General features: G+C 50.1%; 1 protein-coding gene across 2 annotated transcripts; it reads left to right on the top strand.

The window, feature by feature from the left end:
• The first annotated feature begins 34,709 nt into the window (after positions 1–34,709).
• SLIT1 (slit guidance ligand 1) lies at positions 34,710–219,379 on the top strand. 2 transcript variants are annotated; one of them, XM_015147856.3, is made up of 37 exons: positions 34,710–35,128; positions 56,423–56,494; positions 57,861–57,932; positions 60,735–60,806; positions 152,355–152,426; positions 153,546–153,617; positions 154,181–154,252; positions 154,792–154,955; positions 157,625–157,772; positions 158,256–158,327; positions 158,881–158,952; positions 161,024–161,095; positions 161,783–161,926; positions 168,993–169,156; positions 169,994–170,017; positions 170,156–170,300; positions 170,923–170,997; positions 171,187–171,330; positions 174,536–174,679; positions 174,985–175,151; positions 177,943–178,075; positions 180,302–180,370; positions 183,811–183,882; positions 186,791–186,862; positions 187,651–187,722; positions 197,289–197,452; positions 199,379–199,503; positions 199,791–199,888; positions 204,264–204,403; positions 204,588–204,681; positions 207,247–207,384; positions 211,333–211,570; positions 213,239–213,369; positions 213,836–213,990; positions 215,070–215,358; positions 215,508–215,719; positions 216,531–219,379. In XM_015147856.3, exons 1-37 carry the CDS (start codon positions 34,932–34,934, stop codon positions 216,767–216,769), a joined length of 4,605 nt encoding a protein of 1,534 aa, XP_015003342.1. In that variant the 5' UTR covers positions 34,710–34,931; the 3' UTR covers positions 216,770–219,379. The 2 variants fall into 2 exon arrangements, with proteins under 2 accessions (XP_015003342.1, XP_077803132.1); XM_077947006.1 differs by lacking the exon at positions 169,994–170,017.
• The last annotated feature ends 3,932 nt before the right edge of the window (positions 219,380–223,311 follow it).

Here is a 223,311-nt window from a genome sequence, read left to right as displayed (position 1 = left end):
ACGGGGTTTCACCGTGGTCTCGATCTCCTGACCTTGTGATCCGCCCGCCTCAGCCTCCCAAAGTGCTGGGATTACAGGCGTGAGCCACTGCGCCCGGCCACATGTATTTCATATAGTATTCTTTTTTTTTTTTTTTTGAGACAGAGTGTCGCTCTGTCGCCCAGGCTGGAGTGCAGTGGCCAGATCTCAGCTCACTGCAAGCTCTGCCTCCCGGGTTCACGCCATTCTCCTGCCTCAGCCTCCCGAGTAGCTGGGACTACAGGCGCCTGCCACCTCGCCCGGCTAGTTTTTTGTATTTTTTAGTAGAGACGGGGTTTCACCGTGTTAGCCAGGATGGTCTCGATCTCCTGACCTCGTGATCCGCCCGTCTCGGCCTCCCAAAGTGCTGGGATTACAGGCTTGAGCCACCGCGCCCGGCCTCATATAGTATTCTTATAATAAAGTAAGTTAGAGAAAACAAAGGGTTAAGAAAATCTTAAGGAAGGGAAAATATATTTACTATTCATTAAGTGGAAGTGGATTGTTGTAAAGGCCTTCATCCTCATTATCTTCACATTGAGTAGGTTGAGGAGGAAGAGGAGGGGTTGGTCTTACTATCTCAGGAGTGGCAGAGATGGAAGAAAATCTGCTTGTAAGAGGACCTGTGGAGTTCAAACCCATGTTCTTCAACCGTACATGGTCCAGGGCATACACACACACACACACACACACACACACACACCCCAGGGCATATACACACACACACACACACACACACACACACACACACACACACACACACACACACACACACCCCAACCTTGGGGGAAATGTCAGTTTTCCACATGGACACAGCTGGGGCTCTCTTGACTCATGGCAATTGCAAATTTAAGGTTGCAGTTGAGGCCAGGCACCATGGCTCACACCTGTAATCCCAGCACTTTGGGAGGCTGAGGCAGGCAGATCACTTAAGCTCAGGAGTTCGAGACCAACCTGGGCAACATGGTGAAACCCTGTCTGTACTAAAAATACACACACACACACACACAAATAGCTGGGCGTGGTGGTGTGTGCCTGTGGTCCCAGCTACCCGGGAGGCTGAGGTGGAAGGATCACTTGGGCCCAGGAGGCGGAGGCTGCAGTGAGCCAAGATCATGCCACTGCACTCCAGCCTGGGTGACAGAGTGAGACCTTGTCTTAAAAAAAAAAAAAAAAGCTTGCAGTTAAGATCAGCTCAGAGGGGAAAAGAATAGCCCTCAAAGGAAAAATGTGAATGTGATATACATAGATATATTCTAAACATTATATCTAATTATAAAAAATGAATCACAAAATTAAGCATCTTAAATATAGGCATGAAAAAATAACCCTCAACCAGGAAGCTGCAGCTCTATCCGATTGCATCATTTGAGAACCAAGAAAAGCAAGTCAGCACACTAAGCATGAGAGAAGCAGAGGTTATTCCTCTGATGGGGTTCAATATTATTCATTTCCTTTCTTCCCTCCTTTCTTCCATTTTTTTTTTTTTTCTTTTTTAGAGATGCGGGTCTCCCCAGGCTGGAGACAGGAGTTCAGTGGTTATTCGGTGGCTAGTTCAGGTTCTGATCACACCCATGAATAGCCACTTCTGGGTGCAAGTGATCCTCCTCGCTCAGCCCCCTGAGTGGCTGGGACTACAGGCACATGCCACCATGCCCAGCAATATTCTGTTCATTTTTATAGTTGTGTTAAGGAAGGTCCTTATATGAGAAGATTCTATCCAGGGGACTGAAACTGTTGCAGTGGAAACACTATCCTTTTTAGAAAGTGGCATTCTTTGGAAGATATATCCAACCTCAATCTCTCCCATTGGGGTTGTGTTGTATTTGATGAGCTAGGAAATTTCAACCAAAAAGCAAACATCAGTTCCACTAAAAAAATCTCAGGCCGGGCGCGGTGGCTCAAGCCTGTAATCCCAGCACTTTGGGAGGCCGAGACGGGCGGATCACAAGGTCAGGAGATCGAGACCATCCTGGCTAACCCGGTGAAACCCCGTCTCTACTAAAAAATACAAAAAACTAGCCGGGCGAGGTGGCGGGCGCCTGTAGTCCCAGCTACTCCGGAGGCTGAGGCAGGAGAATGGCGTGAACCCGGGAGGCGGAGCTTGCAGTGAGCTGAAATCCGGCCACTGCACTCCAGCCTGGGTGACAGAGCGAGACTCCGTCTCAAAAAAAAAAAAAAAAAAAAAAAAAAAAAAAATCTCATTTGTGTTTTATTTGCCCTCAGCTCAATTAAAAAAACTAAGAATTATTTACTAGTCATTCTCTACATAATCACATTTCTTAGTCTCATGTTAGAAGCTTCTAGAAACAAGAGGCTGTGGTTTCATTCAACTAAGTTCCATTGGTTCACTTGAAGGGCTGAACATAGTAATTCAGACCCACATGACATTCACAGTGGATGGTGAAAATGGGTTTGATGGTTGGTGCCAGAGGAAGGAAACCACACCAGAAACTACAGCCATGGAGTCTGGATTCAGTTACTTTGTCTACATGAGAATATATGAAAACTAAGTATTAGGTTGGTGCAAAAGTAATTGTGGCATTTTAATGGCAAAAGCCACAATTACTTTTGCACCGACCTATTATACAATCTTGCTAAGTTTCAATTTACTTAACTGTAAAATACAGATAATAACAACCACTCTACTTCTCCATATAATGTACTCTGAAATCCAGATGAGATCATGTATTAAAAAGAGCTTTATAAATTGTAAATCCCTGTGGAATGTGTACATGTGGCAAATAGCCTAAGAAAGTTCTCAAAAACCAGTATAGCTTTTTACCCCATTTGAAGTTGTTAACATCCTAGAGTCTACTGTGTGTCCAGCCTGAATGAAGAGACATTTCTTGACACTAAAAAATTAATGAAAATTGTGAGCCCAGAAGCCATTGCTCAGCACTCATGTTCAGAAGTGGGGATTGCTGAAGGGAGCCCCTTCTGCTCACATACTTCCCTTTTTCCAGCAGGGCCTCTAAGGAGTTCAAATTTCTTGTGAATGAAAACTAATTTATTGAGTATTTACTATCTACTGAACTCAGTGCTAGCCAATTAATTCCTTGTCTCATTAAACTCATACATCTCTGTGAGGTATTGTATTAGTCTGTTTTCACACTGCTATAAAGAAGTACCTGAGACTGGGTAATTTATAAGGAAAGGAGGTTTAATTGACTCTGCATGGCTGGGGAGGCCTCAGGAAACACAATTATGACGGAAGGCGAAGGGGAAGCAAGGCATGTCTTACATGGCGGCAGAGCAGGGTGGCAGAAGGGGACTGCCGCACACTTTTAAACCATCAGATCTTGGCTGGGTGTGGTTGCTTATGCCGGTAATCCCAGCACTCTGGAAGGCCAAGATGGGCAAATCATCTGAGGTCAGAGTTTGAGACCATCTGGGCCAACATGGTGAAACCCTGTCTCTATTGAAAATCCAAAAATTAGCCGGGCATGGTGGTGCACACCTGTAATCCCAGCTAGCCGGGAGGCTAAGGCACAAGAATCACTTGAACCTGGGAGGTGGAGGTTGCAGTGAGCTGAGATCACGCTGCTGTACTCCAGCCTGGGCAATAGAGCAAGGCTCTGTCTCAAAAAAATAAAAATAAAAAAATAAATAATCAGATCTCCCTCACTATCAGGAGAACAGCATGGGGGAAACGACCCCCAAGATCCAGTCACCTCCCACCATGTCCTGCCCCTGACCTGTGGGGTTACAGTTGGACATGAGATTTGGGTGGGGACACAAAGCCAAACCATATCAGGCACTGTTATCTCCAACTGTATAGAAGACACATATGAATAGTTTGATAACGTATGTTGTCAGCTACAAAGAAACACAGCTGACAAAGTGGCCAAGCTAACATCCAGCGCTAATGGACTCTCAAAACTGTGGTCTTAGGCAGGGGTTACACACCCCAATATCTACAGGAGCCAGGAAGGTCATGTAAGGTAATGGAACCTCAAGCACTTCAAGATATTTAAAAACACCGTGGAAGCCAAACCTGACCCCTCTGCGGCCTGCGTTTGGCCCAGGAGCCAAGCTGGCATCCTCTGCATGGCGCTGGGCTGCTTCGCTTCTGGCTGCTTCCTGGTCTGCACAGGACACTCCCAGAGCCTCTCAGTGCCGGCTCCGAGAGGACAGCAAGAAGCGTGCCTTCCGGGAAGAGGAGAAATGGCATTCGGACGCAGGAGGACGTCCGCTCACCCCGCCAGCACTCCCCACTCCCCGCAGGAACTGCTTGGGGACGGTCTGTCCTCATTTCTCTGCTCTTCTGCATGCCCTGCCCAATGTTTTCGTCTCTGGCCATAGGTGGATATTAAGCACTGGAAATGTGGCCCATCTGAACTGAGATGTGCCGTGTGAAATACCGGAATTCGAAGATGTAGGAAGAAAAAAGAAATGTAAAAATATCTTCATAATTTTTTACATTGATGACATGTTGAAATGAGATTTTGAATATGTTGGGTTAATAAAATATATCATTAAAATGAATTCAACCTGTTTCTTTTAACCTTTTTAATGTGGCTACTAACTAGAAAACATAAAATTACACATATGGCTCATGTTATATCATGATTGTCCCAGAACCTCTGGGCCTCTAATCCTATGCTGTCCTTTCTCCTCAACAACCTACTCCACCAGAACCCATGGCCACATCTTTTTTTCCTTTAGTTAGTCCTTAGTCCACTTTGGGGAGGAGAAGCAGGGAGAGCTGGTCAGAGGACAGGACAAACACTAAAAATGTCACCCCACCCCCATGAGATACTACCCTGGTCATACAGACCCACCAAGTCTTTCTGCTCAGGTTAGAGGCCTTGGGCCAGAGCCTTCTGCCTCTTCGATGAAGAGCCATGGGGATTTACTGGACATTTAATGACCCAGTGATCCAGGCTTTAATAAGTACTTTGATGTAACCAAAATTGGCCATTAAGGAGAGGTCTTATATTGTAGCCCCTTCTTAAACACCTGCCGTATGTGCTGTGTGACAGGACCCAGGAAGAGGAGAATGGAGCGGAGAGACATGGCCTTCTTTCTGGTCCCTGCTTCCCTCTTCCATGGGAGCGTGAAAACCTACTCTTTCCACATGGGGAGGAATATAGAACCATCTGGTGTGGAGGAAAAGGGGATATATTTAGTCTGAAGCAAATCTTTAGCAGAGACATAGAATCAAAGACGGTCATAGCTATTTGGGACCTGAGAGACAATGGATCCCAGTGGTTTCAGATGGGTTCATGCACCACTGCCAGGGTTACTGTGAGGAGGGGAAGGGCGTCAGAAGTACAGCACCTGATTCTCCACATCCTCTTCAGCCAGGGAGCTCTCTTGTACTGGTTTAGGGTAAGATTTTGTTTAAATAAGTGGCTTGAAAATCATTGAACTAGCCCATAAACCATGTGTTAGAGAAACAGTTTTGGAAAGATGGCAACTTAGGCCCAAGCTGATGCATTAGTGAGGGGCAGTGTGGGGGACTTGAGTCTATCTCTTTTAAAATCAACTCTATTAAGCATATAGTTTGATACTTTTTTTTTTTTTGAGACTGAGTCTCACTCTGCCGCCCAAGCTGGAGTGCGGTGGTGCAGTCTCGGTTCACTGCAGCCTCCTCGCCTCCCGGTTTCAAGCGATTCTCGTCCCTCAACCTCCTGAGTAGGTGGGATTACAGGCAAGCGCCACCATGCCTAGCTAATTTTTGCATTTTTGGTAGAGATGGGGCAAGGCTGGTCTTGAACTCCTGACCTCTAGTGATCTGCCTGCCTTGGCCTCCCAAAGTGCTAGGATTACAGGTGTGAGCCATTGCGCCCAGCCAGTTTAAGTTTTGACAAATATATACATCTCTGTAAACACCACCCCAATTAAGATGTACATTTCCGTCACTCCAGAAAGTTCTCTCATGCCACTTTGCAGTCAGTTCCCATGCCCCTGCCCCGGGCTACCAGTGATTTCATTTCCATCACTGGAGAGAGCTTTTGTTATTAAACCCACCCTTAACTCACGGTTGGTGTGCTGACCATGCCTCCCACTCTCTGACTGACCCTGTGTTTCTGGGTGTTCTGATATGGACAAGGGAGGATGCTTGTGACATGTTTCTGGGAGCAATAGCAGGAATGAGAAGACCCGTTCTGGCTTATGGGAACCTGAGTTCCTTGAAGGCCAGGGCTGTTCTTTATATTGTTCCCACACTACCTAGTACAATGCCTGGCACGCACGAGGCCTTTGGTGAGGGTGGAAAAGTAAGGTGCAAGGGTGGGTGGGCGGAGGCCTGGAAAGATGTGTACAGGAGGTCCAGGGACACTTCCTGGAGCTGCAACTTAGAGACGAGTTACCTAAGGACTGGGGCTTGGGGCGCCGTGGGGCAGAGGCGGATGTTTTGAGGGCCGAGTTCATTCGTTTCCATGTGTGTTTATTGAGTTGGTGATTTTCACAGGGAGTCCTCAGGGGTGTCAGAGTCGGGTCGGGGGTTGAAGGAAGGGAGGTGCTGGATGGTCCAGGAAGGTAGGGCTGTCAAGAGCCCAGGCTGCAGATGAGAGGAGGAGGGAAATGGAAGTCCTGAGGGGTAGATAGGACATGGTAGGATAAAGTGTGTTGTGAGAGAGCCAGGCTACATGGCAGGCATCGTTTCCCCAAAATGACTTGTAGGTGGTACTTTGGATAAACAGTTTTTTTTTTTTTTTTTTTTTTTTGAGACAGAATCTCGCGCTCTCTCCCCTAGGCTGGAGTACAGTGGCACAATCTCGGCTTACTGCAACCTCTGTCTCCCGGGTTCAAGTGATTCTCATGCCTCAGCCTTCCAAGTAGCTGGGATTACAGGCGCACGCCACCATGCCCTGCTAATTTTTAATATTTTTAGTAGAGATGGGGTTTTGCCATGTTGGCCAGGCTGGTCTTGAACTCCTGACTTCAGGTGATCCACCCGCCTCTGCCTCCCAAAGTGCTGGGATTACAGGCGTGAGCCACTGTGCCTGGTGATAAACAGTTTTTAATAGTGTTTAATATGTGATAGAAAAAATATAATTTGAATGTTAAGTCTGAATTTCTAGATTCTTTAGGACCAGGCTAAAGTGTATATTTGGGGTTGTTTTGTTTTTTAGAGACAAAGTCTCAGTCGTGTTATCCAGGCTGGAGTGCAGTGGTGCCATCATACCTCACTGCAGTCCTGGCTCAAGCAATCCTCTTGCCTCAGCCATCCGAGTAGCCAGGATTACAGGCACATGCCACAGTGTGCAACTAATTTTTAATTCTTTTTTGTAGAAATGGGGTCTTGGTATGTTGCCCAGACTGGTCTCATATTCCTGGCTTTAAGCAAGCCTCTTGCCTCACTCTCCCAAAATGCTGGGATTACAGGCGTGAGCCACTATGCCCAACTAAAGTGTGTATTTGAATTTGTATCAAATTTAAAATCTTGAGGAAGAAATAGAAAAGTGGCCTGCATATGTGATAAAAATACTGAAAGTTTGCTAAAGTTTGGTGAAGATTACCATGGGCAAAATGGTGAAGGGGATGACAGGGTAGTTTTAGGCACAGGAGTTCCTCTGCAACAGATAGGGGCTCCACTGGATGGAGAGGGTGGGAGGGGAGCGGAGGGGATCCTGAACAAAAGAAGCTGTGAGGGTTTATAGGGCACTGGTTCTCAAACTGACCAGGCAGCCAAGTCACCTAGAGGTATTTCTGAAGCATGGCCACGCCTTACCCCTGGAGTCTCCGATGCAGGTCTGAGGCCCAGGAACTTGCATTTCTCATTGGTTCCCAGCTGATGCTGATACTGTTGGTCCAGCATGACACAGAACCGCTGATGCAGAGGTGGCCAGTGGGTGCGCAGTTTGTGCCCAGTGGTGGGTGTGGATACAGGGAGGCCGCCCACTGCGGGAAGCGGAGGGGCCGGTGTGGCTGGGAAGACACCCAGGCAGAAAGGTGGGATTGAGCCTTGCCCCACAGGACGAGAGCAAGCTCATGAGCTGGCGCCTGGTGCTGTGCACACAGTGGGCACCGAGGTGGGCAGGGGCCCAGGAGGGCGGCAGCTGGAGCTGGTCCTCCACGATTAGAGAGGCCGATTGCCTGGGCCACACACCTGCAGCGTAGTGCTAAAGGGGAAAAAGGGAAATAAATCCAGACCCTCTGAGAATGCCCCCAGGAGGCTGCCTACTCTAGTTTTTCTGCCATTTTGATTAGCTCTGAGAGAAAGGAAACCAGCTTCTCCCGAGCACTCGCTGTGTCTTAGGCATTTACATGGCTTACCGCATTTAATCATCATAGTACCGTGATGTCGGTATCACCCATCCATTTTTAAGGACGAGGGAACTAAGGCCCTGAGAAGTGAAGGAACTTGCTCGTTGTTATCTAGGTGGACCTAGGATGCAATCAGCCTTGGGGCTGGCTTGTCTGATTAAACCTTCCCGAGGCTTCCCTCACCCCCAATATTATCATTTGAATGTGTAATCAATAGAAAATCAATATGTAATCAGTATAATCCATTGTTAAAAAGCTACTTTATCTTCTTTTTTCATACTAAGTCTTAGAGATTCAGTATGCATGTTACATCTGCAACCCATCTCCATTCGGATGAGTCACATTTCAAGTGCTCCATAGTCCTGTGCCCGCTACCCCTGTGGGACAAGAGCTGCCCGCGGGGATGAGAATGTCGTGTCACATGTGCCTGTAATCGGCATTTCTACCACTAGATGGCGCAGGTGAGCTTCCCTGGTTCAATGCATCAGGTGTTAAAAAGAGATGGGTGGGTGGGAACTTAAATTTCCCTGTCTTTATTTGTTTAAATTTTAATCACTTTCTGCCAGAAATGAGATTGAAAGATTCCAAGCCACTACATACTTACTCTAGAAAAATCACAGGTAGTTGGGTCCGCGTGTGTCTGGATATAACTGTAGAATGGAGTTCTCCAAGTTAACGTCCATGTAGAATACGACGTTTATTAAAAGATAAATAATTTAAAAATTGCAATTTAAAGGTTACACATACATTATTAAAACTTAGTAGTAACTGTAGTAATTATTTAGAACTCAGGCAAAACAAGGATTTTTTTTGATGAGTATTTTCTCACTGGCATTGTTTACAATTGCAGGTGTATTGTGATAATAAAAAGGAGACCAACTATTAGTTAATTATTTAAAACATTCTTCATAGACAAATGACTCTTTTTTGTTTTTGTTTTTTGAGACGGAGCTTTTCTCTGTCACCCAGGCTGGAGTGCAGTGGTGTGATCTCGGCTCACTGCAACCTCCATCTCCTGGGTTCAAGTGATTTGCCTGCCTCACCTACCGAGTAGCTGGGACTACAGGTGCACACCACCACTCTCGGCTAATTTTTGTATTTTTAGTAGAGACAGAGTTTCGCCATGTTGGCCAGGCTGGTCTCGAACTCCTGACTTCAGTTGATCCGCCTGCCTTGGCCTCCCAAAGTGCTGGAATTACATGTGTGAGCCGCTGCACCTGGCTGACAAATGACTCGTGTTCTGCACCCAAGAGAAACTGATTCCACAATGCACCCGCTCATCACCCCCCAGCCTTGGTCCACCATTGGTCCTCGCCATCCTGGAGTTTCCATTCTATTTCAAGGATGAGGAATCTGAGCCTAGAGAAACACAGTGTTCCCACTCCTGTCACATGGGTGCTAGTGGCAGACCTGGAACTGGAAGTCAGGTACCCCAGACTGCCTGCCCAGTGCTCCTTTCACTGGGTCATTCTGTTTCAGCAGTGGTGGCCGTGGCAGCCATTTCTGTTTCTCATGTCTCTAAACCCTGAACCTGAGACAGTGACCAAGGGCCCAGCGCCTGCTATGTCATTGATAGTCTGAGCATAGGGCTGGGACCAGAGGAGGCCCCCAGTAAATTGTTGAGTGAATGTTGAAAGGAAGGAAAGAAAATGCCCTCCAGGCATTTCAGAAGCTCATCATTCCCGGAGGTGGGGGGATCTCAGCCAGCCATCTGGTGGTAGACTAACTACATTGGACCCACCGTGGAAGGGACATCGATTTTGTCCTCATTGCAACAGACTTTTATTCTCGATATGGATTTGTCATCTCTTCCCAAAATACTTCTGCCTGTGCAACCATCTGTGTTCACGGAATACCTCATTCACTGTCATGGAATTCTATATAATATAGCTTCTGTCTTGCTCTGTTGCCCAGGCTGGAGTGCAATGGCACGACCTTGGCTCACTGCAACAACCTCCACCTCCCAAGTTCAAGAGATTCTCCTGCCTCAGCCTCCCGAGTAACTGGGATTACAGACACCTGCCACCACACCCAGTTAATTTTGTATTTTTAGTAGAGACGGGGATTCACCATGTTGACCAGGCTAGTCTTGAACTTCTGACCTCAAGTGATTCACCTGCCCTGGCCTCCCAAAGTGCTGGGATTACAGGCATAAGCCACCACGCCTGGCCCTCTTTTTACTTTCTTATTGTGGCTCCAGAAAATGTCGAATTACCTATGATAGTTTAATAGGTAGTATATGTATATGGCACCAGATTCAAAAGGTATGAAATATTGAGATTCACAGAATGGAAGAAAATATTTGCAAATTATATATCTGACAAGGGAGTGGTGTCTAGGATATATAAAGAAACCTTTTTTTTTTTTTTTTTTTTTTGAGACAGGGTCTTGTTCTGTTTCCCAGGCTGCTGTGCAGTGGTGTGATCACAGCTCACTGCAGCCTCAACCTCCTGGGCTCAAGCAATCCTCCCACCTCAGCCTTCCCATTAGCTGGCACTATAGATGTGTACCACCATGGCTAGCTAATTTTTTGTAGAGACGGGATCTTGCTATCTTATCCAGGCTGGTCTCAAGCTCCTGGGCTCAAGTCATCCTCCTGCCTCAGCCTCCCAAAATGTTGGGATTACAGGCATGAGCCACTGAGCTTGGCCAAGAATTCTTACAACTCAACAATACAAAAAACACAAAAAAACCCAATTAAAAAATGGGCAAGGATCTGAATAGACATTCCTTCAAATAAGAACAAATGTCCAGTAAGTGTATGAGAAGATGTTCTGCTGCTTGAATCCAAAGAGTGTTAGTTCATGTCCTATCCAGGAGACGATTTCCCCCGCCTTGACTTTCCCTAGTGTCATTCAAGCCCCAGCTTTTAAGATCCCACCCCTTAGAAGCCTTCTCTCTCCAGGCAGAGCTCTTGGATCCACTAGCTGACTTCCCACAGCAGCATGAACGCATCTCTTCTGGAGCCCCGGTCACTTGCACGGTGTTTATGTGACTGCCTTTCTCAGAGATGGTGAGCTCCTGCAGGGAAGGGATCAAGTCCTATTCACTCTTGCATCTCCCCAGCTTAGCAGGGTGCCTGGAACACAGCGAGGACTCGGTGTCTGACTGGCTGGCTTGCAGGAAGGACAGCCGTCTCTATTTTTAATTCTTTTAGAGAGAGGGTCTCACCCGGGCTAGAGTACAGTGGTGAGATGACAGCTCACTACAACCTTGAACTCCTAAGGGCTCAGGCGACCCTCCCACCTCAGCCTCCCGAGTAGCTGGGACCACAGGCACGTGCCACCATGCCTGGTTGCCACCTGTATTCTGGGCTGAGAGTAGGAGGCTGTAGCAGGAAGTCAAACCTGATTAGGTAAAGACCGCGGCTCAGAAGGGTTAGGGAACTGTGCAGAGAGTTCTGGAACTGTGGCTGCCTCCATCTTACTAGAAAGATGGAACTGCAATCTGAACCTGAAAACTCATCTATCTGGCTTGTAGATTTTTTAATATTCTAGTTTCCTGACTGAATGGGAGGCCCATGAGTCACTGTGGGGAGGGCACAGGTCTGAGGAGAGGCAAGGCAGTGAGTCCCCAGGTTTCAGCTCAAACAGAAGCCCTTTGAGCCCTGAAGGGGGACATGCTTGCCATAGGAGGGAGCACCTGCTGGTCCTTCCCTCTCTGGCTCTGGTGGGTTGTTTCTGGAAACCCTTGGGTCCTACGGAAACCCTTTCTCAGTCTGCCCCGTTGGCTGAGGGCAGATGTGGGAGATGAAGGATGGGCAGGGGCCCTGCTCTGTGAACCCGCACTGGGCCCGCCCTGGGGAGCCGGCAGGGCGCTCCGTGAACCCGCACTGGACCCGCCCTGGGGAGCCGGCAGGGCGCTCCGTGAACCCGCACTGGGCCCGCCCTGGGGAGCCGGCAGGGCGCTCCGTGAACCCGCACTGGGCCCGCCCTGGGGAGCCGGCAGGGCGCTCCGTGAACCCGCACTGGGCCCGCCCTGGGGAGCCGGCAGGGCGCTCCGTGAACCCGCACTGGGCCCGCCCTGGGGAGCCGGCAGGGTGCTCCGTGAACCCGCACTGGGCCCGCCCTGGGGAGCCGGCAGGGCGCTCCGTGAACCCGCACTGGGCCCGCCCTGGGGAGCTGGCAGGGGTTGCTGGGCTCACCACCTCCTGTCTCTACACCCCCCAATCGCTGGCCGCTCACAAGTGGCCGTTGGATGTGTGAGAGAGATTTCCACAGAAAGTGTTTCTGTGGCTGCCTTTTAAAATTAGATGCACCTGGAATTTAAGGGTTAGCTCCTAGGTTTTGGGGTGAGCCTCTTGTAGAAATCCATCTCTTGTAACACCCAGTGTTGGCAGGTGTGCAGTGAGATGGGGACCCTCATACCTGCCTGGGGTGAGGTTCTGGCGGGGGCTTTTCTGGGTAGTTTGGCAATAAGTATCAAGCCCCAGACATTTCCCCTTGTGTTATCATTTACTTTTTAGGTGTGATAATGTGGTTATGTTAGAAACAGTCCTTTCGTTGTAGAGATACATATTGAAATATCTATGGGTGAGCTACACAGCAAACAAATCTGGGATTTGTTTCGGTGTCATACATTTGGGGTAAGGGGCGTGGCGGGGGTATAGCTGAGAAAAGCTTGGCTGTGGGTCGGCTGTTGTGGATGCTGCTGGATGAGGGGTTCGGGAGTTCATGGTACTATTCTCTCTACATTTATTTATTTTTTAAAAATTCCATAATAAAAAAGTTCAATGATAAAGTCCCCTTTGACTTGGCATTTCTACTGTGATGACATCAGTCCAAACCCCCAGCATCACTCACCAGGCTTCTCAGTTTTCATTCCCATTCCTCCTCGGTTCAGAGGGATCATGCCCCATCTGTGTACCCGCTCATAGCCCTGGGATCCCTAGGGCTCACCTGCCCCCAGGCTTCCAGATCCCAGAGCCTGTGGGTGCCCTCTGGCCTCAGCATCAGGGACACTCTCCATCTACTCCCAAACCCCTCACCTGGATGGTGACTACTCATTCATCTGATGTCAGGTTAGTGTCATCTCAGGGGAGCTGCTGACTCCCAGGCAAAGTCACACTTCTCATACTCTCCGTCCTTCATAGATGAGTCCCTCATAGCTTTCACTATCATTTGTAAGGATAAACTCTTTTTTTAATTAATTATATTTTTGAGACAGGGTCTCACTCTGTCGAGGCTGGAGCGCAGTGGCATGAACACAGCTTACTGCAGCTCGACCTCCCAGGCTCAAGTGATCCTCCCACCTCAGCCTCCCAAGTAGCTGGGACTACAGGCATACGACACCACGCCTGGCTAATTTTTGTATTTTTAGTAGAGACGGTGTTTCGTTATGTTGCCCAGGCTGGTCTTGAATCCTGGGCTCAAGCAATCCGATTGCCTCAGCCTCCCAAGTTGCTGGGATTATAGGAGTGAGCCACCACACCCTGCCCTGATAAACCCTTGTGACTGCTTTTGTTTCATTGGCGTCTGCCTCCTGTACTGGACCGTGACCTCTCTGAGGGCAGAGACTACGTCTGTGTGGCTCACCACCGCATCCCAGGGCCACACACAGAGCCTGGCACATAGTAAATTAACGCAGAAGGGGACACATGTTTGACAAACATGTATCATGTTCCAGGCAAACTCTATGCATATAGATGGATGGCTGAGAACATACAGTTGGGAATGTTAGGCAGGGGCCAGATCACAAGGGCCTTGTGGCAACATTAGGTACAGATCCAGGGAGCCACTAAAGGTGCTCAAATGGAGGAGTGACTTGTGCTCCAGGCAGCCCCTCTGGCTGCCTCACACTGGGAGACCCTGGAGGCCAGGTGGCTAGATGGGCTGGCACTGGGGTCCCATGGGGGCTTGAGCTCAGGCCAGGGCAGTGGTGATGGGGACGGGAACGGAGCCAGTGTTTGTGGCAGTGATCCAATGCGGCAGCTTTTTGGCCTTTCTTCCCTGAAGAAACAGTGCCTCTGCACAAGGGAGATGGGAAGGAGCTGTATAGGGCCTTGCTGGGGACACAGTATGTTCCACAGGCACATCCCTGGATCACAAAGAGCTTTGCAAACGGTCACCAGGAAGTGATTATACAGCACAGTGCCTTGGGGCAGGGGCAGGGGCAGGACCCTTGTCCCTGAGGCCAGGGAGTTGAGGCTCATGATGGCAGAGCCTGGCAGTGGTGAAAGGCAAGTCATTTGTTCGGCAGTGCATTTTAGGGCTCGATGCAGAGCCAGCCAAAGGAGCTTGGGAGACCCTGGAACCTGAGAAGCCACTGGGGCCTCTGCAGGCCTCCTGGTTGGGGCTTCAGCTGGAGCCCGGGAAAGGCTGCTCCCAGTAAGTGGTGATGTTGTGAGCTGGGTGTGTGCCGCCCACCAGCACTGCGCTTCCCTGGGACCTGCTGTACCACTGCTGTCCCAATGCATGTGCCACACTTGCTCTCAGTCCCCTAGGAAGATTGTAATTGGCTGCAGGGCAGCCAAGTGACTCAGCTCCTCTCCTTGTGGGAAGTGACTGTGGGGAGGCCAGAGGTTTGGGAAGATGCCAAATAAAAACTATGTGATAGCTACATAGACTGAATGCTAACTTGTGCCAAGCCCAGTGTTGGGCTCTTTAAATGTCACTCATTTGACCTGAGCTAGGTTTCCTTTCCCTCTCTCCAGTGGAATTCTGTACCTTTAATATACTTCTCACAGTTGTAATAGAGAGAATTGTTCATGTGTTTATTTATGTAACATTGGTCCTTCTCGCTAGACTATTAACTCCACGAGGGCAGGGATTGCGTTTCTTTCCTCTACTGTAGCTTCAACACCTAACACTGCCTGGCACAGAGTTGGCTGCAATAAGTATTCATTAAATCAATGAATGATCCCCCCAACAACCCAATGAAGTAGGTACAATTATTATTATCCTTGTTTAAGGATGGGCAAACTGAGTCTTAGAGAGCTTCAATAGTCCAAGCCACAGACCAGGAAGTAGCACCCAGAATTCAGACTCACGTGATTGGCCCAAGGCAGGGCCTTTTTGTCCCTTGGCTATTGGGATGTGAGACTAGGATTGCTGGTGGCCATGCTTCTAGCCTAGTGGGGCAGCTGGCCTGAGAGTATGGAGTATGCAATGATGGGAGAGAGAGACAGAGATGGAGACAGAGAGGTGGTGAGAGAGAGAGAGAGAGAGAGAGAGAGAGATTCTGAGTTCCTGGATACCCTATGGCTTGGGTTGGCCTGGTTCCCCTTCCTTGCACTTGTAGTGGAGAGTTCCAATGGGCATAGTGATGAAATCTATCACCACCATTGGTGTAGTGGAAAGAGAATGCCCTGGGCTTCAGCTCCAGCTCCACTGGGCACTTAGTGTGTGACACAGCAAGTCCCTGTTGATCTCGGGGTCTCAGCTACCTCAGCTGTAAAATGGGGTCATGAGTTCCAGCTCCTAAGCGGGGAATGGGAATAATGAGAGAGCACTAAGGTCTGTGACTTGGTGCCTGCTAGCCAGCAGTTGCTCAGGAAGTGTGAGCTGCCCCTTGTAGGTGGCTTTTGGCTGCAAGTAATAGAAAACTCATCCAGGACCAGCGTAAACAATGAGGGCTTTCATCCTCGTAGGCCACAAGAAGATCAGGGGGAGGGCGTGTCCAGGGTGGTGCATTCAGAAGCTCAGTGTTGTCACCAATAGCCCAGGTTCTTTCTGTCTTTCAACCTTGCCATTCTCACAGTGGCAGTCATTTCCCTCAAGGTTGCGAAATTGCTGCCCCAGCTCCAGGCATCACACAATGCTGGCCTGAGGAGAAGGTGTTTCTTCTTCATGTCCCTTTGTAAGGGTGAGGAAAACCTTCCCAGCAGCTCCCAGCAGACGCCTCCTCAAGTTTTATTGGCTGGGATTGTCGTTCGTCTAAGCCAGTCATGGTGCTGTATTCCCTTGTGAATGCTAGCATCGGTGTAGTGGAAACAGGATGGCCTGGGGTTCAGCTCCAGCTTCACTGGGCACTCAGGGTGTGACAGCGTGAGCCCTCTTGTCTGACTGGACAGACAGTGGTGGTACTCAAAGAGAAATACTCGGAGAGAAACTCAGCTACTTTTATAGTAACAACTTCCTTGCATTTCTTTATAATTTCACCCAAGAGTGCCTTCTTAAACTCTACAATTTAGTCTTACCCATGCACAAACTTTAAAAATAAATTGTAATTGTAGTAAGAAACACAACATAAAATTTACCATCTTAACCATTTAAAATGTATAGTGTAGCGGTGCCAAGTACTTTTTCATCTTGCAGCCTGGGCAACATGGCGAAACCCCATCTCTACAAAAAAATGCTAGCATTTATAAGGGAATATAACACCATGATTGGCTTAAACAACAAAGACCCCAAGGGGCCAGGGTGAGAGATGGAATGAACTTTGTTTGGTGAGCATGGAGCAAGGGGAAAGTGGCTGTGTCTGCTGTGTTTGTTCACTGATGTTCTCCAACCATCTCACACAGAGCCTGGCCATAGCAGGTGCTCAGCAAGTCCTCACTGGATAATCAAACATGTGCCCAGGCCTTCTTTCCATCCAGCAGGGTAGAGTCGGGGGAGCAGGTTCTTAGGTGGAGGGAATTCTTCAGATGACTGTGGTGATGTGTCTTTAAGAATCCTCCAGGCCAGGCTGGGCACGACGGCTCATGCCTATAATCCCAGCACTTTGGGAGGGCAAGGCAGGCAGATTGCTTGAACCTAGGAGTTTGAGACCAGCCTGGGCAACATGGCGAAACCCCATCTCTACAGAAAATTAGCTGGGTCTGGTGGCGCATACCTGTAGTCCAACCACTTGGCTGAGGTGGGAGGATCGCCTGTGCCCAGGAGGTCGAGGCTGCGGTGAGCCATGATCGTGCCACTGTACTCCAGCCTGGAGGAGAGTGAGACTCTGTCTCAAAAAAAGATTCTTCCAGGCCTTAGGGGGAGTACCCAGGACCTAGGACCCAGACTCACGGGCTTGTCAGGGACCTGTGGAGGAGGTTTTGACTCTCAATGGGGCCAGAGGGGCCAGATTTTGCATGATTGCCTCAGTTCTTCTAGGTCTATTCTAGTTGCTTGGAGCCTTTTTTTTTTTTGAGACGGAGTCTCACTCTGTCACCCAGGCTGGAGTGCAGTGGCGCTACCTCAGTTTACTGCAAACTCTGCCACCCAGGTTCAAGCAAGTCTTGTGCCTCAGCCTGCCGAGTACTTGGGTTAGGCACCACCACGCCCGGCTAATTTTTGCATCTTTTTTTTTTTGAGACGGAGTCTCGCTCTGTCACCCAGGCTGAAGTGCAGTGGCCAGATTTCAGCTCACTGCAAGCTCCGCCTCCCGGGTTTTACGCCATTCTCCTGCCTCAGCCTCCCAAGTAGCTGGGACTACAGGCGCCCACCACCTCGCCCGGCTAGTTTTTTGTATTTTTTTTTTAGTAGAGACGGGGTTTCACCGTGTTAGCCAGGATGGTCTCGATCTCCTGACCTTGTGATCCACCCGTCTCGGCCTCCCAAAGTGCTGGGATTACAGGCTTGAGCCACTGCGCCCGGCCTAATTTTTGCATTTTTAATAGAGGCAGAGTTTCACCATGTTGACCAGGCTGGTCTCGAACTCCTGACCTTAGGTGATCTGCCTGCCTCGGCCTCCCAAAGTGCTGGGATTACAGGTGTGAGCCACTGCACCCAGCTAGTTGCCTAGAGCTTCTGAGCAGCAGGCAAGGAGAGTGACGGGGAGCGAGCAGGTGGAAGGAGGTGAGGTGGCTCCTCTAGGAGGGGTCTAAGGGCTGCAGAAGATGGCAGGTTTCCTTGGGCAACAGCCTGCAAAGGGTGGCAGCTGGGATGGGGGACCAAACTTTCCTGTCAATCTAATATTTAGCTCATTCAGTGTCTTCAGTGAGCACCTGCATGTGCTAAACCAGGGGATAAAATGACAAGCTAATACAGGCATGACTTCTGCCCTCTTAGAGCTTAAAGCCTAGTGAGTGAGGCAGATATGAATCAAATAATTCTAAAAGTAAATTTAAATTGTGACTGTGGTGATCCACTTTTGGCCTCTCAAAGTGCTGGGATTACAGGCGTGCCGTGTAATCCCAGGCCGAGCCACAGGCCTGGCCAAGTTTTTAAAAGTAATTACAGGCCGAGCCACCGTGCCTGGCCAAGTTTTTAAAAGTAAAGTATATATGCCTTTTTAAAACATAATTGTAATTGCACGCTTAAGAGACTACAGTGTAGGGTAAACATAACTTTTATATGCACCGGGAAACCAACAAATCCATATAACTCACTTCACTGCAATATTCTCTTTACTGTGGTTGTCTGGAACTGAACCTACAATATCTCTGGAATATGTCTGTATTTCCAGTAAATTGGTAAATCCAGAGGCTCGATCAAATTCAGGTTCTGATTTTTTGACAACTACAGGTGATGGTGTGTTCTTTCCTCAAGAGGTGCACCTAATGTGTTATTTGTGTGTCTGTGTGTGTGTATGTGTAAAGGGAGTGACGTTAACAGCTACTTATATGCAATGCCTAGATTCATTCATTCATTGGTGGATACAAAATGGTATTACTCTAATTTGATCATTCCTTATTCATTAATTAGCTGCAACATCTTTCTTAGCAGTCAGCCAGTAGAGAGAAACCAAACTATAGCCAGTGCAACACTGCTTTTGTGTGTCTTATTTTATTTATTTTTTGAGACAAGGGCTTCCTCTGTTGCCCAGGCTGGCGTGCAGTGGCATGGTCATAGCTCACTGCAGCCTCGAAGTGGGTAGATTGCTTGAGCCTAGGAGTTTGAGACAAGCCTGGGCAACATGGCAAAACCCCAACTCTCCCTCAAAATACAAAAATTAGCCAGGTGTGGTGACATGGGCCTGTAGTCACAGCTACTCAGGAAGCTGAGGTGAGAGGATCACTTGGGCCCAGGAGGTCAAGGCTACAGTGAGCTGTGATTGTGCCACTGCACTCCAGCCTGGGTGACACAGCAAGACCCCGTCTCAAAAAAGTAAAATACATAATAAAAAATAAAGTGGTGAAAGTTGTTACTTTCAGGAGAGGGAAATGGGGACAAGGAAGTGCCATTTTCATAAAAAATCTTGCAGAACAAGTTATCCATTTATGTGCATGTATAACTTTGATGAAAAATAAAAGCTAAAATGAAAGGATAAGACAAAGAAGGATCATGGGCTTTGTGTGACACAGACCTGTGTTTGAGTCTGGAATCCCTTACTTCATTAGTAGGGTGTTTATCAGTCACACGACCTCTTTGAACCTTGGTTTTCTTATTTTATTTTACTTTTTTTTTTGAGACAGAGTTTTGTTCTTGTTGCCCAGGCTGGAGTGCAATGGCATGATCTTGGCTCACTGCAACCTCCATCTCCCGGGTTCGGGCGATTCTCCTGCTTCAGCCTCCTGAGTAGCTGGGGATTACAGGCACATGCCACTATGGCTGGCTAATTTTTGTACTTTTAGTAGAGACGGAGCTTCACCATGTTGCCCAGGCTGATCTCGAACTTCTGACCTCAAGTGATTTGCCTGCCTCAGCCTCCCAAGTTGCTGGGATTACAGCATGAGCCGCCATGCCTAGCCTATTTTATTTTTTTGAAACAGAGTCTGGCCCTGTTGCCCAGGCTGGAGTGCAGTGGTGCGATCCTGGCTCACTGCAGCCTCTGCCTCCCAGGTTCAAGTGATTCTCATGTCTCCACCTCTTGGGTAGCTGGGATTACAGATGCACCAACATGCCCAGCTAATTTTTGTATTTTTAGTAGTGATGGGGTTTCACTATGTTGGCTAGGCTAGTCTCGAACTCCTGACCTCAAGTGAACAACCCGCCTCGGCCTCCCAAAATGCTGGGATTACAGGTGTGAGCCCCTGTGCTCGGCCAGTTTTCTTATTTTAAAATGAGGTGGGGGGTTGGGGTGGGGAGGCTAATTCCCACCCTGTCCAGATCTCACGATGGCGTGATAGTGAAGTGGAAGATTTTGTACGCTGTGCAGGATGAACCCCACAGGAAGTGTTATCATCCCCGATAAGACGCAGAGCCTTGGTGACTATTGAGGGGCAGGCTGTGCTTCAGGTGCCAGAGAACCTCAGGCAAATCAAGAGGTGCCAGTCCCTGCAGTCCAGCCTCAACTTCTCTCCTCTTCCCTCTCCTCAGTCAAGAAGAAGCAATGAGTTCCACTTGGTAGAAAATGTGCCCAGTCAAACTCGAGCCTTTTCTGGGTCCCATGCTTACCTGTGTGCTGCATTAATCCGCCAGCTCTCTGTCAAGGGGCTTCCTTCCTGTCGTGTGCCCCTCCCGCTGTCACTCTCCAGCATCCAAATGTGCTCTTCAGAAGCCACTTCCTCCTGGGAACTGAATCCAGACTTTGGAGAAGCTGCCACCAGTCCGTAGTGGGAGTCAGGCTTCCTCAGAGTGTGGCTGAACAAACTGAAGATGATAATTAATAATTAAGACGGTAAGATGATTAATTAATTATCTTAACATACTTGTGTATACATGAGGGAAAGCTGAGAGTTTTGCCTCAAAGCACAGCTGGCTGAAGCGCTGGATTGAGATGGTCCTGAAGCCGAGTTCAAAGGAAAGGAGTGTGGTGATTAATTAGCGACGTCTGCTGCGGGCCGGGGAGGGGAGAGTGGCAGTTTGCCCTCCGTGCACTTGTCATCCTGACCAAAACAATTTCTTCCTGTTTTCTATTGAGGCACAACCTTCATAAAGTGCACTGATTTTAAGTGTATAACTTGATGTACATTTACATACTTATGCTTAAATGTGTATATATGTGCATAAATATTTATACACACACGCACACACATTGGCACCACCTAGATCAAAATACAGACCATTTCCAGAGGCCCAAAATGTCCCCTTGTGCTGGCTTTCAGTTACTGCTGTCTCAAAGGCAACCATTATTTTGACTTCTGTCACTACAGATTAGATTTACTTGTGTTCTATTTCATAGAAATTGGATTAAACAACATATATTCTTGTGTCTGGCTTCTTTCACTCAGCATAATGCCTGTGCAATTCATTAATGTTGTTCAGCGGTTTGTTCTTGCTCATTATTCCATCGTATAGCTATGCCACAATTTGTTTATCCATTCTCCTGTTGATGAACATTTGAGCTGCTTCCAGTCTGAGCTATTCTGAATGAGGGTGCCATAAATATTCTTCTACATGTCTTCCGGTGGACCTAACCACTCATTTCTGTTGTGTGTACATATATCTATATCTATACATCTATATTTATATATACATATACAAACATATATATATATCCAGGAGAGAAAGTACAGAGTCACAGGGTCAGTAAACGTTTAGCTCGTGGAGTAACTGAGTTTGACTCACCAAGCCCTGAATTGCATCAAACGTGAACGGTTTCCATTGCACGTCAAACAGCGTGCTGGGCTCCAGGTATACACATATCTGTTAAACTGAGACTCTGATTCTGAGATATGATATCAACTTAGAGCAAGTCTTAAAGAAAAGCAAACAGCTAATACAACCAGGCAGCTCATTCTCTAACCTTTCCCTATTTTCATATTTTATAGTACTTCATATTTTTTTCTTCTTCTTTTTTTTTAAATACAGGGTCTTTGTTACCCAGGCTGGAGTGCAGTGGTGAGATCTCAGCTCACTGCAGCCTTGACCTCCAAGGCTCAGGTGATTCTCCCACCTCAGCTTCCCGAGTAGCTGGGACCACAGTTGTGTGCCACCACACCCAGCTAATTTTTGCATTTTTTGTAGAAATGGGGTTTCACCATGTTGCCCAGGTTGGTCTAGAACTCCTGGGCTCAAGTGATCCACCTGTCTCAGCCTCCCAAGGTGCTGGGATTACTGACAGGAGCCGCCATGCCTGGCCTCCATATTTTCAATTACTTAATTGAACTTTGGTTTCCTACAGGCTCTAATAAATCTTGAATTCCCCCAATTCCCTCTTGACTTTCCAGAGGTTTGTTTAGGCTTGTTTTGCCAGATATCACATCTTCTTTAGCTTTCTTTGGTTGTCCTAGAGCAGATCTATCTGTATCGGCTAGGAAAAGGGTTGGGGACACATCCCCAGTCCAGTAATCAGTTCCCTATGCCTGGAAACTTTTTTCCAATCAAGAAGAAAAAAACTTCTCCAAGAATGACCTCTTTTAACATGGGCTTTTGCTTTTTGAAATAACAGCTGCTGTATTTATAGTCTGTATCGAATACTTATGTTCGGCCACTAAATACTTCTGGCTGTAGAAGACTCCTGACTTGTACATTTGCTTTTGATTTTAACAAGGATCACACGTCTTGTTTCAGCAATATAGGGCCTTGTTCACGGTGGATGCACGATAAATATTGAATGAACTTAATGAAAATCATTTAAGAAAACATTACATAGACTGTAACTAGAGGCGATGGAAAGTTCCTTCCAGCTCTAAGGTTTCATGGCGAAGCCCTCAGAGGATATCTTCATCCTCAGCCTTGGGGAAGGAGTGGGGAGATGACCAAGGGAGGGAGGGAGTGGCTCTTTTTTTCCGTGTAGACAGGAGTGCAGCTGCGTGGGCAGCCGTCGGGGTTCCCTGGGTTGGGTGTATTCATCCAGCCTCCAGCTACTCTGGCTCTACACAACGGTCAGTACTCTTGGATTTCTAAATTCTGTCTTTCCTGAAAGATTAAGGACCTGGGTTTTCTAGTTTCATTTCAGTTCGTTTCCGTTTCACAAGCATTTATTGAGCACCTACTAGGTTCCAGAGACTGCGCTGAGGGCTAGACTGCACACATGAGTTGCACAGAAGCTGATAGATAGGTGGGCAGGTAGACGCACAAAGACTTCATCTCAATATGTAAGCAAGGTGGCGGAGGGAAGGCATTCGGCTCTGCCCCCGGAAGTTCTGTGACCTCGGGGCAGCTACTTCTCCTCTAGGGGCGCTATTTCCTTATCCGTAAAATAGGGAGATTGCAAGGTTTTCTTTCCGAAGTCGCGTCCGGCTGTACTGGGCAGCGGGGGTATGCATCTGTCCCCACCGAGGGACGCTGAGGACAGGGTGGTTGGACAACTGGACGGGCCTCAGAGTGGACAAACCCAGAGCTTCCGTGGGTGCGCCCCTCACAGATGGTGCCTGAAACCTCCCGTAGGGCCTCTGCGCCGCCCCCATTCCCGTTTGTCCGGAGGCGCTGTTTTGATTGATCCAGTAGATGCGCGCGGTTTCCGTTTGCTCGGCGCTCCTCTTAGGAAACAAATGCGCCCACCCCGCAGCGGCGGTCCAGATGGCCCCGTCCCGCCCTGCCCTTCCGCGTCCTCGCGGCCCCCGCCCCGCGCTCCCTCCCCCGGGAGTCCCGCCGTGCAGAGACGCGCCGCCACGCCGCAGCGCCGGGGAGCCAGTGTCCGCGAACCCAGCCAGCACTCCGGGTTCCGCGCCGCTGCCCCGACGACACGGGCCGGGGCTGGTGAATAAACGTTTATGGAGGAGGATGAGCGATCCTCCAAGGACCCAAACGGGCTTGGCGGAAGCCCAAAGCAGCCACCAAACGGTCGATTTAAAAAACTCATCCTGCCCTCCCTGAAAACCTCTCCAAGCCTTTCCAGCCTGGCCTACCTCAGCTCCCTGACCCAGCTTCAGTACCGCGACGGTGATTTTAAATCTGCCAGCAGTGTTGACACCGCTGACTGGCCTTTGCAGGTGCCAGGTCTGGGCGTGAACAGGGGGCTTTGCCACCCACTGGCTGCATAACCTAGCAGCAGTCGACGACTCCTCCAAGGCTCCGGTTTCTCCTCCGTAAACGGAGCTAACAGCAACTCCCTTACAGCGTTACCTGCAGATCGTTCCTGTGCGACATCATTCCAGATGTGACATCAACAGCAGGCAGTTTTGTCATTGTGGAGTGCAGTAAAAAGGTTCAGGGTGTGACATCTGGCATCAGACTGCCTGGGGTAAGATCCTCTGTCCCTGTCAGTGGGGCATGATGAACAAGTTTCTTAACTCCCTGGGCAGCAGTTGCTTAATGCTAGCGATCACTGACAGCAGGAGACAAAGACCAGGGGAGGACCGGCGTTCTGGACCACATTTTCTCCCTTAGCTGAGCCATCACTTATTATTTTTTATTGTACTAATTATATACATATGACAAAATTTACTATTTAACCGCTCTAAGTGTACAATTAGTGGCATTAATTGCATTCATAGTGTTGTGCAATCATCACCATTTATTTCCAATTTTTTTTCCTCACACCTAACAGAAACTTTGTACCCATTAAACAGTAACTTCCCATTCCCATCTCCCTGCGGTCCCTAGCAACCTCTAAGCTACTCCCTGTCTGTATAAATTTGTCTGATCTACGTATTTTCATACAAACTGTCGCTTATTTTTTATTTTATTTTATTTTTCTGAGATGGAGTCTCTCTCTGTTGCTCAGGCTGGAGGGCAGTGGTAGGATCTTGGCTCACTGCAACCTCCGCCACCCTGGGTTCAAGCGATTCTCCTGCCTCAGCCTCCTGAGTAGCTGGGATTACAGGTGCCCGCCACCACACCCGGCTAATTTTTGTATTTTTAGTAGAGATAGGGTTTTGCCATGTTGGCCAGGCTGGTCTTGAACTCCTGACCTCAGGTGATCCCCCTGCCTTGGCCTCCCAAAGTGCTGGGATTACAGGTGCGAGCCACCACGCCCGGCTCTTTGCTTATTTTTTAAGCGCCCTTTGCAGATCTGCAGCAGCTCTCTCAGTGCAGGAATAGAAAATGTGTTATTTAGTATTTAGTGTGTTCACATAAAATCAATACATTTGGTATACGAAATTTAGTGGTAATTTTATTCAAACTATAATTTGGTAATTACATTTTTATTTCTAAATTTTTTTGTAGCTTATTGTAGAAAATATGGAAAATATAGAAGGGTATAAAATAAGAGGCTAAAAGTCAGTGATAATTCCAATGACGTTAACATTTGGGTGTATTTTCTTTTAATTAGATTAGATTTACTTTTAGGTTCATTGAATGTTTTTAGGCTAGGAGCTGCTGAATCTGGGTTTTTGCCATTTTGAGAAGGGCAACTACATTTGTAATGAGAAGGCCACCCACAGTCTGTGAGGGAAGGGAAAGGTCTAAGAATATCTGGGTTTCGTGTCAGTTACACAAGCAGACCCAGAACACACACATTTGCAGAAGGAGCTAAGGAAAAAGAAGAAGAAGGAATCCTCTAAAATTACTTGTACATAATGTTGTCAAACGGAACTTTCTCTGGACAGACCTGTTCCCTAAGTTATCCCTATTACCAATTTTGGCTTTTTAAAACAATGAACACCCTAATGACATGCCTGTACTGCAGCATGAGGCACTTTCTTTTTTCAGTTTTTAAATTTATTATTATTATTATTATTATTATTATTTTTGAGATGGAGTTTTGCTCTTGTTGCCCAGGCTGGAGTGCAATGGCATGATCTCGGCTCACTGCAACCTCTGCCTCCCTGGTTTAAGTGATTCTTCTGCCTCAGCCTCCCAAGTAGCTGGGATTATAGGCATGCGCCACCACGCCGGGCTAATTTTGTATTTTTAGTAGAGACAAGGTTTTACCGTGTTGACCAGGCTGGTCTGGAACTCCTGACCTCAAGTGATCCACCCGCCTCAGCCTCCCAAAGTGTTGGGATTACAGGCGTGAGGCCCTGCACCTGACCAAATTTATTATTATTTATATATTTACTTTTTTGAGACAGGGTCTTGCTCTGTTGCCCAGGCTGGAATGCAGTTGTGTGAACACGGCTCACTGGAGCTTTGACTTCATGGGTTCAAGCGATTCTCCCAGCTCAGCTTCCTGAGTAGCTGGGACTACAGGCGAAAGCCACCTTGTCCAGCTAATTTTTATATTTTTTGTAGAGATAGTGTTTCACCATGTTGCCCAGGCTGGTCTTAAACTCCTGAGCTCAAGTGATCTGCCTGCCTTTGCCTCCCAAAGTGCTGGGATTACAGGTGTGAGCAACTGCACTTAGCTCATAAGGTGCTATCATTTGTACTACCCATTCAATCCCCACACTGGCCCCAGGAGGCAGATCTTAAATAAATGCATATTTTACATCTCAGCTCTGCCACCTATGTGCTGTGTGACCTTGGGCGAGCTCCCAAACGTCGTCGTGCTTCCAGCTCCTTCTAAGTTTCTTGGGAGTGTTAAATGATTTAATAGGTAAAGGTCTTGGAACAGTATGAGCCCCTGAAATTTATAGGTACAATGGAAGTGTTTGTTAGTTGGTAGGATTATTCTTTACAGACGAGGCCCCCAAAATGCAGGTGGATTAATGAGCTCACTGATGCCACATTTTTGTCATCTTCTTGGACTTTGGAGGACTGAAAGCTGACTCCGATGGAGAAGGCGATGCAGTGGGTAAGGGGATGCGATGGAGAAGGGGGTGTGATGGAGAAGGGGGTGCGATGGGGAAGGGGATGCGATGGAGAAGGAGATGTGATGGAGAAGGGGATGTGATGGAGAAGGGGGTGTGATGGAGAAGGGGATGTGACGGAGAAGGGGGTGTGATGGAGAAGGCAATGCAATGGAGAAGGGGGTGCGATGGGGAAGGGGGTACGATGGGGAAGGGGGTGCAGTGGAGAAGGGGGTGCGATGGAGAAAGGGGTGTGGTGGAGAAGGGGACGCCATAGAGAAGGGGATGCAGTGGAGAAGGGGGTGCAGTGGAGAAGGGGATGCGGTGGAGAAGGGGATGCGGTGGAGAAGGGGATGCGATGGAGAAGGAAGTGTGGTGGAGAAGGGGGTGTGGTGGAGAAGGGTATATGATAGAGAAGGGTTTGGCTCTATGATGGGCTTCCAAACAGGGTCTCTTCCTTCCTACCTGCCATGGGAGGCAGAAGGGGCTGAGGAAGAAGACAGTTAGAGGAGAGATCATAGATCATATCTCATGCCTCACCTTAAATCCCTGGATGACTTCCCATTCCCCTTTGGTGGGATGGGGGTGCTGACCTAATCCTGCGTGAGGAAAGGCTTCTTGAGGAGTTGCTGCTTAAGCTGAGACCTGAAGGATGCAGGGAGCCATGCCAGCCATTATGATGGGAAGACCATTCTAGGGTAGGGACCTGCCTGCACCGAGCATTATGTGCTTAATAAACTGCGAGAAGCCTGTGTGGCTGAGGTCCCGTCCTCTCTGGCTGGTTTCGGGGCACTTGTCAGGGTCATGTAATTTTCTGTTTGTTTGACTGTCTTTCCCCAGCACACACAGCATGTTTTGAGGGCGTGAGGTATTGTCAAAAATCTCTTCCACATTTCTGTTTCTGGCCAAGAAGACATAACGGGACAATTTTACCCCTCCTGGCTTAAACAACTGAAAAGCCAGGGAAAAATAGAAACAACTGTTATGAGACACTAAACGATGGGTAGTGTGGGGCAGTGTTTTCTGAGAGAGGAGAAACAAGTGGGTTGAGCCCTGTAATTGCCTGGCTTACAGCCTGGAGAGAGTTTCCAGGCCACAGAGCAAGAGGGGGACCCAGGTGGAACCCGGCATCAATCTGAATTGAGGAATTGGAGCCGAGAGTCCAGCGAGGCCAAGGTGGCTCGGGTTCCCACGGAAGACAGGAGAGGAAATTGCTGCACAGAGAGAACGAGCAGCTAGAGATCTGCCGATGGTTCTTCCCTGCTGTGCCAGCCTCTCCCCCCGCAGTCTGCAGCTGAGAACTGATCAGTGCCTGTGTGTAAACTATCTGAAGGTGGGAAAGTTCCACCCAAAGGAGCAGGCAGAACAATCCTTGGAGTTCCCACAGGGCTGGGATTAGCTGGCATTCCCACCAGCCAGAGCAGAAACCTCCTAATTCACAGGGCATTGGGGAGAGCTTTCAGAAGGGTAGGGAAATCAGCCTTTGACTACAGGCTAGTCCTGGTCCTGCCTAAGAAAGCTTAAAAACAAGCCTCAAAAGAATCCAACTGGCTCCAAGCAACTTGACTCTGTTCCAGGACAAAGCTCAAGAATATTTTTTCAAACTACAAGAATATCCAGCACCCAACAAGGTAAAATCCACAACGTCTGGCATGAAATCTATAATTACCAGGGTACAAAGTACCGTAGCTCCCCTTTATCCATGTTTGCACTTCCTGTGGTTTCAGTTATCTGTGGTATAGTACAATAAGATATTTTGAGAGAGAGGGAGGTAGAGAGACCACATTCACGTAGCTTTTATTATCGTATATTGTTATAATTATTCTATTTTTCTTATTAGTTATATTATTAATCTCTTACTGTGTCTAATTTATAAATTAAACTTTATCAAAGGTATGTAGGTATAGGCAAAACATAATATAATAGGTCTTGGTACTATCCTTGGTGTAGACATCCACTTGGGGTCTTGGACAATATTTCCCTATGTAGATAAGGGGGGACTACGTAGTAGGAAAGTATGCTCCATAATGAAGAAGAAAAGCAATCAATCACTTCAAACCCAGAAATGATACATATAATAGAATTGGTAATGTAGTTATTACAACTATATTCCATATGTACATGAAGGTAGAGGAAAATATAAGCATGTTAAGAAGACACATGGAAGATTTAAAAAAAAAAAAATCCAAGTAGATTTTCTAGAGATGAAAAGTACAATGTCTGAGATAAGAATTGTACCAGATGGGGTCAGTATGGTGACTCATGCCTGTAATCCCAGAACTTTGGGAGGCCGAGGTGGGCAGATCTCTTGAGATCAGGGGTTTGAGACCAGCCTGGCTAACATGGTAAAACCCCATCTCTACTAAAAATACAAACATTAGCCAGATGCAATGGCACATGCCTGTAGTCCCAGCTACTAGGGAGGCTGAGGCAGGAGAATCGCTTGAACCCAGGAGGTGGAGGTTGCTGTGAGCTGAGATTGTGCCATTGCACTCCAGTGGTGACAGAGTGAGACTCTGTCTCAAAACAAAAAACAAAAAACAAAAAAACCTTACCAGATGGGATTAACAGCAGATTAGATACTGTAGAAGAAAAGATAATGAACACCACAATACATCAGGAGAAACTCATCAAAATGAAAGAGAGAGAGAAACAAGACTAAGAAAAGGAACAAGGCATCATCCATGGACTATGAGACAACTCCAAATGGTCTAATTGTGTATAAATGGAGCCCCCAAAAAAGAAGAAAGAGAGGAGGGAACATTAAAAAAAAAGCGAAGAAATAATGGTTGAAAACTTTTTTTTTTTTTTGAGACGGAGTCTCGCTCTGTCGCCCAGGTTGGAATGCAGTGGCCGGATCTCAGCTCACTGCAAGCTCCGCCTCCCTGGTTTATGCCATTCTCCTGCCTCAGCCTCCTGAGTAGCTGGGACTACAGGCACCCACCACCTCGCCCGGCTAGTTTTTTGTATTTTTTAGTAGAGACGGGGTTTCACCGTGTTAGCCAGCATGGTCTCGATCTCCTGACCTCGTGATCCGCCCGTCTCAGCCTCCCAAAGTGCTGGGATTACAGGCTTGAGCCACCGCGCCCGGCCAAAAACTTTAAATTTGATGAAAACTGTGAACAAGATACAAGAAAGCCAATGAACCCAAAGCACAGATCTCTTCTATTTCCAGTGCGTGGCTCTCAGCTGGCATGCCATCGATGTCTGATGAATAGATGAATGGTTGCTGTCAGTGCAGGCTGTCTCCCTGCTTTCTCCCTTTCTTTTCCCCCTCTTCTCCCACCCCAGCACCCACTTTGCTTCTCTTTTGCTTCTAGTACTTCTATTTACCAGAGTTATCTTGGATGCCTATGGTGGTATCTGGGCTATAAAAGCCACTAGGAGCTTGTCCTTGCTGTAGGCTTTGCCATTGAGAGCCTCCAACAATTCAGCCTCCTCCAAATTTGAGCATAGCCAGGGGTTTAGAGGTTAAAGCTAAAATATCATGAGTCCTGCCAGCACAGACTTGCCGGGGACTCCTGTTTTCGTAGTTCCCCTGTGGTGGCAGGGCCAGGAGGAGTGCCAAGGATGGACTGCATGCTGTGTTCTGCCCGGGCGTGTGGCCTCATTGATGGCCCACCTCTGCAGCTCCTTTGCATGTGAGGTCAGGCTGGTTGCTTCACTTCTCTGGGCTTCTGTTTACTGGTGCTTGGATTTGATCATTTTTTAATCCCCTTCCGGCTCTGACATCTTAATACTTTCCTGCCACTATCCCTTGACCATCTTTCTCTTTGATGTGCCTCATCCTTGCTAATGGTGTGTGGAACCTGGAGAGGAGGAAGGCAGGTGGGCCTGAGACCCATTGTCCCTACCAGGCTCCTTCCTTCGGTGGCTCCCCAGAGTTTTCAGTCTAATTCCAAACTCATAACTCGGCACACCAGGCCTTGATTCTTAGAGCACGGTCTCTGGAATCACCTGCATCAGAATTAGCACTGCCTGTAATCCCCCATCCCCAGCTTGTTAACAGTGAAGATTCTGATTGGGAAGGTTGGGGATGGGTCACAGGAATCAGTGTGTATGATAAGCACCCCGGGGGGCGGTTAAAATGTATTGGTAGGGGGAAATTAGCTCATTCTACATAGGGTAAAAAATATGAACAAAGGCTGGGTGTGGTGGCTCAGGTCTGTAATCCCAGCACTTTGGGAGGCTGAGATGGGAGGATAACTAGAATCCAGGAGTTTGAGACCAATCTGGGCAACCCTGGGAGACCCATCTCTGCAAAAAACAAAACAAAACAAAAAACAAACAACAAACAAGCAAAAAACAATTAGCCAAGTATGGTGACACGTGCCCGTAGTCCTGGCTACTCGGGAGGCTGAGGTGAGAGGATCGCTTGAGCCCAGGAGTTGGAGGCTGCAGTGAGCTGTGATTGTGCCAACGGACTCCACCCTGAGCAACACAGCATGACTCTATCTCAAAAAACAAACAAACAAAAAAACCCCAAACAGTAGAAAACAAGCATCTGCTGCAACTGTCTCCTTGCTACCTCCCAAGTCACCTCCCTGGAAGCAGCCAGTTGCAGAGACACTGGTTCCAGAGGTAGTGCATTTCCAAGCACATGCATACATAGACATGTGTTTGAGGACAGGGCCAGGCCAGGTGATGCTAAAAGCCCAGTGAAGCCAGAGAAAGGCTGCACCAGGGCCTCTGGGGTGTGTCCTCATTACCTCCGTAACCTCCATCTGTGCTTCCCACCTGAATCCCCTGCCACGCTCCAGCCTTGCTGGATGTGCCCCAGCTCAGCCATTGAGAATGCTGCTCCCCGTCTGTATGACTTGCTTCATGTACTTCTCTTTGCTGAGAGAGGCTTTCTTCCTGTTTTTTGCCCAAAGAATGCCTATTTATCCTTCAAGACCTAGTTCCAGTGCCTCCTCTTCCAGGGAGCCTTCCAGCCCCACTCTGTGCCCTCACTCTGGGTTCTCTGCAATTCCACATTCGCTGACACCCAAATGAATATGCTTTCCTGCTTCCTGTTTCTGTGCCCCCACTGGACAGTGAGCCCACTGAGGGCCAGGGCCATTCTTGTCCCCTGTTGAATTGCTGAGTTCCAGTACAGCATATGTAGTACATAGATACTCCGTGAGTGGTGTTTATCTGATGTCTACTTAGCAGGCATTCTGTCTCACTTTTGCCTTTTGCAGCTTGGAAATCCACCCCATGGTGCACCTCAGCCTCACCCAGGCTCTCCCGCTTCTTGGTGCTCCAGAAGGGGCTGGTGGAGGTGGGGAAGAGGACTCCATGCAGAAGCTGTAAAGAGAGCGCTCTCTCCTTGAATCACACGTGGGAAGTGGCCCTCAACTCCCAGCACACATGGCTGAGAGGACTCAGAGGGGACTCACGTCACTGGGCTGGGGAGACTCAACCCCAAATTTCCCTTCCAGGGGGTTGCCCTGCTGGCGACAGGTGAGCAGGGCCGGGCTTGGTGGAGTATTCCTGGCAGAAGCAATGTGCCAGGCCTGCCTCCTCCCCACCCGTGCAGTGGGAGCAGGTGGCCTGGCTGTAGGGAGGGGGTAGGGAGACCCAAGATGGGGAGGGGCATGGGAGAGGAAATTGAAAAAACAGAGGGGGGCTTGGGGGTGTGCGGCCAGCCAGGCGGTTGTTTAACAAGTAAATGTGCCGGGCACGCTAATGAGCTGCGCTCATTCATGGTGAGCCGCCTCCTGAATCGGGGAGCTGGCCAGGTTCTGGGGTGGAGGAACCAGGGACGAGAGCCAAGCTGGGGAGCTGCCCGCTGTTTGGGCAGGGCCTCCCGTGATGGGCTGTCGGGGGAGTCTTTGTCCTGGGTCTCGGGGGCTCCTTCCTTCCCTCCCTTCAGAGGAAAAGCCAGGCTTTGCCAGGCAGCAGCAACTCAGCCCAGGGCCTGCTTGGGATTCACTGTCCAGGCTGATCTGGAAGCTTCTAGGGCAGGGGCTGGTTCTCAGGAGCCACAGGCAGGGCTAATCTTGCACCCCTGCTCACTCCCACCCCTCCTCACACCCTCTTCACACCCCTTCACTCTGTCACTCTGAGGACCAAGGGGCATGTCACCCGGCTAATCAACACTCTCTCCCTTCTCCACATGAGTCTTGGCTTCGAAGGGGCCCTCCAAGGTCCTGGGACTGGGGAGCTACTGCTGCAGCAGAAGGCTGGAGACCAGACATCTTCAACAGCCTAAGTGCTGTCTGTGACAGGCCTACTAAGCGCCAGGTGCTGGGGTGTGTGTCTGGGTGAGCGAGTGAGGACGCCAGGAGGTGGGCAGGGTTGTGGGGTGTGGAGAAGCAGCTGCAGGTGCTAAGAGGGGATAAACAAAGCAGCAGGCACAGAAGAATGTTACTCTGTCTGAGGCTACCGGGAGGGCACAGATAGAGGGGCTGGGGCCCCAGGGAGCAGGAGCTGGTGAGCTGCAGGGCAGGGGCAGCCCTCTCAGACTCCAGCCTGGTTTGTGGGAAGCTTCCCTAATATCCTACCACATAGGCACCCCTGAGAAAGCCCTGCCCCCTGAGAAACTGAACTGATGTTCAAGAACCCACTGCCCAGATGGAGGTCATGGACAGGGATGGGTGAAAACTTTCAAAAGAACTGTCAAAAGCCCATGAAATCAGCCGCATAAATTGTAACATACTGTGCTATGACAGTAGAGAGACTGCAAATTTTTCATCAACATGGAAAAGAAAAACAAAGAAAACGCCTGAGCCTTGGGTACCTTGTGGGTAAGGGTTCAACCTTGTGGAGTCTATCAACATCCCCCATCCCCACCCCGCCGGATACTCTCCCCACCAAATGCATCCATGCTGTGTCTGGACCCCCGCCATTCCTGAGACGGGAGGTGTTTCTCAGGCTACCCAGCAGTGTCCTCTTGCCAGGCAGCCTCACATCGGGGCCCCGACTGCTGGGCACTGCCCCAGCGGGCCACAGCTGTCCTTAGCTTTGAGGAGATCTTTCATCTTTTCTGGGGTTGAGGAGAATTCTCTCCCCACTGGATGTCCTGTTCATGCCCACGTCCATACATGCCTTACAGTGAGGAAGGTCCCTACCCAGCTGGGTGTGAGGCCTGGGTCTGACGGGGGTGGCCTGTGGGGTTCTTTCTCAAGCAGGCCGCCCAGCCCTATGCCAGCCCTCTCTGTCTCCTTTGATGACAAGATGGAATATTCATTTTCATCTGTTTCCACCTGTCAGAAATGGAGGAACCCCGGTGTGAGTGGAGGAAGATGTTTGCCAGATTTCCAAGTCTCCTTAATGTCTCGTCCCTCTCTTCTACAACAGGGGAAGAAGCCCGTGTAACTGTATGGTACAAATGTGCCCTGCTGAGCAAGTGTCCCGATCAGAGCCATTCTCATACTGGGCATGGGGCTGGCTTGTTACCCTCTGAGAAGTGAGTGCATGGAGGTAGGAAGGAGACTGTACTTGGCCTAGCGCTTTCGTGGAGCGCCCCCCCGCCGCCCCCGGCAAAGCTCCACTCTCAAAGTCCAGGCTAAGTAAGGTTGGTGGCTTGAGGATGCCACCTGGGGCACAAGCACAGGGTTTCCCTTAACCAAGAATTGGCATAGCGAGTCAGGTGGGGCCTAGAGGCCGATGCTGCCGTCGGGGGATGGGGGAAACGGGTCTGACCCCGCTGGAAGGCGTCCAAGCAGCAAAATAAGACCTCCCTCCCACCATGCAATAGCAGCTGGGGCCGCGGGTGCCGGGGTGCGTGCGTCTAAATGTGTGCATCCTCGCCGTGTGTGTGTGTGTGTGTGTGTGTGTGTGTGTGTGTGCATGTGCGCGCGCGTGTGTGTAGAGCCAGGACTTGGCAGGTCGAGCCACACCCCCCTTCCCTCCCCTCCCCTCCCCCGCAGCCCCCTGCCCGCTGGCGGCGCCTCGGAGGTTCCACCTTTGAAACTAGGCGGCTTGCAGCCGCGGAGTGGTCGTCGGGAGAGGGGGGCTGCGGGCGGAGGGCGGGGAGGAGCCCGGCCCTGGATGTGTGCTTTTCGATTGATGGATGACTGCCGGGTGGGAGCGAGCGCGCGGGTGTGTGTGTGATCGTGTGTGTGTGTGTGTGTGTGTGGTGTGCTTAGGGTGCGTGCGCGCGCGGGGCCTGCCCATTTTCCTCCTCGCAGCAGTCAGTTGGGAGCTGGAGGGAGGGAGAGGGAGACGCAGGCGGCGAAACGGCAGAGGAGCCGAGCGCCCTCCGCCCAAGGCGCCCTCCCTCCGTCCGCGCACAGGCGCCGTCGCTTGGAGGAGCAAGGTGCCTCCCAACCCGCAGGGGCGCCGCGCGCAAGCCCGCTGGTTCTTTGGTGGCTCTGCCCCGGGACTGCACCTGGAGGCGGCCCCGGACGGGGATGGTCAGCGGCTGCCGCCGTCTGGCTCGCGAGCGGGACGCGGTGAGGGCACCATGGCGCTGACGCCCGGGTGGGGGTCCTCCGCGGGGCCGGTCCGACCCGAGCTCTGGCTGCTGTTGTGGGCAGCCGCGTGGAGCCTGGGAGCCTCGGCGTGCCCCGCCCTCTGCACCTGCACCGGAACCACGGTGGACTGCCACGGCACGGGGCTGCAGGCCATTCCCAAGAACATCCCGCGGAACACCGAGCGCCTGTGAGTATGGCCCCCGCCCCTGGCTCCCTGGCTCCGAGGTTGCCCTCCAACCCAGACGCAATTCCGGACTTCGGGGTGGGCTCCGCAGCCCACAGACGGGTCAGTTCTTGCCGGGGTCTTTCCCGAGCCAGGAGCCAGGAGCGCCGTGGTTTCCCCTTCCCTGGGATTCAAAGGGCCCTCGGCGGGATTGTCAGCTCCCGTCCTCACACCTGCACCCTGCACTCCGCACCCGCCCTCCCCACTGCGCCAGCGCTTTATTCCTCCGGGGTGCCTGCGAACTGGTGCCAGAAAGCCTTCCTTGCACCCAGGAGGGACACTTCCCACACTGGCCAGGACAATGTCTCCTTTTGGGCACATGGGGCTACGGCCGCGTTCTGAGCCAGCTGCGCAGATTACCGCTCCCAGAGCTTGCTCCTGACGAAGGGCAGCAGGATGGGAGGCGAAGTTTCTGGTCTGCCCCTTCTTCTCCATTGTTTGCCCCAGAGCCTTGAGAATTCTTCCCCTGCAGGTGCCACGCGTTGGTCCTCTACTCACCCGCCTCCCTCCACACCCAGTCATCCCCAACGCAGGCAGACAATGGGACCTGAGGGCTTTGGGTATGTGGCTTGGGGTGTGTAACATTCAGCACCCGGAAAGGGGTAGGTGTGTCTTGGATGGAGAACCGGGTGGATAATGCCAAGAGGTCAAGAGCTTGGAGAGGGGGGCCCAAGGTTAAAGATATTGACCATGACAAGTCATAAAAAAACAGCATTTCTCTTCCCCTGTTCCCTCTCACTCGTAAATTCTTGAGGAAACTTGACCCTTTTCTAGACCCACTAAGCTAGTAGGATGTGTATGTGTGTGTGTGTGTGTGTTTGCGTGTGTGTATTTACAGACCTTTATACTTTGTTTTCTGTGAGTCTCCTGCATAATGTGTTTCTGTGTCAATTCCTAGTATTAAGGGGCCACCTTAATAGTGTGAGGCCATAAGAGTCCCCGTAATGGGCTGTGTGTGTGTAGATTTTGGTCACATGCAGGGCCTTTGTACTGCTCGCAGAGGTGACTGCACCAGGAGATTTTTGGACAGGGCTTTGGAGAAGGCTGCTGGCTCCTTTGAAACCTACCTACTCCTCCTTCCCACACTCCTTGGTGATTGCAGTGGCTCTCAGGAAAGGCATGCATATTTTGATAACTTTCGAGCACATTTTCATGGCCCCCAGCTGGTCAGAGACAGAAATCTGACCCTGAGGAGAGCTGTCTCCTGAATCAGACTCTGTACCAAGGCCAGCAATCAGTGAGCACATATTTGCCCCAGACTCTTCTTGGCTGCATCTGAAAAATTTCTGTGGAGGCTTCAGAGAATTTGCAATCTAGATGCAATCTAGATGGTGTGTGTGTGTGTGTGTGTTGCATGTATGTGTGTGTGTGTGTGTGAATGCTTGTGTGTTACAGGGCTGGGGAGAGGTGGTACCAAACTGAGTTTCCCATGGGCAGTGTGTGCATTATCCTGTGTGGACCCGGAGAGGAACTGAGGGTCAGAAATCTGTCCAGAGGACCTCTGCGGTGGCCTGGTCACCCTCCATGCCTGTCCCCTCTGTACCTGCTCCCTGCTTCCCTTGCCTTGTCCACCGGAATTTCTCCTGAAGCTGCTATCCTGGTTGCAGCCTAGATCTAAGACACATTAGCTCCTCTTCTTTGCTTTTGAATCTTGAGTCTTAAAGTCATCTCCTCCATCCTTACTCACCACCTTTAGTGTTTAAGACTACCATGAACTCTTTAGCTCTTTTGTGATCAGAGTGAGATGAAAGTGAAATTTCCTAGTACAGAGGAAAGAGGTGGCATTCTGGGAACTATACTACCTGGGTCCTCCAGCTCTGTCACCTATGAGCTGTGTGACCTTGGGCAAGTTACTTAACTTCTCTGAACCTTAGTTGCTTTCCATCAGGAAAATGGGGCTGAGGCGACATAAGGTATCTGGTTCTTGTGAGGATGGAAGATCATGTATGGGAAGTGCCTGGTACCTTCTGATGCTCACTAAGTGAGAGCCATTATTACGATAGGATAGGGAGGGGAATCTCATTATTTTAATTCAGCAAATGTTTCTGAGCCAGGAACTGCCCTGGGTGCTGAGGCGTCAGCAGGGAGTGAGCCCATCCCTGTCCTCAAGGGGCACATGGTCTAGAGAACTGGGCAGAGGACCTCTAATGGTAAGCTCTCAGAAGAGGGCCCGGCAGCCTCAGGGAACAGGCTGTGGGAACACTGGGGTGAGAAGCCCTTTTCCAGAGTGAAGGGGTTTCTCAGAGGATGGGCCACTTTATCAAGGTTGGTTTGGATTTTGCCAAGCACAGAGGGCAGGCAATCTAGGCAGAGGGAATAGCTGGGCTCCAGGCCCAGCACATTCTGCTGCTTTTCAGGTCATGGGGTCTGCTTTCTTGCAGACCTCTTTTTTCCCCCCTTTTTTTGTAGAGATGAGGATCTAGCTATGTTGCCCAGGCTGGTCTCAAACTTCTGGGCTCAAGCAATCCTCCTGCCTCCGCCTCCCAAAGTGCTGGGATTACAGGTATGAGCATAAGCAAAAAGCCTGCAGGTGTGAGCATGAGCCAAAAGCCTGCAGGTGTGAGTATGAGCCAAAAGCCTGCAGCTGTTGAGTATGAGCCAAAAGCCTGCAGGTGTGAGCGTGCCTGGCCCGATATGGGAAGATGGACCAGCTTGTCCCTGGGGCTGAAACATGCTGTGGCCAGTGGCCAGTGAGTGGAGTGGGACTTGAGGCTGGAAAGAGATGTTGGGAAGGGTCAGGAAACCTTTCTATATGTGAACTTTTCCTCTGGAATTACTAGTTGGAATCCAGGGGTGAGTTATCCTGGGGAAGTGGAGCAGGTCTGATCTCTGCCATGTGGGCAAAGCTTCCTGGACTGGGAAAGTGCAGGGAGCCCGCCTGTTCTCCAGGCAGCCCGTGAAAGAGCTGCTCGAAGAGGAAAAGAACATCTTGAAAGAGGCCTTGGTAAGAGCCCAGGCAGACTCAAAATAACTGTGGCAAATGCTCTCTCTAATCAATATGAGTGTTGTGCAGTATCAGAGCCTGAAACAGCGGCTTCTTCTGAGGCTGTGAAATTTTTATGGACTGCAGCTGTGCATTTGCCTTTTGTCCTTTGGGCAGTTTCTGCAGCAGCCTGTGAGGCCTGGCAACTTTATGATCATATATTCTATAACTCTGGGTCCAGGCGTGTCCCCCGAAATGGAAAGAAATTGTTATTGGTTTGCTGTGGGGACTTTGGGGAAGAGGTTGGGTAGGCCCCAGAGCTGCTGAGGAAATTGGTTCAGCCAGAGGGGCTGTGGGGCTGGTCAGCTGGGCAGCAAAGGGATGCTAAATAATTCACTGTAATGAACAATTAAAATACAGAGCCAGGGCTGGGAGAGGGGGCGGAGGAGGCCCAGGAAGCTTTCTCTCTTTGTATTGCCCAGGCGCAGAGGGACCCAGCCATGGTCACCATTAAGTTATTTTTTTTTCTTCCACAACGACCTTGACTTTCAGTTGGACTTGATTTTTAATTACAAAAATCTTTTAACTAGAGTGTCCAGGAGAGTGTGAGAGTGCAGTATGCGTGGACATCGCTGGTGCCCCCAGCCCTCGGCACACTGGGTATTTGAGGCTTGCGGAAGATTCCCCGTGTGGGTGCAGAGAGGGGAAGTTGCCTGAGGATGGAGGGAGTCAGCCAGGGCCTTTGGGAAGGCCTACTGTTCTCTCTTTGCCTCCAGGCCCAGCACATTCTGCTGCTTGTCAGGTTTTTTTTTCCCTTTTTTTGTAGAGATGGGGATCTAGCTATGTTGCCCAGGCTGGTCTCAAACTTCTGGCTCAAGCAATCCTCCTGCCTCAGTCTCCCAAAGTGCTGGGGTTACAGGCATGAGCCACTGTGCCCAGCCTTGCCGTCCTCCTTATGTGCCCTTCCCTCCTTGCCAGTTCACCCACCCTGCCCTATCTCCATGCCTGCTGTAGAGGCCTGGGAGGCCCTCTCTAGACTCAGCTCCCTGAGCTCGAGGTCTCATTTAACAGGGCTGAGTGGTCACACATAAGGGAGGCTGCCCAGGGCACCTGAGGCTGATCCTCTGGGGAGCCTGTTTGAAATTCCAAATAATAATTGTATGGTGACCTTGGTAAATGAGGTCAGGGGCCACTGCAGCCACATCTGCCATCAGGGCCTGGTTGGATCTGAGCAGGCCACCAGGGTCTCCTGTAGCAGAGACCTGAGCTGTGCAGGGGAGGTTCCTCCTGGCAGGGCAAGAGTCCCCTGCTTGCTTAGGCTTTGGTGTGGCTGCCAGCACACTGGCTTATTGCTGGGCTCTGAATGACTGGTGTTAGGACCCCCATTCTGTGCCTCTCCCTGCTCTGAGACCCAGTTTCCCCATCTGTAAAAGGGGATGACGACAGCTGTGCAGGTTGATAGTGAGCAGTGAGTGAGGCAACGTGCCACACTTGGCACATGGCTGGTGTTCGCCCTTGCCTCGGCCTCTGGGGCTGATGACACCTACTACCTCGAAGGGCCTTTGCACTCACTCATGCTATGGTTGTGAAAATGCTTTGTGATTCAATCGTTAGGATATTATTGTTATTTGGAAAGCTCAAGCTAGAGGCTCAAGGGTTTGGGTGGGGCAGAAGAGAGCTCGGGAGGTAAGGATTTGAGCGCTGGCTGTCTTGCAGTCTGTCTGCTTAGAGCGCAGTCTGTCTATTTAGAACACTCATTTACCTTTCCTGGGCATCTCTGGCCCTTTCCCTGGGGATTTGGAGACAGAGTGGGGACCGTATGCAGGGCGGGTGGTCCTGATGGCAGGGCTGTGAAGCCAGACTGCCTAGGTTTTTAACCCCACTCTGCCACTCAGCAGCTGGGAAGGCCTTGGGCAAGTGATGGGGTTTAATTCCCTCATTCAACAGATAGCTATCTATTGAACGTCTGCATTGTGCCGGGTGAATAGTGCCGGACAGAAACAGAAACCCCAGTTTTAGTCCAGCAGGGGAGATAGAGATGAATGACATAATATAAGAATAAGCACATAACTGCAAGCTGGGATAAGTGGTCTGGAGGAAAGGGCGACTTCTCAGAACCCCATTTCCTTGCCCATAAAGTGGGGATGATGATAGGGCCTGCTTCAAAGGGTGGTCATGAGGATTAAATGCGGTAATGCTCACAGAGGCGCTTCGCACAGGGCCTGGCAGACAGCGAGTGCCCAATAAATGGTAGTATTATTATTGTTATTAAGGTGACAGAGAATTGCAGGGATGTGAAGGAAATTTGGGCGTCATGCTGGATCCCAGGGTGGCCCTCCTCTTCCTCATCAGGCAGCCGATGGGAACCCTGGGGCACAAGCGGGGGTGCTGATGTTCCTCGGTGCCCCTTCTTGTGCGGGGCGGGCGGGCTGTCAGTGGCCCAGGCTGCCCGAGGCTGCCAGCAGGGGCGGCCGTGCTCTTTTGGGGCTGGGCCGCTCCTGCATTATTGGGAGCAGACGGGTGCTTGGCGGAGTTGCCGCCTCCAGTTCTGTGCCGGCATTAGCAGCTCGGCGGGGCTCTTGCTTAATGGGATTTTCTTCCGAAATGCTGTAATTATCGCCATACAAATACTTATTACCCAGAGCAGATGACGGCCGGGCCTTGGGCAGTAGCCAGGGAGCTGGGCTGTGCTGGGGGGCGGGGAGGGTGTGGAGAATTGGCTCCTCTTTTTGACGGAGCTCATGACCCCCTCCTCTCCTTTCTGAAACCCAGCCTGTGGCGGACAGACAGCTGTTGGGCACCTGCAGGGTGCATAGAGTCATTGAGAGAGGCCTGAGGAGCTTTCAGCCTGGTGAGGGAGAAAGAACAAATGTGTAAGGATGTCCGTAGAGACGAGGAGCACAGTGGCTACCAGCCCAGGCTTCAGTACGAGAATGGCCCAGTTTGAATCCTGGCTTCATCACCTATCAAGAGATCTTAGACAACTCACTAGCGGCTCAGCTTACTCATCTGTAAAATGGGACCAGTGGCAGCATTTACCTCATAGGGCTGTGTAGTTCAGATGAGATGATTTTTTTTGAGACGGGGTCTCACTATATTCCCCAGGCTGGTCTCAAATTCCTGGGCTCAAGCGATCCTCCCACTCAGCCTCCCGAGTAGCTGGAACTACAGGCATGCATCACCTTGCCCAGCTAATTTCTTAGTTTTGATAACTGTCCATGGTTATGAAAGAGGTTAATGCTAGGGAAAGCTGGCTGAAGGCAGCAAGAATAAAGATTAATAATTAGAATAGAGCAATGCCTGGCACATAGTCAGTGCCCCATCAGTGTGGAGATGAGTCTGATGAGAGTCGCTCGATGGGAAGGAGGGATTGGATTGTTGCTGTGTTGTGGAGGTAGGGTTTGAACCAGGCCTTGAAGACTGGGCAAGACTTAGGTTAAGTAGCAAGGGGAAGTGAGGGTAAGGGAGTTTGGGAGCATTCAGAAGGTATGTGGCACGTATTTGGGAAGGAGAGTGAGAAGCAGACCCCCCTGAGGGGCAAAGATTTGTGTTGGTGAGTTCTGGGAGAGGAGATTAAAGAAATGGGTGGGCACCTAGGCCATGGGGCAGGGAAATGGGGGTCCCCAGAGGGGGTGTGCAAAACTTTTTATTAAATTTTAAAAAACAAATAAATGATTTTTAATAAACTTATGGTCTTGTGCAAACATCACAATCCAATTTGCTTTATCATAATCACACACACACACACACACACACTTTCTCTCTCCTCTATCACACACACTAATAGGTAATTTTTTTTCTGAACTATTTAATAATAGCTTGGAGACATTGTAACTTTTTTCCTTTAAATACTTGGTGGGTGTTTTCTAAGAACAATAAGGCTATCAACATCAGAAAATTAAACATCGGTGCAAAACTATACTCCAGAATTCACACTCAGTTTTTATCAATTGCCCGGATAATGTCTTTCATGGCTGTTTTTTCCCAGGTCCACAATCCTGCCAGAATCACACATGGCATTTAATGGTCATGGTCTTTAGTCTCCCTTAATTTGGAAGAGTTCCTCAGCCTTTCTTTGTTTTTCTTGACTTTGACATTATTGATATATGCAGGCCGGTTATTTTGCAGAATGCTCCTCAGTTTGACTTCATTTGATCTTTCCTCACGGTTACATTTGGGTTACGCATTTTTGCTGGGAACGCCAAATAATGACTCCGTGTCCTTCCTGGTGCACCATGTCAGAAGGCAGGTGATGTCGGTTTGTGCCAGTATTGGTGATTTTGTCTTTAATCACTTGATAAGTTGATGTCTGCCAGGCTTCTCTGCTGAGAGGTTGTTGTTTTCTTCTTTGGTATTAACAGGTAATTTGTTGGGGGATTGTTTGAAGCTAAGTGCACATTCTGTTTCTCATCAAGCTTTCATCCCCCTAGTTTTAGCATTCATGATGATTTTCAACTCCATCATTTGTTCTCTATTAGTTAACTTTCTACCGTAAGAAAGAACTTTCCCTTCTCCCTCATCTGTTTTTTTTTTTTTTTTTTTTTTTTTTTGAGATGGGGTTTTTGCTCTGTTGCCCAGGCTGGAGTGCAGTGGCACAATTTCGATTCACTGCAACTTCTACCTCCCGGGTTCAAGCGATTCTCCTGCCTCAGCCTCCTGAGTAGCTGGGATTACAGGCACCCACCACCATGCCTGGCTAATTTTTGTATTTTTAGTAGAGACGAGGTTTCACCATGTTGGTTAGGCTGGTCTCAAACCCCTGACCTCAGGTGATCCACCCACCTCGGCCTTCCAAAGCGTTGGGATTATAGGCTTGAGCCACTGCGCCAGGCTTGCTTTCCTTCTTTTTTATGGTTTCGTAGTACTGTGTAGTGTATATGTACCACATTTTCTTTCTTTTTTTTTTTTTTTTTGAGACGGAGTCTCTGTCACCCAGGCTGGAGTGCAGTGGCGTGATCTCGGCTCACTGCAAGCTCCACCTCCGGGGTTCACGCCGCTCTCCTGCCTCAGCCTCCCGAGTAGCTGGGACTACAGGCCCCCGCCACCATGCCCGGCTGATTTTGTGTATTTTTAGTAGAGACGGGGTTTCACCGTGTTAGCCAGGATGGTCTCGATCTCCTGACCTTGTGATCTGCCCGCCTCGGCCTCCCAAAGTGCTAGGATTACAGGCGTGAGCCACCGCACCCGGCCCACATTTTCTTTATCCAATCTGCTGTTAATGTCCTGCCACCACCTTGACTTTAACATGGTTAGACTGATTTTGGACTTCTGACTTCCAGAACTGAAAGATAATACATTTGTGTTACTTTCAGCCACTAGTGTATGATAATTTGTCATAGGAATCTACTACAGTCATAGAGTTCAAAGCTATTGCAGAGGCCAAGATACGAGGGGAAGTGGGTCTGGACCAAGGCAGAGAGAGCAGAGAGAGTAAGTGGGAACGGCCTGGCGGACTCTGAGGCTCGAGCCTGAGAGAGTGATCTTGGGACTGGAATAAAGCTGGAAAAAGGCGACTGATCCTGGAGGAGAAGTTGTGAATTTGGCTTTTGCCTGTTTTCTTTGAATTGCCACTAAAAATCTATGTGAAAAAGATGGCCCCAGAGGTCGTGATGGGGAAGGTTACTCAGGAGAGTATTCAGGCTGGAGAGAGAGATGGGGGGACCCTCAGGGGAAGCACTTCAACCTATGAAGGCAGTGGAACAGAAACTTTGGTAGGAATAAGGATCTCCTGGGAGGCTGGCACAAAATGCAGATTCCCAGCCCATCCTAGAGGTGCTGGCTCTGCAGATCTTCAGCAAGGCGATTCCGGTGATTTGGATTCTGGAGTGCCCAGGACACAGTTTAAGAAACACTGCTTGGTACTGGGGTTTCCTGGAGAAGAAAGCACATCCTTCGAGGACTTACACACATTAGCTCCCACCCACATTAGAGGGCAGGAGGAAGGGAAGGCATCGAAGGAAGAGATGGTGGAGAGGCGGGAGGAACTCCTGTCCTGTGTTTGACATTGGCGTGCACTGGCTACACATTTGTGGATTTGAACCTGGGCCGAGTGGTTTTTGCAAAGGCCAAAGAAGGAGTTTGGCGAAGAGGAGGAGGGTTAGCAGCGTGGAGAGCATTCAGTCTGTCTGAGGAGGAGGTCCAAGGAAAGCTTCTGGAACATGAGATCGGGGTCACTGGTAAAGTGGGCAGAGCAGTTTCCTGGGAGAAGCGGAAGGCAGGAGGCAGATGGCCGGCAGCGAGTAGGTGGTAAGGAAGTTTGCAGAGGAGAAGACAGGCACGGGAACTCTGAAGGGGAGCAGGCTCAGGAGAGAGTTGCTTGCAGCATAGAGGCAGGTGGACTGGAATCTCTTGGAGAGGGAAGGAGGGAGCCAGGGGTCTTGGGGAATGCAGGAATGGGGAGAGCTGACGATGGGCCAGAGAAGGACAGAGGCAGAGAGAGGTGAGAGGGAGTTTTGATGGTGGCTGTGGTCATGGTCGTGGCTTAGAGCCCCTCCCTCTCGCCAGCCTCAAATAAGCTGCTTTACCAGAGTTCCCTCTTTTACTCCTCATAACACTCCTGGGAGGAAGGTATTACTCACCTCTGCTTTGCAGATGAGAAGAAGGTTCAGAGAGGTGGAGCCATCTGCCCAGGGTTGAACAGCCAGCTGGTAAGTGGTATGCTGAGATTCCCTGAGTCTTGAGGCTCTGAGACGTGCCTGTGTTTAGTTTTTAAATTTGACTTCTGCTCTGTAGACTTAATGAGGCCTGACTTCATTCACTCATTCCTTCATTATTTGCCAGACATTCATTCAGTATCTACAAAACACTTGCCAGCTGAGCATTGGGGCTGTAAAGGCAAATTGGCCGTGATTGATTCCCGCCTGCACATGTTTGCTGGGTGGACCCAAGTTGCAGACTGGTACAGGGAGCAAGGTGTCTGGTCTGGGGTGGAGAATGGTGAGCAGAGTTGGGCAGATTCAGGGAGGTGGTGGTGCAGGAGGAGGTCAGTGGTGGATGGCCTCCCAGGGGCCTGCATGGATAGAGAGCATGGAGGCCTAGGGGCTGTCAGTGGAGCCCTGGGTGCAGGACTGTGGTTTGGGGGTAGGCCACAGACCTGGGAAGGGGATTGGCAAGAGCAAGGTGAGGCCTCAGAAGTGAAGGGATTGGGGTGCACTTTGGGCCTCAGGACAGAATCCCATGGAGTTGGGATTAAGAGCTGGGCCCTGACTACCTCACACCCACTAGGATTGCAACTGTCAAAAAAACAGAAAATAAGTGTTGACAAGGGTGTGCACACTGTTGGTGGGAATGTGAAATGGTGCAGCTACTGTGGAAAACAGTATGGCGATTCCTCAAAAAATTAACAATAGAATCACCACATAACCCAGCAATTTCACTTCCAAGTAAATACCCAAAAGAACTGAATGCAGAGTCTCAAAGAGATATGTGTACACCCATGTTCAAAGCGGCATTATTTACAATAGCTAAAACAAGGAAGCAAGCCACATGTCCACCAACAGATGAAGGGATAAACAAAATGTGGTTTCTATATATAGAATAGAGTATGATTCAGCCTTAAAAAAGGACATTCTGACACATGCTACAACATGGATGAACCTTGAGGACATTGTGCTGGGTGAAAAAGCCAGTCATAAAACGACAAACACTACGATCTCACATATCTGAGGTACCCAGAGGAGTCACATTCAGAGACAGAAGGTAGAAGGGCAGTTGCCAGGGACTGGTGGAGAATGGGGGAGCTCTGTAGCATAGAGTTGCACTTTGCAGGTGAAAAAGTTCTGGAGATTGGTTTGCACAACAATCTGAATATATACATTTTAAAGTAGTACAGTACACTACAGAACTAACTATGCACTTAAAAATGATTAAGATGGTAGGTTTTATATTATGTATATTTTTACCACAATTAACAACTAAATTCTTTTTTTTTTTTTTTTTTAAAGAGCTGGGTCCTGGGGTCAGATGTGCCAGAGCTCAAGTCCTGCTCCTCAACCAGCTGGGTGACCTGAAACAGGTCATCCAAACTCTTTAGGCCTCAGTGCCCTCATCTGTCAGTCAAGACTGACAAGGAGCCTCTGAGCCAGGCACTACTGTGAGGCTTAAATGAGCTGGCTTGGTTGGGATACTACTGTAGCAATTGCTGTTTCTCCAGCCAAGGAAACAAGATGGGTCCCCAGGAGCCCAGGCGCAAGGGTGGAGTGGATCGGTAGCAAATGGGCCCTGGCATGGGGTCCCTGCCTCCTCCTCCTTGGGGCTTCCCCACTGATCACATGTCAGAGGGTGGTCCCAGGCTGGAGTTGGTGTCTGGCTGTGGCTCAGACTGGTGGGTTGGAGGATTGGGATGCTGGGAGCCCTGACTCCTCACCTACTGAGGCCTGAGGATGTGGGGAAGGCCCAGCTGGCTGACGGGAGTGCGTGCAAGGCCTCGACCATGGTATGCCAGCAGCCCCTGGGCTCAGTGGGCAGGGTTGTTCTGGCAGCCTGTATTCAGTGAGCACCCACTATGTGCCAGGTATCCTCACAGGTGCCGGGGATACAGCAGTGAGCAAACCAGCTGCGGCCTCTCCCCTTACAGGTAGCTGGGAAACTGGCCTTAGACAAAGGACTTCCTATTGACATGCAACTCCGATGGCTGTCCGAGCTCCAGAGGAGATAAGTAGGCACCTGGGGAAGCTGGTTTAGAGGAGGGCGTTTGACTGGAGGCCTGAAGGCTGTTCGGACAGGGAGCCTGGTGCATGTGCTGGGGCAGGGGAAGAGCTTGCTGAGCTCTAGGCTGCTCCAGGCCAGAAGGAAGCACTGATATTGAAGGGAACGGGGGAGCAGAGTGGAAGCCCTGCAGCTGGGGGGCTGGTATTTTCCTATTAAAGGGCTGAGGAATAATTATTCTTCTACCCTGTAGGCCAAGGCAGGCTGGCCAGAGGCCTTCGCCCTTCGGGAGCCACAGCTACCCTTTCCTTGGGGTCAGATTGTGTGCTCACTCTGCCCTTCTGGGCTCAGGTCTCCAGGACTTCAGAGTCCTCCAATACCTACCAAGGCTTGCAGCTGTGCTCACAGATCCCTCTGTGACTCGCTTCTTCCCCATCAACCTCAATTCCTGGAAACCCCAGGCTGCACCCGCTGGGGCCTCAGGCCCTCCTGCCTCACCGCTGCTTGAGGCCAATGCTGGCTTTGCTCAGATCCTTGTTACTCCTTCTTGAGCCTGGGCGGTCAAGGCTGCAGTGAGCTGTGATCATGCCCCTGCTCTCTAGCCTGGGCTACAGAGTGAGACCCTGTGTTAAAAAAAAAAAAAAAAAAAAAAAAGGGTGGAGCTGGGATTCCAGCCCAGGCCTGTGCCTTCAAGGCCTGAGTTATTTGGCCCAAAGACTGAACCACTTGGATTGGCTTCCCAGCTCTGACACTCAACCTATAGGCTCCATTTCCTCATCTGTAAGGTGATGTGAAAGACTCCTACTTCCAAGGGATGTTGTGAGAAGTACGTGGACCTCATGTTTATGAAGCAGCCAGGCCAGTGCTGCCCTGTGGAAGGGACCTGCCCCATTCCACCGGCTACCCTGGCTCTCCTGAAGACTGAGACCACCCCCGAGCAGGAGGAAGACAACCCGTCCTTTCCGCTTTCCTCCTGAGGGTGTCTGGAATCACCCAGCTGTCTCACTTAGCAGCTTGGACCCTAAGGACGCGATTTCCTTGCTCATATTGGGCTCACTTATGAGAATGGAAGGACCTGGAAGAGAGGAGGTTGTTGGTAACATGGGAGCATCCTCTGCGTGGAGCTCTTTTGGGGTGATGTCCATTTGGGGAGAACATTTCTTTTCCTATTTATCTCTTTCTAAATTTCTCTCTCTCTCTCTCTCCCTCTCCCTCCCTCCTTTCTCTCTCTCTCTTTCTTTTTTTCTTTTTCTTTTAGCAGGGTTCTTGCTCTCTTGCCCAGGCTGTAGTATAGTGGTACAATCATAGCTTATTGCAGCCTCAACCTCCTGGGCTCAAGTGATCCTCCTACCTCAGCCTCCCAAGTAGCTGAGATGACCATGCCTGGCTAATTAAAATAAAATTTTATTTGTAGAGATGGGGTCTTGCTGTGTCACCCAGGATGATCTCAAGCAATTCTCCTCTCTTGGAGTCCCAAAGCACTAGGATTATAGGAGTGAGCTGTCATGCCTGGCTGGGGAGAGCATTTCTTAATGTGTGTGTGTTTATTTTTGGAGTAGGGAAACAAAGAAACATGGAAAACCCGCTCAACTAATGCTATTTAAAATGTCAATTTTAATGCAAATTCTTTCCTGTATTCAAGAAATACTTATTGAAACATCTATCATGTGCCATGTTCTGTGTTGCACCCTGGGTGTACAATAGCAATAAAACATAGTCTGTGTCCCCAGGTTGCTTCTAATCTCATGTGGAGGCTGGGACATCAGTCAGGGAATCCTCCAAATCAGTATAAATTGACTCTGACTGGGGAAGGTGGCTCAGGCTTGTAATCCCAGCACTTTGGGAGGCCGAGGCAGTTGGATCATTTGAGGTCAGGAGTTGGAGACCAGCCTGGCCAACATGGTGAAACCCTGCCTCTACTAAAAATGCAAAAAAATTTAGCTGGGTATGGTGGTGGGTACCTGAGAATAGCTTCAGCCTGGGAGGTAGAGGTTGCAGTGAGCTGAGATTACACCACTGCACTCTGGCCTGGGTGACAGATTCTATCTCAAACAAAAACAAAAACAAAAACAAAAAACAATTGGCTCTGATTTGTGCTACAAAGGAGAGGGTCAGGGCGCTCTGTGGGCCTGTGATAGGAAGGTTTGCCAATTGGAGTTCATAGGCAAAGAGGAAGGAAGGAGCATTCTAGGCAGAGGGAGTAGGAAGTCAGAAGGAGCATGGGGCGGGCTGGGTTGGTGGGCACAGAACAGACCACTCAGGAGCTTGTAGTTCACGGTAAGGAGATTTTTTTTTTTTTTTTGTAAGGTGGAGTTTTGCCCTGTCACCCAGGCTGGAGTGCAGTGGCATAATCTTGACTCACTACAACCTCCGCCTCCTGGGTTCAAGCGATTTTCCTGCCTCAGCCTCCCAAGTAGCTGGGATTACAGGCACCTGCCACCATGCCCTGCTAATTTTTGTATTTTTAGTAGAGACAGGTTTTGCCATGTTGGCCAGGCTGGTCTCTAACTCCTGACCTCAGGTGATCCACTTGCCTCAGCCTCCCAAAGTCCTGGGATTACAGGCATGAGCCACCGCGCCCGGCCACTAAGAAGATTTGTCTCGATTCCAAGAGCAATGGAGATCCATTGAAGGCTTTAAGTGCGGAGTGACATGATCAGATTTGCATCTTGAAAAGACCACTCTGGCTGTGGCTTGGAGAGCAGATTGGAGGGGGGCCAAGGTGAACGTGGGGAGCCTGTGAGGCGGCGCTGCAGGGTTCGGGCTCGAGGACAGAGGTGTGGGGCGGGTGTGGAAGCTGGCGGGTGGGATGTGGGAAATGCACCCGGGCCAGCCTGCAGGTTGGGGTGTTAGGCCTCTGTGGGCCCCTTTACTGCTGTCTGGGCAGTGGCTGGGGAGGGAATTTCTTTCTTTCCTCCGTTCTCTCTGTCTGACTCTGTAGACTCTCAGCGCCGCAGCCTCGGCCAGGGTAAGATTTCAAAGCAAAGAGCTGGGTGTACCGTTCCCGAGCAGGCTTGTCTTATTCGGTGATAGCGTGCGTTCGTTCGTTCTTTCTTTCTTTCTTTGTTTGTTTCTTTCTTTCTCTCTTTCTCTCTCTCCTTTCTTTCTTTCTTTTTCTTTCTTTCTTCCCTGCAGGAAGGGTGAGCCTCTCACCTTTCACCACAAGGTGGTGAGCCATCCACCACAGGCTGTGATGAGGAAGGAACGTTCTAGTCCCTGAGGTAACAGCAGTGGCTGGAGCTCCAGGGTGAGAAATTGCGAAGCTGGCGCCAGGAGCCCCCAGAACAGCCCGTGAGGGGCCCAGGGAGTTTATTCCTGCAGCCCCAGGAAATCCCAGGGTTTCTTTTGGTTCCTCACAAATACCCAGAGACTGGGGATCAAATTCTTGTTTCCTGAGAGGATTCAAGACATCCTTGTGTGTTTTTGTTTTTTCCTTGGTAACTTTGCTTCGGAGGATTTTCTCCAAAATCTTTTGCCACCGAGGTTTTCCTTTTAGGCTAGGACCACACAGGAACGGAGGGAAATCAGGGCCGTTTGCCACTGAGCATTTTTCCTCCTTGGGGAGAAGGATGGGTGTAAACTCATGACTTTTGGAAGAGGGAGAACCGTCTTAGGGTGTCTTCCCTGGTCTTCAGCTTCCTGGGTCCTGCAGGGAAGTGAGTGACTCTTCCCAGTTCAACTTGGCCCTGCCAGTCCAGCACCGGCTGGAGCTGAGCCAGGGGACGCCACCTCCTGGTGGAGCCATAGTCCTGGAGGAAAATCACAGCAGTGGCAGTAGTCAAGATAATCGCAGCAGGTAATAATGCTGTAGAGAGCACAAATTGTGTGCCGGGCATTATTCTTGTGTTTTAGAAATATCAAGACATTTAAACCTCACCGTATCTCCAAGTGGTGGGTTTTACCATAATCCTCATTTTATAAATGGGGAAACTGAGGCATAGAAAAGCTGACTTACGTGCCCAAGGTCACACAGCCAGTGTAATGGTGGAGCAGGAATTTGAAGCCGGATGGTCTGGCTCCAGAGCCCACATTCTTGGCGACTAAGAACACTTAGCTCAGCCTGGCGGGGGAGCCCCCGAAATTGTTGTGTAGGCAGAGCACATGGTTTCGTTACGGAGCCCCAGTGCAGCCGTGTCCTCTACAAAGCCCTCAAGTTATGTTCTTCAGCTCTGTCCAAGGCATAGCCACTCGAGGTGAGGGCATGGGATGAGGGGACAGAGGGAGAGTCCAGCAACATGAGGACTTGTGACGTAGGAGACAGAACGTGGAATCACACTGGCTGGGGTCTGATCCTGCCCCACCACTTATTAGCCGTGTAGCACCATGCAAGTTGCTTCATGCATCCGTGCCTCAGTTTCCTCCTCAGCAAGTTGGAGAGCGTATGACTGCCGTTATAGGTTGTGAAATGAGAGTGAAATGAGATGAAGCATGCTTAGGGTCAGGCCTGGAGCCTGAACACAGTTGGTGCCCAGGAAGAAGTGGCAGGTGTGGGCTCTAGTGGCAAAACCTCAGGGAGCCCAGGTGGGCTCTGGATCTTGGGATCTTCCTGAGACTTGAGGCTGGGACCTGCCCGAGTGGGCCCACTCCACCAGCTGTTCTGGCTGCCCTGGGCTTAAGGTCCTAGCAGCATCTCCCAGTCTCCCCTGGCAGCTTGCTGGGGGAGGGGATTCCGTGGCAACATTGAGGACCTCCCATTGGAGGAATCAGATGCGGCAGGAAAATGTCCTCCTTGCCTTATTCTAGCAACCTTTGATGAGGGGAAGTGGCTGGCTTAGGTTGTGAACTTGATCCTGGTGGGAGAGAGGGTGGGCTACCCCGTGGAGGTCACTTTCTCAGCCTAAGTGGCAATAATACCTCCTTAGGCAGCAGCCGTCAGACCTGGGAGCTTAGTGAGAGCTCTCAGGCTGCAGGCTGGGGTGAGGGGCTCTCCCCTGAGAGGAGGCATTAAGCTCTGCGTTAGACAGCAAGGCTGATGGGGGCAGGCTGGGATGGGCTTGGGCCTCTTTTGACATTCTGTCCCGGAAGCAGGGTCCCCAAGGGAGAGGCTGTGCTTGCCTTGCTGTCTGTGCCGTTGTCTTTTTCTCCCTGCTTGTCTTAGGTCTTGTGTGGAGTGGGGTGTAGGAAGTGAGAAACAGGAGTGGGACTAAGGAATGCACCCCTGCACCTGCACTGTGGGGGCTGGTACAAAAGGGTAAGAAGAGAGGTGTGCTAATGTGGGGTGTCATCAGAATGTCCTCTCCACCTCTGTCCTGCCTTAGTGGGAATTCCATCCTCAGGGATTCTTGAGTTCCATTTTGGGTCCTGCTTTGTTAAGATAAGTCAGTGTTTGTCTTTGCCTCAATTTTGCCATCTGTGAAATGGGAATAATTATCATAGTCAATTGCTTTAGTTGCCGTGAAAAGGAATGAGTGATGAATGATATGTAAAATTCATCAGATTTTTCATGATTTTGACCAAGTAATTGCATTTACAGGAATGCATTCCTCCCAAATGCTCATCAACCTTTATGCAATAATTTATATTTGGACAATATCTAACCAGCCCAGGGATACCAGTCACAGGGAATCAGGGAGGGAGTGGTCCAGTAACTTGATATATCCAAATGAAGGGACACTTCATGGCCGATCGGAATCTTAGGTGGAAAACACACAGCGTATGATATTGTAGAAGGAGGGGGTAACATTTATGTCTCATTCATCCTCTTCAGAATCTTGCAAAGCACTTTGCACATAGTAAGTCTTCTGTAAACATTTGTTGAATTATCTTAAGTATATAAAAGTAGTTTCCAACAAAAACAGGCTTGAGGGCAAATATTTCAGAACATTAAAAGGAGTTATTTCTTAGTGATGGGATTACGTATGACTTTCATTTTTTTCTTTGTTTTGGAAATGGAAAAATATTCAGTAATGTGCATAGCACTCTTATTTTTATATGCAATAACTTTATATGTTGGCTATTATGGATATTATATGTTGGATATTATGTTTGTTTATAAAAACAGATGTCTTTAAAAAAATAAAAACACTGCAGAAAAGTATAAAAAAGAAACTGAGGTCACCTTGAGTTCTACCACTTAGCGGTGACAGCCATTACTATGTGGCACACAGCCCCCAGCTCATTCTGTATTCGTGTGTGTGTGTGTGTGTGTGTGTGTGTGTGTTTCTACATAAGCAGTGTGTTAGTCCATTCTCACACTGCTAATAAAGACATAGCTGAGACTGGGTAATTCATAAAGGATAGAGGTTTAATTGACTCACAGTTCCACATGGCTAGGGAGGCCTCAGGAAACTTACAATCATGGTAGAAGGGGAAGCAAACACATCCTTCTTCACATGGTGGGAGCAAGGAGAAGTGCAGGAGAACGGTCCTTTATAAAACCATCAGATCTTGTGAGACTTATTCACTATCACGAGAGCAGCACAGGAAAGACCTGCTCAGACGATTCAATTACCTCCCACCGGGTCCCTCCTATGACACATGGGGATTATGGGAGCTACAATTCAAGATGAGATTTGGGTGGGGACACAGCCAAACCATATCAAGCAGGTTCTTAGAAAAGGGTTGTCTTGTGACCTTTTCCCATGTTCTGTGTCATGCACAACTTTCTTTGTCAAGACAAGCAGATCTGTTCCGTTTTAAATGGCTGCATGACAGATGGCAGTTTCGCAGATGTGCTGAATTCAACCAAGCAATGCTCTACTAATGTCCATTTAACTTGTTTAAGATTTTTCCTCTTATAATCAATGCTGACATATTTTTATAATAGAAAAATAACAACCAAAAATGCCTTTTGGTTTTAGGTTTGGGGATAAACATTTCAACCCAAAGAAAACCAGCCCTGGTTGGGAAGAGAACCACTTTTAAAGGGCTTCATGATGACATTCTCAGTATTTGAAGAAAGGCCGGGGTACAGAGGGAGCAGGTTGGGGTGCAACACAGTGAGGCTCAGAGTGGCTGTTTCAGGAAATAATATTTAGTTCATTGAAAAATGACCTTTACATTGAGCAGAGCCATCTCATTTGGAGAAGGTGTCCCTGCAGCAGTTAGGGTGGGGAGGCGGCTCAGTCAGGGGCTCTCACCAATGGCTTGTGTTAGCTTGGAAAGGCCTCAGGCCCCTCTGAGAGATCCTGTTAGGAAAGTGATGAGGAGCAGGGAATGAGTTTTTGCAGCTGCTTCTGAGGATCAGGAGCTAGGCCCACAGGATGGGCAGCGAGAGGATGCGTTGAATGTTGAGACAGCCTGACCTGGTAGAAAAAGCCTGGCCCGTGGGTCAGATGGCCGTGGGTTCAGATTTCTGTTCTGTCAATTACCAGCAGGTGACCTTGGGAAGGCACCTAGCCTCTTAGAGCCACTCTCATCTGTAAGATGAGCACAGTTACTATTTTTCTGCATGGTGTGAAGGTGTGTGTAACTCCAGTTCCGAGATGGTGCAGAAAAGGAATCCATGTGTTGTTGATCTTAGTGGAAGCAACCCTAGAACATCACCCAGACCAAACTCCTTCCTTCCTTCCTTCCTTCCTTCCTTCCTTCCTTCCTTCCTTCCTTCCTTCCTTCCTTCTTTCCTTCCCCTCTCTCTCTCTCTTTCTTTTCTTTCTTTTCTTTCCTTTCTTTCCTTTCTCTTTCCTTTCTCTTTCCTTTCTTTCCCTTCTTTCCCTTCTTTCCCTTCTTTCCCTTCTTTCCTTTCCTTTCTTTCCTTTCCTTTCCTTTCTTTCCTTTCCTTTCTTTCCTTTCCTTTCTTTCCTTTCCTTTCCTTTCTTTCCTTTCCTTTCTTTCCTTTCCTTTCTTTCCTTTCCTTTCTTTCCTTTCCTTTCTTTCCTTTCCTTTCTTTCCTTTCCTTTCTTTCCTTTCCTTTCTTTCCTTTCCCCTTCCTTCCTTCCTTCCTTCCTTCCTTCCTTCCTTCCTTCCTTCCTTCCTTCCTTCCTTCCTTCCTTCCTTCCTTCCTTCCTTCCTTCCTTCCTTCCTTCCTTTCTTTCTTTCTTTCTTTCTTTCTTTCTTTCTTTCTTTCTTTCTTTCTTTCTTTCTTTCTTTCTTTCTTTCTTTCAATGGAGTTTCCTTCTTGTTGCCCAGGCTGGAGTGCAATGGCACGGTCCCAGCTCACTTCAACCTCCACCTCCCGGGTTCAAGCGATTATCCTGCCTCAGTCTCCTGAGTAGCTGGGATTACAGGTGCCCGCCACCATGCCCTACTAATTTTTTTGTATTTTTAGTAGAGATGGGGTTTCACCATGTTGGCCAGGCTGGTCTTGAACTCCTGACCTCAGGTGATCCGCCTGCCTCAGCCTCCCAAAGTCCTGGGATTACAAGTGTGAGCCGCTGCATCCGGCCAGACCAAACATTTCTAAACTCCTGGAGGACAGGGACTTTGTTTCTCAAAGTAGCTTGGACTTGGGTTGAGCTCTTGGCCGTACCCAGAACTTTTGACTAAAGTTGGCTAAGTGAGAAGACTGGGCTGCAGGTGAACATAGGGCGTGTGTGTGCGCCTGCGCGTGCGCATGTGTGAGCATGACAGTGTTGAGGAAGAGGTGGAGGCAAGCGGGAGCTGCCCCAGGGAGATAGATGGCAGAGGGGACAGCTGGAGTGAGGCCTGAGGGAGATTCTGCTGTGTGGGGCTCATTGGGGGAGCTTTCTGGGGTAGGGAGAGCCTCACTCCTGGAATGGCCTGCCTTGGTGAGGCTGAGTGAGGCTGGGTGGGGCAGACAGCTCTTCAGGTGGGTCCAAGGTGGCCTTGGAAGGAAGGAGGGGCCCGGCAGCCCGGCATGGGGTGAGAGGAGGAGCTGTAGGCCTGGCCCCAGGACCCAGATGGTGGGGGTGGCCTCCCTTCCTGGCCACCCTCCTGCTCACTGCTGCAGGACTGGCCTCCTGGCAGGCCCCCCATCCTCCTGACCCAGAGCCTCCGCTGGCCCTCAGTTTCTTCTCTGCTTGCTCTCTCCAGCCTTCTGTAATCTGGCCCGCCTTCCCCCAGCCCTGCTTCTCACAGCTTCCAACTCTCTGGCTGTCTGCTGCCCGCTTCACCCCTCAGCTACTCCAGGCCTGATGCAGTGTGGTCCTCGGGGCACGTCTGCTCCCTCCCGGTCGTGTGCAGTTCTTCCTTGTCTTGGAGCCTCAGCTTGAGTTCCATTTCCTCAGTCCTTTAAAATTGCGTGGCCCTCCTTGCTGTCTCCTGCTCAGAATATGGACAGCTCGCAGGAGCCAGTGCCACCAGACGATAACACTGGTGTCCCCATGGGGCCCTTTGCAAGCGCAGGCCATGCCCTTTACTTGCTTATACCCTGTGCTGACCCTGTAAGTTAGACACAGTTGTCGTCCCCATTTTATAGATAAGGAAACTGAGGCTTAGCGAGGATTCTACCTGAATAGCCTCTCTCCTTGACTAGTTTCCACATTCTTCCCTGGGTGAATGTCTCATCTCTCCAACTAGACCGAGCTGCATTAGTGGCAGAAACCACGTTTTCGGTTTCCACAGCACTCCCAGTGATGCGCCCTGTGCCCTGCAGTTCCAGTGGGTTGGACATCAGCTGCAAAGAGAGCCCAGCTTGTTGGGCCTCGACACAGACTAAACTCACAGAAGCCCCCAGCCCCACTGATGAGATGACTGGCTGATCCAGGGGGGGCGGGCACCTGGAGCAGAGCCCCTGGCCTGGGGGCTCACCCTGCTCACTTCACTGCTTCCTTCTCTCCTTCTTCCTCCAGGGAACTCAATGGCAACAACATCACTCGGATCCACAAGAATGACTTTGTGGGGCTCAAGCAGCTGCGGGTGCTGTGAGTATGGGGTGCTCCCTCCCACCCCACCCCCGGCAATGCCACGGTGGTCCTGGGCAGGGCCCTGGCTGTGGGTGGTAGGGTGGTGGACTGGCTGGGCCCCTCCACTGTGGAGTCGATCTTGGCAAGACATCCTGAGGGGTGTCGGGTGGGGTGATGTTCAGTCTTGAGTCTTAACTCATCATAAGATCCGACGTCCTGTGCTCTCGGGGTGGTTCAGGGATCCTAGGACCTCAGTTCTTTCAGAACTCCCGCCTCTGCAGTTCTGAGGGTCTTTGGAGGAGCAGGGACCTCATGACCAACCGTCTCTGAGGTCAGAGCTGACAAGCTGCTGGGTAGGGATCTGCTCCAGAACCCCCTGACCTCTGCCCCTTCCCAGGCTCTGGGTGTGTCCCTTCTGAGTCTGGGGAAGCCCACGCTCTCTCCAGGGATTCCCCTCCCCTCTGCCCCCAGGCCTCCAGAGGGAGCCTCTCACACTTCAGGCTTTTGGAAACAAAGCAGAGAAAGAGAATTGTCTGGTGGTGTTTCCCCCGCAGCCCTGCCCCCAACGTCATCTGAGGCCCATGCAGGGGCACGCAAGCCACCTGCTTGCGGGTGGAGAGGGACAGATGCAGTGGGAAAAACATACTTGACTATCTCAAAAGTTATCAGGCAACAGTCAATCTGTTGGTGAAAAATGCTGCCCCACCAGCCGGATGCTCTGGGTTTCAGGGCACGTTGGCGGCAAGGGGACGCAGAGTCCCACAGAGCCAGGTGGTTCAGTTGGCGTGGGCACCCCACTCTTGTCTTCAGCAGATGGGGCCAGGCGGGGTGGGGGTACAGGCAGAGAGGGTGTTGTCTGCCAATTGTAGAGTGTGTTGCTGCCTGTGTGGGCTCTGCCCAGTTGGCACAGGCTCCCCTCCCCCTGATACTGGCCGGTCCCCCCTGTTCTGTCCCTTGGACATGTGCCTTCAGGGCCCAAAGAGGCCAGGGCACGTGCGCCAGCAGCTCAAGCCAGCCTGTGCTGCCTGCTGCTGGGCCTCGCTCCCTGGAGCCTGATTGGAGCGGAGACATGGTGCTCGGGTGCCCCGTGGCCCTCTGCCCTGGCAGGCAACTTCAGAGGGTTGGGGGTTGCAAGTGTATTTTGCAGTGAGGTGAGATGCTGGGAGCCCTGAGGAGCCCATGTCAGCGAATTTGCAAAGGTGTAAGGAAATTGGGTCTGCTCAGGCCAGGCGTAGGCCCGTGTGAGGCTTGGGCATGGCTCCTGTCTTACTCCCTTGCCAATGCTGCCCTGGCAGAGGTTGCCTCTGCCCCTCCGTCATGCCAGCTGTTGCTAGCAGCTCTTGTCCCACACCCTGTAGCTGTCCTTGTCTCTTTGCTTCCCCAGGCAGCTGATGGAGAACCAGATTGGAGCAGTGGAACGCGGGGCTTTTGATGACATGAAGGAGCTGGAGCGGCTGTGAGTCCTGGCAGGGTGCGGGCCAGGAGGGCGGGGGGCTGGCACGTAAGGGAACTGGCAGGCCAAGCTGCTGCCGGGGATGAGGGGCACTCAGGGGAGGGGACCCCACGCCCAGCCTGCCTCCACCAGCGGATGGAGCCAGGAGCAGCTGCAGCTGTGAAAGTGATCACAAGGCATGGTCACAGAGAAACCTGGAGTGGGTCCCCACCCCACATTCTCCATGCAACTGTCCCTGTTGTTGTTCCCTGAAGATATGTGATGGCAAAAAATTTACATAATAATACAGAGGAAGTGAAATTTCTTCCTGTCATCTCATCCTGACATAACTGCTGTTCATTGATTTGTGTGTCCTTAAAGGAAGCCGTGGTGTGCCAAGGGGACCCATCAGGGAAGCCCTGGGAGATTGGTGTCTTAGGTGCACAGGGCCACAATCCAGAAATGTGAAGGTGGAGGCGTGTTCTGATTCACATGGTTTGTTGCTGAATAGGGCTTTTAAGTTTGAAAATGGGTCTTGATCAAGTTTTGCATTTCAGTTTGGCAACGATGAAAAAAAGAAACATGGCGGGGTGAGGTGGGGGATGGGCACTCATAGTCACGGTGTTTGCCGATCGCTTCCTTCTGAAAGTGGACTGGCTGTAGGTGTTAAGAGTCCTAAAGTTCATGCTCTTTGAACCAGAAAGTCCGTTTTATTTTAAGTAAATAATCAGAGACATGGCTAAAAATTATATATCAGGATATGAATTGCATTTTATTATTTATTTGTTTATTTATTTATTTATTTATTTTTGAGACCAAGTCTTGCTGTGTCTATCAGGCTGGAGTGCAGTGGCTTGATCTCGGCTCACCACAACCTCCACCTCCCGGGTTCAAACGATTCTCCTGCCTCAGCCTCCCGAGTAGCTGGGACTACAGGTGCACGCCACCACGCCTGGCTAATTGTTTTTGTATTTTTAGTAGAGATGGGGTTTCACCATGTTGGCGAGGCTGGTCTTGAACTCCTGACCTCAGGTGATCCACCTGCCTCAGCCTCCCAAAGTGCTAGGATTACAGGCATGAGCCACCGCATCCAGCCATTGCACATTATTTCAATAGAAAAAAATTGGAAATTCATTCTAGTGGCTACATAAGATATAAAATCACATTTCTGAAGAACAGTTAAGGCCATGGGAATGTGCTTGCAATATAATGTTAAATGGAAAAGATAGAAAATGACAATAGTATTACTAAAATCAATTTGCATGTGGATAGAATACAGGAGGAAGAAGACAACTGGAACCACTGACTCTCATTATAGTGAGTGGTGGATTATAGGTAACTTTATTTTTATTCTTTGTGTTTTTCTCTTTTAATCAATTTTCTTATGACAAGTTTATTATTATGTAGGGGAGCTACCACCACTCTATGCCAGGCACCTGGGGCAGCTCTTTGCCTTATATTATCTCATTTAATCCTTAAAACAACACTGCTCTAAGTGGTATTTCACAGATGAGAAAGAGAGGTACACAGAGATTAAGTCACTTGTCCCCAGTTGTGCAGAAGAAGGGATTAGAACCCAGATCATTTTGCCTTCAAAGTCTGAGCTCTTAATGAAGATGACCTGATACCTCACCTTTCTGTTTTGTTTTTTTTTTTTTTGAGACAGAGTTTCACTCTTGTTGCCCGGGCTGGAGTGCAGTGGCATGATCTCGACTCACTGCAATCTCCGCCTCCTGGGTTCAAGCGATTCTCCTACCTCAGCCTCCCGAGTAGCTGGGATTACAGGTGCCTGCCACCACGCCCAGCTAATTTTTTATATTTTTAGTAGAGCCTAAAACTAAAAAAAAACCAACTGAAAAAACCAACTAAAACTGTTGTTTTCGTATGTTTTACCATGTTGGGCAGGCTGGTCTTGAACTCCTGACCTCAGGAGATCCGCCCGCCTCAGCCTCCCAAAGTGCTGGGATTACAGGTGCACACCATCATGCCTGGCTGAGCATGCATTTTTATTTATGATAAAAAAAATCAATAAAGCTGTTTTCTTTTCTTTTTTTTTGAGACAGAGTTTTGGTCTGTTGTCTAGGCTGGAGTGCAGTAGCACAATCTTGGCTCACTGCAAACTCTGTCTCCTGAGTTCAAGCGATTCTCCTGCCTCAGCATCCCGAGTAGCTGGGATTACAGATGCCTGCCACCACGCCCGGCTAATTTTTGTATTTTTAGTAGAGATGGGGTTTCACCATGTTGGCCAGGCTGGTCTCGAACTCCTGACCTCAGGTGATCCGACCGCCTTGGCCTCCCAAAGTGCTGGGATTACAGTTGTGAGCCACCGTGCCTGGCTGCTATTTTCATTTTGAAAAAAGACCCAAAGCAAACAATAAAAAAAAGAGAAACCTCTGTTAAACCAAATGTGGATGAAATCAGGGCTGTGTGGCCATTAGGGTATATCTCCCATTTCAAGTGTAGTCAGGTTTCCAACTCACAGAGGGAGATAGCATTGGAATCAGTGCCTTAGAAACCACACAGGGCTTGCAAATGTGAAGTGATGATGATGACGGCTATGGGAAGAAATAGTGGAAGGAGAGGTGCTGGTGAGGGGCTTCCACAGACGCTCTGTTCTTATCCTCGCCACATGCTGGGTGGTGGAATCTCCACTTTACAGATGAAGAACTGAGGCCCAGAGAAGGTAATTTCCCTGGGATGCCACATGGACCCTGTTAGGATTTGAACGCTGGACATTCTGCTTCTGAATCCGTCGGGTGCTTTCTGAGAAGTCCTTTGGATTTCCTGGCCGTCTAGGTGATTTCCAATTCTTCTTCTCTTTTTTAGGCGACTGAACCGAAACCAGCTGCACATGTTACCGGAACTGCTGTTCCAGAATAACCAGGCTTTGTCAAGACTGTGAGTGACGTTCTGTGGCCAGAAAGTTCTCCCTGTGGTTTTGTCTCTCACCCTGTGGGAGGCACAGTGTTCGGTCAGTGGGGCCTGGATGTTCCCATGACCTTGACCCCGTGCTCCTCCCCTGGCAGGAATGGTCCAGGGCATCAAAGGCCAGGCCCTTTCTGTAGGAAGGTGCTGTGCAGGGTATTTCTCCATCGCAAGCACTTGGAAGAACCCACAGTTCATCCAGATTTGTGAGCTGCCGCTGACGGTGTGGGTACAAGGGTGTTCTGCCAGCAGGCACGCTTGTGGACGGTGATGCCAGCCTTTACAGGGGCTCATTCTTACACATCTCTCACTGCGCCTTTGGTAACCAGCCTGGAGCTGAATATTTATTCATTCAACTAAGCCCTTCTTGAACCTATTTCTGTTTTCAGCTCTTTCTACCTTTTAGGGTCATGAGGTCTGTAAGGTTATTAACCATGGTCGTATTTTTATTTGCTGTCAATGTACTTCTTTCAAGTTTAAAGGATAGTTGCTAATTCTGCTGCACCATGATTTGCCACGTGTCTGTAATTTTTCTACCATATATTTCATTTTATGGGAATTGGGTTGGACAAGACCTTTTAGATTATCTAAGGAATCTTTTCTGCAGCTCCTTAGCATATGGTACCGCAGTCTTTGCTTGGCTACCTCTAGTGATGGGGAGCTCAGCACTTCTGCAAACAATCAACTCTATCGCTGGACAAATAAGTAAATTAGAAAATTTTTAACTCTGGGCCCTAAATCTGCTCTCCAGTAACTTATATTTTTCTTAGTTTGCTTTGTATAACTACCTAGCTTTTGAGGAGCTGTCAGGTTTTTGAATTTTGAGTTGTGAGGTTTTTTATTTCCCTTAATTATTGTCATTAATAACCTTAAGAACCACTGGCGGGGCCTTCTGCATGCCTGGCACGGCACTACTGGTTCGTCCCTGAAGGAGCTTATGGGTCAGTACCTAGGTAGAGAAAGGGGTAATAAGCAATGTAGGGAAGACTGAGGGGTGTGGGTTGGGTGGGAGGTGGCAACCTAGGGTTACCTGAGTGCTAAGGGGTCTGACCATGGGCTCCTAGAGTTGGGGGCTTGATTTTGTCTCCTCTGATTAAACACAGCTAGTTCTTTCTGCCTCTGCCATGATTTCTAGACCTTTCTCCAAGCCCAGTGATCTCCAGAATTTGTTGATCTTACCTTCAAACTTTTATTTATTTTTGAGACGAGATGTTGCTCTGTCACCCAGGCTGAATACAGTTGCACAATCTTGTCTCACTGCAGCCTCAACCTTCTGGGCTCAAGCGATCCTCCCACCTCAGCCTCCAGAGTAGCTGGGATTCCAGGTGTGCACTACCACGCCTGGCTAATTTTTAAATTTTTTTGTAGAGACAGGGTTTTGCCATGTTGCCCAGGCTGGTCTCAAGCTCCTAGGCTCAAGCAATCCACCAGCCTCAGCCTTCCAAAGTGCTGGGATTACAGGTGTGAGCCACCGCGCCTGGCCAAGCTTTTATCTTTACAATGGAACTCTAATTTTTAGTCCGTTGGAATGGTCTTTCTGATCACTTCCTGTTGCTTCCTCCTCCTGGCCTGGAGACCACTCCACAGTGACCTTTAGTGATGATCTCTTTTGCTGGTCTTTGTCACCACCCTTGGGCTTGAGTTGGGCCTTCTCCAGTTTTCCTGTAACTGATAGGTTGCCCAATCCATTCTGTGCTAGGCATTAATTTTTCCCTACTTCATTGTGAAAGGCAGAAGATTCTTCCCAGCAGGTGCCTCCATGGTAATGTCTGTTGAACCTGTGGGCCATGCACTGGTCTATGTGGACCATGCTGTTGCTGGCCACATGCAGGCAGCTGGCCTTGCCCTGCCTTGGCCCCAGCAGCTCCTGTTTTCTCTCTGCTGTTCTTTCTCTGCTGACTTGCAAGTGTTATCACAGCTCTGCCTTTCTGCAAAAATTCGTCTTGAATGTCTTTTCTCTTGGTCTCAATTGTGCAATTCTTTTCCCCTCCTATGTCCTCTTAACCTTTCAAGCTTTTGTCCTTGCTCTCCTGGCATGATTTGCCTCCTTGGGTCCCTTCTCCTTCCCATAGTGATCTGCTGCCCTTCACCTTGCTGGGATCGAGGCATATGTATACTGTATAGTTGCCATCAAGCTCTGTGTGCCTGCTTTCACTCTCCCTCGTTGATTTTAAAATCTCCAGGACCCATCATGTGAATCTGAATCCACCAACTTCCAGCCCTTTACTTGAGATCATCTCCAGCTATATTCATTTTTAGGGGGGAGCTAACTTCTTTTGTCATAACCTTCCACCTGCCCTTGGGGGTAAAGGATAGCTCTGCAGGGGACTCCCTCCCTTCTTTACTCGAGTCCACCCTTCTCTTTGGACTTTGGTGCCTTGCACACCCCTGTGTTCCTTCCTGAGGAAAGTGACAACTTGGCTGCCTCCTTGGCCTGTGTCTGGGAAACTTGGATCCCCCCTGGAATGGAAGGTGGCCTGGGAAGCAGAAAGTCAAGGGTCAGGTGGTCCTGGGCTTTTCAAGGCATAACTTTGGGTGGTTTAATTGCTCAGAGCCCATTTCTGTTACCCGTACATGGTAGGGCTAGCAGGAGTGTGAACTGGGACTGTGCATGTAACATAACCAAGCCTGCAGCTGGCCCTCAGCGGATGTTCATCCATCATGCCCCTGATAACTCAGGGTGAGCAAATAGCCCCTCGGTGAAGTGGGTGCTCCTGTGCTTGATGTCTTGTCTAACACATGTGGCCATGAGGCAAGCAATGTCTCCCAGTGTTACTGCCAGTGGGACTGGTTGGAAAGAGGAAGTGACTTCCCGAGAGTCAGGATGGAGCCCTCTGACTCCTAGCCCCGCCCTCTTCATGGTTTCATATTTTACAGGAATCCTAGAGGAAAGGACATCTACATTTTAACGAGTATTAAATAGCCAGATTCTATAACCAAAGGCTGGCACAAGGAGATTAATTCAAGGAGCAAAAAGCCATTGCAGAGGACAGCAGTCTGTGTGACACCTGCTCTTGGCACCCTATGGGGCTGGGAGCAGAGGCCTCTAGACACATTGGGTATCCTCATTGCAGTGGTCCCAGGCCAGCTGCTTTGGGGAAGGGGCTGGTTGGCAGCCAACAGAGGGACTTCCAGAAGGGCAGTGGAAGTCTTGGTGGCCCTTTGGAGGGTGTTTCTAGGCTCTAGAGCCAGAACTTCTCCCTAACACTTACTGCCTTTTCTTTCCACGCATCAGGTCCTTAACTCTTAGCAGGAAACATTTCTCATCCAGGAGCACAGCAGGATTTGGGTGAAGGTAGACTCTTTTCGTTAGCTCTCCCCTTGACATTTCTTAACCTCATCTGTAAGCAAGGCATGCAAACCAAGAGGCAAGCCCTGCAGTCCTGCAGGGCTCTGGGAGGACTCCCACACAGTGTGCCCTGCTTAGTTTCCACTGAGGCCAAGGCATTTGGTGGCCTCCAGGTCAGGCCATCTCAAAATAGGCACTGTCTGGGGGAAATGATTCAACAAACCTTATTCATCTGGTTGTTCGTCCCTGGTGTCTGGACTCACCGGGTCACCTTGGAGATGGTTATAGGGAAGGATAGAGGAGCGAGTGTTTAAAGATCTACTTGTTAATATTCTTCTAATATTACTGTGTATGCATTCGCCCTGGCCCATTCTATTGACCTGAGCACCTGGCATTCTAAAGTATCTCTGTTAACTCCTGGAGTTGGTCTGGCCAAGGAGTACTCGGCACGCTTGGTTCCAGAAACAGAATACCCTGCTGGCTGGTGATAGTAAAGGTGGAGGTGGGGTTTTGTAGGGGCACAGCTGGCAGGCTTCCAGGCTCCCAGAGCAGGAAGTGAGATCCAGCTGGCCCTCCCAGGGACCCGCACTGAGATGTGAGGGCCGTTTCTAGTTCTTTCTGAATATCTACTTTATTGTCCTGCTCTTCCCTGCAAACCAGTGTTCTGGGCTCATCAGCAGCATCTCGGTTCCATCATAACTCGGGTCAGCCATGGTGCCAATTCGCCTCCTACTTCCTGTGACCTCAGAGCTCAGATCCACACAGTGTCTTAGGCCCCAACTCTGGGTTTCTTGGAGAAAGAATCTGATTGGCCCATCTTAGGTCAAGAGGTCACACCAGACCAGTGAGCTGTTGGCGGGGATTGTGGGATCCACTGGTGCAGTGACACTATGGTGTCCACCCTATCTCGGGAGCTGGAGGTGGGACCTATTCCCTTAGAAGGCAGTGCCTGGCATTCCTGGTCTCTCACTTGTTGACCTCCCCTTTGCTTTGGAGGGATCTGTTACTAATCCTTCCCATCTGGAGCAAATTATGGACTTTCATGCACAGGCTGTTATGCTAAATCAGCATGAAAATGGGTTTGAGAGAGACCAAATGTGCTGGGTAAGGCGTGGTCACCAAGTCTGTAGGTGGTGGCACAGCCCACATTTCAGTTGATTTTGTCTGTGTGGCCTCCAGAAGTTAAAATCCTGTTAGGGGTTATTCTGCACTGATATTTCCCCTGCTGTGGGGTTAGTCTGTCCATTGCAGGATCTATGGCTCAGAGAGGTGATTTGCCTTGGACCACAGAGCAACTTGATGATAGGGTTGGAATTAGACACCAGGCCTTCTAGGGGCCCTGAAGAGCCTGAAAATGGTCTTAAACCTTGACCTAGGAATCTCGTATTTGGGGATCTGCCCTAAAGAAATAATAAAACATGAGCACAGACGTGTTCGTTGCTGTATTATTTAGAATATTGAAATATAGAATAATGAAAAGAATAGGGAAATAACATATATGGCCAATGCTGGGGGCATGATGAAGTAAATGATGATGTATCTACTTGATGGAATATTTATACAGTCATCAAAAATGGCCTTTTTGAAAGATGTCAAGTAATGTAGATAAATGTGTTTGATATCAAAAGCCAGGATTCCAAACTGCATTGACAATATGACCACTTGATAAATCACTCTAAATAACGTGTGAAAACATACCTGGAAGATGCCAACAGGGATTGTCTATGGGTGGCTTTTTGCTCTTCTGTGGCCCAGATGTTCTCTAAGAAGCATGTGTTATGTTTATGGTAGGAAACCTCCCAGTTTTTAAATAAGAAGTGAAAAGCCTGTGTTGTCTGAGGTGAAGTGAATGCCTGTGATATGATGTTGCAGCGCTTCCTTTAACCGAGCCTCTTTGCTCTTCTGTGAGATACAGATAGTAAGGGCTGGCTGCCTCATGGGACTGATGTGACAAAGAGAGCTGTGACACTCTCTTGTGTCAGATGTGAACGCTGTGGCATGCGGGAGGTGCCCAGGAAATGTCAAATGAGTCCACATCGGGGCTACTTTGGAGGGTGGTGCAGCCCTGGGGTGACCTGCACCTGGACCTGTGTCCCGTATTGATGTCGGCTTCCTCTGTCCCTTGTGCCAACTCAACCTCACCACTCTTAACTCACAACCATCCCCTCAATTTGCAGGGACCTTCCCCCAGCAGGTTTTTTTTTTTTTTTTTTTTTTTTTTTTTTTCTTGAAGGGCTTAGGTGCCGCTGCAGAGACACCCTGAGGAGGCTGTGGAGGGAGGCTGGCATGTGGTGGGCAGGAGGGCCATGGCCTTGGCACAGTCAGTGCCTGGGCTGAGTATGTGGGAGATCTGCTTTCTGTCCTCTTGGGCACTTTCCTGAGCAGGCTGGGGAGAGCAAACATGGAGCAAGTAAGTGATGCTGCCCTGGAGGCATTTCTTGGTGCCCTGAAATTACAGATGCATTCTGTACTTCCTCAGGGATGCCCCCATTGAGGGTGGGGCTGGAGTTTCTGCACAGCAGCATTCACACCTCTTCAGAAGAGAGCACACCCTTTTCCCCCACCCCACTGCAGAAGTGAACCTGCCCCATGACATCCTTCACTGCCTCGCTCTCCCAGGGCCTCATGAAAGGTCTCAGGGACTGCAATCATCACAGTAATGGTTAGAAAGAATGGAAGGTTATTGTGTGCCAGGCTCATGCTGAGCAACTTACAAATATACCTGATTTCATCATCAGAACATCTCTACAAGGTCAGCACTTCCCGAATTTTGTAGATAAAGAAATGCAAGCTCGGCGGGTTTGTGACATACCCAAGGGGCTAAGCCAAATGTGAACCCCAGTCTGTCTGACAGTAAAGCTCATCCTTACATACCACCCCTCACCTCCTCACCCACCCACCTCCTCCACCCGTCCACCCATCTGTCCATCCACCTAGTTATCAACCACTGCCCTTCACCTCCCATCTACCCTCCCACCATCTACCAATCCATCAGTCAACCCACCCATCTCTCTCCCTACTCCTGACCTGTCACTCCATCCCCCATCCCCTCCCATCCATTCTCCCATCCAGCACTCCCCACCCACTCACCACCTGCCTATCCATCCACTCTCCCACCCCCATTCATCAACCCTCCCCCTCCCCCCACTTACGCATCTACCAACCCACCTATAAACCCAGAGACCCATCTATCCCCCAACTCCTCCTCACCTTCCTCCACCCCTGTATTCACTCCTCCTCACCTTCCATCTGCTACTCACCACCCACTGATCCAACAGTTCCTGAGGGCCTCCTGTGGGCCAGGCTCTGTATTGGGTACTGTGAACCCTGGGAGTGATGTCTGCGTAAGATGGATGAGTGTAGCCCTGCCTCTTGGGAGGTGACAGGTCTATCATCAGTGCTTTTTGAGAGCAGCCTGCCACCCTCTGACCTATCAGTGGGTTGGAGCGGGAGGGGGCAGGTGCTGCACTGGCTGGACCTATATCTCCTGCCGGCAGGGGGCAGGTATACCCTGGTGGCAGGTTACCTGGGTTTGGGGGTCAGCTCCATCTCCTGACAGCGAACCCTCAGAGGATGTGGAGATGTTGTGTTCATGGGCATACACAGGTGTCAAGTTGAGGGTTAGAGGGATATGCTGGAAACCTGATTGCTTCTCACAGTAGTGAAACTCAGTCTTCACCAGGTTCAGGTGGGGAGCAGGGTGTCCGCCCACCACGCAGGCCTCCTCCTTGGCCTCCGATCTGGGGAGGATCTCTGCTGCTGTGTAGCCCTGCTCTTGCTGATCTCCTCCTCATCCAGAAGCCGCTTCTGGAAACCCAGTTCCTCTGGGCTTCCTTTTAGCCTTGAAACCAATATATGTCCCGACAAGATTGACCTTTTGTGTCTCTGTTGAGCCTGGAAGGGGTGGGGGTGGGTGATTAAGGGCAGCCCAGGGCATTTATTTCCCCTTATTTATATCCCTGCTGTAAGGACCACCATAACTCATTAACAGGGCCCTGGTGGTTGGAGAGGCGTGGATGTGAGATTCACAGGAACCCTGTTGAAGAATGCCTGACCCTATCGACCCTGTCTCAAGCTGGGTTTAATTAAACTGTCAGCACCGGTCAGAAGAACAAAGCTTCCCTTCCCATCTCGGTCCCCAACCCCCATCAGAGGCAGGAGGGCATTCTCCGCTGAAATGAAGAGCTGTTAAAAATGGATCTGTCTTGCCTCCGAGGGAAATTACCCAAAGCAGGAAGGTGACCTCGCTGTTGTGATGCATCCATGCCAGGCAGCAGAGCTGCAGAACCGAGCCAGGAGTGCCCCGAGACACCAGCACACGAGAAGGGGGCTCCCAGCCGCCCCTCCCCAGCCAGTGCCTCCTTCCTGCCAGAGTCCCCTGGGGGTTCCTTAAGATGGCTGTCCATCACTCCTTAGACTTCCCTTTTCCCAGAAAGGAATTTCACTAGCTTTGTCCTTCAAGATATTAAGATGTTCCTGGCATTAACGGTAAAAAGGAGCTTCCTTGGTTAGACAATTTGGGGAAGAGCTGGGCCAAGCAGAGTCCTTTGTCAAGGACTATTCAGCCCGTTTAACACGCTTATGTGCACTGTACAGCTCCCAGGGCAGAAGTGGAGTGTTGCGTCTCCCAAACATATCTGACCGTGAATCTAAAAAAATTTATTTTTGCAGGGAATACCTTTTAACATCTCATAGGCCTAGTATTAAGAAGCTTGTGGAAGTCTCAGACAGTAAGAATCAGAGCTGAGATTCAAACCCAGGCCCACCTGACCCCAAACACACATACTTACCTTCCAACTGTCAGTCCTTGAACTAGAGTATGATTAAGAGTCTCAGTGGGGAGTTCATTAAAATTCAGATTCCCAGGGTCACACTCGTCAGAGATTCTGAGTCAGTCAGTGTGGAAGGGCCCAGGAATCTGCATCATCATCAAACCCCTCTTTATCCGGCTCATGCTTGAGAAGCCCTGCTCCCCATCAGGCATGGTGAGTCTTAGGAGGGGCTTCCTGTTGGGTAGAGCCCCTCTTTGCTTCTGCCCCACCCGGTTCAGTGTGAGAGCCATGCTAAGTAAGCGAAGGCCCCAAGCACAGATGCTTCACCTCCTGCAGCCACACAGAGAACAATTTGGGGATTATGAGTTGGCAATTATGGAGCACTCTGGATTCTCGAAGTGCTTTCCAATCATTAAATCTGTGCCTGCTGTCAAGGCTCAAGTGAAAGAGGCGAGCGTCCTACTGGGCCGGCACGGGAGTCTCCGGGAAGAGGGCGGCCGGCCTCAGATTGACATCCACTTGCCAGAGCGGGCTGATGCGCCCAGCATGGATGAATGTCCTAGACACAGCCCTGGTGTCCGGCTGTGGGCTTTGAATCCGGCTCTGCCCCTGCTGGCTAAGAACCACACAGGGTTTTATAAATGTGGACATCCGAGGGAGCCCGGGGCCTGAAGGAGGGCCACGGGGGGTGGCGAGCGGTCAGTGGGTCATCCCGAGAGAATGCCTGGCAAACGCGGGGTGCCCTGCATTTACAGGGGCTTAAAGGCATGAAAAGCCACTGGTCCTCTCCTACAGCATTACAAAAATCAGTGTGAGACAAATGGAATTTGTAACCATTGAGAAGATTCTGAATAGAGAGGCGTGCATGCAGGAGCGGGGTCTTATGAATAACTTTTAGGGAGTTGAGGATTTTAGAAAATCATTTCAAAAATTATGCAAACATTATCTGTCAATTAAAACATATTAAAAAAAATTCTTTGGAAGAATACAATTTTAAAATAAAAAATTATGAAAATAATTTTGCTAGAGAGTGAACATTTAAAAAATAGAGAAAAGCAGAGAAAGATAGGAGATAAGGGATTTAGTTTTCTAGTTAAATAAGGCATTTAAAGATTGAGCTAACATGCAAAATTAAAAAAAAATAAAGTTTAGGCCAGGCATAGTGGCTCACGCTTATAATCCCAACACTGTGGGAGGCTGACATGGGATAATTGCTTGTGGCCAGGAGTTCAAGGCCAGCCTGGGCAGCATAGCAAGACCCCGTCTCTGCAAAAAATAAGAAAAAATAGCTAGGTGTAGTGACATGCACCTGTAGTCCCAGCTACTCAGGAGTCGAGGTGTGAGGATCGCTTGAGCCCAGGAGTTTGAGGTTATAATGAGTTACGATTGTGCCACTGCACTCCAGTCTGGGTGACAGAGCAAGACCCTGCCTCAAAAAAAAAAAAAAAAAAAAAAAGTCTAATACCAAAGCAATATATAGTTACTGTTTGTTAAGCACTCATGTGCCAAAAACTTTATGTGGATTTTCTCATTTTAATTGTCATGGTCCTATGCAATGGGTGCTATTATTTTCCCATTTTTACAGGCGGGAGAATTGAGGCACAGGTTAAGTAAACTGGTTGCATAGCTAGTTGTTGGCAGATCCAGGCTTGGAGTACAGGGAGTGTCACCCCAGAGGGTGTGCTCTTCTTCACCATGCTGTACACCCTTTTCATTGTAGAAAATGGGAGAATATGGAGAAACAGGAAGAAGAAGGAGACTGCTCATGAGTCTTCTGGGAAGGTAGATTTCAAGGTATTGAAGGGTATGGGAGACACAGGAGGGTGAAGAGGAAGAACTGGACTCCAGTGGAAGGAGCAGCTGTGCAGACACAGGGGTGGGAATGCAATTCTCTGTGAGCAGGGGCCACACGGTTCTAGAGTGTTGTGTAAGCTCAGCCTGGAAGCAAGTGTAGATGGGCTCTCGACCTAGAATGTTCTGGAGTGAAGAGTTTGGATGGGTGATAGGGAGAGTGAACCATGGAGTGTTCTTGAAGAGCGGAGTGACTTAGTGGAGAGTGAGCCTCAGTCACCCCCTACAAAGGCCTCCTTCCCCTCCTCCCACCTCTCTGAACCTGAGCCATAAATAAGAGGGACAGATGAGCCCACCTCTGCCTTGCCTGGGTCTCCCACGGGTGCTTGAAATGCCACCTTCCCATTACAGCTTCCTCCCTCCCCAGAAAGAATTGGTTGTTGCCTTCCCAGTGCCCTCTTTTTTTTTCCTTTGTAACACTTTTTAAAAATCATGGTAAAATAGACATAATTTATCATTTCAGCTCTGTGTAAGTGCACAGTTTAGTGGCATTAAGTACATTCACAATGTTGTGTAACCATCATCACTATCTATACCCAAAATGTTTCCATTATCCCCAACATAAACTCTGTACCCATTAAGCAATAGCTCCTCGTCTACCTCCCTGCAGCTCCTGGCTACTTCTCTTCTGGCCCTGTGACTTTGCCTGTTCTCAGTGCATCACAGACATGGAATCATACAGGATTTGCCCTCTGTGACTGGCTTATTTCACTTAACATAGCATTTTTGAGGTCTATCCACATTGTGGCACATATCAATATATCATTCTTTTTAATGGCTGGATAGTATTCCACTATTTGGATAGACCACATTTTGTTGATTCATTCAGCTGTTGATGGACAGTAGGTTGCCTCCACCTCTCAGTGCCCTCTTAGCAGTTGCTTGAGCCTCTGTCAGAGCCCCGACGATTCTCCTCATATCTCTTTGCCCTGCCTTCTCCACCAGATTGGACAAAGGCTCAGGCAGGGTCGTTCTTGTTTCCCCAGCACAAGTGGGGTTAGCAGGCTGGCAAGTGTGGTTTCTTTCTGGTGGCAAACACTGTCTCAAAGGCTGAGAAAGGGGTGTGACCAGAGCTGCCCATTCCTTGCTGTCTGATTTCGGGGCTTGGGGCTCTATGGGTCTGTGCTGGGCTGCAGCTTCATGGATTTTGTAGACTCAGAACTTTTCAGCTGACTTCTGTTTTCCTCGGCCTGTGATTGGCCTGGACTTGTGGTCCAGAAACACGAAGACAGTTATTTAGGGTTTAGTGCTGGCTTGCAGGATAAATAAAATCTACTGGGGGGTGTTCAATGGAGGGGGCTGGGGTACCTCTCTGTGGGGGTAGTCACAGAGCCCTAAAGAAGGCCCCTGTTTCCTGGGAGGCAGGGAAAGCTTGAGGAGGGAGTCATGGGAGGAGGGGATCCAAGAGGAAGCATGGTCCTTTCAGTGGGTGGAGACGGGCATGAGTTGATGCCAGGCTGGACTCAGGGATGCGGTGGTGACTTGTACATGGTAGGGTTTGACTGACTCAGTTTTTGGTTAGGATGGGCCAGGAATCACCACCTCCTAGTTAGGCCCTTCCCTTAAGCCATGACCCAGGTTTGTACTTGTAATTTTCAGCCAGGCATCAGTGGATCTTGAGGAGCTCAAAGAAGTAACGATGGGCTTCCTCAAGCTCTTTGCAGTGTGTGCCCTAAGGCAAAATGTGATCACTCCAATGTAGTCTTTGATTTGGGGCTGGAATCCTATAGTTTGGAATCAGTTTGGTGGTGTAACACTGGCTCTCTGATGCTAATGAGAAACCCTGGCTCACAGTTGATTAATCAGCTGTTGAGTAATACAAATATGGGAAGATACATTATTAATAAATATAATAGCTCAGATCTTTCAAATGTTGGGTTTGGGGTGGGGTGAGAAAAGTATCAAAAGGCATCTTTTTGGTGACATGGCTGGGAACTGCTGTCTTGTGCATCTGGGCCTGTTCCTGCCCCACTTTCTCCATCCCATGCTGTGGCCCTCACTGCTGCAGTCTGTCTGGCTTTGGCCCCAGCGTTTACGTGGAGCATCTTGGAAAAGCCTTATCCTTGTCTCAGAGGAGCTCTGAGTGTCTCCTCCTCTTGCAGGAGCTTTGGAGTAGGGAGAGGGGAATAAAGGGAAGGTAAGGAGCTGATAACCCCATACCCAAGTCTTAATCTCTGGCTCTTTTTCCCTCAGTCCTCTTGGGTCCAGCCACATGCTGACCTTTATCTGGCCATTTGTTGGAACTGATGAGTGGCCTGTCACGAGTGGACCCTCACATGGATCCTGCATATGAGAGTGGACCACAGCCTGGCAGAGAGGGGTCAGGCTTCTCACATCAGAATTGGGCCTGACCAGAGCCTGCTGAGGTGGATGCTCATCTGAAAGGAAGTGCTTGCCATTTAGGAAAAATGGACAGCATAAAAATAGGTCAGGCGCAGTGGCTCACGCCTGTAATCCCAGCACTTTGGGAGGCTAAGGAGGGCGGGTCATGAGGTCAGGAGTTCGAGACCATCCTGGCCAACATGGTGAAACCCTGTCTCTACCAATAATACAAAAATTACCTGGGTGTGGTGGCAGGTGCCTGTAATCCCAGCTACTTGGGAAGCTGAGGCGGGAAAATCGTTTGAACCTGGGACGCGGAGGTTGCAGTGAGCTGAGACCGCACCATTGCACTCCAGCCTGGGTGACAGAGTGAGACTCTGTCTCAAAAACTGATAATACTGTACATCGTTTAATAATAATACTGTACATGCCCCCACATACCACCCCAGTCCAGGAGCACCCCAGAGGCAGCTCTGCTGGCTCTTCCGGTTGGTAGTTAGGCTTCTTGGCATTGAGTCCTCTCTTTTCCTCCAGTGGTCCTGGGTACTGATTATCTGTGGGGCTCTGGACAAGTTACCTAACCTCTCTGTGTCTATTTCCTCATCTGTAAAGTGTTGGGGGTGTTATGACGATTGGGGGTGATTGTATGGAGCATGTAGTGTAGGTATTGCGATTATGATCATCACCCAAACCATTGCAAGCGATAGAGGGATGGGCGGACATGTCCCATCCTGCCGCATTGCTTGAATGCAGAGGACAATTTGCTGTCCTAGAAGTTCTCACGAATTGGTTTTGGCTGGGGGGTTGCCGCTCCCGCTTCATCCCGGCTTCGGCGGGTGGTTGCAGGCTGGGCCCGGGAGCCTGCAGGTTGCCTCCCTGTTTGTCTCTGACTCAGCGGGGCCTGCCCTCAGTTCCACTGCCTGTCTTCTCTGCGGGGTACAGAGCTTCTTATCGCTCCCTTTGCATCTTGCCTCAGTGCACTCAGGATTTGGCAGGCAGCTTAGCCTGCTGCCTGAGAGCTTTACTCCTGAAGTCTCTCCTTTCTTTGGTTTATAGACTGAAAATGGGATAGTGACTTTATATACTGGAAGAATGGCTACAGCCTCTTTCTCTGAATGCATTCCCCAAGAGTTGGCTTTAAATGTAGAGTTCTTCATTAGATTAACTTGGCATGAATATTAACATGAATTAGAACTTATTACCCTTAAATTCTTGATCTATAACAGAGCAAGATTTGAAGAAATAAACATCTGGATACAGTGCCTTACATTTTTCATGAATTCTTAACTGGAATAGATCTCTGCTTAACCTAATCTTTTTTTTTTTTTTTTTTTTTTTTTGAGATGGAGTCTCACTCTGTCGCCCAGACTGGAGTGCAATGGTGTGATCTTGGCTCACTGCAACCTCCGTCTCCCAGGTTCAAGAGATTCTTATGCCTCAGCCTCCTGAGTACCTGGGACTACAGGCACCCACCACCATGCCCAGCTAATTTTTGTATTTTTAGTAGAGACAGGGTTTCACCATGTTGGCCAGGCTGGTCTCGAACTCCTGACCTCAGGTGATCTGCCCGCCTCAGCCTCCCGAAGTGCTGGGATTATAGGTGTGAGCCACTGCGCCCAGCCTGCTTAATCTAATCTTAACTTTAACATTGAACCTCTAAGCGTCAAAAGTCCTTCCTAGAACATGTACATAGTTTCGTTACTTTGGGACTTCAGGTTATCTTGGCATTAGAAGTTCATGGAGGCAGCAGAGGTTGTTGCACGTAAATGAAGTGTTAATGTTCATATTCACAAAGACTCTTCAGCATTCACTGATGTATCTGCAACTCTGTTCTGCTTCACTGAAACCCAAATCCCATCCTTCCTTTTTTTCCAGTTCTAGACTGTCCTACCTCTCGTCAGTAGTGGCTTTTCTAAAATTGTGATAAAAACATATAAAGCTTACTGTCTTAACTCTTTTTAAGTGTCCAGTTCAGTAGTGTTAAGTATGTTCACATTTGTGTTAAACAGATCCCCAGAACTTTGTCATTTTGCAAAACTGAAAGTCTATACCCCTTCTAGAGTTCCTCCATTCCCTTCTCCCCACAGCCTCAGGTAGGTACCATTCTATTTTCTGTGTCTATGAATTTGACTACTTTAGATACCTCATATGAATGGAATCACATGGCATTTGTCTTTTTGTGCCTGCCTTATTTCACTTAACATCATGTCCTCAAGGTTCATCTATGCTGTAGCATGCATCAGAACTTCTTTACATTTTAAGGCTGGATAGTATTCCATTATATGTATACCCCACAATTTGGTTATCCGTTCATCTGTGATGGACAGCTGGGTTACTGGTACCTCTTGGATATTGTGAATAGTGCTGCTATGAACATGGGTATACAAGTACCTCTTTGAGACCCTGCTTTTGATTCTTTTGGATATACACCCAGAGTGGAATGACTGGATCATATGGTAATTCTATTTTTAATTTTTTGAGTAAGTGTCATACTGCTTTCCATAGCAGCTGTACCATTTCACATTCCCACCATCAGTGCGTAAGGATTCCAATTTCTCCACATCCTTGCCAACATGTTATTTTCTCTCTTTTTCAAAATAGTAGCCCTCCTAATAAGGTGATATGTCATCATGGTTTTGATTTGCATTTCTCTGATGATTAGTTTGCACATCTTAGTTGTGTTGAGCACAACATGATTAGTTATGTTGGTTATTCGCATATCATCTTTGGAGAAATTTCTATTCAAGTCTTCTGCCTGCTTTTTAATTGGGTTGTTTGATTTTTTTGTTGTTAAGTTGCAGCAGTTCTTTATATATTCTAGATAGTAACCCCTTATCAGATATATGATTTGCAAATATTTTATTCCATTCCATAAGTTGCCTTTCCATTCTTTTGACTGTGTCCTTTGACAAACATGGTTTTAAGTTTGATGTAGTCTCATTTTTCTATTTTGCTTTTGTTTTCTATGCTTTTGGTGTCATATCCAAGAAAGCACTGCCAAGTCCAATGTCATGAAGCTTTCCTTCTATGTTTTCTTCTAGGTGTTTTAGTTTTAGTTCTTACATTTAGGTCTTTGATCCATTTTGAATTAATTTTTGTATATGGTATCAGATAAGGATCCAACTTCATTCTTTTGCATGGGGATATTCAGTTTTCCCAGCATCATTTGTTGAAGAGACTGTCTTTTCTTCATTGAATGATTTCGACACCCTTGTCCACATATACATGCAAAGGTTTGTTTTTGGGCTGTCTATTCTATTCTGTGAGTCTATTTGTCTGTCTTTATGCCAGTACCATATTCTTTTGATTACTGTAGCTTTGTAGTAAGTTTTGAAAGCAGGAAGTGTGAGTCTTCCAACTTTTTTTTTTTTTTTTTTTTTTAAATAAGAAGAGAGATCTGGTTTGGCAGTATTTGTTGTGAAAGGGCTGATGACTTCAAGCTGAGGATAAGTCAAGAGTATGCTAAGAGGCCAGGCATGGTGTCTCATGCCTGTAATCCCAGGATTTTGGGAGGCCCAGGTAGTAGGATCACTTGAGTCCAGGAGTTGGAGACCAGCCAAGGACCAGAGATGAGGGACCCTTACTCTACAAAAACAAAAAAATTAGCTGGGTGTGGCAGTACACACCTGTAGTCCCAACTACTGGGAGGCTGGGGGGCTGAAGCAGGAGGATTGCTTGAGCCCAGGAGTTTGAGGATGCAGTGAACCATCAGCATGCCACTGCATTTCAACCTGCATGACTTAGTGAGATCCTGTCTAGTACAATACAGCATAACACAACACAACACAACGCAACGCAACGCAACACAACACAACACAATACAATACAATACAATACAATACAACACAACACAATGCACTAAGGTGGCTAAAAGAGTATAGTCTCAGTTTGAATTAATAGAGGCAAGGTATCCTCTCCAGGGAAGGGGACAGTCCTGTTCTAGTCTGTGGTGATTCAAGCACATCCAGAGAACAGTGTTCAGAACCAGGATCTGTTTTATTGTGTGTGCTTTGGGGAGGTCTCTGAACATGTTTGGAGGAGGGCGGCTAACACTGGGAGCCATCTGGAAACCATTTCATATGGGATAGAGTCAAGGGGCCTGGGGCTGTTTGTTGCGATGAAAAGAAAATGTAGAGGAACCCTGAGAGTAATTTTCAAATCTATGTGAAGGGCTGTCATGAGGACAAGGGAGCAGATTTGTTCCAGAAGCTGGGTCCAGGGGTGGAAGTGGATGTTATTCTGCACGAGGCAGGCTTCCTAGACACGAGCTGGCCGCTGAAGGGTGGGCTGCTGTGTTTGTCACCTCGTTCTTGGAAGAGTTCAGGGAGGGGCTGAATCTGCATCTGCCAGAACTGCATGCTGGAGCTGTTGTGGGGAGCCAGGGCTTGATAGCCTCGGGGTGCTTTTAGATGTGGAGCCTCCAACAAGGGAGCCAAGGAGGACTTGTGAGCAGGGGAGAAGCCGATTCAAGCGGTGTTTCAGATGGTTAATCTGCTCACAGGCATAAGCAACTGGCAGCTGGTGGAAGCCTGGAAGTCCCCTAGCCCAAGCCTCAGTGTTGGAAGGCATCCCCTCCAGCAAAGCGGTTCCAGTGAGCTGTGTAACAAAATATTTACCAGACCTCATATTCTGGCCCACATTTCAGAGTCAAATTTGGAACAATAAAAATCAACCAATCGCTTTGGAAATGATGTCTGATTTGTAAAGACACACAGGAGGTTTATCCCTGGGCAAAACCAGAGGTGCCGAGGAGCCCATTCTCCCCTGGGCTGCCCCCACCCAGCCATCGCCCGCTGAGCAATGACTCATTTCCCCCTTTGAAGTCCACGCAGTTGTCTTCGGGGCCCTGGTGTTTGTACCCCTCTGCTCCTTCAACAAAGGCCCTTCTGTCGGCCGATCTCGGAGGCCAAGCAGGGAAGGGTTAGAAAGGAAGGTATTGACTGAATACCAATAAGGAGGGGAAGTGTGTTTATGGAGAATGAGGGGCTCCAGGCAACTCAGGGGCCCACTCGTGCTGTGCAAACACAGCGGAGAATTCCCTTTGGCGGGTTTGTTTTACTAAAGGCTCTGGGGCCCAAGGAGGGCGGTGGGAGGGGAACAGGAGAGAGGGAGGAAATATTTCACAATTCGAAGTTGAAGCTTAGCCCCTTGTTGGGGAGGGGCCCGCCTGAGAGCTGCAGGGTAACAAAGAGGCAGTGTGGGCTGGTGACAGTTAGGGGAAAACACATGGCAACTAATGGGGTAGTAATGGGTAGGGAGGTAACCTGGGAAAAGCTGGTACGAGGAACGCTGGCACATAAATTCTGGTGGCGAGACACCCGCCTTGGCAGGGAGACAGGGGCCACTCTTTCACCCTCCCCATGGCCAGAGCCGGAGCTGTTCCCGCTCCCAGGGCCGTGGTTAGGGTGAGGGATGGCGGGAAGAGGAAAAGCCACGCTGGGGTTTCATTGCCCTGCAAGGCCCCTGGAAAGACAGAGAGGAAGAGGGGAGCCTCGGGCTAAGTGCCAGAAATCAGCACAAAGCAGAGGCTTCTGTTGCTGCTGCCTACCCATTCATAGTGAGGGGTGACGGGCACCTTGCTGAGACCCTGTGGTTGGACCCCCAAGGGCACCCACCTTGTGAGAGGCTTTGCCGATTTCGGGAGTCCCCAACTGTTCGGCTGGTGCCAAGGGCCCAGTGCCCTGTGTGCACACTGATGTGCAGTGCCCTCGTAGGGGACCCAAAGACCGGGTTTTCCTATTCATCCAGGCCCCCGGAACTCTGCACACCATTTCTAGGAGAATCCTTTGGACATGTCAGCTCTCAAAGGGGACAGTATTTATTACCTGGGGGCTTTTGGAGGAAGCCATTTGGCAGTTTGGATTTGGACTTTTACGGCTTCCATGAGGTTCCCCAAACAACCAGGGGTGTCCCAGAGTTCAGAATAGTGTGCTTGTTGACGGGGGTTTTGGTTCCCCGTCTGTCACAGAGCAACTGGTTCTTGATCAAGTTGATAATACTCTTTTCTTAGAAACCAAAACAAAAAAGCAAAGCCGCTTTTTATGTATTTCCCTTTCTTTGTGTGTGTGACCAGCTCTCCTCTCCACAGTGCTTAGAAAACATTTAGGAAAGAAGAGAATGGGGATGCCCCATTTGATGGGAGCCTCTTTCTCCTCCAAGGCTCCTGGCCTCAGGATCGTGAATCCTTAATGCGATTCCTGGCTGATGTTTGCAAAGTAGCAGCTGGTCTTAGACTCCTGAGTACCTCCAGTTTCCCATGGTGAGTGTCCCTCCTGAAGGCGACTGAATTCTTGAGATGGCCCCCAGCCTGATGCCTGGCTGAGAGGCAGCCCTGCTTTCCAGCCTCACTCTCCCTGACTTGGCTGTGGGGACCCTGGGCTCTGCTTCCCTCTCCGGGTGCATGGATGCATTCATCCACCCGACCAACTCATTACAAGCCTGTCACGTGCAGTCATTTGTCGGGCACAGGGAATATCAGGGTGGATTAGATATGGTCTTGGGCTTAGGCAGAGTGTTGACTGGTGGTGCTGCGGGTTGCTGGTTCTCAAGTGGGTAATGTAAGCTGTGAGAATTTGATGACTGGTTGGCAGCCTGGCTTTTTCCCTCCTGGTTCCCATCCATGAAATGAAAAAAATTGGAATGTAAAAGGAAACAAATAGTGAAACATTGTATTTCACAGGCACAGATGCACACATATCAGTTATACAGCTGTTCCAGCATAATCACCCTCCTCATCTTCCTCTGTCTCACATATATTCAAATTTGGTCCCCACACCTGGGTGTCTGAATGTCTTGTTCCTCTAAAGGCAACTAGAAAAAAACAAACCAGTTTCCTACAAGTCACAACTCCATTTATAGGAAACAAAGGACAGGAAATCATTTTGGGCAGATCCTTACCGTAGACTTGTATAAGCAAGGCCCAGAACTCATGTATTGATGATTTTTAATAGCATCTTTCCCAGCCAGCTGGACATGGCATGGGACCTCAGTCGTCCCGAAGTGAAGGCTGTGGACAACTGGTCATTTGAACATTGACCACAGACCAGACCATGATGACTGTCCCCAGCCTCCCTGCAAGAGTGCATCCCTTGCTGATAAGCGCCATCTGTTGATGGTGGAGGTGAATGCAGGTGTCCGCTGTACATTGCTGAAGGCACAGGTGACCCGGAGGCCTTTAAGTAGGGGGCCACTGTGTAGCTTCCATCTGGACTTCGCATGTAGTATTCTCTAGTGCTACCCAAGTACAATTGGCCACTGGTGTACTTGGTAGATTGGTTCTGCAGTCAGCACTATGGAACACGTGTATATAAAATGCCAGCCCTTGGTATACACAGGTTTCATAACCTGCAAACACTGTATTTCCCATCTGCCTCTGGCTGAAAAAAAACGATGTAAGTGGACCCAGGCAGTTCAAACCCATGTTGTTCAAGGATCAGCTGTAATCTTAATTGGGAATCAGGCACAACGGGGAAGGTGAGTTTAGACTCTGGAATCCAATAGCTCTGCTACTTACTGGCTAGGGGACCTGGCGGGTTGCTTAATCTTGTTTAGACTCAGTTTTCTTATGTGGAAAAAGGGCATAGTAAGAACCAATCTCAAATTGTTGAGCACATATTAAATGAGATGATGCTGTTAATGGGGCCCAACATGTGGTAAACCATCAAGAAACATTAAGCAGCCAGCCTGGACAACATGACGAAACCCTGTCTCTACAGAAAATACAAAAATTAGCTGGGCATGGTGGGGCACACCTGTAATCCCAGCTACTTGGGAGGCTGAGGTGGGAGGATCACTTGAGCCTGGGCAGTTGAGGCTGCAGTGAGCCCAGATTCTGCCCCTGCACTCCAGCCTGGGCATAGAGCGAGACCTTGTCTGAAAGAAAGAAGGAAAGATGGAAAGAAAGAAAGAGAGTGAGACAGAGAGAGAGAGAGAGAGGAAGGAAGGAAGGAAAGAAGGAAGGAAGGAAGGAGGGAAGGGAAGAAGGAAAGAAGGAAGGGAGACAGGAAGGAAGGAAGGAAGGAAAAGAAACATTAAATTTGTATTTTTCTTAATAGTTAAGTCAGAGTCCGTCTAACAGTAGAAAATGTGGGGAACAACAACAACAACAACAACAAAAAATTACATTTCCAGCATCTTAATCCTCATCCTGTACTTAGAATATGTTAGAGCAAAATTTTCCAGATGTGGTTTTCTGATTATTTGTAGATTTTTTTTCCCCCTAAACAAAGAGAATCAGGCACCAAATGTGGCTGAGATTCTGGAAATTTGGTCTGGATATCAAGTTTGTGGAATTCATCCTAGCAAGAGAGGAGTGAGCCTCGAAGATGTCTGTCTCCAGAGTGCTTCAGTTAATAGCTAATGTTTCCTGACTCTGTAAAGGATTTCCTTTATTATTCAGGAAGAGGAACACATTGTTTTTAAAGAAATAAAATAAAATAAAATTGGTTGTTTTTAATGCTGATAAAAGGATTGTGGTTAAATCTGCAAAGAGCTTCCTTTTTCTCTTGTTTGACCTCACTGCAGCCCTGCTTGGTGTGAAGTCCAGGTTGGAGGGATGCTTGCTGGTTTTTCCAGCTCATTTAACTCCGAGAGCATCCGTCTTTGTTGAGGGTGAGACCTTGACAGTTATCCGTTTTGACTCTAACAGGGAGGACTTGTCCCTGTTCAATCTGTTCTGATCTCCTGTCTCCATTGTTAATATCAGCTCACATCCAGAAGGGACCTAGGTTGAGAGGTGTTCCCAGTGACCCGGCCACTGCCCCCAGGCATGTCTCATCATGCCACAAGGACACAGTGTTGCCTCCTACACACCGACAGTGTGCCTTCAAATCTTGCAAGCTCTGCGGTTAGGAGCTTTGTTAAACATGGAAGGATCACTCATTTCTGCTCATTTCCTGGCTTTCAGGGAGGGCCCCGTCATGCTCATCAGTATTCTATAAAATGCTGGACAGAGATGGTTTGCTTTTTATTTTCATGTAAGGAACTGGGTTGTTTGCTTTTGTTTGTTTTGCGGGCGGGACCCTGAAGCTTTTTGTTGTGTTTTACTTTGTTTTGTGTTTTGATGGGGGATTTCTAAAAGTAAGGATACAAAAAGATTATATGACACGATTTATAATATTATAATAGCATATGGACACATTGATGGTGACCTACTCACACTGTAGAAGAGGCCAATGCAAGTGAGTGGCCTTGAAATATAAGTTTCCTTAGCTTCATGGTAAAGCCACTTAAAAAAAGCTTTATTTTTAAAGAATGGTTTTAGGTTCACAGCAACACCAAATGGAAGACACAGAGATTCCCCACACACCCCCTGCCCTCCCGTGGGAACAGCCTCTCCCCGCAGAGGGGTGCACCTATTACAATGGATGAAGGGACAAGGTGACACAGCATCACCCAAGGCCAGAGTCGACACAAGCGTTCACTCTTGGTACTGTACATTCTATAAGGATTTATAGTGACTTTAGAATATGGCTTTATGAGTGTGTTGCCACTCTTTATTTATCACCAATGCCAAATGCAGATGCTGACATCTCAGGTTAGCCAGCCCGAGGGCCCCGTCCTAATGTTAAATTCCATCATCACTCCAAGGACCCCAGGAATCCAGGAGCCCACCCAGGGGTCCGGGGTGCCTTTCCAACCACTGTCCCTTCTTTATCCCTCCCCAGAGCACAGTGTGTCAGCTTCTGGGGTGTTTTTCTATGAAGCAGGTAAAATAGAATGATCTCTTCTTATGCCCAAGAGAAGTGGTTTTAACAGAGGACCCACTCCCCAACCTGGTGTCTGTCATTGTCCTTTTCGGAAAACCATCCGTGGCTGTTTAAATCCCCTTCTGTAGCCCCTCCTCCACTTGGCTGAGAAGCCCCTCTGGGGGAGACACCTGAGCACAGCATCCAGTGAGAGCTGCCCTGAGGGCTGGGGAGTGCCTGAGCTGTGGGTACTCACTGCAGCCCCCCGGGGTTACCTCTCCAGGCCTCAGGCTGCCCAGCGGGAAGCTGCTTCCACCCTGGCTTCCTCACTGTTGCTCGGCCTCCAGTTCCCAGGACGCTGAGCTTGCCCCACTTCCCCTTGCTGATTGCAGGTTTTCATGGATTTCTGCTTGTTGCTCTCTACCTCCCAAAGGAATGCTGTTCTGTCGCCCTGGCTCTTCAGGTCTGCTGTTCTCTTGAAGAGGCCTCCCTTCTAGGGAGGAGGGTAGAATTGCATGTCCAGTCCCTCCTCTTTCAGGGAGACACTGATGGAGTTGTGCAGTGAGTGGACACCGGGCCTAAGTATTTTAGAACCATGTTAACTGGCTGACCTGTTACGGACAGATGAAGACGCAGGCACACGGTCAGGTGATGGGGAAGGGAGCATGCGCCGCTGGCTCCCCAGCCTGCCTGGCTGTGCCTACTGGGTCCCGTTCATGAAGCCCGTGCCTTCGAGGGCCCGGCTGGGCCCGTAGGCCTCTGGCTTTTCCTAGGTCAGATCTTTAATTTTTCATTTGTAACACACTCAACAAATATTTCTGTTTCTGCCTCATTCTGGTCTCTGGGGGTATTGTGGTGAGAAAAAAGGCTGTGGTCTCTGCTTTTCAGAGCTGGTGGGTCCTGTTGGGGATGGAAGTCAATGTGAGCTGCACGAGAGGAGACTCCTCGTTTGGTGGCTTGCCCAGGTCACACAGCGAGTGGGTGAGTGGCTGGGAGGGAGGTTCATCCAAAGGACTGCCTGATGACAAAACCTGTGTCCTCGCCCCTTATCCAGAACCACGTGATCAAACTGGGAAGCTGGCCCCAAAAAATCAAAGGGGAAAGAGCTTGTCATTTCTGCAGGCAAAAGGTGACAACAGAAGTCCCCCAAACAGGAGTCTGAACACCTTGAATCAGCTCAGGGGGAACGAAGTCCAGACTTGGGCCTGGCGTGGAGGGATGGCTGCCGAGGGAGAGGAGAGCCAGGGGTGGGCTCAGAGAGGCTTTTGTCCCATGAAGAGGCGCTCATAGCACCCAGGTGGGAGAGATCTGCAGCTCGGGCTTAGGGTGGGCAGGTGGGCTCTGAGGCCCCCACCCTCAGGCTTGAATGGAGACTCGGCCCACGTAAGTGGTCTGCTCCTACCCAGGGGCGCAGAGAGAACAGGCCGCCCTTTCCCAAACTGTGTGTGCTTTTCCCAGGGGCCATTGTTCCTGGTTGCCAGGAAACCGCGGCCTTCAGGTGTCACCCGGGAGACTGGGGCCTGGGTATTTGGGTTTAGGTCAGGCACAATAATGCCTGCAGAATGAGATGGCGTCCCCAAGACCTCCTTAGTCATTTGTCACGCAACTGTGGCTGTGACTGTGGGGACACAAGGGCTGTGGGAGGAGGTGGGTGGCACAGGATGGGGTGAGCTAATGATCCCCCACTCAGAGCAGAGCAAACACACCTCTTTGGGGAGAGGAAGTGAGGCCGCCCCAGCCTCTTGAGATGGCAGAAGACCTGCAAGGAATCTGACCAAGGTTCAGGGGCTGCTCGCTGAGAGGTAGGCCTGATAGCGCCCCACGAAACACGCAGCAGCTTAATGGGGTGTCTGCTCCGTGGCCAGATAGCCCAGCAGCACAGTGACAGCAAAGAAACAATCCAAATCCAATACAGCAAGGGTACAAGGCTGTCCAGAAATGATGGCAAATCAGAGTGACCCAGGGGACCGGGTGCTGAGCAGGGGATACAGGACCTGGGGGTGGCGCTGGAGTGAGTTTTTAAGAGGCCCACGAAACATCCAGATCTTTCCCTCCCCAAACCTTTCAGCACAACTTCTCATGAATGTGATTCCAAGTAAATAGAAGGTGATGGATATGTAATTATATGTAATCTACTTGCAAAATAGTCCTTGTTTCACTTTTATTTTATTAAAAAAATTTAAATTGTGGTTAAATACACATAACATAAAATTTACCATCATAATGATTTTTAAGTGTACCGTTCAGTAATGTTAAGTTTGCCTCATTGTGGAACCGATCTCCAGAACATTTTGACTTTATAAAACTGAAACTCTATTGCCATTAAATGATAACTCCCATTGCCCCGCCTGTCAGTCCCTGGCAGCCACCATTCTACTTTCTGTCTCTATAAAGTTGACAGCTCCAGGGACCTCATAGAAGTGGAATCATAGTGTTTGTCTTAAAAATAAGTTTTTAAAAAAAATATTAGAGATGGGATCTCCCTATGTTGCCCAGGCTGGTTTCACACTCCTGGGCTTGAGCCATCTTCCCACCTTGGCCTCCCAAAGGCTGGGATTACAGGTTTCCCACCTTGGCCTCCCAAAGGCTGGGATTACAGGTATGAGCCACCGGTTTGGCCCAGTGTGTGTCTTTTTATGACTGGCTTATTTCACTTAGCATAATGTCCTCAAGGCTCATCCCTGTTGTAGCGTGTGTCAGGATTTCCCCCCCTCCTTTTTTATAAGCTGAATAATATTCCATTGTCTGTATACATTTTGTTCATCCATTCCACTGTGCATGGACACTTGGGTGGCTCCCACTCTGGCTCTTGTGATAAAGCTACCATGAGCATGCAACTCCCCAATTTCCAGGCTCACCTGAATTTACTTTATGACCGGTGACTGTTTTCATCTAAACCTCAGGGGAGCCTGCCCCGGATGTGGGGCTGCCAGTGATCCATTTCATACCCCCTAAAGATGCTCATCTTCGGCTGCCTGACAGTGTAGCTGTAGCTGTGCTTCCTCTTGTGAAGAAGGCCTCCATCCAGGCAGGGAAGGGGATAGGCTAGGAGCCAGGAGTCCTGGCCCCACTGGCCCTGGAGATTGAGGCAGTCGACAAGGTGTAGCATCTCAGAGGCACAGGAAGCTCCAGCGTCCTGGCAGATGTGTGGGGGGCCTAGTGGTAACTGGACCCTCCAAAGGTAGGGGAATACACAGTGAAAAATGGGGGTGGGTGACCCCTGGAAATGCTGGGGCCCTTGGCATTTTAGATTCTGTTGGAGTTTAGGGACAGGGCCCAGGGCTCAGAAGAGGGTGGTGGCAATGGGCGGATGACTGAGTTGATAACCTGGGATGGCAGCCAAGGTGGCAATCAGCTGGACAACTTGGGTACCACATCTTGGCCATCTGACTGTGGACAGGCACCTGTTGCATGGGGGCAGTTCTGGAGGTGGTTTGAGGCTCAGAGAACCAAGAGGACTCTCAGACATCGGAGATGGGAAGGGTCACCATGGGAAAGAATGAGTGCTACAATCCTAAAATCTGTCACCTGGTGGGGAGGGGAGAGACTGAGATTGCAGGGGATCCTTGAGTTGGCTTTGTCTGGGACCCTGGGTTACCTGAGCCTGCAGAGGGGCCAGACTGAAGCCTGCAGGGGCCAGGGTCTGGGAAGCCAAAGGAGGAGGCTGTGGCTGGCAGAGGGGCACCTCAGTTTGCAGTGCCTAGAACCTGAACCTTGATCTGCAGGAGTTTGGACACCCCAGGGGTCCTGGGCAGTGAGCCTGGGGCATGCAGCCACAGGGCTTCAATGGGGCATCTTCCTGGAGCTTCATTTCTACTTTAAACATTTGGGGGATGGGCAGTTAAGTGATTAAAAATAGTTCTACATATTTCACTTATACAGCTGTTAAAGCAGTGGACTTGGGGGCCAGGCTGGGTTCCAAGCTCAGCTCTGCCACGTGGGCACGTTGCCTAACCTCTTTCTGCCTTAGTGTTCTCATTGGCAGCATGCGGATTCTTAGTCCCCACGCATAGGCTGGGTTTAGCAAAGGCAGTGATACACACAAAGAGCTCTGCATGGCGCCTGAAACTTGGCATGTCTCAGTTTATGTTTGTGGCTGTTATTATCATGACTATCGGAAAACAAATGGGGCATTAAGGAGTAAAATGCAGAATTGGCTAGAACATTTAAGATAAAACGAGAGACCTTCAAGGAGCTCTGTGCTTGGGACAGCTGGGCTCCAGTCCTCTGCCTTTACGGTGGTGGAGCCATTTGGGAAACGTCACAGCCTCCAGAGGGCGGAACTCACATCTGCTGTTCACAGGGGTCTCTAGGGCCTGGCTGGTAGTGGGGTGTCAATGAATGCTTGTGAATGTGGTGAGTGTGTTGTTGGCATGCCCAGCATGGCTGGCAGAGGCATGGGCCTGTGTGCCTGTAGTACTACTGGTCACTCCCCACCCCCTGGTCCAGGGCTGGGTGGGTGCGGCCTGAAGAAAGGCCTTGTTTGTGGCTTCACATCCACCAGAAGCTGTCAGCACCCAGGCGAATGTGTTTGAATTAGCTGCTTCAATGGGCCTGTTTTTGATGAGAGTGTGTGTGGTGAGAGATGCTGGCGGAATTTTAAAGGGCATTAGAAGCGTCCCATGGGCCCTGGATGGACAGCTGTGCAGGAAGGAGAAGGCTGTTTCTGGCCTGTGTGGCTGTTTAGGGCAGAAGGAAGTACCCTCCTTTGGTGCCAACCGATGGGGAAGGGCGGGATCATGCTGCCCACAATGCCCTTGCTCGGCCTGCTCCATGGTGTCGGCCTCACCTGGCGGGGTGTGCTTGCGCCCCACGGGCTCCATTCTATGTCCCAACCACCACAGTTTCGTGACCAAGATTGAGAATGTCCACGTGGCCAAGGTCCTGCCCGCTCAGGGAACCATGGACTCTTTGGGGATCCAGATCCCAGGGCATGTTCCCTGAGCAAATCCAGGGAAGAAGAAAGGAGGACAGAAATGTTCGCAGACATCCAGACCATGGACCAAATGGCAACCCCCTCCCCCATCAAAAACAATAGCGGTGCTGATGTGGTGTTTTTATGCACCTTGTGATGTTCTAAATGCTTGACACATATTAACTCATTTAATCTTCCCAGTAGCCCTACGAAGTATAAGTGCAGCTATCCTTATTTTACCGATGGAGAAACTGAGGCACAGAGAGGTTAAGTAACTTGCTCAATATCACACACCTAGAAAGAAGAAGAGCCAGGACTTGAACCTAGGCAGTCAGGCTCCAGAGCCCAGCCCCTGGCAACCACCATTCTACTTTCTGTTTCCATGAATTTGACCATGCTGGGGACCTTGGATGAGTGAGATGATACAATGTTTGTCCTTTCGCCACTGGCTTATTTCACGTGGCATAATGTCATCAAGGTTCATCCACATTGTGGCATATGTCAGAATGTGCCTCCTTTTTAAGGCTGAATAATATTCCACATTAAATACCATGCTTGTTATCCATTTATCTGTGGATGAACACTGAGGCTGCTTCTACCTTTTGGCTGTTGTGAATAATACTGCCATGAACACAGGTGTACAAGTATCTCTTGAGTCCCTGTACATTCTCCTTGGGTATGTACCCAGAGTGGAATTGCTGGATTATGTGGCGATTCTATGTTTAATTTTTGAGGAATTGCCGTACCGGCCAGACTTTTTAATGCCAGTAAATCCCTGCATCTGAGCATGTGCTTGATTTAAGATTTAGGAATTTTGTTCTTCAGCCCACTCAGGGTGCTGTCCCAAACCTCCCCTTTCCCTGAACTTGGCTCCTGTTGCTGGCGGCAGAGAGACTGCCCTGCCAGAAGAGGTCATTTCCTTCTGTTTTCCCTCTTCTTTTTGCCTTCACCCGCTTTGGGATCTAGGAGCGATGCCAGGACCCGAGAGCCGGGTGAGTAGTTGTGGGTTTTGTGGAGAGGGTGAGTAGTTGTGGGTTTTGTGCCTTGTTCTTGAGAAATGGTCTGGCTGGGGGCAGGAAGGGGCTGAGTGTGTGTTGGCTGTGAAGCCTCCATCAGCAGTAAGCTTGGGTGGGGTCGGGGGAGCAGGGCCGTGTCCACATTGTTTTCACTCCATGCCTGGTACCCAATGGTGAGGTGCTCAGGGCCTGTGTGCAGGATGAGGGAGTGAAGAGAGCAGAGCTGGGGCTGCAGAGTGCTGGCCTGGGATGCCTGCTTGGGAGGCTGGTGAGATGGGCCACAGGTCCTCCCAGGGCAGAGGAGGGAGGGTATGTCGGAGCAGCATGGAAATGACCCTCTCTCCCCTGGTTAGGGCCATTCTGCAGCTTCGACGACTCATCTTAGAATAAGGAGTTGTGCTAGATGCTCCGGCTGCGACAGTCCACGTCTAGTAACAGTGAACATGCGTGGGTCCTAACTGAGATCAGGCACTGTGATGGGTACTGAACTTAATCCTCACAACACACTGTGAGGAACTTATATTAGCTGCTGCTGCTGCTGCTTCTTCTTCCCCTTCTCCTTCTCCTTCTTCTTCTTCGACAGAGTCTTGCTCTGTCAGTGGTGTGACTTCAGCTCACTGCAACCTCTGCCCCAGAAGTTCAAGTGATTTTCTTGCCTCAGCCTCCCGAGTAGCTGGGATTACAGCCGCGTACCACCACACCTGACTCATTTTTGTATTTTTAGTAGTGAGGGGGTTTCGCTATGTTGCTTAGACTGGTCTCGAACTCCTGACCTCAGGTGATCTGCCCACCTAGGTCTCCCAAAGTGCTGGGATTACAGACATGAGCCACCGCACCCAGCCATATTAGCTTCTTTAACATAAGTGAAAACTGAGGCACAGGGAGGTTAAGCAATTTCCCCAAGGACACACAGCAGGAAGCAGAGAAGCTGGGACTAAATGGAGTCAGTCTGCGCCTCACTTTGGATTTGCTCCTCCACCGCACTGCACCTTACAAAATAAAATAGCTAACTTTTCTTTTCTAAGATTTTTTTTGTCTTAGTTTTCCAGGGCAGATATTTAAGGAACAGTGAAGGAATGGGGCTTATAGCTTGTTCTGCTGCTGGCAGGCTGGAGGGCCTGAGCATCATTGAGTATGATCCTAAGTGAGATCTTTTCTCCCTCCGGCAGGATCTGGTGGAGGCCGCAATTCATCACAGCAAACACGTCCTCTCCTTTCCTCTTCATCTTGCTCTTGCACAAATAAGAAACCTCAGTCACGATTCCAGCTGGGCATCCTCTGTCTCTTAGCAACCACCGCCAGCCTGGGCTTTGGGTTCTGGGCTCCAGGCGTGCCTTTCTTTGCTGCAGTACTTTCTGTGGATCCTGCACACACAATGCAGGTTGTGGGCATCAGGGCAGGAGGGGCCTATTAAACTCCTGCTCCCAGAGCCCAAGGGAGGTGGGGAAGACCCATTCTGGGAAGTTAACTTTGTGGGGGTGAGCTGGTGGGGTGTCTCCTGGTGGTTGCTCACAACTGTTTGCTGAAGAGGAGTGGGATTTGGGGAGTGTGTGTGCGTACACATGTGTGCTTCTAGCCATGGTGGGGGCATCGTGCCAGGAGAGAGATGAACACTCCTGCTTGTCCTGCTGGGCCCGTCTTTATGATTACCCACATTTGTTCAAAAGGTTTGTTTCTCAAATGTGATGAAGAGCCCCCTGGGACTCTCTGGCTCAGGCTTGCAGGGAAGGGGAGGGACAGGGCCCTGGGACTGTAGAGGTCTGGTGAGAGGAAGCAGCATGGACCGAGGAGGGGAGAAGAGGGCCAGGGCTGAGGCCAGCCTCACTTACAAGAGGCAGAGGGGCCGAGGGGGCTGACCGCAGGAAGGGTGGGAAGAAGACATCAATGCAAGGCCTGAGAGCAGGGGCTCGGTGATGCATTCGCTCCCTGACCCTGCATGGTGGGTTCCCAGGGGCTTCTTGGAGGCCAGTGTGGGAGCTGAGCCTGTTCTGAGCGGCTGCTTGTCAATTCATGAAAAAGCTTTGCCTCTGGGGTTTCTACGTCTCGTCCCCGAAGAATCATTGCTTTAGTCATATATGAACTGGAAAGAACCTGAGAGAGGTTCTAATTCATGTCCTGTCTTTGCAGATGAGGACAGTGAGGCCTGGGACAGGAGTTCCTTGGAGTCATAGCCGGGTAGGAGCAGAGCTGGGAGCGGCCCCAAGGCTGCTGATTTCCCCGCTGTGCTTTCTTACTTTGCTGGAGTCCTCCCTGCACACTGATTGGTGCTGAGGCCACCATGGGCCGACGCATGGGCCCTGAAGCTCTCTAGTGAGTGTTTATTTTTAGAGTGGAACTTGCACACATAGAGGTGAGGTCTTGGAGGCTGTTTGGCTCATCTTTGTACCCAGAGGATGTGGTTCCTGATGAGGTCCTTGCTGGTCAGGCTGCTTCTGCACATCCTGAGTGACCTGGCCCTGTCCAGGAGAGATCCTGAGTTCACTTCCTAAGGAGGGAGTGAGTTGTGTCCTCCTGCGTCTGGCAGGCACCGCAGAGACATTGTCCTCAGTTACGGACAGCATAGGGCGGGAAGAGCCCTTTTCTCTTTTAAACTGTAAGGCTTGGCTGATGAGTCTGATTGGTTTGGATACTTTACCGAAATGTCAGACTGGAAACCAACTTCAAAACCTTTTTTTTTTTTTGAGATGGAGTCTCGCTGTGCCACCCAGGCTGGTGTGCAGTGGCGCAATCTCGGCTCACTGCAAACTCTGCCTCCCAGGTTCATGCCATTCTCCTGCCTCAGTCTCCCAAGTAGCTGGGACTACAGGTGCCTGCCACCACGCCCGGCTAATTTAAAAAAAAATTTTTTTTAGTAGAGATAGGGTTTCACCGTGTTAGCCAGGATGGTCTCGATTTCCTGAACTTGTGATCCACCCGCCTCAGCCTCCCAAAGTGCTGGGATTACAGGCATGAGCCACCATGCCCGGCCTTCAAAACCTTTAAAGCCTGGGAATGGCGTAGATGGGAGGAGTGTTTGGCCGTATGTTGTATCTGGAAAAAGGTGACATCTGTGCATGCTCAGGGAGGTGAGAAGGGCAGGAAGTGCCAGGCGAGGGTCATAGGTCTTGGGCTTGAGCCTTGGTTCTGTCTCTTGTTGCTGTGAGTCTTGAGCAAGTCACACCCATACGTGGGACTGAGGGGCTTCTTCTGGAAAGTTCTTCCAGATCTAACAGCCTGTGGGTGCTCAGGAACTGCTCGAGACCAGCCACTCATTCATGTATTCCACAAGTGTGCACTGAGCGCCCAGCTAGGCTTCAGTGAGGCTGGGGAATGCCTCCTGCCCCGGCTGTAAAAGTGGAGCTTATGGGCCGGTGTTGGAATCTGTCAGTCGACAAACAAAACCCTTGTGCATCCCTCAGACCTGCTCTTTGAGAGCCAGTCTCTGGTCTGGAAGATGGTTCATCAGGTAAAATGTATCAGTGAAGAGGTTTGGTTCCTGGGAAGATTTTAAAGCCTCATCTCCACCACCCTGAACCTCTCGGATAAAGGCCAGTTTGGACTCTGATACTTTTGGTGGCTCCTCAAACTCCTCTGGGGATGAATGTGGCGTGAACTCTAAAAAGCAGTGGGCACTGCATCCGATTCATTGTTCGCCCTGTGGGATCTTCTTCTCTAAGAGACACCCATGTCCCACGTGTCCCATGTGCACGCGCACATCTGTTACAGTTTATAGCCCTCTCTCATATCAGCTGCATTAAATGGTCACACAGCCAAGGTGCTTCCTGTGTAAGCGAAACAGAACCTTTACATCTGAAAGTTATTAAAAATCTAATACCTAGTTTAAAAAATTAAATAAGACGGAGACATATAAAATGAACAGGAGTCTCCGTCCTATTTCAGATCTCGAGGTCCCCTTCCCAGAGACAGCTACTAAAATAGCTTCATGTGGAGACTTCCTGAAATGTTCTCTGCATATAAAAACACAGATATTCTCTCTCTCTTTCTTCAAAATGGGAGCTTACCTATTTATTTCCCTCCTGTAGAGCTAAGAGACCGCTGTATATCAGCACATCTACAGCTGGTCTTCCTGTTCTTAGCACCACAGACTCAGGCTCTCTCTCTCTCTCTCTCTTTTTTTTTTTTCCTTTTTGAGACAGAGTCTTGCTTTGTCCCCCAGGCTGGAGTGCAGTGGTGCGATCTTGGCTCACCACAACCTCTGCCTCCTGGGTTCAAATGATTCTTCTTCCTCAGCCTCCTGAGTAGTTGGGATTACAGGCATGCACCACCACGCCCGTCTAATTTTTGTATTTTTAGTAGAGACAGGGTTTCGCCATGTTGACCAGGCTGGTCTCGAACTCCTGACCTCAGGTGATCCGCCCACCTCAGCCTCCCAAAGTGCTGGGATTACAGGCATGAGCCTCTGTGCCCGGCCTACTTTTTTTTTTTTTTTTTTTTTTTTTTTTTTTGACACAGGGTCTTGCTTTGTCACCCAGGCTGGAGTGCAGTGATGTGATCTTGGCTCACTGTAACCTCCTCCTGAGCTCAAGCGATTCTCCCATCTCAGCCGTCTGAGTAGGGCACCACAGGTGTGCACCACCAGGCCTGGCTAATTTTTGTATTTTTTCTAGAGACAGGATTTCTGCCATGTTGCTCAGGCTTACACAGTCTTATTATATGTATTTCATGGAGGGACATCGCATTGTTTTCAGTCTTTTTCCTCTCATAAACATTGTTACAAAGAAACATCCTTGTTTGACTCTGTGTTCTCATATGGCAAGATCAGTAGAACCAACTCCTAGAAATGGAGGTGCTAAGTCAAAGAAAAGATGCATTTTTCATTATGATGCCTGTTGCCCAGTTGCTGTCTAGAAAGGCTGTTCCATCTTCACAGTATACAAGAAGCTCTGTTTCTCCACACCTTCTCTAGTATTGAACATTTTTGACATTTTTCACTTTGCCCGTTTGATAGGCTGAAATACACCTTGTTTTAACCTATATTTCTTTAATTATGAGTGTGGTTGAGCATCCCATTTTAATGCTTTTAAAGCCATTTGTGTTCTTTTTCTGTTAAACTACCTGTTTGAATCCTTTGCCTATTTCTCTATTCCGTCTTCATTCTATTAAGAGTACACTGAAGCTCAGAGAGGTTAAGCAACTTATGTTGGGTCACACAGCGGGTAAGTGGCAGAGCTGAGACTAGAACCTAATTTTCCCTCTCCTGGTTGAGTGATGCTTCTAATGTCCATGCTGCTTCTCTGTCCAAGGGCTGGACTAGGTATACCTAGTGCTCCTAGGTGGGGAGGGGACCCCATGCTCTGTATTCCCAGGGGTGCCATTGGCTCTGAGTGGAACATGTGGGTTCCTTCGAGACTGTCTGCAAAGCTTAGCCCTCTCAGGCTGGAACTGATTCTTAAAGTGCTTCTAAGTCTCATCTCCCCCTGGGAAGCCGGCTGCGCACCCCAGTGGACATTTGCTCCTAGATGGTTAGAGGTTTATCCTGCAGCCTCTGCCGAGGCCCCTCTCCATCCACAGAGGAGATCCAGCTGGCATTATTGTTTGTACCCATGAATTATTGATAAGGCATGAAATGGCCTCAACCTTGGAATAGCAAGGCTCGAGGGAGGGCAGCCACCATGCTGAGGTAGAGCACGGGGCTGACAGACCCCCTCCCTGGGGCCCAACCTTCCCCGGGCCAAAGGGTACTTTTGAATGTCGAAGGGCTTCGTAGTCCTCCTCTCCCCTGCCCTGTCAGGTTTTGGTTGGATTTTGAGCATGTGTCTTTTAAGAAAATGTGCAGGGACAAGAGCTACCTTGAATTTCATAGCATGTTTCATATTTAGATTATTTAAAAATGTGTAAGGTTATGCATACTCAGGATAAGATTCATACATCCCAAAGCTGTATCATGCAGAAAGTGAACTCCTGTGTGGTCTCACCCCCGAGGCTTCCGCTGCATAATGCTGTTAAGTGGGTTTGTTTTTCACTCATCCCCTGAGCCTGCATACATGTGAAGAGAGTACTGTTTATTCAGGCAACAATGTCTGATGGAGGGATTTGAGGACTCCTTGGAACACATCCTACTCCACGTGACGGCTGGTCCCTCTGCTTGAGAGCTGAGGCTTTGTGGCTCTGCCGTGGACCCTTCTTGTGTTTCAGTTGCCAGCTGTTGAATCTTGTGACTGGGTCACTGCACTATGTTTCTACTCTGTCTCCAATTTTTTTTTTTTTTTTTTCCCAGACAGAGTCTTGCCCTGTCACCCAGGCTGGAGTGCAGTGATGCAATCTGAGCTCACTGCAACCTCCACCTCCCAGGTTCAAGTGATTCTCCTGCTTCACCCTCCTGAGTGGCTGGGATTACAGGCGCCTACCACCATGCCCAGCTAATTTTTGTATTTTTAGTAGAGACGGGGTTTCGCCATGTTGGCCAGGCTGGTCTCAAAGTGATCTTGACCGCAAATGATCCACCTGCCTCGGCCTCCCAAAGTGCTGGGATTACAGGCATGAATCACTGCGCCCGGCCTGCCTCCAAATTTGCCTAGTATTGGGCTTGTTCTGAAATTGTTTGAGGGTGGTTCAGACATTCTGGAGGAAAGGAATGGCCCAGTCTCCCCATGCTTAGCATTCTTTGCCAAATGAAGGGAGGTTGCTCTACTTCTTCTCTGGCTAGAGGGCTCGCAATTTTACATTCCACAGGAATTTTGAAGGAGTCTGTTGTTTTGCAAAACTGTGGTGTGCTGATAAAAGGTGTCAGATTTTTAGGGGAAAACTATTTGACATGTGTGACTTTTTGGCAATCCCTTTAGGGAAGGCCGGGCGTTGACTTCTGAAGATCATGTCTTTGGGAAGAGCATGACAAGATCTGTGACGTGCGGCAACTGTCACTGCAGTTCCCTAAGCCTCAGTTTCTTCATCTGTAAAGTGGGGATAGTAATAGCATCTCTGTTTTGGGGATATTCGTTGAGTTCTTTGAAGGGTGTTTGAAGGTCCCCTGTGCAGGGCTGGCCTCCACAAACATTAGCCCCCTTTCCTTCCTGGATAAATGACATCTGTTGATGAGGACTGGAGTCGAAGGGCCTGGAGATGCCAGAGGGGATGAGCCTCAAGGTAGAGACAGGTGAAATAGGTGAAATATAAAGCTGCTGAGCAGGTGAGGCACAGACTTGGAGGCTGTCTGAGGAACTCAGAGAATAAGCAGCTCTAGGACGGACTTGCTAAGCCAGATCTAGTTTGCTGGCACTAGCAAGCAGCTTCCGGACAAGGAGCTCCCAGGACGTATCACTGGCGTTTGGCAAACATTTGCTGAATGAGTACAAGGGCTCCCTGATGCTCTCTGAGCTCCTCTCAGATGTGCCTTCCTCACGCTCCACTCTGGGCTTGCATACACTGTTCTCTTGGCCCAGAGTATGTACCTCCCTGGACAGATGCACGTGCAAGTGTGTAACACACTCGCACACACTCACATACACATCGTCCAGGCCATGTCTGTCATCCTCTGGGTCTAAGCTGAAACACCACTTACCCAGCAAGGCTTCCCTCCTCACCTCGTGGGCTGGATGGGGTTCCTCTGCCACGTGCCCTCTGGACACTGTGGCTTCACCTTTTTGCAACAGGAGTCTGTTTCTCTTAGAGGGCTGGGGTGCACATCTGTGTTCTCTGTATCTGTAATACCCAGAATGGCCCTTGCTATCTATTAGATATTCAGTAAATGTTTGTTGAATGAATGAGGCAAGAATCCTCTTCCCTTCTGATTATTGTTTACTTGAAACAAGGTTTCAGTTGCCTACAATGGAGTTGTGGGAACCTGTTGGTACTCATCTCAAGACATGGGAGATCCCATCTTCCATGTGGCTGGAATCCTTATCTCTGTAGCAGCCTCCCTTTCAGAAATGTAGTTGGCTCTGTCCTTGCTAGGGAGATGGAGAAGTAGACACTAGAGTCAGAATGCCTGGCTTCAAGCGAAGGTTCCGTAACTACTAACTGGATGACTGTGGGCAGTGGCTCAGTCTTTCTACACCTTGGTCTCCCATCTGTAAAATGTGTTTGTTAATTCCTGTGGTTACTTGCCTGATAAGATTGCTGTGTGGATTAAATGAGGTAATCCAGGAATATATTATAGCAATGATCAGGTAGTGTGTGCTCAATAAGTAGAATATATTCTTCCCGTTAAGCCATATGTGTCCATCCTGTCAAGAATCTGGCATCGGTAAAGCAATGGGGTTGAGCGGGACTGCAGCTGATGAGGCAGGAATGGGCAGATGGAATGGAGCTAAGGTAAGAACTACACGTCCGAGAGGTCCTGCAGAGGAAAGCAGGAGGGAACTTGGATGTAGCAAGAAGGCAAGGGTGGGCTTGCAGAATCGTGCTGCACTCAGCCTCAGGGTTTTCTGGTGTGTGATTAGGACTTAGGTTCAGATCTTGGCTCCACTACTGGACAATGATACATTATTTTGGGTGAGTTACTTCATCTGTCTGAGCCTCAGTTTCCTAATCTGTAACTAGGTTAATAATGGTGACCTCACAGAGTTACTAAAGGCTTAAGTAAGAGACTATATGAAGGGCACCTCCACAGGCCCCAGTGCATAGTCGGGGTGCATTTGCGTTTAAGAAGGGAAAGCTAGGCCGGGCGCGGTGGCTCAAGCCTGTAATCCCAGCACTTTGGGAGGCCGAGACGGGCGGATCACTAGGTCAGGAGATCGAGACCATCCTGGCTAACACGGTGAAACCCCGTCTCTACTAAAAAATACAAAAAACTAGCCGGGCGAGGTGGCGGGCGCCTGTAGTCCCAGCTACTCAGGAGGCTGAGACAGGAGAATGGCCCGAACCCGGGAGGCGGAGCTTGCAGTGAGCTGAGATCCGGCCACTGCACTCCAGCCTGGGCGACAGAGCGAGACTCCGTCTCAAAAAAAAAAAAAAAAAAAAAAAGAAGGGAAAGCTGGTGGGGCTCTGCACATATTTGAAGGGACGGCAGCTCCAAGAGCAGGGTGGACAGATCAGCTTGTCCTGGTGAGAGATTTCCCAAGTCTGCCGAAGGGAGGGGGTAAGCTGACTGCCTTCAGCGTGGCTTCGCAGGGTGACACCACTTATTGTGTAATTACGGAACAACGCGCATGAAAGTGAAAATGTGGGTCCAGATGGCGGGCCTTCCATGCTGTTGAGAGGCAGAGCTAATGAACTTAACAAATCACTGATAATTAATTTTCAGAAGCCAAAGGAAACTGGGGAGCAATGAATAGGTCTACAGAAGGAGGGAATGCAAAATAGTGCCAACTGTCAGCCCAGAGAGAGGTGTGAGATGCTGGCATTTCCAGGCCAGGGAGACCGTCTTGACATCTAATAGTTTCAGGGGGACAGTGTCCGGAGAGAGAAGGCGGTCCAGGTAATCTAGTAATCGTCGTGACAATATTGGTCAAGCTTGACTGAACCCTTCTACATGGCAGGAGCTGTGGTAAGCATTTTATTTGGATGGGCTCTCATTTCAGGCAGCTTCTCCCATAGGGTAGGAAGAGAGAGTCAGAGTCCAGTGGCTGATAGGGGCCTTTATCTTAGTACCATGGAGCAATGAGGTAAAGTGATGCGAACATCTAATATTTACTGAGCACTTGCAGTGTGCCAAGCACTGTGCCGAACTCTTCCGGAGGTGTCGGCTGCTTAGCATCATGAACATCCTGGGAGGAGGCACAGAGAGGGTGGGCCACTTGCCCTGCGCCCTCAGCAGGGTGTAAAGCCTGTGAAAATGTGGAGCCAGGAAGGACTGCGCCGCTGCTCAGAGCTGCCCGTGCACACCGTGGGAAGCAGGATTGCGAGTCAGGAAACTGCGTTTTGGCTCCAGTACCCCTGACACAAGTCCTTGAGCCTGCCCGGAGTTTTGTTTCTTTAACTGTAAAAGGTGAGCAGTGGATTTGAATCAGGAGGACACACACTTTTCAGACAGCAGTGCTGTGTATTCAAATAAATCTCACAGGGCCTTTCTCATGGAGCCCCAAAGCTGTTTGGGACTCATTTGGGCAGCTGGGGATGAGCTCAACAGTCACAGGGAAGTGGTGGTGGGGAGCAGGCCTGGCACACTGTCTTCTTGCCCAACCCTGGGCTGAATCTGACCCTGCGCTTACTAGCTGTGCAGTCCTAGGCAACTAGTTTGACCTCTCTGAGCCCTGTTTTGCTCAACCGTAAAATGGAGATAAAACTTCAAGGGGTATTCATAAGGATTAAATGTCGTAGTGTTGTAAAGCTCTTAGTTCCATGGCCTAATAAAGACTCAACTAGAAGGTAACAGACAGATAAATATTTGTTAAATGGGTAAGTACTTTTGAATCTATGTACATATACGTATATGTATATGTATATGTATATGTATATGTCCCTTTAAAAAATATATATATTTCCTCCTAAACTTTCAAGACTGAGTGAGAAGAATTGGAAGCCCCAGGAAGATGGGCCAGTCTGCCAGCATTGGGCATATTTGCTCCAGGTGAGAACGAAGGGACTAATCTGGCTGATGGGGTGAAATGTTTGAGTCTCTTTGTCTTCCTTGCTGGCTGCCAACATAGAGTGGGCGTCCACCGGGGCCCTCCCCACTGCTGCTGGGCCACCTCCCACCTGTCCCTGGGGGTCAGATGCAAAGCCAGGGAGGATGGGTGAACCGAAGGCACCGTCTCCTGAGTCTTCCCAGACCCTCCCGATGACCTCCTCGCACCGCCCCGCCGCACCCCACCTTCTGTTCACGGCCCATCAGCCGGCTTTCTCCCTGACTGCGCTCGGATTTGAGCCATTGTGAATTCATGTTTCCAGATTAATTAGCAAGGCCCCATGTCAGATGCTAACTGGAACCCAGATGTCAGCTTGGTTCCTGCATCAAATCATTTTGTCTCTGTAATTGAAGAACACGGAGGCAGCAGCCAGGCTGGCCAGACCCACTCGCTTTCCCCGCCCCTTTCCATTAAAAGAGAAATAAGCCCACTCCCCACCTGGGAGGATCGGGGAAGGGGGATCTGCCCACCATTTCTGTGCCAATAGGATGGCGATGAGCTGACCCCTGACCTCCCTGTGAGGGTGGGGTTCCCCTGAGGAGTTTCCCATGGGTTTACAGGAAGGTGAGAGGGGTGGTGAGGACAGAGAACTCTTCCTAATTTTGACTTTAGCCAGATACCCTTTTCCCAGGCTAGAACACTGCCCCTTAAGAGACCCCAGGCAGTGCCTGCCTGAATGGCCCATCACTGCTGGGCTGCGTGGAACCTTCCAGCTTCAGGGTCACGTTGTGCATGCCTGAGTGAAACAGACATGTCAGAGCAGGGATGTATTTCCCTTTCTCTCCAAACCATATGTTGTGCATGTGTGTGTATGCTTTTTGTTTTTAAGCTACCATTTATTGTCATGAATAACATTTTACATGTACTGTCTCTTTTAATCCCCGCAGCAATCCTGTAAGAGAGGATTTTTTTTAATCCCCATTTTTTCTTGTAACCAATAACCCAAGGTTACATGGCTAGTGTGTGACGGAGCTGGGGTTTGAATCATTCAGTATGTCTTTTAAGTGGAAGCAGCAGTTGCAGGAAAGACGAGCCACGTTTCCTTCCCCCTTAAGAATGTGTGTTCTCCTGGGCAGAAGAGGTGAGAACAGGTTTGGTCATACTTTTGCCTTTTCTGTTGAAGGTCAGAAACTACAATGGCCATTTTGGAGATAGAGGGGCACTTTGATGGGTGGCACAGGAGATGCCAAGGGAGGCCAAGAGATGCATGGGCTGGAGTCTGGAGTGTGTCCAAAGCCTGCAGAAAGCCCTTAAAAGTGGGGAGTGGGCTCTGACTCCATGGCTAGGTCAGTGCCCCAAGTCCTGCTGCACCAAGAAGTGGAGGACAAAGTCCTGAAGGCCCTGTGTTCTTTGGGAACGCAAAGCCGAGGGTTCAAACCCAGCTCCAGCTTACTCAGCCTGTGACCTCAAGTTGCTTGTGTCACCTTTTTGAGCCTCAATTTCCCCATCAGCAAAATGGGCCTAAAACCTTCTTATACCATACAGTCCTTGTAAAGTTGCACTGAGTATTATGTGATATTCAGGCCCTCAGGAAATGTGAGGGTACTGTGATGGGGCCAGACACCTCAAAACGTCTTGATTTAATAAAGCAGAATCTTAAATAGTAAATGCAAAGATTTGGAATAGCCGTGCTCAAACACTAGAGAATGCTTATTAAAAAATGTAGATTTCAGAGCTTTACCCCTGACCTGCTTATTGAGAATCTGAGACTGGAGCCAGAACTCTGCATTTTGACAGATCCCCCTGGGGTTTCTAAAATGTTTACAGAACATTCAAATATAAGAGCTGGCAGTGACTTCAGAGATCTTTTAGGTCCCTCCTTCATTTATAGAGAAGGAACTCAGGTTGTAACTCAGATATGAGTTGCCCTCAGGGAGAGCCGGGAGTGGATCTTAGTTCACTGATTTTTCAAAATAGTTGCTGGTAACTGAGTGACTTGCCTGTGGGTCACTTGCATGGCCCAAGCCTCATGGCCTTTTTTAGACTCAGCAACCAAAGAGATTATTTATATACTCTCAAATCCTACCCCTCCAATTTAGGTACACTGTCACCAGGTGGCAGTAGTATGTTATAGAGCCTCAAGGATTGTTCCTGGAAATCCACGCCCTCGTGGATTTATAACCTTGAATAGTCATATTTCTTTTTTTTCGTTGTTAACATGAAGACGAACACCTTTATTAAGCTAGCTAAATGCAAGCAAACATCAAGCAAATATTGACATGGAGAGTATGTTTAGAGCAAATTTTCTAAGCAAATAAGTTATTAGAGACAGGAAGCTATCTTTCCTTATAATTATTTAATAGACCTTGTTCTTTGTCCTACATTTCCCTGTATTTTTTTTTAAATGTACCTGCTTTGCTCTTTGCATGCCCACTTCACGTGCTTTATTCTCAGATCTTTCAGGGTAGGGCTCCTTGATGTCGGAACTCATGTCCCTGGAACTTCTCTTCATGTCAAGTGTTTTTCTAAGTCTCTGTCTCGTAGAAACACAGAGATAAAATTGCTTTTTTTTTTTTCTTCTGATTTCATTTTCTCCTCTCTCTATGAAGCAAGGTATTGGCATGTCTCTGCCACCCACTGTAGTTAGGGATGGGGAGGGAGGGAGAGAAAACAGTGTTGGGTACTGACTGCGGACCAGGTTCCAAACCATATGCTTTCCTGTTACCGCGCAACAGTGGGCAGCAGAGTGCGTTGTCATTTCACAGACAGGTAACAAGCTGATGGGCCGGGGGGAGGGGCAGGCAGGAGCGAATGCCTGGTCTTTGGAGCTCCAGAGCCCACCCATCCTCTCGTTTCCATGGTGGGCTGGGGATGGAGGGGATGTGGGCTGCCAGATGCTCTCCACCCCTACAGAGGAAGCCCAGATGCTCTGGGGTGAGGGCCAGGCCTAGTGACAGGCTCTCCCACCCCCAGCCTGCACCAGAGAGGACTCAGGAACACCTGGGCCCCTCTCCTTGGGGAGCCTGACTGCACGGCAGCTGCTTCGCTGGCATTCTTGAGAGTGTTAATTGGGCAGGATGCCCAGCCCCCAGCCCCACTGCCTCCTGAAATGAGCTGGACCGGGGACAGAAACCCCACTGCCCGCCAGGCATAGAGGAGACAGGATGGGCTCCTGGTCAGCAGCTCAGGGAGGAGGCCCAGGATGCCGGGCTAGACCTGTGGGTAGTGGGTGCTTCTCATCAGCAGCCTCCACTCTTCCCTCCTCTGGGGAAGCTGGGAGAGCAGTGTTGACCCCAGGGCTCAGGACAGGCCCTAAGGAAGAAGAACCTGGAATCCTTGCAGTGGGCTTCCGCTAGCTCAGGAGACGGTCCTCTCTAGCTGGAGGGAGGAAGTGAAGTGGGGTGGTGATGAATTATTTGAATTATTATTTCTCTCTCTCCTCCTTCTCTTTCTCCTCTCCTACTGCTGCCTCCTCCTCCTTTTTCTCCTTTCTCATCATAATTGAAGACTTATTCAGCACCTGTCTGACCCAGGCTGCCAGCAGGACTCTCCATATATTATTTCATTCTCATATTTCAACAGCCCATGAAACGTATTTTGTTGATTCTACTTTTACACTAAAGCTCAGAGAGGTCAGGCAGCTTGCCCAAGGTCACACAGCAGGTGAATTGGCACAGCCAAGGCTTGGATGCAGGTCTGACTCCAGAGCCTGTGCTCTGTCAACTCGGCCCTCTGCTTCTCACACTCTGCCCATCAAGGATAGAGCCCTTTGACCTTATGGGAAGGTGCCCTTTATCCCTGGTGCCCCAGTCCTCATGGGAGGAGTCTATGTTTTCTTTGTTTTCAAAAGACTTGGAATCTGACACAGGCTTCCTTTCTGAGCCTTGGCTCCTCAGAAGGAAGGGCAGAGAAACACCGTTTTCACAGTACAGTGAGAAGGCCGGGTGGCTCCTCGGTGGGGACTGGATTTCTAGAGAAGGACCCAGGATGCTCAGGTGCCCAGTGCTGTGGTTGCTGTTGAGCCTCCCCTCAGCAATGACCCAGTGACAGAAAGATAGGAGGAACTCAGGGGTCAGGATGCCCAGGGCTCTTCCAGGCCTGGAAGACCTGGTCAGTGAGGGCCATCAGGGAGCTGAGGGCTGCTGGGCACACCCTTCTCGGACTGTGGTACCTGGCTCCATGCTCCTCATCTCCAGAGAAAGTTTGCCAAACTTACAGGCACCCAGAGTTGGCCCCCGCACCTGTGAGGGGTCAGTGAAGAAACTGGAGAGGTTTCAGGTCTCCAGAGCTGCTGAGAGGATTTGAAGGCGTGGATGTGGGCCATGGGAATGAGTGGGCTTACTTTCTGTTCTTCAGAAGAAGTAGGATGAGTACCGGCAGGCAGATCTCAGGGCAACTGAGAACAGCAGGCTGGGAGTGGATGTTGAGCCTCAAGCCGTAGTGAGCTCTCTGGCCCTGGGCAAGGTCAAGCAGAGCCCAGGTGGGCAACCCCTAAACCAACCTTACGGGTAAGCCGGGAAGGGGCCCATGCGCTGGGCCAGCCTTCAGACTCCATGATCGAAATGTTTCCTTGAAGCTCACATGGCCTCCGATGTCACAATGGGAAGGACCCTTTTGTGCTCTGCCAGGCCACTGCTATTTGCTGAGCATCTAATCTGACACCAGGCAGTGATGGTGAACAAGGCAGACAGCAGAGACTGTCATGGGCCACGGCAGGAACCGTCACAACAGCACGAGGTGCCATGTATCATGTGCTAAGGGTTTTCCATCGTTATCTTATAGAATCCTCTCAACAGCTTCATGAAGCTGGAATTATTATTATCTCCATGTCATAGAGGAGGAAACAAATTCAGAGTGGCCAAGAATTTGCCCAACATCACACAGCTAGTGAGGGCTTGGATTTAGATTTTTATTTTTTGGTTAGAGATGCTGGGGAGACGAGCTTCCTTAGGACTCTTCCTTGAGCTAAGGGATGACTCTAAGTATCCGGGTAGATGACTCCATCACCTACTTTGTCCTTTTTTTTCTCTCTGAGACAGGGTCTCACTTTGTTACCAGGCTGGAGTGCAGAGTGCAGTCACGGCTCACTGCAGCCTCAACCTCTTGGGCTCAACTGATCCTCCCACTTCAGCCTCCAGAGTAGCTGGGACTACAAGTGTGCATCACCACACCCAATTAATTTTTAAATTTTTGTTGCCCAGGCTGGTCTTGTTTCCCAGGCTGGTCTTGAACTCCTGGCCTCAAATGATCCTCCTACCTTGGCCTCCCAAAGTGCTGGGATTATAGACGTGATCTGCTTAACCCAGCCTGTAGTTTTGATCTTACTAGGAAGACTTCAGAATGTGCAATAATAATTCCCTCTGCTGTTTCTATGATCACTTGGGTCCCCTTTCCATCAGCTGGCCTCCCATAGGCAGGCCCCATAGTGGGAGTGGGTGCTTCTGAGGGGACTCAGGGCCTCCGTGGCTGCTCCATGTTGACCCTAAGTGTTGCGGTGAATTGTCCTTTGCTCCCCTGGCTTGTAACATTACCACCATAGACAGTTACACTGTGACGTGGTCAGAAGTTGGGCAGGTGGGTGCTCCTTTGCGGGGTCCCTTGTCCTCACTCCCTGCCTTGCTAGGACAGTTCCTGAGTATCTTGAGGGGCTGGGAGAGCTGGAGTGGCTTTAGGCACCTGGTAGGGGGGTGGATGTCTTCCCCTCAATGCCTCACTCCCACCCCTGCCCCACCTGGGAGTCTAGCGAGACTCTCCATGTGACTGTAGGCGTGTCTTTATACCAGGTCAGGCCACCTTTTGGAACACCCATAAAACTCACCTTAAAAATCCTAAAAGAGGCCGGGCTCACACCTGTAATCCCAGCACTTTGGGAGGCCGAGGCGAGCATATCACCTGAGGTCAGGAGTTCAAGATCAGCCTGATCAACATGGAGAAACCCTGTCTCTACTAAACATACAAAATTAGCCAGGTGTGGTGGTGCATACCTGTAATCCCAGCTACTCAGGAGGCTGAGGCAGGAGAAACTCTTGAACCCGGGAGGCGGAGGTTGCGGTAAGCCGAGATGGCACCATTGCACTCCAGCCTGGGCAACAAGAGCAAAACTCCGTCTAAAAAAACCAAAAAATCCTAAAATAAAAATGTTCAGGGCTGAGCATGGTGGCTCATGCCTGTAATCCCAGCACTTTGGGAGGCTGAGGTGGGTGGATCACCTGAGGTCAGGAGTTCGAGACCAGCCTGATCAACGTAGTGAAACCCCTTCTCTAGTAAAAATGCAAAATTAGCCGGGTATGGTGGTACACGCCTGTAATCCCAGCTTCTTGGGAGGCTGAGGCAGGAGAGTCGCTTGAACCTGGGAGGCAGAGGTTGCAGTGCCACTGCACTCCAGCCTGGGCAACAAGAGTGAAACTCCGTCTCAAAAACAGAAACAAAAAACCCCAAAAAAGAAAGAAAAATATTCGGAAGAGCTGATTCGGATGAACAATCCTTTGACGTTGCAAGAGGCTGTATATCAAATTATATATAATTATAATCAATTAATGCATCTTTGTAGATGATTAGAAAAAAATGATCAGGGACACAAAAATGACCACAAAATTTGATATTGCTTTCCAAGATACCTTTCAGTCCTAAAGTCCTCTGATTTCAAGATCTAGTGGCATCCAATTGCTTATTTAAAACATTTAATAACTGGGCTGGGCGTGGTGGCTCACGCCTGTAATCCCAGCACTTTGAAAGGCCAAGGTGGGAGGATTGCTTGAGCCTGGGAGTTTGACACCAGCTTGGGCAACATGGTGAAACCCTGTCTCTACAAAAAATACAAACATTAGCTGGGCGCAGTGACATGTTCCGGTGGTCCCAGCTGCTTGGGAGGCTGAGGTGGGAAGATTGCTTGAGCCAAGGGGCAGAGGTTGAAGAGATTGTGCCACTGAGCTCCAGCCTGGGTGACAGAGTGAGACCCTATCTCAAAAAAACAATACAAAACAAAAAACAAATTAATAACAGATCATGGGCTTTGAAATCAGTCTTGGGTTACAGATTGCGTGGTTTTGTTCCTGATATTGGACTTTTCTAAATCTCAGTTGCCTCATCTGTGAAATGGGGTTGGTAGTACCTCTTAGTGTGGTTGTGAAGATTAAATCGGATAGTGCTGTGAAGGCTCAGCACAGGTCCTGCCCATGAGTGTGGATTATCTGTCCTGGCCCATTGCTTTATGTGGTCCTGGGACCTGAGGCCCAGGAGACACACACTTTTATTTATAGTATGCTCTGAATTCATGTCTCCCAGCCTGCAGGCTGTGGATGCAGAAAGAGGAGCTCAGAACCGTGGGAGGATGGAGGAGAAAACAGAGAGAGCTGGTGCCGAGGGGTGAGTACCACGGGGCACTCTGTCAGGGAGTGGTGGAGCCCGGCAGTGAAACTTGGCAGAGACTTCCTGGAGGAGGGGGCATCATTGCTGGGCTCTGAGGGTCCAGGAGACCTTAACTAGGCCAAGAGAGAGGTGAAGAAGGTAAGGACAGAGGGAACAGCCTGTGTAGCCTTGGACAGCGAAGGGAACGTGATATGTTTGAGAACCCAGAAATGGAGCTGACCTGTCAGGTCAGGGTGCAGGTGTGAGTGGGGAGGGGCAAGCTCGGCACATTCAGCCAAGACACACCATTCAGCTGAGGGGCTTGGCTTTAATCCTGAAAGTGATGGGGAGCCTCTGGCAGATTTTAGGCAGCAGAGAGGCACAAATTCCCTCACAAACAGCATCCTGTGGTCCCTGGGCACCCGAGTCTTATTTTCATGGTGTGTTAAATTGACGACTATGAGTAACAGGGCTGTGGGCCATCTGGGTATGGATGCGAGCGCAGACATAAGCGTGTGTTCATGGAAACGAGCAAACGCTCCCAGGTGAGCTGCAGCCGGCTCCCGCAGCAAAAGCCCTGTTTGTCTGACACCAGGCACTTCAGAGAATAGGCATTATCAAAGCAAAACATTTGGTTATAAATATTTATAAATATGTGTTGGATTGAATTGCGCTTTGGTTCATTCACCATTTATGTCTATAAATATTTGAGAGGCTGCTTGGCATCATGGAAAGACGCAGTCTTTGTAGGCGTGGACAGACAGGGTGTGTTTGGTTTCTCACTCCGCGGCGGGAGCAGCTTGATGACCCTGGCCTTGTCACTTCACCTGTCGGAGCTGTAGTTTCCACGGTGATAATGACACCCATCTTGCATAGTGACTGTGAGAATTAGAATAATCTCTGTAAAGAGTCTAGTGTGTGCCGATGACATGATGGACACTCAGTGAATACAGCTATTATTGTTGTTCATTTGTCTCTGTGGTTTTTAATGACTCGGACTCTCGGCTGGCCGACTGAAGCATTTGGAGTCCCTTTTTGCCTTCAGATGTCCTTACCTATATTAGGGTCAGCCCTCTTTCTTTTCTTTTCCTCTTTTTTTTTTTTTTGAGACAGAGTCTCTCTCTGACATCCAGTCTGGAGTGCCGTGGTGCGATCCTGGCTCACTGCAACCTCCGCCTCCCAGGTTCAAGCAATTCCCCTGCCTCAGCCTCCCGAGTAGCTGGGATTACAGGCGCCTGCCACCAGGCCTGGCTAATTTTTATATTTTTAGTAGAGATAGGTTTTCACCATGTTGGCCAGCTGGTCTCAAACTCCTGACCTCAGGAGATTTACCCCAAAGTGCTGGGATTACAGATATGAGCCACTACGCCCGGCCAACCCTCTGTTTGAAAATAATGCTTTAGAAATGATTTTTTTTGATAACAAAAGAAAATTTAGAATGTGTCTTAATGTAAATGTTAGTGGCAAAGCATAATAATAAAATGAGTATCCATGAATTCACCACCAAACTTAAGCAAAAGAGCATAGCAAAGCGGTAGGAAAATCCCATGCCCTCTCCAGCTCAACCCCAGCCTCAGCTGCGGAAGGAAACTGTACTGACTTCTGTGTTTATAACTTCCTTGATTTTCTTTTTGGTATTGCTACATAGATATATATTTCTAAGCCTTAGCTTAACTTTTGCTTATTCTCCAACTTTTTCATAAAGAAACCAAACTATGTATATTCCTTTAAGAGCCTGGTTTTATTTTTATTTTTTGGACTCAACATTACAGTTCTGAAATTCATCCATGATGATGTGGACTGTGGTTCATGCATTTTTCACTATTATGTGGCATTACCACAATTGACTCACTTTCCTTTGGGTGTATATTTGGATTGTTTTCAGGTTTTTCAGTTGCATATAATGCTTGGAACATCCTGGCAGGTGCTTCCTGGTGCACAGTTGGGAGAGCTTCTTTGGTGAATACCTGGGAGTGGAATTGCTAGGTCATGGGCATGTGCATCAACTCCAATGGGTCTTAGCAGATCGTTTTGCAAATGTAAAGCCTATGAGGAGAGGCTCTGTCATCGGAACTGTTTTGATTAGGCATTGAGTGAAGGGCTGGCACCTCTGTATGGTTTCAAGCTGTGGAGTTGTTTCTGTGCCTTCTTCCCAGGCACAGAATGTCCTCATTCCATGATAGGCAGAGAAGGAGCCGACACATATTTTAAAAGTAAAATCTAGTTTCAGTGATTATTGGATGGACAGTGGGTCAATGAATACGGGATTGGCCCTTTGCTCTGGGCTCTTCTGGGAAGGCATTAGAGGTCTGTCCTAACTACTGCCTGGGTGTGGTATATGAGTAAACTGAGCTGAACACAGTGTTCTTTCCCACTCAAATTCTGGCCCATTTGATGGAGGTTTGCAAGAGAAGAGCCAGGAGGACCGGGCTGTGTCTGCCCGCTGGCTCAGCTTGCACCCAACAGCTTGGCGGGGACTGAGAGGTTTGTCAGCGATGTTTCTCTTTAATGTGCTACAGAAGGGAAATGAGATGACTGATCAGGCACAAAAGCTGTGGAGAGCACACACGCCAGACCCGTCCCTCACCCCTCCTCTGTGCACCTGCCACTCCAAGGCTCAGGCAGCACTCTTCCAGTATTTACTTTGAAATGTTAATTTCCAAACTCATCCTTTCATCCCTTCCTCTCTGTTTGACAAGGCTAATGGGGTGAAGAGGGAAGATGGCAGAGTTAGAGAGAGCAAGAGATGCAGGGAGCAGCAGGAACCCACAGCTTCTCACTGGGAAGGTTTCCTGTCGGGATGTTTCCAGAACCTTCTTCTGATCACCTCTCCTCCCTGAGCATCTCGGAGGCAGTCCTTCTGCCCTACTTTCTTCCTTTAAGCACCTCTGGAGAGAGTAGCTGAGGTTGCAGATGGTCTCGGAGCACTCACTGCTCATTACAGATAGGAGTGCCGGCATCATTATCGCTAAAAACGAACCCATTGTATTTATTGTGACTTACTAAGTGTCAGGTACTGTGCTAAGCTCTCGAAGTGTCTTTTCACCTATTTCTCACAGTAACTCTGTGAGGTTGGTTTTATTTTTTTTCTTTGGTAGAGATGAGGTCTCTTTATGTTGCCCAGGCTGGCGTTGAACTCATGGCCTCAAGTGATCCTCCCACCTTGGCTTCCCAAAGTGCTGGGATTATAGGTGTGAGTCACCATGCCTGGCCTTTTATTTGTTTTTTTAGATTGTAATTTTTGTTTCGTGTTTACAGATGAGGAAACTGAAGCTCCAGAAGTAAAGGAACTTGTTCCTTGTCACTGCACTCCGACCCTGGGCCTGTGCATGATCTCAGGACCACCGAGTCCCGAGTGTGGCTTTTTTTTTTTTTTTTTTGTGAGACTGAGTCTCACTCTGTTACCAGGCTGGAGTGCAGTGGCACGATCTTAGCTCACTGCAACCTCCGCCTCCCAGGTTCAAGTGATTCTTCTGCCTCAGTCTCCCGGCTAGCTGAGACTACGGGCACATGCCACCATGCCCAGCTAATTTTTGTATTTTTAGTAAAGACAGGGTTTTATCATGTTGGCCAGGATGGTCTTGATCTATTGACCTCGTGATCCGCCCACCTCGGCCTCCCAAAGTGCTGGGATTACAGGCATGAACCACTGCACCTGGCTCTTAACCACCAGCAGATACCATGTTGGGCCTTTCGTGAGGGCCCCACTGGGTGGCTGCTACCATTGCCATGGGGGAGGTAGATGTTGGGGGGTGCTGGGGGCACTGCAGGGAGGGGTGACATGGAGCCTGGGCCCTCGAGAGCTCTCAATTTGGTGGAGGAAAAGGACAAGTTAAAAGCATGAAAGCTCACATTTACTGCATGAGCCAAGTGCTTCCTGGGAACTATTTTATTCACTCCTCAGCACTGTTACTCCCCTTATTCCACAGAGGAGGAAACTGAGGCACGGAGAGGTGAAGTGATGTGGTTAAAATGACAAAGGAAGTGGCAAAGCTGGGATGTAAACCCAGGCAGCAAGGAGAGCCTACCCTCCTACCCACCTCCCCTGCTGCACCTTCCAGAAGGTCCTCACAGAGGCGACCGCCGGGTGCTGATGCCGCCCCAGGGGATGGCACAACCAGCCCTAGAGAGGAGGAGGATGGTAGGGGTCACAGGACTTCCTAAGGGAGGGAAGATGGGAAGAAAGGAGGGCAGCCCAGGCAGTGAACTCTGGGGCAGATACCTCGGGGCAGGGAAGAGCTGGACACGTGTGTGTGCCACTTAGGATTGTGTTTACCTCCGGACCGGAGCCTCACCCCTTTCATCTCTCTTCGTGCAGTGCTGCTGGTCCTGCCCACAGGTTAGTGACCCCTCGGTTTGTCTTCTTCCCCTTTGTGTGGGTGACATGGGCCTCGAGTGTGGTTGGTGAGTAGTGGGGGTGGCACCTACCTGTCCCCGGCCTAGCTCCTGCTTGAGCTCCCCAGGGAGCTGGCCCAATGGGTTGGCTCCCTGTCCTCTACCCTACCCACAGCTCAAAGGGCAGCACGTGGGGGTGGGGCAGGGTCTTTGAGCCTTGGCAGGGCCTCAGCAAGGCAGGACCTGAACTTTCCCAACCGGACCTTGGGGGAAGCTGCTTGTGCATTTCCTTGCAATTTCCTTTGTTTTTCTTTAGTATTCTTCAAATATTCCTCTATGGCATAAAGAGAAAGGTCTTTGAGAACAGGAATTGGCCCATGACCAAAAGGGCTCCAGTGTCAAGGGGAATCAGCAGAGCTTTGGGGGCTCGTGTGATGCAGTTAGGATGTGAGGTATCTGGGGAGAAGGGGAGGCCTGGGGAATAGAGGCGGCATCCCTTGGCCAGCTGCCCTGCCTTACCTGGGGAGAGATCGGGGTTTTATTTAACAAAGGAGGCTGAGTGAGTCTTTACAAACTAAGCATAGAGTTAAAATAACAACATGTTATCATTGACAAAGCATGTTGCTATGTGCCATTCCATCCAGCCTCAGCAGCACGCGAGCCAGCTCAGGTGAGCATGTCTCCAGGAGGCCCCTCCAGCTGCAGGGGTACCTCCCCCAGGTAGAGTGCTTTGTCTTTTGTTTCCAACATCTTCCTGATGGTATCCCTGTTGGGTACCTTTTCTGGCTTTGGGCCTGTGCCCTTGGCAAACATCCTGGAGGACCCTCAAGGCTCCCTATTGCATTGTGACTGATAGCTCAGAGTCACTGCTGTACAGAAAGTTTCGATTACTGCCAGCTCTGAATGGATTACCCGGGATTACTGTGTGCCTTGACATGTATCAGCTGCTCTTCCGCTGGTTCCCCAGTCCTTGGAGAGTGTTAGGATGCATGTCGCTGCAGGTGTGGCATTTCTCTCCCAAAGAGCATTATGCCTGTCAGTCCCTTGAGCTGACGTTTCCAGGGCAGGCTTGCTCTACGGTTCAGTTATCAAAATATGAACTCTGCCAGCACAGCCCTCTCTGGACCTCTGGCCTGTCTGCTCAGGGGTAGAGCGGCACAGCACAAAGATCATAGCCTTAGGGCTGATCCCTGGTCTCTAGATTCTGTCTCCACCATGCGTGAATGACCTAATTGGGCAAGTTTAAAAGAAAAAAACAACACTTAAATTTGTTTCCTTATTTACAAATAAAGATTTCCCCCAAATAAGCCTACCTCCCAGGCTCATTGCAAGGTCTAAATGCAGTAACACTTGCACTGCACCAGGCAATAAACACTCAGTACCCATTAGCTTCCTTCCTTTGCAGTCTGGCAGACCTGAGTCAGATGAGGCCTGATCAGGGGCTCAAATGATGCTACCAGGGCCAAGATTCATTCATTCATTCATTCATTCATTCATTCATTCATTCTCTCTGTCTCTCTCCCTCCCCTAATCTCTTCCACATAGGCCTGATTTCTGATTCTCCCCTTCTTCATTCATGTCCCAAGATGTTTACAGCAGCTCCAGCTCTGGCCTTGCCTTACCTCCAAGTCCCCCAGAAATGATGTTAGCCTCTGGCTCAGAAGTCTCACACCATCATAATGGCTTTGATGGGATTCTGTTTCCATCTAGAACTAGCCTTCATGGCCAGGGAAATGATGGGCTGGCCCTGGAGCTGGTCATCTCCACCTGACCACAAGACCAGAGTTGGGAAGGGGCAGATCTCCAGACAAAAGTTGGGGTTACCACTGGGAAGTCCCTGGGAAGTAGGGTGAGCAGAAGCTGCAGACAAAAACAAAACAAAAACCAGTGGATGACCACTATGGGTACCATCTGCAGGACCTTCTTGCCTGGAGGTTCTGTCCTATATCCTGACCTCCCGCATGCCTTTCCCAGCATCCACCTGATGGTGCCCTTGGCGGAGGCCTCCGGACCAGATTCTGGGTGTGCTTGTCTCTCTGGCTGGTCAATTTCTCTGTTTTGTTCTTGGCCCTGGGCAGAGTCTGCGCTGAGGCTAACCTGGTGAAGTGGCTTGAAATGTTGTTACCTGTGGCCTCCAGAGGGGCCACGGCTAACAATAGTTCATGTGTCCTGGCCCCATTTTCACTTCGAGCTCCTTAATTAAGACCTTCCGGAGATGCCCTGTGGTCCTGTGATTATCCACATCTGGTTAGGCAGTCATCTGGAAGATTCTGACCCTGGTTTGATCTGCCGTCTCTTCTGCCCGCTTCAGAAAATCATGTGGGAGTTCAGCAGTCTTTGATACGTTTTCTGTAAAGACAGGGATGGTGATTTATGTTCCCTGCTCTCATTACACCACGGTCACTGGAGGCCCCTGTGATGTAGCCAGAGTACTCCCTGCCACTGACTTGGCAAGGAGGGCCTTGGGTTCCCTTTCATCTGGTTCTTGCTGCTCCTGGGGCGTCATTTATGTGTACAAGGTGCCCTTTCTGCACACGAAAGAGCTTGAGTGTGACCAGGCACCCCCGCTCAGCCTTTTTGTGTGTGTTTGAATCTCCTCATCTTCTTCATCATGACCTGTTTTTATCTTGTCAAATAACTTACCTGCATCTATGTTCGGAGATGGTGGTGAATGGAACTGAGCAGTCGTCAGATTTATTTTTCCTGCTGACTTTTTTATGTTAAGGAAGGGGCATACCTCCCTTGTTTCCATTTATAATTATGCTGGTCCCTAGGACACTGGAAGGAGCCACCTCTGCCCCCTCAGCGTCTTGGCTGAGTATTGTTACATGGAGGGGGCTCTGTCACATCTCTGTCACGTGGAGGGGGCCAAATAAGAGTCATACATTTATTGGTGTTACTCAGCTGAATTTAAAAGTGGCCTATTCAGCACTGGGGCTAAGCCCCGCAGATAAGCTTGGTAGGTCACCATCTCATGGGTGGTGACACGGGTGGGTGGTGGGGTTTGCTGGGAAGATGAGACCAGCATCAAGGATGAGATATCCATGAGTGACCCAGCATGCTTGGCAATCTGTGGGAGGCATGACACCCATCTGGGAGCATGAGGGATGAGTTCATGGAGGAGGCAGCCTTTGAGATGGGTTGTGACGTTGGGTAGGACTTCAAGAGGTGCTGACAGGAGGAAGGAACTTGCACAGGTGAAAGCAAAGATGAGGGAAGATGTGTGGACTCAGGGAGAGGGAGGCTGTAGCTGGGCATGTGTGATGGGGTGGGGGCTGGAGGTGTGGATTGGGCCTTGTTACAGGGGCTTGCATCCAAGACTGAAGGGCCTGGGATGCCTCAGTAGGCAGCGGGGTGTTATTGAAGAGTTTTGAGTGGGCACATACATTTGCTTTTGTGTGGAGTGACTGGATAGAAACTGAGGTGTATAACAGTTGCTGATGTTAATTGAACACTTACTGTGTGCAAGGCACGTTCCTGGTGCCTTACGTGCATCGTGTTCTAAATGTAGGTCACTCTTCTGTTTGGAACCCTCTGATGGCTACTGCTTCATCACAGTGACATCCAAAGTCCCTACTCTTGATTACTTTTCCCCTTTCTCACTCCAGCCACCCTGGACTCCTTGGTTTTCCGTGAACACCAAGCATATTCCTACTTCCAGACCTTGGCACTGACTGTTCTCTCTGCCTAGAATACTCTGTCTCCTAGACACCCATGGGGCTCACTCCCTTCTTCCTTTAGGTCTTTGCTCAAAGACCTTCCCCGCCACCCTAGAAAAAGGTAACTCCCACTCAGCATCCCCAGTGCTTTTACCCCTCACCTGCTTGATTCTTCTCTTTGGTACTCAATTCCACCCGCTACGCCACAGAATATGAGCTCCACAGGGCAGGACTGTGTTCCTTGCTGTATCCCCGCCCCAGGAACAAGGCCTGGTGCACAGGGGCTGCTCAGCAGGTAGTTACTGCATGAGTGAGTGTTCTGCAGTCTGCACTCCTGCTGTGGGAGTTGCCTGTCATCATCCTCATCTGGCAGACAAGGAAACCAAGTTGAAGATCAAGTAACCGGGCAAGGTCACCTGCTGGGAATGGCTGGAGACTGCCCACCTCTGACCCTACCGTGTAACTACACCGCCTTGTCATGGTTGTGACTGGGCAACAACACTCACGTCTGTCTTAGGGGCTGTGTGAGGCTTTCTTCCAGCTTTATTTTGAACAGTGTTTTTGTTAGAAGGAACTTCATTCCCAGAGGGTTCATTAATGGAGGGCGTTGTACTTTATGAAGAAATCGCTGTCTAACTTGGGTCTGGAAATCACACTGTGTGCTTTTCAGATGTGCTAAAATAAACGTTTAGAGGAGAAAAAAGGAGTCTGATTGTTGTAAAAATTAGGCAGTTTTAGGAGAGAGCTGGAAGCTTGTTAAAATCCTCACCAAGGGGCCTTGGAAGTCGTTACTAAGGAGACCAATGGTGGTTTGCTTTCTGTTTAGCAGGTGGGAGGGCATCGGGAGTTGCTTGGAAGCTGCTGCTGGGAAAAAGAGTGTTGGGGGTTTTTGGCAGGTGTGTGGCCCCCACTCCAGCATGGCTTTGTCCTGATCTGTCCTGCTGCAAAGAGAGGGGAAGCAGGAGACCTTGTTTGGATCGTGGAGAAGGCTGGCCGCGTTACCTCAGAGCAGCAGAAATGAAGAAGCCCCCGACTCCCCATCTCATCGCCCCCGCCAGGCACGCAGCCAGCCCTCTCCTGGACTCCCTGATGGACTCGCACCTATCCTTGCTGGACGCTGGCTGTTGGAGAGGTCGCTGCCCGTACAGTCTCTCTCCTGCATGGCTGAAGCTGCTCATCAGTTCTTCCAGGCACCAAGCCCAACCTGCTGTCCTGGGACTTGCAAGCCCTGGTCACCTGGCCTAGATCTGCCCTCCTTAGGGTATTCAGAGCAGCAGTTAGCCTCCCCCTGCACCCTAGATTTTGATGGTAGCTCAGACTCTGAGCGCCTGCCAGGGACCTGGTGATTGCCAGCTTCTCATATTTAGGATCCGTGCACATCCTTACATCACAGTGGAGATATGGAAGTGAGTTCCAGAGACCTGAACACACTTGGTCCTGGAGCTGCTGATGAAGAGTGGGCACACAGACCCAGGTTTGTGGGGCCCCAGGGCCTGCGCTCCCTGGACACTGTATATAAGCAGATCTGCCAGCCTGCACTGTGACATCACGCAACGGTGCACATTGAGCTTGCTGTCATCTACGACTCAGTACCCTGAGCTGCTGCTGAGCCGGGCCTCCCCCATCCTCCCCTGTGCCACTGTTACAGAGTGATCATGGCAGCATGTCACACACACATGCTGTGAAGGACGGTCTGCGATGGCCTCTGATGGTGTCCAGAGTGAGCTTTGGCAGTCTCTAAGGTTGTCATCTTTGCATGTCCCTGCAGTGCCTCCCTGCAGTGCCTCACAAGCTTTTTTTTTTTTTTTTCTTTCTTTCTTTCTTTCTTTCTTTCTTTCTTTTCTTTTCTTTTTTTTTTTGAGATGGAGTTTTACTCATTCTGTCGCCCAGGCTGGAGCGCAATGGTGCAATCTTGGCTCACTGCAACCTTCGCCTCCTGGGTTCAAGCGACTCTCCTGCTTCAGCCTCCTGAGTAGCCGGGACTACAGGTGCCCACTGCCATCCTTGGGAATTTTTGTACTATTAGTAGAGACAGGGTTTCACCATTTTGGTCAGGCTGGTCTTGAACTCCTGACCTCAGGTGATCCACCTGCCTTGGCCTCCCAAAGTGCTGGGATTACAGGCATGAGCCACCGCGCCCGGCCACCTCACAGGTTTTAATGTGCATCTACATCACCCTGGGATCTTGTGTCAATGCAGGTCCTGATTCAGGAGGTTCGGGAGGAGCCTGATTCTGCTCATACAAGCTGCCAGGTGAGGCTGACCCTGCCGGTCCACGACCACCCTTTGAGAAGTGACATTTGATCCCAGGAGAATAGGGATCACCCTGAGGGCAGGATCCCAGCTGGGTCAGGAGCAATTAGTATTTTCCAAGATCCATGACACTCCTGAATTTAATGACAGTTCAGGCCAGTTCCAACAGTGATCAGACCATGGGAGAGATATTTAGTCTTACTGGCTGTGACTCAAGAGGCGTGACTCAGCACTCCAGACATGCAAACACATATCCACCCCCAGAGCAGGGCTGCTGCTGCCTGGTACTGGGGCCATGCTTCGGTTATTCACAGCCAGTCCAGGCTGCCGTCTGAGGCCAGGAGGCATGTGCAGCGCATCCTCCCTGGCACAGCTGTCAGAGGAGGGCAGGCTGACTGCAGTGGCTCTGTGACACGACATTGCTCCGAGCAGCATGGTGGGTGGGGGCGATGGGAAGAGCACCAGCTAACAAACTGCGTGAGTCCAGAGAAGGCACTTGACCTCTCTGGGCTTTCTTTTCATCTGCCAGAAGAGAGGGTTGAACTAGGTCATGTTTAAATTCCCCCCTGGGTCTGAGTTCCTTTGTGTGTGCACTCCCCCACTAGGGGTTCACTAGCTTCTTTGGCTGGCAAGAGAAACTAGAGAAGTTTTGCTTCCGGGAGGGGAGATGGAGGTACAGCCTTCTGCTCCCTGAGAGGTTGTCCTGGATGTGAGGGCAGCAGTGTTCTGAGTTGTCTGGGGAGGAGCGCTCCATCCAATAGGAAGAGGACCCAGGAAGCTGGTTCTGGTGCCTCCCTCTCCATTCTTCTCTGCACACACTCCATCTGTGTCCCCAGCGGGAGGCCTGTGACTCTCTCCCACCTGTATCTGGTCTCCTTGCGAGGCTTCTGAATGTGGCTTTGGGATTTACTCTCCCTCCCTAGTGCTGCATGGCCTCCACAGTCCCCTTGGGGACACTGGCAACGTTAAGGGCTCAGTGCCAGCATGAAGGGGTTCAGCTTCATTGATGCACAGAGAGGTCCATTCCCTTACTGTTTTCTGCTCTTGTAGGTGGGCAGACAATACCCGTGGGGCCCAAACCGGCCTGCGTCGGCACCGTCCCCAGAAATATGCAGCAGCACTTTTCCTCTCCTCCCTGAGCAAGCCAGGGAGCTCTGTGGCTTCCAGGCCATTTGCCCTTGTGGTCACCTAAGGCTGAGGCAGTGGCATATCAAGGGGTGGCAATGGGAGCCCCTCCCTGGTGGGGAAGAGTACTGTATCACTGACATGCCTTAAAATTGCCAGTGTGTGATGCTAATGAAAAGTGAACTGACTTTTATTATTGGTTTTATTGTTATGGTCATTATTTTAATGGATGAATAAGCAATTATTGTTTTACATTTTTTGTTTTTTGAGACAGAGTCTCACTCTGTTGCCCAGGCTGGAGTGCAGTGGTACGATTGCGGCTCACTGCAGCCTCTGCCTCCCGGGTTAAAGTGATTCTCCTGTTTCAGCCTCCCGAGTAGCTGGGATTACAGGTGTGTGTCACCAAGCCTGGCTCAATTTTTTTTTTTTTTTTTTTTTTTTTTTTTCAGAGATGGGGTTTCACCATGTTGGCCAGGCTGATCTTGAACTCCTGGCCTCAAGTGATCCTCCTGCCTTGGTCTCTCAAAGTGTTGGGATTACAGGTATGAGCCACTGCACCCGGACAAAAATTTTATTATTGCTGCACAATCAATGCACCTTTTGCTGGCTGCATGCAGGTGAACCACTCCTGCTGTGCCTCCCTTGCGGGGCTGACGGTCCCCTCACCCACTCGCTGAGTGCCCGGTCCCAGCTCAATGACTTGGGAAGGGGCGTATTCATGCCAAACATGTTTCTGAGTCGAAGTCTCTGTGCTGTGTCAATCCAAGAGCCAGCAGGAAGGGTCTCCAACACTAGAACACTTCCTGATTCAAATCGTGTGACATCTTGTCACTTATTGTCAATGGGGAGATGCCTGGATTCAAATATTGTGTCTTCTAGGGTGATGGAAGTGAGAAAATTGGTTCTCTGGCCATACTGTAAGTATATATTGTCAGAAGATTTTAAATACAGATAAGACATTTAATTATTAAATGGCTTTTCAACGTAAGGCTCAAATGGAGCTTTCTAATTAGCTGTCAGTTCTGTCACAGCTGTGACTGGTGTGCCCTGGGCTGGCTTCTCTCCTGATTTTCATGTATAAATTCCATTTCATGGTAACCAGACGCTGTGGGGCCACTGCCCGGGGTCTCTGGCCTCCCCCAGGCAAGAAGGTGCCAGAGCTGCCCTCTCCTTCTGGGACTGCCTTTCCCTGCTCCGAGGTCAGGGCAGGGGACCATCAAGCTGGATTTACTCGAAAAGGATAAGTGAAAGGAAAGACTGGAAGCACGCCACTCCCTGCGTACCTGACACACACATATGTACACCTGCAGAGAAAGAGGGCCGGGCCACAGGCAGAGATGGACACTGGGTGAGCCAGCAGCAGCCAAAGACAGACAGACGGACACCTACCCAGATGTACAACAGATCCAGGAGCTTCTCCTCCTGGCCTCTGCCTGCCGCACCTCCCCACCGCCCCACCTCCCGCAGCACCTGGACTCTTCTTCCCTTCTTCCCTTGGTGCAGTTTTGACTTTTAGAAACTCCAAGGTGGCTGCAGCCCTGCTCAGCTGTGTTGAGCCTGCTGCTCTGGATGGCCGAGCTGGGGCAGGCCAGCCTGGTGCGGCGGTGCCCGTCTGCCTGCATCTCTTCCTTGGAACTCTTCCTGAGATCTCAGGCCCTCCTGTGGCTTCAGCCTTCCCTTTTCCCCAGGAACCCCAAAGTCAAGCCCTGGCCCTTCTCTTAGTCCTGTCTCACGTTCCTAATGGCCTGAGGGAGGGGCAGTCACAGCATCCCCCCAAACTGGACACCCCCCACACCTCCACTCCAACCTCTTGTTGCTATTCACGTTAATCATGACAGCTAACAATGGTAGGGGCACTGGGAACCAGGCGCTGGGCTGGGCACGTCACACACGCTCGCTCCCTCGGTCCCCTGACACCCCTGCTGAGGAGCTGGTCTCATTTCCTGCTGCTTTATTGCTCAGGAAACTGGGGATGGGAGGGGCTGAGTGAACTGTCCAGGGTCACTTGGTGAGGCGAGCTCTGGAGTTCCTACTGACGGCCACGTGATACTCTTGCCCGCCAGGTCCCCAGGCATTGTCCCTTTCTGGGGTAAGCCAGATCCCTCCATTTGAGAGTTGGGAGCCCCATCACTGGTGCTGTAAGGACTATTGTGGCCTCGCGAGGGACTCTCCTCTGCCCTTCCCCTCTCCCAGCCAACCTACTTGGTGCTAGGTGTCGTCTTCCTGAGACACCACGCTGATTCGCTCTTGTTTTCAAGTCTTCAGCGGTCCTGTGGCTGTGGGTTCAAGTTCCCCTCCCTTACATGGCATTCAAAGGCCTTGGGCACCTGCCCAGCTCAGGCACCTCCTAACTTGTTTCTCTGTGCACACCACTTGGACACCAGGCTCTTCAGCTCTAGTCCCAGCACACGCTGGGCTTCCTGCCTCTGTTCACTGGCTCTGCCTCGCCAAGTCCTCACCATCACCCTAGGAGCCCTCACCTCTCCCAGGTCCCTCCAGCCGAGGGGTGTCTTCTCTGACTGAAAACCCGGCCCCTGCCCCTCCCTGCCTAGCAGCTTGGCTTCATCCCAGTTACCACTTCCTCAGCCTCTCTACCCCAGCTCTGAGTTGGGAGCAGCAGTGGGGCTTTTGTGAACAGAAAATGGGACTCAGCAACATGTCTGGCCCATAGCGAGAGCCCCAGAACTCTTAGCCGCCCGGGTCATCCTGCTCACTGTTTTCTCAAGACTCCTTAGGGCAGGGCTGTGCCTGAATGCGTGTTCGCATTCCCTGCACAACCCCACCACTGTCCTATCTGTGGAAGGCACTTGAGGAACAGTGGTTCCAGCTGTTATGGTTCAAGGCTATTCTTTTTGCCCGACCCTGGTCGCTGGCAGCACGATCAGAATTTTGCAGATTGAACTATAAACTGGGTTTGCTGATTCATTTGAAATGGCAATATCAAAATGATAACATTAACAAAATCATTAGGCTGGTGATTGCAAATGTACGTGTGGAAGTGAAAGGAAGCACTCTGAACAAAGCAAACACAGCTTGCCATATCTCTGAACAGCATGGCAGAGAAGTACAAGGCCCGATGGCTGCCCACAGACTATGTATGGCTGGGGAAGGCCTTCCTGGAATAGTGGAAATAATGAGAAATTTAATATTTTGCTGGGGGCTGCAGATTGCAGACCCAGACATAGCAGAGGGCTGCAGGATAGCAAAGTGAATGAATGATCAGAGTGGAGTAAATCAGGGAAGACTTCCTGGAGGGGGCTCCTTGAGACTTAAAAAACACCCACTATGAAAAGTTTTACATTGTTTGCTTTTGTATTAGCATCCATATAGGAAAGGCAAGACATCTTTGATAAATAAAGAAATCTAAACTGTGGGTGTTCTTTCTATGCTTGTAACAGCTAGTTTTTCCTCCCACAGAAGCATCGTTCTCACCTCTAAACTCCCACCCCACCTCCACCATCTTAATGAAGTGACCTTTTAGTGCGTTGAGTTGGAAATGCTTTCTCTGTAAAAATTATTTCCTCCATGACCTGGGAGTAAATTATTTAGTGGTCTCTGAGACCTTCTACCACTGAAGTTTCCAAATGAGCCAGATGCATTCCCATGAACTCTGACCTCGCTTAGCAGACATAAAACACGACAGTGAATCTCTCCCGAGACAGCAAAGCATCAAGACACTCCATGCTCTGGATCCTCTTTCTCAGGCCCATCAGCGTAGTAGCTGCGAGGATGAGATGTGGTTGCAGTGTTAGACGCAGGAGTGTGTGTGCAGGACGTGGAGGCCCTTGGGTGGGAGCCCAGCCTAGGCGAGGCAGGTGCTGGTGAGGAGCCTGGGGGCAGAGTCAGCCTCTTTTGGGGTGCCAGGCACTGTGCACTCTCATCTTGCCCTCCTAGTATCCCTGAGAAAAAATGAGCGCTTTGGCTGGTTCAGAACTCCCGAGAGGAGCAGGAAGGCTGTACGTTCAGCAGACAGCTGGTTGGGCGGTTTAAATTTGCCCAAATGAGGGTAAAGCCACCCAGGAGGGGCTTGTTGGTGGCTCTCATTAAATACAAAACTAAATGGGATTTAATTTTTCTGCCTCTATGAGTCTTTTCACACCCATGCATTTCTAAATCACACCACGTGCCCTGATTCTTGAGAGAGAAAATGTGGTTACTAGAAGCAAGAAAACCACTGGCCCCTGGGTTTTTCTGGGTTTGCTGGGGAAGGGGGCTCTCCGCCTCCCCTGTCTCGGGGTCGAGCTGGGGCGGGTGGGCTGTGCTGTGGGCAGGTGGCGAAGCAGCTCCGCAAGAGGTGGGAGTGAGGAGCCGCTGACATTTCATTCCCGGCCCCTCCTGCTCGGGCTCCATGAAGCCTTTTTAGCTTGGCTGCTGGAAGCTTCGAGCTGATAATGATGAGGGAGTGTAAATGTCAGCGGGCTCCCGGCTTCAATCAGAGCTGTTAAAAATAAGCCTGGCAAGGCAGCTCTGCCAGAGGTGCGCTCAGAGAGCGGTGGGGAGGGCAGGAGGGGTTGGGGGAACAGGGCGCCAGTGGGGGGGCTCAAGGGCGCGATGGCAAGAGGATGTCAAGACTAGTTTCTGGCAAGTGGTGAGCGGGGGCAGGAAGCAGAGACAGACATGAAGGAAATATCTATTTTCTTTTCTCAGCCTTTTTTGTGATTAAAAAAACAAGTGACATCTCAAATTTCATTTGGAAAGTAAAAAGCAGAAGGCAGCGGTCTGGGTCCCTAAGCTCGGGCCGCAGCTGGCTGTTTTGTTTGCTGGGGTGAAATTCTAACGGTGCCTGAAATCAGAGTGCCTGGCACACCAGGGCAGAGGCAGGAGGTAGGGGGACAGCTGCCAGACTCACTCAGGGTGAGAGATTCTTTCTCGGCTTGGCCACTGGGGAGGAGGCACAGCCCCAGGTGAGATCCGGGAGGGACCTTGCACCTCTCAACTCAAAGGGTGCCCTGTGGCTGGCAGCATCAGCTTCTGCAGGGAGCTGGTCCGGTAACACAGATGCTCATGCCCACCCCAGACCTGCCCGTCTGAATAAGTCCCCAGGGGATTTGTGTACACGTTAGTGGTAGAGAAACACTGCTTTAGAGATGATAGCATCTGTGTCCTCAGATGGGAACACGGAATTCCAGAGTGGCAGAGGGACGCGCCCAAGGTCACACACCTGGTGCAGGAAACGAGGGTCTGGAGCATTTTTCCATCCACGTGATGTCCGTCATAGGGCCCGGCACAGATGCAGGTTCAACAAGTGCGGCAGTTCCTTCTCTTCCTGCTGCGGTATAGTGGCTTTTCTAACCCGGGGGAATAGCTTCAGGGACCAATCGGCTTTGCCAGGTGGACTTCAGTTCTCACTGAGAATCTCCCCGGCACAGGATTCAGTCCTATCCCTGTCTTCATTTGGGACACATTAGCTTCTCCCTGCTTGTCCCAGAGTTGGCATCTGAAGCTATGCAAGGAAGCAAGGTGCAAAATGGACATGGAAGGCCCCAGGAAGCCCCAAGAAGAGGGACCTTCCATGGGAAGTAGTGGCTGGTCCATAAGAACAGCATTAGGATGTAGTGAGGTCAGCAGCTGCATGCTGGCTGGAAAGCATGGATGCAGTTTAATTGGGTTTCTTTCTTTCTCTTTTTTTCGTTTTTGAGAAGGAGTTTTGCTCTGTCGCCCAGGCTGGAGTGCACTGGAGCGATCTCTGCTCACTGCAACCTCCGCCTTCCGGGTTCAACTGATTCTCCTGCTTTAGTCTCCCTAGTAGCTGGGACTAAAGGTGCCCACTACCATGCCTGACTAATTTTTGTATGTTTAGTAGAGACAGGGTTTCACTATGTTGGCCAGGCTGGCCTCGAACTCCTGACCTCAGATGATCCACCTGCCTCGGCCCCCCAGAGTGCTGGGATTATAGGCATGAGCCACTGCACCCGGTCTATCTCTCTCTTTCTGGGAGTTGGGACAGGGGCAGGGTAGAGAATTAAAGTGGAGAATTAAATAATTTATTGAGATGTGCTCATTTGCATTTAGTTGTTTAAAATAATTCCATAAATTGTAAAAGTTCTTCCTTCCACCCAAGGGGAGAAAAAACTGATAAGATAACATAAAGTAGCTTTAATTAATTGTAATAAAATTCAGAGATATTCATGCCTTCATTCATTTAGTCATAGATTGATGCATTCCATGACTTCTTATTAGACTCTGACTTCTCCCTAGGCACTGTGCTCGATGCTTATCAGACCAGGCAATTTCTGGTCCTAGTGCCACTGTCGCCTGCTCCACACAGCTGCATTTTTCTTACAAATACTATTTAACCCAGGTGCCCAAACTCGACATTGTATCATTTTTTAGAGTGGAAATTCCTCCTGTTTTCCTAATTAGGGACCACATGGCCTCACATAAGCATCACTTAATAAGGCTGAGACATCCTTAGGAGCATAGAATTTGGCCAGTTTTGGAGCCGTACAGTCGGTGGAGGCGTGGTGGGACCAGACAGCTATGCAGGGTCACCATGTTCTGTTGCTCAGGCTGTGCAACTGCCCAAGGGTGACACCTCTAAAGGACACCATTCTGATTATAGATGTAGATTTGCACATTTATTTTGATAATTTCCAAATAAATAGAAGCATCTTGAAGAAGGGAGGCCTTTTTCTAATTCCCACAAAGGTCCCCTGTGGCCTGGCGGTGGCCCTGGAGGTTCTGGTTCCAGCCCCAGCTGTGGTTCTAGCTGCCTTGAATTCTTCCCACAGGTCAACATGCTTTTGTGGCCTTGGCCTTTCTTCTACGTAGGATGCAGGGGGTCCTCTGGGGACGGGTGACCTAGCTGCCTTTTCAGAAGGTGAATGTCAGTCTTAGCACTGGGGCACCCCTTTCCTAGGTGGTTTTTGTCACCTTCTGAAAAATACCCCTCTTTGCCGTTGCTGGTTTCTTTGGCACTCACTCACATTTCAGCCATTTCTTGTTTGTATCCTCCTAATTCTCCCTTGTCACCAGCCTAAGAGAGAGTGTGGGTGTGAGGGAGGCCTATTCCCTTCGTCTCAGGGCTTTGTTTCTCTGCTGTGGTCAGGCCTACAGGTGCCTGCGCATCCTCCACACGCCTTGGCAAGACGGTGTTTCTGCAAATGGAATGTTGGGTACTGCTAGCTCTGCTGGTCTTTCTTCAAAGTGACTTCTATGCCTGCTGGAATTGGGTTTGGCTCTACATAATATAAAAACTTTTTAAAAAGATGACTTCAACTAAGATATGGGAGTTTTTCTCTCACATTAAAATATGGAAGCTCCAGAGCCAGCTGGGAGTCAGAGTCCCAGGACCCTTCTATCTTTTGCTCCAACATTCTTAAGCTTTATCTTCCATCCTCAAGGTCACCTCATGGTTGAAGATGGCTGCTGGAACTCCAGCCACCTCATACAGGCTTTAGGCAGGAAGAAGAAGGAAAGTGGTGAAGGAAGGGCACATTTCCCAACTGAGTCAGCCTCCTTCAAAGAGATTTGCCTGGAAGTTTGTTTGTTCAGCAACTTCTACTTAAACCTTGGCTACTCCAAGATGCAAGGGAAGTTGGAAATGTAATGTTTTTCTGGGCACATGGGTGGCCAAATCTAATTGCAGTTCTTGTAAGAAGGAAAAAGGGGAGAATGGATTTTGGTTGGGAACACCTGGCAACCTCTGCCACATCTTGCTGCTTTTCCGCTTCCCCTACCCGCCACCCTCCCAGGGTCTCAAAAAAGCTGTTCTAGAGAGCTTTGCAACACAGGTTCTGTCTTCTGGCTGCCGCACTGCCCTCTTCTCACCCTACTTCACAGTTTTTTTCTCTTTGCTCTGGTTTTCCCTCTGTCACTTCTCCGATAAATCCGGGGAGGGCAGTTTTTTGTACGGTGGTTAAGATGTGGATTAAGGCAGACCTGGTCCAGGTTATAGACTGGACTCCCAGCTGTGTAACCTTAGGCAAATCCCAAAACCTCTCTGAACCTCACTTTCCTCATATGTGAAATGGAGCCAACAATAGTCCAGTGGCCTCGTGGAATTGTTATGAGGGATAAATAGGGAAGGTATGCAGATCACTTAGCACAGAGACTGGCACAGTGCAAAGGGCTCAGTAGGTGTTGGTTACTACTATTTTTATTATCATTTTTGGGTCTTGCCCTTGGCATAGATTTTATAGTTATCACCAGTTAGTGGCATATTTCTTTCCTTTTGGGCAATTATCATTCAGTCAAGAAATATTTATTGAGCGTCTACTACACACCAGTCTCTCTTCCAGAAGCTTTTGGAATAATTGGCAACACAGCAGGTAAGAATCCCTGCTTCAAGGAGCTGAGATTTCATGGGGAGAGTCCCATTGTGCTGGGTGAGACCCTCTGGCCCTTGGCTGCTCTTTTGCCACCAGAAATAGCATCCATGTAGGTAGATAGGTCTCTGGGCCTTAGCCTCTCACACATGCTCTTATGGCTTCTGAGCCTTTCAGGTGCTTGACCAATGAGATGCCCCAAAGGCTGACTTTTGAATCGCATTGTTCTCATATTCACAAATCCTTGGGCCCACTTCAGCAGGTTAACCTATGCAAGTGCTTGGAGATGAGCGCATGTCTCTTCCCAGTTAGTTCATTTGCTTCTGACAGGAGCCTTCTAGAGACAGTCTCTCAAAGCAGGGTATGTGACATTTTTGGGGTCGCAGATCCCTTTGAGAATCGGATGTACCATGTACATAAGCACAATGTGCACACAGTTTTAGGGGCTGCACAGACCTTGGGCAGCCCACCCTTGAGGCCTCAGAGCCTCCAGAGGCCCCAGCTCAGAACCCTGCTTGACAATCTCAGGAGTGACCTGTGCCGGAGCTGCCTTCACAGCAAGCAGGTGAAGGCAGGCTTCACAAATGTCACTGCGTGCTAGTCACTCTTTCTTGCTCCTTGTGGGTGGCCTGGTTTGAGCAAAGACTTGAGATAAATGTAAGAAGATGAGGCAATGGTTAGCCGAAAAACTTCCTTTCTGCCAAGGTTGCCCTTTGACCTTTACTAGTGTGTGACTGTGAGCAAGACTTCTCGCCACTCCTGGCCGCAGAGTTAGTTCTGGCCTGTAACAGACTGGAACTTGTTTAGATGGTTTCTAAGGCTCTTTTCAACTTGGGAACTGCAAGGACACTTAGCCCATGGGCTTGGCATTGGACAGAGGGGGGTCCAAGCCCTGCCCGTGCTCCTACGAGCTCTGTGCGCTTCAGCCAGCTCCCTGGCTTCTCTCAGCCTCGGTGTTCTCATTTGCAAAATGAAGATAAAAACACGGTCAAAGTATGATTGTAAATGAGCTAGAAATGTGCCTGTCGTACAAACATAAAGTGGTATGTGCCAAAAGTTTATATTTAATTCATGAATGAAGGGACCAGCAGGATGGTAAAGTTGTTTCAAGGAGAATTTGGGGGGCTGAGAGCTTATCATCAGTGAAAACAGGGAACACAGAAATAAAACTACAAAGTTCAATACAAAATTGGTTAATGTTGGACAGGGTTAATAAACTAACCCTTGAGATTATTTTTTCTACCAGACAGTAATGGTTTGCAATTCTACCACCCAAAAATCTATAAGTTCGTGTGTAAGTGCACAGAGGATAGACCCTAATCAGTAGTAGATAGACAAAGCTGAGTCCCCTAAGGAACCTGGCTCACTTCACGGAAAGACATGAGGAGAAGTCCCTTTCCAGGGGAGAAGATGGCAGGAGTGGTGCATGGAGCATGTCTGAGCACATCCACACTGATTGGTTTTCAGATGCAGCTGCAAAGTTCATGTGAAATGGAAAAAAATCAAATCCGTGCTTTGAATCCATAGCACTTGCCTTTTGCAAGACGCAAATTCTCAGTATGGGGATAGGTGATAGAACAGTATCATACCAGACTAAACATTTGCTAGGATAGGTAGCTATCTTCTCAGCTGATGTCAATGAATGATCTCAAGTATATCACAAAATAGTTTCTCCTCCAGCACTGCCTGTGACATCAAATAAACCACTCCTGTGGCAGTGAGGCAGGGGGCAGATGTGCTCTGCAGCCATACTCAGAACCGGGGCTCCCCCAGGGGCTTGCTTGTCACCCCCTTCACCACTAGCAGAGGGCCACTTTCATGGATGGGGCGTGGGCTTAGGAGGCAGCAGCCAGGGCCTGCCATGGCCCAGCACCTGCTGGATGGCTTGGGGCTTGCAATTTCACCTCTTCTGTGAAAGCGCCAAGGTGCAGAGCCTGGTGTGGTGCAAGCACTCAGTGAAGGGAGCTGTTGGTTGCACCCCCTTCCGCCCCTTTCCACCCTGTGGCAGCGCTCAGTGTCCTCATCCTAAAAATTTTACCTCTTAAGGCTGTCAGGAGGGTTGCTTCTTGCTTTCACTGCCCCCCAACACCCCTGTAATCCAGTTGCCTCCCAGAAGCCAGTTCTCTTTACAAAATGCCAACCAGACCCTGCTGCTGTCCTGCTAATACCCTTCAACTCACTTCGAGTCCAACCCACTTCCCAGTCATGCCTCCGAGGCCCTCTGCGACCCAGTCTCTGCCTATGGCTCCAGCCACCACCTTCCTTCTATTCCCTGACACATCCAGCTCTTGCCCACCTCATGGCCTTTATGCCTGCTGGTTCCTCTGCCTGGGACACTCTTCCCAGGACTCTGCTTGGCTCCCTGCTTCTTGTCACTTCGTTTCTCCCTTGACAGACAGGGAAGCCCCCCAACCATGCGGGCTGCAGGGCCCCTGCTTCCCACTCCCTCTCCATCCTGGCTCCTGTTCTGTTTCCTTCACGGCACTCCTCCATCTCTGAAATCACGTGGGTGGCTTTTGGCTCTCCCAGTGGGATGGAAGCATGGCGCTCCCTTGCCTTGGTTGCTGCTCTGCCTAAGCCCGTGGTCCGGCCCTGAGAACAGAGAGGGCCTGGATGAACAGCAGCGGCAAGGATGCTGGTGACAGGCACATGTGCCAGCCAGGACTGAGCTGAATGCTTGTCACATGCTTATCGAATCCCCACCACAGCTAGATACCGTTACTATTTGTTATTCCCATTTTATACAAGAAGAAAGTAAGGCACGGAGAGGTTAGGGAACCAGCTCAGAGTCACCCAGCTAGTGAGAAGCCGAGCCAGGATTCAACTCGGACAACCTGGGTCCAGAGTTTCTGCCCTTTACTGACATGGGAAATGCTTGTTGGATTTGTGATGTACGAGACAGAACATGAGCCATCCTCCCCAGTGAACCCCACCCCTCCATGATGACAGGCCGTCCCTGCTGGCCTTGATCCCTCAGCCTACTCCCCCAGCTGAAGCCTCCCTCCCCCAGCCATGAGTGAGGACAGGACTCCATCCACTGCCTCACAGGGATGTGATTTGGAGAAGGGGCTGCAGCGGCCAGAATTCCATTCCCACCTCTGCCTGGGATTAGTCACACAGGACACATCCCTGTGGGCAGGTCACCTACAGGCTTCACACTCATCTTCAGAGTCTGACACCTCTAGCCATGGGCAAATTATCTCTCTGCCGGGTCAGCCCAGAGAGACAGCGAGTGGCAGAGCCCAGCGCCCTGGAGCTGAGCCGAGGGCCCCAGCAGCCCCACGCTGCGATCTTTTCATTTGCACCTTAGTTGGCTGTCAGGTGCGACAGGGGCTTGCTGCCACCCCTCACTGCTGCAAAAAGCCAAGTCCCAAGGCTTCCCAGCTCAGAGGCCCAGCCCCAGCCGTGAGGGGCTTGGCCTCTCCCCGTGTCTTCCTGTCTGACTCTTTGTCTTTTATTCTCCTTTCACTTCTCTTTCTTTTTCATTCTGTTTTTGCCCTTTTCTCTGTATTGGTCTCCTGGCTCTGGACTGCCTCCCTTTCTCTCTGTGTCTCAGGTTCCCTTGCCTTTCTCCCAGATGGCTGCACCGTGGTGGCACCGGCACCTGGGAGCTGGCTGCTGCTCCCGCAGGGCTTCAGCCATTGCTCTCCTGCAGTTTCTCCCCGCAGTGTGCAGCCCAGAGGTGCACCAGCAGGCTGGGAGGGTGGCCAGGGCTTCTGGCTTCTGTTTGGCCACTGCTCATCTGATAAACAAGTGTGATCCAGCCTCTTTCTTCCCTGGGTCTCTGGATCCTCCCCATGACAGCTCATGAGGATGAGGGGAGGGTTTTGGGTGGGGATATTGACACCAAGTCACCAAAAGCTGTGGCAGACACAGTGCTTCATTCCTTTGTGAAGGTGGGCCCCTGTGATCCTGTCACCCACAGCCCTGGTTCCTGGCTTCTGAAGGTGCTCTCTTCACTTACTCCCCTTTCTTTTGTTCTCTTTCCTACAAAAATGTTAGCAGGACGCAGAGATTTGGGCACACCCGCACAGATAGACACACAGGTGTATTTGCCGAACTGTCTAAATTTAGTAGCAAACTTTCACCCATACTATGCATAACTCTTTCCTGTTTAGTACGGTTAGCTGTATAAAAAAAAGCTAATCCAGGGTGACCAGCAAAGCCCTCTCTGCCCAAAGCATTTCATTTACATTCCCAGACTGGTCAGATGTCACCAATGATGGACTAGCCTAAGCCAGGACTCCCCCTGACATACCACGTGGAAATTAGGGCTGTTGATCATTCACCACCTAGTATGAACTACTCTTCCAGGCCCAACATCCTTAACACCTAGTTAGCATCAGTCATCCTGGGGCATTGGAAATACTGTGAGAAGGGGTTGGAGAAAGAGGTGGCACCCTAAGAGGGGCACTGGGAGGGGAAGGACACAATGAGGGGTTTGAGGGACAGAGAAGATAGTGTTAGAGATCGTATGTGTAGAATGAGGGCTCTCAACCCTGGCTACACTTTGGAATCCCCTGGGAGCTTTAAAAAAATCCCAAAGCCCAGGCTCCCTCCCTGATCAATAAAATCAGAATCTCTGGGGTGGGTCCAGGCATGAGTATTTTTTTTTAAGTTTCCCGGATAGTTCCAGTGTGCAGCTGAGTTTGAGAACCACTCTCTATCCAGTGCTGTGCCACTTGAATGCACCCACAAATCACCTTATTAAAGGCAGATTTGGATGCAGCAGGTCTTGGGGGCTGGGTGAGATTCTGCATTTCTGTCACTGCCGGTACAGCCATCTTCTTACCAAACTTTGGGTGGCAAGGCTTTAGTTTACCCGGCTTGTTCTCCAACCTGGCTGTGTTCTCAAATGAAGAAAGATGAAAATGGGAAATATTGTCTGGGCTGATCAAGACTCCATCTCCCCAGCGCACAGCTCTGGTAAATCTGAGTTGGAGATGAAGCTTAGAGTGGAGACCTTGGGCTCCCCAGGCTGGAATCAGATCTGCTCCTAGATGCTCCGGGCAGGAGCCAAGAGCATGATCAGGAGGCTCAGGCAGAGAGCCAGAGAGCCGTGCTTTGAGGCGAGCCTTTGTGTGCACACTATTGGATCATGGCGTGGCTGTGCCGGCTTGTTCTTCACTCACATTAGCGTGCCTTCCTCCAGGAGGCTGGCAGAGGGCAGGTGCATCCTTCTCCACAGCTGTGCTGCCATCATTATTATCAGGAGGCTTGAGACTTGCAGGTATGCAATGTGACAAATGCAGGGATGGAGATAGGGGAGGGCCCTGGTGACCATGGGGAAAAGTGTTTTTTGGGGGAAACAGGGAAGCAAGCAGGAGGATGGTGAGAGGGGACTGGAGGGGACAGTCAGAATTTCCTTCTGGGGCTGTGGCCCTTCTGCCCAGCGCTGGGCCTGGTTCAGGGATCTTTGTCATTTGCTGGAGAACAAGCTCCCTAGAGGAACAACAGCTGTGTGTGAGGCAGGGTTGGGGGGTGGTGGTGGCTGGGGGGGTCATACACTTATCCAGTCCAGTCAGTCTTCAAGGAGACTGGTACCTGTTTTTTTTTGGTTTGTTTGTTTGTTTTGATGTACCTTATTTTTTAAGAGCAGTTTTAGGTTCACAGCAAAATTGGGCAGAAGCCACAGAGATTCCCAATTTACCCCCTCCCCATTCCCTCACAAGCACAGCTTCCCCCGTTATCAAACTCCCCACCAGAGCAGTACATTTGTCATAATCAATACATCTATGTTGACACATCATTATCACCTAGAGTGTGTAGTCTACAGTAGGATTCACTCTTGGTGTTGCAGACTCTATGGGTTTGGACAAATGTCTAATGACATGGATCCACTGTTGTAGTATCACACAGAGTGGTTCCCTCGCCCTAAAAGTCCTCCATGCTCTGCGTATTCATCCGTCTCTCACACTACCTGCTGGCATCCACTGATTTTTTTTTTTTTTTTTTTACTGTCTCCATAATTTTGCCTTTTTCCAGAATGTCATACAGTTAGAACCTTTCATTCTGGCTTCTTTCACTTACTCATATGCATTCCAGTTTGACTTGATAGTTCATTTCTTTTCTTTCTTTTTTTTTCTTTTTTTTGGAGATGGAATCTTACTCTGTCATCCAGGCTGGAGTGCAGTGGCACGATCTCAGCTCATTGCAACCTCTGCCTCCGGGGTTCAAGCGATTCTCCTGCCTCAACCTCCCAAGTAGTTGGGACTACAGGCATGCACCACCATGCCTGGCTAATTTTTTTTTTTTTTTCAGTAGAGACAGGTTTCACCATGTTGGCCAGGCTGGTCTCAAAGTCCTGACCTCAGGTGATCCACCCACTTCAGCCTCCCAAAGTGCTGGGATTACAGGCATGAGCCACCTCACCTGGCCAGCTCATTTCTTTTTATCACTGAATAATATTCCATTGTCTGGATGGTCCACAGCTTACTCATCCATTCACCTACTAAGGCCATTTTGGCTGCTTCCAGGTTTTAGCAGTTAGGAATAAAGCTGCCATAAACACTTACGTACAGATTTTTGTGTGAACATAAGTTGTAACTCCTTTGGGTAACCCCAAGCAGCATGATCACTGGATCGTATGGCGAGAGTATGTTTAGTGATGTGGGGAACTGCCAAACCATCTTCTGAAGTGGCTGTACCATTTCATATCCTCACCAGCAAGGGACAGAAGTTCCTGTTGCCCCACATTCTTGCCACTGGCGTTGTCAGTGCTCTGGCTTTTGGCCACTCTAAGAGTGGTGGAGGACCGTCTGTTAAGTCAAAACATCACAGACCCCTCCCAAGGGCTAGTTTTGACCTTTTTGAGTACCCAAAGATAATCATCAAATGTTGATTACATCCCACCTCTTTGCTAAGCATAAAGTAAACATCCATGGCCCTTGCCCTTCTGGAACACAGAATTAAATGAAGGAGATAGATATTAATTACATAGTTTCATAAATGATTGATTAAAACTATGGTAAGTGCTGGCTGGGCATGGTGGCTCACGCCTGTAATCCCAGCACTTTGGGAGGCTGAGGCAGGCAGATGACGAGGTCAGGAGTTCGAGACCAGCCTGACCAACATGGTGAAATCCTGTCTCTATTAAAAATACAAAAATTAGCTGGGCGTGGTGGCATGCACCTGTAATCCCAGCTACTCAGGAGGCTAAGGCAGGAGAATCACTTGAACCTGGGAGGTGGAGGTTGCAGTGAGCCGAGATTGTGCCACTGCCCTCCAGCCTGGGTGACAGAGCAAGACTCCATCTCAAAAAAAAAAAAAAAAGGTACATGCTAAGAAGAAAAAGCATGGGTAGGGTAGTTAGGAAGTGATGAGGAAATACATCATGTTTTTGAAGAAGACCTTACGAGTCCAGCAGTGCTTTTGAATCTCTATCTTACTTGTCCACAGGGGTATCTGCACCCACATGGGAGGTATAAGAAAAGTAACAGTGGCTGGGTGCAGTGGCTCACGCCTGTAATCCCAGCACTTTGGAAGGCCGAGGCAGGCAGATCACTTGAGGCCAAGAGTTTGAGACCAGTATGGCCAACATAGCAAAACCCTGTCTCTACTAAAAACACAAAACATTAGCCAGGCATGGTGGCACTCACCTGCAATCCCAGCTACTCGGGAGGCTGAGGCATAAGAATTGCTTGAACTCAGGAGGTGGAGATTGCAGTGAGTTGAGACTGAGCCATTGCACTCCAGCCTGGGTGACAGAGCAAGACTCTGTCTCGTAAAGGAGAGGAGAGGAGAGGGGAGGGGAGGAGAGGAGAGGGGAGGGGAGGAGAGGAGAGGGGAGGGGAGGAGAGGAGAGGAGAGGAGAGGAGAAGAGAGGAGAGGAGAGGAGAGGAGAGGAGAGGAGAGGAGAGGAGAGGAGAGGAGAGGAATAGCAAGAGCTCCTGTTTATTGGGCCTTAAACCACCAGCCATGACTCTTACTTTCTCCCGTTTTACAGATATGGAAAATAAGGCTCCCAGAGGTAAAGCCCATGGTGTTTAACCCTCATTCACTCCACACACAGTGCTAGGGGTGCATGAGGATACCCAGATATTGCCACAGCTGTGTGGCCTTTGAGGCTCTGCAGCCCAGGTGGGGACCCCTGGTCTAGGAATGGAGAGAATGAGGCAGGCAGCAGGGTGCCTGGCAGCACTAACCCTTCCCTGGGAGAGGGCTTGGCTATGGGAGCTGTTCTCTAGAAGTTGGAGAAAATTTCCACCCCTTCTAGAGAATCAGGAGTTGGGCCAAATTGGATGCTAAGGTGAAGGTTCCTGAGCCCTGAACAGTTTCTGGTATTCACAGTGGTGGTCAGAGCCGCCCACCCTCTGCCTGTCTCCTCAGAATTTGGCTGCAGCCACCACACCAGGAGGTGTAGGTGCCTGCCCTGTGTGTTCAAGTTTTGCAGAGCTGGCCATCATTTCCACAACTAGGTGAAGACTGGGGCCAGGAGCCCTGGTGTCACTCCTGCTGAGGGCTCCTGGGTGGTGGCCCAGAGGTGTGCCAAAGACTGTGAGAAGTCAGGGGCTGATGGGCTCGGATCCTCCCTCCAAGCTGCTCCCACCACAGTCTTCACTCTCGGAGGCCTCGAGGATGCAGTCTCAAATGCAGCTGCATGTCTGTAAGGGACTTCTGATAGAAACCTCTCACCACAAGATTCCAATGCCTACCTCTTTGCCTTTCAAATCTACAGGGGTTTGGAAGGAGTGACAGTTCCTGAGACACTTACAGGAATCCTGGGAGGCAAGGAGAAGTCCCCAGGCAATGCTCATGGCAGACAGGAGCTGACATTCCACACTCCCTGCAGCACGGCTGCTCAGGGAAAACATGTGAACCGTATGCCATTTTTGATGAGAATATGTCTAGAATTTATTATACAAGCATCTAAGTTCTAAAACAGAGGGCCCTGAACATAATTTCACCTTTCCTTGATGACTCAATGTCAACATTATGAATGTTCACTATTGAACTCTGCTTTCTAGGCTTTCACCTCCTCCCTCCAAGTTCATCCATCAAGTGTCACTGCCGACATACATATGCTTCCAGAAGCCTCCCCACACACCTGCCCATCAGTTTGAAGATTCTAATGTGCTGTGCCAGTGTAGCATAGTGGGTTAGCTTGTGGATTCTGCAGTCAGGCAGCTTGGGAAAGTTACTATGCCTCAGTTACATTATCTGGAAAATAGGCATAATCAGAGTACTTTTAATAAAATAGACTTCGGCCAGGTGCAGTATCTCATGCCTGTAATCCCAGCACTTTGGGAGGCTGAGGTGGGAGCATCGCTTGAGGCCAGGAGTTCAAGACCAGCCTGGGCAACATAGTGAGACCCCTTTGCTAAAAAAAATAACAATAATTAGCTGAGCATGGTGGGGGTGTGCCCAGAGTTCTGGCCACTCTGCAGGCTGAGGCAGGAGAATTGTTTGAGCCCAGGATTGCCTGAGTCCAGGCTGCAGTGAGCTACGATTATGCCACTGGACTCCAGTGTGGGTGACAGAGTAAGACCCTGTCTCTATAAACAAACAAACAAACAAACAAACAGTAGACTTTCTTTTTTAGAGCAGTTTCACATTCACAGCAGAATTAAGCAGAAAGCCCAGAGAGTTCTCATTTACTCCCTGCCCCCTCCCACACACATTCTCTCTGACTATTAATATCCCACACCAGAGTGGTGACAGCATGTGTCTCATGAGGTTGTTTTAAGAATTAAATGAGGCCGGGTGCGGTGGCTCAGGCCTGTAATCCCAGCACTTTGGGAGGCTGAGGCAGGTGGATCACAAGGTCAGGAGATCGAGACCATCCTGGCTAACACGGTGAAACCTCATCTCTACTAAAAAATACAAAAAATTAGCTGGGCGTTGTGGCGCCTGTAGTCCCAGCTACTCAGGAGGCTGAGGCAGGAGAATGGTGTGAACCCAGGAGGTGGAGCTTGCAGTGAGCCGAGATCACGCCACTGCACTCCAAGCTGGGTGGCAGAGCTTGACTCCATCTCAAAATAAATAAATAAATTAATTAATTAAAATAAAAGAATTAAATGAGATAATGTATATAAAACATATAAAATGCCTAGCACAGTACCAGGCACATGGTAAATGCACGATAAATGTTGCCACTACCACTGTCATCACCACCACCACTAATAACAATTGTGTCTTACACAGGAGCCAGTCACAACCATTCATGTCTTAGGAGTAAAGTGAACAGTTTTTGTGCAAGGATTTGGATTGTGTCCAGATGCCCTCTCAGCACCTCTCTGTGCTTGCATCTGTGTCCAGGCAGGCAGCGGGGAGGTCTGACTTCTGGAGAAGTGGGAATTGGGGAAGGATTCAGCTTCACCCCATATAGAAATAGCTTAGTGATGTGCACTGCCCTCAGCACATGCCTCTCCTAGGAGTCTAAGGGTGGGTCCCTTGAGACTCATAGAGGAGCTATCCTGTCTTTCTGGGTGTGTGTTATGGACCAGACTCTCTGTAGGCTTTGGAGAAAGAGGAGCTGAGTAGACAAGGTTTGATGTGTGGGCTAGATGAGCCAGGTTGAAGGTGGCTGGGATCCAAGGTGAGTCTTTAGCCTTGAGCAGAGGAGGAGCTGCCAGATGGATTCAGTACCACGGACAGCTCCCCAGACAGCGACTCCTTGTGGCTCCTCGTAACTCTGGGCTTTTGTTGTGGCCACCTGCAGATCACCCTTAGCGAACTGGAAACCTTCCTTGCTCCTGTAACAGTCAGGGCTCTGTGTTTCTGCCTGCCTGGAAAGTCGTTAGGGTCTTATTCCCTTTGAGCATCCCTGTCTGTGCTTGTGGAAGGCGGCCTCAGGGGCTGCAGATGTCCTGGGGAAGCTGAACTCTTGCTATTCCGATCCCTCAGTCCCCTTCTTTCTTCTGAGAAACTCTTGAGGCCAAGACTGACAGGGTGTGACAGCCCTGTAGAAGACTGAGACGTGGAAGAATGGGGCATGGTGGTCTTTTTGGTAGAGAAATAGACCCCATTTCCCCTGAGGAAGAGGGAATAGAAATGCCCCAGGGACTCAGTGGTGCTCTGTTGGCCTCCTTGGTGGGCTGCTCCTGACATGACTTCAAGTCAGACGTCAGTCTTGACATTAGCTGTCCTGCCACGTTGGTGGGACTCCAGCTTCTCCCTGAAGAAGCTCGGATTCGCAGCCCCTCTGCCCTGGTCACTTCCCTGAACAGAGCCCCTTCCCCCAGCACGGCCTGGGTTATACTTGCCCAGCCCTGTCACTCCTCTCCTCAATTCTCTCTTTTCAAACCACATTAAATCCTGCTTTTCCCAGCCCCACTCCTGGTCCAGGACCACCCCAGTCCTCAACTGACAGAACCCAAAGAGTCTGCCCCTCAGAGTCTGGATGCGTTTTCCTGAGAAAAATGATGCGTGTGAAGGGTGGCCTGCCTGCTGCGTAGCCTGTGCATTCTTAAAAATACCCTAAAACCCACCTGGCTTGAGTCAGTCCAGCAAAGAGCAATGTAGTAGGTGGTGGCGCTGACCCTGCAGAACGACTTCTGAGATCGGGTACCAGGCCATGAGTCCGGGCTGGGAGCGTGTGAATAATTGTCCTGTGAAACGCATTGCCGTGACAGAAGCAGACCAATTTGCTAAATGTCATTTTTGCTAAAAGCCAATTTGCCAAAAGTCAATTCATGGAATGGCCAATTTGTCAAATGACCAATTCGTCAAATTGATTTACTTCTTTTAACTATTTGGTGTGAGTCGACTGGTTTGCATTTTGTCTTTATTACAGCAGTTTAAGAACTGTTCCATTTGTCTCTGCCCCAGCTCAGGTGTTTGAACTCTAGTGAACCCGCCCCAGCCTCTTCCTACAGATGAATGGTGGAGCTTGGAGTCTTCCTACAGGAAGAGGCTGGGGTGGGGCAATTCACTGTCCTTAAAAGGCTATTGTGAAGGGAAATGGGAAACTGCCCAACTAAAACCAAACTGTTAAAGGAAACAAAGAAATTTAGCAAATTGATCCTTTGCAGAATCAGCTGACCTGTGACTTAGCTTCCAGTGACTTGGAAGGTGTGGCTGAGTGTTTTTGGGCTCCGCTGGGGATGCTAGTGAGGGTATTGCTTTTCTCTTCCACAGTCATCTCTATTTTTTGGCAGGGGGTAGCAGGGAGCTCCTTGCAGGAAATGAGCTCCTACGATCATCTCTTTATAGAGACTTGTAGGAGGCCTCTGTGCTTGGTTTTAGACCCAGGAAAGGCCACTCTGCTCTCAAGCTGTTTTATCCATAGACTTGTCCCTGCAGGCCCCCTAGGCTGCGAGAAGCCCAGGGCCCATTGGTAGCAGATGCAAAGGACTTTGAAGGCTGCACCTCTCTTTTGTTTGATATTTCTACCTATTTTTGTCCTTTTTTTTTTTTTTACTTCTCTGATTTCTGTTTTCTCTATTTTATAACATACCCTCATCGCTTCCTGCAACAAGGCAGAGAAGGCATTTGGACCTACTCTGAAGGCTATTCCATGGGCCTATTTCCCACACTCCAGCCCTGCCTCTCCCAGATCCTTGCTCCTGCAGTTCTACCCTGTGACCTGGAAGTCTTGTCCCAGAGCGGGGCACTGTGCTTGTTCTCCAGGGAGACACAGAACCTGAACTGGCATTGCTGTATTGGAGACTCTGGAAGATGCAGCATCTTCACCTGGCAGAGTCAGATACTCACATCTGCACAGTTCCCATTTTCCCATCTCTGCCTCTGTGTCCATTGGCAGCTGGCCCCAGTCCCTCCTTAATGTTGGCTGGGGATTGTTTCTGCCACACTGTCCTCCATCTAATTTCCTCCCAGCCTGGGAATTTCCCCACTGCTTAAAATTGTGAGCCTGGCTTCTTGGAGTATTTGTAACTTGGCAGATTTTTTTCTCCATTTGTCTCCTCCAGCAGGGACTGGAGAGGGAGGGTACTGGCATTTGTTGAATGCCTACAAAGCACCAGGTGCTGGAATCAGTGCTTCCCATGTTACTTTTTAAAACTTTTAATTGAAGTATAACATATATTCTGAAAAGTCTGCCAATGAGCGTACAGCTCACCACATTTTCACAAAGTGAACACACTCATGTAACCAACACCAGATCAAAAAGTAAAACATCTTGAGTTCCTAGAAGCCTCCTGTACCTCCTTCCAGCCACAAATCCCTGCACCTCCCATCCCGACTAACTAAATCCTGACTTCCAACAGCATAGACTAGTTTTGCCTATTTTCAACTTTATGTAAGTGGTACATGTGGTATTTAATCTTCACAACTCAGCAAGAGGGAGACATGATTAACTCTCCTCTACCCATGGGTAACCAGACTCAGAGAGGTTAAGTAACTTGCCCAAGGTCACACAGGCAAGAAATGGTAGGGCTTGGAATCAAGCCCAGGGTTGTCTGGCTCCAAAGCTCGTGTCCTTTTCTCTGTACATCAATTTTTTGTCCTCCTGCACCACCTACCCTGCCCCTACCATTGTGTGTCTGGCCTGTGACCCTCTGAAGTCACTGGTCCTAACTGTTCCCTGTAGGTGCCTGGGACAGGAGCCTTGCCTCTCACACTCCCCGGTGCATTCCCGCCCAGGACTAGCAGGTCACCAGGGGCCTCCAAGGTCTCTGCGCTCAGCACCTGGTGTTGAGTAAGTGTGGAGGCCTTGCCCTGGTGTTCATGTGCAGAGGGGCCTGCATTCCTCTGCATGCTTCATTCACCCTCATTGCCTGGTGCCGTGCCCTTGCCTTGGTGGCTAGGACTCATGCCTGCCACTTGCTGTTGGCAGAGTGGAAGAACGAAGCTGGTTGTGTCTCCTGTGTGCCCCTGAGCCTCTTGCTGCTTAGTGGGACTCAGCCTCTGAGCTGCTGTTCCTTGGCAGGGCTGAACTTTCACTTCAAAGCGGGGCTGCCTTGTGGGATGTGCCCCTCATATCTCTATTGTGGGAACGCATGCTCAGTAGCTGCATAGCAAACAGCCCGGTTCAAGGAAATGTTACCCTGGGTGCTTTTATGGTGCGGCCATTCAAGACTGCTTAATGTCTCTGCCTAATGAGGTTTCTGCACCATTAACTCTGGTGGTGCTGGAGGGAGAAGGAGGCGGCTGCCACAGGAGGGTTTGCGGCTTCGCAGTGGGCAGGGAAGGGGGGCACCTCTCCAGCTAATGGGACCTGGCACATGCTGGGTGCTCAGTAAATGTGGGTGGGATGAATAAGGGCAAAACTCGGACCCCACCATTCACAGTGTCAGGCCCCCAAACCACCTGCAGGAACTTGGATATCAGGAGTTCCCTGGGACCATGTTGGCTGTTCCACATTTTATTTTATTTACTTATTTTTTAAGTTTTTGAGACAGGGTCTCACTCTGTCTCCCAGACTGGAGTGAAGTGGCATGATCACAGCTCACTGCAGCCTCCACCTCGTTGGCTTAACAATCCTCCCAACTCAGTCTCCTGAGTAGCTGAGACCACAGGCATGCTACCGCGCCTGGCTAATTATTTAAAAACATTTTTGTGGAGATGAGGTCTTGCTATGTTGCTCAGGTTGCCTCAAATTCCTAGGCTCCAGTGACCCTCTTCGGCCTCCCAAAGTGCTGGGATTACAAGCATGAACCACTGTGCCCAGACTGTAGTTCAATAATTTAAAAAAAAAAAAAAAAAAAATCTCCAGACTTCGGAGAGCATGCGTGGGCTTTAATTCCATGAATCTTATCATTCTCTTAGGAGTAGGAGAGGTGGGAAAGGAGAGGGAGCAGTCATTTCTTCAGGGTCACAGAGCTGTACCACTCAGGATTTAGTAGCGGCAGTTGGAAGCCTCACAGACAATACAACTGATTGTCACCCACTGTGTGCCAGGCTCCTCTTACAAACTTATGTTACAGAAAAGGAAACTGAGGCCCAAAGAGGCACCAGTTGGTGCTGAGCTTCATTTTGAATCCAGGCTGCAGGGCTCTGCTCCCAGACTAGCTACTGTGCCCTGAGACTTCCTTTGGGGAAGCTCGCTGATCTGATGACCCTGCCATCCACTCCAGCTGGTCTGGCTCATGGAAGTCAGGGTTGCAGAGAAGTGGGGCAGGAGAGCACCCAGGATTAGGAAGGGGAACTTACCACTCAAAGGACTGCAGCCAGGCCCAGAGGAGGTGGCTAAGGCAGCTCCAGGATCTATCCTGTCCTGTTTGATTTTTTTAAGAGATTGAGTCTCACTCTGTCACCCAAGTTGGAGTGCAGTGTCATGATCATAGCTCACTGTAACCTTGAACTCTTGTGCTCAAACAATCCTCCTGCCTTAGCCTTCCGTGGAGCTAGGACTACATCAGCATGCCTGGCTGATTTTCTTAACTGTTTAGAGAGAATGGGTCTCACTATGTTGCCCATGCCTATCTCAAACTGGCCTCAAGCCATCCTCCCACCTCAGCCTGCCAAAGTGCTGAAATTATAGGTGTGAGCTGCTGCCCCTGGTTCCGTCATGTATTTTCACAAGACGGAGAGGTGAGGGACAAGACTAAAGGAAACTGGGCTTGTGGAGGGCAGGACCCACTGCCCCTTCACTGCACCAGTGTGGTCTCTTTGACACCACTGCTGGGTCTCCTTTGCACCCTGGCCCCGGCCCCTACCTGAGCTTGAACTTCTGGAGAAGATGAAACAAACAGATTCACACTGAGAATTAGCTGGCTGATAAGCTTTCTACTTGCATCTTCTGGGAGCACCTGAGGTTTGTGAGTGGACAAAGCCCTGGCCTCTGAGTTGAGGCCCAAGGCAGCACGATTCAGGTTCTTATCATCGAATGTGCACCAGAACCCACCTTGAAGGTGAATTAGATCTAGTCCCTGACCTGGAGATAGGTGTGCACACATGCAGATCTACACAGGGTAGATCTGGGGCACTTGAGTGTTGTTTCATGGGCTAGAGAGAGCAGGCAGGGAGGGGTACTTGCAGAATTAATTCCCCTTCTAGGTGGGAAGCATAGGATCTAAAGGGAGGTGTGAAGGATGGGCAGAGACAAGGCAGGATGGTCCAGCGAGATCCCAGGAGCATCTCCGAGCAGGATGTGCATCCCAGTGTCCCAGCCACGGGTATTGATAGCCTCCCTCCTACCAGGCCATCCTGCAGCGGGGACCTAGAGCAGGACAGCCCTTAGGAGTCTGTCTCCCATTCCCCGGCCTGAGCAGGGAGCCAGAGCTGGGACTCCTGACCTCCTGGCCATGCTGGAGATGCCAAGTGTCCCTCTGCTGAGTGCTGGAGCTGATTCACCTGGGAGCTTCACACCTGCTCCTCACCCGTGCCCTCAGGCGTCTTCCATGCAAATTGGCAGAAATGCAGGAAGGGCCTGTGGGACAAATGTAGTGGCTGGTCCCTGTCCCCCAGCCCTGTGAGTGCCTTCTCTGTTCCTCAGGAAGGCGAGCCTTGGTGAGCTGCAGCTGAGGGGTTGGTAGCTGCTCTTCCCTCTCTCCACTCACTAGGGGTGTCTGTGTCTAAGTCTCCCTGCCTCAGTGCCCAAAGAATAGGAGTTGGCACCTCCAACCCTTGCTTTGAAATGCTAACCAGTACAGAGGTTATAATCCGGTTTGCTTTGGCTCCAGCTGGGGACATTAAAACATTTTACACCTTTCCTCTGCTGGAGGCAGCACTTCTCAGACTTCAGTGTGTACCTGAGACACTGAGGGATCCTGCTGAAATGCAGGTTCAGGCTCAGGAGGTGGGGCCCAGAATATCTGCTTTCCTAACAAACTTCCCGGTGATGATGATGCTGCCAATCCACCGGGTGCCAGGGACTCACTTGCTGAGTTATCCGCAGTGGAGTCCCGGGCAGCCACGTATTGATAACAGCTGTGTGAGGCTGCCCCGTGCTGGCACCAGCTATCAGTGGGCACACTGAGTGTGTGACAGACACAGCATGTAATCCCATCCTCCCAGCATCCCTGGGAGGTCAGTATTGTTGCAGATGTTGGGAACTAACTGCGGTCCTGCCAGAGGTCATGGAGTGTGTTGGTGGCCTTGAGCCTCAGCCTCCTGACTCCCAGGCCCTGACCCTCCCTCCTCCTCCCTACAGAGCCCAAAAGACAATTATTAAAGTGTGGGCAATGGCAGCCAACTCTGCCAGTCCTGGCTGAGAGCCCTACACTCAGCTGTGGTTAAGCCATGTGATAATTATTCCCATTTACCAGGAGAAGACTGAGGCTTGGGGGTTAGAAGATGTGCATGAGGCCAGAGTCTGAGTCCTTAATCCAACCATCTTCTGACAAGGATCTAAACCCCGAGATGAGGTGCCCTGGAACCCTTGGGCTGCCCTGGTTCAAGGTAACCACTCAGGCTGCAGGGGGCCGAGGAGACAGGCCAGGCTGCCCAGAGCTTCCATGTGGCATGAAAGGCAGACAAAGTAAGGCCTGTGCCCTGCAGTGGAACCCGAGTGGGCAGCAAGAACCCAGAGCCCAGTCCAGCCTTGGCGGGTGTCCAGTGGCTCTCTGTGTACTCCCACCCCCGCCCCCACTGCTAATCCCCTTAGAGGCTGGTCTGCCAGCAGGGACCAATCAGGTTAGAGCGTGAAGGCAGATTAGCAGCCAGAACATGGGGTCTTGACCTTGGCTTCCCCAGCCCCTGCCTCCCCCAGCCCTGGTAGAGGATGGGGGGATTGGCAGAGTGTGCAGGAGGAGGGGGAGCGAGAGCGGGGTGACTGGGGATGGTGCCAAGTCATGGTGTGGGCCTGGCAGCCCCCTTCTCTTCAGGGATGGGGGGCTGACTGGCATTGCCAGATGCTTCCAGGCCGAGTGGGAGCTGCTGTTGGTGGAGCTTGCCTCCTGGGGCACTTGATCTTAGCGATGGGGTTCAGGCTTTGCCTGCAGGGCCCTTGCCTCAAGCTGGTGTGAACTTGGAACTACTTGAGGGTGTTTGGTTGTTAATATCCCAAAGGATGTGTGAAGGGAAGAGGCGTGGTTGATACAACGATGACAAGTGCTTGCTCTTGCCTACCTTCCCCTTCTGAGCCCGCATCTCACTGGGTCTGCAGCCTGGTTAGGCAGAGCAGGTACAAGTAGACGCAGCAAAGGTGAGGAGCTGTGGTCTGTTGCCGTACAGAGCCAGCCTGTCTGACCCTGAGCTCCTGCCTCTCCCTTGGCCAGTCCTAACTCCTTGTTTTGACCGGGAAATTGGAGAGGGATTAGAGCAGGGGACTCATGTAAGGATCCATTTTAGTTCATTTAGCTAAAAATGACCGAGTCCCTGCAATGTGCCAGGATACAAGGGAAAGTGAAAGAGAGTGGCTGCCGGGAGGTTATGGTCTGGAGAGGGAGAGGGACGTTCACCAGAGTCAGTACTTCATCACATTCAGTGCGCCTGTATTTTACTACAAGCCCGGGTTGTGCCGAAGAGTAAAAGTGGGGGTGCTGGGAGTCTGTTGCGGACGGAGCAGCTGACTCAGGCTTAGGGGAGGTGTTTGTAGACTGAGGTGTGAAGGAGGAACAGCGTTTCCTGGGTGAAGGTGTGGGAAGAGTATTCCAGGCAGAGGCCACAGCAAGTACACAGGTCCTGTGGGTGGCAGGAGAGGTCTGGGAAACTGGAGGAATATCAACAGAGGTGAGGGACTAGGCAGGGGCACCTCCCCCATCAGATCCTGCAACGTAAGTGCCACTTTCCATCCCCATGTTGCAGATGGGGAAACTGAGGCCAGAGAGGTTACATGACTTGCCCAAGGCCACTGGTTTAAGTGAGTGGAGCCAAGTCTCCCCTGTGACACCCAGCTGTGGGCTTTGTCCTCTGCACCCTGGCCTCTCAGTGCATGTTCCCTGAACCAGCATCCCCGCCTCCTCCAGGTGCTTGTCAGAAGTCTGGGACCTCGTCCTGCCCCTCAGCTTCTGCCCCAGCCCTGTATCTCCCCAGCTCTGTGCCGAGTATGGCTCTGGGGATCTGTCATGGTGTCCTTGTCACTGTCCTACCCCTGCCCTCCTTCTGAACCCCTGTCTGGCTCTGCTTCCCAGGGCTGGGACAGGCCCCTGCTGCCCTGGGCTTGGCTGTTTGTCCTTCCAGTTGTGGATCCCGCCCGCTTCCAGGACGGCCATTCTCAGGATGTCTCATTCTGCCCAGACACATCCCGGGCATCTCCTCACTTCAAGGACACATGGGAGGAGAACAGGCAGGAATGACTGGGTCTGAGGGAGATGAAGGTGTCCCAGGGCTCTGGGAAAACTGATGGGGAAAGGCTTAGGTGGTGCTTTTGGGGGGTTTCCACGCAGACCAGGGGCAGAAGACATGATACACTTTATTTCAAAGGGATTTGGGAAAGATGAGACAAGTATTGGCAAGGTAGGAAGTCAATTGGAGCAAAAAGAAAAAAAAAAAAAGAGCGAGTATCTTTGTTATAGTTTGCGATGTGGTTGAGGCATCCAGGTCCAGGGAAGGCTTCTGGCGCCCCCTCGTGGGAAAGCTTGAAACAACAGAGCCTTAGAGTTGCTTAGGCTGTGCTTAGAGCAGGGACAACAGCCAGCATTTCTTGAGTGTTGCTAAACGGAGGTTGTGATTCAGAAGCTTAAGTACATAAACTCACACAATCTTCTCCAAAGTTCCACGTGGTAGGTATTTTACAAATAGGGCACCTGGATCTCTCAGGTGCAGAATTTCCCCAGGTCCATGGTTGGTCAATAGCAGAAACAGGAGTTGAATCTGGTCTTTCTGTCTGCAGGTGCAGGCTCCTTCTACCGCCCACTTTGCTGCCATCAGACTGCATTTTCCTGAGGCTTCCAAGGTTCACCTGTTTTCCTCTGGCCTCTCCTGGGGCCCCAAATTCACTTTCCTGTCTTCATTTAAAGAGTGTGGGCTGCTTCCGGCTGTAGGCTGGCTGGCCAGGGTGGGGCAGTTCCACACCCAGCTTTGGGCCATCCCTCATCTCTTGACTGGCCCTTGGCTTCACCTGCCGCCTGCCTGCCTGGGGGTTGTGTCTTTCCTCTTTAAGCTTTGGTGCCCCACAGCAAAGCCTGAAAGATGGTCAGGGCCTGGCGCGGTGCCTGTGCCTGTAGTCCCAGTTACTTGGGAGGCTGAGGTGGAAGGATCACTTGAGCCCAGGAGTTTCAGACCAGCCTGGACAACACAGTGAGGCCCTGTCTCTACAAAAAGATTTTTAAAAATTTAGCCAGGCATGGTAGCATGCGCCTGTAGTTCCAGCTACTCAGGAAACTGACAGAGGAGGATCGCTGAGCCCAGGATTTCAACAGTGCAGTGAGCTGTGATTGAGTGACTGCACTCCAGCCTGAGTGACAGAGTGAGATGCTGTCTCTAAATAAATAAATAAAATAATTAAAAAGATGGTCGGATCACAGCCCTCTCTAGTCTATCCCGTCACTCTCCTTGGCCTGTATGAGGCTTCTCCCAGCTGACACTTCCTTCTCAGAGCCTCTGCTCCTCCCCAGTCATACCAGGCTCTCTCATGCCCCAGCGTCTTTGCATAGACTGGGCCTGCCTGGAGTGTGCCTCTGCCTTCTGCCTCTTCCCTACTTAGTTCCTGGTGTGAGTCCTTATAGAACTGCTTTTGCTGAATCCTACTTTGATGCTATTATAAGAAACAGACACTCAAACCCCATTTATTATAAGGATCTAGTGTTATTGATTAGGCTATACTGTCATTTTTAATAAAGACCCCTGGGAAAATTCTTGCCTCATCTGAGTGCCAAACCAGCTGTACTCCTGAGAAGCTGATCCTTTTAGACTTATACGTGTCCCGTGGGTGCTGTGAACTGACTGGCTCTCCTTTCACGTTGGCTCTCAGTGATAAAGCTCAGAGCCCCGATCGGCCGTGCCTGGCGTGTGGTCACATGGTGCATGCATTCTTAGTACCCACCATTGATTCCTCCTCTTCTCTGTGCCTCATTTTTCACTCTTGCTCTCTTGCTGTTTTGAAAATCCCTATAAGCCATTTTAAAGCCTTTCTAGAACAAGGTTGGGTCTAAATCGATAAGCAAATCAATACGAATAAAAAAACCTTCCTTGCAGGGTTGTGGTGAGGATTAAATGGAATAATGAATGAATGTGAGTGCCGGCCCAGCATTCCTTCCCAGGCTTGGCCAAAGGGTGAGTGGTCGGCTGGGCTGAGATAAGGGTCCCACTGGAGGTCCCGCCTTCCTGACTCTGTGGACATCCTCAGGCCACCACTCCTCCCTGCCCCCATCTGGCTCGTAATGCTGGTACTCTCATCTCCCTGAGTCTCTGTGGGTCAGCAAAGGCGGGAGGCTGTGTCTGTCTTCTCCCCAGACCCCCTCTTTCAGTAGGCATATGGCCAGCAACTCTCCTCACCTCCTTTCTGGGACCCCAAATCCCCTAAAGAAGCAACCACCTCACTTGATGTGTGTCTTAGTCTGTTCCAGCTGCTATAACCAAATATCGTATTGGGAGGCTGGGTTGGGTGAATCACTTGAGGCCAGGAGGTTGAGACCAGCCTGAGCGACAAAGTGAGACCCTGTCTCCACCTGTAGAGCAGCTGTAGTCCCAGCGCATCTGTAGTCCCAGCTACTCAGAAGGCTGAGGTGGGGAGGATCGCTTGAGCCCAGGAGTTCAAGGTGACAGTGAGCTCTGATTGTGCCACTGCAGTCTGGCCTGGGTGACAGCAAGACCTTGTCTCTAAAAAAAAAAACAAAAACAAACTGCCATAGACTGAGTGTCTTATAAACAACAGAAATTTATTTCTCCAGTTCTAGAGGTGGGAAGTCCAAGATCAACGTAGTGGCAGATTTGGTGTGTGGTGAAGGCTGCTTCCTGCTTCATAGATGGTGCCTTCTAGCTGTGTCCTCACATGGAGGAAGGGGCAAGGCAGCTCTCTGGGGTCTCTTTCATAAGGGCACTAATCCTGTTAGACGGATGGAGCTTGCATGACCTATCACCTCCCAAAGTCCTCACCTCCTAATACCATCATATTGGGGATTAGGTTTCAACCTATGCCTTTTTTGGGAGGAAACGATCATTCAGACCATAGCAATGTGTCTGGCAGGCATGTGGGTGGGTCTGCACTGGTGAAGAGCTTAGCAATCTTCTGGTCCAGCCTATGAATTGGACAAATGAGGAAACTGAGGCCCCCAAAAAGCAGAAGTGATGTAGCCAAGTCTCTAACACGATTTCAGCTCATTAACTTTGATCCTAAGCACACCCCTCCCTTCCTTAGGGTCATGCCCCAAAGCACCACTGGATGAGTCATCGACTGTTGCGTAACCAATGACTTCAAAATACCGTGACTTTTAAGAACAAACAATAAACATCTCACAGTCTCTGTAGGTGGCTGGGTGGTTCTGGCTTGGGGTTTGTCATGAGATTGCATCACAATGTTGGGGGGTTGTGTCATCTGAAGGCTTAGCTGGGGCTGGAGAATGCTTTTCCATGATGGCTGGCTCACAGGGCTGGCAAACCTGTGCCTGCTGTTGGCAGGAGGCCTCGGTTCCTCTCCATGTGGGCCTCCCCAGAGAGCTGCTGGAGTGTCCTGTGACCTGGCTGGGTTTTCCCAGAGAACAAGAAGGGAGCTACAGTGTCTTTTATGATCTAGTGTCGGAGGTTATCGATTACCACTTCCATCATATGTGGTTCTTCAGAAGTGAGTTACTGAGTCCTGCCCACATTCAAGAGGAGGAGAATGAGCCTCCGTCTTTTGAAGGGAGGAATGTCAAAGAATTTGTGGATGCCTTTTAACCACCACGACCTCCCACTTACACACAACAGTCATACCAAACCGCATGAGATTCCCCCAGCCTGCCTCATTCCTTCCCGTCTCTGGGCTTCTGTACATGCTGTTACCACTGCTTGGAATGCCCTTTCCTCATTTTTCATTTCTGTCTGGGATGCATCAACTCTGTAAGATCCAGTCAGAGATCACCTCTCCTCCCTCCGGCGGACTTGCTCACTCACTTCTCTGCACTCTCCCGTCTCTTTGGCAGTACTGCTCCTCCAGCCGTTGTTGAAAGCTGGCATGTACACCCCATGAAAGCAAGTCTTTGGGGGTCCCCAGCAGACCATCAGCTCTCAGTACACATTTCTGGAGTGAAGGATTGAAGGTCCACTCACTGGTTTCCCATCTGTGCCCTCTTCTGGGCGTGAGTGCTCTAGGGTAGACCACGCACGTGTGGTTAGCTCTGCATCTGCAAGCCCAGCCTGTCACTGGTGCCTGCAGGCACTCCATCAAGGTGGGTTTGGTTTCATGTTGGGCTCCTATGTCAGCCCAGGCTCCTGGTTACTGAGGAACTCGCGTGACCATGAACTCCAGTGTGGGCAGTCTGTTGTTTCCTGTGTGGCCTGCACAGCCCTGCTCTAAATCCAGTAATTTCCCTGCCAGCCCACTCTGCTCAGTGGCAGCACCCCACTTAGGAAGATGGAGAGAACAAGCCCACAAGTCTACAGACCAGGAGAACCATCAAGCCATTAGGGCAGGCACCACCAGGGTAGCAATTTCTTGTATGAAGCAGAGACACTAAGAAGAGGATGCGGCAGCCAAGGAGCTCTCTAGGCAAGGAAGAGATGATAACAAGGATTAGGCAGGCAAAGACTGAAATGTGTCTCTCAAGACACATGGGGCTGGGGGAGTTGCTGCATAAAGACAGGCAGCAGGGAGCAGGCCACTGGGGACCCTCTGGGGAGCAGCTTCTAAATGGGTGGAATTTGGGGAATGTCTCCAGGAATACTGACAGACTACACAGGGGAGCTGGAGATATGGCACAAGTAACCAAGATCGAAGACCAAAGATGCCATGTGGAGAGCAGGAAGGGAAGATGGGGCCAGGCAAGTGCGGGAGGAGGAAGCTTCCCCTGCAGGAAGGGGAGATGCCTCAGGGATGGCAGGTGGGATGGCTCGGGAGGAGGGACAGCTGTGTCTATGCTGCAGGCTTGAATCATCTCCCTTCCAGGAGAGAGAGCAAGAACGAGGGGCGCTGATGGTGCCAAGGCCCCTTCAGACACAGCTACTTGGCTGCTTTTCTGAAGGCTGTAGGGGGACAGGACAGGAGGGGCTGGGTTTGAGGGAGGGAGTGCACAGATGTTGGTGCCCACTTTGTGGGGACTGGCAGGCAATTGTTTTGCCAGGCTTTCATTTTTCCCATTTTGTACATGAGGAAACTGGGCTCGGGAGGGAAAGGGTGCCTTGCAGATGCACAGCCAGGAAGGGGAGGGCCAGGACTCAAACCCCAGGCTCCTCCCTCCAGCTGCAAGTCCCCAGCCCAGAGAAGGGGAGGTAGCTGGGGACCGAGCTCCCTCCAGGACAGGGTGCCTCTCCAGTTCCATCATTCATCCATCCATCCATTCATTCATTCATTCATTCAACGAATGCTTGCCAAGTGGCTGATGTGGGCCAGGCACTGTCCTAGGTGCTGGGATGCAGCAGCAGCCGGTCCAGTGCCCTCTAGCTCAGCTGCCCGCTACCTTTCTGACTCAGGGCTCTGTGCACACCGCTAGGTTTCTCAACAGGGAAACCCAGACAGGGCAGCGGTGGCCTTGACAGTTCAAGGGGCAGTGTGCGGCGGGGTAGGGGGCTGTGGACTGCGTTCTCGGACCCTGTGTGGTGGGGGCTGAAAGGAAGGGCACTGTCAAAACCCACAGGCCTGGCCCAGGAGGAGGAGGTGGGGCTGTGGAATGGCCCGGCACTGGGGCCTACATCAGGACGGTCCGCCTCTGGTTGTTCACCTTCAGGACCCGGGTGTGTCCGGGGCAAGGCTCTGGGGCAGGGAGCCTGGGTCCAACCCAGGTCAGTTATTTCACATCTTGGAGCTCAGTTTCCTCCTCTGCGAAATGGGCGCAATGGCAGTTCCTACCCCCAGGGCTGCTGTACAAGCTGGGGCTCTGGGACCTGAATGCCTGGGTTGAAATTCTGGAGCCACCACCCACCAGCTGGATTACCTTGAAGAAGTTGCTTAGCTTCTCTGAGCCTCGCTTTTCTCCTTTGTATAATGGGGATGGTGATCGTATCCACGCCATGCTCCTGGGAAGTACTCAGGGCAGTGCCGGCCTGGGGGGAGTGTGGCTGTGAGTAGGAAAAGCTGACCTGGAAAGGGGCGTTTGCACACGTCTGTGGATGCCAGGGAGGCTGCTGAGAGGGAAGAGAGGCAGGTGGACAGGTGTCAGAGGCCCGGTCCTGCCAGGGAGTGGAGGAAGGGCCCCAAAGCCGGCCTGGCAGTCACTGAGGCTGAGGATTTGCAGTCCCAACAGCGTCCCCTCCCTCACATCAGGGCATTCATGGGGAGTTGTGAAGTCCTCAGTGATCCCAGCCCCACTGCGTTCTCCTGACTCCCTGTGACCCAGGCTCTCGGAGGTGCCCTGCTGCCTGCAGTCCCCAAGAGCACCGGGTTTGGAGTCAGGCCCTGCCTGGAGTTAAAGACCTGACTGGGCCACTGGCTGGCTGGGTCGTGGAGCCAATTTTGTCCTTACTGAGTCAGCTTGCTTAGCATAAGATACAGAGCGTAAGCCCCAGGCACAGCCGCCACAGATGGCCCAGGGTGCCGTCCCTCCCAGCCTGGTGCCAGATAGTGGTCATCAATCCCCCTCCAGAAGCACTTCTGTTGTGTGCCCCTTTGCAGCCCTGCACGATGCTATGGGGGGCTGAACTGGCCTCTGTGGGTCCGGTGGGCTGACTTCTGTGGGCATTAGGCTGTTCTCGTATTACTATAAAGAAGTGCTGAGACTGGGTAATTTATAAGAAAAGAGATCGACTTGGCTCACGTTCCGCAGGCTGTGCAGGAAGCAAAGGCATCTACTTCTGGGGAGGCCTCAGGGAGCTTTTTCTTCTGGTGGAAGCCGGAGGCGGAAGCAGGCACTTCACGTAGGGGAATGGAGAGGGAGAATGGAGGAGGAGGCTCCATACCCTTCAACAACCAGAGCTCCCGGAACTCACTCGCCATCGAGAAGTCAGCACCAAACCAGGAGGGATCAACCCCCATGACTGGATCACCTCCCACCAGGCCCCACCTCCAGCACTGGGGATTACCATTCAACATGAGATTTGGGTGGGGGCAAATATCCAAACTACATCAGGTGGGGTCTGGCAGGGCTGGTCATAGCTGCCCCAGGCTTCTCCTTCCAGCTGCAAGCCCCCAGCCCGAGAAGGGGAGGCTGGGGACTGAGCTCCCTCCAGGACATGGTGTGTCTCTCCAGTTTCATCATTCATTCATTCAACAAATGCTTGCTGAGTGGCCTCTGTGGGCCAGGCGCTGTCCTAGGTGCTGGGGTGCAGCAGTGGCCGGTTCAGTGCCCTCCAGCCCACCTGCCCTGCTTCCCTGAGTCATCACAGCACTCTGCAGGAACCTCTTTTCTGACCGCTGTTTTCTCTCCCTCTGGCTTTATCCTCCCAGGGACTTGAGTGAGAACGCCATCCAGGCAATCCCCAGGAAGGCTTTTCGGGGAGCTACAGACCTCAAAAATTTGTGAGTACAGGCCTGGGAGGGAGAAGGGTGCAGGAGCTCCAGGGCCACTCCTGGCAGTGTCCTCAGGGTATACCCGAGCGAGCCGTGTAGTCCAGGCAGCCAGGGAGCTGACCTGGGCTCTCAGAGGATTGGTGCCAGCACGGTCTTCTGGAATAATCTGGGGTTGGAGGAAACAGGCAGCCCTTGCCTCTCCCTTGGTTGTGATTCCGTGTGAGAGCCAATGGAGGGGGCCCTTGGGGACTTGGTGAAGCATGTTATCAGTGTGGGCAATGTTCTCAGTCCATTTCGATGGCACAGTGTCTGTGCTCGCCTCATATTTGGGCTGGAAGAGCTGGGTTTGAATCTTCTCTTCTGGTTACATGTCACATACGCTGCTGCAAGTCAGTGAACATCACTGAGCCTCGATATGTTGTTCTGGAAAATGGGGATAATAAGATCTACTTCACAGGCATTTTCTGAGGTTTAAATGAGACATGGAAATAAATATACTTTGTCAAATGATATTTAATTGTAATGGCTTATTATTATTACTATTCAAATTTATTCTGGTCCAGGCTTACCACATCCCTGAGGTCTGACCACAGCAGGGATGGCAAATGCCTGGCATGCTTGTCACACACACCCCCTCCCACGCCTGTGGCAGACATTGATAATCAATCACCACATTCTTTCCCACAGAGCTCACCTCACAGCTTCAGTTTACTCTGACAACAGCACTCCAGGTAGTCACCTCTAGTCAACCTCTTTGGCACTCAGGCTGAAAAATCTGTTTGCCAGTTCTGGCTGCCACTGCTTTGTGACTCTCCCATTTTTCAGTTGCCAGCACCCACTAGGTGGTCTCCAAAATGTGTGTGTGTGTAGGGGGGTGCCTGGTCCCCAAGGGAAATGTAAGGTTGAGTAGAAGAATATAACTTTTACTTATATTTATGATTTTAATTGAAAATTAGAAAAAAACATTAAGTTTTTACTAACGTTTACTATTTGGATTGACACATATACACGTAACAAACAACTAGAGGAGTGCTTCTTTTGAATGAATGCAGCACGTGGTCACAATGTTTGGACACCCTTACTCTAGGCAATGTGCCCTTCTCTCTACAACCTTCGTTTCCTTCACAGACAGCTGGACAAGAACCAGATCAACTGCATTGAGGAAGGGGCCTTCCGTGCTCTGCGGGGGCTGGAGGTGCTGTAAGTAAAGCATGGGCAAGGAAGGAGGGGTGTGGAGGGCCCTGCTCTGCGGGTGCCAAGTGCCACAGCCTGGGCAGCGGGTGTCAGGGAGACAGGAAGGGGGAAACCTGCCCTCCTAGAAGCGCTCAGAGGAGGGGAGGACAAGCACTCATGGGGTCATGCCTGCAGCAAGCAGTGTGTCCCAATGTAACCTGCTCAGGATGAAACCCAAGGGTTTCTGGCACTTGGCCTGGAATGCTTCCCCCTTTCCCCCCGCCTATCCAAACCCCACCCTTTCTTCCAAGCCAACCCAAGCCTGGGACATGTCCCATCACCCACCCTGCTCCATGTCTCCATCCTACCAGCCTTGGAGTCTATGGTGCCATCGGCTCACAGTCACCGTCCCAGCTCAGGGCTTTCCTGTGGGGTGGGATATGCCTCATGCTCTTTGGCTTAGCCCCTCCACGTCCAGCCCCGTGCTGGTCCACTTTAAGGTCGAGAGCTTCCCCGTTCATTAGCAGGGCGGCCCTGTCCCACATCATCTGTTGGGCAGGTGCTAAATGACTCTGGTTTTTCCCATTTAGGACCCTGAACAACAACAATATCACCACCATCCCCGTGTCCAGCTTCAACCACATGCCCAAGTTACGGACCTTGTGAGTCAGCTGGGGCAGCAGGGAGCAGGGCATCCAAGCCCAGCTGATGCTGGGGGTGGGTGGGGCAGGAGGCGAAGCTTCTGCAGACAGGTTATGGAGCTTATTCTCCCTCAGACCCCCAGAGGCCAGCCCAGGCTGGGGGCTCCATGCAGTCGGAGGTGGAAGGAGTTATATAATTGCAGGGCATCCAGTGCCACTTAATTTGATTTTTCTTTGGAAAACAAATGATTTGTTTTTGTGCTTGAAAATGAGCCAGGCGGTTTGGGGCAGTGAGCCTGTGCGAGGTCAGTGCGATGACCTGGGCTTTGCTGGGCACAGCTGTGCCCAGAGCATGTGGGAGGGGAGGGACAGCAGCAGGATCTCCATGGGGCTGTGGATAATCCCCGGGTTGGAGTTGAGCTGCCTACTTGACTAAATGTAGACTGTGTTTGGCTTGAACATAGCACCAGGGGCAGCCACCTGCCTGAGGTTGGGGGTTCCCACAATCTGGCTGGGCTGGGGGCTCCAAATAGGTTGTGAGCCACCCTGTCCTCTTGCAGCCGCCTGCACTCCAACCACCTGTTTTGCGACTGCCACCTGGCCTGGCTCTCACAGTGGCTGAGGCAGCGGCCAACCATCGGGCTGTTCACCCAGTGCTCGGGCCCAGCCAGCCTGCGTGGTCTCAATGTGGCAGAGGTCCAGAAGAGTGAGTTCAGCTGCTCAGGTGGGTGCAGGCCCCTGCTGGGCTCTCAACTGTCCAGTGCCTCCTGCCCTGCCTCTTGTTCCCGCCCCTAATCTCGACATTAATACCTGGCCTGCCCATCACCTCCTGACCCGGCCCATCACCTGGCCCCACCCATCACCTCCTGACCCCACTGTCTGCCCCTCCTGCCCCATCTATCACCTCCCATTCTCACCATGGCCTTTGTCTCTGTGTGTCACTTCTTGCCTCCTCTCCTTTTCCCTCCTGTCCCCTCACTGCCTCATCCACTCACCACCTCCTTTGTTCCACCTCATCCTCTTTTTGGCCTACTCAGTGCCTCCTCTAATGTCCTCTGGGCTCCTTGCCCCTGCTATCACCCCCTTCTCCCTCCTCCGATCGCCTCACCTCTGCTGCCTAGACAAGTCATTGAATTGGGCCCTCTAAACTTGGCTCCAAAAGAGGTGGGCCTCAAAGCCCACGCCCTTTCACCTTCCCTCTGGGGTTCTGTGATAGCTGGTTGCCCACGTCCTCCCTGGCCCCTTTGATGTCCATACTGCAGCCAGAAGACCAAAAAGAACCCACAAGTCTGGGCGGTGACTGCTCGTGTACTCACCTGGCCGTCAGCACTGTGTCGAGAGTCTGAACTGCCCTCAGGCTCTGCAAGCCTGGCCAGGGTCAGCGCCGCCTCCCCTGCCTCCCCGCTGCCTGCAGCTTCCCCAGCTGTGCCTGCCTCTGCCCCTTCCTGGTGCAGGTGCCCCCAGCCCTGACCTCACAGGCTGCTCCCCTGCTGGGCACACCCTTCCCTCCTTGTTGCCTGCCGACTCCTCCTCACCCTGCAGGGCCCAGGGAGCCTTCTGTGATCCTACATGAGGTCCCGCATTGTGTTTCTGGCACATCCTCAGCACTTTGCTTGGCACAGGAAATGCTTGCTGAATGAATGGACAGTTCTCAGATTTGTGACAGAGGATTTAGAGGCTGACTGTTTCTCCCAAACCTGTGGACTGGGCCTGCCAGCCACACAGAGCTCTGAAGGAAAGCATCTCCTAGGCACAGCCTCCCCTCCTCAGTATGAGGCTCTTGGCTGTGGCTGTCACCTCCTCCACTGCACTGGCAGACACCCAGAGCAATGGCTGGGCTTGAACACCAATGCTCAGCACTGCTGTGTGTGTGTGCGTGCAGATGTGTGTATGAGTGTGTGTGTGCCTGTGTGTGAAAACGTGTGTGTGTACATGTGGGTATGTCTCATGTGTGAGCCAGGACTGCCTCTGCATCATTGCAGCTGCCACAGTTTTTAGGAATGGGAATCGGTAAATCACTTGGACAATTTTTATTTTGAAATGAAACCTTTTCCTTTGCATTTGGAAGATTGTGGTTTCTATGGACAATTTTTATTTTGAAATGAAACCTTTTCCTTTGCATTTGGAAGACTGTGGTTTCTATTTTCAGACGTTAGTTTCTCCTCTGGAGTCTGATCGGCCTGGCAACCCTTTTCCTTTGAAGGCCACTGTCACAATATGCCAGGAATCCATGTAGCTTTGTCTCATTTGGTTCTGGTGCCCACCCTTTGGGGCAGCCATGGAAAATATTCGAAGTTAGAATGTTGGTGGGGGTATCAATTGGCTCAACCACTCTGCAGGACTGTGTAGCAGGATCCACTAAGGCTCAACGTCTGTCCACCCTGTGACCTGCCACTCCTGCTAGGTGTGTGCATTTTTTTCTGCAAAAATGTCCAAAAATGTTAAAGACAGCTTTTTCCATAATAGCCCCAAATTGGAGACAACCTGAATGTCCACCAACTAATTATGACACATCCATATAATGGAATACTACTCAGCAATGAAAAAGAACAAACTACTGATACACACAGCAACATGGTGAATCTCAAAGATTGCATATTAAGCAAAAAAAGCCAGACACAAGAGAAACTACTGTTTCATTTATGTGAAGTTCATAAACGAGCGGAACAAATCTTTCGTGATAGATCTCAGAATAGTGGTTACTTTAGGAAAGGGGCAGGAGGGATCTTCTTGGGTAATGGAAATGTTCTATGTCTAGGTAGTGGTTCCACCAACTACATGCTTCAGAAAGAGCACTTTGTATAAATTGTACCTCCAGTTTTTCAAAGGCTCTTATTTTAGACACTGAGCTGGATCCTGGTTTTACCACTTATTAGCTGTGAGAATTTCTACAAATTAATTAATATCGAGGACTCTGTTTTCTCAGCTGTAGAATGGCAACAGTAATAGGCTCCTCTTAAGTTTAAGTGCAATACTGCATGTACTACACTTATTATAGAATGTGGCATAGAGTAAGTGCTTGAGTGTTTAGGAAACAGTCATTATCACCTTCATATGACAGATGAGGGGACTCAGGCTCAGAAGTGTTAAGTGACTTGGACTAGAATCCAGAGCTTCAGAATTCTGGGCAAGGATTTCTTCGTGTATGAATCACACACCAGTGCAGTTCAGTTCAGATTCAAGTTCAGCAAACATCTGATAAGAACTACTGTGTGCCAGGTGCCCACAGAGTTATACCAAAGTCCAGAATCTTATTTCATTAGTGATCCCCCTGGTTCATCCTCATCCAGAGAAACTGCAGTGTGCACCGTGTCCCATCCATCAGTCTGTATCTGGGCTCAAGGGAGGTGCTGATGCACGACAGCCTGAGGCCACACCCCCCTGTTTCTGCAGGCCAGGGGGAAGCGGGGCGCGTGCCCACCTGCACCCTGTCCTCCGGCTCCTGCCCGGCCATGTGCACCTGCAGCAATGGCATCGTGGACTGTCGTGGCAAAGGTCTCACTGCCATCCCGGCCAACCTGCCGGAGACCATGACGGAGATGTGAGTACAGGGCAGGGCAGATGCTGGGGCGCAGCCGCTCGGCTGGCCTGGCTCCGAAGGGCCAGTGAAGAGCTGGAGTAGGCGCTGCCTCAGGGCTTGCCCCAAGGCCCCTCAGTGACCATGGAGAATACACAGGTTGCCCCTGCTGGGCTGAGCTTTGTGTCCAGGACTGGGAAACTCTGCAGGGCTGGGGAGGGAGTGTCCGTCTGTGGTCCCACCCAGCGGTGTGAGTCTGCTAGAATCGGGTTCTCAGCATCATTTGTGGGCCCCTTTCAGTTACAAACGCCTGGGATAATGGAACTCAAGTCAGCATTCTCTCTGTCTGTTCCAGTGTCCTTACCCCAGACTTCAACTTCTGGAAGGGGGAAGGGAACAGGGGCAGGAGGGGCCAAAGGCTTGTTCAGGGTGGATGAGTCCAGCAGATAACACCCACGGCTGGGCTGACCTAGGCCCTTGCGCTTCCCCTCTGTTTTCTCTCCTCAGACGCCTGGAGCTCAATGGCATCAAGTCCATCCCCCCTGGAGCCTTCTCACCCTACAGAAAGCTACGGAGGATGTGAGTGCCTCCCGCTGCTTCCTGGGGAGCTGGTACAAGGCTGATGGAGATCCTGGGTGGCCCCACAGCCCTGGGGCAGGCCCTAACTCAGCATCCCGCAGCTGAGTGGCCCTGAGCCAGTCACCTGGCATTCCTGCCCTTCAGGCTGCTTGGCTGTGATGCAGGGACCTCCTTGCAGGGCTATCATGAGGCCTGAAGGGAGTGCTGAGCCTGAGCCTGGCCTGTGACGGGAGCTGCTTGTCATCCTCCCATTTCAGCTTGGGTACCAATAGGAGCAATTAAGGATGGGAGGGGCCAGGAGATTGCTAGGATGCATGGGAAAGCTTTGTCCATAACTTCCCAAGTTGGAGTGCCCCCTCCTGCCCAGCCCTCAGACTGCACAGGGAAATAGCGGCCATGGGCTTTTCAAATGGAGGAAAGATCTGGCCTCTCACTATTGTCATTTCAAAGCACTCCGCCCTGCTTCTGTGGCATCTAGGAGGTGGAGGAGACTGGGCAGGGCTCAGTGGCCATTGAGGGATTCAGATGCCCCTCTCCTCTGCTCACTTTGCAGAGACCTGAGCAACAATCAGATTGCTGAGATTGCGCCCGACGCCTTCCAGGGCCTCCGCTCCCTGAACTCACTGTGAGTAGCAGTGCCAAGGCTTCCTCAGCGGCCCAGGCCATCCCCTGAGGAGGCTGGCAGGGCCCAGGGCCCTGGTGGACGCAGAAGGAGGAGCAGGACTATGCCCCCCTCCACACAGTCCCTGCCCACCCCAGCCTCAGTGGGTCATCCTTTGGCTGCAAAGGGTTTGCTGTTCCAGCTCCCTCTTCCTCACTGGTGGACCCTCTGATGCTGGGCGCGGGAGAAGTGTGGAGAAGCTAGGCAGAGCTGTTGCCCCTGGCAACTGGGATGCACTCCCTGCCACGGTGAGGATTTTCCCAGCATTCTTTGCACAACCATCTTGGCCCTGTCCCCCCACCAAAGCCCAGTGTACTCTGCTCCTGAGGCCTCTGCAGTCACCGCAGGGCCAGTGAGCACCAGCTCCAGTTATAACATCTGCCACACCTTGCTATCTTTTATCCCAAATGTGATGAATCCCAAGATGTGGTGGGTGCTGCTTGGACAGTATTTGCTGGCTCCTCCTTCCAGTATTTCCCTTCCTTCGGGCTCTACTGGGGAAGTCTGTCAATAGAGCATACAAAAGGTAGTGAAGCACCCCCATCTCCCACTCACCAAGTGTCTCACTCCCCGAGGTCCTACAGCACTTTGTCTGTACGGAGAGCACACTCAGGGTGCCCTGGAGTTGGGCGAGTTCCCTGTAGGAGGGGCCATTTGTTACTCTAGGGGATGAGTGTTTTCACCTGCTCCTTGGCAGCCCAGGACACGTGCTTGGCATAGACTAGAGGCCTGGCAAGTACAACAGAATGGAACTCCCCCGGGGAGTGTGGGAGCCTGCCAGCTCAGTGCCTTCTGTGCATGCCATCTTTTCTTGGAGCAGAGTCCAAGTAGAGGCTGGGGCTAATTGTGAATGGCACCCCTGAAGTTGTGCAGTATACACCCTACACAGCTGTGCATGACAGCCTGGTGAGGGATCGCTGTCATTGGCTGAGGAGACCAGATTCTGAAAGTGGCCTGCCAAAATGCAGGCCCCTTCCTCTGAGAAGTGAATAAAGCTCTCCTAAGTTGGAACATGGCAGTCTAAAAAGGTAAAAAGTGAAGAACCCAATCAAGTGGTTTTCTGTTGTTCATGGGTACCTGGTCACAGCCTCCTCCCTGCATATAGCAACGTGGATGATTCCAGTACACCCCACCAACACTGTCTATCTCGGCCAGCCCTGATCTTGCCTCCCTGCTTCAGTTCCTGCCCCCTCTGCTCCATTTCCCACCCAGCAGCTTGAGGGGTGTTTCTGAAATGGGAATCTGATGCTGTCTCAATGGCTTCCTGATGCTGGTTGGGTAAAGCCCAAGCTACCGCCCCATTTGTTTCCTCCATTCCAGCCACATTGGCCCTGTCACCTGTCCACACAGGACAGGCGCACACAGCTCCCCTGCAGGGCCTTTGCTGTTGCTGTGCCCCACTCCAGGAATGATCTCGAAGCCACGTTTGAAGAAGAAGTACCCAGGATTTTTTACTCAGCTTGAACATTTATGAGGGTAGCTTGTGGGGTCCGATTATGATATTGGGAATGGCATACAACCCCCCTCCCCAAACCTCCTGGATGCTTTCACTGTCCCCCCGAACCCACCCATGTCTACATGTGGTTTTTTTGAACTTTTGTTTTTTATAAAAATCTATACATGGAATTCATGCTCAATGCAGAAAACTTTGAAAATGCTAAAGTATATTAAAAAAATGCTTGAAGTCCCACCATCCGGATCTCACACTGCATGTGCCGTCTGGCATTCTATTTTTTCCTGTAACTCTCTGAAAATATGTTAGTTATTCTTGCCCATGGGGTTTTCTCTTCTCTCAACAATCTCCTTTTGGATTCTAGACCAGATGAATTTCCCAGGAAGCACCCCTTTGCAGCCTTCTGTGGGGTCCACGTGTGAGGGTGGTGGACAAGTTGCTATAACAAATATACACCATTAGGATGTGCTTCATGTAAATGGCTTAGGGGCAGCACTGTTGAGCTGGGGCCATCTGCAGAGCTGTGTTATCGCCCTGGTGGGCTGTCCTCTATAACTCTCCTCTCTGCTGCCTTTTCTCCAGGGTCCTCTATGGAAACAAGATCACAGACCTCCCCCGCGGTGTGTTTGGAGGCTTATACACCCTACAGCTCCTGTAAGAATGAATCCTGGGTGTCTTGGGTGGGACCCAGGGAAGGGCCAGCATTCCTCTGGCCTGCTAGACTGTCCCTTTCAGCCTCTTTGGGGTATGGAACTCAATTGAGACAGTGAGCTTGGAAGACAGGCAGACCCACTAGGGCTGAGAAAGTCTCCAGGGCTCTGCAGAGGCTAGAGAGGGAGGTGGAGGCAGCTTCACAGCTGCTCACAGGATGCCAAAGCAGAGAGGCTCCTGAGACAGCCCATGCTCCTGAGGAGCTCGGTGTGGCTGGAGACAGAGCTTTCTCCTCCAGGGGGATACCCAGGCCAGCTTGGCCTCCTTGAACCGTGAACTTTCAGGCAAGGATTTTCTCCCAGGGCTCAAGAGGCACAGAACACAAACGTTCCAACTCAGCTGTCTGGGGAACCCAATGGACCTCTGGGAAGGAGGAGGAGCCGCCCCTCCAACCAAAATGCCTTTGCAAGGTGGCTCTCTGCTTTCCCAGAATCCCACAGGGCATCTGAGCAGTTCTCGGAAAGAGAGATGAGTGGGTTGACCGAGATGTCCCTGTGCATGGAGAAGGCCTGCTCCTGTGGGCTCCTCCCTGTAATAACGCAGGCCGGGGCCAAAGAAGGTGCCCAGGACGTGAGATGGGTCTCATGTCAAGCCTCTCTCCTCACCACTTGGTCCTGGCTCTGCCCACAGGCTCCTGAATGCCAACAAGATCAACTGCATCCGGCCCGATGCCTTCCAGGACCTGCAGAACCTCTCGCTGCTCTCCCTGTATGACAACAAGATCCAGAGCCTCGCCAAGGGCACTTTCACCTCCCTGCGGGCCATCCAGACTCTGTGAGCACCCTGATGCCTTCTTCTTCTCCCCTCCCAGCAGGCGGGCCTGGGGGAGGTTGCAGCCTCCACCGACAGGCAGTGGTCTGGCTCTGGGCTGCTGGGCTCACTGGGGGTGGCCTCTTACAGAGGAAGGACACAGACCTGGGTTAGACCATCCTGGGTTCAAAGTCCACCTAGGCCTCTTATTGGCTGTGTGACTCTGGGCAGTTTCTCTGGGCCTCATTTTTGTTTATCCGTAAGATGGGGACGCCTTCCCATAGGGTTGTTATGAGATTAAAGAGGATGTTTGTACGAAGCTTAGCTCATTACAAGTGCTTGATAAATGCTGGCTTTAGCTAACAATAATATTGATGGTGATGATGATGATAATATATCACATTGATTCTAAGACACATGTTGTTTCCACATTAACAGCTCTGAAACTGGGATGCATGTTATAATCAGTGGTACATCACTTAGTTGGCAGCATTTTGTTTTTTATTGATAGTACAAAAAATAGTAGTGCCTCTTACAATTCATAATGTCAAATCAGATGAAATACAGTAATGACAATGGTGACTGTGAATAAAAAATTAGAGAGCAGTAAATCTGGTAATTGGTTGTAATATTTTATTGTGGAAAATTATAAGCAGATTAAGAGTAATACAGTGGACCAGGCATGGTGGCTCATGCCTGTAATCCCAATACTCTGGGAGGCCAAGGCAGGAGGATTGTGCAGGAGTTCAATACCAGCTTGGGTAACATGGCTGGGCACCCCATCTCCACAAGAACTTTTTTTAAAAAAGTAGCCAGGTGTGATGGCACACACCTGTAGTCCCAGCTACCTGAGAGGCTAAAGTAGGATGATTGCTTGAGCCTAGCAGGTTCAGGCTGCAGTGAGCTGTGGTCACACCCCCTGCACTCCCACCTGGGCAACAGAGAGACCTTGTTTCAAAAAAAAAAAAAAAAAAAGAGTACTATTTTTCATCACCCAGCTTCCAATGCTGTACAATTAATTCCTTAATATCATTGAGTATCTAATTAGTGTTCAAATTTCCAAGTGTCTCTTGCATGTTATGCAATTCTTTTGTTTGTTTGTTTTTGTTGTTTGCTTTTTGAGCCAGAGTCTCGCTCTGTCACCTAGGCTGCAGTGCAATGGCACAATCTCAGCTCACTGCAACCTCCACCTCCCGGATTCAAGTGATTCTCCTGCCTCAGCCTCCAAAGTAGCAGGGATTACAGGTGCCCGCCACCACGCCCAGCTAATTTTTTGTATCTTTAATAGAGATGGAGTTTCACCTGTTGGCCAGGCTGGTCTCAAACTCCTGACCTCATGATCCACCCGCCTCGGCCTCCCAAAGAGCTGGGATTACAGATGTTAGCCACCACATCAGGATTTAAATAAAGCCTGTGCAATATAATTGGCTGATGTTGGTTTATGTTGGTTGATGTACCTCTTAAGTTGCTTTTAATCTATGTGTCCTCTTCATTTTCCTTTTCCTTGTAATTCATTTGTTGAAGACACTGCATCATTGGTTCTGTAGGGTCTACACTTTTTTGATTGCATCCCTGTGGTGTAGTTTCACATGTTCCTCTGTCCCCTCTGTGTCCTGCAGATTTAAAATTGGATCTAGGAGCTTGGTCAGGTTCAGTTTTGATTGATTTATTTGGCAAGATGACTTTATAGATGGGATTGTGGACTTCCCATCAGGAGGCAGACAGATGTCTGGCTGTCTCCCTTTTGTAATAAAAACAGCCATTGATCTCAGTGCTTGAATCCATTAATTCATTAGCAATCCTGAAATGGTGATTTTGAATTTGTATCAGTCTGTTTTTGTGTTACTATAAAGGAATACCAGAGACTAGGTAATTTATAAAGAAAAGAGGTTTACTTAGCTGACAGTTCTGTGGTGGGGGGGGGGTGTACACATATGGCACCAACATCTGCTTGGCTTCTGGTAAGGCCTCAGGAAGCTTACCATCATGGCGGAAGGTGAAGCAAGGGTAGGCATGTCACATGACAAGAGAAGGAGCAAGAGAAGGAGAGGGAGTGCCATGCTCTTTTAAATAACCAGATCTTGCATAAACTCAGAGTAAGAACTTACTCATTATCACGAGGGCAGCACCAAGCCAGTCACGAGGGATCCACTGTCATGCCTAACCTCGCTTTGCCTTCTCCCATGATTGTAAGCTTCCTGAGGCCTCACCAGAAGCCGAGTGGATGTTGGTGCCATAGTCGTCCAGCCCACAGAACTGTCAGCCCAGTAAACCTCTTTTCTTTATAAATTACCTAGTCTCAGGTATTCCTTTATAGAAACACAAATGTAGACTGATACAAATTCAGCTGAACACTGAACACTGATCCGAATACCTCCCATCAGGCCCCACCTCCAACACTGGGGATTACATGAGATTTGGTGGGGATGAACATCCAAACCATATCAGAATTCTAACATTCTTTTTTCATTTTTAATGCAGTTGTGACTATGCTTTAAAACAGAATCCTTATATTTAACTGGAATGTTTCCACGTAAGGAAAATTCTCATCTGCTGTGTGGTTACACTTAGGCACATAAATGGTCCTCTCATTCTACATCTTTAATTCTGAGCCTACAGTAAGACGGGATGTGCTGACTTGTGGGTCCTGTAGTGTGCATTTAATGAGCATTAATTATTAATATTACTATGTCCGTTGTTGTCACTGTCATCCCTGCCCCTGTCTGTGCCAGGCAGTGCTCAATCATCAGATAACATCTACTTGGGGTATTGGGATAGGTTCCAAACAGGCTGAGTAAAAGGTACAGCTCGGGACCCCTGGGGACTCTGCACATCACCAGAGATGTCAGCCACAAAGACAAACTCATTAAAGCCCACAAATTCGCCTGCAGCCCAACTCCTGCTAATTAATTTACTTATAGCCAGGGAGATGAAGAGGAAGCCCCATGGGGAAACTTTGCCAAGTATGTGAAATTAGAGGGTACAGGGAGACACTGGCAAGGTGGGCTATTTGAAGCAGCTGGCAGAATGTCTGAAAGAAACATGCTAAGGAGATTTACTGGCCAGGGACCCACACACAGGAAAACCTTGGGGATGGGGAATGGAGTGAGAGACTCATGTGAGCCATTGTTATTTGCATGTATTATCTTAATACTTAGAGATGCTATGAAGATAGGTGCTATCATCCTGATTTTACCTAAAACAAAGACTGAGGGAGGTTATGTGACACACCCAATGTTGCAGAACATTCGGTAAAACAGGAATTTGATCTCAGGCATCTCTTCACCATCACCGAGAAATTACTTAGCTTCCCCTTTAATTGTGCTTTTTCTGTAAGAACAGAACTCATTATTGAAGGCTGTAAAGCAACACCGAACTTTCATGCACATCTATTAGATGTTAACGACTACAATTTGGAACAAGAATAAAAGAAATATAAATCCAAGGTACTAATCAAGTAATATTATTAGAACCTCAAGTGGTTCAGCTTCTTGACTGAGTCTTATTTTATTAAACCTGAGCAGATTTAAATTTACCAAATCATGTTTGATTTGTCCGTAGCTCCAAGATCTGTGGCCGAGTTCCTGTGTAACACTATTGATTTTGCTGCAGTTTTACTTGCCCCAAGAGATTTAACATTAAAAAAAAAAAAAAGAAATAGCCCTATTGAGGTATAACTTACATACTAAAATTCACCTGTTCTAAGTATACAATTCAATGATTTTTAGTAAATTTCCAGAGTTCAACTATCACTATGATTCAACTTTAGAACATTTCCATTACCTTGCCTTCAAAATCCCTTGTCCCCATTTCCAGACTCAGCCACTGGCCATCACTGATCTATTTTCTTTCTCTGTAGATTGCCTTTTCTGGACATTTCATAAAAATGGAATCGTGCAGTCCAGGTGCAGTGGCTCACACCTGTAATCCCAGTACTTTGGGAGGCTGAGGTGGGCAGATCACCTGAGGCCAGGGCAACATAGTGAAATCCCCATCTCTACACAAAATTCTTAAAAATTAGCCAGGTGTGGTGGTTCATGCCTGTGGTCCCAAGTACTCAAGAGGCTGAGATGGGAGGATTCCTTGAGCCCAGAAGTTCAAGGATGCAGTGAGCTGATTGTACTACTGCACTTAGGCTGAGTGACAGCCTGAGACCCTGACTCCAAAAAAAAAAAAAAGGAATCATACAATATGTCATCTTTTGTGACTGACTTCTTTCTTTAGCATAATGTTTTTGAGGCTCATTCATATTGTAGCATGTATCAGTACTTTGTTCCTTTTGATTACCAAATAATTTTTCCATTGTGTAAATAGACCACAATTTGCTTGTCCATTCCAGGTGATGGACATTTGGGGCGGTTTCCACCTTAGGGACATTATGAACAATGCTGCTATGAATATTCACTCACAAATCTTTGTGTGAACCAACATTTTCATTTCTTTTTTGTTTTTTTTTGAGATGGAATTTCGCTCTGTCGCCCAGGCTGGAGTGCAGTGGAGCAATCTCGGCTCACTGCATCCTCCACCTCCTGGGTTAAAGCAATTCTCTGCCTCAGCCTCCTGAGTAGCTGGGATTACAGGCGCTCACCACCACACCTGGCTAATTTTTTTTTTCGTTTTTAGTAGAGACAGGGTTTTACCATCTTGTCCAGGCTGATCTTGAACTCCTGACCTCATGATCCACCTGCCTCAGCCTCCCAAAGTGCTGGGATTACAGGCATGAGCCACCGCGTCTGGCCAACATTTTCATTTCTTTTGGAATTTCTGGTTCATATGGTAAATTCCTGTATAACTTTTTTAAAGAAATTGCCAGTGTTTTCCAAAGTGGCTGTACCATTTTGCATTCCCACCAGTGGTGTATTATGAGGGCTCCAAATTTCTCTCATTCTCATCCTCACCAACACTTGGTATTGTCTTTTTTTTTTTTTTTTTTTTTTTGCATGTTGATTCTAGCCATCCTAGTGGGTATGAAGTAGTATCTCATTGTGGTTTTAATTTGCATTTCCCTAATGACTAATGATTTTGAGCCTCTGCCTCCAAAGATTTTTAGCTGTGACTCCTTAATGCATATATCTAGAAAGACACTGAGAATTAGTCCTCTCTTCCTTTCCTTCCGCTGCCAGAACTGTTCACAGAGGCAGCTGCATGGCCACATATGCAGCACATTTTTAGGTGTTCCTTTAACACAGTTATTTTTTCCCAAATGGATTTTTTTTCTTCCTCCTGAGTGTTTTCCCTTTCCAGCTTCCTGCCCTTTGAAACTGTTAAAAATTCTAATTTGTATAAAATACTAAAGTTTACATAGAAGCCACCTGTCTCTGTGGGTGGTTCAAGTTTTATAGGTTGTTTTTGGCACAGCCTGTTTCTAGGAAGGAGATATTCTACGCCACACACCTTGAGTATTTTAATACATGCCTAAACAACACAATTAGATTGACTTTGCACAATTTTCTGCCAAGATGGTAATAAAGGGAAGCAAGTGGTTCAGGCAGGGGCTGGGGCACTAAGTCACAGGCAGATGTGGATGGGCAGGTGGGGAGGAGTCATAAGCAGTCCTTAAATCCTGGTATGTTTTAAATTAGCTACAAACTCTGCCTCCAGGATATCAGCAAACACACCCTGTCTGTGGAAACTGAAAGTTTAATAGGGGAAATAAATGTTGAGCTTGATGCAGAAGAGGTAGGAGGGGCCTGGTCCACCTGGTGGAGCTGAGAGGAGCAAAAACTCAGGCGGGAAACAGGGAAGGACACTGCAAAGGAGAGGTAGCGGGGACCCAGTTCCCAACCGGGGGCCGGAGGGCAGAGCCCAGGAGGTGATGGATGGCAGAGAGCACCGCCAAGGTCTGAGCCGAGCTGGGCACAGACCCTGGGCAAGGGTTTACTCTTCTGCTTGGAGAGTTCTGCAGCCCCTTGCAGGGGCCTGGGCTGAGACCAGTAAGTCAGATGGCCTGAACTGATGGCACTTAGATGGAGGAAAAGTGGCATGGCAGGGCAAGTCCCTTTGAGTTGGCCCGCTGCTCTGTCTCCCCGTACTTCGTTTTCTTTTTCTTTCTTTCTTTTTTTTTTTAAATTTGAGACGGAGTTTTGCTCTTGTTGCCCACGCTGGAGCGCAGTGGCGCAGTCTCAGCTCACGGCAACCTCTGCCTCCCAGGTTCAAGCGATTGTGCAGAGCCAGGACAGGTGTAGGAATGCTCTTCCCAGGCTGCCTCTGTTTGGACAGCCATGAGCAGGGCATGCCCACTCAGAAGTGGCTGGTCTGAACCCACTGTTTGTCGGAGCCCGCCCGTGGGCATCTGCCAGCATGGGGTTGCACACATCATGGCCATCTGCTCCCTGCTACCATCCCCAGGTTTATCCTGCTGACAACACAGGCAGCCTGCGAGAGAATCGGAGTGATTCCCCAGGAAGGGGCTGCTCAGTCATGGTTTCTGAGTTTTCTTTGTGTTGAGAGACAGCTGTAAAATGGTCAAGGAGAGGTCACTCCTGTGGTCTGGGGTGGGGATGGTGACTCCCTGTAAAGCCCAGGGACTCCAGCAGGCCTTGCCACTCTGGCCCCAGCACTCCCTATAGGAGACAGGCTGCTACCTGAGTCTGAAGGAAAGGGGACAAACCAGGGCTCATGGCCACTGGGGAGGGTCAGAGGCTGTGGCCTGGGCACCTGCAGTCCTGGGTTTTGTTACCTTCTCTGGGCCTTGGCTTCCTTGCCTGTGAAAGGCCAGGGGTGCTCTGGCCAGTCTCTGGGTCCTCCCTGTCTCCGCTCATGCTTGTGAAATGTCGCAGAGCAGAGGGAGGGAAAGGTGAGTGTAAAGAGAGGGGGCAGGATGAGGCTTGATGGGGAGTAGGACAGGGACAGCAGGAAGCTCCGGGTGGCAGAGACTGTTTCCCTGTAGTGCGCTGGCAGGACCGCTCCAGAGCTGATGGGCTGCACCCTGGGGGTTCACCCCACTCTCCCTTTCCTGCTGTGGCCAACCCTAGGCTCCAGGCCACAGGCAGCCTCCTTGGCCCCAGCCACAACAAGGCCCTGTCCAGGTGGAGGTCAGCGTGGGTTTGCAGCCCTTGTTTCTCATCGCTGATCTGCCTGCTTTGGACAGGCACCTGGCCCAGAACCCTTTCATTTGTGACTGTAACCTCAAGTGGCTGGCAGACTTCCTGCGCACCAATCCCATCGAGACAAGTGGGGCCCGTTGTGCCAGTCCCCGGCGCCTCTCCAACAAACGCATCGGGCAGATCAAGAGCAAGAAGTTCCGGTGCTCAGGTACCTGCCTGCCTGCCCACCTGCCCACCTGCCTCCTGTCCACCTGCATACCTGCCCGCCTGCCCACCTGTTCACCTACCTGCCTCCCTACCAGCCTGCCTGCCTACCTGTCTGCTTGTCTGTCTGTCTTCAGCCTGCTCAGGGACCCCCTGATGTTTCCTGGATGGCTCCCACAAAGGTGTCTTTCATTACTGTGAATCCAGGTTGTAGGGTGTGGGCCCAAAATTCTAGACTTGATCTGAATGGTAGTTCAGTCCCACCTCATTTTACTGAGGCCTAGGGAAGACGCAAGGCTTGCTGAAGGTCCCAGAGGGAGGACTCAGGTTCCTCCACTTTCAGCCAGTTCTCTCTTATGCCTTTGTTATCAAGTCTTTTAAGACACTCAGGAGGCCTGGGAACCCTCCTTGGTGAGATAGGAGCCTCTTCCAGGCTTTGGGATGCAGAAACAGCCTTAGCAATTGTAGTCCACATGGCATCTGGCTGGGGACAGTGTGGGGCAGCTTCTGAGCCTAGATCCTGGTCAAGGACCTGACGCCACCTGTACCCCATCCCCACCTGTAAAGTTAGCACAGTCCCCACCATGTGCCAGTGCAAGTGAGAGCTCGATAGTTTTGGCACTCCTTGCAAGAGGTTTAATTGGATGCGACACCCCCAGCGTCAGCCTGGGCAAGGAACACGCGTGCTCTGTAGCTCACTCTTCTGCACACGGGGACTGGGCAGATGGGCCCCTCAGCCCTGTCTGGGGTGCCTTCAGCTGAGCAGTGGGGCTGGGGCCTGGGCTGTTACTGCAGGTCCTGGCTGATTCCTGCATTGTGGTATTTCTGCTTCTCTCCCCAGCCAAAGAGCAGTACTTCATTCCAGGTAAGAGAGTGGGGGGAACCAAGGCCAGCCTGGTGGGAATGGTGGCAGTGGGTGGGCAGGCTGGGGGCCTTGGTTGGCACAGACTGCTGGGAGCCTGCCCTGGGCCCCTCAGCCCTTGCCCCCACCCTCTCATGGCAGGCACAGAGGATTACCAGCTGAACAGCGAGTGCAACAGTGACGTGATCTGTCCCCACAAGTGCCGCTGTGAGGCCAGCGTGGTGGAGTGCTCCAGCCTGAAGCTCACCAAAATCCCTGAGCGCATCCCCCAGTCCACAGCTGAACTGTGAGGGTCCCCGCCCCCACCAGCCCTCCCCTGTCTCTTTCTACCACTAACCCTCCTTGGCCTACTCCAGGATTTTCTTGGTCCAGCCCTGTCTGGGGCTGAACCACTGGAGCCTTTGGCTCAGGACATGCCAGCTGCTGGCTTGGGCAGGAAGAAACCCCATCCCGGCTGCCCTCTGCTTCATTTACAGCCCCCCTCACCCCTCAAAAGCAGATGCCAGTCTCTGGCACTCAGGGCAGGTCACCAGCCTGAATCAGGGATGGCTTTTCTCAACGATGCGTTTGTCTTCTTCCGGGGGCATGATTCCAAAACCCTTTGTTATTTTTATTCCTCTATCTAAAAATATGAATTTGTGTACACATATGTCTATGTGCATAGATGCCTGCAAGCATCTGTCATTTACGGCTGTAAATTTTTCGTGGCATTTTTAATGTTAAAAATATCCCCATTCATATCCTCTCCCAGTACTAGGCCCAGCCTTCCTTTCAATAGGATCAGTTTACTTTGCCAGATACATTCTTCCGGGAGTCTTCTCTGTTTGAGTCCCAAATATTCTCAGTTTGGAAGGGATTTGAAATGTCTATCATTTGTGAACGTGCAAGTTCATTCTTGCCTCTTACAGGCGATTGAATAACAATGAGATTTCCATCCTGGAGGCCACTGGGATGTTTAAAAAACTTACACATCTGAAGAAAATGTGAGTTACCCGTTGGTGAGGCGTCTGTTGGGATGCTGGCCGGGGATGGAGAAGGGAAATGCCAGGGTGGGGGCAGCTCCCATTGTGGGGGCCAGGGCTCTGTGCATGGGGGTGTTGCCTGCAGGAAGGGAGGGGCCTGAGCTCCTGGGTGCTGGCCATGTGTAATCCTCCCCCCACCTCTTCTCCCAGCAACCTGAGCAACAATAAGGTGTCAGAAATTGAAGATGGGGCCTTCGAGGGCGCAGCCTCTGTGAGTGAGCTGCACCTGACTGCCAACCAGCTGGAGTCCATCCGGAGCGGCATGTTCCGGGGTCTGGATGGCTTGAGGACCCTGTGAGTGTGCAGGGCTGGGAAGCAGGGTGGGCCAGCTGCAGGAGGTAGGTGAAGCCAAGGGAAAGGAAGAGAGAGGCTGGAATGGCCCCTCCCCTGGGCCCAGCTCTCAGGCAGATGGGGAGAACTGAGGACCCTGACTGTGTTGGGACAGGTAATCAAGTGTTGGTGACTCTCTGGTGAGGCCTGTTCTCTTGTACCCTGGGGCATGGGGCCGATGCCTGGTTGACATCAAGGGATGGAGACATGTGGGCCCTCCTAGAGGTCCCTTCCCATTGCCCTCTGGTCAGGCTGCAAGAGCACAGCATGAGTTCAGGAGTGGCTGGCACTACTGCAGGCAGGAGGGGCTGGATGACCTTGCCAGGGTGACTTAGTGGGTGTAGATGGGGGAGCAGCGATGTTGCACTGTCCTTGAGATGCTGGGATCCCATAACCCCCAGCCCAGCCTGAGCTGACCAAAATCTGGAGCTCAGTGGGATCCTGGGGTCACCCACTCCTCCATGATGCAGGACACCCCCTCCATCTGCCCCAGCAGAGCTGGCTCTTCAGATGATCCTGTGGATGTGCAGTGCGTCCCATAGACAGGGCAGTCCATCGGATCTCCCACAGAGATGGAAATGTTTCATGTCTACGCTGTCCAGACCAGCCACCTCATGTGGCTGTGGAGCAGTTGAAATGTGGCTAGTGCTACTGAGGCACGGAATTTTGAATTTCATTTTATTTTAATGCATTTAAATCTAAATAGCTACATGTGGCTAGTGGCTACCATGCTGGACACCACAGCTCTAGGAAGCCACTTGCCTGGGTATAAATCCCAAATCTGCAGCAGGATGTAGATTTGTCTCTGAGCACGTATCATGGAAATTTTAGAAGTAGACGAATGTGTGACGGGACTCCCTGTGGATTTTTGTTCCTTTATTTTACAAAAAGCAAATTTTATTATGCACTATGTTTTGCAGCTTGCTGTTTTCACCTGTGAATATAGCTTTGCCATCTTTCCAGGCTGTTCCTACAGGCTGCCTCATTTTTCTCTAAGCTTACCTAGTATTCCTTAAATGTGGGCATGGGGGCTGTCTAGTCAGCTGCATTCTTTCCAGGGAAGATAGGACAGAGGAGAAGAGAAGGGCCCATACTCCATCACTATCCAGAAATGGCCACTGTTAATTATTGGTATAAACAACTGTCTTTCCAGTCTTTTACATGTCTCTAAACCTGCATATGCATACATGTGCACACACACACATACGTGCATACATGCATGCATACAGAAATATTCTAATGGAATAGTACATTTTATTTAGTAACCTGCTTTTTCCTTAAACTTAATATGAGCACTATTACATATTAAAATTTTTTTCCATTCCACATTTAATTCCTAATACAAAAGAAGTATTCTGCATCAATTTGAATGACTAGGTATTATATAATTATTGGCAAAGTAGGCTGTTTCTATTTTGTTTTTTATAAGCAGTGTTGTATTGATACCTGCCTTAGTGAGTTCAGGCTGCTATAATAAATTGCCACAGATGGGAGTTTTATAGACAACAGAAGTTCTAGAGGCTGGAAGTCTGAGACCAGGATGCCAGCATGGACGGGTTCTGGTGAGGGCCCCCTTCTGCGTTGCAGACTTCTGACTTCTCATTGTGTCCTCACATGGTAGAAAGAGGGCAAGAGAGCTCTCTGGGATCTCCTTGATAAGGGCACTAACTCCGTTCATGAGGGTTCCACCCTTATGACCTCATCACCTCCCAAAGACCCCCCATCATAATCCCATCACATTAGGGATTAGGACTTCAACATAGGGATTGGAGGGGAAACACATTCATTCTGTGACAATATCTTTATTGTGAAATTCATGGATAATGCATGATGATACTCTTGTTAGGAATTCCTGAAGATGGAGTAGTCCGGTGAAAACATGAAGTGTTTTAGGGATTTTGATGCATCTCACCAAATGCACTTCCAGGGGGGTACAAAGGCATCTCCTGCCAGTGCGTGGAAGTGCCCAGTCACTCAGACTGTCACAGATCCTGAACGTCATTATTATTATTATTATATTTTTCATTCTTTTTCAATTTGGCAGGCAAAAAATCAATATTGCTTAAATGTCTTTGATTAGTAGTAACATTGAACATTTTTGTGAATGTTAGTAAACCATTTTAATTTCTTTTGTGAGTTGGCTATTCTGTGTTGGCTTGGTTTTTGTTTTTACTTTTGGTTGGGGAGTGAAATTGAGCTGGGTTTTTGTTGTTATTGTTGTTGTTGTTTAGGGAGACAGGGTCTCACTCTGTTTCCCAGGCAGCTGGGGTGCCGTCGTGCCATCATAACTTACTGTAACCTTGAACTCCTGGGCTCAAGAGATCCTCCCGCCTCAACCTCCCAAGCAGCTGGGACTACAAGTGCACACCACCATGCCTGGCTAAGTTTTACATTTTTTTGTAGAGAGAAGGTCTCACTATATTGCCCAGGCTGGTCTCAAACTCCTGGTTTCAAGTAATCCTTGGCCTCCCAAAGTGCTGGTTTTACAGGCATGAGCCACTGCATCAGGCTTGGGCTGGGTTTTTGAAGATGAGCAGCAGTTTTCCCAGATGTAGATGAGGAAAAAGAGTATTCCAGAAAACTGTCACAGCGGTGTAGCAGGCTGAGGGCTGGTCCATCTCTGGGGAGGCAGGCAGGTGCCAGGGCTGAGATGGTCTGGGTCTGGGTGGACGTGGTCTCAGATCAGAGTAAGGGGCTGAGATGGTCCGGGTCTGGGTGGACGTGGTCTCAGGTCAGAGTAAGGAGTTTCAGCATGACTCTGTGGGCAGTTTGGAGGCTGTTAGTGGACTTGAAGCTGGAGAGTGATATGATGGATTAGGTTTTAGGAAGTCTCCTGGGCACTGATATGGAGCGTGGCCTAAAGACAGGCAGGAACTCTGGTCACCCAGGGCGTGGAGGTGAGGCCAGCATGGGGGCCGGGACAATGGCAGCGAGAGAGGGAGACAGAGCCTCGAGGCTTCTCAGAGGCAGGGTGGGTGTCTGGAGTGGGCACAGGTGTGTAGAACTCGCCTCACCTGACCGGGGCCTGACTGGCGCGGGTTCCTGGCTCTGCGGCTCGGGGTCTGTGGAGGAGAGCTGTGAACCAGCCACGGTGGCTGAAGCTGCGTGGCCCAGGTGGACGGCTGGCAGGCCTGCAAGGGCCCCCTTCCCCTCCCCCGCTCCTCCCCAGGATGCTACGGAACAACCGCATCAGCTGCATCCACAACGACAGCTTCACGGGCCTGCGCAACGTCCGGCTCCTCTCGCTCTACGACAACCAGATCACCACCGTGTCCCCAGGGGCCTTCGACACCCTCCAGTCCCTCTCCACACTGTGAGTCCGGCCTCCAGGACAGGCGGGCGGGGGCTCTGGAAGCAACTGTCCCAAGGGTGTGGTCCTCTCAGGCAGCCCCTTTGAAAGCGCTCACCCCGGGGGTGCTGGGTCTTCGTGGTTTGCTGAAACGTGGGTTCCACATTTCGAGGTCTCCCTCCGGTCCTGAGAGCCGGTCCTCTTGGTGACGGGTGGTGGTCTGGGAGACAGGGCCGTGTGGCCGTGTGGCCGTGGTGGACAAGAGGGGTTTGCTGGGACCGCTGAGAGGGGCAGAGTGTCTCCATGGCCGCCTGGCCTGCCTCTTCCAGGAACCTCCTGGCCAACCCTTTCAACTGCAACTGCCAGCTGGCCTGGCTGGGAGGCTGGCTGCGGAAGCGCAAGATCGTGACGGGGAACCCGCGATGCCAGAACCCTGACTTCTTGCGGCAGATTCCCCTGCAGGACGTGGCTTTCCCTGACTTCAGGTGTGAGGAAGGTAATTCGTGGCCCCCCAGTGGCGAGGGAGAGGGAGCCCTGGGTCCAACCAGTGGGGTGGGGCAGGTTAGGAAGATGGGGTGGACAGGCAGCACCCCCTGGCATGCCCTTGAGGGGAGAGGTTTGGTGGGGAGGGGAGGCCCTGTTTTCAGGAGAGGCGAGGAGACGCCCTGCCTGGTGGTGTCTTTGTGTGGTTATAAGAGCAGTAAAGTTCCTATCCTTAAAAAATGGGAAAATACGGATAAAAGAAGGAAATAAACTTTACCTCTTAACCTATCGCTCAGAGAAAACAGTTCCTGTTTTAGTGTAGTTTCTTTCTGTAATTTTGGTGAACTCAGACCTGCCTTTTGACTGTCCCTAAGTGCTCTAGACTCATGGGATCACCTTATCTTAATATGCAATGGAACCCTTTCAAATCCCCCTCCCCTGTATGTAGGAAACCCTAGTCACTCTGCTCCAATGCCCTGTTTCCTGGGACTTCTCAGGGTAGCCCCATCCCTCATTTTTTCCCCATGGCACCAAGCACAGAAGGTCGCTGTAGGAAGCAGATTTTTCTCAGTGCAGCCATCCTGTCCTTAGCGTCTCTCAGCACCCTGCCGCAGGGAATTTCTCCCTGGCTGACCTCAGCTTCCAGCCCCCTGCTCCGCTTCTGGGTGCTAAGTTGCCTCCCTTCTCCCGGGTCTCTCCCTTTCTTGCCCTTTACCCCCCGCCCCCAATAGCCTACTCTGGTGGCAGCTCCACCCTCAGCTGGCCCGGCCAGGCACGTGGCAGTGGGGAGCTTTGACTTTCACCCCAAGAAACACCATCAGGGTATTTTTCTAAACAAAAGTAATGAATTTTCTAAGAATACTTTTGCTTCCAACTTCTAAAATTAAAAAAAGACTACTATTTACATATATCTTTTATTAAGTCATACAATAATAGCTTGCAAGTCTTTTTACAAAATTCTGATTTGTTTAAAACCTAACTATGTGTTTGGGGCATTTTCTCATGCCATTAACTATCCTTTGGAAGCATTATTTTTTCCTTTTATACAGTTTTATACAGATACAGTTTTTTTATACAGATACAGTTTCCTTTTATCATTCTTATTACAAAAGAAATGCATCCTCATTCCTGAAAAACAACCACCACCAAGGACAACCAGAAGGAGGATTAACAAAAGTTACTGACAGGCCAGGTTCGGAGGCTCATGCCTGTAATTCCAGCACTTTGGGAGGCTGAGGCGGGCAGATCCCTGAGGTCAGGAGTTCAAGACCAGCTTGGCCAACATGATGAAACCCTCTCTCTACTAAAAATACAAAAATTAGCCAGGCATGGTGGCGCATGCCTGTAGTCCCAGCTACTTGGGAGGCTGAGGCAGGAGAATCTTTAGAATTCGGGAGGTGGAGGCTGCAGTGAGCTGAGACTGCACCGTTGCACTCCAGCCTGGGCAACAGAATGAGAATCTGTTTCAAAAAAAAAAAAAAAAATTACTGATGTGCCCACTAACCCCCCAGCCCCCATGCCCCAACTCTGGATAACTCCTGTCGACATTTGCTATGTGGCTTTCCAGATCTTTGCTGTGTGCTCACGTGCACGAGTGTGGCACACAAAGGATCTTGCAGGGCCACCTGTGAAAACCGCTATCTGGAAGGCACCACAATTGATGTAAGCAGCCGCTGCTGCTGGGCATTCAGACAACCTCCCCCGTCCCACTCCAATGCATCGTGCTGCCAGGAGCACCCTTCTAGATGCTCCCTACATATATATTCCACTCCCCACTAGAACAGCTTCCTAGAGGTGAAAGGATGTGAGTATTTCTAAGATGTTGCTGCTGAGAACCTGGTGGCCAATGGAGCAGGTTCTGGAGGCAGGCTGCTTGCTCCAGGCTGGGGCAAGTTTCTGAACCACTCTGCCCTTAGTTTCCTCATTGCTCCAATGGGCTGATAGTAACATATTCACTAGAGAGCTGTTCTGAGGACTCAGTGACTTCACCCTTATCATGTGGGGCCTGCATAACTGATGGTCACTGTCACCGGGGAGCATGTGCTACCAGCATCCCAGTGTCCTCAAGAACTCTGACCGTGGTGATATTATCATCTCTCGGACACCCAGTCAGCAGAAAGGAAGGCACAGATTTATTGAATGGATGAATGAATCAATGAAGGGATGGTGTGGTATTGAGGGCTCAGATTTTGCTTCAGCCAGACCTGGGCTCAGACTCTGCATTGCCTTGGACCAACTTTATGAGTCAAGCAAGTTGCCTAACGTCTCCAGAGCTCAGTAAAATGGAAATTCATCCACTTGTTCATTCATTCGCTCAACTCATGTGTTTTGAGGGCTGCTGCGTGCCAGGCACTGCACTCGGCACTGGGCTCTATCAATGAAAAAAGAGGAGAAAAGAGGCCCAGGTCTCCGTCCTCCTCGTGCCTGCGTTCTAGGGGCAAGGCTGCACCCCTGACTGCACTGTTGAGGAGACAATGTCGATCCGGTGCCCGGAGTAGCCGGCACTCCAGGGATGGGATGGTGTGCGGGCCATCCTCCTGCCCTACTTCGACCAGGTCCACTTTGAGTTTGAGGAGAAAGAGATCAACTCAAGACCTATTTTAACCTCAAAACTGCTCTGGGGGCTTCATTCCTAGTGGTGGTGGCGGCTTGGGGGGAGGTGTGGTGCAGAGACTTGCTGATGGCAGAGGTAGTGTCAGAGGGGTCTTCTGTTCTGAGAGACCCCAGAGCATGGCCCCGACTATAGGAGGCCCTACAGCGGCTCGTCCCCCTTCCTGACAGGGACTTTGTGCCTTCTTCCCTAGGCCAGGAGGAGGGGGGCTGCCTGCCGCGCCCGCAGTGCCCACAGGAGTGTGCCTGCCTGGACACCGTGGTCCGCTGCAGCAACAAGCACCTGCGGGCCCTGCCCAAGGGCATTCCCAAGAATGTCACAGAACTGTGAGTAGCTCAAGGCCTTGCCCCCTTCACGGGGGTCCACCGGACGGGGACAGCGGGGACATTTCCTGAGGGGCTGGGGCCTGGCAGTGGGAGGAGGAGGTGACCCAGGGCAGGCATTAGCTGACTAGGAGCTGGAGTTTGGGCTTTGTAGAAAACGCTGCCTCCAGGAAGCCTTTGAGCTTCTCTTTGATTCCCCCTTGCGGTCACCTGATACCACATGGCAGCGAGTGCTTCCTCCCTTTAAGCTCTGCCTTTAAAACAAGGAAAACATTGCTTTCCCACCTATCATTGTGTCACGCTCCTGTGTCATGAAGACTTACAAATGTGATTTTTGTACCAGCAGTGTAATGTTCTTCACAGGAATCTACTATGATCCAGATAACAAACCCCCTTTTGTTGCATATTTAAGTTGTTTCCAACTTTTTTTTTACTGTCATAAATAGAACCAATGCTAACACGCCTTCACTGAAATCGCCAGTCAAAGAGCGGTGCGTTTTCAGGACTCTTGCTGCCTTTTGCCTGATGGTCTTCCAAGAAAACCTGTTTCCTTTGCACTCCCATTGACAATGTGAGAAGGCGGCCTTCTTGCTTCCCTGGGTCAGCACTGAGTATGGTGGTGCTGAAATCCTGGCTGATTGGTATTTGGTATCTGAGCGCATGTGGAGGATTGGACATAGATGCATTTGACAAACAGGGATGGAGACCTGGGACTCTTCAGCAGACACCTCCCGATGAAAAGCTCTGGCCAGCTCCTGACCTCTGACCTCTTCCTGTGCTCTGGGGTCGATCCCTCCAGGCCTCCAAAGCTGAGCTTTTCTCCCCCACTCCCGGGACCAGTGATGAAGCTTTCATTTGTTGTTTCTTGCGTTACCAGCAAGGCTGGCCTTTTCCTCACAAGCACATCAACCACTATGGGCCTTTTCCTGGGCCCGGCCTGCCCCATCTTCACCCTGTTTTCTACTGCAGAGTTAGTGTCCTACAGACCTCATGAATCCTAGTTTTCTCCTTGGAGCCTCCTAGCAGCCCTGAGAATAATGGGATGGGTAGGGTAGCCTACCTTCTTTGACTGAAGATGCTGAAGTTCAGAGCTTGCGAAAATCTTTTAACTTCTCTAAACCTCAGTTTTGTCATCTGTGAAATGCGACTACTTGGGTATATGGACAAGGGCTGCTTTAAGGATCAAATGAGATGGGTGGGAAGTCACTTTGTATGATACAGAGCGAGGGGTAAGGATGAGCACAGCCCTGCTTTGCTCCTCTCTGGGGCTTTTGGGAAGTGGGGGAGAGCTGTCCTGCAGGCTGTAGTTATTGGGGGTATAGGGGGTTCCTGTGCCGGAGTCTAGCTTGGCTCAGCACCTGGCATTGGGCCACTGCTTAGCAACCTTCAGGCTGGAGGCATGAATGGTCAACGATGAAGGGAAGAGCGGGAGGTTCAGAGCATCTTGAATCCCAAGCTCTATCCTGTAGAAATGGGAACCTTGGGAATCTTAGGGCTTAGGAGGATTTCGGTGGGCTTGGATTTAAGGACAGTGACTTGGATAGCAGTGAGTAGAGTGGAGGCCAGAAGCGAGGTCCAAGGTGCAGAGAACAGACAGAAGAGACTGCAACAGGAGCCTGGGCATGGGTGGTAGTGTACAGTCGGCGGGCGGCATGACAGTGCAATGAAAGGAAGCCGTGAGAGAGCCGCGGTGGCACTGGCTGCAGAGCGAGGTGGAGAAGTGACATCAGGGCACAGAGCCCGGAAGGCAGGAAGGCAGAGGGGTGCTGATGGAATGAGGGAAACTGATTAGGCAGTCTGGCTGTGAATCCGCTTCACAGCCCATGCCAGCAGGCGGAGAGGGCGCCCTGGGAGCTGGCAGGGCCCAGTAACATGCAAATCAGATCTATTTGGCCAGGAAAAGAGTAGAGCAGGGAGGGGAAGGTAGGTGCTCAGGGAGTGTCCATGGACAAGGAGGAGGCTGGGAGGGTGAGAAGGGAAGTGAGAAGGGAACCAAGAGAGGCCATGTGACTCTTGGCTTTTTACCAAGTCCTTTGGGTGGCACCTTCCCAAATGGCTTCAACAATGTACATGTTTTCTCCTCCTATAAGTAATTCTGGGCCCATCGTGTGGCCTATGTGGAGGAGAGGAAATGAGAGAGAAGTCCCTGGCTGCAGGGAAGGCTGTCCCCAGCGTGGGGCACCACCAGAGGTGGAGATGGGCACTAACGCCGCTGTGTTTCCTCTGCAGCTATTTGGACGGGAACCAGTTCACGCTGGTTCCGGGACAGCTGTCTACCTTCAAGTACCTGCAGCTCGTGTAAGTATCCAGTCCGCTTGAGGACAGGAGGGCCTTTGGCATCTAACCGTCAGGACTCTGGCTTTCCTGGAATTTCCTACAGACCTCACTTATGGGCAGATCCTGCTTTTTCCCTTTCCCCTCTCCCCTCTGGAAACAGCTGTGCCTAGAGCTGTTTTGCCACCTAGTGGCCATCATTGGCAATTACATAGTTCCAGGCCCTGTTGGGTTGGACCTGCCTCCTTCTCCTGCCCAGGCCATCTCCCCAAAGCTCTCTTGAGGCTGGTCGTGACTGTTAAGAGGGGTTATCCTGGCTGGGTGCTGTGGCTCATGCCTGTAATCCCAGCACTTTGGGAGGCCAAGGCAGGCGGATAACCTCTCGAACTCATGTTGGAGTTCAAGACCAGCCTGACCAACATGGAGAAACCCCATCTTTACTAAAAATACAAAATTAGCCGGGCACAGTGGCACATGCCTGTAATCCCAGCTACTTGGGAGGCTGAGGCAGGAGAACAGCTTGAACCCGGGAGGTGGAGGTTGCAGTGAGCCGAGATCGCGTCATTGCACTCAGCCTGGGCAACAAGAGCGAAACTCCGTCACACACACACACACACTCACACACACACACACAAAAGAAAAGGAGGGGTTATTCTTGCAAGGTTAGGATCCAGGAGAAGCAGAGGGTGATAGAAGGCTTCTCGGTCCAGCTCAGCTCTCAAACCAAGTATGAACTATGGCAGCTACAAATACATACCTGTAACTAAGTTTTTCTTTAGGCTACACCTCTGCTTTTCTGTTATTTCCACCTTTGACCCCTTCTACTCCATGGAAATATACAAAATAAGCCTCAGGATAATAAGTTCAGCTCCTTTTAGTTTTCTAACCTACTTAACTCCTCACTTCAGTTGTCTTTATCTGCTCCTTGGCCAGATTCTACCAAAAAGAAGTCCAGAGAACATTCCATCTTAGTGTAGTTTGGAGCAGTGCCACTCCAAGTGCAGTCTACGGGCCCACATCAGTCCCAGAACTGTTTGTAATGGGTTTGTAATTAGATAAGGTGCTTACACCAGAATCTAAATCCATGTATTGCTTCCTTCCTTGAGAAAGTCTTGCTATTGAAACAATGTTCGCTAAAGTAAGCTATGTGTGGTGACCGGATCTTGGCTCAAGTTTCTTTTTTCTTTCTTTTTTTTTTTGAGACGGAGTCTCGCTCTGTCGCTCCGTCGTCCAGGCTGGAGTGCAGTGGCACGATCTCTGCTCACTGCAAGCTCCGCCTCCCAGGTTCACGCCATTCTCCTGCCTCAGCCTCCCGAATAGCTGGGACTATAGGTGCCCGCCACCACACCGGGCTAATTTTTTGTATTTTTAGTAGAGATGGGGTTTTACCATGTTAGCCAGGATGGTCTCGATCTTCTGACCTCGTGATCCACCTGCCTCGGCCTCCCAAAGTGCTGGGATTACAGGTGTGAGCCACCGCGCCCGGCCAAGGCCCAAGTTTCTTATTGTGGGTTGGTGAAATTTAGTTCAAGGACTGGCTACTTTGGGCGGCTCTGGCTTACAGGATTTTGAAACTCCAATTTATCTGTTTTTGCTTAATGATCTGGCCAATGTGTGTTGAACATTCCAATAGGAGGGGTGGAGAGGGGATGGAGTAGTGTGATTCAGTGGCTGGTGTCAGAGTGCTTTGAGCCAGTGAAACTGCCTCTTGGGGGCTGTGCCACCACCTCCTCATCACAGGGAACGACCACAAAGTGTGTTGAACATTCAGTAGAGCACTTACATATATCTCCAAAGACAGTGGAATGATTTGGAATTAGATTAGAGGAACGTTCAGGAGGAGAAGATGAAGGCAGGGCACATCGTTGCATTTTCTAAATGTTTCCTGAGTACATGAAGTGGGCAGATGTGAAGGCCCCGAAGTCATGGCCCCCTCTCCAGACTGTCATGGTTTAGGGAGGATGCGGGGGAGGGGAGGGAGCACATAAGGGTTCCAACAGAGGTCAATGCCGATTAGGGCCGTGGCTCAAGGAGGATGTGATCAACTCAGGGAGGGGGCTGGTGGGGAGGGCATCTTGGAACACGAGTTCGAGTTCACTGGTGGGCAGAGGGAATAAGCTGTCTGGGGGCACAGAGTGTAGTCTGCTCAGAGAACTTCAAGAAACTTAGTGAATCCTAAGCCTGGGAAACCTTTGGGGCGGGAAGCAGAGGGGCGGGGGGCAGGGACCAGACCCAGGAGCGCCAGGTGGCCAGCTAGAGGGCCTGGAGTCCACATGCTAGGCACATGGGTACCACTGTGGGGTTTCAGTGGGGAAGTGGCTGCGTCGGCTTTGCGTCATAGAGAGATTCTGTGGTGCCACCCTCATGGCAGATGGATCAAAAGGGCAAAGCAGTGGGTGAGAGATGAGGTCAGAATCCAGGCAGGAGCCCGAGAGAGAGGATGCTGGCTCAGGAGGAGGGCACATCGTGAGAGGTGACCAGGGCCACCAGCCAGGGGCGGATCAGATGGGTGGGACGAGAGGGCGGACATGTGGGCAGGCGGTGTTATGGAGCTGGAGCCTGGGGGACGGGGCATGGTGGGGAGCACAAGACGTGGACGGAGTTTGAGTGTCTGTGGGCATCAAGAGGAGGAGTTCATGAGAGGACAGGCTGGGGCCACGGGAGGGGGGCACTGCCAGCACAGGGGCATCCCCGAGGGCACCCAGATTGAACTAAAAGGGGCATAGATGGGGTTTAGCGATCCCCATGCCTCTGGGCTGAGTACGAAGGAAGCTTCTACCAGGGACTGAGGAGGCACAGCCAAAGGCCCCCGAAGACAGTCGGGAGTGGAGGAAAGCGGGTGGTGGGAGTTTTGAGAAGAGGAGAAGGGCGGTCAGTTGTGTCAGATGCCACAGGTGATGTGGAGAGGCCACGGCAGCATCCTGGGCTTGGGGCCAGTGGACCGGGTTTGAATCTGGCTCTGCCTCTGACCAGCTGGTGACCCTTCGAGAGTCACAGATCCCGCTGAGACTCTGGGTCTTTGTCAAACGGGGCTGCCCTCTCCCTCATAGGACTGCCTTGCAGGGAGGGCTTCTGAACCGGCCCGCCTAAGGTGCTGGCAGGAGAGAAAGGAGAGAGTGCTGGATCTGGTCGGGAGGCCACCGACACCCTGGTGGGAGTGTTCCCATGGTGAAAAGGGGCAGAGCCAGGCTCTGCTTGCAGAGGGGTGGGGGTAGGGGTCAGGAAATGGAGGCACCAAGCCTCCATATACCAAGTGTCCCTTATATTTGCCTGGTGTGTACCCGAGGGAGTTGAGGGAGCAGCGCAGGGCTGTAGCTAAGCAAGCACTGTGACCGGGGCTCCTCTCCACCCCTGGCCAACGTGGCTGGGGAATGGCCCTGGGCAGAGTGAGGGAGGGGAAGAAGCCCAGGAGCGTGAGCCAGGACTGAGTTCTTTCTCAACCATGATGCCTTTGCCTTTTCCAGGGACCTGAGCAACAACAAGATCAGCTCATTAAGCAATTCCTCCTTCACCAACATGAGCCAGCTGACCACGCTGTGAGTCCCAGCAGGGCTGGGGTGGGCGCCCCGGGGCCTGGGTTGTGAGTCATTCCCAAGCCCCAGCCTGTGCTGCGCGTTGCACCGCGATCCCTCACCTGCAGACGCCTTGCCCTCTGGAGAGGATGCCCAGCTCGAGAGCCTAAAAGACTTTCAAAAAACATCTTTCATTGTGAAATACAACATATGGTATATACAGAAAATGTTAATGCAAAAAATAAATAGTGCAAAAAAAAATGTACAGTTTCACAAATAATCATAAAGCTGGCACACGCGTAGATACCAAGTCAAAAATTAGGGACACTCTGCTGGGCGCGGTGGCTCATGCCTATAATCCCAGCACTTTGGGAGGCAGAGGCAGGTGAATCACTTGAGGTCAGGAATTCGAGACCACCCTGGCAAACACGATGAAACCCCGTCTCTACCAAAAATACAAAAAGTAGTCAGACGTGGTGGCACATGCCTGTAGTCCCAGCTACTCGGGAGGCTGAGGCAGGAGAATCGCATGAACCTGGGAGGCGGAGATTGCAGTGAGCCGAGATCATGCCATTGCACTCCAGTCTGGGTGACAGAGCGAGACTGTGTCTCAGAAAAAAAAAAAAAAAAAGAACAGGCTAGCATCTTGTCCCTTCCTTATCCTTATTGCTCTCTCCTCCCCTACCCCGAGGCAGCTGCTGTCCTGACTTGATGAGGATCACTTCTTTTATTTTCTTTACAGCATTACCATCGACATATGCATTTCTAAATAATATAGTCTAATTGTGTCCATTTTTAACCTTGTCCAAGTGGAATCATATGGGCAATAGTCTTTTGTATCTGGCTTCTCTTGCTTAGCATTGTCCGTGGGATCCATTCATGCCACCGTGGCAGCTGTGGTCTGTTCGCTCTCATTGCTAGCTAGTGTTCCTTTGGAGGAACAGGCCACACTTTCCTCATCCATTCTAGTCCTGGTGGATTTTGGGGTTGCTTCCGGTTTGGATTGTTGTGAGCGGTGACCCTCTGAACATTTTTTGTGGCCATATTCTAAGATATTTAAATGCTGGCTTTAATTATATTCCAAGCAATTGATCAGAACATATTACCAAGTGTCCCTTATATTTGCCTGGTGTGTAAAAGTATCTCATTCACCTTCCCCACACCTCATTTTACAGATAGAACAGTAGAGCCAGTGCCCAAAAAAGGAAGGGGCCCTGACCCAGCCATTCTCCAGGAGCAGGATGTGGGCCCAAGCCAAAATACAAAATACAAAACATTAGCCAGGTGTGGTGGCGCACATCTGTGGTCCCAGCTACTTGGGAGGCTGAGGTGGGAGGATGGTTTGAGCCTGGGAGGCAGAGGTTGCAACGAGCCAAGATCATGCCACTGCACTCCATCCTGGGTGACAGAGCTAGACCTTGTAAAAAAATTTAAAAAAAAAAAGAAAGAAAAAAGGAAAGGAAGGAAGGAAGGAAGGAAAGAAGGGAGGGAGGGAGGAAGGAAGGAAGGAAGGAAGGAAGGAAGGAAGGAAGGAAGGAAGGAAGGAAGGAAGGAAGGAAGGAAGGAAAAGAGTGCTATTCTTGCTAATCCCCTGCTCCTGCCTCTCCCAGCTCTGAGACCCGGGCAATCACTGCTCTGCTTTCTGTCACTATAGGTTAGTTTGCATTTTCTAGGGTTTTACATACAAATGGAAAAAGTCGCTTTTGCTTGGCTTCTGCACCCAGCATGATTATTTTGGGGTTCAGCGTGGTGTGGTGTTGCGTGTGCCGGTGGCTCTTTTTCATTGCTGAGCAGTGTTCCCCTGCACAGGCGTGGATGTGCCACAGTTTGCTCATCCGTCCGTCTGCTGGGGACACGCAGGTTGTTTCCAGCATGGCGCTGTTGCAAGTGTGATTCCCTTATTTATCTGCCTGTCTGCCCTGGATGGATTCAATTACTTGGAAGCATTTTGGGACAGTGGCTTAGCCTGTGGGCTCTGGAAACTGAAAGCTGTAATGAAAATCCCTTCTTAATAACTTTTTTCTTTTGAGATAGAGTCTCTCTCTGTCACCTAGGCTGGAGTGCAGTGGCATGATTTTGGCTCACTGCAACCTCTGCCTCCCAGGTTCAAGTGATTCCCCTGCCTCAGCCTCCCGAGTAGCTGGGATTATAGGCGTGTACCACCATGCCTGGCTAATATTTGTATTTTTAGTAGAGATGGGGTTTTGCCATGTTGGCCAGGCTGTTCTCAAACTCCTGACCTCAGGTGATCTGCCCACCTCAGCCTCCCAAAGTGCTGGGATTACAGGTGTGAGCCACCGGATCTGGCCCCTTCTTAATGGCTTAATAATGTGACCCCGGAGAAGTTCTTTCACCTCTCAAGGCCTCAGTGTCCTCATCTATAAGATGGGCGTAGTAACAGCACCTTCCTCTCTGTCACAGCTTTTCAACAGTAAATTATTGTAGATGACTTTGCCTGTCCACCCTGGAAGTGATCGGCTGAGACAGTGAGCTCCCCGCAGGCAGGTCCTGGTTGGGTGTCACCTTCATAGGGAACTTGCCTACGCACCTTGCTGGGGCAGCCCCTTAGGGAATGTTCTCAATCATAACAACAGCAACTCTCCTTTGTTGAGGATTGATTGGAGCCAGGCATGGTGTTAAGGGCTTCACCTGGATTTCACCCCCAGGACAGCCCTATGGAGTTGGCATTATTTTTGTCCCTATTTTACAGTCAAGGGAACTGATTGAGGCAGAAAGGGATTAGGGGGCATGCCCACGACCACCAGCTTCTCAGGGCACAGCCCAGCCCATAAGCTTGCCGGCTCCTCTGCCTCCCCTCACAGAGCCCGAGGAGGCTGCTGGGTGAGAGGGGCCTCCGCGTCCTGGGCGGTGGCTGTGCCCACGGGGGCCAGGCACTAACTCGGTGCCCTTCCTCCGCCTCCTTCCTCCACAGGATCCTCAGCTACAATGCCCTGCAGTGCATCCCGCCTCTGGCCTTCCAGGGACTCCGCTCCCTGCGCCTGCTGTAAGTCTCCTTACTCGCCATCCCGCCAGGAAATCCACCCCACCGAGGGTCCCGCCACCCACCTGGTGGACAGAAATGTTCTCATGTCTAGGGTCCACACTGTGCCGTGGTGGAATCCAGAGCGTTGTCACTTAAGCTCCTGCGGATACTCTCATTCCCAAGAAGCTAGGGCGTGCATAGGAAATGATCTGAGAAATGGGGGTTGCTGTCACCCCCAAGATGAGTTTGTGGTGTTGGCGGGGGGACATCCAAAATAAGGTGGCCCTTCATTTGCATGTGAGACTTCTGTTCAGATTTAAAAATGTTTGCAAGGGATTTGTGAACCTCTTCTATGAGTTCTCACTGGGAGGTTTTGCCCTGGGATCAAAGCCCTCGATCCGTCCATGATGATGGCCTCAGTCAGCCCACCAGGGTCAAGGTGACGTTCTCCCAGCCCTAACCTGTGGCTGGCCTTCTTAACTTCCTTACTAAGAAGAAGCGCCTCCCACTTAGGCTCCTCTGCTAAAAGAGGGAGGGCTGTGGGTGCACAGGTCCTGTTTGTAATATAAACGCGGTGTTTCAGTCCTCTGAAGGGCTGGGGGACAGGGCGGTCCACCTCAAGGGTTTCTTCCCTGTGGCCAGTGGGGCAGGGTCTCTGAGCTGGGGGCCATCTCCCTTGGGCCACTGACTGAGAGGCCTAGAGGGAAGGCCTGGCCTGTCCCGTCTCTGCAGAGGGCTGGGCCTCTCCCTCCAGCGGGTCTCCCATCTCTGTCCATGGATAAGGCACCAGCAGCCTCTTTTCTTCTCAGGTCTCTCCATGGCAATGACATCTCCACCCTCCAAGAGGGCATCTTCGCAGACGTGACCTCCCTGTCTCACCTGTGAGTACTCCAGCCCCTTTCTCTGGGTCTCTGGATTTCAACAGGACTTGGTTTCTGAGAAGACCCCACCTCCTGAGATTGTCAGAATTTGTTGCTTTTACATTGAAATTAAGCTTGTGAACTTCCCATGTGCACCTTCTGGGACTCTTATATGTCCAGTGGTTCATCAGCTACAGCAATAGAGTAGAAGAACAGTTCCTCGCAAGCAGCAGTGAAGGTTGTAATGACCATTGATCGATTGCTGTGCACTTTGCCTGCCTCAGCTAATGTGCGCCTCACAATTGTCCTACAACATAGGTACTGTGGTTCTTATTTTTCACACCAGGAAATGGATGGAGAAAAAGTGGGACGCTCGCTGGAAGCTGCACAGCTGCGGGGTGGTGGGGTTTCTGACTCCTAGGCCAGTGCTCTTAGGCGCTCCGCTGGTACTGTGCCTCCGACTTCACACAGTGGGGGATGAGCTCTGGAAATGTACTGCCCCCAATCCGTGCTGTAATTCGATATAGAACTACTTCCAAAACCATTTAGCTAGCAGTGCTATGAGAATTCTTTAAAAGCGGTGGGCTTGATTCCTCAAAAATCTCAATATAGGATTACCATATAACCCAGCAATCTACTCTAAGAGGTATATCCAAAAGAATGGAAAGCAGGGACTGAAACAGATGCATGTACACCAATGTTTGCTGCAGCATTATTCATCATAATGAAGTGGGAACAGTCTATGTCCACAGATGGTAAACAAAATGTACTATATACATACAATGGGATATTGGCCATAAAAATGATGAATTTCCGATGCGTGCTACCACACAGATGAATCTTGAAGGCATTATATTAGGTGAAATAAGTCAGACACAAGAGGATTAATATTATATGATTCCATATATATGAGGTACCATATATATGATTCTGTATATATGAGTAAAATTCATAGAGACAAAAAGTAGAATGGTGGATGCCAGGAGCTGGAGGCAGGGGCCATGGGGAGTTGGTGGTCAGTAAGCACAGAGTTCTTTTGGGGTGATGAAAACGTTTTGGAAATAGGTAGTGGTGATGTTGTACAACACTGTGAATACCATCAATGTTACTGAATTGTACACTTAAAATGGTGAAAGTGGCAAATTTCATGTGATATATATATTTTGCCATATAAAAAATAGACAAAATCAAGAAGCACTGGGCTGTGACAGGGCCATCCTAATTCTGGAGGTTGGGCAGGGCACTGAGCAGGCACACATTCTCTCCTGGCATCTCTTGGCACTACTGGCCAAGGCAGGATAGGAGAACTGTGGTCACGTGGACTATGCCTGGGACCTCAGGTGCAACTGTCTCCTTTTGCTCTCAGCCCCATCCTTAAGCCCTAAAAGGGCCTGGTGGGCAGACATACCCAGGTTGGAGAGCTTCTGGGGCCCCCAGCCACTCTTCTTGAAGTTCATTCACTCATTAGTCTCACTAGATTTTCTCTAAGGTTCACTTTTTCTGCATTTTAAACTCTAAAACCAGAGTGTATATTTAGTATGGTAATGTTCCCCACCCTTCAGAAAGCATGTTAAATCAGCGGTGCATCAAATAGCATCGGGAGATAAAATAGTAATAGGTGTTGCTCTTTGAGGGTCTGCCTGAGTCAAATACTGCACTCTACTTCATCTACAAGGTCTTGATTACCCCATGATTGAAATGGGAAGTGAGTTTTGTTTTATGCGCCAGCGCCACATGATTGGCAAGAACTGTCTTGAGGACCACACTGAAGATTCCAGGGCTGGACCTGGACTCAGTGGAAGGGGTGCAGTGATTGATTTGTAATGTCTGCCATGGAAGTGGGAGGGGTAAGGGGCTCTGTCCCAGGTGGTAGGATTTGATTTATTATTTCCATTTTACAGTCCTAGGTTCTAAAAAGTTACACAGCTTCCCTAGGATTTGAATTTAGGTGTCTCTGATTCCAAAGCTCTTTATTTATTCTTTATTGCCCTAATAAATACATCCTGGGCAACCAGAGTGACTCCAGTGCTGAAGAATTTCCTAACACAAGGTTTCTGCCCACTGTGACCGTTTGGGATCTTATAAAGAGAATTCAAAGGAAGCAGTGACTAACTCTGAGCAAGTCCAAGGGGCTTCACAGAGGAGGTACCATTTATGCTGTCATTGGAAAGGAACTAGAGTTGGCCAGTTGGAGAAAGTGAGGAAGGGCATCCTAGGAAGAGGGAGCAGCATGTGCAAAGGTGTGAACACGAAAAAATGGGATGTTCAGGGATGCTGTGTTGTCCAGCATAGGATAAAGGGTGTTTGGTTGGGGAAGGAATGTGGGGTGGGAGGAGATGAATCTGGAAAGGGACATTGGAATTCTGTTGTGAAGGACCATTTGTGCCTGCTAAGGAGTTTGCCCTTCGTTGTATACAGAAGGGGAATTGTGGGGAATTGAGTTTCAGCAAACTCCTGGAAAGCCCATGGTGACATACAGACGGTGAGTGGGATGGGAGGAGGCAGGAGTGAGCCCTGCTGGAGGTGGTGCCTCTGGACATAGGTCAGGTTGGGACAGTGTTGTTTATTGTTCCTACTGACTTGAATTCACCAGGGCTTGTTTCCATCTGTATTGGGTAATTTTTGGTTGCACGCTCATTTTTGCTGACATATCTTTAGGAATTCTGAAGAGCTAAGTTGGAGATGCTCCTCTCCAGAGAGCATTTGTGCTTGTCTCTGCTGGGCACCAGGGGCTGCTGCTACCCTGGGACCACATAGCTTTTGTTGCATACCCCTGGGCATAGCCGAGTGTCCACTTTTACTGCCCACCTTAGCCTTTTCAGCATCTAGTCTACATTTTACATCTTTGCATTCGCCCTTAATATTTCTCTTCTACTCGGGGTTTAACTGTGCAGATGCGTGGTTGGCTACCTTTTCTCCTTCCTCATGAGAACCAAATTAACACCCAAGTACATCTTGTCTCCAGCTCAAAATATACAGGTTTTGTTTTTCAAATGAGAAGTGAGCAAACAACATATGTTTTGAGCAAACCAAAAAAACCAAACCTGCAAAAACAAATTTTGAGCCTATACCCATCTATAAATTAAGACTTTCTTTAGGAGAACAGTAATATCAGGCCAGAAGCCAGATCTAGTTTCTAAGAAATAAACCAGTAAGTAAAGATCAGGTTAGCAGGACTTGTAGAAAATGGCATCAGTTTTACTGATTAAATGTGTTTATTAATTGCACCTAAGCTTAATTTCTCTACGAAATAGCATCTGTGTGAAAGAAACCTTCCGTTGTTATCAAGAAAGCTTGTGGATAAACTCTGCCCTTTATACCCAGGGTTTAAGATGGAAACAGGCAGCAGCCTGGAGGATGTGTGTATACTCATGTTCATGTGCGTGCACATATGCACGTGTAGTATTGATGTGATATATGTCATGTGCACACACACATCGGTTGTCGCCTCTGCACTCAAGACCTGCAACTCTTCCAGAAAGAGTTCTTGAGCACTTATAAGGAGTTGAAGAATGGTAAAAAGATGACACAGACCCACTGCATTCACTCCGGGCTTCATGGAAGCTGTATACAATTTGAAGGGAGGCCCTCGCACACCGCTCTATGACAAGTGATAATTGAGGGACAGCCAGGAGTTACCATCCAGTGTTCCTGGTTCCCGAAGGTGCTGATGTTACTGAGAAGCCCTGTTCCTGATCTGACTCTGGCCAGGGCCTCTCCTGTCCACTCGCAGTGTGGAGGAGGGGCGTGTGGAAGAGGGGAAGTCATCATATTTAAAATCCTTGAACTCTAGACTAATCAGGACTGGGGGCTTTAGGTTCTTGTTCTGCCATCAACTTGCAATGGGCTTTCAGACAATTTATTCTTCTCTCGAGGCCTCTTTTCTCACCTGCACCAAGTTGATTTCTAAGGTCTCACATGGTTCAAACAAGCTGTAACGATTGTGAGCACTCTTCACTGTGCTGCACTTCAATGCCCAGCACAATCGTCTGCTATTTACTTTGCAGTTAACTCATCTTCCATCTATCCATCCAGTCAGCCGTCAGCAAATATCTACTATGCACCATGTCCCAGGCTAGGGTTCCCCAGTGTCTGTCTTTGTTGCTATAATCTGGCATTTTGTTGCCTCTAATTTGCTGTAGGCTGGAAAGCTAGATGTCCAAATTCATTAAGAATTTGGCATGAAAGGAAATATGGAAGGAGTAAGTAAATTATGGCATGCCCATATGACAGAATAGCAAGTCATTAATAATGACAACACATTTATTTATTTATTTATTTATTTAGAGATGGAGTCTCGCTCTTGTTGCCCAGGCTGGAGTGCGGTGGCGTGATCTTGGCTCACTGCAACCTCCGCCTCCCGGGTTCAACCAATTCTCCTGCCTCCGCCTCCTGAGTAGCTGGGATTACAGGCGCCTGCCACTACGCCTGGCTAAGTTTTGTATTTTTGGTAGAGATGGGGTTTCACCATGTTAGCCAGGCTGGTCTCAAACTCATGACCTCAGGTGATCCACCGGCCTCAGCCTCCCAAAATGCTGGGATTACAGGCATGAGCCACCATGCCTGGCCAACACTATAACTTATTATTTGATGAAAACCAGAATAAAGTAGACTGTACACTGTGATGTACAAACATACACACAGGAAATGAAAGGGAATACACTAAAATCAAATCAGTTGCATTTATGGGATGATAGATAGTTCTTTTCTTTTTGAATTTCCTTTGCACTGAGATGTTGTGCTTTTCTCATGCTTTTAGACAGGCATTCATTCATTCACCAAACATTGACTGGTGCCTGCTAGTGCCTGACACAGCTGGGGATTTAGTGGTTTCTGCCCTCAAATGACAGTAATGCACACAGATTGATCACCTAGGAGTGGGATGGATGGTTCTGCGACTTGTGAGACAGCCAGGGGAGGCTATTTCAGTCCAGGTTACACAAGTAGGAGCCGGGTAGGGCCTTGGCATGAACAGATCAAATAGCTACTGTTTCAACTATTTCCATATTATGCCAGAGATCAACAACACAGGGTTATTTATACTTTGGCTGGGGTATAAACCTGAATCCACAGTCCTTTTGGACTGACGTGGCCTGGCTGCGGTGTCTGCCTCCCCAATCTCTGCCCACCAAATACATCTCAGTCGGGCCTTGGCTGTCCACTCTCCACTGAGTTCACAGGAGTTTTCGTCGGGAGAAATAGTCCCCAGGTGAATACAAACTACAAGTACTACCAAAGAGAGGGCAAGGCAGTCCTCAGCCACGAAAACCCAGCCTTTGGATAAATGAAAGCTTGTAATGTTGAATTCAGGTGTGGCTCAGAGTCTATTCAGTATAGAAACAAAGAAAAGCAAGTGTGGGCCAATCCAGAATTCATATTTTTGAATAGCTTTAGATGTGACTTTGCACCCATATTTTGTTGTTGTTGTTGTTTTTTGTTTGTTTTTTGAGATGGAGTCTCACTCTTTTTGCCCAGGCTGGAGTGCAGTGGCTTGATCTTGGCTCACTGCTCCGCCTCCTGGGTTCAAGCGATTCTCCTGCCTCAGCCTCCCAAGTAGAGTAGCTGGTATTACAGGCGCCTGCCAGCGCACCCAGCTAATTTTTGTATTTTTAGCAGAGATGGGGTTTCGCCATGTTGGCCAGGCTGGTCTTGAATGCCTAACCTCAGGTGATCCGCCTGCCTTAGCCTCCCAAAGTGCTGGGATTACAGGCGTGAACCATCACTCCTGGCCTGCACCCATATTTTTTTTAAGATGGAGAGAGGAGAAGGAGCACTTACATCTCAGGTGTCACTTTGCTGCCGTTTATGGAGGGACTGTAAGCCACGTCACAGGCCCTCTCATTCACATGGCCTCAGATTTCATCTTTTTGGCATTTTTCTCTAAATGAGCTACAGGATGGAAATAAGGCATTCCCAATCATCTTTCAACTTGTGGCTCATTGCTAGGCCACACTCCTTATCGTGTGCTATAAAAAAAACCTTTTGTTTTTTGAGATGGAGTCTTGCTCTGTCGCCCAGGCTGGAGTGCAGTGGCACAGTCTCGGCTCACTGTAAGCCCCACCTCCCGGGTTCATGCCATTCTCCTGCCTCAGCCTCCTGAGTAGCTGGGACTACAGGTGCCTGCTACCACGCCCGGCTAATTTTTTGTATTTTTAGTAGAGACGGGATTTCACTGTGTTAGCCAGGATGGTCTCGATCTCCTGACCTCATGATCCGCCCACCTCGGCCTCCCAAAGTGCTGGGATTACAGACGTGAGCCACCGCGCCTGGCCAAAATATACTTTTAAATAAATTGTGTATTTATCTTTTGAATCACATACTTTTGTGACATCACACTTTTTATTAGTATAAAAATACTAATCTGGTGAGTACAAACATTTTACCATTTTTGAATTCCTGTTATCTTAAAAAGTCTTTGTTTTTCTAAACACACTGGAACTTCAGAAAAAAATCACCCATCCCATTAGCCAGGATGGATACTGTCAGCAATAAGGAAAGAAAAAATGAAACACATGCCAAAGTCGAACCTGCTCTCTTTTCTGAGCTGTGTTGTTCCCTCGGCACCTCTTTTAGGTCATGCGTGCTTGTCTGTCTTCTCCCTCTAGGTTGCAGGCTCTTTACTGAAACATGAAGTGACCCCCAGAGATATTAAGGGAGCCACTCAAGGTCGCCCAGGCATGGGGCAGCTGCGTGGGGGCCGGAGTCCCGGTCTTGTTCAACCTGCTTTATAAGATAGTGAGTCATCAGCTGAGCTATTCTGGGGAATTCCTGCTCAGAGCCACTGCTGCTTTAATCAGGCTGTACAGGTCTCAAGGGGAACTGCTTCCTCTGTCCTGCCCAGAAACAGGTGGAAAATGGCAGGGCATCCATTGGTTCCTTAGTCAATGTGCCCATTCTCATTCACGTTATTTAGCCTTATATTTTCAAAATAATGTAGATATCAATGAACTTTAGGCATAAGGCGTTGATTTTCCTATTTGCTGAGTCAGAGAACTCTGGCCCACCTTTCCTTCCCTCTTTCCCTCCCTCCCTTCCTTCCTTCCTCTCTTTCTCTTTCTTTTCTTTTTCTTTTTCTACTGAGTTTCAGTCTTGTCGCCCAGGCTGGAGTGCCGTATCACGATCTCAACTCACTGCAGCCTCCGCCTCTTGGGTTCAAGTGATTCTCCTGCCTCAGCCTCCCGAGTAGCTGGGACTACAGGCATGCGTCACCATGCCTGGCTAATTTTTGTACTTTTAGTAGAGATGGGGTTTCACCATTTTGGCCAGGCTGGTCTGGAACTCCTGACCTGAGGTGATCCACCTGCCTCGGCTTCCCAAAGTGCTGCAATTACAGTCATGAGCTACTGCGCCCAGCCAGAACTCTGGCTCTTTCTTACCCTCAAATCCATGTTTTGTCCATCTCTAAGTCTCTCATGTGGTTTAGTGGAGAGATTCTGAGCTTGCCCATCAGATCGGTAAGAAACAAAGGGGTTGGCAGTATGTCGGTGCAGGCATGAGAGCAGGCCCAGCCTTGTACTGATGGCCAGTGTAAGTGGATACAACCTTTGTGGGTGGGGGTGGGCTATTAGCATATTACATGTGCTTCCTCTGTCCCCCAAATCCTACTCCTAGTCATCTATTCTAAAGAAATACACCACCCAAAGAGGAGCCAGGCGTAGTGGCTTACGCCTGTAATCTCACCACTTTGGGAGGCTGAGGTAGACGGATCACTTGAGGCCAGGAGTTTGAGAACAGCCTGGCCAACATGGCGACACCCCCATCTCTACTAAAAATACAAAAAAAAAAAAATTAGGTGGGCATGGTAGTGCACGCCTGTAATCTCAGCTGCCCAGTAGAATAAGGTACAAGAATCACTCGAACCTGGGAAGCAGAGGTTGCGGTGAGCTAAGATCATACCACTGCACTGCAGTCTGGGCCACAGAGTGAGACCCTGTCTCAAAAAAAAAAAAAAAAAACAAAGAGGCACGTATTATGTATGTTCACTGCCATTGGAAAGAACCAGAATGTCCAGCAACAGGGACGCTGTCCACTGTGCCGTGGGGTATCCGCTCTGGGATATTGCAGAACAGTTGGACACAATGAGATAGATGCTTATATGCTGACCGGGAAGATTCCCGAGACGTGCTGTTTAGTGACAAGGAGCAAGCTGCTCAGTAGTGATGTGATTTGTAAGGAGGAGCCATGTGTGTACGTGTGGAAAGGCCTGGAAGGCTGTACATCCGAGTATGGTGACCCTGTGACCATGTGCCCCTTTGTGGAGGGCAGTGACAGTGGGGTGTAGACTTTTATTTTTTGTAATGTGAATGTATCACAATTTATATAACCACTCCCCACTGATGAACATGGGATTTCCAGTCTTTCCATTACAAATAAGACTGTTGCACAGATGTCTTTATGTGTGCCTGCAGGTAAACGCCCAGAAACAATGGCTGGATCAGAAGGCAAGTGCATGAGTCATATGATAAGTGTCACACAATTCCCCTCCACGGGCGCTCTACCATTTTGCACCCCCATCAGTAACACAGGAATGTGCCTTCAAAAAAATTGAGGTGAAATTCACATAATATCGAATTAGCCGTTTTTTAAAAAGTGTGCAACTCAGTGGCATTTAATCATTCACAGTGTTGTGCAGGGTGGACACTTTGTCTGCGATGTTTGAGAGTGGCTGACAGTGAGAATGCACTCATGTGTTCTGTTTAATTAAAAATGAAAAGAAAAATAAAAGAGCATGGGCTTCGGAGGCAGACAGTGGCGCATCTGGATCCAGGGGCTGTCCTTCGCTAGTTGTGTGACCCCAGGGAAATTACTTATTCCATAGGAGGCTCGGTGCCCACGTCTTTGAGATGGAGAGGAGAAAACTTGCGCAGTGGAGCTGATGAGATGATTCGGTGCACAAACACAGGAAAAGCAGCTGTCTCATTGCAGCGGTCGATGTGGGTTGCTTTCTCCCCATGCACATTAGAGGCTCTGGCCCCAACAGCATGGCCCCAGCAGCTGCCTGCTTCTCTGTGTGATCTTAGGCAAATTCCTCAGCCTTTTTGAGCCTCAGTTTCTGCACATGTAAAATGGGGATAGTAGTGCGTGGGGATGACTAAGTGAGACAATGCATATGCAGTGCTTGAACCAGCACTGGCAGCTGGGTGCAGTGGCTCACACCTGTAATCCCAGCACTTTGGGAGGCTGAGGTGAGTGGATAACCTGAGTTCAGGAGTTCGAGACCAGCCTGATCAATATGGCGAAACCCCGTCTCTACTAAAAATATAAAAATTAGCTGGGCTTGGCAGCGTGTGCCTGTAATCCCAGCTACTTGGGAGGCTGAGACAGGAGAACTGCTTGAACCTGGGAGGTGGAGGTTGCAGTGAGCTGAGATTGCGCCACTGCACTCCAGCCTGGGCGACAGAGCGACACTCCATCTCAAAAAAAAAAAAAAAAAAAAAAAAAAAAAGAGAAGCAGCACTCGCTACACAGTAAATGCTCACAAAATGGAGGCTAAGATTTTTGCCAGTCCCTGGTGCAGTGCCTAGGTTTCCAATGGGCGAGGGACCCCATGAAGCTGTAATGCCTGCTTCTCTCTGCTTTCTGCTCAGGGCCATTGGTGCCAACCCCCTATATTGTGACTGCCACCTCCGCTGGCTGTCCAGCTGGGTGAAGACTGGCTACAAGGAACCGGGCATTGCCCGCTGTGCTGGGCCCCTGGACATGGAGGGCAAGCTGCTCCTCACAACGCCTGCCAAGAAGTTTGAATGCCAAGGTGAGCCTAGGAGCGCGGCCCCTGCTGCTGGGGGCCCACGGAACTGGCCCAACACTGCAGGGCCTTCCTAACATGCCTGTGTCCCTGTGGCGACTGCTGGGCAGGGAGTCAGGGGACAGGAACAAGCCACCTGCGGCTTGATGACTGCCTTCCAGTCCTGACATATCATGGACAAAAAGAGCCAGGCAGAAAAATCCCAGGCCGTCAGGGCTGTAATCCCTCCCTGTGGTTACATAAGGAAAATAAAAATAGCAGCGGTGTTTCTGGGAGCTCCAAGCCTCGCAGCAGAGCATGCGCTCAGACCTCCCTTTGGTAGGAATTGTGTTCAGCAGTTAACTTAGACCTCTCTCAGTCCCTGGTGGAGCAGGGGACCCAGCAGCCACTCTCCCGACGTTTACAGAAATGCAGAGCCAGAGTGTCACTGGAGGCTGGTTCCGGCTTTGCCCTGGGACGCTCCACTGTGGGCATGTGTAAATACTCATTCAGGGATTGAGTGACGGCCCAAGCCCCAGAAGCCCTGCTGAGCACAGACAGGTGGCTGAGTGGCCGCCGGGGCTGGGCTTTATGTGCAGGGGTACAGCGGGGGGGAAGACACTGGAGGCCATGGAGCACGGCCCCTGCCCTCTGCAAGCTCAGAGGCCACCGTCGGAAATGAAGCTGACAGCTGTAGGTTAATGAGGAGGCCCTGGGCCACCCTGCGTGCAGGATGCTGTCACAGCCTAACGGCTCAGAGGGGCCTGATCTGCGGCTTGGCTGTTGGGAGCAAGTCAATTTATGCTGAAACATTTGCTCTGTGTTTATTTAATGGGGTGGGATTGGTGCTGGTGAGAAGGGGTTTTGTTTTGTTTTATTATTTTTATTGAAAGAGAACACACACACATTAAAGTACACAGATCATGAGTGAATGGGTTGCTGAAGTTTCACAAGCTGAACTCACCCAGGTAACTTGCACCTGGATCAAGAAACAGAACTCCAGCTGGGCGTGGCGGCTCACACCTGTAATCCTAGCATTCTAGGAGGCTGAGGTGGGAGGGTCGCTGGAGCCCAAGAGTTCGAGACCAGCCTGGGCAACGTGGAGAGACCCTGTCACTACAAAAAATTTTTTTTTAATTAGCTGGGCATGGTGGTGTGTGCCTCTAGTCCCAGCTACTGGATGGAGATGGAAAGATTGCTTGAGCCCAGGTCGTTGAAGCTGCAGTGAGCCATGTTTGCGCCAGTGCATTGCAGCCTGGGTGACAGAGTAAGACATTGTCTAAAAAAATAAATAAATAAAAATAAAGGAAAAAAAAGGAAACAGAACCCCATCTTCACCCCAGAAGTCTGTCATGTGTCCTAGTCACTGCTGAAAAGTTTGTATTTCTGCTTATGCTCATGCCTCTTCAGCAGGAGCAATATTCCACCCCTTCTAGAAGGCATCTTCCAGGGAAGCCTGAGTTCACTGGTCTTCCTATTTAGTCTCCTGAGATCCTGCTGCCACTCACGAGTGGCGTCCCAGGTGGCCTGGCTGTCGGCTCCTCTGGTTACCTCTACAACCAGTGCATCCTGGAGATGCTGGAGGGCCTGCTGTAGCAGGGAGGTGGGGGAAAATGATCCTCCCTGGCTCAGGTGTGGAGGGGAACAACTCCTGCTCCCTGGTGTGGCCAACCTGCAGAGCCGAGCTTGGGCACGGTGCTCACAGAGTCACCGTCTCCTCTCTGCCAAGGTGGCCACCTTCTGTCCTCCTAGTCAGCAGGTGTCAGGCTAGGGTCATTGCCTCAGAAGGGCATGAGGGGAAAGAGGAAGGGCTGGCTGACTTCGGTGGTAGCGACTGTGCCCTTCTTACATGGATCGTGCGGCCCTAATGGCCACGGTGCACAGCGCCCGCTCTGTGCCCAACCCTGTGCTGCCCACCCCTCCCCCTGCACTAACATCCTCCCCTTGCTACAGGTCCCCCAACTCTGGCTGTCCAGGCCAAGTGTGATCCCTGCTTGTCTAGTCCGTGCCAGAACCAGGGCATCTGCCACAACGACCCCCTTGAGGTGTACAGGTGTGCCTGCCCCAGCGGCTATAAGGTGAGTGGAGGCAGATGCCGGGGAGGAGGAGGGCTCCTCCTGTGCACTGCAGGGCTGTCCCCAGGGCCCGGAGCACCGCCTGACTCAGAGCAGATGCTTGAGTGAACCAGTAATCAGTGACTTAACATATGAATGAATGAAAGAATTAATTAATGGAGTGGACGAATGAATGAATGAAAACAAGTAACTCCTGGGACAGGGAGAGGCTGAGCTGCTGAGGGTCTGGCTGGCTGTGGGCTCATACTACCGGGTCTCCCTGGGGTCCCCATCACTGACTTTCCCCCCAGGGCCGAGACTGTGAGGTGTCCCTGGACAGCTGTTCCAGTGGCCCCTGTGAAAACGGGGGCACCTGCCATGCACAGGAGGGCAAGGATGCCCCGTTCATGTGAGTTACCTGGAGGGGCAGGAGCCTGGTGAGTGCTGATGGGTCCAGCACCTGTGCTTCAGGGCCCTCCTTTCCCTCAGGGATGGCCCAGACCTTCTGTGCCCTGGAGGGAGGTGGAGGCGCACGGTGGGGGGCAGGCATGTACTCCAAATCATAGCCAGAGGGCTCTCCAAGCTCACTGGGCCAACCCCTTCCTTGCCCAGATGCGGTGGGAGCACAGAGAGACCAGTGGATGCCTGAGCCATACAGCTCCCCAGCTCCAGGGTTGACCAGGGCTTGGAGTGGGCTCTGCTGCCTCCTGCTCCAGGCCTTCTTCCTGCTCCTACCAGGTGCCATGGGGGCCTTTTTGAAGGCACTGGGAATCCATGGCCAAAGCATACACAGTGCAGTGCCAAGGACCACAGCAGGGGTGTTTGAAATTCCTATAAATTTCCATTCAGGCTGGGCGCGGTGGCTCACGTCTGTAATCCCAACACTTTGGAAGCCTGAGGTGGGTGGATCACGAGGTCGGGAGTTTGAGACCAGCCTGGCCAACATAGTGAAACCCCACTTGTCCTAAAAATGCAAAAATTAGCTGGGTATGGTGGTGGGCACCTGTAATCCCAGCTACTCGGGAGGCTGAGTCAGGACAATTGCTTGAAACTGGAAGGCGAAGGTTGCAATGAGCTGAAACTCTGTCTCCAAAAAAAAAAAAAGAAAGAAAAGAAAATTTCAATTCATCCCAAAGCCTCCAATCTCCCTCGAACAGCCTGCTCCTGACCGTGCTGCCTGCAGGCAGGGACCTGGCCAGCCCCCTCAAGCTGCCACCCTGAGCCCCTGAGACACAGCTGGGGCTGCCACTGGGTGGGTGAGGCCTGTCCAGAGGTGGGAGCCAAGGGCTGTTTGCTTTCTCTGGGATTCCCCCATCTCATGAGTCACACTGGGCACTGTGGGAGGGGATAGCCCTCTGGCCCTGCCCTTAGCAGCCCATTTTCTGCTGTTCAGTGAAGGGGCCAGCCCTAATGACCCCATCTCTTAAGTCCTTCCAGAGCTGACATCACAACGCAAGCCCCTCCCACTGGCTGCTTCCCCCAGGACCGCCCAACGAGCCCCACCCTCCCAGAGCTTTTCTGAGGAATACATAGTATTTAGTTGCTGAAAGTAAATTGCTGGCACAATACATTGGCTCTTCAGAAAATGATGTTGAATCTGGGGGCAGAAATGGCTGAGCCTGCCTCTGCATACCCAAATTACCAGATGTAAAAATGAATCACTAAATGGCCTCTCTTCCCCCGGTTGCCTTGGAAACGGCGTCCTTACACTCTGCGCCTAGCTTCCTCTGAGCAGCTCCCTGGGTGCGCCCTCCTCATTCCTGAGATGCCTCAGCTGGGGGCTGAAAGGACACCCCCTTCACCCTGAGATGGGGAGATGGGGCATCTCTCATCTCACCGCCTTACAGACTGGGGGCTGGGGGAGTGGGCTCTCCAGGTGGAAAGGGGGTGCCTCCACGAGTTACCCCTCAACCCCGAGGCTCTCTGGGGCGCCTGTTATCCCCTGACCTGTGTCCACTCCCACTATCCTGCCCAGCTCCTACCACAGGCCACTTTCTGAAATGCGAAGCTGACCCTGTCACCCCAGCTTAAAACCCTGCTGCTGGTCCCCTCCAGCCTTCAGGGAAAAAAATTTAACCGCAGACCATTTCCTACAATAGTGTCTTTTTACTCACAGACTCCCCAAACACATTCTAAAAACTAAACACTCCCTCACACATCCTTAGATTGACAGCTAAAATTTTCATTGTAAGTTTTTCATTGCCAAGGAGGTAATTTTCCAGATATTGTAAATATTATTAACATTTAAAAATAAAACTATCGCTTTATTTGGGAGGCTGAGGTGGAAGGGCCTTAAGACCAGTAGTTGGAGACCAGCCCGGGGAACATGGCAAAATCCCCATGGCAAATCCCATCTCTACAGACAATTAAGAATTAGCCAGGTATAATGGCGAGTGCCTGTAGTCCCAGCTTTTCAAGAGGCTGAGGAGGGAGGATCGCTTGAGCTCAGGAGGTCGAGGCTGCAGTGAGGTATGATCACACCACTGCACTCCAGTCTGGGCAACACAGTGAAACTGTCTCTAAAATAAAAAAAAATTAAGTTTTAAAAATATGACATTAAATCACTCTTTTATCATTCTCTAATGCAATCTAAACAGCATATCATTTTGACACTTTTTTTTTTTTTTTTTTTTGAGACAGTCTTGCTCTGTCACCCAGGCTGGAGTGCAGTGGCAAGATCTCGACTCACTGCAACCTCCGCCTCCTGGGTCCAAGTAATTCTCCTGCCTCAGCCTCCCAAGTAGCTGGGACTACAGGCATGCACCACCACACCCGGCTAATTTTTGTATTTTTAGTAGAGATGGGTTTTCACCATGTTGGCCAGGCTGGTCTCGAACTCCTGACCTCAAGAGATCCAACCACCTTGGCCTCCCAAAGTGCTGGAATTACAGGCATGCGCCACCACACCTGGCCAATTGGACACCATTTTAAAATGACACAAACAAGTTCTTCTTTAACAGTTGAACATTTTACCTTGTTCTTTTTTCTCCTCTAACTAGTATTTTATTTTACTCTTTACCCTCCTGTCTTTTTTTTCTAACCGAATATATTTTTATGCTAGAGTCTTTTCTTGAGTACTCTGTCCCCAACATGGGTACACGTAAGGTAAAACTTAAAGTTTTTTTCGTATTTCTCATCACTATAAGCTTCTGATTTAAAGTTTCTTTTGCAGTGAGTTATCCCTACAATAATTTGAAATGACATAACTGTATTATGGAATTGGGTTGAAGATTATTACACATAGAAGGAAAATTTTATTAGAGTGTCTCTCTCTTAATGAGATGGATCGGGTGCTTTTTCGTTCTTTTCTTCTCTCAGCTGGCATATGGGTGCATGTTGCCGAATGAGAGAGGACACAGTGGTTGATCTTCCCCTGTTTCGTTTTGTTTTTATAGATATACATGCTGGGAAAGTTTGTTCATGTAAATAAACTGGTGAGATTAGGAGTTTTATTATAGCCATGTCACTTAATTCTTTGAAAGCCCTCCCAGTTTATATGCCAAATCTCCACAGTGACCTGTCATCAAGATTATTTTTAATGTTCTATCAGCTGACAGTTCCATGAGGCCTTCCTTCGATTACTTCCAGTGCACAGACCTGGAAACCTCTTGACTTAGATTGCATGTATTCATTCACTTTCTAAACATCAGGATTCCTAGCTGCCCCTTTATTTGGTGCCTGGAAGCATGCCCACCTTTCTACCTGTAGGGCTTGTCCCATCACCCCCCAGTCTGTAAGGGCTGGGGCTGGGACAGATGCCACCATTTTAGAGTTTAGGGAGGAGCTCGTGCAGATATTTGAAGATCTGGAAATTAATTTCTTGGACCTCTCTCTGATTCACACACCCCTTGGAAACCTTGGCTGCCCCAGGGGAAGGTGTATCCTGGTTTGAAGGTCACTGATCCCCAGGGCCCCTCATGACCAGGCTCCTGCTCACGGCAGCCCTTTGCTCACCGTGCCTGAAGTCTGTGCTCCGGAAGTATTGGACTGTGTGGATGGGCAGGGCCCCTGGAGAAGACTGGCTGTGGGGTTCCCTTCCACTCCAGGCTTTTTTTTTTTTTTTTTTTTTTTTTTTTTTGAGACAGAGTCTTGCTCTGTCTCCCAGGCTGGAGTGCAGTGGCGTGATCTTGGCTCACTGTAACCTCCCCCTCACAGGTTCAAGCAATTCCCCTGCCTCAGCCTCCTGAGTAGCTGGAATTACAGGCACATGCCACCATGTCCAGCTAATTTTTGTAATTTAGTAGAGACAGAGTTTCACCATGTTGGCCAGGCTGGTCTCCAACTTCTGACCTCAGGTGGTCCACCTGCCTTGGCCTCCCAAAGGGCCGGGATTACAGGCGTGAGCCACCGCGCTTGGCCACTCCAGGCTTTTACGCACACCTCTGCCCCAGTCACCTTCCTCCCCTTCCTGCTCTCCCTTGTCAGGGTCCTTGGCTAATTCATCACCTCCTCCAGGAAGCCTGCCCTTATCACTCTGTGCCAAGGAGGAGCCAGGTGTCTCCTGCCCCTCTGTGCCACCTCCCTGGCTTCAGTGCTTACACCATCCTGGTCCTCACTACCTCTCCTCTCACCACCCATCTCCTCTAGCCTCCCCACTAGACTGTGAGTGAATCCCATGAGGGCAGGGTCAGTCTTGGTCACCTCTAACCCTGCCCAGCACCTGGCAAGGGCCTGACCCGGAGTAGGGACCCTAACTCTGTGGAATGGTGATATTGACCAGTAGCCACAGGCTTCCACCAGTGTTCCAGGAGGGCTGTCTCTCCATCCTCCCATTCCCCGCACAGGTGCTCCTGTCCCACCGGCTTTGAAGGACCAACCTGTGGGGTGAACACGGATGACTGTGTGGATCACGCCTGTGCCAATGGGGGTGTCTGTGTGGACGGCGTAGGCAACTACACCTGCCAGTGCCCCGTGCAGTATGAGGGTAAGCGCGCCAGGGCAGCAGTGTCCGGGGGACGTGGGGGACAGAGACAGCCCTGAGCCCCCAGGCCCAGGAGTGGAAGGGGGTCCCTGCCTCAGTGTCTGCAGGAGGATTCCTGTGGGTCTGGCCACCCAGCAGAGCACAGGAGAGCAGCTTCTTTCCTGCCCCTTGCTCGTTCTTTCCCCAGGAAGGGCCTGTGAACAGCTGGTGGACTTGTGCTCTCCGGATCTGAACCCGTGTCAACACGAGGCCCGGTGTGTGGGCACCCCGGACGGGCCCAGGTCAGTGTTGCCCCTTTCCAGGGCCAGGGAGGAGCTCGGGCCCCTGAGTCAGACTGGATTCCAGTCTGGGCTCCGCACCCCACCCTCATTTCCTCATTTGTCCAGTGAGTTTGGTCTCAGCCCTACAGGGTTCCTGAGAATCCATGCGGGGTTGGGGTAGAGGGGTGATGTGCCCAGCTTTGTGGCCACAGAGACCTGGGTTTGCAGCCTGACCCTGAATGTGTCAGTTGCCTGCCCTGAGCTTGTTTTCTCATCTGTAAACTGGGCGCAACAGTAGCTTCCTCCTGGGGTGGCTGCAAGGGTAAGATGAGAAAATGCATGGAAAACGCTTAGCTCCAGGTCTGGCATCTGTGAAGTGCTCCAGGCTATTATTCCAGATCCACCATTTCTTATCCCCAATTACAAAATCCACAAAGTTCAGGAAAGCATCCCATCTCATGGCCAAATCTTATCTGACCTGGACGTATTTGGTAACAAAAGCTGCCCTGCACTGGTATGAGATTGCTTTTTGTTGTTATTCATCCCATGTAATGTGAACATGTGTAGATTTTGTGGCAGAAATGTGAATAAGTCTGATTATGAGGTTGCCTCAGCTCCTACCAGTAGGTTGTGTAATATGCATTGTCTGACCTTACCAAAATCTAAAAAGTGTTGAATTCCAAAACCTGTCTGTCCCAGGAGGTTTGGGTAAAAGTTGTCGGTCTGTATTTTCATCATGGTTGTTATCGGCATATGTGAAAGTGTTTGTTACTTGAAGACTGCTTTATAAAGGTCACACATTTTTAAAATAATGCTTCCCACTGCAGTTTTGCAAACATAGTCTCATTTCTGGGACCTCCCCATTCCACCAGTCAGGCCAGCAAGGGGTGGTCAGGGCAGAGTTTCCTGGGGCTTGTGGCTGAGGGACCCAAGCCCAGGGACTCGGATGGAGTCCCCCAGGAGCCCCCTGTCTAACTGGAGCAGCCTGAGGCCCATGACAGGAAGCAAGAGTCCAGGATTGTTGAGGCCTGGTTCCACGGTCGATGGGCCCACAAGAGCCTCCATCCAAATGGTGGATGGACACTGTACTCCTGCGGGGGCTCCCAGGGGTGGGGCTTGGCAGGCAGACCAATCAGCAGTGGTAGATTGGGCAGCATGCGCCCTCCTTGGAGGGTGGGATAAGGCAGGACTGCACATTGTCCAGCCTGGAGCTGCTAGCACAGTCGCTCAATCACCAAGGGTAAGCACTGTGCTTAGCTCCGGACCCGGGGCTGTGGCACACAGTGGAGTGTTGAGTGCGTGTTCTCTTAACTGCCTGTCCTGGTAGAAAAACAGAACTGACATGCTCAGCTGTGCCTGGCATTACCAGCAACCCAAGACACATATCCAATATATAGTCATTAAATGAATGAACGAGTAAGTGGTGGCTTAGCTACTATAACATTTTTCAGACTGTAACTCCAGACTCATTAGTAGATTGTGATCAATTGGATATAAAGGGAGCCCCAGCCCCTGTTTAATATTAATGTCAAGACTAACATTAAAAGATGAAACAAAGTATCAGAGAGCAACATGCCATCTTATATAATAAGGATAATCGGTATTGTTGTATGAATCTGGTTTCGAGTGTGTGTGTGTGTGTGTGTACATACTGGGCTTGAAAGTATTTCTTATAGCCCGAAAAACACTGGACAAGGAAATGAGTAAAAAACCCAGGCAAGAGCACCCATCTGCCAGGTTGCGTGATTGAGCTTCAGAGTTAGGAGTTTAGAAGGAGATCAGACAAGGGGACTGCTCAGTGAGGGCTGGAGTGCTCTCTGGAGGCTTCCTGGAGGAGGTGAGCTGGCTGGACCATGCTGGGAGAAAGGAGACAGTATTCTGGAATCCACGGGTGTGAAGGCAGGGAAGTGCTTGGTGAGGTGAGTTTGGTGTCGGGGGATCAGGAGGCCTGTAGGACAGAGAGCAAGGCCATTACTAGAAAGGACTACTGGAGTGTCCTTCATTTATTTGATAGGCAGACAGTAGCCCAAAGGGAGTGTTTTGGGCCAGCAGTGAGGCATGGTGGGAGCTGGGAAGCTGGGGGCTGACCTGAGGTCAAGGCACCCACTGAGCAGGGGGCACTAGCCCTGCTGAGGACTGGGAGGCTGGGGAAGGAGGAGTGGGGGAGTCTGTGGAGCTCAGCCACGTGGTAGCGGGTCCTGGGAGAACAGGGAGGGTGCAGCTGAGCCGCTGGAGAGGTCGGGAAGGGGCTGACACTTGGCCTTGGAAGTGCTGTTGCTGGTGAGGGTGGGTCCTCCGTGACAAGACTCCATCTCCCCCTGCCACTGGGGTCTACTCTTTCAGCCCCAGGCCTCTACCTCAAGTCCACGTGAGCTCTCTTCTCCTACTAGGAAAGGCTCCCAGGATGGGCTGGGGCCCTTTTAGATCCAGAGCTCTGTGTGACCTCCTGGAGATCCCCACAGCCTCAGTGGAACTTGAGGTTCTCCCTCACATGTACAGACTGTGTGTGGGGAGCCCTGGTGCATCCCTGGCCTCCCAGGCTCCGTGTAGCTGACCCCCCAACTACCCATGCCCCCCCCACACCAGGTGTGAGTGCGTGCCAGGTTACGCAGGTGACAACTGCAGCGAGAACCAGGATGACTGCAGGGACCACCGCTGCCAGAATGGGGCCCAGTGTATGGATGAAGTCAACAGTTACTCCTGCCTCTGTGCTGAGGGTTACAGGTGAGTGGCCCCTGGACACACTAGGAGTGACTCCTTGTGGCTGTCAGCCCCTGGGGTGGCAGGAGCCTCCAGCCATGCGAAGGAAAGGGGTATGGGTCAGAGCCTGGGAGTTGGATGCTGGGGTTTTAACCATGGCTCTGCCAGTCACCAGCTGTGCAGCCTTGGGAAAGTCATGTAACTGCCCAGGGCCTAGGCAGAGGACCCCTAACCTGTTTGGTGCAGGGGGTGAGAGGTGGGTGCAGATGACAGGGCAGTGTGCTGTCACTTATCTGCCTAGCTGAGCCTCTGAAGACATGTCCTGCCACAAAGGTTATCTACCAGCCCACTGGGCTCCCCTGGGAGGTTGGAGGGCCCACCCTCTCTCCAGCCACCCATATCCCATGCTCCGCTCACTCATTTGTTAAAAAATAGCTTTACTGAGATATAATTCACGTAGCATACAGTTTATTCAGTTCCATGTAAAATTCCATGACTTTTAGTTTATTCCCAGAGTTGTACATCCATCACCACCATCGATTTTGAACATTTTCATTTTCCCCAAAAAAACCTCATACCCCTTATCTGTCACACCAGCCCCTCTTCTATCCCAGCTCCAGGCAACTACTAATCTCCTAATATTTGTGTCTATATATCTGCCTGTTCTGGGGATTTCCTGTAAGTCGAATCGTCGTACAATCTGTTGTCCTTTGTGACTGGCTGCTTTCACTGAGCATCATGTTTTGAGGTTCATCCGTGTGGTAGCATGTGTCAGCACTTCATTCCTTCTTATGGCTAAACAGTGTTCTGTTGTATGGACATAACCACATTTTGTTTACCCACTCATCAGTTGATAGGCTTTTAGGTTGTTGCCACTTTTTGGCTATAATGAAGACTGATCTTATCAACATTTGTGTACAGGTTTTTATGTAGACATACATTTTTAATTATCTGGGATATATACCTAGGAGTGGATTTTCTGAGTCATATGTTAACTGTATGTTTAACTGTTTGAGGAACTACCAAACTGTTTTTTCCTAATGGTTGCACCATTCCCACCACCAGTATATGAAGGTGTGAAGTGGTAGCTCATTGTGGTTTTGATTTGCATTTCCTCAGTGGCCAATGATGTTGAGCATCTTTTCGTGTGCTTATTAGCCACTTAAAAATATCTTTTTTGGAAAAAAAATTCTATTCAAGTTCTTTGCTCATTTTGAAATTGAGGTATTTGTCTTTTTGTTATTGAGTTGTAAAGGCTTTTTATATATTCTAGACAAGCCCCTTATCAGATATATGTTGACAAGTATTTTCTCCCATTTTGTTGGTTGTCTTTTCTTGATAATGCACAAAAGTGTGTAATTTGGGTACATCTAGTTTATTTTTTATTTTGTTGCTTGTGTTGTGGGTATCCTAAGAAACTGTTGCCTAATCCAAGGTTATGAAGATTTATACCTATGTTGTCTTCTAAGAGTTTTATAGTTTTAGCTCTTATATTTAGGTCATTGATCCATTTTGAGTTAATTTTTATATTTGGTGTGAGGTAGAGGGCCCCACTTCATTCTTTTGCATGCAGATATACAGTTGTACTAGCACTATTTGTTGAAAAGATAATTCTTTCCAGTTGAATGGTCATGGCACTCTTGTCAAAATCAACTAACTTTAAATGTGAGGATATTTCTGGACTCCAAGTTCTATTCCATTAATCTGTATGACTGTCCTGATGCCAGTACCACACTTTCTTGATTACTGTAGTTTTTGTAATATATTTTGAAATTAGGAAGTGTGAGTCCTCCCAGTTTGTTTTTCTTTTTAAAGATTGTTTTGGCTATTCTGAGTCCCTTGAATTTCTGTATGAATTTTAGGATCAGCATGTTGATTTCTGCAAAGAAGTCAACTGGGATTTTGATAAAGATTCTATTGAATCTGTAGATCAATTTAGCTAGTGTTGCCTTTTTTTTTTTTTTTTTTTTTTTGAGACAGAGTTTTGCTCTTGTTTCCCAAGCTGGAGTGCAATGGCACAATCTTGGCTCACTGCAACCTCTGCCTCCCAGGTTCAAGCAATTCTCCTGCCTCAGCCTCCTGAGGAACTGGGATTATAGGCGTGTGCCACCACGCCTGGCTTATTTTTTGTATTTTTAGTAGAAACTGGTTTTCACCATGTTAGCCAGGCTGGCCTTGGACTCCTGACCTCAGGTGATCCACCCATCTCGGCCTCCCAAAGTGCTGGAATTACAGGTGTGAGCCACCATGCCTGGCCCAGTATTGCCATTTTAACAATATTAAGCATACTGATCCATGAACATGAATGCCTTTCCATTTATTTAGATCTTCTTTAATTTCTTTCAACATTTTATAGTTTTCAAAGTATATGTTTTGCACTTAAAAAATTTATTCTTAAGTATTTTATTGTTTGATGTATTATAAAGGAATTGTTTTCTTAATTTCATTTTTTGTTTGATTTTTGTGCATTAATCTGGTATTCTACAATCTTGCTGAATTATTTCATTAATTCTAATAGCATTTTAATGGACTCTGTAGGATTTTCTTATACAAGATCATGTCATCTGGATGCATTTTATTTCTCCTTCCTTCCCTCCTTCCCTTGCTTGCCTTCCTTCCTTCCTGCCTGCCTGCCTTCCTTCCTGCCTTCCTGCCTTCCCTCTCTCCCTCCCTTCCTCCCTCCCTCCCTCTCCCTCCCTTCTTCCTTCATTCCTTTCTTTTCCTTTCCCTTTTTCCTAAGTGCCACGGCTAGAACCTCCAGTAAAATATTGAATAGAAATTGTGATAGCAAATATCCTTGTGTTGTTCCTAATCTTAGGAGAAAAAAATTCAGTCATTATTAAGTTTGATGTCAGTTGTGTGTTTTTTGTAGATGCCCTTTATCAGGTTGATGCAGTTTACTTCTATTCCTAGTCTGTGGAGTGTTTTTGTCATGAAGGAATGTTGAAGTTTGTCAAATGCATTTTCTGCATCTATTGAGATGAACTTTTTTTTTTTTTTTTTGCTTTTTCATCTATCAATGTCATATATTCCATTAATTGAATTTCAGAGGTCAAACCAGCCTTGCATTTCTGGCATAAATCTCACTTGGTCATTGTATACAATCCTTTTTATGCTGTACTTGATTTGCTAGTAATTTGTTGAGGATTTTGGTGACAATATTTATAATAGATATTGGTCTGTAGTTTTTTGTGATATCTTTTGTTGTGATGTCTTTGTTTTTGGTATCAGGGTAATGCTGGTCTCATAGAATGAGTTAGAAAATGTTCCTTCATTTTTTATTTTTTGGACAAGTTTGTGAAGAATTGGTATTTATTGTTTTTAAATGGTTGGTATAATTCACCAGTTAAACTATCTGGGCCTGGGAATTTTCTGATTACTAATTCAATTTCTTTACTAGTTATAGGTCTATTCATATTTTCTATTTTTTTCTTGGTTCAGTTTTGGTAGTTTGCATATTTCTAGGAATTTGTGCGTTTCATCTATGTTATCTAGTTTGTTGGTATATCATTGTTCATAGTATTCCTTTATAATTCATTGTATTTCTATTAGGTTGGTAGTAATGTCCCTTCTTTTATTTCTTATTTTAGTAACTTGACTCTTCCCTCTTTATGCTTGTGTCTTAAATCTCAGTTTTCTTTTCTGTAAAATGTATATAGTAAAATCTGGCTTGCAGAGTTATTGACGTTGTCAGTAATCACCTTGGATCTTGTTAAAAAGCAGATTCAGTGGGTTTCCCATTTCTATCAAGTGTCCAGGTAATGTTGATGCTGCTGGACCAGGGACCATACTTGTATCCTGATATCCTTCTGGCTCTTAGCTCTCTCATGAAAAGTGTTTATTAGGAGCATCTTCTGTCACTTTAAGAATCCATTTTCTCAAGATGTTTAGTGTATTTCTCTCCAGGGCTATGGGAGAGGAAGATACCCCCTTCCTCCTCGGCCCTCTCTGACTTGTGTCCTTTCCTCTCAGTGGACAGCTCTGTGAGATCCCTCCCCATCTGCCTACCCCCAAGAGCCCCTGTGAGGGGACTGAGTGCCAGAATGGGGCCAACTGTGTGGACCAGGGCAACAGGCCCGTGTGCCAGTGCCTCCCAGGCTTCGGTGGCCCTGAGTGTGAGAAGTTGCTCAGTGTCAACTTTGTGGATCGGGACACTTACCTGCAGTTCACTGACCTGCAAAACTGGCCACGGGCCAACATCACATTGCAGGTGCGTGCCAGGGGGCTTGGTCACAGAGGGGAGTCAGGGAGCAGGGGACCCTGGCTTAGGCCAGAGCATCAAGATGCATCCCTGCATGGTGCCTGGGGAACTGGAAGGACTCTGTGTAATCAAAACTTTTTGCATATGGGTATCAAAATCTCGGCTTGAACTGATTTAAGCACAATTAGAAAGGTTATAGTGTCACAAAACCAGGGCAGGGGTGGATGTGGTCTCATGGGTAACTGAATCCAGAAAACCAGACTTGCCATCATCCCCTCCCACCATTTCTTGTCCCATTTCTTGAGGAGGCTGCTCCTCAGTGTCTGCCTCCAGTGCTGCAGACGGGCTTTCTATGTGTGGCTGGAACATGGCCAGAATTAACTTTGGGCTTATACCTTTAACCGTATGTCCCTAGGGTCCCTTAAATTGTCCTTTTCATGCCTTCAGTTCCATCTCAGAACATCTTCCTATTGAGGGGAAAATAAAGCAAGTCCCACTTCAACAGCATTGATGAAATATATCAATATTTTGCTAAATATTTTTGGGGGATGGAGAGGAGAGTGGCTTATATTGCACAGCACATGATAAAGAACGTTAAACTCTCCTTTAGTCATCTTTCTCTTTCCCTCGAATTCCATTCCCTGTCACAAATGCCACATCTTTCTTCCCTCTCTTTTGTCCTCTTTTCCTTTTTTCTCAGAACTCTTCAGCCTCTCAAACATGTGCATTCTGCTCTCTTCCCCTACGTCACATCTCCAACATCCTATCCACTTACATAGTCTGCATGGCAAGACAACAGCTAGCCTAACCGCCAAAAATAAAATTCACCAAAACCCTAACCAGCCATTGCCTCGGGCACGTCCTTGGTTTATCCTCATCTTTTACCTGACAGTGATTTACAAAGGCTCTTCCTTGCCAGCTCTAATTTGGTCAGCTCAAGGAAGATCTCTGATTGGCCTGGCGTTAGTCACATGCCCATCTCTGAACCAGCCGCTGAGTCCAAGGAGATGGGACAGTATGACTAGACAGCCTGGGTCATGTGCCCAGCTCCACAGACCAGGGGGCTCAGGGTCTTTACCAGAAGAAATGGAGGGAGGAGGACAAGAGAGGGAAAAATGATCATGGCTCCTACAGCATCTTAGAGGGATCTCCCTCCTGAGGCAAAGATCTCACTTTTGCTTGCACGGTTCCAGCGACAGACATTACCTTCTGAGTGGCTCCTTCCACTAGGCTTGGATGACTCTGGCTGTCAGAGAGCCTTCCTGAACTTGTCCTCTCTGTAGTTCCCCCACTCAGCAGCTAGCTCCCCAAGGCCCACAGAACAGGGCTACCCACACCCTCCAGACAGGGGTCCCAGTCTAATTTTCCTCTCTGGGAAGATTGTCCTGAGGTCTCCTGGCTGCTTTTCCTGGCACAGAGTTTCCAGGCCTCAGTGGCCCGTCACCCTTCCCTGCCCAGACCTGGCCAGGCTGGCAGTGGATGGGGCTTGAACCAGAGGCTGCAGCCCCTGTTGGCGCCCCCTGGAGGAATGGCCTTGGGGAGGCTGGCCAGGTGGGGGAAGAGAGCTCTGCACAGAGCATCTCTCTTCCAATCTTGGGTGCCCTCTCTGCCCCACCTGCTAGCCTGTGCTGCTGCTGCATGGGGTGGGGTGGGAGAGAAAGTGCCACTGCCCATCAGGTCTCCACGGCAGAGGACAATGGGATCCTTCTGTACAACGGGGACAACGACCACATTGCAGTTGAGCTGTACCAGGGCCATGTGCGTGTCAGCTACGACCCAGGCAGCTACCCCAGCTCTGCCATCTACAGGTAGGGCTTCCTCATGCCCCCCAGCTGCCCTCAGGGGTACGGGACTGCCAAGGCGAGGTCTCCTGGGCCAAAAGCAGGTGGTTATCGAGACCTCTAGAAACCTGGGCTGAGTTTGAAGGACACTTGAACCATCTGGTTTAGCCCCAGTTTGGGTCTGAGGTCTCTGAGGCCTGTGCAGTGGCCCCGTCCTTCCCCAACCCACTACCGCCTTAGAGGAGGCTCCTTAATGGGGAGGGGGAGACTCATAAGTTTGAGACCCCTGCCTCAAACCTCTCAGCCTTCCCCAGGGAGTCCAAGAAGGGGAATAAGAGGGATCGGGTTATAGGCCATTGAGCCCCCACAGTCCTTTTCCTTAGAGATTTGGTCTCCTGGGGAGAACCTGCTGGTGTTTCTGGGGAAGTGCCCAGGCAGGGATGGTCCAGACTGACACCCACTCCCTGGGATGGGGAACCCCCTCTTGTTCCAGTGCTGAGACGATCAACGACGGGCAGTTCCACACTGTTGAGCTGGTCGCCTTTGACCAGATGGTGAATCTCTCCATTGACGGTGGGAGCCCCATGACCATGGACAACTTTGGCAAACATTACACGCTCAACAGCGAGGCGCCACTCTATGTGGGAGGTGAGGACCTGGCCCTGGCGGGGTCTCTTTTGCTCTCTGGCCTGAGGCCAGCCAGGAGAGCTGGTGCCTAGGGACTGCACTGTGGGAAATGCCAAGTGGGAAGATGGTCCTGGTGGTGGCCAAGCTGCAGGTGGACTGGCCTCGCTGCCTGGAGGCCCAGCTGCTCTCTGCCTGGCCCAGACTGACCAAGAAGGATAGACGCTTGGGTTGGGTGCAAGGCCTGGCTTAGGGGAGGTCCTGGGACTGTCCAGGCTGTCTGTGACACATTGGGCACCTTTCCTCTTGGTTTTGGGCTATAAGGGGCTTTTCAGTGGCTTAGGGTCCATTCCCAGTCTTGGGGCCCTCAGAGGCCCAGAGCCACTGCAAGAAGACTCAGGTATGGAGTCCCTGCATCAACCAGGGACTGCCTCGGCTGGCCTTAGAGGCTTTGCAGGCTAGATGACCCCATCGACCACCTGCAAGCATTTCTCGGTCTTGACAAGCAGGCTGTTGGATGCAGCGGGGCTGTCTCCACACCCTGTTGGGGGCGTGCTGAGGCTGGGGCAGAGGTGAGGGATGGCCCTGGGTCTCAGCCCAGCTCCGCAGCTTACTCCTTGTGCAGCTTCAGGCCAGTCATGAGCATCTGTCAAATGGGGCTTAGCAAGCCCTACTTCAGAGGGCTGCTGAGAAGGGACAGCCACAAAAGCAGTGACCCAGCGCCACACATGATGTCTCAGCCCCACCCCTTTGCTACGGCTGGGGTCTCCGGGAGGTAAAAGCTGGTGTCCCAGGTAGAGAAGGCGCCTTGGCGAGGGCAGCCAGACTTTAGGAACAGGCACCTCAGAGCCGCACGTAGCAGCTGGCCACCACCAGGCCTGACACCCCAGCTCCAATCACAGAGGAAGCAGCTTTTCCCTTTCTTCTGGGAAAGGAGCCTGGGCCCTCCAAGGTGGCAGAGGACCTTGGATCAGGGTTGTAGAGATGAAGGACAGAGGCCGCAGGCAAGAGGGAAGGCCATGGAGCTGCCTAGACCTCAGAGGTGGGTGCCTGGCATAGCCCGAGCCTGACTCAGCCCAGCTATGCTCTCTCCCCTACCCCAGGGATGCCCGTGGACGTCAACTCAGCTGCCTTCCGCCTGTGGCAGATCCTCAATGGCACTGGCTTCCATGGCTGCATCCGAAACCTATACATCAACAACGAGCTGCAGGACTTCACCAAGACTCAGATGAAGCCGGGCGTGGTGCCAGGCTGCGAACCCTGCCTCAAGCTCTACTGCCTGCATGGCATCTGCCAGCCCAACGCCACCCCGGGGCCCATGTGCCACTGCGAGGCCGGCTGGGTGGGCCTGCACTGTGACCAGCCTGCTGATGGCCCCTGCCATGGCCACAAGTGAGCCTGGGGCACTGGAGTCGCATGCAACTCCCTTTGTTTCAATCTTGGGAACAGAATAAAGACCTGTGAAGTCAGGGCTGGGTGGGCTGCATCGGGTGGGGCTTGGCTGGGTTTGTCCTCACAGCGCTTTTCTCTGTCCCCTGCAGGTGTGTCCATGGGCAATGTGTGCCCCTCGACGCTCTTTCCTACAGCTGCCAGTGCCAGGATGGGTACTCGGGGGCCCTGTGCAACCAGGCCGGGGCCCTGGCAGAGCCCTGTAGAGGCCTGCAGTGCCTGCATGGCCACTGCCAGGCCTCAGCCACCAAGGGGGCACACTGTGTGTGTGACCCCGGCTTTTCGGGCGAGCTGTGTGAGCAAGGTCAGGGGCCCCCCTCCTGATGTGCACTCCCCAGGGTCCCCCACAAATTGCTTTAGCAATTTGACTCTTTCTTCCTCCCAACCTCGGCAGCCCTTCTGTCCTCCCCCAGCCCCGTACCATGGGCTGCTATGGGGCTTTCAGGGTCCCTCCACCCTCTGGGCACTGCTCCCGGTCTCTCCTGGCCCAGTTTGCCCTGCAGCTCCCTTATCCAGGGTATGCGCCTCTTCTGGCTGGGGTCTCTCCTTGCAGAAGAGACCACCCAGGGTAACAGCTCCTGGCCCAACCTCTGTACCTTGGCCCCATCACCTCATGACCTGGGAGTGGCAGCAGGAAGTCTAAGGGTTGGGGACTCCTTCCCAGGCCATCCCTGGCCTGCTTGACCAAGATGGCTTCTGCTGGAATCCGGACTGTTAAGGCTGGGCAGGGAGAAGCTGGAGAAACCCAGAACTCAGGCACCTTAAGGATCCCCTAGGCCATCCCCTCCCCAGCACGAATCCTTTTCATAATGTTACTGCCTCCAGGGCCTCCAGTCTCTCTTGCACGCCTCTAGCAATGGGGACCTCGCCTCCCTCCGGCAGTTCAATCTGTCCTGGAGGGCCCTGGCGCTAGGACCAGACTGTAGGCCCTGGGAAGAAGCTTGTGCATGTCAGCGGGAGGCGGAAGTATGCTGGGGACAGAGATGGGGTCTGAGAGCCAAAGGATCCACCCCACAGATGCTGCCCTACTCCTCCTCTTCCTTCTGCCTCCCTGGAGGCAGCAGCTCACCCATGGGTGTGCCCTGAGGCTTTCTTTTGGTGTCTGTCCCATCCAGAGTCCGAGTGCCGGGGGGACCCTGTCCGGGACTTTCACCAGGTCCAGAGGGGCTATGCCATCTGCCAGACCACGCGCCCCCTGTCATGGGTGGAGTGCCGGGGCTCGTGCCCAGGCCAGGGCTGCTGCCAGGGCCTTCGGCTGAAGCGGAGGAAGTTCACCTTTGAGTGCAGCGATGGGACCTCTTTTGCCGAGGAGGTGGAAAAGCCCACCAAGTGTGGCTGTGCCCTCTGCGCATAGCGCTGGGCGTGGACAGGCGGGTGAGGGTGGGCAAGGGGGCCCAGCCGCTGCAGCAGCAGAGACAGTCGCCAGCAGCTGGGCTGGGGTGCAGGTCATCACAGGACGGCTCCTGGGCAGCTGGGCCCTCCTGGATGGGGTGGTGCCAGAGCAGCCTTTTAAAAGCAAATTGCGCCATAGCTGGGGGCAGCGGGGGTGGGCGAGGCCTGAGCTGCGGGCTGCCCTCTCCGGAAGTGCCTTGCACAAATAGGCGCTTAATAAATATTTGTTGAATGAATGTGTGCGTGAGGTCAGGCCAAGAAGTGCAGAACGATGACACACCTCCTTATCTGCTACCTGAGTCTGGAGAAGAAAAATGACAGCTTTCCAAACCAACCCTTCCCTCTGGCCTGTGGCCCAGGCTGGCTTGGAGCTGGGTCCGTGGCCCCGGAAGCCTCTTACCCCTCTGCAGGCAACCACGAAGTATTCTCAGTCTCCCTGGGCAGCCAGCCTGGTTCATTCTGCTGCTACAGAATCTGCTGGTGGTAGGCTAGGCTGTGGAGCGGGGATGCCGCCTCCTGCTGGCCAGGGAGGGTCGGACCCTTCCCCGCTGGATTGACTGCAGCCACTGCTTGGGAACGAGGCTGTGGGTGGAGGTGGTTCTTAGGACCAGGTCTCTGAATCCTAAAGTTCTAGGATGACTACTGTAGCTTCAAGGAGGACTTATGTGGAGGAAACAGCCACAGGGGCTGCTTAGGGTGGCAGACCCCACCAAAGAGGGCAGGGGGTTCTTTGCTCTAGGTAAACAAACATCATCCGCCTCCAGACACTGGCCACAGAAGGGGTATTGGTCCTGGGCTTCCCCAGCCACCAGTCAGCCACAAGCTGTCGGTGACCTATTGGCAGAGGGACTGGGTGTGAGGGTCTGGCCCAGGGTGCTTGACCAGGGAGCAGCTGGTTCAGAGTCCTTCACACTGCAGGCCAGTAGGGAGCAGTGGAAGGGACAGTGCTCCAGGCATTGGGAAGTCCCCACTGGCTCTATCAGTCGGGGCAAACTTTTCCCTGCCTGGGCCTCGGGTTCCTCAGCTGTAAAATGGCCGGAGGTAGGGGCAGGATGACTAAAGGAATAGTGCAGACTCCCCGACTGTGGTCTTGGGAGGCCAGAGGAGTTAGAAGACCTATTTTCATTGATCACATCAATAAGTATATATGTGCCTAACCCAGGGCTGGGGACTGCTGATTAGAAGGCTAGAGCTGGGGTAGAGGGTGCCTGGCATGTCCCATGCCACAGGGACTCAACCTAGCAACTATGAGTCCTGGGGTCCCTGTGATGGGAAGAGGGCCCTGCCCTGCCTAACGTGGGAGGTGTCCTCATGGCAGGATCTGCCCCTCACCAGGGGGCTGGGATCTACTTGCTTGGAGCTCTGAGCAAGGCCACAATGTCTGGCCCCACCCGCAAGTAGACGGCAGCCTGGGCCTCATGGGGCTTCTCCCAGGACCACATGGCATCCCTCTCTTACTCTGAGTTTCCAGGCCACGTTGGGACCCTGCAGAGCATCTGCACCGGGCTGGATAGGGCAGAAAAGCTCAAGAGCAGCCATCTTGCCTCTTCCCTGGAAGAAAGCTGCTCCGGGACTCGCCAACCCTGAGAAAGATAGCTTCCCTGGCCACCACCATTCCCCACCACCCTGGAGAAGTCAATTCCCAGGCTTGAAGGGCACTGACTGGCAGGAGGCCTCTTCATTCTGCAGGAGGTGGAAAGGGTACCTGTAGACAGGTGATGCTTACCCCTCACCTGGCGCCATGGGGCTGGGAGGTGAGCGGCTGGTGTGTTTGTTCCCAGGGAGCACCATGTGAGCTTAAGCCTCCCCTGACCAGCCCCACCACATGGTCCAGGCTCCTAGCACAGCAGCGCTGACCTCGGTGCAGTCTGAGGATTGGAATCCACCATGAGATGAGCTGAGAGCTGTGTGTCCCAGGACCAACTTTTTCTCCAACTTGGCCATCAACCAGCGAGTTGCTAAGGACTTGAGTCAGCACTCACGTTGCCTGTTCATACTCCGCTTGAAAGTCCGGAAGGCGGCTACTGCGAAATCGCCCCTCTGAGAAGTCCTCTCTCCACATCTTGCCCCCCTTTGTGAAGACCCCTAGTTCGCTCTGCATTTTAGACATGAAGAGATACAGCAGGGTGCGTCCCGAGGGAGCTGTGGCCTTGCAACACCACTGGCAACAGGGCCGGGGCTCCCGGCGAAGGTGTCAGGAAGTGGAAAAGGCTGGACTTTGTCTCCTCTTTGCCTGCTGGCAGCCTAACCGCAAAAGTATCTCTTTATACAGAATACTTACAGATTCTAATATATATTTGTATTTCATTTTGTTATAGTATTTTTATATGTTAAAGTCAACATCCAGCGTCTTGTTTTGCCTTTCAGATGCTATGTGGTCGTAGCACGTTTTGTTGGGGGTTTCTGTAGTCTTGTTTGAATCGACTCCTAGAGGCTGGTTTAGAACAGGCCCATTCTAAACGGTGTGAGGAAGCCGTTTAGAGGGAGCCACACCTGCCCTGGAAGTATTGTTTTAGACTATGTCGATGTTGTCTGTTGTCTTCCATGTGAACATGACATTGATTCACTCTGCCTTGTTGGTCTCTTTTTCTCCACCGAGAAGCGGGCCCGGTGCTGCTAGCATTCTCTCCTAGGGCTTCTGGGCTGATCACATATGGGCCATCATCCAGGGGTGGCTCCAAGGGGCTATACACGTAGGACGTCTGTTCCTGGAACTCCCTGCCCTTCCTGAAGTCCATTCCTTCTGAAGAAGGAGGGGGCCCTGGGAGAGGGGTCTGATAGACCCCCGGGGTCTGTCAGTGCATGGCCGAGCTGGGGAGGCTGCTCATCCTCATCTCCCTTCAAGTAATTGCCGTGACACGGACATTCTGTAAGTTTGTGCAGAGTCACACCCATCTTTAATCTGGCTCTGAGGGTTTCGGAGCCATCAGAGCAATCAATAGTGTGACTTCTCAGATGTCCTGTGAGTTTCACTTTTCTGTCCCTAGCACAGTGGCTCTTAGAAATTGGTGGAGAAAGCAGGCACACATACGTCTGCAGTGGCTCCGTCACCATTCAGATGAGAACACTGCAAGCACAATTTTATAGGACTCAGGATGGATGTCTGGGTAAGGCCAGGCCCTGGCAGGCAGGCTGGGCAGGGTCACTGACGCTAAACGGAAGCCTGAGCCAGGACCATGAGCTACAACCATGGACAGATTTCCGTGGAAAATTGGGCCAGGGCAATGGTCATACAAACCACACCTTAACAGCACATGGGTCATCTTGAAAGTGGCCAGTTGATATAACTTCCGTGCCTTCAAAAAATTTAGGGATTTTGGAGGAAATGTAATGAACAGTGTGCAGGAGAGAAAATGGGTTCCAATGGGGTTGGACGCTCCTGTCTCGCAAGGCCAGTCGGTTGGTTACCTGTCAGTCAACTGACCTGTCGTTTGTGTCGCCACATCTGATAAGGCAGCACGCACACAGACCCATTCCCCTGCCATGAAGAAACAGTGATCAAATGGGAACTGACAGCCCTGAAAGGCACGTTTTTCCAGTCTCATGCCAGCTGACTCTTACCATGAGTTAGACTCAAATCTTCATCTTTTCCATTTTTTTTAAAAGAGAAGTCAGAACTCTCAATCTTTATGTAAAGAAAAGCTCAAAGTATTTTTTTAAACACAAGGCTAAAGAAACACATCTGTAGGCCACCAGTTTGCTATTTCTGAGTTAAAGAAAAATCAGTGGCAAATTTCACTGCTAAAAGGAAATCCCCAGCCAAGGGAATGGGCACAGCCGGGCTTGGTTGGGAGGATGGAGGCCAAAAAGCAGTGCCCAGACTTCCAACAGGCAACATCCTGATTACTAGGGCTGCCAAGTTTTTCTGAGATTGGTGATGACACCTCTATCATCCCTAAACCCAAAGCCCTCAGAGTTAATTTTTGAGATGTCCCCTCACCCCAAGGCAGCCAGTCTGCACCTCTTGGGTATTTTCGTTATTCCACTACAGGATGACTACTGGAGGAAAAGAGGTCTATCTTAACAATTAAAACAACCAATCTGGAATGAGGTAGTCTTCCAAATTCAGACTCAGAGGGGTGGCCTGGCAGTCAGCTGTGGGGTTATTTTTGCTGGAGGTGGTTCTGCACAGTGATGGCACAGTCAGATGAGCTTCTTGTGGGTCCTTACGTTGACCCACTTCAAGCAGAGTTGAAAGAATACAATGAAAAACCTCATGAGGCTAGCAAATGGAAGGACTTTTTCTGCCACACTCCAACAAAGGCGTTGAGAGCTGGGCAGCCCTGGCCTGTGGCCTGCACACTTCCCAGTGGCTAGCCTGAGGTCAGGAGCTTGCCCTTCATTGCTCCCTGTCCCTCAGGATGAAATGCTGGCACCTTTCCAGCCCTGCCATGGGAATCTCAAGGATTCCTCCACTGTCTTTTCTTTTCCCTGAAGTTAGGCAGAACTCACAAAATGATGTATTACTGACATTAGCAAACAAGGCTTCTCTAAGCCCTGACACTTGGTGGAAGTATTGCTTTGTGGTTCCTTCTGGCAACTTATCAATTTTGCCTTAGGCTGCAAGTTGAATGACCGGCTCCAAGGCATTCTATGCCCTCTTCAGTGACTACACAGACACACTTGAATATCAAAGAAGTTTAATACGCTGCCATAAAATAAGCGCCTTGGAAAAGCTCATGGAATAGATGTCAATGTTAGAGAAACCCCTCCCACACATCCTCTGGCTCCACACCCCATCCCTCAAAACCAAACAAGAGAATCTGAAACAACACAGGAAATCCTTCCAAGCTTGGATTTCAGTGAGGGCCCCTCTACCAATAACAAGAACACAGTTTCCTACATGGCCTGATAGGAAAGCAAAACACAGAAGCACAAGAAGTCTACAAGATTTCAATATTTAAGAGACTTGGTACATATTCAAAGTTAAAATAACTCCAACTTTTATAGCTATACATATTGTTTTAAAGCAACTTAATATATTTTTAAATTTTATATATACACTCTCAAAGGTTCTTCAGGTGAGGTATGTAAACATTGTCTAATGAAAAATTTCAATGTTTCAAACCAACAAATTCACAGCATACATTGAATTTTCATCCATTAAAGACACAGTATATTCCTACACTCACTAACATAGTAGAAATCCAGGCCCAAGAGATACACACTGATCTTCTGGGTTGCCACTTGCAGAATTTCTCATTTCACTGCTCTGGAAAGACACTGTCACACAGGCCGGGAGCACACGCTTGGTACCAGGACGGTGCTAGGCCCTCTGGAGGCCCTGTCCTTGGGCAGCTGGATCACTGGCTAAGACTCACAAGACAGCAAAAAGAGCACAACTGAACAACTACGAGATCGACCTCGGCAATGACAACACTGGGAGGAACCAGAAAGACCTTTAAAGGAACGGTAGAGATTCATTTTAGAGCTCCCTGAATCCACAGCCGGATCAGCAGCCCCTGTCCTAAACTCATTCAGAAGGGTTGCGGCCTAATAAGAATAAAAATCCAACGTGGCACCTGAGCTTCAGTTAAATTGCATGGGCCTCCTATGGCCCCCTGGCCCCTCAAAGGCATTCACGCTAGCCTCAATTAGGGCCCTGGGCTGTGCTTTTCATACAGGTTGGGGATGAATTTCTTAGTATTATAATGCATACGAGGAAATAATGCCATGAGTTTACAAAGATGACCAATGCTTGCACACAGTATTGGCCAATGACCTTGGAGGAGCTCAATTTTGAAAACTACTTGTTCCCTGAGGGTAAACAGCAGGCTTCTATTGAGATTAAATGAGGCTAATAAGGGGATTTTTCATACAAGGTAATAAGACTTGGGGAGCCTCAGGCCAGAATTCTATTGTACCCCCACATAACCTACAATGCCCCATTCCCCCCACCCCCTACCACCACAAGAAGTAGTCACCTCCCCAATGATACAATACAGGTCAATTTCTTTCCTCTTGCTTGCCTTCAGGATCAGCAAAGGAAAGTTTTATCCTAATGCACCCACTTCAATCTAAAAAAACACTAGTGAAAAATTCCAAACACCATCATAAATACAAAAGAGAAGACATATTCCAAAAGCCTAAAAAACTACATTACTTCTATTAATGGTTATCTGGGTGTGGGGTATTTATTTTCACAAAGTTTAGGACGGTCAAAAAGAGAGGCTGCTTAACAGCTTTAGAAATCTGCTGAACTGGACACGCTGGGAAAAATGGAGGAGTGACTGCCCTCTTTATACTGACCTACATGGTGTAATCCCAGACACGAAGGCAGCTTTAGACATTTCAAGCCCAGGCACATAAGATGCTTATATGAAATGGGCTAGCTTTTAACGGTAGGTCAAATATAGCCAAAGGACATTGAACTGGCCACTTAAATTTCTATTGTAAGAAGTCTTACATTTACTCTATAGCCAAATGAGCTTTGCCTCAACTAGATTCTGGAAACCCTACAAATTCATGAAAAATTGCAAATTTTTCAATCTACACACCCAGTTT

Source organism: Macaca mulatta, chromosome 9, assembly GCF_049350105.2.
Source record: "Macaca mulatta isolate MMU2019108-1 chromosome 9, T2T-MMU8v2.0, whole genome shotgun sequence".
NCBI lineage: Eukaryota > Metazoa > Chordata > Mammalia > Primates > Cercopithecidae > Macaca > Macaca mulatta.
This window is presented reverse-complemented; position numbering and strand designations above follow the sequence as displayed.

Excerpts from the sequence above, each read along its gene's own strand:
- SLIT1 (XM_015147856.3), top strand. The coding sequence starts at position 34,932 with ATGGCGCTGACGCCCGGGTGGGGGTCCTCCGCGGGGCCGGTCCGACCC. Across the intron at positions 170,998-171,186 it reads CTTACACATCTGAAGAAAAT|CAACCTGAGCAACAATAAGG; the intron begins GTGAGTTACCCG and ends CTCTTCTCCCAG. Across the intron at positions 187,723-197,288 it reads GTGACCTCCCTGTCTCACCT|GGCCATTGGTGCCAACCCCC; the intron begins GTGAGTACTCCA and ends CTTTCTGCTCAG.